At 45.7% G+C, this 288,358-nt stretch overlaps 1 protein-coding gene across 5 annotated transcripts; it reads right to left on the reverse strand.

Moving 5' to 3' along the window:
• Nucleotides 1-39,835: 39,835 nt before the first annotated feature.
• On the reverse strand, nt 39,836-187,091 carry NCK2 (NCK adaptor protein 2). 5 transcript variants are annotated; one of them, XM_045771849.2, is made up of 6 exons: nt 186,826-187,090; nt 113,851-114,035; nt 89,249-89,346; nt 80,872-81,113; nt 59,714-60,435; nt 39,836-41,219 (listed from the first exon to the last, which is right to left on the reverse strand). In XM_045771849.2, exons 4-6 carry the CDS (start codon nt 81,095-81,097, stop codon nt 41,025-41,027), a joined length of 1,143 nt encoding a protein of 380 aa, XP_045627805.1. In that variant the 5' UTR covers nt 81,098-81,113; nt 89,249-89,346; nt 113,851-114,035; nt 186,826-187,090; the 3' UTR covers nt 39,836-41,024. The 5 variants fall into 5 exon arrangements, with proteins under 5 accessions (XP_045627805.1, XP_087719359.1, XP_045627802.1 ...); XM_087863233.1 differs by lacking the exon at nt 89,249-89,346 and having other exon boundaries at nt 80,872-81,110; XM_045771846.2 differs by lacking the exon at nt 89,249-89,346 and having other exon boundaries at nt 186,826-187,088.
• Nucleotides 187,092-288,358: the final 101,267 nt, after the last annotated feature.

Below are 288,358 nucleotides of genomic sequence, written 5' to 3' on the forward strand. Positions count from 1 at the left end.
AGAATGTCCCCCACCAGAAGAGGGCTTGCTTGGTTCCCTGCTGTAGTTCCACTGCCTAACAGAAGAGGCTCTCAAGTCATACTTATTACATCGATAAATGAAGGAACTCCATATTTTTCAACAATTTGTTGTATTGATCTATTCATTTTTTAAACACATGAGTTTTTAGTCAAACTTTCCTTCAATGTATACCCAACTATAGAGATGATTTTCTGTCATAACCATCACTAGATGGAATCAAGAAATCCTTCCATAGCTGTTAGTTTGGGACTAAATAGGTAAAGGCACTCCTTGAAAATAAAGAAGTCTCCCACTTTGCAATGATGTTTCACTCTCAAAGGTGCCTTTTTGCCCCAATAATTTAGATATTCTATTGCTGTGCTGGAGTTGTTCAAAAATGTAAACTCTGATCTCTTAGCTATACCTTAAGTTTGCAACCCTCCACAAGATTGTCAATCACGGATGGATCAGATGACCATGACCATGATAATGCTGTGTAACAAACAAGCCCACATCTTGCAGCATAGAACAGTAAGGATTTACTTACCTCGTGAGTGTCAACGGTGGCTGGGGCTTGGCTGATCTCGGCTGGGTTTCGCTGGGCCAGTCTGCTTCCAGCCAGGAGTCCAATGAGCCATGGCTTCTCACTGAGGTTTGGGCTCAGAAGTGCTCGATGCATGTTCATTCTGAGACCCTGGGGAAAGGGACAAGCTGTCTAATGGAAGCACTTCTCGTGGTCAGGTGGAGGCACAAAACAGCACGTGGAAACAGCAAGGCTTCTAGAGCCCGGGTTCAGAATTGGCACACCATCACTCCTGTTTCAATTTATTGGCTAAAGCAAGTCACATGGCCAAAGCTATGGGAGGGGAATATGTTCTACATTTTAGGGGGCAGACTGTAAAGTCACGTGTCAAAGATCTGTGTAGGGCTGAAGAACTACAGCCAATTATGCAACCTTCTTAACCCAGCTATGGAAAAATACCAGGAACAATTCAGCCTCTCCCAAAAAGGCAAATGGCCTGCCGACAACCTCGCGTTTTAGCGTTCAGGTATACTCATACAGCACAGACAGTGAAGGCTCAAGTAGGACTCTGCTAAAATCTGGTGGCAGAATAGAAAAGTCAGAACTATGATACCTGCTCGGGCAAGCATGCTCCTTGCAGTTATTAACATGCCAGGCCTCACGGCAGCACGGAGACAACAAGGCTCCTACCCTCCCCACTCAGGCTGAAATCATCACTCTGCTTCAGGTTCTTTCCAAGACAGTTCTCTGACTATTGCTAAAGTAAACCTTTCTCTTTCTATGAGAAAAAAAATAAAGCTATGCCCTGCATGCGGTGCCCTCCATGCAAGGATAATTAGTGTCAGATGCCATTTTGATTCCATTGCTCACCCAGAAGCTAGCAGTGAGCACATGGGATTAGTCAAAAGCAAACAGCAAGGTCCCTTCCAGCTGCTGGCCCTGGAAATTGGGGATGCTGCCAGGTAATTAGAGTCCCATTTCTCTAGGCTCCTGTAACTGTGGCAAGGCAGTTGCCATCAAAAACTTGACACACTAGAACAAAGTCTCAGTGAGGCTGTGCTCCTTTGAGATACCCCAAGTTCTCATGAACATTTCCGACCACACTGTGGTCTGCAACAGGCAGGCCTGCAATGGGGGGACTGGGTCAGCCCAATTCTACCCACTGTCCGGTTCCAGTAACAACAGGAAGTATCAGGGACAGAGATGAGGGGAGAAACCAAGGCCTCCCTTGCTTAGCTGGTCTGTTTCTGAATGACTCAGATGTGGATATTTTTCTCAACATGAAGGCCCTCCCCAGAGTTCCTTCTCTTTCATGAAGGTCTAAGTGATCTCTCGTGGAGATGACTCGGGGATGCTGGGCTCCTCCGGGAGGAAGCAGAGTTGATGTGAAAGAGGTGACTGAGGTTGGTAAGGACATGGTGAAAGTGGACATCAGAAAAAACTGGCAGAGAGGTCTATCTGTGAATTGGTCTAGAAATGGTTAGAGAGAAACTAGGACTTATTAAATGTATTCACATTGCTAATCCCATCTGGTGCAGACTATAGATAGACATGTCCATTCTACAAAAATGCATCACCGAAGGCTGATAAATACTGACAAATGAGTCAGGCCTATGGTGGGTGTTCAATCGATGTCCTGGAATGAATGAAGCCTGGTGACACCGCCAAGGAGAGAATACGCTGTGCAGGTATTAGAGTTCTGTCTGAGGGAGAGACTTAGACATTTAGGGATAGAAGTGGCAGCCACAGCAGGTCACCTTGACGTAGGTGTTCTTGGGTTCATGAAGAAGAACTTGTGTGAATCATCTTAGTTACGCAGAATTTCCTACATTCAGGATCTTGTTGACTGCATTTTCCTGGTGTCTTTTCGTGTGCTTCGCTTTTCTCTGCATTTCCAGTAAATGGTAGAGCTGTAGGCTTGATTAGATTCTGATTCAATTCTTCTGGCAAGAATTCTTCATGGATTCTTCACGTGTATTTTGCATTGCATCTCTTGAAGAGATTAATGCACTTCTGCTGACTTCGGTGTTGACCAATGGGCTGTCAGCTTGCCCCAGCTCCTAAGAAGTTACTCACTAATCCTTCACCTAAGTGTCCTAGCACCTACTGGGGATTGTTGCCCAGATCCATTATTTCATGAAGGATCATGTTTCTCTCTGAACTGGCCTCAACCCAGGGCTACGATCCCTGATTCTATCGAGTTCTCTCAAGTTTATGGCTATCTGTGGGTAGGTTTGGGGTTGGGGAGGGTCAAAAACAACAGAGGACAACTGAACAACAGGAGGCCTTTATGATCGATGATGTATTCCTTTCCAATTGTCAATCACTCTATGTTATGCAGAGGATGTTCTTCAAGTCCAGTGGCTTTCGTAAGTGGTGAGGCCCAGTATTCTTACTGCTACTTCCAATGCAGGAAGACACTTCAGTGACCTGGACTCAGACCCAAGTTACCCACCTCTGTAAGCTAGACTGCTGAGTAATTTTACTTAATGATGTTATTCAACTTCCTGCTCCATGTTCCCGAACTGGGTCTTCTCAATAGAAGGGCAGTTCTGGACGTATTACCTTGCCATACACTCCAGAGTTCATTGTCATCATTGCGATAACAGGTGATCCCAAATGAAAACTGTGAAGTCTATCAGTTCCTCTTATTTTCCTCTGTCTTATCTGTATGGAATGCGTGTGAGGTTGGTTTAGGGGATAATCTGGTAAAAAGTGAGCCTCCAATCTGGGGGGTTTAGCATTTTAAAAGTTTGCTTTTGACTTGCAGTGCATATCTGATGTGGGCTGGTGGGGAACTTTGACCCATACAGTCACACAGGGTCCTAGGCTGACAAAGTCCCCACTTTTTAAATCCTGAATCATCTGGAAGCTTTATCTCCAAGGCAAAGAGAGTTCTGAAGGTTCTTGAACCAGAATCAAAATCTTTGGCTGGAAGCAGCTTAAGTCACTTCTGCTCTCAGCCCATTGGCCAAAATTCATTGCTGGTCCCGCCTAGTCATTTAATCTTCCTGGTGCCTGGAATGGGAGGAGAACTGGACGTGGGTGGGTATGAGAAATACCCACCACTGAATGTTAGAAATTTGTAGAATAAGGCCTGCTGTCATTTGAAATTTGTACATTGAGGCTTGTCAGTCGTAACAGGTTCTGGGATTTTGCACATTCTTTTATTTATTTGTTTGCCAAAATTTTCCGGAACTTTACTACTTGCCAGACACGTATTGCAAGCACTGGAAATAGAGCGGTAAACAAGACAAATCTCTCCCCTCGTGGTGCTTACCTTCCCAGGTCAGAGGAAAACAGTAAGGGATGAAACCAACGATACAGTAGTGTCGGGCAGTGGTAAGTGCTGTGATGCAAAGTAAAGCGAGGACATAGCTGCAGAGGTGAGAAGCTGGGTACGACTTCAGGATAAGCTTCTCTCGGGAGTGCACCTTTGAACAGAGAACAGTATGGAGGCCGGTATGGTGGAAGAGTATGGGCGTGGAGCAAAGCACATATACTGCCTGATGTGGAAGTGAGTGAACGGGTTCAAGAACAGCAAGTCGGGATGGGCAAACAAGTGCGGGCAAGTGGGAGGAACACAATCCATTCCAGTCATGGAATCCATAAGGCGCGGCGATGACAGGCACAGCTTGGGGAGTCTAGTCAGTGGCACTGTAGTAGCATTGAATGGTGACAGACGGGAGCTACACCTGTGGTGAGCGTGGCATAAACTATAGACTTGTGGAATCACTGTGCTGTACACCTGCAAGTAATATAGCCTTGTGTGTCAACCATCCTATAAAAGAAGGAGGAGGAGGGGGGGGAGGGGAAAGAGCAGCAAGTCAGATACTACCGTGTAAGCACAACAAAGCGGGAGGAGCTGTAGGGATGAGGTTGAAGGAAGTGTCCAGGGACCAGGTCACCGGGACTTTTTGAGCCCAGGGAGAATTTTGGATTATATTTTATGTGTGATGAGAAGTCATGAGAGGATTTTGAGCAGGGCAGTGACCTAATATAATTTTTACTTCTGAAGGGGGAGCAAACACATTGTAGGGGGAGGGGGAGATTAGGTAGAAGGCTCTAGTGTGAGCCCCAGAGACAGATGGCTGTGGTGACCAAGACCGTGAGGGGAGTGGCTGGACTCAAAGTAGGGTTTGACAGGCCGTGTGTCCCCAGAGGTCCCGGATGTTCAATCTCTCCGTGCCAGTACATTCGGGCACCGAGAAGCTGTGTGATGTGCTAAAAAGCGGGAGCCCTGGAGTCGGGCAGAACCACGTCTGCCCTTTTGCTCCATCAATCGCCAGTTTTCTTATCTTGGGGGAAGTTGCTTAAACTCGAGAGCCTCTGAAATGGAGGTGACGATGCCCATCTCATAGGGTTTTTGCGAGGGTTACAAATAGAATATGAAAGCACTTCCATGTTGCTTACCATTTACATTGGAATATTCCACTGGGGTAGTTTTAATGTACTCTTGTTTGGTATTTTAAATGCATCTGGAACACCCTGGTCAGGGCTCCGCGTCCCAGCAGAGGCTGCGACCAGTCCTTCCGTGCTTGCCGTTCAAGGTGTGTACACGACAGCTTGCTTAAAAATTAGCTTGAGAGAGGTCAGAAATAATATTTCACTAGTGAAATTCATGGTGGCTAAAATAGCATAAGAACAAGGTGAGCCCAGCAGCCTAGCACTTTCTGGAAGGATGACTTCCACTCCTGTTGTTCTAGCCTCTGCCATTTCCTGGAGGATTCCCCTGCAGGACCTGATTTAAAGGTGAGAAGGTCCTGCCCCTGTTACATCACCACATCTGTCTTCAGGAAACCCTTTGTGCAAGAGGTTGTCAGAGGGCCCGGAGGACAGGGAAACCTGGACTTCCCCAAACTTGTTCCAAGAGCTCATCTGACTCCTCTGGGTTTTCTAATGAGGAACATTCCGGAAGTCAGCCTGATATTTGTTCTCACTATAAACTTCAGTGGAAAGGATGGGATAGGGCTGACCTACAAGTGCCTTCCTTCTAGTCCCGCCCATCTTTAATCCCCAGAGGCCACCTAGATCAACTGAAAACACCAGCAACAATAAAAACCCAGTTGGACCTTGTGGATGGGTAATTTGGCTGGGTCAGTTCCTCACAGGAGCTTAGCTCAGTGCCTGTCATACAGAAAGCACTCAATAATAGCAGCTGTTATTATTTTATGGCGAGAAAACTGAGGCCCAAAGTTACCAATCCGTGAGAGGCAGAGCTGGGAAGAAGGCTGAACTCTGCTTGGTCCAGAAAATTCAGTCTTATTCACCCTACTACTCAACCTTCGAGGAGACAGGGGCTGCTCATGGAGGCCCCCCAAGGGCCAGGCTAACCCACTGAGTTACTCTCATGCTGCAGGGAATTAGGAGCCATCGATAGTTGGGTGAGAAGTTACACCAGATGTGAAATTTATAAAACTCTTCTGACAACAGAGCACAGGATAGATTTCAGTGGATAGAAGCTAGGGACAAGGAGACCAGCTACGATTCCCCTTAAATAGAAAACCAGACTTGGATGTGAAGGATAGCAAGGGGCAAGCCTAATGACCGTGTGCCCGCTTGCAAAGGAAGGGGTAGCAGAACATGGTGGCTGTCATGGAACGAGATGTGTAAAATGATGCTGAGCTCCTGTTTGCTCACTGGAAAATAATGGTAATACTGGGAAAGGGGACACTTGCTTCCAGGGTCTGAGAAGCATAAGACTGGGAATCTACTCCTTCTCAGCTAAGCTGTTCAATAGTTGGGGCAACCCAAGCTTGAAGACATCTAGGAAGGTCTGCCTCATAAGGGTAATCCACCAAGAAAAAGAAGAGGCTGAGTTCATGGGAAGATGAGGTTGGGGGCTGTGAGTTGGAAGGTGTGTGTGTCAGAGAGGGGAGTGTGTGTTGGTAGAGGTGTGCGAGTGTGAGTGTGTGCATGTGTGTATATGTGTGAGTGTGTGTGTTGGGTGGGGTGCCTGGACAGAAGACCTGCTTCAAGTAGCAGGTGTGTGTGTCAGAGGGGGGAGTGTGTGTTGGTAGAGTGTGCGTGTGTGCATGTGTGAGTGTGCATGTGTGTATATGTGTGAGTGTATGTTGGGTGGGGTGCCTGGACAGAAGACCTGCTTCAAGTAGCAGGTGCATGATTACATCCGGAAGTGAACACCACACACCATGCCTTAGAGTCGCTGGGTAGCTGAGCTTCCAAGAAAGGTATCTTGGAGCCGGCCCCTCTATTCCAAATATGCGACCCTGCTAGCTACTAGAAAAATAAAATCCCGGCATCTGCCTAGTGTGATGGGGATTGGCCTTGCAAGTAGCCACACATCGCTTTCCTGGTCCATGAATGATTTGAGGTGGGCAAGGATAACGGGGTTAGGCTTCTCGATCTTGACTTTCTGGTGTTCTCTGAGGCGTACAGCAAGGAGGGGGGCGGGCGAGGCATCAAAACTGGAGGTGGCCTGATGTGGGCTCCTTCAGAAGACCAGAGACTGGCCATCAAACGATCAACGAGAGCCCTCAACACAAGCAAGAGAGGCTTTAGATGTCACTTTGAAAGGTTCGACACATGCCAATTATATCTTCAAGAGCTTAGCTATATGTTGGTGGGGGAAAGAGAGGTTTGTTTTGTTTTGTTTCTCAAATACAAGGAAATTTTTGGTTGAGAGGAGCTGATGTGTTACTAAGAGTTACACTTAACCCATTTAACTGTCATTTCCTGAGAACTTCTAAAGCTTTCGGCTTTTAGATTGGAGAGATGCAACACATTGATCTCAGGAGGAAAATCTGATTCAGGCTAGATTGAATCTAAGTTTATTCCAGTAAGAGAATCAGGGGCATTTTAAAATATCACATTTGCATCACTAACTGCAAAACAACTTTCTAATTGCCCTATTGTTTCTCTCCACACTTCTTTCCACATGTCTAACCCAGCCGTCTTTCTAATAAAATATTATGATTTTTAAGCTATTCTGTCTTTCATCATCTTAAAAAGATCTTTATGCCATCAAATGGCACTTGGGGTGGAGATTTTTCCCCCACTCCAGGCTGATTTCATTTCTCTAAGGTCATCTGAGAAAACCCACCTTTCTTTCTTTCTTTCTTTCTTTCTTTCTTTCTTTCTTTCTTTCTTTCTTTCTTTCTTTCTTTCTTCTTCTTTCTTTCTCTTTCTTTCTTTCTTTCTTTCTTTCTTTCTTTCTTTCTTTCTTTCTTTCTTTCTTTCTTTCTTTCTTTCTTTCTTTCTTTCTTAAAATTCAATTAGCCAACACATAGTACATCATTAGTTTCAGTGAATCACCGGTTTCAACAATCCATCAGTTGTGTACAATACCCCGTTTTCTGAAAGCTGCCTTCAAAGTGCTGGCCCTGAGGGCGACAGTGAAGTCACAGGACCCAAGAAACCCATTCGCTCCATTTGCAGTGGCATTTTTGCCAGCGCAGGCCTGGGCATCGGGAGAGCCAGACTTGGGTCCCTGGGACCCAGGCACATCTCCTTCACGCTGGATGTCTCCACACTCCCGTGCAAGTAAGGCAGGTGTCAGGTCAGGTGATGGGCCAGGTCCATTTCAGCTCTGAAACTTCCAAAATGCCCACTCTGGTTCTTAGACCTTATGTTACCACCCTCCCAACCCCAATGCTTTTGGTTTTCTTAATGGAAGAGATCAGCTTTCATTGATCACTTTGTACGATGAGCTGAACAATATTTTTCAATTATCTAATTTTCAGTTACCTAATTTTCCCTAAACTCCCCATTATGGAACAATTGTTCCTGAATTTATCTAGAAGTATTAAATTGGAAGGAAACTGCGGGTGTATCCGTCTGCTATTTTACCTTACAGAGGAGGACCCTGTAGGTGTGGTGACCTAGAGGCGAAGGCACTGCTCCTTTGTTCTCTTTCTGCCCCTTGCTGGTCTCAGCATCTGGGCCAAAAACCAGGGTTCCCAACCACAGTCTGGTCTTTCCACAATGCAAGGTGCTGTAGTCTCTCTATGTTCTGTCTTCCACCTCTTGGAATAATGAAGTCTCAAACTGTTCTACCAGCTTCATAAAGCGCTGTTAACTATCTGTCCCCAAGCTGCCTCCCTCAAGGCTCCAGAGAATTCCCGGACTGGAGGGGCAGATGTGATTCCTGACCATCTCCTATCCTGGAACATAAACTTCGGAGGACAGTGTGGGGTCTGGGTGCTCCCAGCACTGTATCCTGATTACCTAGCCCTCTGCCTGGCACGCAGTGGTCATTCAGTGAATATTCTAGAATAATGAACAAATGAGGTGCAAGCACTACCACCATTATGTGTCTTTCTCAGGCATCTTTCCTAATCTCCTTAGCCCATCTCCAAGTCCAAGGAATAAGTAATGACTGCAACATTTCTGTGGCCACCAAGCAAATCTGTCCTTCCAGCTCATTGTCTCTGCCATCTCCATCCTCAGCGAGGACAGGCCACATAAAGCAGTTCTAGAATGTAAAGGCGTTGGAGCCTATCAGGCCAAATCCAGTCAAGCTAGCACCTCCAGGCTTTCTCATTTCCCTTTGAGTAAATTGGCATGTGGAGAAATCCTTCCTTATCTTTCTGCAACTTCTTAAACCTTGCACACTTGACCCTGGCCCCGGTGTAGCTGGTAATCTGGAGTCGTCCTCTATTTGAATTATTAGTCTTCCCAAATCCACAGCCTTATTCTTACAGGTTTTTTTTTTTTTAAGGGTTCATGACCTTGACATTGCTTTTTAGTGACATTCGCATGGAACTTCAGAGATCAGAAGCTTTCCAAAAGGCATGCTCCCTCTGGTGACATCAGTGGATTGCCTTGTTCTGTGTAGGGGCCAAGAGCTGGCAGCCCCAAGATGGGTCACTTTGCCATGAAGGTTATTTTGAGTTAAAAAGCAACTGAAACCCAACAAACTCAGGAACAGCTCTTTACCTCCCCCTCAACTGCTTCGGAGGAGTTGAGAGAGAGGACCTGCTCCAGGAAGGGAGCTATCTCCACAGATAACGCCAGCATCCGATGACTAGGTGAGGTGACGGGGAGGAGGTTCCCAGCAAGGCCTGTTTGAATGAAGTCTTCTGTGTCCCGTTGCTTCTGAGGGGCCCAGCAAACATGTGTTTATGAAACATTTACACTTTTTCATCTCCCTGTTTAATTGCACTTCTACTCTTTGAAGTCCCAGACTCCTGCCCCCTTCTCCTTAGTTCACGATGACATCTACACCTCATTTGGCCTGTCTCTGGAATTTCCACGTCTGTGTGGACTCCCCGTATGTATGAAATTAATGGGCGTTATACGCAACTAATGAATCATGGAAGTTTACATCGAAAACCAGGGATGTACTGGATGGTGACTAACATACTATAATAAAAAAATATTATTATAAAAAAAAGAAAAAATAATCTGCTTTTCTCCCATGAATCTGTCTCATGTCAATTTGATTCTTAGTCTGGCTAGAAGGACTTTGAAGGGGACGGGACATTCTTGCTCCCCAACATCTGTGAGAACAGCAGCCAGCACCAGCGGGCACGGCACCCGCCCAAGGGGCAGCAGGAAGGAGGGCAGGCGGAACAGACGCTGGCCGGCTCAGCCATACGGGCTCTCTTCTTCTTCCTCTTTCCAAAGGGGAAAACCAAGACCTCCCCCACCCCCGCCACTGTTTTGGCCACACGCTCCTCAGGAGCGTGAACTCGTGGGACAGAAGAGAGGACTCTGTGGGATGAAGTTTAAACAATGGGTCCAGCCCTTCATTTCAGAACTCACTAGGTGTTTCTTTTTTCTCCCTGCAGTTTGGCAGACGCTAGGTTCTTTGTCGCTGGTCTTCCCCTCACCTGGCAAGTCTCTCTCCTCAGACACAAGAAATCTCTGTAATTCCTAGAAGTGAGATCACAGAGCAGACTCCTGGAAAAATGATGGCAGACCCAAAGCTTTGTGTCCAGCTCACCGTGGACTCGGGCCTTGACTGGATGCAGCACAAGGCCGGTGCTTCTCAAGGGGCCCCGTGTTTGCAGAAGAGAGGAGATCGTCAAGAGCTGGATAGTGTGCTGTTAAAAACCAGTCTCCCCACAGAAAAACACTTTCATATTGAAGGTGTGAGTGTTTGATGAGAAGATAGGGCATGGCGGTTGAGGGTGTGGGCACCTCAGCCCCTAGCCCCCCCACTCCTGCCTCTCACAATCCCCTTTCCCTCACCGCCCCGGCCTGGGGGCCCCTTGAGGGCAGCTCATGAGCCCTACAATGCCCCTTTCGAGAGCTCCAGTCATGATTTGCTTCCTCTAAGATCACTTCTGCTGAAATAAAATGTTTTCAGACATTAATTTTAGGCTCTTCCCTCCAATAAATGTCAAGCCTGTCAGACAGTAGCAGTCCTGAGCTTTCCCCATCTCTCTTTTTCCCTATCCTGCTTTCAGAAGATTTGCTTAAAAACAACAAAAGAGAAAGTAGTAAAATGAGCCCAGGGCAGGGTGTGAGGCAGAAAAGGCCAGCAAGGCTGGGCGGGTCCAGGCAGCAGAGGTGGCCCCAGACCCTTGAGGTGGTGTGGGAGCCACTGTGTGAGCAGCGGACATTCTCCAGGCTTCAAAGCTCTGGACGGTGGGGAAACTGTCCCCTGCTCCCGTGTTCGTCAGTGGGGAAACCCACTCAGTGGTGCACCAGGTCAGCCTCAGGCTTGAACAAGAGCTCAGAACCGCTGACCATCAGTGGGCCTCTTCTGGCTGCTTGGAAGTCTTGCCTGGCCAAGGGAAAGTCCTTAATTCCGCCTATTGCACTTTGGTTCTAGAAAACAAAGAGCGGGAAGGGCTTGCTCAGAGGCTTTAGGCCAGGTCTTCCCCTTTCCAGGCCACACCAGGACACCTTCCCTACCTGCACTGCCGCTAAATAACTTCTTCCTGCTGAGAGCATGTTTCTCTCCAAACAACTCTGGAGGGCTGGGGCAGGCGTTCTCCCTCATGTTTCAAAAGGAAAGCTAGAATATAAATTGATCAGCAGCTTGGTGTTGCAGGATTTCAGGGTAGTGACGGCATCTTGGTAAAGAAGGCAGAAAGCAGTGGTGGGAAATGGGGAGCATGGCTGGATGACCTCTGTGCCCTTGAGGCAGTCAGGAGTTTCTGTTCTTTGCCTAACTGCACGCTAGGCCCGAAGCCCCAAGAACTGTTCAGACACCCTTGGTGTTCACGTAACCAGGAAATAAGGCAGAAATCCAGAGAGATGAGGAAGGTAGGGAAAGGGGCGAACAGCACTCCTTCGGGTTGGCTGTGAGCCCACTCCTGGAGACCTGCTCTGAGCTGAGCCCACAAACGACCTCCCGCTGGGTCCCTGCCTCTGCAGCTCCCACCAGAGCGGGTGACAGTGACTGCGTGGAGTTCCAGAGCCTTCCTTGAAGGGTATGCAGGGAGGGGTGGGCCCCAGGGAGAATCATGGTTCCCCTGACTAGGCCCCAGTGAGGTCACCGACAGGGGCCTCTCTCCTCAGCCCTGAGGTGGGGCTGGGAAGTGGAGGTCACTGTTAAAAAACAAAGTTCAACTGAGTGAATTTGAAGATCTAATTGGCTTTCTTCACAATTCCTCAATCAGGCGGCATCCAGTCTATCAAGCAGAGGGGAGCTCTTCTGAGATGAACAAAAGAAAGATTTTGAAAGACAAAGATAGGACATTAAAAAAAAGAAGAAAGGAATTTATTAGCAAGGAGTTCCTTGTTTAGGCAAGGTTGTCTTCCTAAGGGGAGAAGATGGGGCCTATCAGCAAATTTCCTAGTATTGACCAGGAAATTCCATGTCAACTGGTTAAAGGTTACCTTCCCTGGGGGCTTGACAATGTCGTTAGGTTAGGTATTAAATCTTGGTTTGCGGACTGGGTGCCTCAGTCTACGTGATGTCATTTGGGGCCTGCGGTTTTCTTTATAACACCACTAAATAAATATCTGAGGAGTGAATGAGAGGATTTTGTTGTATTCAAACACACACCCCTAATAGTGCTCAAACCCAGCTCTGTCCAATTTTCAACGTGCGTTCTCTTTCCTCCATTGTGCTGAAAACAATTCAATTACCTTTGCTTCATCAGAAAGTGCTTGCCTGCTCCGTGTGAGCCAATCCTGGGGAGCCACAGTTAAGGGGACACAGGGAGTGGGGAGGAGTAGTTAAGACAGACAAATTCCGAGTCTCGTCGTAAGAGCGTGAGCTCACTGCGTACGTGCTGAGAGGCAGTAGGGCGTGTGAAGGTGTTAGTGAGGAAACAGAGATCACAAGACACCTTCTGAAAAGGAAAGAACAAAACAAGTGTAGGTATCTGATGAACCACACATCGATAAAACGCAAGGCCCAGAGGATCCTGTGATGAGTAAGAGCTCTCACCCTTGAGATTTCCTGTTTTAGAGGCTGTGTTAGCCCGGGGTTCTCCAGAGAAGCAGAACCAGTAGGATATACAGAGATGCATAGATTGATATTTGTTATAGGAATTGGTTCACATGGTTATGGAGGCTGTGGAGCCCCATAATCTGTCTGTGAGCCGGAGAACCGGGAAGGCTGGTGGTGTAACTCAGCTCAAGTCTGAAGGCCTGGGTACCAGGGGCCAATGGTGTGGGTCCTGGGTGGATCTGAAGGACCCGGAGGCTGGAGTGCTGATGTCTGAGAACAGGAGGAGATGGACGTCCCCTCAAGCAGAGAGCAAATGGGCCCTTTCTCTGCCTTTTTGTTCTATTCAGGCCCCTAAGCATTGGGTGATGCCCAACTCATGCATTGGTGACAGCAATCTTATTTTATTCATCTACAAGTGCAAATCCTAATCTCTTCTAGAAACACTCTCACAGACATACCCAGAAATAATGTTTTGCCAGCTAAACGGGCCTCCTTTAGCAAAGTCAAGTTGACATAAAATTAATCATCAGAGAGGAAATCAGAATTGAACCCAAACATTTCCAAACACTGGGGTAAGCCTGGAAGCCAGCCCCCTTTCTTGCACTGACACAGCTGTTTGTTGGTCTAGAGTGAGGCTGTCCCATACCATAGCCACTGCCACCTGCGGCTACTGAGCTTTGGAAATGGGCCACCATATGTCGTAAGTATCAAATACACACTGGATTTCAAAGACTTACTTTTAAAAAAAGGCGCTATCCCCAAATTTTTTACATTGAATGCATCTCGAAGTAAAATATTTTGTTGAGTTAAATAAAATAAATTATTAAAATTAATTACAATTTTATGTGGCTATTAGGAAATTTTAAATTACATCTGTGGCTTGCATTTTTTCTGCTAAACCAGCATTGACCTAGAAGGAAACCTAAGATCCCCTTTCACAATTTTCTTTAAACCAAGACCCCAGGAAGAGTTCGGAGGAGCTTCCAGACCTGTCTTTTTCGGACTCCCCACCCTGAACCTTCGGGCTCTCTTGGTTCTCCAGAGTCAGAGAGCACCTGAGCAGAGGCTGATAAAGTCAAAAATATTGCTCCCGTCGGGACCCCTCCAAAAAGGGCCTTGGGAAATGGACTCCTGAAATGGCCTGCAGAGATTCTGCACGGAGAGCTCCGCACCCCCAAACAGAACAGAAGCAGGTCCTCCAACTGGCTGCTTCTCTGTGTGCCGTGTAGCATAGCAGGCAAAACCGTGTTAGTAAACTTAGCACAGGCTGGACTAAGCCAAGTTACTTTCTCCAGGTTGCAGGAATGCTCAGAGCCTATGTGTATTAATAGATATTGTGACTCCCTGAAAGTCAAACATTTTTTAAAGATTTATTTATTTGAGAGAGAGAGAGAGCATGCGCAGGCACAAGTGGGGGGAGGGGCAGAGGGTGAGAATCTTCAAGCAGACCCCACACTGAGCTCGGAGCCCAACTCCAGGCTTGATCTCACGACCCATGAGACCACAACCTGAGTGGAAACCAAGAGTTGGACACTTAACAGACTGAGCCATCCAAGGTGCCCTTCAGAGTCAAACATTTTATGTGACTCTTCCTAAATTTATTGAGGACAGTTTCCTCACATCTTGTTAGAGCGTCCACCAAACATACATCAAGAAAGGCTGTGTGGGCTCTGTGACTTCTGCCACCACCCGGTCCTCTCCCTCCCTAGAAGTAGCCAGGGTTACCAGGCACACCCACTGGGTCTGAGAGAAAACCGCAGTCGCTTCCAGTTTCTAGAATACTTTGCTCACTGGCATTTGGCAAAATGGCACTTGATTTAATAACAGGAGGAATTTGCGGATACTCAGCCAGGTAAGACCATTTTTCTCCACCTGGTTTTGATATTCTGTGCTCCAGACCTCGGGAGCACTTAATTGTCCTCTGATTTATATGATCATAAGAGATTTCAAAAAATATATATAATTTGTGTACTGGGAGTAAGCAAGAGAGCTTTATATCAATGCCTAATTCTTTCACCTCTGCAGAAGAATATAATCAATTTCCAACAGATAGCTTGAAGATTTACAAAGTGTTGGATTAAGGACCTTACTCAATAATCATCATTTCTATTACTTCATATCCAGGCCCAGGGTGTGGGGGCAGTGGAGGATAGAGCCTGCCCGTGGCCTGCTTGCTGTAAGCCACCAGCAGGCTGGGCCTGAGGGACGGCTGGAAGGGGGCCAAGAAGCTCATTTATGTCAATCCATCTTGCTAACATTGGCTGCAGTTCTGTTCTATCCCAGTCCCTCTTCCCCACCTCACCCCTGAAACTCTGAGGTCCCTCCAAGATACTCAATTCAGGCCACAGCTAAGCTTCCAGCTTCTGTCATTCGTTCCCCACACCTGGCTCACTTAAAAAAAAAAGAAAGAAAAAAAAAGTCACCTATTGGTCGTTCTTGCTATCTCAGGTGTTTCTTACTCTTAACTCAATCCTCCTGGCTTCATCATCACCTTAACATTTTTCATGAAACGGAACAGCGACACCGTGCCAGGCATAGGGCTAAATGCTCCTACAGGGTCTGCACATACAAAATTGGTTGGTTTGGGGTGTTTTTAAATTTAATTTAATTTTATTCAATTAATTAACATGTAGTGTATTATTAGTTTCAGGGGTAGAATTTAGCGATTCATCAGTGGCATACTACACCCAGTGCTCATTACATTACGTGCCCTCCTTAATGCCCATCACCCAGTTACCCCATCCCCCCACCCACCTCCCCTTCAGCAACGCTCAGTTTGTTTCCTATAGTTAATGATTTAGGTTTAAAAAAAAAAGGTCCTGGCCTCATCTGGTTGAATTCATTATCCCTTTTTGTTCTTTTATCTTCATGACAATGAAATTAAAGGTTGATCCTGATTCATGGTGGACCACGTCTGCCAGCTGTCTTTCTTCTGGAATGCTCCCTCATTATCCTAACGCTGGCAGTGCCCCTGTTCTCCGGAGAACCTGCTTTCTGTTCTCCTCCAGATACTGGAAACTCCTTGCTGGCTGGTCGCAGGGCAGGGCCATCGCCGGATGTGGAGACTTCTCTGCCTCTGCTAACACAGCAGAGACCCAGTTTCAGCTGACAATCTCATATTGCGGGACAGGAAACAAAAGAGCAATTCAGTCCTTGTGAAAACTTGCCAGATTTCCATGCAACGATTTTCCTTCTTGAAATCACTTTTTGTGTTTCCATCACAGAAATGAATTCAAAGGAAAATGAGTAATTGCTGGTCTACTCGGAATCACTGGGCCCCCACAAGTAAGTGCATTCCTGCGTGAATCTATTAATTTCCATTTCCAGGGCTTTCAGATGTAAAACAAATGTTTGATGTAATATGCACCACTACTCTGCTATAATTAAACAACCTCTTACTGTCTAAATTGGTGGAGCACTTCATCGATCAGTGTAAATTTGGTCCTTAGGAGATAGCTTTCCCTTTCTTGATACGTGGGAAAATGGCCCCAAGTCTTCTGTAAGATTTCCTGGATGCTGCTCTCCCCCGGGTTACAATAAGAGAAATGGCTGCTTCTTGGTGGCCTCACTGCAATGCTCATGCCCACTGACGGCTCAGTGCACATGTACTTAAAGGGGAGTGAATGGTGGGGAGTCTTCAATTAGAAGTCAAAGACAATCGACCCTTGAATAGCACGGGGGATTAGGGATGCTGACCCCCACACAGTCAAAAACCCACATATGGTGTGCCTGGGGGGATCAGTTGGTTAAGTATGGAACTCTTGATTTTGGATCTGGTCATGACCTCAGGGTCCTGAAATGGAGCCCGAAATTGGGCTCCACCCTGGGTGTGGAGGCTGCTTAACATTCTCTCCCTCTGCCTCTCCCCCTCCACTTGCACACACTTTCTCAAAAAAAAAATTTTTTTTAAAAAAATCCATGGGGCGCCTGGGGGGCTCAGTCGGTTAAGCATCTGCCTTAGGCTCAGGGCATGTTCCCAGGGTCCTGGGATCAGGCCCCGCATCAGACTCCCTCGCTTCTCCCTCTGCCCCTTCCCTTCCCCACCCATGCTCTCTCTTTCACTCTCTCTCTGTCTGAAATAAATAAATAAAATCTTTTTTAAAAAGCCACATATAATTTTGGATTCCTCCAAAACTTAACTAGTAATAGACTACTGTTGACCTTACTGATCACATAAGCAGTTGATCAACACATATTTTGTGTTGTATGTATTATAATACTGTATTCGTACAATGAAGTAAGCAAGAGAAAAAATGTTATTAATGATATCATAAGGAAGACAAGATACATTTATAGTACTCTACTGTATTTATTGAAAAAAATCTGCATATAAGTCGACCTGTGTTGTTCGAGGGCTGACTGTGTATTCCTGAGTTCCTATGCAACACCATTCTGGGCATGATTTACTAAGCACCTTGTGTGTACTAGAAACCAGTCACAATATTCAAGATGAGGGCTCCCCGTTAGCCTAACCACGTCCTGTATCATCTGCTTTGTTCTTCCACAAAGTGGGAAGGCTGGTTTCCTGCCAGGTCTGATAGCCTGGAGTTCATTCCTCACACAGAGCCAATAGGAGGCCCGGAGCAATTCTCAGCCACTGCTCCCTTCCTCGCCCAGGTGTGGGGGCTACCGTACTGCCACATCCAGGTCGGTCCTGGCCCCAGGCCCTAGGGCTAAGCCAGACCCGAGGCAGGGAGGCTGTCAGTACTCCATCACCCCTTGGTTAGCTCTCATTGCACACCGCATTTCAGACCCCACGGCTTAGGCCTTAGCTCTCCAAAGACGGATGCTACGTCCCACCTGTGTTCATCCTCAGTGCTCAGCTGCAGACAAGGAATTTGCTTGAGCTAGTTGACGAAGAAAACGATTTATCTCAGGCTACTAAATGATTTCCCCAGTGCTTGGAAAAGCTGAAGGACAGACCCCAGGAAGATCTCCCTGGAGCTACTCTCAAAGCCACCTAGCAAAAGCAGGCGACATTCATGGCCATCGGGGAGGGGTCTGCAGGACATGGCTTCAGAACCACCCCCCTCTGCTCATGTCACACTGGTCGAAGTAGATGTCTCATCCTCTGCCTTTCGGGCCACTTGACTCTTTCCAAATTTAACCTCCCCCATTTGCATCAGGAGATGGATCCTAAGTGATGTCTAGAGTCCTAGTTGTGGGATTTGGGGAGAATGAGGGTTTTCACCTGCCCACCTCGGCAGGAAGGGAGGGCCCACGGAAACCGGAAGTGCTTTGGAAGACAGGCTAAGTGCCTGACACCCAGTTTTGTCAGTTTCCCAAGCGGTAACCTGACATCCTCCCCCTCCCGACTCTATCCATTTTTATCTTCATAGTTGGCTTCTCACCCAGGGCTCTGGAAACCTATTTCTACTGGCTGAGAACCAGCTGGGAACCAGCCACCTGCTGACAAATTCCAAACCCAGGACTGTTTTATACTGAACACTTCTCTTTGCTGAGGTCCTAATTTTCTGCAAAGTGCCTCTTCTCCCCACCACCCCTCAACACAGTCCCCATTTTATGAGGAGCATCTCCTCTACTACAGCCACAGTTTCTTGCTCCAGGAGTAAGCAGCTCCCTGATCCGAGCCAGTCAGGGATCTCCTTTTGAATCTATGGGCTGGAACCCAAGACGGTTGCATCAAATTTAGTGATTGAAGCCATAAAAAAAATATCTCGGGAGCTCTCAGAGGCTGTGATTTCTGCCATGTGGACAGCACTGACCACAGTGAGAGCAAAGAAGGAAGTCGATGGAAATACAGAAGGAAATTCATGAGAAGGAGAGGGAGTGCCAAAGGTCCCTCCCCCCTCCTGTCCCATGGCCAGGCTTTCAGCTCCGGGGGATGGTTCTGTGCCCAAGGAGTGCTGTCATTCTCCCTCTTTTGCTTCAGTTTGTGGTGGCCTCTGTCATCTGAAACAGGGATTCTGAGGTAATACCTATTTATTGAATGGTTTGAGGGGGGCTGTTTGATTCTCATTAGCATACACACACACTGTTGTTTCTCCTAACACACATGCGCACGCGTGTGTGCACACACACTTCCTGACTCCGCTGGTTTTTAAAGCTCCAGTCCTACTACTCTGCTCCCTTTGTAGCAAAGCCTCAAAAGAATTGTCTGTACTTCCCTTGTCACCTCCTCTCTCCCAGCCAGCTTCCCTTCCGCCTCACTGCTGGCCTCCATGTCGCCAGCTTCAGGGTCGTCTCTCAGCCTCTCTCTTGACCTCTCTGCAGCATTTGATGCCACCGATCGTGTCCACGTCCCCGGAACTTTCTTCATTCACCTGCAGGCCACAAGTTAGCTTGGCTTCCCTCCTGCCTCCCCATTGCCCCTGCCCCAGTGTCCCTCTTGGTTCCTCCTCATATTCTTGACATCGTCGTCTTTGTGCCGGTTGTTGGCCTCTTTGCTTTCCTAGCCCTCCTTTGTCCTTCATCTGCTCTTCTCTATCACAGGAGACCTGGCTCGGAAGGCTGTTTTCCCAGATGCCCACGCCAGCTGGCTTCTGCTGCATATGACCGACCGCAGGCTGGGCTGGGAGACCCAGCAGGGAGCCTTGAGCGTTGTCTCCAGCAGCGGCTTCGTGTCATCCCGCGTCCACGTCCTGTGGGCCGTGCTGACGCGCAGCGGCCGTCAGGTGAGCCCAGACTCCAGGAATACCACCTCTGTTTTGTTCCCAGGCCACATGACTGTCTATAGAGAAAATCTGATGGAATCTAAAAAGCAGCTATGAGAGTGAATGAGTTTAGCAAGGTTACAACATACCATATCAAGATACAGAAATCAGTAATTTATCTATATACCAGCAACAATTAGAAATGAAAGTAAAATCAGTATCACTTAATAGCATGTAAAAATATTAAAAACTTAGGGTTAAATCTGACAAAAGATGTGGAAGACCCCACACTGAAAACTGCAAACTTTTTTTTTTTTTTAGAGATTTTATTTATTTATTTCACAGAGATAGAGACAGCAGCGAGAGAGGGAACACAAGCAGGGGGAGTGGGAGAGGAAGAAGCAGGCTCCCAGCAGAGGAGCCTGACGTGGGGCTCGATCCCAGAACGCCGGGATCACGCACTGAGCCGAAGGCAGACGCTTAACGACTGCGCCACCCAGGCACCCCTGAAAACCACAAACCTTTGCTGAGGGAAATTAAAGAGACTTAAATTAATAGAGCTATATACCTTATTCAATGGCTGGAAGACTCAGTTCTCTACCAAATGGGTCTATAGATTAAAATGGCTGGCTTAGTTGGAGGGGCACACGGTGCTTAATATTGGGATAATGGATGTAAGCCCCATGTTGGTGTAGAGATTACTAAAAACAAACAAACAAAAACCCCCAAAAAACAAATCCCCCCCAAACCCTCCTGCATTTCACGTACCCTGAAAGCCAAAATCCTTACCCCAGCCTCACACATTCTCGCTTTCCCCATCCTCGTCTCTGCTCCAAGCACCCTGAGTGCCTGCCTGTTCTTCCCACGACTGTTCTAAGACAGCAGGCAGCTTTCCACATTAGGGACTTTGCTGTTCGCTGTTCGTCTGTTACCCGAATTTCCATGGGGCTAGGTCCTTCTTTGAAGCCTTTGCTAACATGTCACCTTCTCAATGAGACCCACCCTGACCACGTTATTTAACTCCCCACAATCTTGAGTCCCCTTTCCCTGCTGTTTTTTTCCTAGAACTGACCACTTTTAATAAAATAGGTATTTTACTCACTTATTATATTTATGATTTAGTTTGCCTCCCCCCTCCCCCGCTAGAATATAAATTCCATGAATGTAGAGGATTTTTGCCTTTCCCACCCCTCCCTGATGTATCCCAAGACCTAAAACAGGGTCTGGCACATAGTGGGCTCTCATAAAGATTTGTCCAATGAGGGAATGAATGAGCAATGCATGGATAACACTTGCTAAGGATAGAGGTAACCTACATAGGTACAGTTATAAAGTCGAGCTCAGAATATGGTGACAAAGCTTTGACTTTCATGTCCAGAAAGTGCTTTATAATTTTACACGATTATGTTTTGAGCAGTAGTATTTTCAATCAGTAACAATGCTCCCCCAAAATGCTCATTGAATGTGGATGATTGCAAATAGAGCTTGCTAACATCTCCCAAGTCAAATCTGTAAATAAGGACTCCCCATGAATGGCTTTTCCCATAACATGCTGAGTTAGAAAAACAGCAATTACGGATATCCGAAGAATGGATAAACTCATTTTGTGCATGCATTACCCTTTGAGACAATAGAGTCAGCTTGAGAAATTGAGTGCAATAGGCCACCTAGTTGCTTCAGTCAAATCTGGTTTAGCTCTACTGAAATTTCATCTTCACACAGACAAGGGCACTGTGGTTTGGATGCCAGCAAGCTTTTAGGTAAAAAGTCTTTAAAGTAATTTCGTGACACAAAAATGTGCATGCCGTTCTTTCTGATTTGATGTTTCAAGTTTAGAAAGCCTTCCAGTTTCTGCACAAGGATTGTCTACAGCAATAGTTCTCAAGGTTCGATCACTATTAGAAATGCAATTTCCCAGACCCCAACCAGACCGACAAATCAGACACCCCGGGGGTGGGATCTGAATTTCTATAAGCCTTCTAGGGGATTCTGATGGCTGCCAAAGAGAAACGGGGACCACAGGTCTACACAATAGTGAGGTTTGGAAACAAATTCACTGTGGTGTCACTTCTACTGCCTGAACTGAAATTGGTGCCCTGAAATAAATCAGCAAAATATTCCTTATTTTTAACAGTTTTGTTCTTTCTACCGTTTTCTTTATTTTTTAAACCAGACAACTTTTTCAGGAAGCACATTAAAATTTAGGTAATAAAAAACACTATTTATTTCCAGTAATCAGCAAAGCTTCATCAAGAACTGAGTAAATAGGGGCGCCTGGGTAGCGCAGTCGTTAAGCGTCTGCCTTCGGCTCAGGGCGTGATCCCTGCGTTTTGGGATCCAGTCCCGCATTGGGCTCCCGGCTCAGCGGGGAGTCTGCTTCTCCCTCTGTCTGCTGCTGGCCCTGCTTGTGTTCTCTCTCTGTGTCAAATAAATAAAATCTTCAAAAAAAAAAAAAAAGAAAAAAGGAATCAGATGCAAACTAATACAGTATAATTTCGTTTATATAACGTTGAAAACAGGTTAAACCAAACTGGACTGTTCAAGGATGCGTGCTCAGGTGGTAAAAACCATAGAGAGTCAAGAATGGTATTAAAGTCAGAACAGTGGTTGCCTCTGGAGGGAAGGAGGGTGTTTTGATGGGGAAGAGGGTTACAGGCAGGGTTTCTGGGGTAAAAGCAATGCTCTGTTTGATGACCTGGGGGGCAGTTATGCGGGTGTTTGCTTTATAAATACATGAAACTGTACATGGAAGTTTTTATGCATTTTATTATATTTCACAATTCAAAACTGTCTTAAAAAGAAAGAAAAATGAAAGAGTTGATACTGTTGTGTCCCCTTTGGCTTCAGGAATTATTGTTACCAATACAGGAGGGTCTGTGGGTTTCTCCCTGATTCAGTCCTGTCTTCTCCCCTTCACCCACGGGAATTGTTCTGAATTTGTTATTAACCATTGTGACTCATTTTATCTATTTCTGTTACGTATGTGTATATGTACGTATATAGCCTTAACTACTGTATATCACTGTGTTGCCTGTTTTTAAACTTTACATAAATAATCTTACACTGAATATATTCTACTGCAACTGTTCCACTCAAATTGCAAATTCATGTGGATTCATGTGACTATGGTCATTCATTATTGTTTAGCTAAGTGCATTATCTGTGGATATTTGGTTGTTTGTAGATTTTCTTATTTATTATAAATGTGTTGTTATGAAACATTCTTGTGCATATGCCATAAATTCCATCTATATGTATGGAATATGATATCATTCTAGAATTATATAAATTACGGAAATACAGGCATATGAAGACATATATGGAAGTTCCTGGTGTGTGTCTAGTGGTGTATCTCTCAGCCATTCAGTATGGTTACATTGAACCTGATTTGATATTGCTGATTGGTTTCCCAAGGAGGTTGTGCCAGTCGCCACACCTCCAGCAGGACACTGGGACTCATAGCGCTGGCATACCGGGACCGTCTTAGAGGTCTAAAACAGAATCAAACTTTGTTCTAATCTGCACTTCCCTGTTCCCTGACCAGATGACTCCCCCCTTTTTTATGGCCATTTATGTTTCCTCTTCTGCATATGGCCTGTGCACCCTTTTTTGTACTGAGTGTTTCTCTTTTCCTTTTTGAAGTTCTCATTGTCGAGAATGTGTTGAGTGTATTTTCTCCCAGTTCATGACTTGACCTTATTTATCTCTCTGGATTTTGTCTTCTAGAGAAATAGAAATCCTGGTTTTTAACGGAGCTGTACTTGTTTATTATTTCCTTCAAGATTTATGCTTTTTGTGCCTTATTTGTAATTTTTTCAAGGTCAAATTCATAAAAATACAGTTGTATGGCATCTTCTAAAAGCTTTGCTTCTCACATTGAGGTTTGTCCTGTCATATGAAATGGGGCTGAGGGTCCACAGCTGCGGGCTGGCTTACTATGCCACCAACGGTCCCTTTCTCTACAGGCCATTGCTTCGTATTTACTTCTGGACCAAACAGCTAAATATAATGTGGTTATACTGCTCTTTCTTAGTTTTCCAGTTGTAGACATTTTCTACCAACTTCCTAGCAGGAGGGATGAAATGGAGCTTTTTGACTCCTCTCCTCCACATCCCAGAACTTTCCATACTGTTCTGCCCACCACTTTCTCCCCTTTCCTTGGGGTGGGAATTCCTAATAGTTGCTTATTAGCTCTTGCATATCTTATAATTTTCTTATCTCTTCTCTCCATTTCTAGAAGATTTCCTCAACATTATTACACAGCCCTGTTACTGAGGCCATCTAATTTGTCATTTCCAAGAGCTTGTTACTGTTCTGTCACTGTTCATGTTTCATAGCATCCGGTTCTTGCCAGGGACACATTGTGTCCTGAGAGAAGCATCATGTAGCAGTTGGAGGTGCTGGAGGGAAAGCCTTAAGGGGACTGGGCTGGGGGCACCTGGGAATTCAGGTGAGTAAACAGCCCCAACAAACATTGTCCCATAGAGACATACTGTCACCCAATTATGTCATTTTAAATGTTCTAATAGACATATTTTAAAAAGTGCAAAGAAGGAGGTTGTAATTCATTTTGGTAAGGTACTTTATTTAACCCAATATATTATTGTTTCAACATGTTATAGATTTAAAAACTTATTAAGGAGCTATTTCACATTGTTTTTTGGTACGTCTTCCCAATTTGGTATGTCTCACACTTCAGCATATCGTCGTTCAGGCTGGCCATGCTTCAAGCTCTTGGTTGCCTATTGCTGGTGGTGACTGTGTTGGGTAGGTCAGGTCCACAGGGAGCTGGACCAAGCCAGTAGGCTCATTTCAAAGCTGCCTTGACTCCTTCAAGAACTCCCTCTCCAGCCTACCTCCTGTCTTTCTGGAACTTGCCCCCAGCACTCTGACCCCCTGAATGGTGGGCCCTAGGGCACTGCTCCATCCCAGATCCCTGTCTCAGCTGTGACTCCCTGGCCCCTGCCCATCTCTGCTTTATCACTTCTTTGGACATTATTTGTGTTACTTCATTTGCTCCCAGTTTCAACCCTTTAGAAAGTGCTGGTGCACCCAGGGCTCACTACTTGTCCTTCTCCCTCTACCAGGGGCTGTCAATCCTTGGGCTCCACTTAAGACCTCCAGCTTTGCCACAGCAGCCTTGATACCCAGGGCAGTTGCCCAGCTGACTGGCCTCTTAATCTGGTTAGAAAAGCTGCAGCCTAAAGGTGTCATGGCGGGTTGGAAGGAGCTCATCCCTGATATGGTGAATACTAGGTCCACCTGGCAGCTAGCTCTGGGTGGGGTGTGAACTCCCAGACAGGCAGCCAGCTCTGGTCATGGCAGGCTCAAGAACTGGAGTAGGCTTAGGGCTACAGTGTCCAGGGTCTGGTAGAGAGAAGGCAAGGCCAGGAAAAATGCAGTAGGGGCCAGCAGGGGGCAGAAGAGATGGTCCCAGTGCTCAGGGGGCAGATGCGTGGAATGAGACAGAGGGTACGCAGGAAGCTCTGTCTGCCCCAGACCCCTGAGGGATGGGACGGGCAGGTGTGCCTGGTGAGTCAGCCCTGGGCCCCCGCTGCCCTCCCGATGACTTACAGCTCATACAATAGCCTGATTGTCACTGCGTTTAGCTATGGCTTGGGTTGCAACCCAGGGACTCAGCCCAGGGACCTCTAGGGACAGAGCGAAACAGCTATGAGAGAGGTCTTTGTGCAAATCTGTCTTGCAGGAAGGAGCCCAGGGGTCACAGAGAGCATGGCTGTGGCTGAGGAAGGACAAGGCTGGACGAGAGGAGATGGTCTCAGCAATTCGTTTGGACTGATGTCCTGTGGGTGTCAGAAAGTGAGTGGCAAGAGGAAAGCTTATCCAATCGGTGTGGAATTGCTGTGCATTTTAAGTAGGTCTGCAGACAAAAGACTTTGTAAGTCTGAAGTCTAAGAGAGGTTAGTGAGGTCTCAAGATACTGCAATGATTTCTAACCAAGTGAATAATTAGAATGCATTTGCCTTCCCCCCCTATTGTCATCACATACAAGGACTTATTTGAAACTGTTTGTAAACAAAAATGAAGGGTAGCTTGGCTCTCTTGGGGCTGACAGCTCAGTCTCCCCTGGAAAAACACTTAACCCACTTTTGCAGAAGATGAAATTTCTTAAAGGTTATTCTAGACCATGTTTAGACATGAGAAATACAGAAGCATTTCACAGCTTATTACTGTGAAACAGGAAGTTAAAATGCTCAGACAGAGATGTGGGCCTAACACCAATGGAGCCAAGTCCTTTTTCCAAGACACCAAACAGTGGTGCCTTTTCATGGGTACCAGCTTGCAAGGAGGGCTTTCTAGGTGTTAGCCTCTTGTGTCCTAGAGGAAATAGGTGCGGGAAAATTTTTCAAGCTCAAAACTGTGTTCAAATACTATAAGTTAAGTACAGCCTCTGTTGTCCCACTTCCACCAGGCTACAGGCTTGATATTGTGATAGTCCCAAGGACATCGCTGGTTTCTCTAGCTCCAACTGATTCATTAATGTTGGGTCTGCAGCCCCTCTTGGATTCCCACCTGATTCTTTATCTAAACACTGGGTGAATCTCACCTGGAACCTGAGAGACTTCGTTGCTCCTGGGCGGACCCCTCACATTCTTCCATTCTGGCCTTTCTTGCTGGTGTCCACTGTGTTGGCCTCAGTCATTTATAGGGACACCTTTTCCTCAGCTTGTGTGTCCTCCAGTGGGCTCAGATGGAAACCCAGCATGAGACTGGGGACCATTCTCAGAGAGACCGGATGCTGTCCTTTTCCTTGTCTTGCCCTTCCCTGTCCACACAACTGCATTCCGTGGACATCATTCTGTCAGGAACCTTCATGCAAATTCACTTCTACCTCAACTCCTGTCATACATTCACAGAGAAGTCTGAATTTAAATGGTAACATAAATAGGGGACCTCCACTATTAATGAGAACTTAAATCCTGGGGGAAACTCTGTAAAGTGTGATAAGATGCCAAACTTAGACTCTTTTTATCTTGCAGTTTTGGTAGGTGTCCCAAAGGCTGTCCTCCTTTTTGTTTCTCTGTAGGTTAACTTCGTGATTCTAAGCAACTTATGCTTTCAGGTACTGTCTATCAACTACTGACAGGCTCTCCTGTGCTTTCGTTTATGCTCTTTCCTTCTTCCCCTATCAACTTTGTTATCTGGAATTTTATTTGTACATTGTCAAGGTGGACAACATTCCTATGATGTCAATAGCCACATCATTCCCCACTTTTTCCTATTAATGACTGTGACATTCTCTTAAATCTGAGAAGATTAATTTTGCTCATTTTAAAGTACTTGTTGAATTATCCCTGTTTCTTCAGTTGTTTGTTCTATTTTTGGACTATAGTGTTTCTCCTCATATTTCCTTTAGTATTGATAATTAGTGGGTTTTATATGTCGTTAGTTAACGTTAGTTCTCACAGATAATGTTAGTCATTCATTGTCATGGAACCTACCATTCCAGACTTGGGACGCATCTACCAGGTATGCCCACGTACACTCATACATAATTTTATACCATTTCTATTCTGCAACTGTGCTTTGGGCACCAACAGATAATATTCACAGTAGTGGAAACCTCTAGGGTGGGTCCTCTAGAATCAGGAATATGCTGAGAATCTGATCTGGCTTGGGCTAATCTTGAGTGCAACCAAGAAAGGCAGTTTGCAAACATCCAGGAAGGAACTTGGCACAGATCTCTAGAGAACATGGGACCTAGAAGTCTCATCAGGATTTATCTCAGAAAATAGCATATACTCTCTCCGCTCCGTGCCGTCAGTCTGCGTGTCTGGAATTAGTACTTCATGAAATATTTATTGAGCATGTAGTTTATGACAGACACTGCCTTAGTCTGTTCAGGCTGCTACTACAAAATACCATAGATTGGGCGGCTTATAAACAACACGATTTTTTTTCTCACAGTTATGGAGGCTGGGAAGTCCCACGATGTAGGTGCCAACAGATTCAGGGTCTGGAGAGAGTTCTTGCCTTAGTTTAGGGACTCTCACTGCGTCCTCATATGGTAGAAGAGCAGGGGAGATTTCTGGGGTCTCTCTTTAAGGGCATTAATCCCATTCGTGAGGGCCTGGCTTCCAAATGATCCACCTTTAATATCATCCCCCTGGGGACTAAGATTTTAACATATGAGTTTTGGGGGATGCAAACCTTCAGTCTCTAGGAGCCTGTGCTAATTTCTGGAGTCACAAAGACAAATAGGACACATTCTTCACACAAGAAGCTCGCATCTCAGCAGAAAGCAAGAATGGGCCCGTTACAGTGCAGCGTGGTTAGTACTACCAGGAAGATAAGCACAGATCCATGTGAGACCTCGTGGGGGTGGGGGGCTGTAGCTAGTCCAAACTGAGGGGGGGACAAGCCTCTTGAATGGGAGGTTTCTGAACTGGGTCTTGGTGACATCCTTAGGGAAGAGAGGGTGGCAACTGGGGACGGGAAGATGAAAGGTCCAGGCAGAGGGAAGGGCAGGGACAAAGGCTTGGAGGCCCGAGAGAGAGCACAGCAAGCCAGGTCTGAAGACAGCATGTGTGGCTGGAGGACTGGCTGCGGAGGAAGAGGGAGCAGAGCGTGAAGGGACGAGAATCTGGGAAATGGAGCCGGGAGGGATGCGTTCCCAGCGCTCTGGTTATCCATTGCTGCAAAACAAACCACCGGAAACAGTGGCTTAGAACAATAACAATCATTTATTTACTCACGAACTAGCAGCTTGAGCAGAGCTCATCACGGAGGGCTTGTCTCTGTTCCACATAAGGGTCAACGAGTTGGCACAGCTCGGGGGGGGCTGCCTCCAAGGTCACAGGACTCCTTCCACGGCGGCCAGCCCGTGCTGCTGGTGGCCGGGGGTCTAGCCAGTGTGCAGGGCCACGAACTTTGGCTTCTTTCCATCAGGACCTCTTCAGGGGCCTGGTCTCTCTCGTGGCACAGTGGCTTTGTGCCCAGAGTGAGCACCTCAAGATGGAGAGCCGGGGGGAAGCTGACCTGGCTTTTGTGACCTTGCCTCTGAAATCACGTAGCCTCGTTTCTGCTTCTGCCATTGGTTGAGCCAGCAGGAAAGGCACCCAGTTTCAAGGGGAGGAGACCTAGCCCCCATCTCTTAATGGTTGAGTGGTAAACTTCCAAAAAAGCATGTGGGACTAGCTCTTTCTAAAACGGCAGTCTTCCCCATGCAGCAACTGTATGCAAGGTAGAGTGTAGGGGGTTGATACTAGAGGCAAGGAGATCCATAAGGAGATGTGTCAAGTGAGCAACGAGCAGACTGGGGAGATGGAGATGTATTCCAGAGTCTCCTAGGTTCTGGAAGTCAGGGAGGGAGGCTCAGTAATCAGGGAGCGGCACTGGCCATGATCCACCTTGCCAGGGGACACTGAGCCCTTTGGAGGTTCAATCTATGTATAGCGGCTCTCAGTTCCCTGGCCTCGATGCTAGGCCAGCTAGGAGTTGTTGGTGTGTGCTGTCCCCACATCAGTTGGTGCTGTGATTTCTGTGGTCCCAAGGAAGCCTGGGGTGCCACTCACAAAGGCCTACTGTTGTTACTGATTGATAATGACACCCGGACCTTGCTGCCCGCAGAGACAAGTCCTCCCCAGACACCACTGTGGAAAAAGAAATTTTCACCTGGGAGGGAATGGGAAGGTCTGGTCCACTTTTGGAACATGGAAACTCCTCATAGTGGCCTGCAGAGGAGGTAGAGGACCTTGACCTCCAAATGCCTGGCCACGCATTCAGTGGACAAACAAGAACATTCAAGATAACATTCAAGAAGGTTCAAGAACATTCAAGATGCTTCTGAGAAAGTGCTTATTTTCAAGTCCACAGAAACTGAAGGATGGAAAATAATACTATTCAGCTTGTTTGTGAAAGATAAGAATACCTATTGGGACGTTTACTGTCTCCTTCTTCCCACAAATGGTCACCTATATCTTGTTCTTTGAGCAGCACATACCTTCCTCTCTACCAACTTTGGAATACACCTGTGCTCTCCCACCTGGAAGGTGACACCTTCATCTCACTCCCACCGGCAATGAGCAGGAAACCCATTCTGCGCTCAGAATCGTGGCCTTAGCTTTGACCCCATTATCCTGGTGCTGAAACCCAGATGGTTGGCCAACAGAATCTCACCATCTCTGAAACCTTTGAAAGTGCATGAGGACCCTGAGATGGACTCACAAAAGGAAGCCCTACCTGGCACCAGCACTGAAGTTGTCAGGCAAGGCTGTCACATGCTTTTTCCTGATGCCAGCAAGACTGAGTCTTCAAAAAATCAAGAGCGCCTTGCCATGGCATGTCCCATGTGAAAGAAGGCCCACCCCAGCAATCTGTTAGAAGAAACTATGGCTACAGACATTGTTGATCAAACGTCTGTCTTCCTGTGCTGCTCCTACAACCTCCCTGAGCCTCAGTGCCATTGTTTGTAGATGCAGTGGGCTTGACCATCCAGTCAGCACAAACCTTTGAAGTACTTTTTTTTTTTTTTTTAAGAGCAAGAACTGGTCAAGGTCATCCAGATGAATCCCGTTTCTTGAGTTTCTTTTCTTCGGTGACGTTTCCCTCCTCTCCTTGTTGATCATTCACTTCGACTGAAAGCCACGGCAGATTATCCTTCCCATTTGGTTACTTAATCTTTTGATATCACATAGACTTCTGAGTCCATGAATCCCTGGGGTTCTCTCTTCCTTCATCAATTCCTCTTTATTCTACCCTTTATCCAGCTTAGATCCCTAACTATAAGAGAACATATCTTATCTAATGTCATTTGGTCTGGCAATTGGTAATTTAAGTAAGAAAGCGTTTGAGAAGTAGAAATATTAAGTTAAAATTGGGAAGGCCAAAAACTAACACATACACCTTTGAACACATTACTGTGGCTTACAACAGATAGATGGGCATTCGTTCACCAGTCTTTGGAGTTAGGTCCATGCCTTCCCTCTGAGAACGGGTCTGCTGATGGGAATTCTGCCCTGCTTCTCTCGCATGAGTCACTATAAAGCCTCCACTACAATTTTGTTTGGTTTTCTTTAGAATGGAGTGAACACCAGTCGATGCCCGCAAAGTGATCTGAGCGCAACTGTGTTCTTACAACATCAGGTAAGCCTGGAATACACAGGTACTAAAACACATAAAACCACTTCTCGTTACATAGAGAAGAGTGGACAGGGTGGTGCTCAGGAGCGGCACCTGCCTGCCTCCAGTGCTCACCATCTGGTGGCGTCCAAGCCCCAAACCCTGTGCTCTTTGAAAGCTACTTCCCAGCGCTTCTTCTCTCCTCAACCCCTCATCCCTCGGTCTTCTTCGGTATCCCTACCAGCTGATGGCCTCGCTTCCGTCACTGGAGTGATCTTTGAGCCAGACAAGGCCATGAGAGACTCAACCAGGGGCTAGACGTCTATTTAAGAGTTACGGCCCTTGAAGATGGAACAAGAATCCCTGATAGAATGGGGAGCTCACTGCAGAGATGAGGTACATCCAGTAACATGGAAGTGATTGCAGGTCTCCCTGAGTAGGTAAGAAAATCTGTGTGTATTTGGTAGCTTATATATTTATAAAATTTAAGAGAATTTGGCGTGTTAATTTAAAACAAACATCTAACTGAATTTAGACTTTCGAATTTAGGTTGGACTCTAAGTAAATGTACAAACAGCAAGGGAACATTTAAGGGAGCTTAAGACTCACTATTTATAAGTTTAATTTATTAGATTTCCAAGGATTACTTAAGTGCCTGGAAAGGTTTGTTTGTTAATTAGATCATTGAAGTACTTAAGACAGGAAATTGAATTTAATAGACATATAAATGCAATTTAAAATGCTTAAAGGAAAAAAAATAAAATGCTCAAAGGAGTTTAATTCCATGTTAATATGAAAAAAGACATTAATCCAACTAATTATAAGGGATTGCTTCATGTTGGGTTTATAAATAAAATAAGATTTGTAAACTGAATTAAGAAACTTAAGGTAAAACCAGGGTTTGGTAACTGTATTTTGCTTTTTAAACTCAAGTAACTTTCTTTCAGATAATATTACCTGTAGATTCAAAAGCCATTTTTTAAGGACACAAAAATCTCCCACTGATAGCCTTATACTTCATGGGGAGACAGAAGCCATCAGATGGGTGCCCCATCACTGTCTGATTACCAAATCCCCAAGCCAACTGCATCCACCATTCCTTCTTCCTTCCAAGTAGCAAGAGTCTTATTCCTTCCGTCACTGCTCAGTTCTCCTTTGCTCCCTCTGTCCCTCCCTCCTCTGGGTGTCCCCTTTCCCACATTATTAGCTTTGCATTAGCATGTGAAGAAGCTAGTACAGGGACCAACATGCAAACATTGGTTGAACCAAGAGCTACATATATACGTGAAAGAGGATGGGTGTCTAAGGGGTGTAGAGACAGACACAGCTATTGTGAATCCAACTGTCCCAGGTGGGTTGGGCTGCCTATCTCCATCCTAAGGGATTAAATTCATTAAAGTCATAGGCAGAAGGGGAGTGGTGATTGCTGGGACAAGATTATACTCTTTATTGCTTAACTTGGCTGATTTTACATGTCAATTATTTTCTAGAATCAATTTCCTTTTAAGGCTAATCTCTAGTCTCACGATCACTTGCTTTTAGATTTCATTTTTTCTAAATTAGGGTAAGCTGTACTCTCTGCATTACACCTATGAATTAAGATACATAAAAATTAACCTTTCAAGATAAGTTGAATGTACTTATTAAAGCCAAGAGGTGTGTGGGTTTGAGGATATGCAGACACTCAAGTTTAAGCTCACACATGCGGTATGAACATGAAACTGAACTATAATGATGTGACATTTTCCTCTAATCTTTACAAAAACATCACAGGAATCATACCCATTAGTATGGCTACTATTGAAAAATCAGAAAATAACAATTGTTAGCAAGGATGTGGACAAATAGGAAGTCTTCTGCACTGCTGGTGGGGATACAAAGTAGTGCAGCCATTGTGGTAAACATTATGGTGGTTTCCCTAAAAATTGAAAATAGAATCGTCATATGATCTATGATCCAGCAGTACTACTTCTAAGTGTGTGTCCAAAAGAATTAAAAACAAGGACTCAAAGAGATATGTGTATGCCCACGTTCATAGCAGCATTATTCAAAATAGCCAAAAGGAAGGGAAGCAACCCAAGTGTCCACTGACGGACGAATGGATAAAATACAGCATATACATACAATGGAATATTATTCAGCCTTAAAAAAGGAAGGAAATTCTGACACGGGCTACAACATGAATAAACCCTGAGGACATTATGCTAAGTGAAATAAGCCATCTGCAAAAAGACTAATACTGTATGATTCTACTTCTATGAGATACCCAGATTAATCAAACTCACAGAGACAGAAAGTAGAATGACAGTGGCCAGGGGCTGGGGGGAGAGGGGATGGGGAGTTGTTGTTGTCAATGGGGACAGAGTTTCAGTTTCAGAAGATGAAAGACTTCTGGTGATGGATGTGGTAATGGTTGCCCAACAGCGTGAATGTACTCAATGCCACTGACGGTACAAAGAAAAATGATAAAGATAGTAATTTTTTAAAAGATTTATTTATTTTACAGAAAGAGTGAGACAGAGTGTGTGTGCAAGCAAGAGTGGGGGGAGAGGCAAGGGGAGAAGGAGAGAGAATCTCCGCAGAGTGCGGAGCCCAACATGGGGCTCGATCTCATGACTCATGAGATCACAACCTGAGCCCAAATCAAGAGTCAGACGCTCAACCAACCGAGCCAGCCAGGCGCCCCAAGATAGTAAATTTTGTTACGTGCATTTTACTACAATTTTTTAAAAAGTCACAATAGGTCACAGGGCACATTTGGTATTCAATTAAAGGGATTTTCCAGAAATTCTATGGTAGATTAGACAGATAAGAAATAGCAGCTGTACTGAGGGAGAGCCTGACTCAATTTCAGATGCCTTATGACCTTTTCCAGACCCAGAGAGAGACACAAGAGCCTGAGAGACACAGGCCTTCCCTCTGAGGCTTGCATGTGCAAACTCAGAGTAAATCAAAGTACCACTGGGTCTTAGAATGTACTCTTTATAGCTAATGTTTGATTATGTCGAGGCCTCCTTCTTGTGTTTTAAAGTGGTTTGACTCTTATTAAACTAGAGAGAGGGATGTTATTTCATTTTATAGGCTCTCTTTTTCTGTTGGTAATCAACGAACAAATATCTGCTAAGCACCTACTATGTACAGGGAGCACAGTATTAAGAACTTTGAAAAAAGTTTTTTGGTTGAACCATCTGAAACTGCCAATATTCAACCATTTTTGACCTGAAAAAAGAGGCAATTTCATATGGCTCAACCTAAACTCAGTTGTTGATAATCTGGGGAGAGAAGTTACAGACACCAGAGAGGTTGGCCAGCAACAACCAGTACAACCAATACGACCACCAGTATGACCAGTACAGCCCCAGAGCCAGATAAATGCTGAAGGCCTTCTGGAGAAGAGGTAGCAGCATAGAGGAAATGGGGAAGGGGCTGGGACAGTGGGGCTTGGTGGGCAGAGGAAGTTACTCATTTACCAAAATGGCTGCTTGACGGGTGCGCAGACGCAGGGAGACGGGCATGCCCAGGCTCCGTGTGGAGTTACCAGCAGTGATGAGGAGCCACTGGGGAGCTGAGGCTCGAAGGGGAGTGGGAGCGTGTGGGCCCTCTAGTCTGGATTTCATCCTCTCCGTTGGGACGAGGGAGATGCTGAGCACTTGGGAGCTAAGATGGAAGCAGAGGTTCAGGGAGAACAGATGGTTGAGTGAAGACATTAGGTGAAGACAGTGAGCAAAATTTGCCACTTACTGTAGCAGGTGCCGTGAGAAAATAGACCAAATTCTTGGTGGTTGAGAATAGCGAGTGGTGCTATTAGGGATGGATGAAGCCCTTACAAAGGAAGCAGGTGCTGTGGGGTTGAGCGAGGTGGGGCTACGTGAGAAAGGCAGAAACAAGTGATATCGTTGAGGAGGGGATGAAGTAAAACTGGGTTCACTGTCAAAAAGTGACCAAGCTTCATGTAGAATTTTGAAAGAAAAAGATGTGATGTGTGAACCATAGCCAGCCAGGCAAACATTCTTTTTCAAGGGCAACAGGAAAGTGTTTTTAGACAAGAAAGGTCTCAAAGCACCTTGTTCTTTTATCTTAGGTTGATTCATTCAATGCCGTTATGCCATTAGACAAATACTGAGTACCTACTATGCACGGAGCACTGGTCTATTTTGGTTACACGAGGTAGCAAGGCAAATACCCCTGCCCTTGTGGAACTGAATTCTAGCTGTGGGGTGTGTGTGTGTGTGTGTGTGTGTGTGTGTGTGTGTGTGTGTGTGCACGCACACACATAGTAAATAATAACCATAGCAAATAAGTGAGTTATGCAGTAAGTTTAAAATGAAGTAATATGGTAGGGAAAAAAGAGCAGGATAAGGGTGGTCAGGGTAGGCTTCATTGGGAAGTTTCTAGATGATTCAGATAACAAATTCTGTATTTCACAATATTCATTCTGCTGTTAATTGACTTCACTATATTTTTAATTTGGCAATTTTTGACTAAAGACAAAATTATTTTCTGATACCACCAGGAAACCAAGCAAAGCCCAGAGCAGAAATCTTTCTCCTAAATATTTTTCTACAACCAGTACAACCAATTGAGCATTGATTTTATATTCACCCAATTTTGGCCATGCAATTTTAAATGCAGAAGAATTTTTTAAATGTATATTTCCTTCAAATAATTTATATCCATTGTAGAAAATTTGGGAAATATTAAAACGAGTAAAGAAAATACAGTATTTCCAAATGCTCAAAATGATTTCTAGATAATTTTGTAGCCAATATCACCGTCCCCACCATGAAAATGTACCGAGCAGTCAGAGGCTACACCCGCAGGAAGGGGGGTCTTCCCGAAGAAGAGCTCTGAAAGCCTGTTTAGCCAAGGTTGCGCCCCTGAGCCTCCGACACCTACTACGCCCACGGTGATGAATTACTGTTATTTAAATGCTATTTGCATATCCACATTCTGGTTAGGCAAATGTTTTAATTGGCTTCATTCCTTCACGGTCATTCCTTTCTTACTATTCTTTACTATTCACAGCGCCGGGAGGGAACTGCCCGTCTTGGTAGAAATGAATACCGCTACCGTCGGAATCCCCTCTGTGACTAGAAGGGACTTGATTTGAATACAGTGCCTCCGTGGTTCTACAAGCAGACACGGTCTGGAATCGTGGGTTACCTCGGGCTTCGTTTAGATAATAACTTAGCATATTAATCTATTTTCCCCTTTTCCTTAAGATCATTTAACAAGCTGTACAAACGTTCTAAGCACGTTACATTCTTATGCAAAGCAGTTCACCTTACCTACATGTATAATAACATCTGACAACTATAATATCACCCTTAAATGGTTGTGCAGGAAGTGCAGCTCTGTGCCAGCGTTTCTGAGGCCACTGAGGTGCAGAGGTCTCCAAACGTGGCGGTCATACCGCTGGAGAAGGGCCGAGCCCAGGTTTACTCCCAGGGCAGATGCCAAAAGGGTTGGACGACCGTGAAGATCGGACCACTGCCTCTTTGCACTTGGCATTTTCCCAGGCCGTGGCCTATTCTTGGAAAGGTGCACGCCCCGGCCGTCAGCAGGAGTGGGAGCACAAAGCTCCAGGCCTCTGGTTCCTGACTCTGGCTGCAGAACTTGGTCCCCAAGCTGAGGAGTTGGCCACACACCCGCCCCTGGGGAGGAGGCCATGCATCTTAAACATCTGTCAAAGTGAGCTTTGATACCAGCTGTCAGGCTCATCCATCTTCGGTAACGACTTGCTGTCAAGTAACAGGATCCTCCAAGGACGGAATGAGTCTTTCCAGCTCGCTGGTCCGGCCAGAGGCGGTGATATGAGAAATGCACACGGAGGTTAAGGCAAATACAGAGTACTCTTTACAAAAAGACCACTCTAGTTATTCAAGGTCTGACACTTCTCTCCACACGATCCAAAGAAAGGACACACTAGAGAAGGTGCGTGTTGTCAGTAATGTGAGCACGAGGGGGTGGGAGCCGGTGATTTTTCCAAATGTTTCAAGTAGACTAGAACAGTATCCAGGCCTCCAACCACCTACCTCAGGATCTCCAGGGGGCATGTTAAAAACAGAGATGCCCGCCCTTGCCCCCTTCAGATTGGAATCTGGCAGTTGAAAAACCGCATGAAAGAACATTTTCGATGGCTTGGAACTGTAAGCCCTCTAGGTTTGAGAAAGCTGTATTTAGAATAGCACCGGCCGGTGTCCTCAGAGGAGTGGGCATACCTTTTATTGAGAAGAGGGCATTAGGGACTGAATGCACTGCCCCCCAATTCACGGTAACATCTAATGCGCAACGTGACAGCATTCGAGGCGGGGCCTTTGGGAGGGAGTCATGTGACGAGGACGGTGCCCTCACAAATGCAACTATTGCCCTGATGAGAAGAGGCCAGCGAGCTCACTGGTTCTCTTTCTGCCATTTGAGGAGACAACCTGGTGGGCTGGACGTCTGCTGCCTGGAAGAGGGCTCTCATCAGAACCTGACCACACTGGCACCCCGATCAGAGACCTGCAGTCTCCAGAACTGTGAGCAATGAATCTCTGTTGTTCATGAACCATTCGGTGTATGGTATTCTGTCATAGCGGCTCGAGCTAAGTCGGGGGCGGAGGTTTTCTGAACATTGCTTGGCCTAGTCAACTTTGCCCAGTACTCATGACTCTTGTGTTGTCAGCTCAGGCTAAGACACATAAGGAACTTGGAGGATGTTCTATTCTGTGCCCCCCCCCCCCCCAAGGAGAAAACAAAGATGTTTGCTCCTCAAGGGAGGATTTTTTGGGGGATGTGAATTTGTCGACTACCTGAGGTAAGAACGTAAAGGAGAGTATGGCTCTCGGTGTGGCCCAGTATGGCTTTGGGGCCTGGACTTCTATTGGAAGATTGGTCACATTTAGAATGAGGAGTTTCTTGGAACACACGTCCTCGCAAACTTGGAGTCTAAGTTCTAAAAAGTGGGGGTGGATTGGCGCGGACACTGCCGGCCGGGGCCATGCTGAGGGTCTCAGGGCGCCAGACCTCTGCAGTGGGGCCCTCTGAGGAAGCCCGTGGCTGTTGGAGTCCCCAGAGTTCCAGCCAGTGAGGAAGAATGTCAAGCAGATCGTGTGACACACAGCCAGCCTGACTGGCATTGATCATGCTGTGTAGCACGTCCTACAAAGCTGGTCAAGTGCTCTACCCCCAGATAATCCTGGCACAAGCCTGGGAATGGCCAAGATGGCGAGGAGCCCCGTTTGCCCGCAAGCAAACCCAGAGAAGCTAGCTAATTCGAAGTCACAGGGTTAACAAGGATAACCGGGCACTCCTACCACACTTGGCTGTGGCAGCGGCTCCCAAGTCTGGAAGAGGGGTACTGCTTCATGGGAGAGCAGACAGCACCCCTGCAAGGTGTCAGACAGACCTGGAACCACCCTATTAATTACACGAAAGGTAATTATACACCTTTGGCTGAGTTCTAGGGACAAAATGGCCAAGACTCAACCTGTATTTACCGGAAAGTTTTATTTTAAAAGAACACTTTCAAGCTTTTCCAGGCTCTCACAGTTCTAAACTTTGGTCTTTAAGATTAATTTGCCATTCTGGTATCGGGTGGTAGAAATGGTAGAGAAGTAGTTTATAAACCACTTCACATATAGAAACCAAAGACAAAACTGTACTGGCACCGAAAATACTTTGTTTGGAAATGTCAGGGTTTCAGTAGACCTAAAGATTCTAATTATAATTTAAGACTATAATTTGTGATGCACTTTGGGAGAAAACAGGGCCAGTTTTAGCTCCCTAGAAACATGATTTAATAGCATCTGGCACTCATCACGTGTGAGGGCTTGCTAGTCCAGGGCCGTAACTCAGCAGGGCTGTTTCTGAAAAATGAAGGCACATTGAATGCAAACAAATGAGCCGAGTCACACAACTATACAATGACTGCCCTTTATTGTCCTTTGCCGTCTGTGCAGAGGCAAGGGAATGGCAAAGCAAGGTCTGTCCAGGAAATCTCAGACATGCAGGAAGATGATGGCAGAAGGGCCACCTGGACAGAGCATTGGCGGTCCACACTCCAAACCACACGGGGACCCTGCGTTGACCGCCTACCCCACTGTCAGCAGGCCCATACTGGGGCTATCAATCCACCCTCCCCTGGTCCACCTGGTGCCTGGAAGTCCAGGGATGCTGGAACCTTTATAAATACGAATCCTGATCTGCCCCAGGCAGCTGGAAGACTTCCCATGGTGTTTTGGGACAAGACTGAAAATGACGGTCACTTTTAACTATAAGCCTTAGAGAAGTTCCTGAAGCCAAAATGTCTATCTGTATTGTGTTCTTTAATTGCTTGTTTCTTCCTTAATTGCTATGTGTAAGCCCAGGTCTTTCAGCTATCCAGACACTCGTTATATGGAGAGATTCTATCAGGTCAAAATGGAACACACAACAGTGAGACCTGAAAAAGTCAGAAGGACTTGTAATTTCCAGGGATAAGGTATAGAATAGATGATCCACTTCACTCACCTGGATATATATTCTGATGGAACTGGGTACCCCAACTCCACGTACCAGACCCCAAATGTCTAATTTATATCAAAGACAACAAAGAGATACAATGAACTCACAGAGAACAGGAATAGTAGGTTACATGCAAACTCTCACCAAATCACTTATTTCCCCTGGAAGCCCCCTGGGCTGATGTTGGAAGGGTGTGGCGCCAAAGTCAGCTCTCTGGGTTTGCAATCCTGCTGGACCATGTACCAGCCACGTGACCTTGTGCATTTACTTCCTGCCTCATTTTCTCCATCTGTATAAGGGGGATGTGAGCAACCCCTCCGGGGGTTGTGAGGAGGAATAAGTGAGGATGCCATGTCTGGCACAGACTGGGCACTGGATACACACGTGCCGTTGGTAACCCATAAAGGCACAAATCCTGTGATGTGACTTTGTTTCCAGTGCCTGGCACATTGCAAATTTTGAGATTCGCTTACCAACTGAGCAAATGAAAGTAAGACACAGGTGGAGAGAGAAAAGCTGGCACTGAGCAGCGTGGCTGACAAGTTTGGTACAACATTTTTTAACAAATAATTTCCAAAGAGTAAAGTTACGACCAAGCTTGCAATTCTGCTTTCTCTTGGAGTTTCACTAATTAAAATTTATTATTTCAGAATACAAAATATGTGGTGGTAGAAAAAAGAAAACACGCAAATAATAAATTTGTTAAACTCCTCTCTAAAAATTGTTTCCCTGTAGGCACTGAGTATCTAGTAAATGCTAGAGCAGTTACTCTCTTGTAATGGAGGCTGAGTTTTCCCAAAGATAAATACACACATAGTCTTGTCATAATACTTTTTTTTTATTACAATATCCAAAAAACTGAGTATGCAAGTTTAGGAGGTCTCAAGACCCCTTCTTCAGTTGTAGGAATGTGCCATCTCAAGACTGTATATTTAAACTATAAAGAAGTTCAAATGTAAAGAAAAAAGAAAATGCAATTTCTTCATAAACATTCTGTGTCTCTTACTACCAATCACATATTCTCTTGTAAACCCTGAAAAATTCCCTGTAAAGCAAATAATATATATATATTATATATATATATATATATATATATATATGGTGTGTGTGTGCGTGTGTGTGTAAAGTGTACGGTAGCTCCCCTTCCCCAAAGATCAGCTGTTTTCCTTAATCATCTGTATTAGTGTCAACAAATGGCTACGGATACATATTACTTTGAGAATTAAATACATAATTGTGAAATTTAAACAAGCCAAAGGGCGAGAGGAAAAAGCACTATGCGGATGGCACATTTGGGGGTAAATGACCACAACATCTGTCTTTTTGAGTCACGGGTCTCGCTTCTGCAGACTGACTCTCAAGGAAATTTCTTTTATTGCAAGCATAGCCCCGAAGGCACTGGACTTTCCTCACTACTCTCTCATCTGGTGGTTCTGGTATTGCTACCAGCAGGCGTGCCCACTCCCTGGACAGTCTGGGAGCCACGCGAGGGCGAACGGCACGGAGCCACGGCTGCCAGGCCCAGGGCTGGGGGCCTCTGCAGGAGCTCCCGGCCCCTGCTTTCTGAGTTGTACTGTAGTTCACTTAATTAACGGCAGCGTCGGTGCGTTCAAACTGTGCCCCATGTCTTTTTCATGAGGGGTTCTGGTAAGCACGAACGATCTGAACAGACTAAGGCTGTTTTCAGTTGAGCAGGAGTAAAGTGAACGAACGTCCCCCTCTTTCGCCTCCCGTTCTCGAAAGCTGGCGGGAGGGGGGGCAGGCCGCAAAGTGGGTGTCAGGGCCTGGCCTGGCAAAGGGGAGGCGAGCGGAAAAACAAACCGACCTGCACGCGAAGGTAAACGAGGCCAAGGAAGCCAAGAACCGATGAACCACCGGGCAGAGCGGAGCCCGCTGCAGGGGGGCCCCGTGGGCGCGGCTTCTTCCTGGGGCAGATCCGCCCGGCTCTGGGGAGGCGAGTGTGGCACCGAGGGCCTGGAGGTGGCAGGGGCTGTGGGCGGGGCCGTCACTGCAGCGCTCGGACGAGGTAGAGCTTCTCCCCGTGCTCACTGGTGAAGATGGGCGCCTTTTTGTAGTGTTCCACCAGCTCGTCCATGGTGTGAAAGCGCCGCTGCCCGATGCAGTAGACATTGTCCACGAGCTGCACCTTGAAATGTTTGTTCTTCCCTGACGCCTTCAGAGACACGGAGAAGTCACTGGGCTGGGGAGGAAACGAACATGGGTCAGGGTGGGCCGCACGCAGGAGACGCGGGGGAACGCCCCCCGCACGCACGCACGCACGCAGCCAGGTGTGCGGTAGTATCCAGCGCGGCACCTGAGGCTGCGAGCGCCCCAGGCGCTGTCCGCGGTTGGCGTGTTCTGAGTCCAAGAAGAACTGCATTCTGCTGAGCAGAGCTTCCGCGCCACAGGTATTTTGGTTATTCGAAAACTGGGGGCCCGCCCCATACATAGCGTGTGGGATACCGGTGTTACCCTGATGCTGAAGAAACTTGAATTTTCTTTCCCACCCTATTTCTGATAAACCGGGGATTTTTAAAAAGTGGTTTGCATATAGGCAGCAGCTAGAAATTTCCCTTCCTCTATTAGAAATGAAGCCATCAAAAGTTTTCTAATTCTAAGCTATTTAAAAATAAATACTTTAAGAGCAGTTGAAAACTCTGGCTGCATTTTAAGCATGGTTTGTAATATCCCAGGGGGCGGCTGTACTATGGTTTAAGTGCAGATTTTATTGAGAAGTATCTGAATTTGTGATTATGTCCATGCCGTACCTATATGTGAATCGATTTTAGAAAGATATTATTTTTATTCAAATTGGTCCTGCCTCTTCTGAGGCACTGACTAGCCAGCACAGTTGACGGGGAAGTGGAAGAAGGCTGGCCCCCTCAGTGACTCCACAGTAAAACCCAACTGCCCACCATGGCAGCGTGGCACTGTGCCCACACGGCCTGTGTCACCTGGCCCTGCCTACAGATCTCATCAATGAGATGGGCGGTATGTCCCACCCCCAGTCCCACTGTCATTCCTGTTCACGTTGTTCTTTGAGTCATCCTGCCCCTACCTTGGACAACCATTCCTGCAAGGCTCAGCTGAAAGGTTTTCTACCTGAAGAAGCCTCCCCATTCTCTCTCAATCAAGATTAAGCTCTTCCCCTCCTTGGCTTGCCATATAGCAGAAAGCTAACAGCTTCCAGTGGCAGGGGCAGAGTGTATTCCAGAAACTGCTCTGTAATAAATAATCTACACATATGTCCTATCCCTTCACTATGCATTAGGCCAGGCAGACCACGTCTTCTCCACTGCTGTATTCCACAGAGAGCCACACAGATGGTGGGAGCCACTCCTAAAGCAGGGTTCAGTGCTTCTCAATACCCAGCAACTTCCTACTGCTGAGGACCCACCCAGCTTTGTGTCCTTCCCACGGGGACAAAATTAACAAGCACCTCAGCCACTGTCTTTTACATGGAGTGTACAACCTTTGATCTAAAGTGTGCAAATCTTGCAAGACAAGTGAAAATCCCATAAACCAATGACATCCCAGGGAAATGCGTATCTGAGGGCATTCCACTCTGCAAAAGCACTGCGGGGCTCACCCACCAGTCACAGCTGCTACCATGCAAGAATCAAGAGACAACTACATTCAAAGTTTGTATTTATGTATCCCTCTGCCCCACACAGACCAAAAAGAAACAAACCTTTGAGGGAAAAGCCCCATCTTATCTCCGTGCTAACTCTGGGACTTGATGCCCCAGAGGAGCCCCAGGAAATGCTTGTGGGATGGACCTTCAGGAAGACACAGAAAGACTGATCTCTGATTCAACCTCAGGCGATGTAGGATTTTCAGGATCGTGGCCACAAGAGGGTCAGGGGGTGGGGAGGAGGACACAGAACTTGAAAATGATTTCCTCCACTAGACCTCTTAGGAATGAATCACCACAAACCCTGATGTCACAGATGACCCTGTCGGCCTGCCCTGTCAACATAATATTCTAAATGGCACAAAACATCATTCTAAGTAATTCTAATCAATTCTCAACTCATGACTGTTTTCACGGGACTGAACAAGTTGGGCGCAAGCTAGCCTTGGTGTCCTCTGTATTATTTTCCAAGTTGGCTTCTGTGTAAGGCTCTGAAAAAAGAACCAAGTGAAATAGGTACTGCCTGACGGGTCCTTCACGTGTGAGCAAGGCCCGGAGCACTGGCACCATTGTCGCTGTCACAACAGTTATTAGTCCTAGTGCATCAGGACACCTCATCCCTATGCAACAGTACGTACAACTTAGGAACCACTCAACCCTCTCCTGAGGGCTTCAGGTTCTCCTTAAAGCAATGTTTAGTTTCAAGCTTCTATTACATTGTGTGTGTGTGTATGTATATATAAGTACATTTTGTGTGTGTGTGCCAGAGTGTGTGCCTTTAGATAAAGACAGAAGGCGATCTCACTTTTATAGTTTAGCACCAATCAGGCACTGTGCTAGTTTTATAGATCCTTTAATCAATTTGCAGATTAAACATCGTAGTCGAGGTAGTGTGTGAGTCAGGGTACGTACATGATATACCCAATTTTAATTAAGCCAAATGATCAACAGATGACTTCCTGAACGGGGAAATGTGCTTTTAATTTAAGCTCCCCAATTGAACATCATGGCGCGCCACGTGTATTTGTGCGTTACCGCAGTAGCGCCGATGCGGAGGAGAAGGTAATTTTTAATTTCATGGGCTCTTGAGCAGAAACCTTAAAAGTTAAGAATGTAGAACGAACCAAGTCTATGTCAAGCGGGAATGCTGAACACTTGGGGAATTCTCGGTTCATCCTGAGTAGATTTTCCAATCTATACCACTAACTGGCACTGCAGGAGGCCTGCACATGAGCTGGGCCAGTGGTTCTCAAGGTGTGCTCCCAAGACCAGTCCCAGCAGCAGCATCCCCTGGGAACTCGTCAGAAAACGCAAATTCCCAGGCCCCGTCCCAGACCTGCTGCATCAGACACTCCAGGGTGGGGCCCAGCCATCTGCGGTTTAACCCCGGCCATCTGTGTGTCAATGAGCCATCCACGGGACGCTGATACAGTCTGAGAACAGAAATGCAACCTGGGCCGACCACCAGCAGTGTTTTCAAATGTTCAGAGCCACGAGAAAAGACATGAACAGGACTGATGGGCTAAGTAGCCCCTTGAAGTGGGGAGCTCTGCGGCCAACCTCACCCGCAGGCTGTGGATGCCTTTCTGATTCTGTCCCAAGGAGTCCGGCCCCACTTGACATTCCTGTGAGGAACTGGCTCAATGAAACAGCGGGGATGCCGTGGACAGAATCTTGTTTCCTCAAACTGGGCCAGTTCCCTGGGTCTGACAGAGATGGAGTGGCTCCAGACCCCAAACAACTGTGCCACCAGAGAAAGATCATGAAGCAGGAGAAGACCCCTGCGGAGGTGATGCCACCAGCCTTGTCCACATCTTGTCCATTTTCTGGAACGACTTAGGGGAGTCGGATGAAGAAGAACCATGCCGCGCTCCCCTCGACTAGTAGCGGTGTGCTGATACCATGACCTCACACTCTAACTTGAAGCTGCTCAAAGAACCTTAGCAGGGTTGTGTGTGAATACCCACGTTGAGAAAGAGGACCCAACCACGCTCCAGCCTGCCTTCTCTCTCCACGCAGGTTTTTTTTGGGGGGAGTTACTGATCTGAAGACACAGGCCCATATGAGGTCATTAATAATCTTTCCACCCTGGGGCCCAGAGCAAAAGCCTCTGGAGTGTCCCTCACTGGGAGGCCAATGTGCCACAGTGATTCTGAGGCGGGAAGTGTGCTGGACAGGGGAACTCCCCACAGTTGGTGGGGGTCTAAGGCAGTACTGCTGTTTTTGCATCGTGGAGAAGTTGAAGACAGACGTTCTTAAGAACTCCACAATCTCATGGCGGGGACGTGCTCTGGAGAAGAGCTCTGGAGAAGCACGCACGTGTGTCCTAGGGTACAGCTTTAGCGATGTCCAAGCCGGATCATGTATAATGACGCCGGCGTACAAACCCTCTTCACGTCCACCAACAGGAAAATGGACAAACAGATGAGGTATGTACTTCGTCAAACAATGATACAGACGCATCACCACGGACTAAATAAATCTCACAGAGAACGGACCAAAAGAAGGAAGACTAGCTAGAGGATGGTACCGTCTATCGAATTCAAAAGCAAGCACAGTTAACATGTACTGTTTAGGGATACACACATACGTTTAAACAATCAAGAAAATGATTATCAGGGGTGCCTGAGTGGCTCAGTCCGTTAAGCGTCGGCCTTTGGCTCAGGTCATGGTCCCAGAGTCCTGGGATCGAGTCCCACATCGGGCTCTCTGCTCATCAGGGAGCCTGCTTCTCCCTCTCCCTCTGCCTGCAGCTCCCCCTGCTTGTGCTCTAGCTCTCTTTCTCTCTCCCCGTCAAATAAATGAATAAAATCTTAAATAAAAATAATAAATAAAAATAAAATCTTAAAAAAAAATAAAGAAAATGATTACCATAAAATTAAAGGTAGCCGTTACCTCTAGTGGGAGGTGTGGTGCAATCAAGCAGGCTAATCTGGGGGTGGGCAGTAGCTTCTAGACTACCAGCACTGTCCTATTTCCTGACCCTGACCTGGGTTAAACACGTACTTAAAAGTCATTTTCTGTGTGCTATGTGTCACAATAAAAAGAAGTTTTAAAGGTGCTAAATTTGAAGCTAGGAGACCTCGCTTGGCTATCCACTAGTCATGGGGCACTGGCATTTATTGCTTCAAATACCACCTCTACCCTCGTGCTGACTTCTCCCCATCCATTCTTTTCGGACACCAATTACACGTATGTTAAATTTTTCACTTGGGTCCTGTAAATCTCAGGTCAGCCTACCATAACCGAACACCATAAACTGGGTGGTTTAAAGACAAATTTACTTCTCACAGTTTGAGGTGGGGAAGTCCAGATCATGTAGCCGGCAGGTTTGGAATCTGATGAGGGCCTGCTTCCTGCTTTCTAGGCAACCATCTTCTCATGGTGTCTTCGGACAGCAGAAAGGGCAAGACAGCTCTCTAGGGGCTCTTTTATAATGGCACTAATCGCATTCGCGAAGGCCCCACCCACCTAATACAATCACATTGGGCCTTGGGCCTCAGGATGTGAATCTGGCAGAGGCGAGACACACAGACATTCAGTCTGTAGCAAAATCTCTTATTCTCGTTCTGTACTTTCTGTCCTTTTTGTGTGTATCCTAAAATCTCTAATTCCTCTGGGCTATCCTCCCATTTACTAATCCTTTCTTTGGATCTGTTTAATCTACGGTAAACCCACCAAGTTCTTAATTTCAGTTATTGTATTTTTTAGTCTTAGAATTCTCACTTTTGTTCCTTTTTATTGCTTCTAATTTTCTATTCAGATTCATCTTGCTGAATTTCTTGAACCTACTAGTCCATACATCTTAAGGACCACGTTTATACATTCAAAATCTGGGCTTCTACGGGTCTGTTTCTAGTCTCTTTTCCTCCCTTGTTTTTGGTAATTCAGTCTTGTCTTTTGGTACTTTAATCTGAATGCTGCATATTGATATGAGATTTGAAATGGTGCTACTGTCCTCTGGAGAGGATTTGCTTTGGCTTCGGTACTCAGTGAGGGTGGGGCAGAACACCTTAATCCAGTGAGGAACAGAACTGACGACAGTCAAGTTAATTTCAGGTTTACCTTTGCGTCTAGTATGTAGACTCTGGGGAGTCCATACTAAAGGCCTGGATTTTTTTCTGGGGCCTTTCTTCCTTGGTGGCCCTGACCTCCAATTTTTGCCCCTAGCACTGTAGGCTCCTGAAAGACTACTTCTTGGTTGCTTTTTGTTTGTTTCATGGTTTCATCCGGCTTTCTGAGGTGTTTTTGGCAGAAGTGTTAGTCTGTGAGAAACTAGTCCACCATGACCGGAAGTGGAAACTGGTCGTGACATTGGACAAGTGGTAATTTGTTCAGACTCCAGGTCTTTATTACAGTTACACTACTGAGAAGCAGGGTAGTTGGTTGTATTATAGGCTCTGGAACCAGGCTGCTTGGGTTCATATTCTGACTAGCGTTGTGACCTTGGGCAGATTTCCCATGGTTTTCTGCTTCAATTTTCAACCGCAAAACAGAGATAATTTCTGAAATTGGGAAGACACTGGAACAGTTTAATCAACTATAGTAATGTCAGGAGTACAACATCTTTGGGGAGATTAAGCAAACAGTCAGTTAGGGGCTCTTCAAGTTCCTTTTACGAAACTTTATAAAGATAGCAATCAGCATCTTGTTAATATTTTAAAAAGATTTCTTTTGACTAGAATTTCTAGAGAATACTTAACTTTCCAAACTAAGTAGAAGAGGTCTGCTTCCTATTGCAGAAGCACCACAATTTACTTCACATGTGATCATGTTGTCACCCTTACTTGTTTACATCTGTCTCTCCTACTAGGCTCCAAGCTCCTTGGGGAAGAGGCTCATTTCTATCTCATTTTTATATATGCGGGAGAAAAAATGGATCTGATACATAATAAGCACTCAACAGATGGCCACTGAACTATCTGCCACCTAGTATCTCTGCGGTCTCCTCCTGATTTCCAGCGGAGGGAAAATAAACATTACCAACATGACAGTTACTTGTCTGCTCTTTCTTTAAACAACCAATGGTAAAGCCGTGTCTCTTGAACTTTGTCATTTTCTATTGTTGCCTTTCTTATACTCTTGCCTTCTACCTGGGGTACCATATTACTTGTCTATTGCTGAGTCACAAATCACCCCTAAATTCAGTGGCTTAAATAGCAAACATCTATAATTGCAATTTCTGTGGCTCAGGAATTTGGGAGTGCCTTAAACCTTGAGCTAAAACCACTCAGCTTCTATTGGGCTGTAGTCAAGACATCACCTGAGGTCTCAACTGGGGATGTAGGAGCTGCTCCCAAGAAACAGGTTTGCTCACATGAACCACTCAGGAGGCTCCTGTTTCTGGTCTTATGGGCCTTTCCACGGGGGTACTTGAGTCTCTTCACAACCTGGCAGCTGACTCCCTCATGATCAAGTGATTTTAGAGAGACAGCAAAGCCAGAATGTCTTTCACAATCCAGTCTTGGAAATCACCTAACATGACTTCCACCACATTCTGCTCATCAGAAGTGAGTCATTAAGTGCAGCCCCTCCCCAAGGTGAGGCAATCAGGCTCCACCCTTTGAGGAGAAGGGTATCAAAGAATTGGTAGACACCTTTTTAAGCCATCACAGGTACCATATTTGTTAAACTTTCTCTGGCTGCACTAAAATCTAACTAGACTTAGTCCTGTACCTTCTCTTCCATTTCGAAACATCTGCCTTCAATTCCTGTAGTGAGCTTCCTCCCACTGTCCAAATTTCTTCCCTTTCCTTCTCCAAACGTTACACTTACTCAGTATCATTTCTCTTCACTGAACACTGTGCTAACTTTTCAAGTTTTCTAATATCAGACCATGTCTTCTTGTTCTCTCCTTCTCTCTGACTGTCCCTTAAAGGAATGATTTTTTTCTATTCTCATGCTTTTGAACCAGAGATCATGAAGAATTATCAGTTGGGATAAGCCATACATTCTACCCCACGCCTTTTTTTAGGAAGTCATTTTCCAAGTGGAACGGGAGGACAATTTCATAGATTGGTGGAAAATCAACCTCTCTCAGGGCTGTTACTAATACATTTTTATTTCTGTTTAGGTTTTAGCTCCCCTATTTGAATATAATCTAAGTTCTAGAACTTGATTTAACCCCACATACTCACACTGGGATCAGAGTAGGTGTTTAATAAATGCACTGACTTATGAATTTCCCATTCTGACCATCTCTCCCAGTCTTCATTCCTTGAGGTATTTTTACATCTCACCTCTTTGCAATTTCTGCTCACAAGTGACCACTTTCAGAAAAGAAAACCCAAGAATACCCTCTTTGATACTATTTCTACAGCTTCATCAACTTTATCTACTGTTTCAAATACTTGCTGTAAAGCACCTTTGCATTTTTATAAAACCGATGCCCTCATCAAATATTTCTCTCCTTTCCTCAAGATTTAATCACTATTTTCTCATTGATGGGGAAAAAATGGATGCTGAGAACAGCTTGTAAAGTCCTTTGCTTCTTCTTCCATCCCTGATAGTCTTAAGTATTAATATGATTTTCTTCTAAGCACATGACTGGGAAGAAATAACAGGGGAGGGTGGGACCTTGCTCCCGGGCACTCCTGATTCTTAAAACATCTTATCTTTCACTTTGGAGAGTAGAAATGTCGTTTGTGCGGTTCGCCAAGCCTCCCAGGTAGACTCCGGACCGATTTCCGGTCATGCTGGTGTTTGAACATCAACAATTTATGTACATATTCAACACTCCCTCTACTTCCAAATCCAGGTCACCTTGTTTTCTTTGCTTTTGTTTGATAGATGGATCTCTATCTCTTTTTTACTTCTTCAAGGAAGGTACTCTTTGTCCAGAGAAGTAGTTCTTGACCAAAAAAATCTGAGAACCAATGGATTAGAGGCAAACTCTATTCCACTGATCAATACTCTCTCTGTTCTTCTCTCAAAAAAGCTGCCTTTCGGTTTTATCATTCTGTCAGATCACCTGCCCTGGTTGTCCAATACAGCCTTCTTTTAATCAAAATTGACTCACATATGTCTATACTTAGGCCACTAGCTGTCAACAGACACTCCACTCATTGTTTCTACATCAGATCACCTCTTCACTGGCACTTTTCTCTTCTATAAATGTGTCTTTGAAGTATTTACTCCACAGGCCTGAAGCCAATCCATATGAGACGTGATCAAACATTATTATTCTCATTATCTTTTGAAATAAACTTTTTTACATAACTCAGTCGTCAACCACTGAACAGTCTATTCATCTTTAAATGACTGTGTTTAGTGTCCATTTTTCAAGTTAGTATGTGCATGTGTGTTTATCCCTCCCTGCCTCCCCAAACACATTTCCTAAAGTTAAACGTAAATACTCCAGAGGCTAGACTTTTAGAATATTGTCCTCATCACTCTTCCTCTTTTTGCCAGGTCATGCCCAGTGTAAATGATCAATACTAAATGATATTCAATAATTCCATTCCGAATCTTACCATATAACGCAATGCTGTTCAAAAGGGCTGGAACCAACTTCTTATGCCACAATTCAGTGGTCCCCAAATCCGAGCACCAGCACCCCGGGGAGAGCCCGCTAACACGGAGCGGGGAGGAGCCTGCTCACACGGAGGGGGTAGGAGCCTGCTCACACGGACGCTGTCCGGCTCCACCCCAGAGACTCAGATTCTGCAGATGTGGGGTGAGGCCTGACAATCTGCATCCGCATTTCTAGCAAGTTCTCTGGTGACACTGACGCCTGTCCAGCAACCACACTTTGAGAATTACTGCCGCCAGGCTAAGGAAGATTTTACACGTGTCTTTTCCCGTTTGTTTGCTGAACTACTCATGCTTGATTCTGTCATATTTCCAGTGACTATAATCTAGTGGGAACTTTCAAAAAAGTGAAACAGCATACAAGATAGGAAGAAGGGGGTCAGGGGGCCGGTTTATATACAATTCCACTCGTAGTTACTACCCGCGGACCTAATTCATAATGAACCACAAACTCCACGGGGGTGACTATTGTGTTACTCCACCCGGCTCTTGCCATGCTGCAGACGTCGTGGGGAGGAGCCGCTTAGGATTAGTGTCATGAGAAACATCCCCAAAGCAGCAAACAGTGAGGCTGAGATTAAGAGGTTACGTGCTGATGCAAATCAAAGCCACAGCGCTCTCACTTCACACCCATTGGGTGGTTACCATGAAAAACAAAAGCCAAAAAAACAGAAAGTAACAACTGTTGGCGTGGATGTGGAGAAACCGTGTGTACTGCCGGTGGGAACATGCTATGTGCAGCCGCTGTGGCAAACAGAGGGCAGGTCCTCAAAAAAATTAACCAGTGAATTACCATTTGATCCAGCCGTTCCACTTGTGGGTATATACCTAAAAAAACCGAAGGCATGGACTCGAAAAGATATTTGCACACCCATGTTCACAGCAGCATTATGCACAACAGCCAAAAGATGGAAGCTACCCAAGTGTCCATCAACAGGTGTAAGCAAAATGTGGTCTATGTATACAACAGAATCTCATTCGGCTTTAAAAAAGGAAGGACATCCTATCACTGGCTACAACATGGATGAACCCCGAGGACATTATGTTACATGAAATAAGCAAGACACAAAAGGGCAAATACTATATGATTCCACCCATATGAGGAACTTAGAGTAGTCAGATCACAGAGGCAGAAAGGAAACAGGAAGCAGAAAGTCACCAGGGGCTGGGGCAAGAGGGTAATGGGTGGTACTTAATGGGTATACAATCCCAATCAGGGAAGTTGAGAAAGTTTTGGAGATGGATGGTACTGATGATTGCACAATAATGTGAATGTCTGTAATGCCACTAAACTTAAAGATAGTTAATTAAAACGGTAAATTTTATATTATGTATATTTTGCCACTATAAAAAAAATCTCTTGTGCTCGTCTAAAAAGATTTGTGAAGTTCCGTTGGAAACGAGGCATGTGACAGAGGGACCCAAGGCATCAGGACAGGCGAGGACACGTGCTCCTCCCACCACGGACACTAACCTGCAGTCATCTGGGGGTGCAGGGGATGCTGAGAGGGCGGGATGGTCACGGGGTCCAGCGCACCACCTCCTAGCGAGGCCACAGCGGTGGTACACAAGAACTCAGCATTTCCTCCAGATCACCTGCAACACCTGGTGACCCTAGTTAACAGCTTTTTTTGGGGGGGGGGCTGGGGGAGCAGGGCATGGAGGGAGGCAGGTGGCAGCTGGAGACAGGGCTCAGACTCAGCTCCTGAATCCAAAGTGTGTGCTTTCCTTTGGTCTGGAGTCAGGCAACAATGATCCCTAAACTTGACTTTTTTTCTATGAATCCCTTTTTTCTCCACCTTCCAAAAATGCTACAGTGATACTGCCTGGCTTTGGCTGGGACACCCACTGGGCCCTCTTAGAATATGTGAATATTGGCAGTATTAGTAAGATACTCTAGAAACCATGTGTGCTGGGCGAGCACTTGCCTTGCACACATCTTGAGACCAGTGTATACACTTCTTGTGGAATTCCTTCTATACTTTGCAAAGAAACAACTTTCAAGGGACTCCTGGTGAAGACCCCTGGCAGGCCGTCCAGGGTCCTCAGTTTCAGGAGAGAAGACATGTGAGCCTACCTTCCAGATGCTTATTACTTACATACAAGAAAATCATGTTTTTGTTTCCCAAGTGTCAACCAGAGCTGAACACTTCTGTCCCGGTCCCTCAGCCATCTCTCACTCCACAATCTTGAAGGCTGGAGACCATACTCGGGACCTTCCTTCACCAGCGGAGAAAACACATCCACAGCGGGGAACACGCCTCTGGCCTGGCCAGTGGGCACCTGCCAGGGCCTGCAGCCTCACCTGCCCCTCGCTCTGTGTCTATGAACGTGTGTGTTGTGAAGAACAAAACAAAACCGTGCGGTTCACAGAGATCCTAATACTTTCTATGCTTTTCTTCCATTGCTAATTTAGTGGAGTGATCGCTGGATTACTGGGAGGGAAACCTAACTTCTACCTCTTGTAGAAACCAAACGTTAAGTCTCAGTCCAGAAGACAAATACATTTAGCTATTTCTGTAGCCACAGCTAAAAAGAAATCGAGTTAAAAAAACAAACAAAAACAAAAGCCACCCCAGAGGCCTACGCTGGTACTCTGTGTGTCCGCCCTATAAGCCTTTCTAATAAAGTGCTAAAAACTTCCTTGATTCAGTTGTTAAAAATTTCCATTACATCTTGAAATGTTTTTGGGGAAAAACATTTCTTACAGGGACTGGTGATTTTCTATGAGAGCAATACAAATATTTAGATAAATAGGAGTTCATGATCCAGGAGATTTTTATGAAAAATCTTTCTGAATACGGTTATGGATAAATTATTTACTTTGACCTATTTTTTGTTTTACTTTGAAACACTTGTTCTTCAGTTGCCAGTGGTTACTGGATGACCATTTCTCTCCCCACTATGTCTGCAGGTCTGAAGACAGGGTATGTGGACCCCCCTCGTGGCAGCAAAAAATAGGCCAGAGGCCACGGTTCTGATTCAAGCTCAGCAGTGCATTTAGCACAACCCCAAGAGAACATAGGCATGGACGGAGAACTTCGGAATCTCTAGCGCTCTGCACTGGCTGCCTGCTGACTCCCATACTGAATCTATTATGCACATTCTGGATAATTAATTCGTCAGTTAACGCAAAGAGTATTTCTTGGGAGTCCCACCAAGGTAGTAGGATTCAATGCCAACAACATGACACAATGTGCACTCTCCGTGCTGACCTGGCCTTTGAAGGGGCCAACACAGCCATGTTCAGGGGCAATGCCACCCTAGCATAAGACTGCCCTGTGACCCAGGAGCATGTGGGGAGCACACGGCCCAGGCCTGCAGGTCAGGAAAGCCTTTGAAGGAGCAAAGCTTGAAGGACATGCATACATTACACTGGTGAGGGGTGCAGGGGAGGGGTACTGTATTCTAGAATTTTCTAGACCTGTACAAAGGTCTGGAGGAAGAGACAGCCAGTCCAAGAACCCAACAGTATGAACACAGGTGCAAGGAAGGAAACTTGCACTCTAGGACCTGGAGAGACACGAGGCACGAACAGAAGAGGCCACTCAGGAACTCTCCGCGACACAAGGGGAAGAGTGGCCACGTGCAGCTTCACCACCCTAGTCCAATGGCCTGACGGGGCCCACGTGGTGAACCTGCACCCGCTTCCTTTACGTGTCACAAGTCAGCTGAGGTTTGGGTAACCGACTATTCTTCCTTTTCAACAGTTATCTCCCTCCAAAAACAAATCAATGGATTCAGTACTATTTACTTTCTTTTATTTGAACAAAGCAGAAATCAGACTCCGTTTAAAGCCCTTCATCATAAATAATGGTTTTCTAAGATTCTCAGGTGCCTTCTGCATTACTGAAAGGCCAGTTATTTTGCCTGCTGGTTACATGCAGTTTTACTGGCAGTCTGCGAAGACACGGGAGCTCCAGGGCAGAGCACTCACTTAACTGAACTAGTCCATCCCCCTCCTCCCGGGAAGAAAGGGGAGCCAGACCTTTAACTGAGGCCAAGAGCACAGTACAGAAACCCTTGTTGGGTTCTGAAAAAAATTATAAGTGACACCCTGAGCACATTTGTGATTGATTTTATTTTAAGAACTAGCTTTAAATAAGACTCTAGTCTTTTTTCACAGATGCCAGTTCATAGCCTGGATTTGTTGATTTGTCTGAAGGCAAATATGGAAGAGCTAGCCAGGGCTGATGAGGCTCGGAGCCATCTGAGAGCTGGGTCAACGGAACAGGTGATGAGCAGTGAACTCTTAGAAAAGTAGCCATCCTAAGTGATGCTTCGGGTCCTTCCAGTTTTAAGAATTCGATATATTTCAAGTGAGACATACTATAAAAATCTAGGCTTAAAGCTTCCAGTCAGGACTGGGCAAACAGCCTGACAATTAAAAAGTAACATTATTTTTGCAATCGGAAAGATGCATGCAATTGGAAAGTTACTGCTCAGAGCAACCTATACTCTTCCTCAACATGAGCCCACCACTGAGGAGACATCTAGAAATCATGGCACCAGACCGTGGATTTAGAAAGCTCGTGAGCCAGTCGCTGCTGGAAGGCACGCACTCCGTGGCTCCTCAGCCTCTGAGCTCCTAGGAAGCAACGTTCACTCTGCTCCGACAACCACACTCTTTCCCATTTTCCATCAGAAACACAGAGCAAAGGCTGCTTGTTTGTTATCAAATTCTAAACAGCTGAAAAAAATAGAAAAGCACTTTAGGAGGTGAATTCCACTCAAAAGAAGCCAACAGCTCTACCTAAAGGGAACTTCAGAAGAGATGGGTAGAAATGTTCACCTTTAAGCATGTTTATAGTTCTTCACACGTAGTACAAAGCAAATGTAGTATTTAAACAACCGTTGTAAATATGTCTAAAACCATTCAGGTTACAAGATAGTTTTCAAAGCGTGGTCCCGAGTTCAGCAGCACCGGCAGCACCGAGGAATGTGCTAAGAAATGCAAATTCTCGGGCTCCAGACCTCCTGGGTCACGGTCAGGAACATTACGGGTGGGACCCCGCAGTCGCTATCTCACCAGGCCCCCAGGGAGATGTTGGCACACAGTACAGGGTGAGTATCAGTGATCTAGAGAGACAAAGGGATGACATCACCCAAAAACAGAGTTTTGGCAAAAAAATTATGATTTCTATAAGAAATAGAATTTGAATTCTACAGCAAGGAACTATACTAATTCTTTCCTTCTGCTTCTCCCTGGCCAAATAATCTTAATGGATTTTTTTTTTAAAGAGCAAGGAATGGAACACATGACTGTTCGTGTGGCCAACACACACACTACGTTATCGTTAGCTAAAGGTAGTTTTTCTCCAGCAGAAACAAATGCAGCGTATGACCGGAAATTAGTATGCAAATCCTACTGTAAAAATAATACACATGAGGAAGGAGATCTCTCTGGGATTCGCAGCGTCTGGCAGAGGAAAACGGCTCCCTAAACCAAGGCGGGTGCTGCACAGCTAGTCCCCTTGGCCGAGCGCATCCCAGGTGTGAGCTCTCTTCCCGAATAAGCGTCTCAAGGACGGGGGGGGGGGGGGGGGGGCACCTGAAAACCTCAACTCCTGACAGCTTGCCCAGCTTACCAGAAACCTGCCGCTGCTGGTTATTCTCCACTGTGAGCACAGCTTTCCAACCACATCCGGAGAATAAGTGTGGGCAAGGACATAAGGATGTACGATGAGCACGCACAGGACAGGCAGGAGCTTTGACTTTTCTAGATTTAATGAGCTACGGATTCGCAGGTGCAGGCAGGATAACAGAACATGGAGAGGAAGAAACGGTGCCGTTTTCACCTTGAGCTGCCGGGAAGAAAGGACGATCACGGAGTGGGGAGGAAGGGAGAGAAGACGGCAGAAAATAGAGTAGGTATTGAGGGTCAGGATAGGAAAGAGAGCCCGAACAGGATCATGTGGCTCGTCCGTTCCTCCCTTAATAAAACACGCCTGACAGCTACCTCTGAAAACACCCAGGACATCACTCACACTGGCTAGCACGGGATGCAGCAATGTTTGTGTTTGTTTTTCCAAAATATGCGCTTCTCCTCCCCCAGAAGCACACATGTCCTAGGGCTCAGCACTGGGTATATTTTTATTTTTCAAAACAGAGAAATACGGAGTATTTTTAAATGCGAGATAACGTCAAGCAAGCGCCTCGCTTATTTATATTGGAATCACTCAGGAGATCTTAACGAGGCCTATCTGGAAGAGGTGCGGTGAAAATGCTTCTGTGCTTATTCGGAAGTCAGGCGTCCCGCGGTAACCTCAGTCACAGGAAAGTCCCAGGCCCAAGGACTGCAAGAGAGAAAACGGAAGTGAAACGAAGACGTCTCTGCGTCCTGCAGGAATGTAGACCCCGTCAGAAACCTTCCTGCCCCCCGGCACGATGTGATGTGCTGTTAGACCACGGCGGCTAGACTGAGGGCTCACATCGGTCTGATGGTTGCTTTGAAAGCCAGGCTCTCATCTCAGAAGTGCCAACATGAATAGGAAAGGAGACAAAGAAGGAGAGGAAAGGATAAGAGAGCCTTGGCAAGAGGCAGAGGCAGTCAGGAGATGGTGGAAAATGAATAAGGAATGGATCTGTCCATCTGTCCATCCACACGGTTCCTCAACAGCCCCAGATGACCGGGTATGAGCAAGAAAAGCAGACCACGGTCTGCTGTTGGAAGAAATGCAGCAACACATCTTGGAGACCCCTATAACAACCTTTTGGCACAAGGCAGGCATCCCAACAGTGGAAGACGCCACACATCAGGTCACAAGCCACTAGGACAGGCAGCCCTGCACACCGTCAGGTCACGTGGCCCTCGTCAGCCCGAGCCAGTGTTAGTGAGGGTGCAGGGCTGATGTAGGGCCCTCTTCGCCTCCATCCTCCTGGAATCACACTATTTGTGTCTCATAGCTTGTTTTTCTAAGTTAAGACAAAATGCAAAAAATCTGGAGAGGGTCCTTTAAAAGTGTCAATAATTAATGTTTCAATTACTTAGAAAGTCAGCATATTGTCTTATAATCTGAGACAAACAAGACACCGGAGCTTATCCGAGTGCTAAAATGGAAACCAGGTAATGTAAATTCTGGCGTACCTCAGAGAGACTCTAGACCACCGCGAAAAAACGAATGTCACAGTAAAGTGAATCAAATGAATTGTTTGGTTTCCCAGTGCATATAAAAGTTATGTTTACACTAGCCTGTAGTCCTTTAAGTGTGCGACAACATTATGTCTATAAAATAATGTACGTGCCTCAACTAAAAAACACTTTATTGCTAAAAAACGCTAACCATCACCTGAGCTTTCAGTGAGTCAAAGTCACTGGTCACAGATCACCATAACAAATACGAACATAATGAAAAAGTTTCAGATACTGTGAGAACTACCAAAACGGGACAGGGACACGAAGTGAGCAAATGCTGGTGGAAAATGGCGCCGATCAGACTTACTCACCACAGGGTTGCCACAAACCTTCAATGTGTGAAAAACACAGTATATGTGAAACACAGTGAAGACAGGGATGTCTGTATCCCTCCCTATCCACAAGGATCTGGTCTCTGAGTTCACAGTGACACCTGCTTAGTGTGTTTTTCCTACAGAAACGTAGTAGGAGGTCCACCCCAAGGCCAGCAATCTGAAGGGTGCTTTCCTCATCTACCCTATCTCCAAGCCTTAGACAGGAAGAACAATGAATGAGGCTAAGGTTTCCACACTGCAGGGCTACTTTGGCCCCTCTCCATTCGAGAAGTGTCTTTAAACTCAAAATTTCTTTCTTTTTTTTTTTTTTTTTTGAGGATTTTAAAATTTTTTTTATTTTTCAGTAATCTTAACACCCAACATGGCACTTGAACTCAGAACCCCAAGATCAACAGTCACACGCTCTACCAACGGGGACAGCCAGGCGCCCCTCGAACTCAAAATTTCTAAATCAAGATTATACTTTCTCACTTGGGATTACACTTATCCCTTAAGTACTCTGGACCAACCACCTTCTACTGTAATTGGTTTTCCAGTGATTCCTCTAAGTTTCTGCTCAAAAGAGTTAAACGTGTGGCATACTTCATTCTCCTAAGCCTCCAGCAGGATCTAAAGGAAGCTATGCACAGAGCTTACGTCACGTGAGAACGATTCAATCTGATGTCTTGCCAGCAATGATAAGCTCTGGCGGCTGGATAAGAAGATCTCGGAGTTCAGATTTCAGAGGGAGTTAATATCCAGGCCTGGTGTGCTTGCCTAAGCACATCTAAGGCAGCCGCCAACCCTCGACCTGCTGACACCGTAAGGGGTCTGGTTGCCACCATCATGACGCTCCTCCTGCCTCCAAGAAGAATAGATCACAGCTGCCTCTGTCTCAGAAGAGGAAAAACATTTCTATGGCCTCGAATTCCTCTCAGGTCCGTCTGCAAGAGTCTTCAATATGTACTTACATATGGTGGCGTCAACCTTCCCAGAGGACACCAATTACAGTACAGATCACATACTTACTAGTCTTACAGTTCACATTTAAAAAATTAAACTGAAACCTGCCAGAGCCAATGCGACGTCATTGCAGCGCACTCTACCTACATTAGTCTTGTCTCGGGGGTGGGGGTGTGGATCTTATTATATGGAAGGAGTATCTGCAAAGAGATCGATAAAACCGGTTGGGTTGAGTATTTCCATAATGTTTATGCATGAAAAGGTTACCCTGCACGACACTGACACTGGCCCAGTTCCTCCAGACAGGCCCAGCCACATACCCAAAACACAAACCCCAAATCTGTCTGCTGCTGGAAAAGGATCTTCTACAAGTCAAGCGGCCTCATACCTCCGATTCAGTTCACACACGCAAACGCAGCTCTCTCAAGCCCCGTCTTCTTCTTTTCCATTCTGTTCATAAGTGCTTTAAAAGCTTTTCGGAGATGAACTCCGTGATGCCACCTGCAGTCGAGATGACCTTAGGATTGTATGGTTTCAAAAGGAAAACAAACCAACCAACAAAGGCTGTGTCAGAAACCAGGTGCCCCGCCCGCTGAGCACAGGAGACATGCCTAGGACCCAGGGAGGAAACAAAGTCAATCACCAGGGCCTGGGTGGGGGGAGTGGGGTCATTAACAGAACGGGAAACCCAGAGAGAAAATGATGTCTGAGTCTGTAGAACGTTAAAGGGGTAATCTCAGTAGAGCGGCAAAACCACGTTCAGGAGCTAAAAAACCATTTCACTTACCGTCCCATCTGCGAGAGTACGTCTGCTGGACAATGACGGCCACTGTCCCCAGCGGGGTTCCTGCGCCCGCAGCAGACTTACATCTATTACAGAGCAGCAACCTTTTGCAGGTTTACAGGCATATCGTATTCCTCTAGCTTAACTGTAGCCCCAAGTACGTGGGGCTCTAGGTTAAGAGGCGCTCCAAACATCCTCTGGCTATTTGCAGTGTGGAGAGGGAATGGAGCAGACGGTCGCGGGGCGCAACGTACACACACAGCCGCGCACACTGGCGGGTGCAGCCTGGCGCCTCCCTGCGCCGGGCAGACCTCAGCCACCCCGGGGCACTTACCGAAGACTCGCTGTCCCTAATGAGGAAGTCGCCCTCGACGCCCCTCTCGTTGAGGGCGCACTCGGCCTGGTGCCGCGTCACGTTCCCGTAGTACCACTCTCGGCCCGCGAAGCGCCCGCTGCACGCGGGGCCCGCGTAGCTTATCTGCGGCGCGTGCGAGGGGTGCAGGGCGGGCCCGTCGCTGAGGACCACTACGTAGTTTTTGGGGACCAGGCCGACCTGCCCCCGGGCGTTTTTGCACTTCCACCACTCAGGGTCGTTCTCGGGCTTCTCGATCACCTCCATGGTCTCCCCCTTCTCGAAGTTGAGCTCCTCCTCGGTGACCGAGCTGAAGGGGTACAGCGTCTGCACCACGTGCAGGACCCGGGCGCCCTGACCATTGCTCATGGAGGCGCCCTTCCGCAGGCTCAGGAAGCTGGGGGACTCGGCGGCCGCTTCGTCCATCTCCTCAAGGACGTAGTTGGAGGGAAACCAGCCAATCTGCCCATTGTAGCTGCCTCGCCACCAGCCGTCGCTGCACTTCTCCATGACGGTGACGCGCGACCCCTTCACCAGGGACAGCTCGTCCTCCCTTTCGGCCACGTAGGCGAACTTGACAAAGGCGGGGATGTTGAGGTCGTAGATGCGGTCGGCGCCGCCCCCGTTGGCGGGGTACTCCGCATCCGTGCTGGGTGTCGGGGATGCGTCCCGCGCGCTCGTCTTCCTCTTGGTCTTGCCGAGGCCTGTGGAGACACAGCAAGGGCTCAGTGGGCATGCAAGGGGCATCACTGGTGCTCGGACACGACACACAGTTGGGGGGGTATGACACAAAGCCACCGTCGGCACACCCTACAGCCACCGCCGGCAAAGGAAGGTGCAGTTGGGGTATGCCTTTGCAAAAGCTGGGAATTCCTACACCTTTCTCTCATTCACTTCTGAAAAGAGTACCCAGTACTAGCACTGCAAAAAGCTAACAAAACAGCAACAAAGCTCATTTCCTTCTGAAGGATGATACTTTTTAGAAAATTCCTGTGCCCCTCAGAGGGAAAAATTAGGTAGAAAGGCTCAGACAGGATGTCTTCAGCCTTCTTGTACCCAGCAGGAAACTGGACTGATGAACTCAGACCTGCTCCAAGCCTAGGAGTGGTCAGAGCTGCCGGCCCTGCTCCTGCCTCGCCACTCCGGGGACACTCCAGACCCTCCTCGGGCTGCCTGGCAGCAGACTGGCCCCACTGGGTACAAACCAGTACCCTCCTTCCTTTCTTCTGCAATTCTGTCCTTTCAAAATAAAACTCATTTCCCATATGTTGTGATGAGCCAATTAGAAAAAATTAGTTGATCTGTTAAGTCTAAGGCAGAATTTTTCATATTATGATTCAAAACCCACCAGTGGATCAGAAAATCGATTTAATGGGTTGTGACCATCTTGTATGTGTGTGTTGAGTTGTTCTGGTTTTCTTTAAGGGCATAAGATAGAAAATCTCAAAGTGCATCAAGCATAGTCTGTTGCTTCAGTTACATAAGGGCATGAGTACTGAGTTGCTTCTTCCTGTGCATGGGGAAAACAGTGTGGAAATCTCTAAGGTAAGAATGTTTCAGCCCAAGTAGAATGCAGACAATTCTGGAATCTTCTTGAGAAGTGGGCCTAGGGGAGGAAGGCACATCAGCGCTCAGAGCTGCCGTGTGCCATTAGACTTGTAGGGCGGGCCATGCTCCCTAGCTTTTCCCGATAGATGGCTGGCCGCCCGCCAGCTCTGCGCCAGCTCCTAACTTGGTCAATGTGGAGGTTGTGATGGTGTGGAGACTGTGGCCATTTGCAGATCCCCCTCCTTCCCCGCCCAAATGATACCAAAGCACTTTTGTGGGTAGCTTGTACCTCTCATTTTATTCTTTTAAATGTAGTAAAGACAGAATGATCCTAAGAATCACCTTTGCTTCTACTCCCTTGTTGAGCGGGCAGGAGTTCAAAAGGAACAAAACGCTGCCCTGTGGCCATCCTCTACTGTGGAGTACTGCGCACGGCCGCCCAGAGCAGGCCCACCCCTGGTCTAAGACTCCGCCACCCGCTCAGCGCCACCAGCGGGGCCCGTCCACTCAAAGGCCCTCATACAACGCACACAAGGTGACAGCAGAACGATGTGAAGGGATCCTTCACAAGGTTTTCAGGCAGATGTACAGATTCTTTAAATGAATTTTAAGGAATTCCGGGTTGTTTTTTTTTATACAACATTTTATTCAAGCATATAGGAAATACGAAAGTAAACCAGAATATTAAATCAAGATTTTAGACTTCTACTTACATGTTAACTCACTTTACATGAAAACATGAACGTCTAAACCTTCGAATGAATCCTTTCATGCGATTTCAAACCTACGTTCGTTTAGCTATGCATGAGAGAGCACTGTGGCGATTCACTAGCTTCAGAATCCAGAATCACGAAAGCACACTTCCATCCAGAAGGCTCCGGCACCTCATCAAGGAGTCGGCATGCTAAAGAAGCAATGACCAGGCAGAGGACAACATCTACTGGTAACAAGACATCAAGTAATATTTACAAGTAACTTTTTTTTTTAAAGATTTATTTTGAGACAGAGAGAGAGAGAGTGGGGCGGGGAGGGGCAGAGGGAGAGAATCTTCAAGCAGACTCCCTGCTGAGCACAGACCCCAGTATGGGGCTCGATCTCATGACCCTGAGACCATGACCTGAGCCAAAACCAAGAGTCAGATGCTTGGGGCGCCTGGGTGGCACAGAGGTTAAGCGTCTGCCTTCGGCTCAGGGCGCGATCCCGGCGTTATGGGATCGAGCCCCACATCAGGCTCCTCCTCTATGAGCCTGCTTCTTCCTCTCCCACTCCCCCTGCTTGTGTTCCCTCTCTCGCTGGCTGTCTCTATCTCTGTCCAATAAATAAATAAAATCTTTAAAAAAAAAAAAAAGAGTCAGATGCTTAACCGACTGAGCCACCCAGGTGCCCCTACAAATAACCTTCTAATAGACCTTTTCAAATTTGTGAGTAATGAAAGCTACTTGAGAAAATACCTACAGAAGAGCAGGATTTAGAATATTCATTGCTACAGAAAGGTGTCAAGATCAGCAGAAAAGACAGCATTAGACCCTAGACCTCATGATACGCTGTTGAAGACACTTTACAACCAACTTATGAATACCCCACTTTGCTGACTCTTCAAGCACAAAATAATAACTTTAGCCACTGAGTTTTTACCAGGCACCTTCCTAGACTTCAGGGAGACCAAGAAAAACAAGACAGGCACCATTCCTGCCTGTGTGGAGCTTAAATTTATCAAGACTGGAACATTCCGTATAGCAAGCACACAATGGAAAGTAAACCCATTCTACTCTAATGGGACCCAAACAGTCTTTGAGGCAACTCTGGACAGGGAGGGGGTCATGGAATGTGGCAGAGCGACTGCGAGCCCAGCCCAGAGAAGACTACCAAGCAGGCCACCTATCAGCTGTGTGCTCCTGGGCAAGTTACTCAATGGGGCCGCCATGACAGCATACCACAGACTGCGGCGCTGAAACAACAGAAGTTATAGTCTCCCAGTTCTGGGGGCTAGAAGTCAAAAGACCAGGGTGTCGGCTGATTTGGTTCCTTCTGAGGCCTCCCTTGTTAGCTGCCAGATGGCCACCGTCCTGCTGTGTCTTCACATGGGCTTCCCTTCGTTGCACGTCTGTGCCCTAACTTCCTCTTCTTACGGGACATCTCACACTGGACTAGAACCCACCCTAAAGACCGCATTTTAACTCAATGACATCTTTAAAGGACCTTTACCAAGTCTGGGTTGGTAAGACTTACTGGGGGCTAAGACTTCAACATATGAATTCTGGGGGACATAATTTAGCCGCTAACAGGTACCTAACTGCAGACTGTAATATAAGGCACAGGAAGGGTTCTATGAATAACAATTACTACTCTGAGGGCTTTGAATTTCTTTTTTCTCAAACAGGTATTTTACCAGGAGAGGGCCAAAGTCCTCTGAACAGTCTTGGCAACAATGTTACCAGTGCCAGATGGCCACGAAAACAGAAAGCTTGCCTGTAGAGCTTCTGGCACCCGAGCAACTTTATTCCATGGGCACAATCTCACATACAGCTGCTGAGGCAGTGAAATTCAAGAGACAGGTGTCTGGGAATAGGGAGGACCCTGACCTTACTGATATCTACACGATCTGAACACTCAGAACAGTCCAGGGACAAAGTGAGCATCCCCCCCATTTCTGCAGATGGGGAAACTGAGGCTGAGGGGCATCAGAGAGCTGGCCCAACACATACATCCAGTGAAGTGGCATAGACTCGTACACCAATAAAAGCCCATTTAATCCCTAAGACCCTGTACCAAGATTTCTATGGGAAATGCATGAGGACCGTGGGGTGTCAAAAGTCTATCCTCACTTTCCATACCAACCCTCCAAAGCTGTGATGAGTGCTTCCTCTGATCCTAGGGAAAGGAAATGGCCCATGTCTCCAGGCGGGAGCAGGGCTGATGTTCAGGGAGCGAAGATTTGGGATAAGAAACAGATCACGAGTAACCATGAGGCCATGTGGCCACTGCCATGTGGCAGCTATGAGATCTCAAAGGCTCAACGGGAAATCTCTGAGTGCAGAACAGGCAGTGTCGTTCACAGACGTCTCAGGGGATGGCTGTGCTGCTGTGCCCGCCCAGCCCCAAGCCCCGCACCACTGCGCAGTGTCCAGGCTCCAAGCAACATTTCTAATTTAAAGGCAAATCTGTTACCTTCTAGGGAAGGATGCAGGTGGGAAGTTCAGTTCCCCCGTCCCCCACTTTCTCTATGGCTATTTTTCCCACACCTCTTCTGCCTTGTTTCTTCTTCTTTCATTTAAGTCAAAACACCTACTTCTCACAGTTGTAGCAAAAGCACCTTGAACTCCAATGTGTGCTTTTATTTTCTAACAAAGACAATGTGATTTTATTTTCCTCTTACAATTTTACTTATGTTCTCAGCAGAAGAGGCAAATCCTCACACTCTTTTGCAAAGTCTCAGGTAATCTTTACCTACTATAAGTAAACAGTAACTAACCAAACATGGCCGACCAGAAGCCCCCATTAACCAGTTTCTACTCACTGTGCTGTATTTTGGAAGAACACACTTTCTCGTGGGGCCTGCTCACTTTGGCCCAAACGTGAATTCCCGGGAGAGCCGGGCTGTAGACAGGAAGAGCCCAAGAGCAGCACTCGGCCCCCCTGCCTGGCCACACCCCTTCCTGCCACCCACCCTCCATCCCCCAACACCCTCTTTCTTAGGTCTGGGAGCTAGATACATGCAGGATCCCAGGCAGTTCCAGACCCCGCCACATGGGACCTGAAGCATGAGGGAGTACTGGTGTGTTTCAGCAAGATTTGGCATGACTTCAAAGGATGGGCTTTTCTTTCCGTTCTCCGTTAATCCTAAAATCCAACTGCACAGACTATTTGGGGCTTGAGCATTTTGGTTGGAGGCTTTGCTGCACTGTGCTCTGCATGAACTGTATTACCAATGAGAGTATCTAGAATTGGACCATCAGAAAACCTGCAATTGCTGGCATGCTGTATTAGGGGATGTTAAGTAACATTTTTTCACCAAGTAATGACATTCTCTACAGCTTGTTCAATAATGTATGAACTGCAACACCTTTGCACAAAGAAAGAACAAAGAACAAATGGAAATCACTGTTAAAAAAAGAAAAAGACGTTGTCTCATGTGGCATGTGCTCAGGAGTGACCAGGATTTTAACTTCTACAGTAAAGATTAGGCTCTCAGGATAACTGGGGTCGGGTCCACACCCCCTCAATCCCCCAACTTGCCCCGTGCCCCCTGGCAGCTCCAACGCTCTCCTTGCTCCACCAGGGGTCCTGGGCAGGAGGGCACTGGATGATGTGCTCCACATATGGAGATGGGTAAAAGTCTTGGAGAGCCTGAACGCTGGCCCAGGACTCCAGGCCAGTTAGCAGTCAGGCTGGACAGAAGCGCATGGACCCATCAGCATAGGGCTGCCTGGGATGGACTGGTTTAGAGCCGAGGAAGGATGTGAACAAGCTCCTTGACAGAGCCACCTCTGTAGCTGTCACATTAAAGGCCAGCCACAATTTGTTCAATGAGCTTTATCTGCATCTAATAACAGTAATAAAAATAGGATTTGAAGTGGCAAATAGGGGAGTTGGATCTAAATAAACTATACTTTTCAGCTTTTGTGACGATTTTCTTACACCAAGCTCTGGATCTCTAATCCTGAGTTACATTTTCATCAACAATAATGAGCACATTTTTAACTTTCTTGAATAAAATTACATACATTAAAGGTGGAGTTCTAATAAAAGCTTGAATATGTCATACATTATTAATGTTGGTGATTTTCAAGTCAAAATCTTTTAAATACTCCTTTGAAGATAAAGAGATGTTAAAACAGATGACTTCAAAATATGCTCTGTCACCTGCCAGCTGGGGTTCTGGGGACTTAAGACAAAATGTCAAACAAATTTGATAGTTCAGAAGTATATTCAAGTTGATTCATTTAGACGTTTGCACCAAATTTTAGGAGGTCTATTTCAAAGACATTTTATTTTTGTTACTTATCGTATCTGCAACATAAACCAGATTTAACTAGAAAGCTTCCTTGTACCTAAAATGCCATTTACAATAAGACTAGAGGTCATTAATTATGGGGATTTCCCCCATTAGGCTTAGGGCTCTATTATAAGAGTCAACTGAAAATTACGAAGGGCTTTTATTATTAAATGCTAAGGAGATCTGACAAGGTTTGATTAAGGTACAAAGTGTCCAAAGTTACTTTTCATATAAGGTTAGGATATATTTAATGTTTGGCTTCTAACAGCTTTTTGTTCTATTATATGCGTGTTTAATTTGTGTCTAGTTTTTTAGCTATGCCAGAATATTAGCTTTCACCATTCAGAGAACAGCCAGTACCGAAATTTATGATCAAAATATTTGATATATATGTAAAGGGAAAAACCCTCAAATTTACTAAACTTCTGATATTTTAAAGGGTAACCATTTAAAATCAATGCAGTGGTCCTCTGTTGTTGTTTTCAAATGTTCAGTAGCCTTTATCCCCTCTCTTATTCAACAAAACTCCTCTTCTTGTGTTCAGCAGGGCCATCCCCACCCCACCGGGCCATCCACGGGGGACCCATGACTCACACCTGCCGCAGTTATGAGGGACTACCAGCCATCACCACCTGGTGTTGCCCAAGTTTGTAGAAGTTTGTGAAGAATGAAGGGCTGAGCAGGGATGAGGCCCAGAATGAGAGAAAGAGCCCCTGGATCCAACCATACTTCCCAATGATGGGAGCTAACGGATTCCCTTTTGAAATTTTCCTCTTCTTTTTGTTCTTTTTTTTTTCCACCTTATCTTTTTTTTTTTTTTAAGATTTTATTTATTTATTTGACAGAGAGAGAGACAGCCAGTGAGAGAGGGAACACAAGCAGGGGGAGTGGGAGAGGAAGAAGCAGGCTTCCAGCGGAGGAGCCTGATGTGGGGCTCGATCCCAGGACTCCAGGATCACGCCCTGAGCCGAAGGCAGATGCTTAATGACTGAGCCACCCAGGCGCCCCTCACCTTGTCTACTTTTGATTGGACTTTCTGTCACTTCAATGAAGACTGCTGAAAAATACAACTGCCCATCCCCCACTCTCACTCCTCCCAGCCCACCTCCTTCAATATGCCAAACTGTTGATTCCCACTTAGCAAAGTGCTATATTTGGGTGAGAAAGTCCAAAAGAATACAGTCGTGGTTTGGGAGCACCCAGGTTTGGGTGTGGGATGGTGGGGATGGGGGACCAGCGTCCCCTCTGTGTCATGGTTAACTGCGGGGCTGGCGTGCCTGCTGCCTAAGCCCAGAGAATCCTGGTTTGAAAATACTTACTGTAAGAGCCATCGTGGGAAATCTGTGACATGGGTGGCCATAGACATCAGGCTTAACCCACCCACACCATCGAACCTCAATCTGATGGGGGCTAGTGTATTTGACTTCGGATGGTCCCAGATGAATTCACCGTGGTCAGTATCTTAGGTACAGCTTGTCAGAGGAAACCCCACGGGCAGCTCAAGAGAGGGGGCAGGCTCTTCAGCACAACTTATTTCAGACAAGGCCAACTCTAAGTCAAAGTCGACTCAAGCATAAATGCCCTCACCCAGCTGTTTCAGTTAGCATCAGGTAACACAGAGGCTCAGACACGTCGCCAACCGCTGACCATGGATGAGCTCAGGAGAGGAGAGGCAGCGCGGGGGCAGAGGAGACAGGCGGCACGGGGCTGTGAACAAGATGTGAAGGAGGCCTTGGGGCCAAGTTACGGAGGACAAGCGGGACAGTGGGATGTGGGACGAGGCCGAAGGGCTGGGCCGTGCTGCGGCGAAGACGTGTACAGCGGAGGCTGGCGGAACGGTGTTGGGCAAAGCAAAAGGCCTATCAACTTAACTCTCTTCTGAGTGTCCCACTGGCAGAAAAAATTCCACCTGGCATCGTGACTCATCATTAGGAACCAGACAGGCTGAAGGAAGGGGAAATATGAAGCTTCTAACCACTTGTGAGACAAAGGACTAAATGCATCCTTGGCAGCTTTTGTGTCTCTTTGGGCAACAGCTTCATTTGCAAAAAATCCCAGCCTTATTGTCATTGCTGTTGGAAGCCATGGTCCATCCACGCTCTCTGTCAGGTTTGACAACAGGGGAGAACACATCCTCCTGACAGCCAGGTTGGGCTAGAAACAAAGGAGGCTGGAGTACAAAGCTGGCCAGGAAACCTTCTTCCTCCAGGGGTTTGAATCTAGCTTTTAAAAATGAAAACCAAGGTTTCTCCCAAAGGCATAGTCAGTCCGCATCTCCACAGCCAGACCACAGACAACATGACCATGGGAAACACCGCGGGCTCGTGGGCAGGACTCGGGGTCAGCGAGTAACTAACTTCCTGTGGGCCTTTCCGCCACAGTAAAGCGAGGGCTGATCCCAAACGCCCACTCAGCACTAAGATCCACAAACACGAAAATAATGTCACGTCACCCCCACACCCACCCCCCCCCCCCATAGTACTCACCCACCTCCATTTCAGTGCCCGTCTCACCGTGCTGTATTATCTCCCTGAGAAAGATGGTGTTTAGTCCTGTTGTGGCCTCAGGGACTGACATTCAGTAAGTGTTTGCTCAAGTTAATAAGCTCCACTTCCTATCTCACCACCACAATTCCGTACGCACTGATCAGTCCTTCCCACTGATCTCTCCAATGATACACACCTATGTTGCCGGGAGTGTTAACACGTTACTGAGAAGCGGGCTGTCACCACAATTAGCAAACCTCCCAACCCCGGAGGGAGGAAGGACACGTGTACATGGAAGGGGGCTGCCACACCCGAGGCAAACCCCCACTGCCTGCATAGGGGTTGCCCGCTGAGGGATGGACAAAGTGACTGTTGGCCATCCCTCTGCCCAGGCGGTCCCTCCTCCAATGGGCAGCCCCCCACGAGCCAGCTCAGAGAGGGGTGCCGGAGCGGAGGGCCTACCATCACACGGGGCTATGCGTCCGGGGCTCTGGACTGAAATTTCCATCTCTGGGCATAAGAAAGCCTGTTCATGTGTGAGCAGGCAGGCAAATAACATGGTCGAACATCTCAGCCTGAAAAAAAAAAGATCATTTACAGTAGAGGATTTTCTACCCGATGTGAAAGTCGAATGGTAACACAGATGCCAATGAAAAGAATTTTTAAAATTTTTCATTATAATTTTTAATTAAAAATACATATTTAGTACCTCTCAACACATATTCCCGACCCATTAGCACAAGCATCTCTGAATATGCAAAGGGGTGTACAAGACGCGGCCACGACATGCTGCCACGTGACCGAGCGTGTCGATCCGCTGGCAGAAGCTCAGAGCACATGCAACTTCTTAGGACCGTACCTGCTAAGTGAAATGAAATGATAACTGCATGCAAACGAGCAAAGGGACGGCAGCACATTCGTGGGGGGGAACCCAGGTGGCAAGCGGCTGGCAGCGACGACGGAGCCACACTTCAGACGGCATTGCAAGCCTGGCTCTCACACCGACCAGCTTGGAACCGCGGTGATCCTACCGCATCTCCCTCCCTCGGTTTCTCCATCTGTAGTACAAGGATATCGGTGGCCCCAGTGGGCTGTTAGGAGGGTCCAGTGACGGGGGACTCCATGAAATGCAATGTCTGAGACACGGCAGGAGACCAAGCGATAGCTGTCATCGTGTTTACTGCTGTTATTAAAACATCTAACGGTTTCCCTTCCTGGTTGAGGAAAAAGGCAGAACCAAGTGGAGAAGAGCACAGGTGGTGTTTTCCCAACTGAGGTGTGCACATATCTGTTTTCTTCCTAAAATGCTTCTGGGGGGGCCAGGCCCTCAACCTCACTCCTGCTCTCCAGGTCAGGAGCAGCGATGTCATGAGGGCCACCATGATCAGTCACAGAATGTGCAATCAGTGCAAAATGGGCCTTGGCATAGGGTGAAAAAGGAGCCCCTTTTCCAAGTAGGGATGAGCAGAAAGGCTCACAAGCTCACATGCTGCTCTGAACAGGGCAGACACCAGTTACCAAGATGCCAGGCTGTACCCCCCTGTGCTCCAAGAAGGGGCCTTTGATGTCCATGGGCTCCGGCCTCCAGGCCCCTCATCTCTGGCTTCCATGGACAGCGCCCCGCCTGTGCCTCAAGAGGCCTGGCTTTGCTGTGAACGAGCCTTGCAACCTTGGGCAAGTCACTCCATTTGCCTGATCTTCATAGAAAAGCTTGGACCAGGTTATCTCAAGACTCATTCTGGTATTCGAGGGTTCTACAGATAGCCCAAACTCTCAAATGAATTCCACTTTTCAAACTTAACTATGTGTATTAGGATAAGAAGAAAAAAAAACCAAAACCATGGAACCACCGCAAGGGGTTCACATGGTCACCACAGCATTTTTCGTAGCACCTGAGGATAAATGTTATGGATGTAGCCAGGTTAAATTAGTAGTGTAAGAACCACTACCATTTCACTACTAATTCATGCTCTACTTATAAACACTCCAATTTTCCAAGTCAGACCATCCACTGCGTTGCTCCCTGAAAAACCAAAAATACAAAATCAAGCGAGATTCCCTGTAAACAGAAAGGCCCAGTCTTAAAAAACGGATGAAGGGCTGCCCTCCAGGTGGCTTCCGGGCTGTGAGAACCACTAGGGCAACTGGGGGTGTTTCCCGAGTCTGTGGGTTCGCAACGGGGAGGAGGGGGAAGCACGAAGACAAGGCATCGGCAGTGTGGAGGGCCGCCTGCAGCCCGCCAATTACACTCCAGCCTAGGGCAGGGACCAGGCAGGAACCCTGCAGGTGCCCACCTGCCCTCCAGTGCTGAGCGCCGGGCAGGAGCTCAGCGGGGAGGGGGCACCACCAGGAGGTGCCCATGCGGGCCCCGCAGGGATTCAGGGGCTCAGCGTCAAGCACCACAGCACAGGCGAGTAAACAAATACCCTCTCTGCACCCCATGCCTGCCCCCAGGGGACAGACACCAAAATGCAATAGCGAGAAGGAACATTTGAGACATATGGAGAGGGTCTAAAAAAGAGAGCGTGCCATATGGGGAAACACAGTTAGAAACATGGTAAGAAGATTTTACTTTAATTCCTAGGCATTTTTAGTTCATGTTTCTCTGTTCTAAAACTTGAGGCTCCCACATGAATATCTCTTTAGTCAAGAAAGGGTGTTCTCTATGTTCTTTATAAAACTGAAGCAGAAAATGATAATTTTAACAAGCAGCATACAAGACATGGGTTTCTGGGAAATACATAACCTGTGTTCTCGTGCTTCCTCAGGACACAGGGTAGCAGCCGGCCCAGGGGACAGAGCAACGTGGCTCTTGCACACCCACACGTGACAACACGCCTGCTTCTCCTGGTTTTCTCCGGGTACAGACCCCTCCTCATTTCCCCTCGCCTCTCCTGGCTTTTCTCTCGTTAGCATTCTTTTTAACAATCTGTCTTGTCTCTAATTATCCTCCCACTAATCTGTTGTGAGTTGTTTTACATTTTTGGTTCTAAATACTTGGACGCTTATGATATACAAAAACAAATCCAAGTTTATTTTGGGTCGCTGGCACCACAATTGCCGTAGAAGCTTCCATATTATGTGGGCAATACATTTGGCAGGTCACTTCTATTGGGAATGAGCTCCCAAGACAGAATCCTAAAGAATTCCAAATTATGAGACGTGTAGGTGATTCATGGTCATAACGATGGTAAATTATACAACAGAGACCAGAAAGGTAAACCCGACATGCTAACTGTAACTCTGGGAACCCAGACTCCCTGCTTTATTACCGTGAGGGGATGATAACTGGCTGGAGGAGTCGAATGTTCAAAACCTAAAGGAGTTACTAGGTGATGGCAATGAAGGAGTGCACCTGTCCTGATGAGCACCGGGTGATGGATGGAAGTGCTGAATCACTACATCGTACACCAGAAACTAACAGAACTCTGTACGTTACCTACACTGGGATTTTAAAAAATCAAGAGGAGTTACCTTAACCTTTCCATGTGTTATGTACAAATTTTTCATGGGGAATGGTTTGGCTTTGCGCTTTCTTGAAATGAAGAACTGGTTCCTCACAGAGTGACACAGCCTAGGAATCATGTTTAAGTGACTTCCAGGAAGATTAATAGCAATTTTCTTACCCTTGAAGAACATTCCATCCAGGAAACAAACGACTTCTATGACAGATGCACCATAAAGAACCAGCTTCTCCTTTTGCGTGGTTGACAGAATACCCAGAACTCAGCCCGCCGGGCACCGACGAGCCAGGAAGTGGATGCCAACATTCACCTGGTCAATCTCCTTTCCAGCCTGTGCTGGGACCAGCACGTGTGCCTTGCAGAAAGAGCTGGATATCTTCTGCACTAATGGCAGTGTGACAGCCAGTATTAGGAACAGCGGGAAGTCACCTATGCAACGTCATTCTGATTATATACGTGTATAAATACTGAGCAAACAGACCCAGGGATGAGTTCGGGGTGAGGAGATCACAGGTAATTTGTATTTTCCCATATTTTCCAGGCTCTTAAAACTAAGTAGGCTGTGTTAAATGGTAGTTTTATAGAGCGCCGGCATCTCAGAGACGGCAAGGCTGAGGAATGCCTGTTTGCGGAGACCTGGGCCGTCCAGAGGAACCGTGAGTGGTGAAGACGGCTGAAATGTATGTGCCCGGTAGTGGTGGTTACAGCCTGGCCACTGGCCAGACGGCTCCCGAAATAAAAACCAACGTACAGACAAGAAGACATGTTCCCGTGACATTCAGCCTCTAAATCATTTTAATGAATGGCTCTTGCTCACCCCAACATGAAGCAACTGGGCAGAATTACTAAGTGGCTCGCTTGGGGTCAGGGAGAAAACGATGCTCACCGAAAGAGCTGGCCCCTAGCATTTCAGGGGTGAGAGCAAAAGTGGAAGGAAACCACAACGGCTGTGCAGGTGGGGGCCCGGGGAGGGGTGGATTTCCCCGGTACCGACTCCAGGCAGGCATTGTGTCCCCCCAACCCTGCCCGATCTGAACCCCCAATTCTAGCAGTTGACCAACAATAATGGAGGTTGAAGTCGGGCAGACATGGTGTGAATTCCAACCCCGTCCCTTACTGTGTGTTCCTGGGCACATGCCTAACTTCCCGATGTCCGGGTTTTCACACAGGGAACCAGGATATCGGCACGTCCCTCTTCGAGTTAGAGTGAAGATGGAAACAGAAGTGCATGCAGGCACCCAGCGCGCTCCCGGGCACGAGGAGACACTCAGAGAGAGACGGTTACTACCGTCTGCGCACTGGAGGCATGCACACGAAATCCGTTTTGGGGTCCTGGTCTGAATTTTTCTGTGGCATTCACTTTTGGTTTGTCTGCAGGATGTCGGGGGGGGGACACGTTTTTGCAGGGATTGTCAGGAGCACGGGGAATACGGGCTCAGGGAGCCTGCGGGCTCTTCTGCCAGGGCACGGCCATGGTGACAGTGCTCCCAAGGGGACCGGAGGCCTGGGACCAGTCCTTGGGACAACAGAAACACTGAAAGCCCATCTGAGGTCCCTGAAACATGGCCGCAGAAATGTGAGGTCCCCACTGCGGGCCCTAGATAAAAATATTTATATAGAGTCCAAAACTAAAATTCACATAAAAGTAGGAAGAACATCATCACACACATCTGAATTTTGTCTCCTGAAGTTGACATTCATGCCTGAAGCATCCTACTGAACGTTTCCATGGATGTCCTGCCATCACCTCAAACTTAAACAGGCCTTGTCCTCACAGCCCGATTTCTCTTCCTACTTCCCGAATTCTCTGCTGGACATTCATTCAGGCTCAGAACCCTGGAGTCATCTGTAGCTAATACTTCTTCCAGCTGCTCCATACCCAGTCAGCACAGAGTCCTGGGGTTTTCCTGTGAAATCCCCCTCCGCTGCTGAGCTTAGACTTACGACATCACCCCCGGGTGGCTCTGCGGCCTCATTCCCAGCCTCCTGCGGACAGACGGGCCCTCTCCAGTCCCTTCCTGAGGACCAGGACCAGACTGCCTCGTGCACACCCTGACGGTCATCTCTGTCCACCACATGGAAACTCTTGGGGGCTCCCTTTCTAAATGGTCCCGGGCCTGGTGTTCAGGGCCCGCTGTGTGGGGCACCCGGATCCCTCAGGACACCCCCATGCTCTCCCTCACCCCAGTCCAGCTAGCTCCAGGAATGTCCTCCAACACAATTTGGCTTCCAGCCTCCAAATCTTGGCTTACGTTCTCCTTCCTCATCTGAAGCCCATCTGCTCTCTCAAGGGCCTGCTCAGCCTGGGTATTCTTCGCTGAATGACTTCATTCAATTCTCAGTAGTTGCAGGAGACAAGCAGTCACTTTTCCCATTTTACAGATGATGCAGTTGAGGTCCACAGAGTTCAACAGCTGGGCAAAGACTGGATCTGAACATGGTGGTGAGTCTCTCTCCTAACCATTATGCACACGGCTCCGTGAAGGGTAGGACAGAGGCCCACGCTGCAGTTTCCAATGAGGCCGAGACGGTGCCAGAGCTCAACTGAGGATTGCTTACTGGGAAATGCCAGTGTCATTTTCGCAGTTATCACAAGCTTCAAAAGATCGGACTGAACCTTCTCCTTATTTCATATCACACCGGATGGAATGACATCCGGCCAGGCTCCCACTTCTGATCCAGACATACCCTATTACACCATGCGGTTCCCACATAATGTTTGCATCTCGGTTTCAAAGGTTTTGGTTACTGTTTCCAAAGGTCACTCAGCAGGGAATGAAGCAGCTCAGAAGGGATTTCCCAGGGACAGAGTGAGGAAGGGACAGCGCAAATGCAGACTCTGTTCCCACACCATAGGCTGGGGCAGTCGTCACTCACTGCTCATTTTTAACTGACCACCTGCCCTGGCTCAAGCCCGCTGAGCACATTTATAAGCACAGCAAAGATCTGCAATCCTGTGGTCTCTAAACAAAAATTCCCTCATAGTCCACACAATCACGGAGGCAGTGAGCCCAGGAGATCACTTCCGACCATCACTCTCCCTATCTCCATGTCAACAAAAAAGTACACACTGAACTGACTCAGAACAGTCCAGGCTGATCCAGCAAGCGGCGGGGATTCCCCCACTTGCAAGCTAGGGACAAGGCGAGAACTCCGGATAATTATAGAGAAGTTCTGAATTAAGCACTGTGGGAAACCATTCTGATGAAGCATCAGCCGGACACCCGGTGTTATTCTTATGTTTTAGGTCCAATGGCAGCAGGTGCTCAGTAATACTCTGATCTCTGAAAGGCTGATGCCAAATTTAGGGTAAGTAGATGCCTGGACAAAGCAGAGGGTGGGGGGGTGCCCAAGGTACATCTCCTCTGTTACAAGCCTACTTTAGAGCCTTGGGGTGGTCCCTAAACCACTCATGTCTATCCATTCGTTTTAATGTGAAGTTAGAACAATGGCGCAAAAATATTATTTTCCCTGAGCCATCTGAGAGCCACTCCCCTGTCTACATGATGTTCCAACAAACCTAAATGCTCAGTGTGTGTTTCTACAAATAAGGACAGTCTCCTTCACAACGGCAATGCAACCATCAAGTCAGGAAGTTAACATCAGTACATTATTATTGCCCAATTCTCTGAGTCCGTTCAAGTTTTGCTAGTAAGTTTTTGTCTCTAAAATAAAGGACTGGGGCGCCTGGGTGGCTTAGTCGTTAAGCGTCTGCCTTCGGCTCAGGGTGTGATCCCAGGGTCCTGGGATTGAGCCCCGCGTCGGGCTCCCTGCTCTGCTGGAAGCCTGCTTCTTTCTCTCCCACTCCTCCTGCTGGTGTTCCCTCTATCGCTGGCTGTCTCTCTCGTTGTCAAATAAATGAATAAAAATAAAATCTTAAAAAATAAATAAATAAAATAAAATAAAATAAAGGACTGGGTATCAATAAAATCTCCTCTAATAGTCTAACTGCCTGTCTCTACAACGGAATTCTATCAAATGCCTACCCAATAAATCTGGGTATTCAACTTGGATTTGGATACAAGTTTGAGATGAAATTCCATCTCCATCCCACAGCGGTACTAGTAATAGTGTGTTCCTGGGGAAGTCACTTAGCCACCCAAAGTCAATCCCAGCATGGCTCTGCCTCTAAGAGCTCTGTGAATTTCACCCATAGGAACCACCCCCTCCCTGTCTGAAAGCATTTGCTCAAAAGGGTACAAGGGCTATTTTACAGTTAGTTAGCATCAGGGAGTCTCCCTGTACTCCCAGGTGTGGCTTGGAATCAGAGGTGGGAGTCCTGGTGCTAATCACTGGCAGGCTGCTAACTGGCCTTAGGTATGGTCACACTGAGACAAATGCTAAAGGAACAACTGCAGGGGGTGGGTCACTTCTGGCTCCAGACACCCAGGGAGGTAGTCAGTGACAGACACGTGTGTCTTGAAACAAACCCTCCGAGGAGGTTGCTAATAGCTTCTAAATGGAACCGTATCGTTTTGGGTAACCCAAGTCAGCGTGTGGACTTAAATGAACCACTGAGAACAGAGTTAACCTTGGGGCTTTGCTGGGTCCCAGCTGCCGTCACGAAGTTACAACAAAAACCGTTCTTCAGTAGTCTGAGGGAAAATCTTTGAAAAATACCTCCCTGGAAGCAGCTTCCCCATCTCAAAAGATGTAGCACGGTGCTTTAAAACACCTGACCCACGTGATAATGAGTGAGGCTGCAAGGTCAAGGCCAGACTGTAGACCAGGAATGCTCCTCACCATGGAGCAAAGAGCTGTACGGTTTGAGCCCTTCAAAATATCAACTGGGCTCTGCCAGCAGAAAGGGTTCTTAACAATTGCCCCTTGTTATCTGCGGAAAAGTTCTCTTTGACAATTCATGATCATAAGTTGAATATGAGAGGAGATCCAGTTTATAAATGTTTTGCTCATGTGCAAATAAGAGCCCATATTGTTTTATTCGATTATAAATTATTAAAGGAAAAGAAAGAATGTTAATCCTTTCCTAACAGAGATCTTTTTGTCAAAGGTACTGCTTTCTAGAAGTTACTCTAACAAAGTATTGCATGTGATTAAATTGAATTTTCCACTGATCTCAACAGAGCAATTGAATATGAGAAAGCAGGACAGAGCTCCACAGAGTTCCAGTTCTCTGCAACAGAGACATAAACACATTTATAACACTTTGCTGGGGAGTCTGGTGTGATTTTATCCCAAACCGGGCACCCGCCAGGGAAACCTTACTCTGGATTGAGGAATCAGGTGGATTTCCATAGCGTAAAAATCACAAAGGTGGATGACTACCACGTGTAGCTGCTGGAAGGTCGACACAATGCCGTGTAGTTACCAACATAATTTTCACTCCTTCTCACATGCACTAGAGAGAATTTCTGCCGGCTGCATCAACTAAAATCACGCTGTAATCGTGACAGCATGCTGGTGACAATACTTGAAGCAGGGAGCCATAAACACTTGGCTCCAACCTTTCTAGCCATAGGGACGAGTGGGAGAGGCAGGACGGGCCGCAGAAGGTTTTCTCACCTTCCTTGTTGCCAATGATGCCGTGTCAGGTGCGGCTGTGGGGGATTAAGAAGTCACTCCACTGTGGGGATTTCTTGTCGGGGGGCCTCCCTTCCCCTCGGTACTGTGCAAGAGGGCAATGGAAAACTCACCCTGGAATACCAAGGTCTCTCTTGGTGCAACAAAAGCAAGGCTTCCGGGCAGCACAGTGAATACAAAATAAAAAGATACACGAAAAGGGGGGGGGGCATTCTCCACAGATAGAGATGTTGAAAATATAATTTTATCTGTGTTCTTACAACACGTCATGCTTAGCACAAATGTGTCCAAGCAGCTGTGCACCTGAACTATGAGGCCTGGTGGGGAGCTGTCATCTTCCAGGAGAGGGGCACACGCTACTCAGGCAGCAACCAAGAGCCAAGGGGAACAAGTTAAAGGAAAGCAAACTCTGATTCTATTTAAGGGAGAGCTTTCGAGCAATCTGTGTTCTCCAAAAATGGAACTGGCTGACTGTCGAGGTAGAAGTGCTCTGGCAGAGCTGGGTGGCCATCTGTCGGGGGCGGGGTGGTGGCCCAGCACCCAGCACCAGGAGGGGGTGGTGGGGTGAGGCTCCTCTATGCTGAGAGCCCACAGTACCCCCAGCACCCAGTACCCAGCACCGGGAAGGGCTGGTGGAGTGAGGCTCCTTTACGCCGGGAGGCCCACAGTACCCCCAGCACCCAGTACCCAGCACCAGGAGGGGACGGTGGAGTGAGGCTCCTCTATGCCGGGAGGCCCACAGTACCCCCAGCACCCAGTACCCAGCACCGGGAAGGGCCGGTGGAGTGAGGCTCCTCTATGCTGAGAGGCCACAGTACCCCCAGCACCCAGTACCCAGCACCAGGAAGGGCCGGTGGAGTGAGGCTCCTCTATGCTGAGAGGCCACAGTACCCCCAGCACCCAGTACCCAGCACCAGGAAGGGCCGGTGGAGTGAGGCTCCCCTATGCCGGGAGGCCCACAGTACCCCCCAGCACCCAGTACCCAGCACCAGGAAGGGCTGGTGGAGTGAGGCTCCTCTATGCTGAGAGCCCACAGTACCCCCAGCACCCAGTACCCAGCACCAGGAAGGCCTCGTGGAGTGAGGCTCCTCTATGCCAGGAGGCCCACCGTTCTCCAGCACAACTAACAGATCACAGCTCCAGAAAAAGTAGACACAGAGTGAGACATCTGGTTAATGGTTTCAATTTGAGGCTTTGTCTTTTCTCCTTTTACAAAGGGAAGAAAAAAAAAAAAATGACAAGGTATTCCAGGAAATTTCTAGATAGTTCAGAGTGCTCGCTTTGTCTTATTTCCTTTCTGATCATCTCACTCAATTTCTCACTATCTCATTCTTAATTAACTACGATATCAAGAATACATTTTAAAAAATGGATAAGAAAGAAAACAAAACAGGGGCGCCTGGGTGGCACAGTGGTTAAGCGTCTGCCTTCGGCTCAGGGCGTGATCCCGGCGTTATGGGATCGAGCCCCACATCAGGCTCCTCTGCTATGAGCCTGCTTCTTCCTCTCCCACTCCCCCTGCTTGTGTTCCCTCCTCGCTGGCCGTCTCTATTTCTGTCGTATAAATAAATAAAATCTTTAAAAAAAAAAAAAAAAGAAAGAAAGAAAACAAAACAAGTCAAGGATGTTTAGCAGCTCTGAAAGAAGGTACTTTGGTGGACGAGAGGCTGAAATTGGAAAAAATAAATCATATTAAGCTCAGGTATTTATCTGTTCATGCTAACTGCATTTCTGCCATAGTTAATTAAGAGTTATAGGTAAAGGACAACCATGTTTCTTTCAAGTGATTTGGGGGAAAAAAATTACAGGGGTATGAAGTTAGTGGAAAAAGCATCAGACTGCTCATGCAAAATGAAATTTCTACATCAGCCTCAGAATCTGCGATAGCTGGTGTGATTCATACTCAGGCCTGTGTCTCATTTCTCTTTCCACATCACACAAATAACGTAAGCCCTACCACAAAACACTACCCAATAAATGAAGTCTTTAAGTGGATCTGAAGAGAGACTTAGGAGACTCTTCAAGATTGCACGAAATTTAAGACGAATATCTCACAACACCCACTACATTCGGTGTATAATTTTCTTTCCAGTTTTCCCACCTGCTCCCCTCCCACCCCACATGAAACACATCCTCCTGTTAAAAATAAAAAGGGAAAAGTCAAGTAAATGTAACACAGGTGGTTATATTGACTTTGTTCATAGCAAACTCTTAAGCGATAACCAGCAGCCTCAGGAATGACCCGCATTAGACTCTCATAAGGAGGCAGCACTAACTTTTGTAAATGGCAGCTCGGCTCATCAGTCTTCGGGGAGGCCCTCACAGTTACCTCCCCACACCATCTGAAGCACTCACTACTGTAAGTACGTCGGATAAGCACACTGAGACAAGAGGGGACACCATTCACTTTAGGTGATTCGAAGAGGCCTGTCTCACGTCAGGATACAGGGCGCGTGGGAAGAAAACCGGGTGACGAACCAACTGGGTTGGGCTCCCAACAGTCCCCACGTGAGTGACCACTGCCGGCCTCTCGCATCACACTGGTGCGTGCCCATGGCCACCTGAGCCAACACTGGCCGGGACTGTGGTATGGACGTCATCCATCTAGGAGAATGGGAAAAAATCCACCCGGTTCGAAGTACTCTTCGCTCCTTCCCACTCTATGCATGAAGGCCGCGTGGACAGGGTTGTGTGAGACACAGAAGACCTGATGGGGTGACATGGGCGGAGTGGCTGACATTTTTGGAGGTGGTAATGCCACATCAAGAACCTCCAGAAAATGAGGCCAGGAGACAGAGTCATGTGCAGGGGCCCCCAACACGCAGGAGTGTCAACTTACATAAGACTCCAGACTAAAATCTCCAGGAAATGATACACACGGAATTTCTCCACTGTGATCGCTTCATTTTCAGAGAGTTAAAAAAAAGACAACTAGGAAGATGTCAACTTTAAAACAGACCTTTTTAAACACACACACACACACACACACACACACACACGAACTAAAAAGATGAACAACCCCCCTCCCGAAACACAAGGCTGCCTGCCTCTCTAACAGGAAGTAGTTCAGCTCTAATCCGGGTCCTACCACACGGGCACACTCACCTAGCGTGTCCTTCAGGTTCTTCACGAGGGAGCCCTTCTTCAGGCTGTTCTTCCTCTCCACGTAGTTGGACGGCACGTAGCCCGTCCTGTTGGCCGCGTTCCTCACCCGCCACCATGTCTTGGAGTCATCCAGCAGCCACAGGCGCTCGTTTTTCTTGATGTCCAGCTCCTGGTCCTGTTGGGCAGTGTAGTCCCACTTTGCTATCACAATAACCTCCTCTGTCATCTTTCATGGAGTCCTTCTGCCAGCAAAACATTTGGAGATGCTCATTAGAGAACCAACCAAACACTTCAGCCTGCCCATCAACTTGCAAAATTATGCACTGACAGCTTTTATTACAACTTGGCAACCGGTTTCCTCCTGGGTCTTGAAATAACCTTCAGATGACCTTCTTTCAACAAGCTTTAGTATTTGGTTTAGAAACGGCAACCTCATAAAACAAATCCTCATTTTGTACACTGGGAAATCTGCCTGCTGTGCCAAAACCGAGCACAAACTTTCCAAAAATTCTAAGTAACAATGTCATAATTAAATGTGTTCCCTTGATTAAGTAACAGCAGCGCCTTGTAGCTGCTATGTTTATATCCACTGTCTCAAGATACGCTGAGTTTTATAAATGCATTTAATGTACACACACACCCAAAGTGCTCTTGTAAGTTAAAACTAAAATAAATGGGATATCCGGGATGGGCTCCTGAAACAGAAAAAGGAAATTAGTGGAAACAATGGTGAAATCTGAATAAGGTCTAGTTAATAGTAACACAGATCAATGTTCATCCCTTAGTTTTGACAAATGCACCATCGTTGTGGGAGAGGTTAACACTAGATGGTAAACTGAGGAAAAGGTATATGGGAATGCTCTGTACTATCTTTGCAAATTTTCTATACACATAAAATTACTCTTGAGGGGCCCCTGCGTGGCTCAGTCGGTTAAGGGTCTGCCTTTGGCTCAGGTCATGATCTAGGGTCTTAGGATAGAGTCCTGCATCAGGCTCCCTGCTCAGTGGGGCGTCTGCTTCTCCCTCTGCCTTTGCCCCTCCCCCACTCATTCTCTCTCTCTCTCAAATAAAATCTTGAACAAAATAAGATAAAATAATAAAATAAAATTACTCTTGAAACCTGCACATGGGTGTTTATAGCAGCTTCACTCATAATTGGCAAAATTTGGAAGTGATCAAGATGTCCTTCAGGAGGTGAATGGAGAAATGTGGTACATCCAGGTAACGGAATATTACTCCGTGATGAAAAGAAATGAGCTACCAAGCCACGAAAAGGCATTGCTAAGTAAAGAAGCCACTCTGTAAAGGCCACCTACTGTCTCATTCTCACAAGACCCTCTCCTTGACCAAACTTTAGTCAGGCTCCTCTGAATCCTCTTCCCAGACGAGGCCTCAACACCTGTACTTCCACGTTTGTCTCTGCGTATCCCAATTTTACCATGAATCCTGCTAAGCTGGTTTAGCCAGCATCCTCCACTCTTACTCAGGTGATGCCTGATCTCCTGGCCGGCCTTCAAGAAGAATCCTGTGAGGTCAGTTTAGTCAGAATCCCTCCTCTACCCCTAATGTTTCCTCTCAGTAACCATCAATTCATCTATGGCCTACCTTATTCTCTGCCTATGAACTCCCATTTTTACTTCTTATATTTAGAATTGAGTCCAAATGCAACTTGCTTGTAGTAATGCCTCTCAGTGAAGTCTACCTTACCCTTCTTTAACAAATGTCACGAATAATTTTCCCTTTAACAATGCCAACTACACGACGTTCTGGAAAAAGCAAAGCAATGGAGACAGTAAAAAGATCAGTGGTTGCCAGGGGCAAGGGACGAGGGTGGGATGAACAGGTAGAGCATGAGATTTTTAAAGTAGTGAAACTGCTCTGTATGATATTTTAATAGTGGATACACATCATAATACATTTGCCGAGGCCCATAAAATACGCAAAACCAAGAGTGAACCATATATAAAATCATCCCAAAATACAAAGTTTATTAAAACAAGAAATAAATATGGTATATTATACTTCTAGTTAAGTCAGTTCTGGAAGTAATATACAGCAAAGGCATAGCTGAAGGACTAAAATGAATACAGTTATCAACTATGTCAGCAGTTCCATACCTTTTAGGTACAAAATGGCCCAGTATTTTTTCCAGCAGAAAAATTTGATATTCAATCCTTCAAATGACCAAGTTTCCTTAAAATTTGGAAGGAAGGGATAATGGAAAGACTCTTGATGAAAACCCTCTTCCCTCTGACACAATTTCTCATTACTTTCTAGGGATGACTTCAGGATTATAGAGGGAACCAATGCGTGTTGAGTCCATGGACGCACAAATACCGTTTTTAAATAACATGACACTTTCTACTAGATGCTAAAGAGACTTATAAATAATACATGTTCTCCTGTTTCTTGAATTAACTTCCAAATTTAGAGATAACAAACCTTTCGGCAAGGAGGAAATATTTAATAAATCTTATGCATAATGTAACCAACACCCAAGAGGACAGAGTTGACACAACCGTCATTTCCAAACTGGAGACCATTTTGTTACATACTTTTGGGAAATCTCGAGTCCATACTATGTATCTCTCTCTCTCCTGACCTTTCTGTCAGGGCTAACCTTTTCAAAGTCATAAAAACAGTTTTTTGTTTTTTGTTTTTTTTAATAATGAGAGCAGTAATAGGATGGGGGCTCAGAGAATATCCCATTTGAATACCAGGTTTGTTTCTTAATTACACAGTTTTCAAGAGAGTTTTTAACAAGACCAGTCCATCACATAACACCAATAAGAGCAATTTGTTACTTTCCTGCAGGGTGTAACTACATGCACAGCAGTTAGGTAAGGAGCTAGCCAGGCAGGGTATGCTTCAGTGTACACGGACATCTCTGGGAGCTGCAACACGTAGGGGCCCAGGCTCTACCCCACACCGATCATATCAGAATCTTAAGGAGTGATGTCTGAGCATCAGGTTTCTACAGTTCATCTTTCTGATAGGCCTTAGAAGGGGAAAACCAAGTAAGCGGGGACTAAGTCACAAAATGCCACCTCAGTACGCTTTCCTTGGGTCATTAGACCTGTGGACGATCATGGGAATTTTGAGTGTGTGATGGGTACCCCACACATGTCAACTTGCTTCATCTCCAGAACATCCACCTTTCAGGGAGGTGTTATTTTTTAGGAGACTGAGGATCACAGAGATTAAGTGACATGCTGAATGACAGAATCAGGATCTGAGCCCAGGCCTGTTGACTCCCAAGTCTGTGCCCAGGTGCCCCCTTCTGGCGGGGGTGGCTTCCTGAGGGTCTAATGGGTGATCTGCAGTTTGATGGGCTTGTGTCAGCCCAGGAAATCTAGGATTCCAGGCCAGATGAAAATAAAAAGTTCCCTCGCACCTAGGAAATGACAGCAATGGATTTCAAACCTATTCTAACTGACTTATGACATCTTCCCATCAATATAAAAACTTCACGAGGCCAGCCAATCAATAACTGCCTGACTCCAGTGAAATCCACCAATCAACAGGTGCTTTGTTCCTGTGCATTAGAGGGCTAGCCAATCAACAACCACCTCAACCCAATGGAGTCCACCAATCAACAACCACCTCACCCCAATGGACATAGAATCCACCAATCAATAAACGCCTTACTCCAGTGCTTCTGAATGTCAGCCAATCAACAGCAGTCCCAAAGGAAAGAAGACGAGAAGGGAGTAAAAGCAGGGGGATGGAAGGTGGTGATGCTGAACCAGGTATATGGCAGGAAACCAAGATGTGGCGAAAAGGGAAAGGAGGATGATTTCAGTCTTAAGAAGATGGGTAGGACTGGGGGGTGCAGTGGAGTCAGAGGGGGGGGCTCTCCAGGCCAGAAAGGTGTGAACAAGAACCAGAGGGTAGGAACACATTACTAAGCAAAAGAATTAAAAATAAATGACTTCAGAAAGTCATTTAAAATAAAAAGTAAACAGAAAATGTATCTCTGGATATCTTTTTTTTTTAAGTTTTTCATTTCAGTTAACATACAGTGTAATATTAGTTTCAGGTGTCTGATACAGTGATTCAACACTTCCATACAACACCCAGTGCTCACAACAAATGCACTCCTTAATCCCCATCATCTATTTCACCCATCCGCCCACCCACTTTCCCTCTGGTAACCATCAGTTTGTTCTCTATAGTTAAGAGTCTGTTTCTTGCTTTGCCTCTCTCTTTCCCCCTTTGCTTGTTTCTTTTGTGAAATCATTTGGTATTTGTCTTTCTCTGACTGACTTATTTCACTTAGCAGTATACTTTCTAGATCCAGCCATGTCATTGCAAATGGCAAGGTTTCACTTTTTGATGACTGAGTAATACTCCATTATATATATGTACCACATCTTCCTTATCCATTCTTCAGTCGATGGGGCACTTGGGCTCCTTCCATAAGCTGGCTATTGTAAATAATACTGCTATAAACCTAGGGGTGCATGTACTTCTCTGAGTTAGTGTTTCTGTATTCTTTGGGTCAATACCCAGTAGTATGATTGCTGGATCATAGGGTAGCTCTATTTTTAACTTTTTGAGGAACCACCATACTGGTTTCCACAGTGGCTGCACCAGCTTGCATTCCCACCAACAGTGCAAGAGAGCTACTCTGGATGGCCTCTGTTTTTTGTTTTGGTTTTTTTTAATTAAGCCATTTCAGTGTTCAGTTCAGCACCCTTCCCCCACCCCACACAGCGCCCAATATGCCAGCAGAGGTTTCACTTCCTTCTCTTTGCCAACACAGGTTGGAAAAGCCACCTGGAGGCCCGTCTGGAGGGAACTGCAGGCTGGCCAAGAGTTCAAATTCCAGCCCTTTTGCTCAGCGGCCCAACAGGGGCCGTGTTACTGTCAGTGAAGGATCAGTTGCTACAGTGTGCAGGATATACCGGACCAGAAAGAGACGCAGCTGAATCAAGATTATTCCATAACACGGACGCCTGGGTGGCTCACTCGTTAAGAGTCTGCCCTTGGCTCAGGGCGTGGTCCCAGCGTTCTGGGATCAAGCCCCTTGTGTTCCCTCTCTCGCTGTATCTCTCTCTGTCAAATAAATAAATGAAATCTTAAAAAAAAAAGATCATTCCATAATAAAAATCAGATTTAATTTTCTAATAGTGAAAAGCTTTAACAGAAGAAAGTCTGAAAAAGTACACTGAATGTTAAGTGAGAGACAGTATATTCTGATTTAGTCTAAAAATCACAAAGGTCAGATCCCAAGAATAATGCACATTTGTCACTCCAGCTTAGGCAGTTCCAGAAAATCTCATTTTTGCCTTTGTTAACTACAGCTAATTAAGTTATCATGGAGGTCTAACCAACAGAAAGAAGAGCCACGTATTTGATATGATACAGCCAGATCCTATCTTAAATGTCATGTGGCCGCTTTAGAAGAGAGCTTAGCGAGAACCTCATGTCATACTGGATAAAAGAAACCCTCAAAAAACCTAGCAAACGAAGCTGCTTTTTCAAAATTTAGGTGGGAGAAGATTTGGGGGGGGGTCTAGAATAGCTATAAAAACTTTCTTGGCTCAAAAGTTTTCACTAATTCCTAAAATAACATCGATCCTATTCTAGGACCCTATTTTCTTTCTAAAAACAATCCTGTTAACTGCATCTTGCTGGGTTATGGCAGGGTTACATACTACTCATAACAGGCCGGGTTCCTCCAACACCCCAGAATGATCACAGGTGTTTCCAGAGAGGTCTCCAGCACCAAGCTGAACCACTCGGTCCTAATGACAAAGAGAAGACAGGAGACAAGGGGGCTGGCAGTCTAAGCTTAGCTGAACCACGTGGAGGTCCACCGCGGACTTCAGCTTTTTCTGTAAAATGGGAGTAACAGTACTCGCCAGGCCTCACCAGATAGTCCTAATGCTCAGGAGAAGCATGCAAATGCAGTGGTTAAGAGGGTGAGGTCCGGTGTCACACAGACATGGGCTGGGGCCCCGCTCTGCCACATTAGCCCAGCTGCTTCTCGTACAACGTAGGATAATAAGAGCACCTCACTTGGGAGCTTGAGAAGAAAGCCCTAAGCACACCATCCGACACAGAAAAGACTGGAGAATAGGAGCCACAAGATACAGAAGATATATTTACATATAATAGACTATTTCTTGCCATAAAGAAGGATGAGATCTTGCCATCGGCAACAACATGGCTGGGCCTAGAGGGTTTTATGCTAAGGGAAATAAGGCAGGGAAAGACAACCACCATGTGACTTCACGCACACGTGGCATCTACAAAACCTGTAAAACAAAACAACAGACTCTTGAATACAACTGGTGGTTTTCAGAGGGGAGAGGTCAGTGGGGGAGGGACAAAATAGATCGAGTGGATTAAGCAGTACAAACTTTTGGTTATAAAATAAACAAGCCACGGATAAGTACAGCATAGGAATACAGTCGATCATATTCTAATACCGTTTTATGGTGAGAGATGGTGGCGACGTTTATTGTGCTGAGCACTGAATAATGTTGGAATCACTATGTTGGACCCCGGAAACTAACATAACATTGACGTCTAGTACGCTTCAAAAAAAAAAAAAAGAACGAGAATTACAGTCATAATTAAACCCATCTGTACACTGCAGCGAACCTGACCAGGGTGAGCTGGCGCTGTGCCCTCGTGACACCTTCCTTCGGGAGTCGGGATTCAGGGCGCACTCCTATGCAGCAGACATTCCTCCGAAGCACTGGGCTTCCTTGCTGAGCAAGACAGACCGGGCGCCGTTCTCTTGTGATTCGAGCCCGAGGCACGAGGAGCACCTCCCCAGAGACACGTGCCCTGACCTCCCCATCGAAGGCGGTATCACCGTCCGGCCTCTCCCATCCAGAGGTCATTCAGTGGACAACTTACTCCTCTACTTCCTGACCAGCGCCACCTGAGACTGCCTGCTTGTCTCTTCATGTCTGGAAGGTCCCACTGTGTGACAGTGGCTGTTTGAGCCGCCTGGGGTGATGGGAAGCTCAGGGATAAGGCGGACTGATGATTCAAGGTTAACATACACCTGCCTCATGGGACATCTGGCTGGCTCAGTCGGTTGAGGGCCCGGCTCTTGGTTTCGGCTCAGGTCATGATCTCAGGTTGGGAGACGGACTGCGTTGGGCTCCGCCCTCAGCAGAGTCTGCTCGAGACTCTCCCTCTACCCCCACCTGCACTCTCTAAATAAAAATAAATCTTAAAAGAAATATAAATATACACACATATATTTACACACACACACAATCTGCCTCATTTACCCTTCTACCAACAAACCAATTTAGCCCACTGCAAAAGTCACAGAGTTTTTAAAAACTGCCAATCCCACTTCGCAGTATAAACCTTACATGGACGAACTCGGATTTCTCGAACTTAAGTCAAAACACATAGGGAGATAAGTAGACAGACCAAAAAGGTGTAACTTTTTACCCCTAGAATATTAACTTGGAATTTCAGAAAAATACCGATGTGCGCACATGGAAACAGACCTATCAAAATATATGTGTCTATGGGCAAATAACTGGTGTAGAGAGTAACCATGTAGGAAAAGAAGTTAAGACTACATGAAAAAAATTATTGCCTTCCCTACCTTGATTTTCAAAATATAGTCTGCAGTACTCAAATAATACAACTTACTTCACTATGGGTCTAATGGACTTTTTTTCCTTTGTAATATTTCATGCCTTCAATGCAGTCAACCTATTATTATGGAAATTCACTGACGTATATAGGCTTTGAGCAGATGAGGTAAGAAAGGATAGGCCCCCAAAGGTTATCCCAAACCTGATATCTACAAACCTGCGGACGTGTTAGATTACACCGCGGAGGGTAATGAAGGTGCTCATCAGCTCCTTCTGAGAAGGGGAGAGTATCCCGATGATCCAGGTGGGCCCAATGCAATCACAAAGGCCCTTACCAGCAGGAGAGGGAGGCCGAAGAGTCAGAAATTTGGAGACGCTGCACTGCTTTATTTGAAGACAGAGGAAGGATCTGTGAGCCAAGGAAGAGGGCAGCTCTAGAAGCTGGAAAAAGCAAAGAGCAGATTCTCCCCCAGAGCCTCCAGAAGGAACACAGTCCTGCCGAAACCCTGATTTTACAGCGAGCCCCGCTACCGGATTTCTGACCTCCAGAAACGTGAAGAGGATAAACTTCGGCTGTGTTAAGCCACTGAGGTCGTGGTGAGTGGCTACAGCAGCCAATAGCAAACCCACACAGTGAGTAATTATGCTAAGGTTGGTCCAAAAAGGGAATACCGTCTATGTTTTCCCTCCTGTATTACCATGTCTTTGTCCCTTGGTGTCTATCGGCAAATATTTAAAAATAGTACATGTGCATTAAGGAGATCTACTCAAAGAAACGGTCCCAGAAGCAACTGAAATACCTTAGAATGTCCTTATTAAAGTTTCAAGTTGTGTTGGAGATCAAAGACTTGCCAGACGCCAACTAATTTGACGGGAGTTGGCAGGAACCTGTGGTATCCTGCGGGGGGACAGAAAGGCCAGTTGGTGGCTTTTTACAAGCAGGATCACTAATTACAGCTAACACACTTCAACTTTAAGTAGGACACAACATGGAATCCAGCGGCTGTTCCAACTCGCTGTAAGTTAATTAAGCCATGACAACAGTCAAGGTCTTACCACTGCCCCAAGGCACATAAATACACTACATGTAAAAGAGAAAATAAACGATAGCGCAAGGCTCACCGCGCCTTTACAGAGGGGGAGAGGTGCCAACTGAGTGCTTGAGGGGCGCACGGTCGTCCGTGAGCAACACCATCCACCTCGTCCCCTCACGACACTGTTGCGCATGCGCTCGTTTATCTGCGGCTTACAGCGACCTTCTGAGATAGGAGTTATCTACAGATGTATTCAATGAACGATCATCTCGGGGCATAATTAAATAACCTGTCCAAATCCATAAGGCTGTCAAGGGCCTGGACGGGGATTTACCTAAGCTTTCTATCCATTAGCCTCCACGGCCTGGGAGTGTTTCCTGGTAGCAGAATTTTGCAGCATGGCTGAAGAAAGAAATCCCAAGGGCAAGGTAGATACTGATAAATAAGAACAGAATTTCAATTTCTTTTTGATAACCTGGTAAGTGAAAATCCTAAGGGAAAAAGAGAAGGAGCTCCCAGTCTTCTGGGTGCAATCCGGGAAGGCCTTGCTGGCTTTTTAATATCCCATCGGAGGAGGGGTAAAGGCAGACTAGATCAGCTGCGAGAGAATTTTCCCGATTCCCAAACACGAAGCTGAAGAGCTCAGTCCCTCCCTCGGTGCAGGAGCAGGCCCATCGGCAGTACTGTCACCCAGAGCAGACGGCCACCTCCCTGCAGCCGCTCTGAATGGCACAGGGCTCAGGCTTCCAGCACACCAAGGGCCTGGAGGGTTATTCTGGACAAGGTCTTTGTTTATGTTTGTTGCTAGTTTTATTGGATGATAGTCAGAGCCTGTGGCCTGTAAAGTTTCTACATCTTTGAATCTGTGAAGGTTTCCTTTGTGATTGTTACTCTCAGCTGGAGAAGGCCAGGGTTTGAAATCCAGTCTTTGCACCAACCAGGCAGGTGATGTTGGGGGAAGTTGCCTGACCTCTCTGACCTCCATTGCTGTGTTTGTCGACAGGGTCGGGGGGCTTCTGTGAGGACAAAATGAAACAATCCACAGGACATGCCCACTACCTGGTCTGTGCTAGATACATGGTAGACATTCTTGCTCCCCCTACATCACGCGATTCCAAATGACAAGGCTTGCTAGACTTCCATGGAGCCTTGACAGGGATTCAAAAATATGTTGCCCTAGATTATGATAGTGTCATTTAAAAAGAGTGAGAGAACTTAAAACAACAATAAGACCCAATGCTCTAGGGTAGCATCATAAAATCGAGATGCCGTAGTACCATCAATCCCACTCTGGAAGTTTTACCAGGAGGTCTCAGTGGGTCTTGGGTACACCCCGGCTCCCGCTGTGGCTAATATGAATGATACCTGCTTGCATTGAGCCTAGAGAGAATTTTCATGTGTCCACAGTATTTATCACAATACGTTAGACAAGTAGCTGTAGCCAAGTTATTTCTAAAAAAAAATTTTTTTAAAGATTTTATTTATTGGGGGGGGGGGGAGAGAGTATGAGTTGGGGGAGGGGCAGAGAGAGAAGCAGACCCCCACTGAGCCAGACCTGGGTCTCATTCCTGAGACTCTGGGATCATGACCTGAGCCAAAGGCAGACATTCAACCCAACCTACTGAGCCACCCAGGTGCCCCTCAAAACATAAATTTAAAGTATTTGTTGAGGTTTATTCCAGAGAACCAGCCAGTGAAACAATCCCCAAGATGGGGGGTCGCTGGCTTTTTCTGCTCCTCCTTTGCGGCCTATTCCTCCCTGGTACTCCTGGCCCCTTTCCCACCCCTGGAGCTCTGCAAGCGAGCTCCCTTCCCACTACTGGCTCCAGGGCTCCTGCTCCAGGGCCTCTACTCCTGGGGCTGCTGGCTCTGCCGCACCCTAGTATTTCCCCCTACCCACGGGGCTTATCCTCATGACCCAGAGCAGGACTGATTACAGCACGGATTAGCAGAAGGCTCAAGCACACACTCTGCCACATGATTTCTTTTTTAAAACTGTGGTAAAATACACAAGTTTCACCATTTTAACGGTACAGTTCAGTGGCATTAAGTATGTTTACACTGTTGTGCAACCTCCATCTACAGAATTTTCCGTCTTCTAAAACTGAAACCAGGTACCCATTACACACTAATTTCCCATCCCTCCCCTCCCCATCCCCTCCCCCCAGCAACCACCATTCAACTTTCTGTCTCTATGGATGTGACTACTCCTGCAGTGTTTGTCCTTTTGTGCCTGGCTTATTTCACCCAGCATAAAGTCCTCAAGGTTCATCTACGTCATAGCAAGTGTCAGAATTTCCTTCCTTTTTAAGCCTGAAAAATATCCCATTGTACGTATAGACCACATTTTGTTTATCCAGTCATCCATCCACGGGCACACGGGCTTACTTCCACCTCTTGATTATTATGAGTAACACTGCTGTGAACCTGAATGAGCAAATACTTCTCCAAGACTCAGTTTTTAATTCTTTGGGGTATACACCCCAAAGTGGACTGGATCACATGGTAATTCTATTTTAAAAATTTTGAGGAGCCCTCATCCTGTTTTCCATAAAGCTGGAACCATTTTCCATTCCCACAAGCAGTGCACAAGGGTCCCAATTTCTCCACATCCTCACCAGCGTTTGTTCTTTGTTTTGTTGGTAGCGGTCATCCTAGTGGATGTGAGGTACGCATAATTTCTTAAGTGAACCTTCTTTCTACTGGGTCCTGAAGAGAATTTGTTAGTGGATGGCAATTGTCAAGAAAAGGAAAGTTTTATACTTTATAACTTATCTTGGGTTTTCTGCTGTACCCCCTTCCCCATCTTTTTTTTTTTCTTTTTAATTGAACACTATTAATTTATCCTTACTACCAGGATCAGACACTCCCCCAAATTGAACCATATTAAGAAAAATACGTTAAAATGTGAGTTTGCAGAAGTTTATCACCAAGCAGCTAATTTTACTATGTGAAATGCCTGGACACAACCAGAATTCCAAAGACTAGACTAACAAGTCAATAAGACTCATTATGCCTCGGAAATTTTCCAGAAGAAGTAGAATTGGGAGTTCTGTTGCTTCAGTAGACTTTGGGAAGTGTTATTTTTTACACTATCTTTAGACATAATTGACCGCTCAGGCCCGAGAGTGTCCAGCTTGCTAACCTCTGCTGACCCATTCTCAGTTTCTACATGAGCGGCTTAGACGTTCGTCATGCTGAGAGGAGGTTATGGACGTCAAGGCCCAAGTGTCGTCATTCTGGAGACTCACTGTCCACGTAATAAGCCAATTTCATCACACAGTATTAACTGTAAACCACGTGGAATTCCGAACACCTGCACTGGACCTGGAACCAACATGCACCACCTGACGCTGACCCGGAAGACATCACAGCAACGGGGTCATGAGATAAAGGACAGAAATGGAAAAATACCCCCCCAAAGAAGCAAACTCGTAGAGGAAGAGCAGGCAGAGCAGGAAGCGGCAGCCTGTGGCTGTGAAGGTGGGAGAAATGGGGAGAGGCTGGAAAAAAGGATAAAAGCTTTTGAACTCTAAGATGAATAAGGTCTGACATCTCCTATAAAACAGTGACTACAGTTGATAACAGTATATTGGATAACTCAGATTTGCTGAGAGAACTTCAATGTTCTCACCAAGACAAGAAATACATATGTGACGGGATAGATGTTTTAATTAACATCCAGGTGGGGAGAACCTTTCACGATATACACGGTAAATCACCATGATGCACGCTTTAATATCTTAGCTTTATTTGCCAATTATACATCAATAAAGCTGATATGAAAAAAAGAAAAATACTCATCTATGAAAATGGACACTGACGGCTTTGGCAAAATTTGACCCTCCGTTACCACGCCAAGGGAGTAAGCAATATTTTCAGACGACGCAAACCCACTGCTCCCAAAGTAGACACTTAGCCACTCATCACCATTTTTAGGGGTTTATTAGGCCTTGCTATTTTGTCCCCACAAAAGTAATTGTAACTGATATAATTTCGGTATCTATTTCATAAGCATGTAAACGTGTAAATATCATGAGCTTCCTCGGTTTCCTAATGAATTCAGCTACACCAATCAATACCTGACCTTCTTCCTGACCACTTATCATTCACAATCCTCCGCCTGACTCTGAAACACACGAGTGATTTTTAAACCATTCCATACTATCAAGGTCTCGATGTTCAAATATAATTAAGCTGCCAAAATCATTTTATTCTGCAGATATGCAAGGCTTATGCCCACATTCCTAAGTCTTCTATGTCTTCGACTTTCCTATTTAATGGGGGAAGAAACATTACAGAAAGCCCCTCCGTACCAGCCCAGGGGATGGGGAGCCTCACCCGTCATGCAGAGGACCTGGTGCATGGGAGGGGACCTGACTACTCTACAGATACGCCTACAAATGCTTTTGTAAAGGTAAATGCTGATGTTTATTCCAAATGTGTGACTCTTTTAAGGATATCTTGGGGCACCTGGGTGGCTCAGTCGGTTAAGCATCTGCATCTGGCTCTCGGCTCAGTGGAGTCTGCTTCTTCCTCTCCCTCTGCCCCTCACCCTGCTCCTTCTCTCTCTCTCTAGTAAAAAAAAATAAAATCTTAAGAAAAAGGGTGTCTTTCCTATCATTTAAGAAAACAGAAATAAATGAGAATTTCTAACATCTGTGCCTGATTTTTTGAAATAAATTTTATTTCTTAGAACGATTTCAGTTTCCCCTACTATTAACATACTACATTAGAATGGAACATCGGGACAATTAAGCCATTATTAACCAGAGTCCATATTTTATTTGGATGTCCTTGGCTTTTACCTAATACCCTTTTTTAAAATCCACAATCCCACCCAGAAGACCACATTACATTCGGTCCTCATGTCCCCTCAGGCTCCTCTTGGCTGTGACAGTTTCTCGGAATTGACTCATCTTGATGACCTGTCCAGTTTTGAGGGATACTCGTCAGATCTTTGTAGAACGTCCCTTGGCTGGGATGTGGCCGGTGTGTTTCTTCTCATGGGAGTGGTGTTAGCGGTTTTGGGAGGAACAGCACAGAGGTAAAGCACCGTGTCCATCACATAGGATCACGGAAAGATACTGTCCAGGTGACTCATGTCTGGTGACACTGACCTGGCTGGGGTGTGTCTGCCAGGTCTTCCTGCTTCTGCGTCATTCTGTCTCTTGTCTAAGAGACACCTCTAAGCAGAGGACACCCTTGGGTGGGCTTCTGCTCCACCTTCCTCAAAGAGGTGGTATCTAAGGAAGTTAGGTGCTATTCCACACAGAAGACTTGTCTCCCTTCCCCTGGCTTAAAATTCATTCATTTATTGTATCGGTGGACACTTATAGATATTTATTTTAAACTCTGGGCTACAATCCAGTATTTCTTATTTTGTGGCTCAAATTGCTCTAACTTTGGCTGTCAGGAATTCTTTCAGTGGGCCCCTGTGTCCCTTTGATACGCCACCATCATTGTGAGTGTGTGTGTGCGTTGAGTACATCCTTACGTTCTGGCATCACGAGATACTCCTGTACATCTCCTGCCCTGGTCCCAGGATCAGTATGTCTGACTTTATAGTAACCACTGGTACCTACATCCCACCTCGTGTGCATCTTACACACGCGCGTTCCCCTGTGCTGGCTCTAACCCAGCTCCTGGGTCACAGCATTGTTAAAGAAAGTAAAGGAGCCATTCTGCAGGCCTGCTGCTGTCTGGCTTTGACTAGCCTTCCCTCCTGCTGAGCAATGCCCTTAACAAAAGCCTCTCCCTGGTTCCTAATGTACCTGTCACTGTGTCTCCCTGCTGACGAGCCCCATCCCCTTCTCCCACCGCCTATTTCTCCTATAGCCTCGGCTGGGTCCCATTCCCCATCCTCACTAAACAGGCCTCCCTGATCCCACCCACAGTCTGCTGTACATACTTAATGCTACTGCAAGTGCAATTATTTTTACCCTTGACTTAGGTGAGCCAAACCTTGGTAACATATGTCAAGAGCACCTCAAAAGACCCCAGTTGCTATAAATTGGGGCTCTGACACGGCCACCCAAAGTCCCCAGGGGGCACTTAGGAAACGGGTCGAACCTACCCCACCCCTGCCCCAGGGCAGCCGAATGTGCTACAGAGGTGCTCACAACCTGCTGACCAGTCCCACTTTATACTTCTGGTCACTGGCCCAAGCAAGCCCTGGGTGCTGCCTGGCAGCTCGCTCCGGGTCCTAAGTGAACTCCCTCCCTCCCATCTATAAGGGGTCTGTTTCAGATCTTCCTTCCCCCTCCACGAATGTCCCCCGCCCCTTCTGCAGTCTCAGGTGATGAATGACACTGAGAGAAACGGAAGCAGTCAGAAGGAACCCCCTACCTGTGCCTGTGAACACGCCACTTGTCCTTTTGTTCCTGGGGTGGGCATCTGGGCACCCAGGTGCCCGCCCTCCTCTGTGCACTGGATCCCACCCCTCTGCCCCTGGAGGACCTGTGCCTCTCGTCAGTCCCCACTCCGCTGCGTCATGAAAACTCTCCTCCTGTCCAGATCATCTTACCTGCACGCTGACAGCTGACACTGTCCATCAGCCCTTTCTTGAACACGCCCCTCACTTGGCTTCTGGGCCATCACACAGCCCTGTTCCTTCCTCCCTGACTGTCCCCACTCAGTGCCCCTGCTGGCTTCTGCTCTGGTCCTGACACAGACATGCAGCAGTAGCCAGGCTGTCTGGGAGTCCCTACTCCGTCTGCTTGCGGCCTGGATGAGTCCATCCATCCTCCTGGCTCCGAGCGCCATCTCGATGCAGGTCGCTTCCAAAAGTAAGTCTTCACCCTGCTCCTGCCCCTCAGTGCCAGACTGTTCCACCCCACTGCCTACTGAACCTACCGAACGCGTCCAGCTCAATGTCTAATGTGGTCCTCGAACTGCACAGGCCCGAAGACAACTCTTCATTCTCCCCACGAGAAACAAAAGAAAGCTGATCAAGTCAACAACAACAAAACCCTCCTGTGTCTCCCACAGCGTTCCCTTCTGAGGAAAGGACATAAATGACAACCATTCATCCAGTTGCCCGTCAAGCCAAAGATCTTAGAGCGATCCTACAGCCTCTTCTCCCGCACCACCCACCCCACGCAGCAGACCCCGCAGGCTCGCCTCCCAAAAATGTCTCCAATCCAACCACTCCTCGCCCCCTCTACTGCCCGCTTAAGCCAGCAGCCCCTCTTGCCTGGACTGTGTGACTTTCTCCTAACTGGTCTCTCTGGGTCCACCCCTCCCCGCAACCCCACTTGAGACATGCACAACGGACAGTGATTTGTGTCACTCCTTTGTCCAACCCCTACTACAGCTTCCCATCACGTCATCGCAGAATCCAGAGCCTTTACAAAGGCCTCACATTACTTGACCTTGGGCCCTTTTCCTCCACGCTCGTATCCTCCTGCCCCTCACACTTTGCTGTTCCTCAGAACGACCAGGCGAGCTCTTGCCTGCAATGCCGTTACCCCGATATCTGCAGACTCTCTGTCCCCTCGCTTTGCTCAAACCTCTGTCCAAACGTCCCCTCCCTCGCCCCATCCCTTCCCTGATTCAGTCCCACTCTGCTGAGCCCCGCCTGCCCCACCTTACCTAACACAGCTGCCGCGCTCCCTCCATCCCCTCGCGCTGGTTTCTGGTTTCCCTGGCACTTCCCAGGAGTACTTCATGCATGTCGTTATTGATTGTCTATTTTCTCCCACTGAACATAATTTGTTGAGGACAAGGACTTTGTGCCCTCGTAAACAGAGCACTTAGGCGGGCCTGAGCCGATGCGTGTCCCCAGCAAGCATCTGAGGGAGTGAGGGGATGAACGGCCCACGGATGCTCTTTATCAGTAGCTGCTGGCGGCCTCCACCAGAAGAATCCGCTCATGGGTATCAGATACTGAAAGGCTGTCCTGTGTCCTGGTTTGCAGTTGAAGTCACATCTAAGATGCTTCATCTAAGACGATCTCACTCCTTGAGACGGCCATTGTTGTTCTACATAATAAGGGCTCTTTACTCATGATGGAAGCCATAGAAGAATTCCAATTAAAATTTTATATGTTATACTCTTCAGCTACTTTGAGTAAAAGGATGAAAGTACATGGAATAGACATAAATATTCATGAAATGCAGATCAATAATGAAGAGTGAATCTTCCAACTCTTTCTAGCAACTGCTTAGCGTAGCAACAGATCATGGGAGATGCCAGTTTAGGCAAGCCCACAGCACATCTGAGAACGCACAGTCCAAGACCAGAGGACACACCTGGCGAAGATACTCTAAGTACTGTTAATAAAATTCCAGCACTGGAAAACTTTGTATTTATCCTTTTCGACCCCCAATTTCGAAACAGGCAGTTGAACACTGAAACACCACCAAACAGATGTGGTCCTTTCAGCAGAACTAGAAGAATATAAGATTCCCTTTTATGTGAAAGCATTAAAGTTTATAACTAGTGGTATCCATTGCTGGCACAATAAAAGACTCAATTCTCATTAAAAGAACGTCTGGATTCTCAAGTAGGAATTCTCGATTTCCACAGATTAAAATCTCATGAAATATACTTGGAAAAAACCATTGTAAGCGCCGCACATAATGACAAAGGGCTGGCATTTAGAAGACTAAAAACCCTTCAATTCCAGAAGAAAAAGACCAACAGCTCGATTGAAAAGCGGGCCAAGGACACAGTCCTTGCACAGAAGGGCAGCACAAACGGTGACTACACGCCCAAAACACTCTGCCACGTTCCTAATTGGAGAACGCAGTAAAGAAGACGCCTATTGACCCAAGCTGGATAAAAACGGAACAGGCCGATGATACAGGTGTTAGGACGGCTGGAGAGACGAAAATGGAATGACCACGACAGAAGACGATCTGTTGGACTTTTCCTGGAAGCTCAACACGGCACGCGGTACGCAGTGGCACCTTCACTCCGAGTCACAGGTGGGAAAGAAACAGGCACGTGTGAGTCAGGGCACCTGCCCAGCAATGCTCACAGCAGCACTGCTGTGACAGAGAAGAGAAACAAAGACCCCGAGCAAGGGGAGAAGGCGGTGTGCGGTCACACAGTGCTGTATCACACAGCAGGGACACGGAAGCAAGCCTCCCCAAACCACACAGATGACTCCCAGAAACCAGGCAGAGTAGCGGAAAAAATCAAAGGACGTCCTACAAGGTACCATTTTCGGAGAGGCCTGAGACTAGCCAACTCGACGATATTGTTCAGGCTTACCTATGTATGTAGTGAAATGAGCTTTAAGAAGGGAATGGGAGCAGCTGGTGGGAGCAACTGGCAGAGCATGCGACTCTTGATCTCAGGGTCATGAGTTCGAGCCCCACATTCAGTGCAGAGATTACTTAAAAAAAAAAGATAAAAAAGCAAGAGAACAAAAGAATGGGCAGTTGAGTAAATAAATGAGGGAGAAAAGACAAATGTCCCCAGAAGAATTCCAAATAAACTATGTTGCTCCCCCACCAAGGAGGGGGAGCTTAACTCCACTCACTTAAGTGTGGGCTGCACTCAGAACTCCTTGCAAGGAAGACAGCATGAGAAGGGCATAAGGAGGCACTCTGGAGCCAGCTGCTCAACGCCAAGGTCACGTGGGTAGGACAGAGGGACAGTACATACCCTGAATATTATGTGATGAAAATGGCCCTTTACTCCTATGGTCTCCAAAAAACCCATGACCCTAACAATGAAGATCAGCGAAATCCCAACTGGGGGCCACCTGACAAGTGCTCAAAACTGTCCAGGTCACTAAAAACAGGAAAGTCTGAGGAACAGTCAGAGCCTTAGGACACATGACGACTAAATGCAATATGCGCTCCTGGATAGGACCCTGTGCACCTGGGGATTTTCCGTCCTCCGAAGCGTCCTTTGATATTACTAGAGCCATTCCTGCTTCTCTTTTGATAATGATTAATGTTTGCATGGTATATATTTTTCCATCCTTTTACTGTCAACATATACGCAGACAAATATACACATGCATACATACCAACTATCTCTGAAGTGTTCCAGGATACGATGGGAGAGACACATGTCCTTAGGGGACACGACACTTAGGTGGCCGGTGTTTTGTGCTAGAGTGGAGGCCTGCTGTAGGCGTAAGTCAGGAATGGGCCAAACCCAGGGGTCCCAGGGCTACACGAGAGAGTTCAGAACCCTACACGAGGTAATCCAAGTGGAATCTGGCTCTCATTTGGGAATAAGACATTTCTGGTTTATTTAGTTGTATTTTTGCAGCGAAAAACCCCAAGTGATCAGGTGTTCTCTACAGCAGTCTCTCTGAGTTTTCCACGCCTGAGACCGTCAAAACGACAAGCTTCCCCACAAACATCAGCCACACTGCAACCAAACACACACCTGAGAGGACGGAACGGGTCTCACGGGGTCAGCCCCCCCCCGGGACACAGAACACCTTCACGCCAGATCTAGAGTCACAAAGGACACAGTGCAACCACCTGGTTCATCAGCCGATCCGTCAGGACCTTGCGGCACTAGGAGCTCCAATTCTGGTCACCAGGACACTTAGACCTAAGACCCCGGGATCCCGAGGCTAGAGGGTGTGGGTCCAGAGCCAAACACATTGTACGACACCACTGATACCAGAACCGACTGTGGCGATGCTGCCTTTTATAAAGCTCTAAGTTATTTCACACCTCTCCTGTGTTCCACATGTAACCCAGATATTGGCTCCACTGCGCAAATGTCAGAGCTCTGTAAAAAGTCCCTTTCACACAAAATAATACGGACTCTGCTGTGTGATTTCTCCACTGACCCTGAGCCCCATTTTGCAGAAACCCATCATCCCTCACGCTGAAATCTCCCAAGTAGAGAACATAAGGCACGGAGAGAAAGCATTAACAGCACTCCTATTTCTAGTATGTTCTAGCACCCAGGCGCCCTGTGCTGCTTCCTGTTTCTTTATTATATTCTGCTCGATTTCTGGGTAGAAGACCCGTCTTCCTTGAGGGGTAGCTCGTTGTAAGGATCAAAACTCAGAACTGCCGGTAAACACTGTATCAGTGGTGGCACGGAGTTTTTAAGTTCCGCAGATCATCTACACCGTGACTACGTGAGCGTTCTCAAAGGGAGGACTTCAAAGTCGAAGGTCTCTTGCAGGAAGATGGATGCAAAAACAGAGACGCGCAGGCGCAGCTCCCTCCAGGAAGGTCTAGAGCCAAGCCTGAGCCTGGGGGCTCTCTGGGAAAAACGCATGTTCCAAAGTGGCCCAGAGCACAGAGGGTGTGAGCCGGGCACCAATGCAAGTCAGGCTTCTCTAGGAAACAGGAACACTGTCCTGTGACATCCTCTTACCCTTCTTTTCTTGCCTTACCTGTGCTCTCAATCGCAAACTAGCCCTTTCTCTCCCCAGGGCTAAAATAAAATCCAGGGCCCACATGTGCAGTTTCCAACCGGCTGATCAGAAAGACCTGAGAAGCTTTAAAATAAAGCAAAAAAGTCCACGCTTCCCAAAAACAAATCCCCAGAGCTGGGACCTGGGCCCGGGCTCTGTGTTTTTTGAAAGAGCCTCCAGGAGAGGAAGCAGGTTTCGGAGTTCTGCTGAGGAGAACGCTCGCACCAGCAATTCTCCCCTGTGTCGGCAATCCCTGGGGAGCCTGCAGCAGGAGATGTCCAGGCCCATCAGCCCCTCCAGGTTGGTGGGTCCCTTGGGCAGTCAGCAGGCACTGACTCAGAGTTCCCTGAGGCCCGTGTGCTTGCTTCTGGAAAGAAAACAGTGAGGCAGAGGCCGTGGTACACCCGTCTCCTCTGGTCCCGAAGCACCTGTCTGGTCCACCCAGCCAACAACAGGCAGCAGCATGGGCAGCTTGTAGCTCAGGGAAACCCTGGTCCCCTCTCCTGGAGGTGAGACGCCACTGGGAGATGAGCCCCTATGTTCGCTGCCAGCTGGGACAGGAGGGGCGCCTCCGGTGTCGCTCACACCGTGAACGCTTCTTCCTGTAGAATTCTGTGGGATGTGGTGGCCAGGACTGTGGTACAAAACCGTACCGTCCCTGAACTCCAAAATCACAGCCGAGCACTCCTCAGGTCCCTCGACGTCACTGGCCCAGAAACCAAGGCCTAGATGGTCACACACAGCCGCGAAAAGCACAACTGAACGGATGTCAGTCCCTCAACCCCATGCCCGCACACACACCACTTTCTCCAGAGGCCTCTGTTCGAGCACAAGTCAAAGAGGCTTGGAATCTAACCACCAAGAAAAGACGACCAACGTTTAACGAAACTGTGCTCACTCTGGAGTTTGGGGAGGATAAGACGCAGTCATTTGAAGATGGCCGGTACACAGCTTTTCCCACAAAGAGGCGGCCACCAGACCCAGGCTGCTGACAGGAAAGACTTCTTATCTCAGGCTCCTGGGATCAATGGCTCTCCTCAGCTCCTCTGATCTTGGCGTGAAAGTCTCTCGTAGTCTTTGTAAGCACTACAGAATCTACAACAAAGCCTCTGGGTAAGATCATAAGCTGCAAGTCCCCAAACTGCTAAATAAAACACGTCTGGAGAAGGGGGTCTCAGATCTGCTGTGCTCCCCGCTCCTTCCCCATGAGTGTGTAGTGGTGGGGGGACCGAGGGAGGGGGAGGGGTTAGTGGTGGTCCAAGCCAAACGCGGCCTTCTGTGGAAACATCCCACCTGAGCACGAAGCATTCTGCTTGCCCCACTGGCCTTGGGTCTGGCCTGGGGTCCATGGTGGCCCTGGGCTGCTCCTGACTATGGCCGGCCCACACTGTGGCCTGCACAGCATTCCACACAGGAAGGTCAGAGAGCCAAGGGCTCTGGGCAGGAAACCCACAATGGATTCCAAAATTAGGATCTCCCCTACTTCTTCCAGAAAGCAGGCCAGCTCAAACCTAACCAATGAACTTGTCAATGTTATTGTTGGTCAAGTCCGGCTCTGAGTGGGTGAGAAGACACATGTCATTTCACAGTGAGATGCACGGTGGGTCCCCACAGGCACCGACCTGGCAGGTGGACACAGTTGCCCTCCCCTCAATAAGCACTGGGTGATCCTAGTTTCCATTCAAAACTTGCTCCTGTTACTGTCTTGCTCATTAACACAGTACCAAAAATCCTTCCCCTTAAACTGTGATCTTCTATGGTCTGATTTAGTCATACAAAGTTTTATTTAACTTCTTGGAGCCAGTCCTATTTCCAAAGAAAACTTTTCCAATGTTCTCATAAAAGTCAACAGGAAACACCATTCTGACAGGCAGAAATCTAAAACTCAGGCTGCATTTTTGCTCTCTACACTGAAGCACACCAGTGACACGAGAAGGTGGAAGTTAAGGACCACCCCTGCCCTCTGCCCCGGAAGTGTTCCAGGACCACCAGCCATGCTGCCTGTGCAAAGAGCTCTGCGGGCTCCTGCGCACCCCTTCAGATCAGCACACACTGGCAGGAGGTCCATAAAAGGAATTCTCATACTGACACAGCAATTCATTTTTCAACTTTACTGAGGGATACTTAATATAAAAAAAAAGTCACATGTATTTAATATGTACAATTTGATGACTTTGAACCTATGCACACACCTTGGTATCATCGCCACGAACGAAGTAATAAACACGTCCACCACCTCCAACGGATTTACCTGTTCCCGGTCTACAGATGGTCCCCAACTTCCAATGGTTCAACTTAGGGTTTTTTTGACTTTATGATGGCATGAAAGTGACATGCATTCTGTAGAAACTGTACTTCGAATTTTGAATCTGGATCTTTTCCCCGGCTAGCGATTGCACTCCAATCCTCTCTCAGGATTCTGGGCAGCGGCCACAGCCCCTGCCAGCCACGCAGTCATGAGGACCAACAACCGGTACGCTGAGACCGATGCTGGTTTTCACTTTCAGTACAGTATCCAATCAATCACGTGGGATATTCCACACTTTATTGGAAAACAGGCTTTGTGTTAGATGATCCTGCCCAACCGTGGGCTAATGTAAGTGTTCTAAGCACGTTTAACATAGGCTAGGCTAAACGATGCGTTGACAGGTGTATTAAATGCCTTTTTATATTTATATTATATAAATATTATATTTACATAATATTTAAATATTATTAAGTATAATATTTTCAATTTACGATAGGTTTCTTGGGATGTAAACAGATTCTGAGTCATGGATGATCTGTAATTTGCTAAAAGCCTCCATCGCCCTCCCCTGCGACACATGCACATAGCGGGAATGTACTCTTTGTTTTTCTGGGGGAAGGCCAAGAAAAAAAACACTTTCCTAATTTCGGAACCCTGACTGCAGCAATGCTCTCATTCAAAGATCCGTGTGATCTGTTTCTTAGTATACTGTTCTGTCACATCGACATGCCCGGTCCAGCGGCTCTTAAAGGAACAGTGCCGCTAGGTCACTGTGCAATCGAGCGTGTACAAGTAATTCTAACCCGTGACCTCGTGGCTCATTTCCTTCTTTTACAAAATGGTGGTGGTGTGGGGAGAGAGGGAAGAGCCACGTCACCTGGTTTTAAAGAGAAATTATCGAAGTTTATATGAAAATTCCCTTGTAAACTGTTAAGGTACAATTCAGAAAATAGTGGAGAAATGACAGAAATGCCCTGAACTCAGCTTCTACAATCTGTCAGAGAGAAAAGAAGGGGGGAGGGATGTGGGGAGCAAGGACTTGCTTTTTTGTGCTTTTAACTGGTTTTTCCAGCTTTCTAAGAAGCCACACTGCTAGGGCACGGTGGGTAGGGCAAAAAGAAAAATGCTTGATTGAACTTCGATCATCACTTCAACCACTGGAAAATGATGACTGGAAAATCACTGACTACATTTAAAAAAACACATTAAATTGCAATTTTATGAAGCTTCACTCTGTTCAAAGGTGCGTGGAAGTATAAGGGATCACAGGGAGGACCCAGCACATGGCAGGTATATGAGGTCCTCTTGCTCCCACAAATGACTTCTTCCAAAGGTCGTTCGTAAGTTAGGAGTCACCAGTACACGGTGACACTGAAGGCTGTCTGGGAACAGCACAAGGGGACGTCCAAGGCCTGCATCTTGGCCTCAGCTTGGTCCTGAGCTGCTGAGCTCCCCCGGGGACTTCAGGAGGTGCAAGGCCCTCCATGGGACTGAGGTTCCTGTCGCCCACCCCTCCGGTCCTTCCCAAAGCCTTTCTTCCTGCTCCCTTCCTTAAGTTTCCAAAAGAGACTTGCTTCCAAACCATACTTAGTTGCCGGGGACTTTTCTATGGGAAAAAATAAAGCAAATAAATAAAATTCATGGTCTGATAAGAGTGAAAGGCTTTGGGTCAGGAAGATGGGGATGCACCGCCTGCTCTGTCCTTACGCACGCTGAGCTCTGGCCAAGCTATTTAATCTCTCAGAGCGTCAAGTGGTGCCTGGTGCAAGGTAAGTGTGCAGACCACGAGTGGTTACTATGTCATTGCCAGGTTATGTCAGGGTCACAGGGAAGAGAAAGAACACGGGCTTCTAAACCATGACTTGACTAGTGTGCAAGTTCAACCCTATGACACAGGCAATCCTCTTAACCTCTCCTGAGGGTTAGTGTCCCTGCCTATAAAATGGAGGCAATGACATCCGTGTTCCAGATTAGAGCTAACAGTAGAGGAGGCAAGCCCTGTGCCAGGTACCAGGCAAGTGTCTTCACTGACTACACCACCTGGTCAACTGTGGTAGAATCAACACTGCAATATTTTTAGCAGTTGTCAATACTTACTAGGTATTTATTTAATCAATTTATTTAATTGATTATCACAGACCTAGCTGCTATAAAAACTGGAACATCAGAGGCTAGGGCTATCCCCAGACACCCAGTCTCCCTTAAGGAAGACCCAATTAGTCCAGCTGCCGAGTCCCTACCCCAGATTCCTCAGGACTCCCAGTGAAGGGGAGAGTGGCAGTAAGGGGGCCAGGATGGTCCCTTCTACTTTGGCATAAATCAATAAGTTACTTCTAGATACCTTCCCACCCAATATCAGCCATAGACCTAAAAACTTAATGACTGAGAGATGGGTCTTGTATGTAAAAGGTCTTGATCCCTGTGGGGGTCAAGTGAGTTACCAGCAGTCTCGTTGTCTCTAAAATACAAAAAAACAAACAAACAAACAAAAAAAACATCTGGGCAATATGGTAAAAGTGAGGAGAAAAATTATTCCTAGGTATATAAACTCAGGAAAAAGTGTTACTCTACAAATTGAGGCTGCTATAAAGACAAAAAATAAAAATTTTCCTTTACTAAAAGAATTATTACTGGATAGGATTTTTATGAATGTAAGAGTGACATATATGGTTGGCTTTTCATTTTCTCTTGCCCAATGCATGCTTAAACAAATCATTGCTGCTTCTGTAGTAGGCTGGAAAATGATGCACACAGATTTGTTATCAGATGCTTAGAGTAAGCTGTTAGGAGATGTTTTATATAAGCCTCATGGTAACCACAAAGCACAAACCTTTAATAGATACACAAAAAAGAGAAAGCAATCTAAGCATACCACTCGAGGATCATCAAATCACAAAGAAATTGACAAAGAGAAGCAAGAAGCAAAAGAATTACAAAAAGCAAGAAAACAACAAAATGACAATAGTAAGTGCATAACTATCAATAATTACATTAAATGTAAATGGACTAAAATTCTCCAATAGAAAGATGGGCTAATAGAGTGGCTGAATGGATAAGAAACCTAAGACACAACTATGTGCTTCCTATGAGGGACATTTTTCAGATGTAAGGACATACACAGATTGAAAGTAAAGGGATGAAAAGATATTCTATGCAAATGGAAACCAAAAAAAAAAACCCCACAAAAAAACAAAAAACAAAAAAACAGGGGTAGCTAAACTTATTACCAGACAAAATAGAATTTCAGCAGACAAAATGTAATTAAGAGACAGAAAATATGATTATATAATGATAAAGAGGTCAATCCAATAAGATATGACATTTGTAAATATTTATGTACCCAACATAGGAGCACCTAAATAGATAAAGCAAATATTAACAGATGCAAAGGAAGAAATACAGAGCAATATAGTAATAGTGGGGGGCTTTAATAGCCCACTTACATCAGTGACTAGATCATCCAGACAGAAAATCAATAAGGAAATTTGTATGTAAAATACATGCTAGAACAGATGGACTTAATATTTACAAAAGATTCCACCTCACATCAACAAAATATTTTTCTCAAATGCATACAGAACATTCTCAAGAACAAATCATCTGTTAGGCCACGAACAAGTCTTAATAAATTTAAGAGGACTGAAATCATATCAAGCATCTTTTATGACTTATAATGATACGGAACTAGAAATCAATTGCAAGACAAAAACTAAAAAATCCAAAAGGATGTGAAGACCAAACAATATGCTACTGAACAATCAATGGGAGAAAGAAGAAATCAAAAGATAAATCAAAAAATATCTTGAGATAAATGAAAATGGAAATACCATATACCAAAAGTTATGGGATGCAGCAAAAGCAGTTCTAAAAGGTAAGTTCATAGTTATAAAAACCTACATTAAGAAAAAAAAACAAAGATTCCCAAATAACATAACTTTACACTTCAAGGAACTATAAAAAGAAGAACAAATGAAACCCAAAGTTAGTACAAGGAAGGAAATAACAAAGACCAGGGTAGAAATAAACAAAACAGAGACTAAAAAGACAATAGAAAAGATCAATGGCACTAAGAGCTGGTATTTTGAAAAGATAAAATACATAAACCTTTTCTAGACTCACCTAGGAAAAAAGAGAACTCAGATAAAATCAGAAATGGAAGAGGGGACATTATAACTGATACCACAGAAATACAAGGATCATAAGAGACTTACCAAGAAGAACTGTACACCAACAAATTAAATAACCTAAAAGAAAGAGACAAATTCCTAGAAATATACAACCTATCAAGACTGAATTATAAAGAAATAGGAAAATCTAAACAGATTATTAGTAAGAACACTGAACTGATAATCAAAAACCTCCCAACAAACAAAAGTCCAGGACCAGATGGCTTCATTAGTGAGTTCTATAAAACACTTAAAGAAGAATACCAATCCTTCTCAAACTCTTCTGAAAAATAGAAGCGGAGAGAGCACTTCTAAACTCGTTTTACGAGACCAGCATCACCCTAAAATCAAAACCAGACAAGGACATTATAAGAAAAGAAAATTACAGCCCAATATCACTGACAAGTATAGAAAAATCCTCTACAAAATACTAGCAAATTCAGCAGCATATTAAAAGAGCATACACCATGACCAAGTGGAATTTCTTCCAGGGATGCAAGAATAATTCAACATGTGCAAATCACTGTGATGTACTATATTAAGAAAATGAAGAATAAAAATAATATGATAATCTCAACAGATGCAGAAAAAGCATTTGAAAACATTCAATATCCACTAATAAAAACTCTCAACAAACTGGGTATAGAGGAAATGTACCTCAACATAATAAAGCCCACAGCTTATATCATACCTAATAGTGAAAAGTTGATAGCTTTTCCTCAAAGATCAGGAACAAGACAAGAATACCCACTCTTGCCACTTTTATTCAACATAGTACTAGAAGTCCTAGCCAGAGCAATTAGATAAGAAAAAGAAACAAAAGGCACCCGAATCAGAGAGGAAGAAGTAAAACTGTCACTATTTGCTGATGACATGATATTATATATAGAAAACCATAAAGACTCCTACAAAAAACTGTCAGAATGAACAAATTCAGTGAAGTTGCAAGATACATATCAATATACAAATATCAGTTGTGTTTCTGTACATTAACAATGAACTATCAGGAAGAGAAATTAAAAACAACTTCATTTACAACCCATCAAAAAGAATAAAATACCTAGCAATAAATTTAACCAAGGAGGCAAAACATCTGTACACTGAAAACTGCTAAGACACTGATGAAAGAAATTGAAGAAAACACAAATAAATGGAAAGATACTCCATTCTCATGGGCTGTAAGAATTAATATTGTTAAAATGTCCATACATGGGGCGCCTGGGTGGCACAGCGGTTGGGCGTCTGCCTTCGGCTCAGGGAGTGATCCCGGCGTTATGGGATCGAGCCCCGCATCAGGCTCCTCTGCTATGAGCCTGCTTCTTCCTCTCCCACTCCCCCTGCTTGTGTTCCCTCTCTCACTGGCTGTCTCTGTCTCTGTCAAATAAATAAATAAAATCTTTAAAAAAAAATAAAAAATAATAAAATAAAATAAAATGTCCATACAACCCAAAGCCATTCAGAGTCAATGCAATCCCTATCAAAATTCCAATGGCATTTTTATTAGAAATGGAATGATCTTAAAATTTGTATGGAACTGGGGTGCCTGGATGGCTCAATCGGTTAAGTGTCTGCCTTTGGATCAGGTCATCCCAGGGTCTTGGGATTGAGCCCTGAGTCGAGCTCCCTGCTCAGTGGGGAGTCTGCTTCTCCCTCTCCCTCTGCCCCTTCCCGCCACTTGTGAGCTCACACGCTCTCTGTCAAATAAATAAAATCTTTAAAAAAATCTGTATGGTACCATAAAAGATCCCAAATAGCCAAAGTAAGTTTGAGGAAAAAAAACAAAACAAACCAAAGCTAGAGGCATCGCACTTTTGATTTCAAGATATATTACAAAGCTATGATAAACAAAACAGTACAGTGTTGGCATAAAAAGGGACACAGAGATCAATGGAAGAGAACAAAGAGCCCAGAAATAAACCCATACATATATGGTCAATTAATTTCCAACAAAGGAGCTAAGAATACACAACGGGGAAAGAATAGTCTCTTTAAGAAACGGTGTTGGGAAAACCGGACATGCAAAAGAATGAAACTGGACCATTAGCTTACACCATAGATATAATTAACTCAAAATGGATTAAAGGCTTAAATGTAAGACCTGAAACCATAAAACTCCCAAAAGAAAATACAGGCAGTAAGCTCCTTGACATTGGTCTTGGCAACAAGTTTTTGGATTTGACACCAGAAGCAAAGGCAACAAAAGCAAAAATAAACAAGTGGGATGACATCAAACTCAAAAGCTTCTGAACAGCAAAGGAAACCATCAACAGAGTGAAAAGAAACCTATGCAATGGAGGAAAATATTTACAAACCATATATCTGATAAAGGGCTAATATCCAAAATATACAAAGAACTCATACAACTCAATAGCAAAAACACAAACAAAAAATGGGCAGAGGATCTGAACAGACACTTTTCCAAAGAAGACATCCAAATGCCCAACAGGTAGCACATGAAAAGATGCTCAACGTCACTAATCACTGGGGACGTGCAAATCAAAACCACACGAGGTACCACCTCACACCTGTTAGAATGGCCATTAGCAAAAATACAAGTGGTAACAAGTATTGGCAAGTATGTGGAAAAAAGGGAGCACTTTCTCACTCTTGATGGAAAGGTAAGTTGTGAAGGTACAATCAAAAACAGTACAGAGGGTTCTCAAAAAATTAAAAACAGATGATCTGACCACTCCACTTCTAGGAATATACCCAAAAGAAATGAAAATGGGATCTCGAACAGATATCTGCACCCCCATGTTGACGGTAGCATTATTCACAATAGCCGAGATATGGGAACACCCTAAGTGTCCGTGCAGGGATGAATGGATTAAGAAGTGGTACATACAGGGGCGCCTGGGTGGCACAGTGGTTAAGCGTCTGCCTTCGGCTCAGGGCGTGATCCCGGCGTTATGGGATCGAGCCCCATATCAGGCTCTTCTGCTATGAGCCTGCTTCTTTCTCTCCCACTCCCCCTGCTTGTGTTCCCTCTCTCGCTGGCTGTCTCTATCTCTGTCAAATAAATAAATAAAATCTTAAAAAAAAAAAAAAGAAGTGGTATACACATACAACAGAATGTTACTCAGCTGTGAGAAAAAGGAGATCCTGCCATTCTTGACAACATAGATGGACCTTGAGGCATTACATTAAGTAAAGTACGCCAGACAGAGAAAGACAAATACTGCGTGGTATCACTCTTATGTGGAATCTTAAAAAAAAAAAAAGTCCAACTTGTAGAAACAAAGTAGCAAAGTGGTTGCCAGGACCTTAAGGTGGAGGAAACAGGCAGAGGTTGATAAAAGGGTACAACTTTCAGCTGTAAGATGAATAAGGCCCGAGGATCACATGTATAACACAGTGACTACGGTTGATAACACTGTATTATTTAATTGAAATTTGCTAAGAGGAGGAAATGTAAATGCACACACACACACACACACACACACACGAAGATAAATATGTGAGGTGAGGAACGTGATAATTAACTCTATGGCCAGGATTCTTTCACGGTATACGTGATGTATCAAACCACCACAACGCACACTTTCGGTATCTTACAATTTTGTCAATCATACCTCCACGAAGCTTAAAAAGAGAAAGAAGGAAACGACGTGGACAGGATCACTGCTAACATTTGCTCTCCGATATCTGAATCAGCAACTGACAGTTTGTGGAATCCGTGCCTCCTTTCCTTCCCTTTGCTCATGAGTCTTATCACCTAAGCCATGGTCTTTCCTCCCCCGTAACACCAACATCCTTCTACCCCTTGGGCTTCTGTCCTGAAAATGTCTCCAAACGGTTTTTCAAAAGATAAGAAATCTTCGACATAGCGTACAAGGCCCTTCATATCTTCCAGCCCCAGGGAACACCAGCCAGCCTCCAGTGACAGTGAACTAGAGTCCATTTTCAATGATACATGGGAAGAATTAAGTGCAGGCTATACATTCATTAACAGCGCCAGTGTAAAAGGACGGGCTTTGCCACCATGCTTCTCCCACGATCCCCGCTCCCCACACAGGCAGGGTCAGGGCTAAAGAGTCCCCAAGACTGCTCTTTAACTTCAAAGCAGGAGAGGCTCCAGGGAAGACAGGAATACAGGGTAGGGAAGTGTATCACCTGGAAAGAGGGGCTCAGGACTCCACTCAGGTCCCTCTGGGGTGCAGTTGGGACGCTCCACCTTCCTCAAACTGCTCCCCTCAGCCCAGCCCTCGGTGCAGGTCTCAGCTGGGACAGGGCAAACTTTGAGTCCCAATAACCGGGAAATGCATCCGAGGCTGACATCCCACTTACCACTTTACCAACCAGGCTAGCGCAGCTTTCATTTCTTTCCAAAATATGCCCTTCGATAGAGTCACCTGAAAGACCACTGACCCAAGAGTATGCTAGGCCCCCACTCATCATCGCTTCAATGACTCTAAGAGCCATTACCCAGAGAATCCGCCTCGCCTGTCCTTGCCGAGGGGACCCGCTATGCCTCTGCACACATGTGCCCTCATTGTCCAAAACTCACTCCAAACAGCTTCCCGTGACTTTTCCAGACTCCTCTCCGAGGGACACTTCACTCTGCCTTGGGCACCAGGGACCCACTATGAGAACATCAACCAGAGCTGTCAGGGTCCTGCCCCCATCCCAGAAGGGCAAGAGAAATGCTGTCTAGAGCTTATTTTACCTATTTTTGTAGCTGCTAAAACACTGTAAGAAAAATAGCCTAGAATCCAATTGGTACTTGCAATATTTATTATTTAGATGGATACATCTAATGATTTTCCCACTGGATATTTATCTAAACCACAAAAGTAATTTTTAAGAAGTTACAGGATTTTGGCCATAGATGTCATGAGCTTACAAAAATTAATTATTTAAAATAATATGGGTATGGATATTTTTATAAGTATCTTTTCATGGTTATGAATGATTCTCTACCTAATTGTACCCAGGAATCAACCATTTGCCCAACAGTCATTGACACCTGCCAGGCACTCGTGCAGAATACACTCCTAGGAGTGAGCACATTACTTCCCTGCCTACCTCTCTCTGAAAGAGACACTTTCAGAATAACTAAAATGATAAAGTGTGTTCATATCATTAAGTGTCAGATGCTGATACTAATGAACTACTGATGAATTCTGACGATCAGATTTGAGGATTTGCGCTAATTTTTCGCTTGTTGCCATGAAATACGTGACTGCATTTAGAAAAGACTAAGTCTTAAAAGGTCCCACTTCAATGACTATTAAAAAAAATTGATTTGCGACAGATAAGAGCTTTCCTGTGTAATGGAAATCTCCTAGGACTGGACGTCTAACACCCCAATGGTGTTTATCTTATATCAGGTCTGCAAGAGAAACTTGGGAATGCCCCATCAAGGCATGATGGGGTGCCAGGCTAGGAAGAGACAGGTCCAGGGAGCAGGGTCAGAATAACTTTGAGCACAGTGGGAGGAAGCAAGGAGGACACAGAATCAGGCTGCGCAATATGACCTCCAAGCTCTTGATTCCAAACCAGGACCTAGATCTGGAAATCACAACACTCTCAGTAAACGAGACGTGTCATTTCCTCCAAATGAAACCATAAAAGATAATAAGGTGAAGACATCCATACACTTAATCTTACCCTTATGAAATACTACATATTATTTCTGTGCTGTTCTGGATACCACACATCAATAAGGAACATAAGTGAAATTAAGAAGCCTCCAAAAAAGAAAAAAAGAAAAGGTGGTCAAGGGGAAAAAAAGCCCACTCACAAAAAGTTTAGTAGTAGTTTTAGACCAAATGAAAGACAATTCTAATTATATGAAACTAATAAACTTATAGATATCACACCACCAGATTTTACTGTCCAAAGTTATAGATCCAAGAATAGTTTAAAACAATTTGTGAATACTACAGGCAAGATAAGGGTCTGAAGGAAAGCCTATGAACTGGGTGCTCTTCCTACTGGAGATGAAATTGTACCTTTTCATAGAGCAGGCCAGAGACAGACCACAAGATTATTTAAATCAAATGTCCCAAACGATTTCTTAGGGCTGAAAAATCTCTCTGTTCTACAGACACATGTTTTTGTCCAGTACCTATTACTACAGGACCCCTGGGTCTCCGAGCCCACATGCTGTATTACAGGTACGGTTTTAACACACGTGACGCAGATTTCTCATACAAACAAGCACAACATTCCCCAGAACCCTTTATCTGTTTGCATGTTTTCATGTAGACTTAGCTTCCCGAGACCAAAGTCAGAAGGAACTTGATGAGACTAAAAGGAGCCTAAAGGCAGTTCGTGTTTCTCTCGCACTCCCCACCACAGCACACAGAAGGCCCAGCTCCAGACCACCTGTTGGGCTGCAGAACTGGGGCCCCAGGGCATTTTACAAGTAGGGGACACCCACCATTCTGCTTCCTAGCTATTCCATGCCATCGTGTGCTGATGCAAGAACAGCGATCTAATTTTTGAACCAGAGCCCTTGAGAACTTCAACCTGATGTGGCTCAACACATCAGGCCCACACCTACTGCCGTTCAACTCACGTAAAACCTACTCGGCAAATCGAGCACTCGAGGCAAAAGCACCAACTTCCCGCATTTGCTTTAAGCAGGGCCCTGCAGACTTACCTTTGGCTCTCAGTTACAAGAGATGACTGGCAAAATGCAGAACTCCTCAAACGGTGAAGTTCTCAGCTGGTCACACGCCTGAGGTTACAAAGCTGCAGGAGTTCTCCAAATTCTCGAATCCAACCCAAATCTCAGGAGAGAATTATGATCTGGGCCATCACTTGTATAGAAGGAACATAGGAAATCTAAAAGGAAATAGAAAAAAAAAACCAGAAATTAGGACTGCCTGCTTGCAAGTAACTGCAAGATTATTTATTCGCCTGAAACCAGTATTTTTAATACACCCCAGAAACAAGTTGCTTTGTACCTACTGACCTCTCCCTAAACAAAATCGTTCTCCTCCTCTACCCTCAGCTCCCCATTTCCAGCTCTGAGGCAGTCAGGTACCTCTGTGGAGGGAGGAGATGGGGAAGACGGGGACAGGTGGCCGTCACAAGGCACCTCTGCTCCCAGGATTCTTCCAGCCTCCTTCCAACAACTCCTCCCCACACCCTTCAAAGCCTGCCAAAAACAAAAGAAAGGTGTGCCAAGTGGAAAGGAAGCAAGTCTGAGAGCCTAATTAAGGGAGAAGGGTTGCAGAGAGCATGGATATTTACATTCAGAGACTCCCTCCTCTTTTGGAGGGCTCCTGCACTGGCCATTTATTGAGAGGGGCCCCCTACTGGACCCACAGCCTTCTGCTAAAAATACCCCTGCGGGAAATTCGAGAATAATATTCTGAAACCACAAGGAAGTTGGGACAAGAGAAGCCTGACAGAGGTGACCGGCGGCCTCTCCCTCCTGCTCCTGGAGAGTTTGCTGCTGCCTCATGTTCTCTGTACGTGGGTGGCTATTTTCAGCCCTGACGGCGTTGTTGAGGGGTCCCCGAAGCTCTGTGGACCTCTGGCAGAGTTCACTGACATTTTTAATTACATTTCAAAGCCAGAGGGGATCTGTCCTGACAGTTCACTCAGAGAAGATCTATTAATTCATCCCTGGCATGATTATGACCCAAAACATTAAATACCCCATAGAAAAATCAAATTCTATTTTAGTCAAATAGAAAAAGATAATTCAAGTAGGACTTTCATAAAAATGTTATACAGCAAGTTCATAAATTTTGATTAAAAAATTAATTCCTCTTTGTGCACTCTCTAGCATTATTTTAAAGGCTGCATGACTTTTTATTCCCAAGATTTATTTATTTGTTTGAGTATGGAGCCCAACGTGGGGCTCGATCTCTCAACCCTGAGATCCAGACCTGAGCCAAAACCAAAAGTCTGACGCCTAACCAACTGAGCCACGCAGGAGCCCCAAAGGCTGCATGACTTTTTAAAAATACACGATTTAATACAGGGCAAAGGTGATGCCGAAATACAACAGGAATACTAGATTGGGGCAAGACAGTAAATGTGCACCTGGACAATTACACCCTTCCCTCTGCTGCATGTTTACAATGAAATGACAGGGTTTCCAGAAATAGACCAAGTGCTCTATTTCACTTTACTGAGCTTACTGAAGAAAGCCACCAACTAAACACAGCCGTGCCCACAAATGCTACCTCCATATTAGTATTTTCAGGGGTATAAGCTGGATTTTTAAAGCTTTAATTGAAAAGTGAATTTGCCTGGAGTCGGATCGCCCAGGCCATTGTGAGGGGGTGTCTGCACGGCTAGCAGACCTGTCTACGTATACGGGCCTCCCTCTGGACGCACCGTACTCTCACCAGCGAGATTTTTAAGTTTTCACGATAGATAACCTTCCACGATAGCTATTAACACCCACTTTTTCACATGAGGTAACTTTCTCGAGAAGGTGAAGGGTTTTCCTTAACAGGCTTCAGTGAGGCACGCAGGCCTCCAAAGTTCTAGACCCACCACTGCCACGGCAAGCCTGGTGCCACAGCCACCTTATTCACCAGCCCAGAGCGAAAGAACAACGGGCTGCATCTGGAAGCCCAGTCGTCTGATGCTCAGTGTCGCGGGCAAGAGAGAAAAGCCAGGCGCAACAGAGCAGGATTTGAACGAACGAAGGAGCTCCAATCAAAGTGACATCATGTCAAGTTCATTTAAAGGTGCCCGTGGCCATCTGGGATTCAAGCACGACAGTGCGTTTTCTTGGAGAAAAGCATTTCGTGGACAAGCTGTCCGTGCACTCGGCATACACCTCAAATGGAAATAAACAGAGGGATCAAAACTTGTGTGGACCTGGGTTTCAATGTGGCCGGCCGACGGCCTATGGTTAACGTGGTGGGGTTATCAGCATATTCAAAACCTCTGTTAAGGCCAAGTATTTCAGATCAGATCTTAAGTACAAAGATCTAAACCCATCAGGAAAGCAGACACTCTTGTGCAAAAACCACCTCAGACTGCAAACACTACCACGTACACGGTCAGTTGAAGTACAGAAGGCTCTCACCCAAGAATTCACCCAGGGATGGTCTACACAGCACGCTTCAGGCAGATGGGACTCTAAACGGGTCGATGTTTTCCTTTGAAAATATTTCTCCACTAGCTCCCTGCGCATCTCCCTTTAGAAACAGAAGAGGAAGAGGTAGGACTATAAAGGAATTAACACTAATACCAAATATATCTCCCTCCCTGCATTATTTTGGGCCCCCAATAACACAAAATTGTGTCATTGTGAAATCCACATGATGGTCTGAATTCTCTGTAACACTGACGTCTTCTTTTTCTCAGCTATGTTTTGAAAAACCCGTGCCACAACTTGGGGTTTCTCCCCGGTCTTTTGGGGTGGAGGCAGTGGACTGCAGCACCTGCTTCTGCTGTAAGGGCAAGCTCTGGGCCTGCGTGCCTCCGTGCCTCGGTCTGCATGTCCGGGAGCACTGCCGGTCCTGGGCCCCGAGCCTGGCCCCGAGATGCCCGCGAGGGGCTCTCTTAGTCTCATTTAAACTTCCAGTGCCTGCTTCAGCACCAGACACATCTTCTCGGTGGTCCCAGGCAGTTTCCTTCACACCTGCACGCAGGTCCAGTGGTGATGTCCACACGAATGCACTTCACTCTGGAGGAGTCACTAAGGGTAAACAAGAGGGTATGTGCCCCGTTCTGCTGACGGCTGTGTGTCAGGCACGGTGGCTCTACCTGCCTCACAGACGGCCGGTGTTCCCGGCCACCTCGAATCTCCCAAAGCCTCAGCTGAGCGCTCAGGCGATGCCGCCTGGCCTCCCTGACTCACAGAAACACTCCGTAACATAACAGGCAGGGAGAAGGGTTTGTACTGGTCCCAGTGAGACACGGCACTGGTACTCCACCTGCACAGCGACCCCGCAAGATACATCTTATCATTCAGCTCAGGAGCTAGACCCCCAGACGCCCCCCAGCCCGAAGCCGAAGCTCCCCCGTGGGATTTCAAAGGCCGGCCTCGCTCGCTCTTCACAAAAACGATCGCCACTCACACAGGGTGGAGCCTGGAGACCGGGCCCGGGCTGTCTGCCGTTGCCCTCTGTCCGAGCATCTGCTACCCTGAGGCCGGCTTCAGCCCCTCAGAGCGGGTCGGGCCAGCACGACGCCGCGGCCGAGAAGCCAGCCCACCAATGTACGCACCGCTTTATTTTCAGAGGAACTGCTTCTCCGAGATGTCAACGCACAGACTTGTTGGAAACCACGACCTGACTGGGTTGAGTACGACACAGCCTCAAGACTCGCAGGCCCTCAGGTGTGCATCATGACCAAAGCTCCCATATGCCAAACACACCAAGAGAACCCTCCAGACCCCTCATCTGCAGACAGCGCGAAAGGCAATTATCTTTTTTCTTTTATTTAAAAGGCGGGGGGGGGGGGATCACACGACTATCCTAGGCCTTTGGGCTCACGAATGCCACAGCCTCGTCTCGTTCTTTTGTTCCTTCCTCACCCCCCTCACGGGAGACCCCTCTCCAGAGCCTGTGGGCCCCACGGTGGCCTAAGGGACGCCCAGCTCAGAACGAACATGGAGGGTCACCGCCTGCCCAGAACAACGTGGGGCCGGGCTGTGTTGTTGACTTCAGGCAGAACGAGCTATATTTCACTCCTACCAAAGCACTTGGTGGAAAACTTTATTCAGGTGGGAAAGTGCTCATTTCAGACACGGAACAAAGCTTCACAAAAGTCTCCTTGGATGGCTTGGCTAAAACTCAAGCCTGGTTTCTTCCCCCGTGCACGGTGGCTCCCAGTCAAGGCCCACAGGGTCCCAAAGGCCATGAGCCAGTTCCCAAAATCTCAAAAAGTCCCATGAAATTAGCATGTTTCCTCAAGATAAAGCAGTCCTCAGCAGGGCAGATACCAAGTTTTTGGGCACTGGGCTAGATTTATATCAGTGCTAAATGATAAAACTGGTTCTCAGTTGATTCTGTCTGTTGATTAGAAGTTGGTTAATGAAAATGGAAACAAAAAAAGTACTAATTTCTAACTCTCTGGACAGCCTCCAAGAGGCATCACATGTGACTAAGGTGGGTGTCTGGGGAGGAGGGTACATGGTCAGATTTTCACTCTGAGGTTAATGTGTTCTAAAATAACAGAGATTTCTGCCTTCCGGGACCGAGAAAAGGAACAAAACTGCAGGCAGTGGGGTCAACCACATATAAAGAGGTCAGAGAAAGTGGCAAGAGACCACAGGTCAGGAGAATGGGGGTTCCAGGCCTGGCTCAGCGAGCCCAATGCCCAGTATGACGCTGCCTGTCTCTTCCTCCATGACCAGGGCCCCTCAGCCCCGGTCTTGCAGCTTTGACATGCAAATGGATTTAAGAATTATCAAAAATTGATGATGTGGTACCAAAAAAATTATTAAAGCTTATCTAAAATACCATGACAAAAAAGTCCTAATGAAAATCTTAATACGAATTTAAATGTTACAGTCCGCGGCTGAAAAATTCTAACAGATAGGAATGTGATTAGTAATGCCATTTCCAATGGTTTATAAAGGTTTTTGTTTATACATTTGTCGGTAGCATCTTCAATATAACAATATTCCATTCTCCAAAAGTTCTGATAAGGTGTTACTCCTAAGATCTTCCCACTAGTCCAAATCGGTTTTCAGAATCAGCATAAAAAGTCTTGCTACACATCTCAGTGCGATAACTAGACAATCCAATTACATATAGGGGCATACCTTGGAGATACTACGCTCCAGGTCCAGACCATTGCAATGAAGTGAATATTGCAAAAAGCAAGTCATGAATGTTTTGGCTTTCCACTGCATTTAAAGTTATGTTTATGCTAGAATGCAGTCTATTAAGTGTGCAATAACATTAGGTCTAAAAAAAAAAACAAAATAAAACAATGCATGTGCCTTAATTAAAAAACACTTTATTGCTAAAAAATGCTAGCTGTCATGTGCGCTCTCAGTGAGTCATAACCACTGATCACAGATCACCATAACAAATGCGATAATAATACAAAAGTTGGAAATACGGCAAACCTTACCAAATTGTGACATAAAGACACGAAGTGAGCAAATGCTGTTGGAAAAATAGGGTTGCACAACCGAGGGTGGCCACGAACCTTCAGTTTCTAAAAAACACAATAGAGCGAAGAAGCACAACGGGATAACGTATGGCTGTAACATTTTTAGAAGACTCACTAGCATTCTTTATGATACAGGGTTTAGTTGTTGCCCAGGTAGTTACAATACCAATAAAAAGCATACTAACAAAAATAAACTTTAAACACTAAAATGTACTACTGAATAAAACTTGTGCAAACCCCTCTTTTATCTAAAAAGACAGCAGAACAGGAGGGAGGGAGGGAGGGAGGGAGGGAGGGAGGGAAGGAAGGAAGGAAGGAAGGAAGGAAGGAAGGAAGGAAGGAAGGAAGGAAGGAAGGAAGGAAGGGGAGAGGAAAGAAGGAAGAAGACACACAGACCCTGAAATCTTATCTGAGATAATTCAGGTGTGTTAGGTGATCCAAAAGATTTAACTCTGAATATGTGTAAGAATTATTTTGATTATTTTGCTGAAGTTCATGTCCCTTACCTTTTGGGGATAAACGATTGGAAGAATGAGGGAAACTCCAAGAAAGGCCAAAGGCAACAAATGGGGAAGGGACGAGCAAATCCTCTTTCCCTCCACCCCCTCCCCAGTCCTCCTTCCATCTCTCTCTTGTGCATGCGTGTGAACACACACACACTCACTCACATTTTTTTAAAATAGAATCTTAAAAAGCAGGCAAGGCCAAGCACAGGCTCTTGGTAGGGTGGAAACTGGGGTGAGGAGTATGATTTTACTTTTTAACTTCATTCTTTTCTGTAACATTTTTAGAACTACATCTTACTCTGGTGATGAGGACGTTAAACTATTAGATAAAACTCCATCCTCTTCCCCATTTCTCTTCACTGCCTGGGCTTCTGGGGAGAAGCCTGGCCTGGTCGCCCTAGGGCATGCTCTTTCCCTCCCTCTAATGCATCCCCCACCCAGCACTTAACAAGCCCTCACCATCAGCTCTCCTCTCTATTCCTGGTTCTGCCATTTCAGATCTCCTCTGCTAAAATGACTGCTCACTGTCTTGTTCTGCAAAGCCCTCTCCCAGACCTTCACCTCATCTTTGGGAACTCCCTGCAAACTCTTGGCTCCCTCCCCGCCCTGCCCCCAGTGCTCAGTGGAGGGGTGAAATCATACCCTCTTTCAAGAAGCTGTGCAAGGCCCCTCCTACGGGAAGAGTTCCTAGATGTCTCCAGAGTCAAACACTCTTCCTCTGGGTCTGAATTTTGTCCCCCAAAATTCATATGCTGAAGACCTAACCCCCCAGTATCTCAGAATGTAACCGTATTTGGAGACAGGATCTTTAGTGAGGTCACTAGGTTAAATGGAGACTCGCGCTAATCCAATATAACTGGATTATAACCTAGAGGAGGAGGAAGAGACACTAGAGATGCGCAAGCACAGAGGGACGGCCATGCAAGGAGGCAGCAAGATGGCGGCCATCTACAAGACAAGGAGATAAGCCTCAGGAGAAACCACACCTGCCAACGCCTCGCTCTTGGACTTCCAGCCTCCGGAACTGTGAGAAAATCAAGTTCTGTTATTTAAGCCACCCAGTCTGTGGTATTTTGTCATGGAAGCCCTGACAAACCAATATACCACCTCCTTCACGGATGGTTAGCCCATAAATTCTCACCACATACAACACGTACAACAGGAGCCTGAAAAATGTGTCCTAAATGAATGCAGGAATGAATGAATGAAAGGAACCAGTCAGTAACAAATCCACCAGAAAATCCACAGAGCGTCTCCCTGCCTCTTTCCTCCTGGGCACAGAAGGGACAGATTCTCCAGGTTTTTGTACTTTCTTTAAAACCCAGTTTAAATACTGCCACCTTTGGGAACACGCTCCCGAGCCTGGCCTTCCCTCCTCGGTGCAAAGTCCTACTGCAGCATTCACCGTAGTGTCCCACTGCCACTTTGTGCTTTAATGTAGATATTTAACCATTTACAGCAATAACCAGGATCTCTCTCCCCAGCTACCTTAGCACTCCACCTCAACATTTACAGACCTAGGCCAATCACCTGGCCCCAACTCTGACTAGGTGACTTTAAAGCAAATCCCATAGAAAAATTATTTTATCTGTACACACTTCAGTGTATACCACAGTACAACTCCATTATTACACCTAAAATAATCATTAATTCCTTAATATAAACCTCATATTTAGTGTTCCCATTCTCCCAATTTTCTCGTAAATGTCTTTTTATAGCTGATTTATTTGAATCAGGATCTAAATAATGTCCATAAATTACAATGTCTTGCATGTCTTTTAAGTCACTGTAAATCTATTTTATCTGAAGGATGACGTGTTAAAGAAACGGAGTCATTTGTCCCACAGAATACGCAGCATTCTGGACACTGTAAATTTCATCTCCCTGACGCTGTTCTACGTCTTCCTCCACCCCGGCACTTCCAGTGACCGGGCAGTTAGCAAAGGACTCACCCGATGGGAGAAGACTTTCTCAAGGGCAGGGACCCAGCGCTCACTCCGTACTTGGTACCAGACAACAACACAATTAATCAATGATTCAGTAAATGACAAAACCAACTGGAGGTGCTGATGTTATCAGTGCACTTCTCTGCTTCCATCCTTTCCACTGGTCCCATTTTCAAGCGTGATCCTGCCTGGGATCAAGGGCATGGCGCTTCTCCACTTCTGAGCCCTTCGGAAAGAAAAGGTCCCGCTCTACTTCTTCAACTGGGAATAGGTATATAATATTTAAGACGCAAAGTTATCAAATAGTCTAAGCATTGAATGATGTTCTTCTGGTTTTTAGGAAAATGGTTTTAAAAAAAATAACCACTGGTGGGGCAGACGAGCCCTGAGCAGTGGCTCAAGGTGGCGTGGTTTCACTGATGGACATTCTGACGCAAACCCAGAAAGGCAGCACTCATGCCCCCAAACTACCCTATTGAGAATGCTTCCCCTGTACTTACCTAAAACAAGAGTCCTTTTTTTTTCTACAAGGAACACTTCAATTGTTTTATGTAAATCTAAGCCCAGAATTAATCAAATCAGAAACCTCAAATCCTTCATTTCCCCTGCCCTTCAAATTCAACATCTCGGTGTGGTTTTGGCACCACGAATTAATTTTAGAGAGAACACTAAATCTGCCAATCCTGCAGCTGACACGCGTGGGCATCACGGGATGGAAACATCCAGAGAGAGCTGTTCAGGTCAGGGCCTGGGTTCTAATTAACTTACGACTGAATCGCCGTACCCCCAATGAGTGAACCACATGTACTGATGCAGATTTAGTGTTTGCTCAGACCCCATCTTTGTTCTAGATCACATCGCTGGCCTTTCAAGAAACCAAAACAGGACTCTCAACATGGGGCGGGGGGGACGTGGTTTTACAGCTATTCGATGAAGGTACTGAGTTAAAAAAGACTGGGAACAGTCCATGACCTTTGGCACCTGAGAAGTCCCTGGAAGCATACAGAACCATTAAGTTTTGGAGAAAGATTTTGTGGGAAGGTTGTTTGTTCGAATTTTGTCTATTACTGGTAACTGAGAAGCCTCCCACAGAATGAGTTTGCTTCTAAGAAACTGTGGGAAAAACATCTTACTGCACACTGTCCTATTTTACTTCTAATGAATACTGAATAAACTTGATTTGTTTTCCCCTCTTTTAAGTAGGGGGGACGCTCATATAGATATTATAGTACCCCCTAAATTATTCTATAAAATTCCATAAAATATGTAATGAAAAGGAAGTTGAGTAAGTTAAGTTTTGCCATCAAAAAAAGGGGGCTAAGAGTTATAAAGTTTAACTTACAGAGAACAAATTTATGATTATTCCAAATGAACAGGAATTTTAATAATATTGTGTTCTGAAAGTACACTTAGCTACTTTTAAATATTCCTAAAATGGTCAAAGTGTGTTTCAGCCACATTTTTCCCAAATGCCAGGTGCTTTCACAATTCTGTGACTTTATGTCTACTATTTCTTCCCCCACAGTGGGAGAGGTTTATTGCTCCAGCTTCCCAAAGCCACTGTCCAGCTAAATCCAACTCACTGTTCAGAAATGAACTCAAACAGTTCCCTGTTTGGGGACATTCTATAGGAATGGAAGACGTTCCTGCAGAAATCATTCTTTTATAATCATAAACTCCCCTATTGAAAGGCTATCTCGACAGGAAAAGCCTCCAGGAAAGGACCTCCACATGCTGAGGTCCATATGGCTTGGCCACATGGCAGGCACTCCATAAAATGATAATAGCAGACATTTATCATCCAATAAACTTTCACTTCTTTAATTATATTTGTAAGATCTGCTGCAATTGTCCAATACCCTACAGCATTCAGTGCCATCTGGCCCAGAATCCTCTCCTCCCAAATTTCAATCCAAGAGGCCCTGAATCCCCTTATACAACCATCCTTGAGGCAGCCCATGAGGGTCAACATGGAGCCTTAAATACAGATAATAACCTAACTATGCCAAAACTAACAAACCATATTTCTTAATTCTACTGTTATAAATTCATTTTTCTTGAGTTTTTCATTTGTTAAATAAATTAGCAATGAACCAATGAGAGGGAATGCATCAGAGTACTTTGAAATTCTAGAGCTCAAATATATATATATGACTTCCTGTGGCAGTCACCCAATTAACGCCATCCATAAAGCCATTCAAATACTGTGTGTGGGCTGAAATCCAATTAAGTCATTTCTGTCTGAATATCCCCAAAGAGCCTCCTGGTGAGCTCGAAGTGGAAATAATCACAAACGCCAGATTAGCTGTGTAAGCAGTTCCAAAGCTGAAACCAGACGAGAGCGTGAAAATCTACATGCCCAGCCTTTTAACTGGGCACAAAGGAAAAAAACATCTCAATGACCCCCTGGCAGAAAGTCAAACCCATTTCCTTGGTCTGCCAGGTTCTCTCAGATAATCCCCACCCAGTGTAAGCATCAAAAAAAAAAAAAAAAAAAAAAAAAAAAAAGCTTTGATCCCTTCAATTACACATTATGAAATGATAAACTTCCACTCCACAATGCAATTTTGTGCACAGAGGAAACAGAGTCAGCAAGAGATTTCAAACTTTCTCTGAATTCACCAACTCCTTATGGACTATGTCTTAAAATTAATAAACTCTGACATTCACAATTGCCTCTATGCACAGAATTTGTCCCAAAGAAACATGCAAGCAAAGCCAAAACCTTAGAGAGGCTGGGGGACAAGACAGACTCAGCTCATGAGTTCAATTTCTCTTTCGTCTTACAACCCATCACTCAGATCTACAACTCGGCAAAATACAGAGTATCTTCAGCTTATGCACAATAGCCAAAATCTTGTGTGTTCTAACCATGCATCCCAGAAATGGAAAGGACTCTAGCTTGCCCAGTCATTCCAAACAGGTCCCACCTGAGACCTACTGATTAGAATATCTGCAGTTTGTAACAGCTCCTAGGTGGTTAAAACGCCAGCGCCAGCTAAGAACCAGTACTGTAGAGAAAAGACCAGAAAGTGAAAAGGGCCAGTTCCAGAAGCCCTATTCTCTCAACCCTAAGTATTCAAATACAAGGGTGGTCAAAAGATGAATGCTGGTAACGAAGCTGGCCGTGCCTCTGTGTAGGATGTAAAGGACGCGAACACTTTGTTTTAAACTGGATGTCAATCCCTGTTCGACGTCTTACTAGTTATAGGGTGTTGAGGCTGCTACTTCGCCCCAAAGCCCAGGTTTCCTTGGCGGCAGTATCAGTCCCCTCGCGGGAGGAAGGAAAGTCACACTTACTCAATGAAAATGTGTTGCACGTTTGCTGTGTGCAAGCACTGCACATAAACAGGGCACAGCACAGACGCTGTCCTTCCTACGGAACTCGGGCTGGTCAGGGCCCAAAGTCAAACAGGAGATGACAAAGCGGAGTGCTTCTTTATTTCATTTGCTACAAGAAAATTCACCTACAAGAAAAAAAAAGTCAGCTGAACTGTGCGAGGTAACTTCTAAAACAGATGTGTGCTATCTAAAATATCTACTAATATCTGCATGAAAAAATTAAAAATTCTACAGAGACAAGCAAACGGTATATACGTGTGTGAGTGTGTGTGTGTGTGTGTGTGTGTGTGAGTGTGTGTGTGTGTATAAACATAACAGCCTTAGGTAAAAAATAATTTATGATGCAACAGAAAGTAGGACTAATCTTGCTTTCCTGAGACCAACCTTCCAATAGTTGGAGGAACCATGATGTCTCTCAGGATCTCTTCTCCAAGCAAAACCTTCCTCACCAGAACAGTGCCAAGGTTCCCTGAAACTCATCATCCCAATACTGTTCCCGCTTCTAGAGAGAGTTCAAGATAATTCCTCCAACAAGTATGTTTTGAACCCCTACTAGCACCGTGCTGGGTGCTGGACACACAACGTACAAGACAGATGCACGCTTTGCCCCCACAAGGCAGACACGACAGGCAATTGGAAGAGCCACAAAGGGTCTGGAGCTACGGGTCATTATCGATCACCTCTGTAAGTGGTATACACACTCAGACGGCGACATCGCTGCAGGAAATGGAAATGCTGGCACCAACTCGAAGGTAGCGATGCCTGACCCTGCCCTGCTTCTCAGGCAGCATCACACCTGCACGGCGGGGCTGGCCTCACTACACCTGGGCAGGTGAGTGGCATGTGCTCCTCACTAATCCTCCTGTTCTGCCTCACCATGCCAGTTTCAGTCCACTGTCCGAGCTCTGCAAGAGTTCTAGACTCCGATTCCGTCATGGGGGATCCCTATCTCTCCATCCGTTTATCACCTGTAAATCTGACACGCAGGTCAACTTCCACGCTGTGGCACGGATCACGGCCAAGGACAGTACGCATCTGAGACCTGAACTCGGGGAAGATCAAGCCAGCAGTCCACATTCTGAGGCTGTGGCCGTCCAACCAGCTCCTAATCCACAGAAGAGTTCAACACTAAGGGAGATGGGCCTGTTACCTGATTTGGTAAACGAGCTTTGGCTTTGGAATGAAATGCCAGCTCCCCCCCTTCCTGGCTCTGTCTTTCGGCCAGATGGCTTACTATGTCTAAAGCTTAAGTTTTCTCCTCTATAAAACAGAGGTTAAAGAGAAAAGGATTACTTTACAGATATGTTGTATACAGTAAGTAGCATAAAAAGCACCCTGCAAAGTTCCAGGTACACAGTAGGTGCTCAGAGAAAACACCTGTTTGTTCCCCCTACGAGACAGTGAAACGCCTCTCCTTGTAGTGGGGGAGTGAGCTGAGGGCCACCCTACCCATAAGCACCCAATCTTTGAATGGGGTCCGGCCAGAGAACACGGAGAACAATCCCCGGCAGCCGTTATCAGAGGAGATAAGCTTAGCCAACTGGGAGATCAGAGGACAATGGGTAGAGGTGAGAAATGTCCTCTCTCTCTTTGGCCCTGGCACTCCCTATCATTCCTCTGTGCCATAAGCCACTCCCCTCACTCCACTATGTCTCGTGCTCTGCCCTCTGATTTTCTCTTTTTCTGTCTGCTAATGTTGTACACCCTTTTTTCTGTGTGGAAACAGACTATGAATGTAAAAAACACAGGACTGTTGCCCAACCTCACACGGAGTGCACGAGATGATGTGGGGGTAAGGGCGGGAAGTCAAGGGCACTGGTCAGTGGATAGGGTTGGGGGAACAGAGCACAGGGAGGGCAGAGGACCACAGACAAATCCCCAAGAGGACAACGGCCCAGAAGGCTCCTGAAGAGTGACCAGGGCCTCGGAGTTTCATGCACTAACGACGGAAGGACATAGACCAACGAAACGGCAGTCCTTTCCTCAGCGTTTACTGGGTGCCACAGGCCAGGCTGAGCACCTCTACTACGCCATCACATTCAGTCCTGACACCAGGATGTTTCATCGTCCCCATTCACAGCAGAGGAGTAAGGGGGTGGGCAGAGGGGTGCTGGGTGCACGGGTGCAGTGAAAATTGGGAGCCCGCTCACCTGGGAGCCCTTGGCCTTAACCTTGCGCCTCCTGCCGCTCGTGCTAGAGACCACGAGCAGCCAGACTCAACAGTGCACCTGGCTCAGACAACGGCACTGAACCCTCTTCCAAAGGACCGCGTGGTAAGGGGGAAACTGGTTATGATCTCTGTCAAACACTGATGGAGCGGCTTAACGATGTCACATGAGCACGTTTCTAAACAGTACAGATTCCCAAAGACCAGAAGCGACTCGTACCAAGGAAAGCTCTTCAAGAAACTCTTACACACCCTCCCTCTCATTTTCCTCCCCCTTTAATTTTTTTTTAAAGATTTTATTTATTTATTTGACAGAGATAGAGACAGCCAGCGAGAGAGGGAACACAAGCAGGGGGAGTGGGAGAGGAAGAAGCAGGCTCATAGCAGAGGAGCCTGATGTGAGGCTCGATCCCATAACGCCAGGATCACTCCCTGAGCCGAAGGCAGACGCTTAACTGCTGTGCCACCTAGGCGCCCCCCTCCCCCTCTTTAAAAAAAAAAAGTGTCATTAACTATTTTCAATCAAATTTCTCACCATGCATCCTTAACCCACCTCCCACATCCAAGAACACAGCGGGTGAGACTGCAGAGGGGCGGGCAGGTAAGGACCATCAAAATGCCTTCTTGCAATGGATATTATTTTACCCACTTTTGGACACAATAAAGGGAATCATCTGCCTTCTACCCCAGGCCAAAACAACTTCGTGATCTCTGGGCCTCTGCTGTCTCATTTACTTATATGCAAGCACAGCAATTAGCTTTTTATAGACTTTCATAGAATGCTTTTTGTTTTATTTAAGGTAACAGAAAGCTTTCAGAGAACTCATCTGTTCCAGTTTGGCATGGCATGTAATGGAACTAGCAAACAGGAACACAGAAATAGACCCAAGTGCTTCTGGGAATTTAGTATATGATAAAGGGTGTTAGCTCCAGTCACTGGGGAAAAGACAAGACTTCTCAATAAGCAGTGACGGGTTACCTTGGCGGCCATCTGGAAGAAAGATGGAGCCACACTTCACATCCTACAACAGGATGAATTCCAAATGCATCTAAGGTTTACCGTGAAAAAATAAAAGTACAGAAGGACATATGGAAGAAATTCTTTATAGCCTTGAAGGCAAAACTTTTTTAAATCTATGACTAAAAATCCAGAAACCACAAAAGATGTTTGAATTCATCTACATAAAAATAAAAACTTCTTTTACATGGCAAAATATACCCAGGCAAATCCAAAGGACAAATAAAAAGAAAAGGGATATTTGCAGTTCGTGACACAGACCAAGACCAACTCTTCCTGATTCAGGGAGAGCTCCTTAAAACCGATGAGAAGACCAGCAAGTCAAGAAAAAGAGGCAAAGGAAACCAGGCAAGAAAATATCTGCCTTTCAGATAAATTCTGGACTTCGATAAAATAAACGTATACTAGAGTCGAACGAAGATTCCGCCTCTCACCTATCAGCCTGTCAGAGATCTGAAAATGTGGTAACAGATAGCACGGTGTCGACGTGGACTTGCCATTGTGATCACTGTCATGTGGTTACTTAAAATGTGAACATTTGGGGCGCCTGGGTGGCTGAATCAGTGAAGTGTCTGCCTTCGGCTTGGGTCATGATCCCAGAGTCCTGGGATCAAGCTCCATGTCCAGCTCCCTGCTCGGGAACGAGCCTGCTTCTCCCTCTCCCTGTCTGCTGCTCCCCCTGCTTGTGCTCTCTCTCTCTCTCAAATAAGTAAAATCTTTAAAAGTAAATAAAATAAAATGTCAACATTTGAGGAAGCTGGATGAAGGGTATACAGAAGTTTTTTGTACCATTTTTGCAATTTTTTGTTAAGTTAAAATGTATTTCAAAATAAAAGTAAAAAAATTTTTTTAAAAATTTTAGTGTGATAAAACAGCGAGGCTGTTGGTGAAGCTACGGGGAAGCCGGTACGCTCGTGCACTGGTGCCGAAAATGCAAAACTGCGCAATTCTATGAAAAGCAATTGGGTAAGACGTATCAAAATAGCAACAGCCTAAATGCCCATCAGTAGGTAAACAGTAAAATACACTGCATCTACAGACGAAGGGCTAGTCACTTATAAAACAGGAGGAATGTCTCCAAGTTTCAAATAGGAAAAAGTTCAAAAATAGTTACCGCACAAAAATAGGTAAGAACACTTCAGATGATTTTCCCCAAATGCGTTCATCTATGAAGAAACTTAACTACCACTTGACTGCCCGGTGAAGCTGCCCCAAGTATATCCCGGCAGTTTATCCTCATTATGTTGAGATTCATGACCCATTTGAACTTAATTATCAGTAACCTTGGTGAGCTCGCTACAGGCTTCTCCATCTAAATAACCCATAAAAATATGTTTTTAATCCAAGCTACAGGGATCTCTGAGGAACCTCCCCATTTGTATCTGATGATATGAAGATGGAAGCATTTCACCCTTCATTTCTTCTAAAATCAGTCCCCAAACTCTAAGGTTACCTTTTATTAAATTGAGATATAATTCACACACCACAAAAATTCACCAATTAAAATGTGCTATTTAGTGGGTTTACTTATTTTTAAAAGTAAGTAATAGAGAAATCTCTTTATATTGTAAGAAGAAAAAAGGGGGGAAACTAATGGGTTGAGTAACCTATTACTTAGATATTTCCGGAACATTCTGGACATACAAGAAACCATAAACCCTGCCTCTGGTGAGGCCATCTGGACGCCCGGGTTAGGAGGAAGACTTCCCTCCATGCTAGATTTCGGTTGCCTTTTGCTTATTTGTTTGTTTTTATATGTGTTACTCTTTCAAATAACAATTTCTTTCAACAAAATAAAAGCGGATAGAAAACACATTTTACAACAAGCTAACCTTAACGCCTACTCCTTTTCACAGAATACTAAATCCTACAGATACTTCTGTTCAAAAACACATCTTCGGGAGCTAGGAGATAATTTAATATTCGCCCTGAAATAGATGGATCACACCCGTAAATTAACGAAAATGTAGTTATAATTTTGTTCTCTTCGGAAATGAACTGAACCAGATTAATGCAGCTAGTCACCCTGCAGTCAGGCCTTCCTCAGGATGATTAAACTCTTTAAAAATCTGCAGTTAGTGCCAGTAGCTTTGAAAAAAAGTTATGAAACCATAAATTAATGAGTCCACACCAAACTCCTGAAAGAGTTCTCAGTGCCAAATTTACGAACTGGTTTTGTTTTCTAGAAGCATCCACAATGTAAGGTGCTTTGTTTTACCTGTGGTTACAAAACAGCTTGGCTCTGTTCCCTCGTTCCAACTATGAGAGAATCATAATGAATCTCATTTTGGTTGGGAGTTGCTGCAGACCCAGGGACTTATTGACTGGGATTACACCCCTCTCCCACGGGCCTGGCAGGAGCCCCAAGAAGATGAGGACCACTTTATACTCCCCACCAACCCTGAGGTCCCCAGGCCCCCATCCTGTGCGTGGCTTCCTGCAATGTTCACAGGAGTATTTGAAGACTTCCTTCCACTTGCCCACACAGACTGGTGGCTTGCTGCTTGGCCACACTGACTTTTCTTCCTTCGAAAGACATGCAAACCATCTTTTGCCCTTACACCGAACAACCTGGAATCGTGGTGCAGGTGGTCCCTTCATTCATGCTCTAGAACCCTGAGTACAACACTCACCGCTCAGAACAGCACAAATTCTTGTTTTACTTCTGTGCAGGGGAAAAAAATAAAAATCAACCCAGGATTCAGAACCCTATCAATATTTAAGGGCTTCCCCCAAAATACTAGCAGAAAGGCTGAAATAGGGGTATTTTGTAAGGTTCTGAATGCAGCAAAGGAAAAAGGCTTATAAATCAATGTCAGCTTTTCTCTTGTGGGGGCAGGGAAGATGCAGAAAGAAAAGGGTTGGCGGCATAGGATATGAGTCAAAGGCCTAAAAAGGATAATAAATGTTTATGTCTTTGGGCCACAAAGTTAAAACAAGAAAGGAGTTTTGATGACTCAATCTATTTCTGAAAGACCACCCTCCTAACAACGAGCCGAGCCACTCTTCCACAGCCACCGGCAGCCTCGAAACCAACCACAAAGAAGCGTTAAAGCTCACAAGGAAAATGTTAATAAAATTTATCCTAGAAAACCAACTCCTAAGAGGGCTGCCAAACCTGTGCACCGTCATCGTTAATGTCTTAACTATCCTAGTGATACATATTTCCTTTCCTGGAATCGAACTGCTAGTACATTTACTTGCGTCAAGAAGAAAGGCCGAGGGGCGCCTGGGTGGCTCGGTCGGTTAGGCGTGTGCCTTCGGCTCAGGTCGTGATCTCAGGGTCCTGGGATGAAGCCCCGCTCTGGGCTCCCTGGTCGTGGGGAGCCTGCTTCTCGCTCTCCTCCCCACTCATGTTCTCTCTCTCTCTAATAAACACAATCTTTAAAAAAAAGAGAGAGAAGAAAGAAGAAGAAAGAATAAAGAAGAAGAAATAATGCCGGTCAGGCTTTGTTTTTTTTCCCCCAATCATTTACTTTAGCCAATGCAAGAGCGGGGAAAGTACAAGGGGGAAAAAAGGAAAAAGAACAGTGATGTTAGGAACGTCTGGAATAGCACTAAACTACTGGATCTCTTCTTCATCACCAAAGGCAAAAGGTGGACAAGGCTCTGAAACCATCAAGGACCAGACAACGTCCACCTCCAACATCAAAACCTCGGCCTCCTACGCCCTGTGCTCACACTCTGGGAACAACCAAGCGTAACTGACCCCACTGTGGATAGCCCCCAGGTGCTCCCTACCTGAAAAAGGGAGGATGCCCCCTTTTATTCATATCGCATTAAAACCACAATGCGATTGAATTATTCAGTCCTCTTTTTAGTTGAAATGGAGTATTTCATAAGATAATAACAGAAAAAACACAAAGCATAGAGATAAGAAAAATGTATCTTGTTATCATGCACAGCATCAATGACAAAATAATTTCATAAGTGCAGCAACACTGCCAGCCTCCCCGTGGGTCACCGACACTCACGTGTGCCTCTGAAGGACAATCTTTTTTTTTTTTTTAATTTTTATTTTTTTGAGAGCGAGAGAAAGCATGTGCGGGGAAGAGGGGCAGAGGGGGAGGGAGAGGCAGACTTCCCACTGGGAGGGACGTCCAATGCGGGGCCCGATCCCAGGACCCTGAGATCATGACCGGAGCAGAAACCAAGAGTCGGACACCTAACTAACTGAGCCACCCAGGCCCCCCTCAGGTCTTTTCATTTTAAAAGATTACTGTTTTCCTAAAGTCCTAGATATAAATATCTACTGAAGAAAAAGAGAGAGAGAAGAAAGAGAGGGAGGATGAGTGATGTGACCCAAACTCTCGAAAGTGGGGTTGAAACAGAGGGTTTCACCGGTGGTGCACGGACGTGTGGGGACCGATCAACCTTTGTCGCAAAGCTCTCCCGAGCACTGGAGGACGGTTAGCAGGAACCCCCATCCTCCCTGGAGTGGTGACAATCAAAAATGTCTCCAGACACTGCAGTCATCGCCAAATGTCCCCTGAGGGACGAAATTACCCCGCTGAGAACCACTGAACTAGAATACATGTAAATTAAATAGACCAAGTTGTGTTGTTTTCTTTTTAAACAGCAAAAATAAGACAGGAATATTCATGTATTTTCTAACTATTTTGGAATGTGATTAAAATATTTAGATGGCAGCTGCTATAATTACCCCTTCCAAAATCACTAAGTAGGCACATTCAGTTAAACTCGGTGTCATGATTAACTAAGTCAGAGTATGCCATATAACTAGAAGACAACCTCTAAACTGTAGCTTGGGTAAGTGGGTAATGTATGCTATTGTTTATTTAAGAAAATGAGAAATATTAAAAACAAATACACAACTGTATGATTGTATATCTGTGCTTGCATTAAAAAGCAATAAATAAAAGAGGGAAGGAAAAAATCATCCTTTTTCAAATAGTGATGGAAAGGGCTTGAGTGAGAAGAGCCTGAAGACACAGAATGAGACTTTGAGCACCCTTCTTCTCGCTCTGGAACCATCTAAATGGTTTATGGAACTATATGCCAATATTAACTTTTTTATAGTCCTAAAAATCAAAAGCAGAATGGAAACCAATTAACCAAATTATATACTGAGTTGGTGGCATAAACAGAGACATTATTCCAAAAGACTTAGAAATATAGTAATTTGACTGTATTTCTCTAGTGGGATAAACCCTAAGGACAAAGGTATCTTCTGCCTTTTCCACTACTCATACGGTTGGTAAAAATGTTGGTAGTTATTCTAAACCTGTATATGTTGTCTATAAATAAGATAATCGAGCAAATAAGTTCTTATGCCAATGTTCCCAGGGAGAAAAACTTGCAGCCTCAGAGAAAAGCGATACAAATATAAAACCAAAGAAGTAAAATATCTCGTAATTCGAATTCTGAATTAGAAATATGGGTGTGAATTTACAGAGGATGATGTCAGAAAACAAACCAAAACAAACAAACGAACAAACCCACCTCTGTCCACTGAAAAGGCCCAGATCCAACAACCAGCCTGGAAGGAATGATCCCTAACTCCCAAACCACAGTCCCCAAATTCCACTTCCGCCTGACGGGTCTTTGAATTATGGGCCCCCCCCCGTGGGCACAGCCTGTCGGACCCGAAGCACGGCAGCCCCTAGCCTCCGGTGGCGATGATGTCACAGACTCTGGGCATGAGCAACAGAGCCCAGAAGCAAGCTCCAGCAGCCCAGCTAGGCTGCAGCCGGGCACGCTCAGCAGTGACAGGGATGCCAGCCACAATGAATGAAAATGCTTCAGAAATACCCTCGATCATGAGCTCATGTCTCTAAAAACACACAAGCAAACCACCTCACTGGTGGCTTGTGGAGGATGCTGGAGAACCAGAACTATTTATTCTGAGAACTGCCAAAGAAAAGGCAAGACTTTCCCGCGTAAGAGGACCTCAGGCTAACAGCCGCGCATTCTCCTCGTATGGCTGGGAAACAGAGAAGGAAGGACACGATCAGAATGGCATCATTTTGCAACCCTGATGAATTCGGACGGAGGCAGTGATCACCAGGGCTGTCTGTTCTCCTGCCCTCCTCCTGAAGCACACACACCACCCACGATGGAGTCTTGCCTGAAGATCAGAGCAGAAGGGGCTCCAGATCCGACCAGCAGCTTACAAGAAACACAGGGGCCGGGCGGCATGGCGAGGAAGGGTCTGGTGAGCAAGCTGCAGTGGCGGGAAACCCCAAGGACGAAAAGACTTGCTTTCTCCAACAAATCAATCGCCACAAAAAAAATGAGAGGACGGAGAAAGCAAACAGACCATTCAACAGCACTAAGGTTCTGAGATAGTTGGGGGAATCTGAACACTGGTTACAGGTTTGGTAATAATAAGGAATTAGTTACTTAAGTATTTACTGTGATATTTACAGATGAAATGAACTGATATCTCAGATTTGCTTCAAAATAAGCCACTGGCGTGCACAGGAGTTCAAATGAAATAATACCAGCCATTAATAACTATGTACTGAAGTTCTGATAATGGGGATTCATGAGGATTCATGCCATGATTCTACCTTTAAAAACTACACTGAATATGACTGTCCTGTAAACTAAGAAATCACAGCTTAGGGGCACCTAGGTGGCTCAGCCGGTGAAGCATCTGCCTTCCGCTCAGGTCATATTCCTGGAATCCCAGGATCAAGCCCCAGAGAGACGTCCCCCCTCCCCCGCTCAGCAGGGAGTTTGCTTCTCCCTCTGCCCCTCCCCCAGCTCCTGCTCCTGCACTTGCTCACTCTCTCAAAGAGTATTTAAAAAAAGAAGAAGAAATCACAGCTTACGAATGAGAGACAGTCCAGAACATCAAAAAATAGGGCTGCCTAAAGGGCCTTCACAAACCCCCAGGCTCCAAACCACTTTCTCCTTAGGAAGGCTAGTAAAGCAAGCCCAGGGTACAGAGCGCGGTGGCAGAACCCAGCTCCTGAAATCTCGGTCTGCTCACGTAGCACAGTGGGACTGGGTAGAGGAAGAGTTCTGATGCACTCATAAGCCTTCTTCATTTTTTTCTTTTAACTATGAGAGAAGGGGGAGAGGAAGAGAGAGCGCACAAGCAGGGGGAGCAGCAGGCAGAAGGAGAAGGAGAAGCAGACTCCCCACTGAGCAGGGAGCCGGATGCAGGGCTCCATCCCAGGACTCTGAGATCACAACCCAAGCCAAAGGCAGACGCTTAACCACTTCACCGGCTGAGGCACCCAAGCCTGCTTTTTACAATCAACTGCTAAGATGTTAAGGCTCTTCCTTTTGCTTGTCAACATACTTCCAAAAACATTCAGTTTTTGGTAATTTGAACTCCACCCCCCCCCCACGAAAAAGAACAATCGGTTCATTCCTTCAATAACATTTTGGGAATTTATTCAGCTGTGGAACACACAACAGTAAAACCTTTAGTGTCGTGTGAGCACGAGCAGAAAAAGCAGCTGTGTCACCTTCATGCCGAAAACTACGTACAACTTCCAGCTCACCGGCTGCAACGAGAGTGCGCGGCACTGGTTTGTCTGATTTGTGAAATCATAAAAATTAAAGCATTTACCAAGCACCCACCTAGCCGGGTCACCGTGATCCGTTGTTTTAAAGTGAGTCAGTGAGAAATGTCCCTCACTGTGAAGAAGCTGAGCCCATCAGAGTCCTCTATAAACACAGAATAAACTGTGCTGATACACAAGTAAAGAGTAAGGACATCCCAAGGACATGAAGCCAAGATAAAACTGCTGGAAAATGCGGGCGGAGGAGGACTGAGGGAGAGGAGAAGGTGCAGTCACTAAATTGGTATTTGAAGCCCACATCCATACCTCCCCCAGCCCTGCCAGCCCCAAACAGCAGCCACCCTGAAACTGACGGAGCCTACATCCGTGCCCGTTCCCTGTTCTCTGGGGCAAGGACAAAGAAATGAAGGCACAAGAGATGAAATGAGGGAGATGAGAAATGACCAATTCCGAATCAGCGTGGCTGTGATTGACATCATTCCCCCAGGCTTCTCCAGATGAAATCAACATTCTCTTACAGATTACCAGTATTTAAATCCTAGTGGGGGAAGGATAACAGATGTGCTCTGAGTCCTTCACTTCCCAAATGAGAAAAGAAAGGTGCAGAATGGCTGAGGCCAGGCCATGCGGGTTTCAGGGTGGCTCAAGCACCTTTCCAGTTATGTTACTCAAGGGTATTTCCGGAGCCCCAAAGTTTCCTGGCTGGAGGTCACAACACCCAAGCTGTGTCATCCAATTCTTGTCAAGTTCTAGTGACAAGAGAACTATCGTAGAGGTTTCTATCTGTGCGTCGACATGAATGGGAGGATAGTTTCATTCTGGTTGATTTTTTATGAAGCCCTGTGGGTGAGAGATTTCCTTGTCGACACAGGCTGACCACAAGACTCTTGCTCTGGCATGGGTCAGAGTTCAAAGCACAGGGCTGAAAACGCCCCCCATGACTTGCCTGTTCACAGAGCCAGAGGCCCACCTGGACCGCAGCCTTAAACAGAGGCAGAGCCCACTGAAGACAAGCTCTACCTATTTACACCTCTTTCCAGGTGTGCTGAGAATGGAGCCAAAGGCCAGGGGTTCCAGCAGCCCATCCTGGCGCTAAGCTCCTCTGCCTGAGAATGAAGATGGGCCAGAGGCTGGGGGCAGGGAGATATCCCATCAGGTGGTGAGACGCTTCGTGCAGCACCACCTCGCACATGTCCCAAGCCCCCAGACACAGGGACTCCATCTACGGCTCCTCTCAGGTATGTGAAGTAGCAAGAAGGGGCCAGGGGAGGTGGCTGGACCCCCAGGCTGCCTGCCCGGGGACCCACTCCCCAGCACACCACCTCACACAGTGCCCAGGCATATAACCTTACCCCTCTTAAGGGTCTGGTCACCTGCCAGACTGTGGCACCAAGCAGCAGAGAGCTCAGCACTGGTTACCAGTCTGAGTCAGCAGTGCGAGACCTACTAAAAATAGGTGGTAAGCAGTTACACAAGCTGCAGGAAGTGAAGAAATGAGAGAGTCTGTAATTGTAATCCGATCAACAAATTCTAAGGACACGAGCACTGTTTCTTAATGGTTTGCTTTTATGTCTGAATGTGCAGGCCTATTTATGGGCTTTGACGAAGAAGGAGCTTACTATATTTTTAGCTCACAAATCAACTTTTAATTCTTCCCATTCTACAAATGGGAAATAACATTTCACATAGCACAAGCAATAAAAATTAAGATGTTTTGAAGATAAGCCACTTCTGCTCATTTGCATTTAACACATGACTGACTATACTATGCATTAGGCTCCGATTCTATGCTCCTCCTCCAAGATGGGAGTGAAGACAGAAGTCAACACCCATTTGTGGAAATTTAGTTAACTGCTGCTCGTGGCCAATGTTTTCTGGTGGCCAGGGCAGCGGTTCTCCCCGTGTGCCCTGACCAGCAGCAGAGACACCTGGAAGCTTCTTAGATATGTAAATTACCGGGGCCCACTCCAGACTCAGGGGCAGAAACTGGGGGTTTGGGGGCAGCAGTCTGTCTCAAAAAGCCCTCTAGCTAATTTGGAACAAACTCAAGTTTCAGAACCACGAACCACAGGGCAAGATGCTCACAAGAGATCATAATAGGCAATAAACACTTTACAACACATTTCGCAGACATGTTTTATTGCCCATATTAGGATGTTATCTAGCAAGAGAATCATTTTCATCAAAAAGACTCCAAGAAATAGTTCTTCAATTGGAAAGAACTCTCTTATTTGGATTAAAAGACAGGATCATTTTTTCTCACTGAAAAAAGTCATGAAACTTTTTTTGTGCACCAGGGTCAAGTACATGTACGAATGCAACCTTGGCCTGGTCGTCACCCCTGTGGGAAGGTCCCAGTCGATCCACCCAGGAAGGCAGAGAGGACACCTCCTCCCCCAGAGCAGCCTGAGCTCCGGAGACCGGGGGCCTGGGAATAGAGCCTGGCAGAGACACGTGCATTAGAGACATCGCAGTCGTTGTATATTTTAAATTGGAGCTCGTCCACATCTGCTTAGCATTTTGAAAAGATTAATGCAACTAGAATACATTTTTAAGAACTCAAACCAATAGGGGCGCCTGGGTGGTTCAGTTGGTTAAGTGTCTGCCTTTGGCTCAGGTCATGATCCTAGGGTCCTAGGATCAAGTCCTGCATCAAGCTCCTTGCTCAGCGGGGAGCCTGCTTCTCCCTCTCCCACCACCCCTGCTCATGCTCTCTCTCTCTCCCTCTCTCTCAAATAAACAAAATCTTAAAAAAATAAAAAAAATAAAAAGAACTCAAGGCAATAAGTAAGAGATCCACTGCCCTGACTACAGTCTCCCTCTGTCAAAAACACATGGAATTAATAGAGATGACTTCTGTCTTGAAGCACAGAGTAGTGAATTACAATGGCTTAGAACTGATTTAAAGCTATTTAAAAGTGAAGAGAAGGAATAGAGGGAAACTAGGAAAAAGCATGCATTTTACAGATAAAGAACTTTTAAAGAAAAGAAACAAAAACTAGAAAACATGGGAAGAGAAGACGTCGTGGGGAAGGTTAGTAAGATCTGCCCTGGCTAGCAGAAGATCTTAGATCCCGTATCTAGTTCTCTAATACACCCTAGGAAACACCCCCCCTACAAAGTATGATATACACATATATGTAAATACTACTTACAGTACTTGTTAGGAGATGAAGACAACCAACACTAGTTTCAGAATATCCATCCTCGTTAACGAGAAAAGTTAATTTGGGCAGAGCCCGAGTCCGAGTCTACAAACCAGAGAAGAAAGCTAAGCATCAGGCTGAATGGCCATCATCTAAATGGTGCTGATAGAAATGGGGGCCAACAGAATAACTTGCCTCTTCTTTGAACCTACTTGTAGGCAACAGCTTACTCCTCCAGAGGGTATTTATGGGTATAGCAGTTTCCAGGGCACCCAAACCCTTTAAACCAATGACAGCGATAGTGTCTAACTTTGACCTCTAATTCACGTAGCTGATTAGAGAGACTCACTGTATTCAGAACTGGTCTCCTTCCTCCCATTTCCAAACCCCCCAAATTCAAATAAACCAAAGTGAAAAGAAAGTCAACACTTCGCAGCTTTTATAGCCCTGGTCCTCATTCTGCAGCCCGGTACAGCCTGGGCCGCCTAAGAAGGGCGGGGTCCAAAGCAGAATCTGCCCCTCGGGGGGGCAGGGGTCTACTCGGTCCGCCTGGTCCTGCAAATGGTCAGCGAGCGACCTGTGAGCCAGGGGTTTGCTGGCCGGCCTCATCACAGAAGAGCCGGGCTCACACGGGAGGAGGAGTTTCTCCTACAGAACAGCCAGGGGTCCAAAGTAAAGCAAAAAAGCATTGGTCTCCATCTTCCCATCCCACCCTCACTGTTGTCAAGGCAAGAAAGCAGGGCCTCGTCTCCTCGCACAAGGGAAGCTGGCTGCGGGGATGCCCTCACAGGGTTCAGGGGGAGCCGGTCTCCCCTGCAGTGAGGGGCCCAGGGAGGCTCACTGGATTTGTTTGCTTAGACTAACATAAGAAAAGACCACAGAGTGGGTGGTTGAAACAACAGAAATTTATGTTCTCCTAGTTCTGGAGGCTGGAAGTCCCAGATCAAGGTGTGGGCTGATCTGGTTCCTGAGAGCTCTGTTCCTGGCTTGCCGACAGCCGCCTCGCTGTGTCCTCACATGGAGGAGAGACAGCCAGTTCCCGGGTGCTCTTACCAGGAGCACATGAGTCCCATCAGATCAGGGACTGATCTTACGAACTTATTTAACCTTGATTCCTTCCTTAGAAGCCCCGTCCTCAAACAGACACACTGGGGGGCTAGGACCACAACAATGGACATGGGGTGGGGACACCCAAATCGGTCCAACTGGGGGAGCTGGCCTGAGGCAACAGCTGCAATGGGATCAGAACTGGGGTTGGGGCGTCCACACCCTCCACGGCCCTGAGCTGACCAACCTTCCACAGGAAGAAAAGGATCCGAGAAAGAAAAAGGCGACTGAGTGGTGCAGGGCCACGGGCTACAAAGATCCGGAGAGCAGAAGGGACAGGCAGCTGCCTGGCTGCGGCCACTCCTCGGTGGGGCCAGAACCAGAAGCCAGGTGCAGGCGAAGCAAAGCGCAGACAAGAGGCAAAATGCAAACCAGCACACTCATGAACACGGCTGAAGTCCTCCGAGCTCTGGCCGGCACCGGCCCAGCTGAGGCCTAGTGGGGTCCCCTCCTCTGAGTCTGATGACAGTCCTCAGGGCTGGCACTGAAAGCATCACTCACGAGAAATGAGAGGCTGACAAGCAGAGGTCAGGGAAGCTGCCCAAGGTCACTCAGCTGAGAGGGGCCAGGGAGGGGCTGGCACCAAGGCAGCGGGCCCCAAAGGCAGCCCCCCTGGCCTCCATGACAAGTGGGAAGGGAAGAGACCCAGGAGGGGGTGATGCTGGAGCCCCGGGAGGGTGGGAAGGAGGAAGGGGCAGAGGCCAGGACTGGAGGACACAGAAAAACAAGAGAGAGCGTTAGAGACAGGAATCAGCAGGGCCAGGCTGCCGCCCTCTGCAGAGCCCTACCCTGAGCTGGCACATGTCAGGTCCTTTACAAAAGGACTTCGCTCTCCTTCACAACCCTCTGATGGTAGCAATTCCTTCTTCTCCTAAACACACATCAGGCCCTGCCCTGAAGGAACCCTCTAGCGGCCCATGCCTCGAGCAGAGCAGACACCAGACCCAAGTGGAGTTCAAGGCCAACCCCAAGGCTGGAGGCAAAGTCTCCAAAGCCAGAGACCTTCCCGGACGGGCCTGGGTCAGCACGCCCACCCTACACTGCACTGCCCACTAGCTGTTCCCAAGGCCAAAGGAAATGAGCGAGTGCTGCTCAGTTAATGGGAACGGTTGCTATTACACAGACTCAAAATAACTGTTTTGTTTGGTATCAGAGCCATCTGTCTACATTTCTCTGTCTTCCCTGTATCAGGTGCGGAGGCTGTCTGCAATTTACCAATTCACCGTTCCATCCACAACACTAATGGTGGAGCCCTCCACAGAAGAGATGATCAATAAAAGGCTGGATGAGTGAATTAATTAACTGATAGAGAAATGTACAATGAAGGGACATGAGAATAAGGCAAATAAGGCAGAAGGTAAATGAGAAAATCGACAGATGGGCAAAGGTTGGACACACATAGATGAAAAGATGCAAAAAACAACAACAAAAAAAAAACAGGCAAAAGATAATAAGTGCAGGGGACAGAATGGTCTGGGTTAAATGATTGGTATCTCCCTGGAGTGTCCTTCTGGACCAGAAGGATTTCATCGCTACCAGCTATAATCATCTATTTTCTTCAGCACGCCAGATAGGAACGAATAAATAAACAGACATTGCACTTACTAGAATGAATTAAGCACCCTACACCCAACCTCCTGCTAGCCCAGGGGTGACGTTCAGCATGTGACTGAGTGTTCCTGGGCTTTTTTGTACAAAGCACAATAGCAAAATCACCATGCACACGGCAGGGTGAGCCCAGCCTTGGCGGGAAGGCTTCAAACACCTGAGCTGACACTGACACGGGCTGGTCAGATAAGCTCGGCGGCTCCCACTCCACGCCGACCGGTTTACACTCTCCCCATATTTCACGGCAGGGAAACCCATCTGTGGGTCCGTTCAGATGAAGAGAGGTAAACCAGGCTGCATTACAATTCGGCTTTCTATTGGATGTCTTCTGATTGAGTCACTTTTACTCTGTTTTAATTTTATCTTTGTGATTAATAGGAATTACAGTCCCATGACCCTCCCCCCTGACAACACCATGACTATTTTGTCTTATGGCTACAGACGTCACAGGAAAAGGAAGCTTCCAGACAGGCTCCTTGGTGGGGAGGGGAAACCGCCCTCCCTTCTGCGCCCACCGGTACACAAACACCATGGCCACCTCGGGATCCTGGCGACATTACCCAGAACCAAATGCCTGCTCCAGAAAGCATTCTGAATTGTGACGCTGTCCACCTGCATTCACAATTTCTTCCCTTTAGCCATATATCCTATGCAGTCAGGTTTATAGGATGAAATACCTATGAACGCTGAAATGGGAAATGTCAGAAACACCTGTGATGCGATCTCTCACCCACCCCACTCCCCGGGGCCTGGAACAGTGGCTGGACACCGGACCCATAGCAGGGAGACAGGCGTTTCCTCCAGAGGCCAAATTGTTATGCCCTTTGTTCACAATTTTGAAGGTGCTATAGTTTCCACTAGATTAAGTGAGAATCTTTTATGGAAAGCACTTACAATGGCCTGACTCATACCTGTGCTCAATTCAAATGTTAGTAATCAGCATTATTATATATGAATGATAATAGTACATTCCTGCTCACTTATGTTGTAAAAACCCGAAAACCTCTTCACATTGTATGCCCTCAGCCCTTTCCCGCTGGGACACAGGTTGGCAAGAATGACATGCATTCCTCCGTGCATTCCTAGCACAGCTTCTGGTACATGGTGGAAACACACGTGGAAATGGTATGTGAACGTCACATGCCCCTTCACTTCAATGGAAGCAGTACCCACCATGACTGGCTTGAAAAGGAAATCTGGAACAATTTGCTATGTAAGCAAAGGAATCTCTCCTTGCCCCTTCATCCCAAGCTCAATCTGCAGGGGGAAATACTTCTCACTGGCCACACAAATTAGCACGTACCACTTGCACAGTTTACAACCAGTAAGGAAGGCCAGCTCAGAGCCAACTCCACATCAAGCTATTCTTACCCTAAATGGAGAGCACCCTATTTGTGAGCAACAACAGAATCCCTACCCAAGGGCACCGTTCAACCACTAGCTCTGACTTTTACCTAAAATTCTACCAAAGGCAACTCACATCAACCTGTAAAACAGTTAACATCCAAGTAACATCTGAGCAAGAACAAATTAATATCTGTACTAATATTAATATTAATATCTGCTAACCAGGCCTCCATCCTGGTCATTACAGGCAAGTCAGCCCTTGTGCACTGGGTTACTTCTGCAATTAAAACAAAACAAAACACCTCACTAATTAAAAATGGAAAAGCATCCAACCAACTAAATGATCACAGGGTCCCCTTTGGCTCATAAATATGCCGTTAAGCACATTGTGATTGATAAGCCAGGAAGTTCCGACATCAACTAGAGAAAAGATATAAATTCAAAAAGCCATGTTTTCCTAGAGCAGAATTATATTTTCAACAGAATCAATGACCGAAGGACTCGGTCACATCTAAAATTGCTGTTACAGAGACCATAACAAGTATGCCTTCAGTTCTGTTCGCGCGTCCGTGCTGGAAATCCACGATGCACAAGGACACGTATTTCTGCCCTTTGTTGGAGAGCACACGGAGCGGATGTGGCCGAGTACGTGGCCTGCAAGGAAGGGAGTCTCTGCAAACCTCTGTCACCCAGACAGTGATCAGATGAAGAGGACGCGGCATTCAAGGCTGTGATCGCGGAACAGACATCGACTCTGACTTTGCATTGTACTTCAGGAAAGTCAAACAAGACAGGACTGCCTTTTGCTAACTGTGATGCTGTGATTTACAGGAAAGGGACGTCTCTGAAGCGACTCTGCAACGACTCGTGAACTGCTAAATATCTTCTCTCTGCTGCGAGGCTGGTCTTCACAGATGCCACCACGCTCCCCCTGAAGTGACCCGGCGTGGTGATGGTGGCCCGACAGTACAAGCTGGACAAGCCCCTTCCAGGGACAGGCCGGCACCTCGCAAGACAGCCAAGGCACAGCCAAGACAGCCACTGAGGAAGCTCGCATTCACGTCCCAACGGCACGCACCACGACGGAGCGCGGTGGGGGGTCCCTGACCCACTGTGCCTGGCGTCCTTATAAGAAGACAGAGACACCTGGGGACCACCATGTGATGACAAGGGCAGAGACTGCCGCTCCACAGCTGCAGGCCAAGGAACGCCGAGGCCTGAGGCACGCAGCAGCTCGCAAGGGGCCAGCAAGGACTCTCGCTCCAGGTGTCAGAGGGAGCACGGCTGCCAACACTTGCACTTCAGACTTCTGGCCTCCAGAACCGTGAAACAATAAACCTCTGTTGCTTTAAGCCACCGAGCCTGTGGTACTAGCAAAGGTATACAGTTTCTGGGAACATGGGGGCTCTTTCCCAGGCCAGACGGTGGCCACCCTTCCAGCTGGCTCCAGCCTGCACCCTCGACACCCCCACAGCCCGGCGGCTCTTAAGGTGCAGTAGGGAGCCAATCTTGGGATAAAGAACCAAATGAGTTTTCTCTTCGACTTTAGCAATCTGAGGGCTTTTAAAATGGCTGCGAAGTCATGCACAAAGCAAGAAAAGTCTCTTGTAGAGCATGATCCAAGAAATGAGAACACCTCTGATCACAAAAGTACTTGTAGATCTCTGAGGAAAGACACATACTGCAAGAGTCACTGGACTCAGTGACCACAGAACAATGCCCTCCAGAACTTGTAAGGCTCTAAAGAAAGAACAAAAGAAATTACTTAATCATTTACATAAAATTAAAAAGTTTCACTAGGAAACAGCCAACAGAAAATTACTCCCAACGGGTATGGGTATGTATTAAAATCCAAATATCAACACTGACAAAATAATAGTAACATTATCCGCGCCAACAACACGTAGTTTTATACATATAACTGACATAAGCACACAACATATGGAACACTTTCCAAATTACCAGGCACCCTTCAGAAATGATCAGCAGTTGAGGCAAACTCAGTGCATCTTACTAAGGCCTATATCGGCATTAGGGAATATGGCAGCAAAGGGCAGCCAACCACAGCATCGTGCGTGAGGTCACGCTGTGTCCCTTCCCCACCCCCACCTAGCTCCTTCCACCTGTTCGGAGGGGAGGCTTCAGTGGGGAGTCGGATGCCCCAGGACGTTGCAGATCTTATTTTACTAAATCTGTCTTCCACTGCCCCTGTCCTCCACAGGAAGAAAAGTACCTAATGCATGACCGGTTCAATGAATTGTAATAAGATGTCCGTGCAAGACACAAACCTAGGCTCTTTGTTTCAAAAGCAGTCCCCAACCAGCTGCTCCCTGAAGTGGCCACCAGCATTTCCGAGCACATGCTACGTGCAGCAGGCCTCACGAGCTCACGTCTGTGGGGGAGGCCGCGCATCTCCCTGGTTTTGGGAAGGCCTGGTCTTCAAAGCACACACACGCAAGAAGAAAGTTCAGGAAAGCCTCTTTTCTAGTGGCAATCTACGAGGCTCCCCAAGGGGATGGGGACCAACCAAGCTCAGGCTAGGTTACAACCAGCCCTGTGGCATTTCTAACCACCACCCAGAGCATTTTCACTGCCACTGCTGTTCAGTTTTAAATCACTGCATATTTTACTTTTATTTTTATTTATTTATTTGACAGAGAGGGAGAGAGAGAGCAAGCATAAGCAGGGGCAGCTGCAGGCAGAGGGAGAAGCAGGCTCCCTGCTGAGCAGGGAGCCCGACTCGGGGCTCGATCCCAGGACCCTGAGATCATGACCTGAGCCGAAGGCAGACACTTAACTGACTTAGCCACCCAGGCGCTCCTGAATCGCTGCATATTTTAGAGAAAACCCCATGGAAAGGCTTGCCAGTGCCCTTCTGGCGCTAACTGAGCCGGAGCTAAGACTCAAGCTCGCTCTGTTTCCTCAGCCGCTTCAGCAGAAAGCCTAGCACATCTCTCGAGGATTTTAAAACCACCTGTTTTACTTTCCAACCAAGTAAAAAGAAAGAAAAGTACTAAAGCTAGACACTAGCTCCTAGCAGAATTCATGGGCAGGGGGACGGGAACATACAACGTGATGTGTGGCCAGCGTTCCTCAAGTAAGAACTTGTGTGGAACTCACATTAACTTGCACAGTTAAGAAAAGAGTGCTGAGTATACAGGGCGTTTCCCCTCAAGTTCTCAAAAGGCCTTCAGCCCAACCATCACCTGAGGTGGAGAGGCGGAAGGCGTGGCACTGGTTTGAAGGGAACACTGGCAGTGAGGGGAAGGGAAGGCAAGTGACGGCCCCCCACCAGGGATGTGCCTGGTCCCCTGTGCCAGAAGGGAAGCCCATCACTAGTCCCCAGGGCTGTCCGGCCTGTCTGCCATCGATCAGACCAGGAAAGTCATCCTCCCACTAGACCTATTCAAAACCAGTGATGGCAGGAGCAAGAAACCACCTAGTGAGAGGCTCCCACACTGGGAGAAAGGGTACAGCAACTTCTCCCGGTCACAGGCAGGGCTTACAACCTGCAGGCTCTGTGCTGGGGGCTTCTTCTTCTTAAAACCAGTCATGGTTACAGGCTAGCATGTGGCCATCCTCCCCTTCCCTTCCCCCAGCCTTTCTTTTCCTTGGCAAGAAGAGAGTGAGGAAGGGGACAGGCCCATGGGGAAATCGGGTCTTTGTCCTGGAGCCTGGCTTAAGGGACCCAGTGGGCCCCAGGTCATCAGGTCGCTCAGACACTGTCAATCTGATAACCAAGAAACTGGCAGTTCTGTGTAGTTAATCTCAATCCAAAGCATTACAGCAAGAAATCAGCAGGGACTAATATATATGCACACGCACCAATCCATTCGGCAAACATCCAGGGACCCGAACAACACTGCCAGAGTCCTACTTATGCACTCAGATGCCAGCTGGACAAACAGGTACAGAGAGCTGACAGCTACCACTGGTCATGGACAACTGCAGGGTCATCACACGCCAAGGAACAGGTTCCTTTCAGGCACTGCTCTTTATAAACCTTATAACTATCCTAGGAGATAAGTATTACTATTGTCCCCATTTCTCAGATGGGAAAACTGAGGTATGAAGAGCCCAATCAAACCAAAGTCACATACACCAAGTGGAAGGCCACCATCCATGCCAGGGGACCAGATCTGTACCACCATGGTGTACTGTCTCTCGAAATTAAGTGCATGAGTGTTCAAAGACAGACGTACAGGAGAGGCCCAGGAGACCTTCTAGGAAGGAGCCACTAGTTCTAGCTCTGCAGTAATCCAGATGCTCCAAAGGAGAGATGCCATTGCAGTCCTGCCACGTGCAAGGAGGTGAGCAGTGGGGACTGTGGGGGAGGCAGGCCAAGCACTGGGAACAGCATGGGCAAAGGCACAGTATATGAAAGTGCATGGCCCTGTTGGAAGTAAACCATTGTGATCATGTTCATAAAATGTGAAAAATACTAAATGGTGGCAGATGAAACAAAGATCAGATTTTTAGGGCCCTTTAATAACACCTAGGAGCCCAGACTTTATCAGGAAATGGGGACCCAGAGGCTTATAAAGGAGAAAAGTGAAACAAGTAGATCAGTGTGTTAGAAAAGCAGCCCTGCTACCAATGAAAGAGGTTGATGAGAGGGAGAAAAGTCCAGAAGCAGGAGGATGAGAGGACTGTGCCGAGGTAAGAGAGAAAGGCTGGTCCAGGCAATGCGAAGAGAGAAGGTCAATTTTTCAAGGCTCGGTGACCACACACTACCCTCTGATATGTGACTGTTGGCTCAGCGTAATTATTAATAGCACCCCTTTCTGCTTGCAAAGGTGTCCTGGTGCAGCCAGAAATATGGTCACTTGATTCCACACCCACCTGGGCACAATGCAGGATTTGAGGATGAACATAAGAATTTTAACTCAGATACCAGATAAAAATAAGGGTATGTGTCTTTTAGATATATTTACATACATGAAAACCCTATTATGGAAATATGGTGACAGCTCTAAATATTTATGGCTATCCTGACCCCACTTAACCTAAATGCTGTGAAACGAAGCTTTTGGCACTGAAAAGTTCACCTTAAAAACCTTTCAAATATTCTACAATATTTCTTATTCTTGATCAATCTCTCAATCAGAAAATTTCTTTTCTAGTAAAAAACATATGCCTCGTCTCCAGAGCATCCAAAATATTCTTCATTTAAGTTATGCCATACCACGAGAAAAAAACAGAACTAAATAAATGGGAGGAGGAAGAGTTTATGAAGAGGATAGAACTGAATTAAATAATCGAGGAACAGCAAGGTCCAGAGAACTGAGTCCGTCGTAAAGCGTGTGGGCGCGTGTACGACATTATGTAAGACGGCAGAAGGCAGGCGCATCACGCACACCCACGTAGGCCGTGGTACCCCACGCTGCTTTTCTCACGTCAGTTCTTCCTTTCGTACAGCCAAGCAAATCCATCCCATCCTCCAGCCTATGTGAACTCCACAAAACAAATCTCCTGCTAGGGATGTATGTGTGCATGTCCGGGAGCGTGGGTTTTAAACCACAGACGACCCAAGAGGTCCAATTCCAAAGCTGCATTATCAGCGACTAAAGCTATCCTTCTTCCTACCCGTCCTCCACCTGCACCACACTCGGTGGGTGGGGAACAAGTTCTCGCTTCCCTCTGCTTCCCTCCGGCCACCCACGGGTGGGTCGTCTACACTGTCTGGATTCACAGGGGCTGCATCCTGCTCCAGGAAGCCACATTTTGCTGGAAGGCTGCAACCTCTCACTTCGCAGGGGGTAAACCAGGATCCTGCCATACTCTCATAAAGGACCACGAGGGCCATCCTCTTTAATTAAATTAATACAGAAAGATTAAAAGTTCTGAGTGTGTGTTCTCTTCGGGAGTGATTCTAATAATAAACACATTTTACCAACTACTCCTAGTCAAATTATTCTCGATAATTTCTTAATTTTGATATTTTATGGAAACCACATTTCTGAGTTTAAAAGAAAATATTCTTAGAGCGAGTTCATAACACTCTTTTTTAAATGGCCATTAGCCCAATTTATGCATACAACCAGCAGTTATAAGAGCATTATTTCCTACCGTCCACGGAGACCTGAGCAGGGGCGCAAGCAGACGATGTGCTTGCTACCTGATGTGGCCCCAGCGTTGGCATTACTTTGTGGAAGGCTCTGGAAAAGCCCCACTGGGAGGCCGCCCAGACCAATGACTTCCCCTCTGCCCTCAGCTGCTCTTCTTCCCAACCCCACTCACCTATAATAAGGGTAGTCATGTTCTCCAGGACATCCTCCACCTCCCTCACGGGGGCTGGTCCACTGACGGGCTTGGAGTGGGCATCTGACCGACGTGGACCAAAGAAGTGCCCCCGAGAGATGGGATGCCGAGCAGCACCTCTGCGGGCCACACGGCCTCCGTGCCTTTGCAGGCGAACCCCCCCCCCCCCACGCCCAGGGAGAGGGACCGCTGGTCTGCAGGATGCAAAGAGGCAGAGCGCAGAGGCAGGGTGGCTCTCCGGTCCCCTACGTGGCCCCGGAGCCCGCCGACACCCTTTCAGAAGACACCCCACCCTCAGGACAACTTCCTCTCTTGCTTTGGGGAGCTCCAGAGGGTTCCGGTACCTGCTACCCCAGCAGCTCCACCGAGGGCGATGGGGAAAGCCGGGGAGGAGGGCCCCGGATGCAAACGCAGTGTGGGGAGCCGCACAAAGTCAGGGGCTTCCTGTTTCTGGCAGAAGGGAAGCAGGGGCTGGAAGGATAAGAGAAACCCCTCTGCTGCTGTCTGAACCCCGTTACCATCACCAACGCCGAGCTGCCCTTGCAGCCTGCGGTCGCTTCCTGCTTGTCACTGGGGAACAGGCTGTTCCGGGCTTCAGAGCGTGGTTCTGTCCTCCCCCCCGGCCCCGCCCCCGCCACGGCGCACCGGAGGAAACCCGGAGCCTCCCTGCGTCTCTGCACAGCAGCACCTGGGTGTGCAGCACACACGTGGACGCCTGGTAACTTCCCCACGGTGCAGCTGCGATGGAATCATTTATATGCATTTCTAGTAGCCGAACAGGGCACGTTCAACTTTTTGTTTTGGTTTCCCTCCCTGCCTGCGAGTACAGTCTGCTTGACGCATGACTGGCGGATTGTCAACAGTCCATTCCTACGGATCCACGCCGAGATGAAACAGCAGCGACCACTCTTTGTCCCCCACGTGCCACGTCGCACTGTGTCGGTTCATTCCACCCACACTCTGGAGAGTCCCTGTGCCTGATGTGCCAGACCACGGCCATCCTGCCACGCTCCCCTCTGGACCACTCGGGCTACATTTCCCAGGCCCTTGCCGGCTGGACTCTGGGGGAGGTTCCACCAAAGAGAGGCCCTGGTGCAACATTAGAAAGCAGGAGGGGGGGCGCCTGGGTAGCGCAGTCGTTAAAGCGTCTGCCTTCGGCTCAGGGCGTGATCCCGGCCTACCGGGATCAAGTCCCACATCAGGCTCCTCCACTATGAGCCTGTTTCTTCCTCTCCCACTCCCCCTGCTGTGTTCCCTCTCTCGCTGGCTGTCTCTCTGTCACATAAATAAATAAAATCTTTAAAAAAAAAAAAAAGAAAAGAAAAAAAGAAAGCAGGAGGGGGGCACCTGGGTGGCGCAGTCAGTCAAGCATCAGACTCTTGATTTTGGCTCAGGTCATGATCTCAGGGTCCTGGGATCAAGACCCACAGCATCGTGGGCATCGGGCTCCACGCTCAGTGGGAAGTCTGCTCCTGAGAGATTCTCTCTCCCTCTCCGTCTACACCCCTGCCCCCGCACTCTCTCTCTCCCTAAAATAAATAAATAAAAATCTTTAAAAAACATAAAAATAATAAAGAAAAGGCAGGAGGAAGGGTGAAGACTTGCCTGCGCCCAGCCCCTGTGAGGCTAGAACAGCATGGGCAACGCAGGGCAGCAAGCGGCTAAGGCTCAGGCTGTGCCTTAGCTCCCGGGGCAGGACCAGCAGTTAAGGCTTCCTGCTGGTGTGGGGGGTGGGGGGTGATGGTGGGAAGCACCTGCTCCTGGGCTCTGGGGGACTCCCATGTCCTTGTTCTGTTCCTGCAGGCCTAGAGCCGGCAGCAGCTTGCTCAGTTTCTGCTCTTTGGGTAACGTGTCTTTCCCCTTTGGCTCCCTCTGCCCTTCATACACTTTTGTAACCATTCCCTGGACTAGACCTTGTGCATCTAAAATACCTAAGAGGTTTCTAGTTTGCTAACAGAGAGACTCTAAAGAGGACAGAAAGAACCCACAGCCAGAGTGAAGCAGAGGCCATCTGAAAAATTATGGCTGGCAGTGGTGACTCTCAGTTGAGTCAAAATAGAAAGAAACCAGAGGGTGGAGTCACTACTCACCTGTCACCTGGGGTCTGACTGCTAAAGGTCCCTGCAGCCTGGGCAGAGCTGACATCACTCTGCTGGCACAACTGAGCTCAAACCAGCTGGGCAAGCTGGAGGAGGAACACAGAGAGCTAGCCTGCATCAGCCGCTCAAGCAACCAAACCTAGAAAAAAATCCACAAGTTCCTTTTTTCTGGTCATGCTCAAAATGTCATAAAGGTCCCCTGCTGGGTCGGGGGACCACCCAGGACTAGTACGGTACAGCAGCCCTCCATGGGTGGGGAGGCAAGGCATAGCAAGCAGCACTGACCACAGCTGGGTGACCCTTTACCAGTCATCCAGATGGCCCACCTGTCATATGCCTAGTGACAGAGGACCAAGAAACCCTCTTCCCAACTTTCTTTGGCTGCTTCCAGATGGTACTGAAATTTCAAGATATTTGGAACACTTTGAGAAGGAACAAAAGGCAGGTAACTGATTTTGCTACAGAAAATACAGGAGGTATGATAATAAGAGCTGGAACAAAAGTTGGGGGTCTTCCACCCCGCCCCCAGGACACAAAAGGGAAGTAGAAACAGCTGGTAACACAGACAGCAGAGCAGATCGGGATTCCCTGGGGAGGCTCTGAAGGCCACATGTGGCCTTTCCACACCCACTTCTCCCCATATCAACGCCACTCCTAATGCCTGTCACTTATTATTACTTCTTACAAAATAAAGTTAACCCAAAACCAGATCACACGGTATTCAGATGACATGACATTACTGAATTTCTAAATAAGGGACATACATGATGCTATGCCAAAATAGGCCAAACCAAAAACACAATGGGTGCATTTTCTTCCAATTATTCCCTAGGTAGAAGTCATTCACTCCCTAAGCAACAACGGATGGTCAACAGTTATGCCTTCTGCTAGACTTGGGGGCTTTTTTATAACCACAAGACCAAAAGGGAACTCTGACAACCAGCTATCCCAACCCTCTCACTTACAGATGAGGAAATTATGAGCATGATTACTGCATAAAAAAAAAAAAAATCCACATTAAAAGAATCCAAGTGAACCAATGTAGCTCCTGAAACTTACACACAGGGAGGCGTGGTGCTCTTGGTTAAGTGAGCCAGGCAGTGAGGTCAAGAAGGAAAAAAACTAAGTTTCAAAAGGGTATAATTAGCTGGATTATTCTTCACTTAAAGGTAGCATGAGACAGTTCCTTTATCTACAGCAGAAACTGAGGTCCAACCATAAACTCATAAGGAATGTTTAAAACCCAAAGGAGACAAGAAAGAACTTACATATAAATGTTCAGTAATGACAACTGAGAAAAATAAGCAAGTCAGAGGAAAAGCAAGTTCGAACACACCAATTTGAAGTTAAAATTTAAACATTATGTTCTGGTTAAAAATCATCCCAAGGGGGCGCCTGGGTGGCTCAGTCGTTGGGCGTCGGCCTTTGGCTCAGGGCGTGATCCCGGCGTTCTGGGATCGAGCCCCGCATCAGGCTCCTCTGCTGGGAGCCTGCTTCTTCCTCTCCCACTCCCCCTGCTTGTGTTCCCTCTCTCGCTGGCTGTCTCTATCTCTGTCAAATAAATAAATAAAATCCTTTTAAAAAAAAATCATCCCAAGAAATGACATCTATCTGGAATTCGCTTTACAGTCATCTAGTGGGGAGCAAAGGAGAGGGAAGTGAGTGGAGCGAAGATGAAATAAGATGAGCCCTGAGCTGCTGAAGCTTGAATATGTGCTACACATTCTCTGTGCTTTGGAGTTTCCCATCGTGAGCTTACCATCCACACAGAACTAGCAAATCCTCCTCAAACATGCACCCTTGTGTCACGCACAGTGCAAATGACTTAGCGTGGGACTGGCATATCAACGCCACTCCTAATGCCTGTCACTTATTATTACTTCTTCCAAAATAAAATTAAGCCAAAACGAGATCACAAGGTATTCAGATGACGTGACATTACTGCATTTCTAAATAAATCAAGCTGGTAATGATTTTTGAAAGCATTTTTTCAATTATACATCATGTATGACTTCTTGAGCCAGATTTCATTAGATAAACATAATTCAAAAGAAAGGTTGCTTTACAGATGATCTATATTAATCAGTGTCCCACAGATGCCTCCCACAAGCTGCTAAATAAATGTGAGTTAAAACTGGGTCTGCCTGTGGACCCAGATTTTCGTGATGCCCAGGCCCCAGGCAAGCTGAAACACAGCCCCCAGCTCGCCCGTGACAGAGGACGGGCCCTGCAGTAGGTCAGTAATTGTGTGGCTACCCTGGCCACAGCTGACCAGACCAGCAGTGGACACCTGCCCTAACACACAACGGAATGGGCTCCAGGACCCAGAGTCACTACTCTTCACACCGTGACACAGAAAGGACCCCTATACCCTATACCCTTCTTCAATACTTCAATTTTATTTTTGCTCAAACAGGAAACAGTAAGCATCGGTCAGACCCCCATCACATCAGGCAGAGGAAGAGCCTGCTTTGAGGGGGTAGGGGTCCTGAGACTGGAGAAAACTCGGGTACCTAAAACACCCCTCCCTAAGGCACCTCTCATGCCAGATTTCTAGATGCGCATTTCACTTGGTGTCTCTGGTATTTTTCTTATGATCCAAATGGAGACGCTCTATTTTTTTTAAGCAAAATAGATCAGTTACAGAAATGATTACTGAACTACTCAGAGGAGTACATTAAGAGCAAAGCGAAAGGCCATACTGCTGTCACTCTCCAAGAAGCCCCTGGACGCACATTCGTGGCAGCAGGAGCTGGGGCCCACCTCTCTCGCTGCAGGATCACCAGGGCCTAAAACGTCACCTGACACGGAGCAGGCACTCAAATACGTGTTGAGTGGGTGACTGACGCTTGAAATCTTTCAAGGAAAAGATACCCACACACTGGAAGCTACAGCATTTAAGTAAGGAACCATGATGTGCCAAAGGGATGCCACCATGGTCTGAATGACTGTGTTCCACCCCCAGTTCTTACCTTGAAATCCTAACCCTCAAGGAGATGGTTATCAGGAGGAGGGGCCTTGGGGAAGGGGTCAGGTCATGAGGGGGGAGCCCCCATGAGGGGGATTAGTCTCCTTATAAAGAGACCCTGCAGAGCATCTTTGCCCCTTCCACCACGTGACGATCCAAGAAGTCTGCAACCCATAAGACAGCCCTCACCCGACCAGCCCTGATGGCACCCTGACCTTGGACTTGCAGCCTCCGGTACTGTGAGCAACAAACGTCTGCTGTGTAGAAGCCACCCAGCCACAGGTATTATGGGATGGCAGCCCGAACAAACTCACACACATTATGGCCGTGGTACTGGGGACGGTTCTAGGAGAGATTTTAAGTATGGAGTAGCACACATTACCAACACCACAGGAGTCTTTCTACTGGACTTGAAGTTACCTATTAAATACACATTGTACATGGTCACAAACAACACGAGAAGCAAGGGGGTGTCCCAGGAAAGAAGTGGCATGAGCAGGACAGGATTGAACCCACACGTTCACAAGACAGGGAGAAAGGTCTGCCTAGAGCCAGTGGCTGGAAGCCAAGGGACAAGGGGGCTCACACTGCCAGAAGACCCCAGAAACTGCTGCGTTCAGTGGCAGGGAAATGACAGTGACAGTCCTTGGATTTATCTGGGAGGATGGCGGAGGGCACGTGGCAGGACCAGGAAACCAGGTACAGGGAGAGCACAGGGACAACACTCAGATGTACCCACTGTGTAAACAGAATGGGGAGAAGCAGCCACTCCCAGAAAGAAGCACTCAGGAAACAAAACTCCAGCAGAACTGGGAATGCCTCAAGCTCCATGAAATCAGAGGCCACACAGCTTTGCTGTTTTCTTTCCATGTCCTCTACAATGAGGACCCAATGCTGATCAACAGTGACACTCAAGTCCTGGCTCAGCGCAGCTGTGTGTCAAAACTTGAGGCTGACCCCAAGCTGGGGTGACGGCGGATGGGGGGGTGGGAGGGAGAGCAGAACCAGAGATCCAGTCACCTCCGGAGAGTCTGAGACTGGACCAGCTGCCTAAAGAGGGGCTCGAGGGCACCCAGCATGAGGCCCACAGCCACTGGGAAGGAAGAAAGGCACGTTTCCCTTTTCCTCGCCTTCCCCTCACTAAACACAGACAGATGAGTAGCATGTTTAGTGCTACTCATTCCAAGAGGCTGGAAGGTTCTCCCTGGGGACTAAATAAGCGAGCTGAGTATTTGAGCTGAGCCTTGAGAAAGTGAAAATCAACAGCCTAAAACCGTGGTTCTCAAACTCAGGGCCAGAAAGGTCAAGAGTTCCCAAGAGGCCCAGAGAGGCCGTTGGGAAGATCCCGATTCAAGACTGCTAATAAGCCAGCGCTCTCAATTCTCCGCCACCCTTGAGACCATCCGCTCGGGTAGGGCAAGACTTCCTACCGTCTGGGCCACAGGCAGCTTGGCAGACAGGGGGCAGCCTACGTGCTGCAGTTGCCAAAGCCTTCAGGCTGAAGAGCTCTGTACTCTTCTCCGACGCCTTGTCTTTGCAGGGTGGCAGGGAGGGAATGGAAAATGAGGCCCTCCAACTGCCCTGGGAGGGAGAAAGTCAGCCTGAGAACGCTTCTGGGAACAGCTGTAGGGAAAAATATAGATTTGAGTGGCGGGCTGGCCTGACAAAGGAAAGGAGGATTTGATGCCAGAGGGTTTTTAATTCAGATAAAAGAAAATAAGAAATAGTGGCAAGTAGTTTTCAGCCAAGGTACACGCTTTTTCTAAAAAGGTTTATGAAGTCAAAGACAGTCTCAAAGCTTCCGTTTCTGAATGAGCCTCCCCAAAATTCATCTGTTGAAACCCTAAGAGGTGATTACAGGCCTACCGGAGGTCATGAGGGAGGGACTCCAGGCTGGGATAAATGCCCTCATCAAAAGGAACAGACCAGAGCCCCTTCTCTCTCCACCTGGAGAAAGCAGCTGCCTCCAACCCAGAAAAGCAGACCCTCGCCAGACGCCCCATCAGCCAGGACCTCGATCTTGGACTCTTAGCCTCCAGAACCGTAAGAAACAAACGTGTGTTGTTGAAACCACTCATCGATGGTATTTAGTTAGAGCCGCTCGAGCTAAGACAGCCTCTATTTAAGAAACATTGGCTTTCAAAAAAATTATCCTCTAGTCATAAGAAAAGAACACAGTTTTCACTTAAGCCATATGATGAGATAGAATGGGAAACCACTCTTGAAAGATCCATCCAAAATATAACTTAGATTCATGATTCCTACTGTAAAGTCAGAATGAAAAAATATGAAAGAGGGCAGAAAGGATGATATTAACATCAGGACCATCAACAATAAAAACTGAAATTATAAGCAATCTAAACAATGATTTGATGTAATATGGCTTACTTCCCCAAAATGACTTTCTGGAATATCGGAAATATTTAAAGAGGCTAAAAATACTTTTTCAAAAATATTTTTCTTGACCTGTTAAAATAAAGATGTCCGAATGAAAATTAATAAAAATACCTCAGACTACTAACTATTGAGGTGCACAACCTAGGCAGGATAGCTTTCTAGGACTTACCCCACGAATCAACCTCTGAATCATGACCTCGTCATTTTACAGACAATGGCCTATGTGTCTGGAGCGAATCTACAACCCCTTAGAAATGACATCCTGCAGCCTTCTCTTCCTAAAAAAAAATATATATATATATATATACATATATATATATATATATTTTTTTTTTTACATGCGATCATTTGTGGTCCCCACACCCCATACAGTAAGCTGCAGCACTCGGTTATAGAAAAGCGCGGTCTCCTATCACTGATACCTCTTATCACACACGCCTCGGAAAGATAAAAGCCGATGCAAACACCACCCTTTAAAAAGATCTTTAACTTCAGATAAAGCTACTGACACTGCATCTGACTTTCAGTCGCACTAACAGAAATTTTATACGTACCCTTAAAGTTTAAAGAATTTTGAGAAAGCCATGTCCAAAATATTAAAGTTTTTAAAAATTCTGATTCTTAGAAATTCCTTTAGCGGCCACGCCCCACTTACACAGCTCCCAGACAGTCTGCTGCCATCCCTTTATTCCTGCAATATACCTTTTCTCTACTTGTCGGTGCTTTACGTGACGTAATGAAACAAATGCAAAAATACTTAGATGATGCCATGTGTCAGGCACTGTTCTCAGGGTTTTTGCATATTTTAATCCTCCTAACAGTCCATTTTCCAGTGACAGCAACCGAGGCACCAAGAGGGGAGATAACCCGCTCAAGCCCCAGTCCTAGTGATGGACCAAGATCTGCCCCCACCGCTCTGGTTCCCGAACCCTGGATTTAAAATGGCGAGAGCAAGCTGAATACTAAACATTAAGAATACAGACACATCATGCAAGCAAGGGAGACCAAAGACTATATGTAGAATAGAAATCCTCGTTTCTCTCCGGTCTTCCTACTGAACCAGTTTTATCGGTAACACGTGGATGCTCACGTGCCATGCCACGGATGGGCCTGGACAGCCCGACTCCTGGGGCGGGAGCTGCATGGACCAGCGGGCCTTCTCGGCCAGATCTAATTTACCCCGTGGTTCCACATGGCAGCAGGTGGGGCAGCGGCTTCCCCCACATACCCCACTTCTTAGAAAACCTGCACCCTAGCTGCCTTTTTGCTACAGTGGAATTCATTCTTCTGTAAGTTATTGTAAGAAGAGTCACCATTTTTGTGCTACATTTAATCAGTTTGGATCTCTAAGCTTCCCTAGAAATGTTACTGTATCTTTCCTACATTTGCTTCCTGAGAATCAAGAACTGGGGGAGTTAGCAGCACAGTCATGATTAGTCAAGAGGGTAGAGAAGAATGTAAAATAAGAATGCACCAGCTGTTCTAGAGAGGAGGAGTGTTCTTAAATAGGGCACAGCCAGCTGGGGAGGAAGAAGGGAGGGAAGGCATTCTAGGGCTGTCCTGGTGTGGTATAAGAAAACAATATATTTGGTCTTGCTCTGAGGTTCCTGGCACAGAGCTCCCAAAACCCCTGGAATTTCCGGAGCCATAGGGACCTCTTGTTATTCTGTTATTCAGACCAGCCCATTAAGACCACACCCAAGTTTATGCTAATTAAGTGACTCAGGGTTGCCCCCCCCCCCATCTTCAGGATGGGGGCTGGCCACAGAATGACCAACCACAAGATTAAGAGGGTGGGAGCTTTCAGCCCCAGCCCCCAACAACCAGGGGAGTGGGGCTAGACACTGGGTTATAAAGGCTCCAGAACAACAAGATTCAGGGAGCTTGAGGGTTGGGGAACACTCTGATGTGCTAGGAGGGGGGCAGGCCTGGAGAAAGTATCCAGGCTCTGTAGCTCCCCCTGGCCACATCTTTCCCTACGCACCTCTGCCATCTGGCTGTTCCTCTAGCCTTCGTAATAAACGACTGATAGGAAATTCTGTGAGTCCTTGCAGCGAATCATCAAATCTATTGAGGGAGTCATGGGAACCTCCAATTTTCAGCGGGTCGGTCAGAAGTATGGGACGGCCAGAACTTGAGACTGGCATCTAAAGTAAGAGGGAGCCTTCTAGGGTCTACACTAACTCCAAGGAGTTGGTGTCAGAATTGAACTGCATTAAAGGATGTCCAGCTGGTATCAGAGAAGCAGAGAGCTGTGTGGTTCGGCAGCCCCTAGCCACGTGTGGCTGCCGAGCACTCACGATACAGTCAAGTCCACCTGCATCCTGCTGTAAAGGGTAAAGGGTAAAACACCATTCCACAGACTTATGCAAAAAAGAGAAAAGGAAAAAAATTAAAAATCAAATATCTCAATAACGATTTTTTTAAAGATTTTCATTTATTTGAGGGGCACCTGGGTGGCACAGCGGTTAAGCGTCTGCCTTCAGCTCAGGGCGTGATCCCGGGGTTATGGGATCAAGCCCCACATCAGGCTCCTCTGCTATGAGCCTGCTTCTTCCTCTCCCACTCCCCCTGCTTGTGTTCCCTCTCTCGCTGGCTGTCTCTATCTCTGTCAAATAAATAAATAAAATCTTTAAAAAAAAAAGATTTTCATTTATTTGAGAAAGAGCGAGGGAGAGAGAGAGAGCAGGAGCAGAGGGAAGGGGCAGAGGGAGAGGGAGAAGCAGACTCCCTGCCACGTGGGCTCCATCCCGGGATCCGGACATCATGACCTGAGCTGAAGGCAGATGCTGAAAAGACTGAGCCACCCAGGTGCTCCAGCATTAGTGATTTTTTAATATTGATTATAAGTTGAAATGAAATTGAGCTAAACAAAATACATTACTAAAGTTAATTTCATCTATTTCTTCCTACTTTTCAAATGGGATTAACTAGGAAATTTCAAGTTACACATTTAGCTCACATTGGTGGCTTGCGTGATAATTCTATGGGATGGTGCTATTTTAGATGCTTTCATTTCTGAACATGCAGGGGCTGAAAGCTACTTTTCGTCTCAAATTTTATATGCAAAGAAAGCAACTACCTGAGGAAGGGAGCGAGTGATGTGAGTAATCAAGGAGAGAAGGAATTAATATTCATCACGTGCCTCATTTGTGCCGGGAACCACCGAGTACCTGGTACAATTTCGCCCTAAATCCCCTCGATGATGAGAATCCTCTTCCTATCAGAAAAAAAGGCACCAAACCTTGCTTGCACCAATGAAGTCACAGAGCAAGGACTCCGACTGCACCCCCATTCCTTCCCACACAGCAGGGCTGGCAGACTTTTTCTGGAAAAGGACCAGATAAATATTTTAGGCTTTGCAAGCCATATAGTCACTGCCGTAATGACTCAACTCTGCCCTCGTATCATGAAGGCAACCACGGACCACACGTAAATAAAAGGGGCCTGGCTATGTTCTAATAAAATCGTCTTCACAAAAACAGACAGGCAGCCGGATTGGGCCCACAGGCCATCGTTGGCCAACCCCTGCTCTACACAGTTAAAAACAAGACAACAGGTCCAAAATGGAGTCACTTACACTAAGAACAGTGTCACCAAACTGAGACTCAACCGACAGTTTGCACTCTCTCAGAAATGGCATCTTAAACCAGTCAGTAAGGAATTGTCTGAAAAAGTACTACTTGGGTAATCCGCCTGCCAGCAGCCCCCCACACCCCCTAAAGGAAAGTGACCTCGTCACGACGGACCAACCTGCTTTTTTGTCTAGTATAACTTCCTTGTTCCCACTCCCTCCCGCCTACAAAAGCCTTTCATTTTGTACAGCTTCTCAGCTCCTTTCTATCTGCTAAATGGGACACTGCCCAAATCACGAATCACTGAATAAAACAGACAAGATCTTTCCCCTTTACTCAGTTGAGTTTTGTTTTTTTAACAGTCTCGTGGCGGTGGTAAGATGCAAGAGACTTCTGACGCCTTCAACAATGAGAAACACAGGCCAACCCTTTGTCTGTCTTGCCATTTCCAAGGTCCATGGATAAGGTCCTCTCAGATGTGAGCTCTGCTCATGTCAAGCTCCCAATCTAACTGGCTCTCCAGCCCAGGGTTGACAGGTCAGTCTACACTGACAGACGGGCCCTAACAGAGCACCAGTCCTTAGTTAGCCCTTGATTGGTCCCCTGGTTGGTCCACGGTCCCAGTCCAGGACTTAGCAGATCGGCTTGAGCTGACAGATGGTTCCCCCTGAAACCCAAATCCCTAGCCCCTGGTTAGTCCCCAGTCCCCAGTGTGTTGGGGTCTGCTGGTTTGGTCCACGGTTCCATGTTGGGAGCTGCTGGGGCTGCACACCTAAGGCCTCTCAGCCAGTCTACACTACCATCTCTTTGGTTACTGCTGGTGTCCACAGCTCCGTTGCCTCGGTTACTGTTGGGCTCTCTTACTGTGCACATGAGGTAAAGGAATAATAGATCCATAGTTAATGGGGATCTCAAAACCAAAGCTGCAAAATTGGTGGGCATGGCGGGCCAAGCACTGAAAAGCCACTGGACGGCTCGCCACCTAAATCTAAGACACTCGTGCGAGGATAACCTGGTCACGACACGGTGAGATGGACACCAGGTCACCTGCCAACCTCAAGAAAATGTCCACGCAATGAGGTACAGTGTAAAGCACCACCTAATCTCCAACCCAGTGGCACGTCCCTCTTAGGTATTGATTTGGCTCTGAGGGACCCCAGGCTTAGCTAAGGAATGGGGTCCTCTAGTTCCAAAGACTTGAGCACGCCAACTTCTGGTAAACCTGCTGGTTCTGTATCTAAGAACTGTGGTCTTGGAACCTGTAGATGTCTACCAAAAAATGACAAAAATCTCATGAAGACAAGCTAGAATGACAATAGCCATCATGCAGAACATTCCAACTCGACAACATCATTCATTTAAGAAATGCACTTGAAGGCAAAGGGTTCCCAAATCGAACAGAATGGGATACCTATTTTAATTGGCACACAGAAGCCTCCAAAAGGCCTCAGGATTCCAAAACTGCTTCATTGAAAGATTCTTTGCAAAAGGCTAATAAAAAAATTAAAGACACAGAGGTACCTAAAACAAAAGTGTAAGGAGTGACTCCTACTGCTCCTCTGTATCCTCCTTTATCTGAACACTCCGTCCGCCACTCCTCTGCCTGAACTGCCTTTCCACTCTGCAGAGACTACACGACTGTGGACATTCCACCAAGCTGGTGGCCTTACAGATGCCCCCACACCTATCCTTGCAGATCCTCAGATGGGCCCCTCCCGGGGTTAGCGGGACTCTGAGGGATTTTCTGGTAAATTCCCACCAGTCGTTCCCTTAAACAGCCAAGGGGAAATTAAAATTGAGATGAATGGAAATCCTTGCCAAATTCTGGTAGATACTGGAGTGACACTCCCTACTTTACACCCTACTCTGGAGCCTCTAGACGGGACTGTGAGAAAACTGGCAGAAGTCGGCGAAGGGCGACTTGCGTGTCTCATTTTGTGTCCTGAGAATTGTCTAAGTCTTCTTCCTATTGCTATGGGGGGGGGTATCCTTTGCACCCTCCCTGGGAATGCCTCTTGCACCCAAGGGCAGGGAGGGAGAGTTCAGTACTGCCAGCATACTTACTGTTTTTCCCAGCTGAAACCTGACAAGGTATTTGAAAGGATTTTTTAAGTAGCTCTGTGGTCAGCTGGCCAAATGGGAAGCTGATACTCAGCACTTAATAGGAACTGTCTTTAGGCCCCCTCCCCTCAGCTGAAAGTACTCAGGGGGAAAGGAAAACAATGCAAAGACAAAGCTCTAATCTAGAACATAAGAATCTTTTGATTTCCATATTAGTTGAAGATCTTCTCCCAGGTATATAGACACAAAATGAAGATGAGGTAGCTGGACGGGAGGGTTAGCCCTTCTGAAATCATTTTAGGTCACAACCCAATTTTTTGAGGTATTAAAAATAGCTGCCTTTGTCTTACACCAACTGAGTCCTTACGAGAATGGAAATGAGCTCTGGAAGCAATTCAAAGCCCACCTATCCTTTTAACCAACCCCCAAATCTCACCCATTCATCTTAAAAGGCTCACAGGTACCATAAAATAGGAGATTTAGGAAACAGAAGTTCCAGAGGAAAGAACTTGCATTCTCTCCCTGTGCTTTTGAAATGTAAATGTTCTACCTGGTCTCTCTAGGAACTGAGGTATTTCTTATTAGAGGGGGGAAAAGTTGGGGCGGGATATTTGGAAAGGAGGCAAATGAAAAATCTTGAAAGTCTTCTCTACAAATACTGGTAAAAAGTTTAAACCATCAGAATGGGTAACCTTAACTTATCCCATCTTCCAGAAACACAATTTGGATCCAAATGTTCTTTTAGAAACTAGGGAGTTTTACATTATCGTACCCATCTTATGATTAACATTTTATTATTTTTTTAATTTTTTAAAAAGATGTTATTTATTTACTTGGCAGAGAGAGCAAGCACAAGCAGGGGGAGCAGCAGGCAGAGGGAGAGGCAGAAGCAGACCCAATGTGGGACTTGATCCCAGGACCCTGGATCATGACCTGAGCTGAAGGCAGACGCTTAACTGACCAAGCCACCCAGGCGCCCCATATGGTTAAAATTTTAAAATGACAGGTGTAAGGTCTGTGTTTGTGTCTGTCTGGACGTTTATGTATATCTAATATGTATGCTATAGATGTGTGATATTTTCCTACCTCTGGATGGTATTGTGAAAATTATATATATTTTTTTAAAGTCTATTTAATTTGTTTAAAGAAAAATAAGCATTTACCAAATTAAGTATTTCTAGACTTTCAGAAATATAAAAACTAACCCAAGTATTTTTCAGGTTTGCCTGATCTAGAATAGTCTTTGGTTAAAAAAAAAAAAAAAGCAAGTTCAAGTTTGTTGGTTTAATCAAAACAGGCATGTATTTAGAGCTATCAGCATGAAATAGAATGCTTTTATTCTACCTGGGTTTTCTACTCAAATAGATTAACCTTATCTCTGTTACAAAGTTTGTCAGTAAGAAAAATATCTTAGTATGATAGATAACTTTTTTTAATGTCTGCAAAATTTTCATGAGTAATTTAAATATGTTATAAACAAGTGATTTAGATAGATGTAAGTAAGATAAAAGTTTTCAGGTGAAATTTTCAGCAATGATTATGTTTTATGATGTGTCTAGTTTCCCCAAATATTTTTGATAACTTGAAACTTTGGAGTTCTGCTATGTTAAGGTAAGTGATGTATAGTCATTGAATATCTAGATCATTTTCAAACAAGATAAAATAATGAAACATTAATTATTGAACACAGGTTTATCTAATTCTACTTTTGGCTTATTATAGAGAAACTTAAGATATGTGGGTACATGAGGAAACTTGTTTTGTGCAACCCTGAGAAATTTACAAGAAAGAATATACTTCTTCCAGTTATGAAATGTATTTATGGGTTTGCTGATCCACAGAATCCTAGTGTTAAGAGACAGTTCATGATTGCTTACTTCTTAGTTTTCACTAGGAAATAAGGGTTCTGTGGGTTAAGAATTCTACTCAACAGAAGTACCTGAAACTTCTTAGAAATAAGGGTGAAGGGAAACAACTATGTATTAAGAGGAGGCAAGGAGAGTAAAATGACTAGTTGTTCCAGAATGAGAAAAAACATATATATGAGACAAGATCTGAATGGATATAAAAACAGCTGTAGGTTTGCAGAAATGGAATCTCATAGAGGGAATTTTACATGTGGTCAAGCGTGCTAAGACTGGAATGGATTGACTTAAGTTTTGCTAATGAGTTTTAATAGCAAGAGTACACTGGTCCAAAATTATAATATAAGGACAGCGTTCTCTGGGACCTTCGGTATGCTTTAGATCAGAGATGGTGAAAGTCTCCTTATCTTCTAAGTAACCCGCACAGGCAGCAAAGATTCTGTGGTGTTTTGTTTTGTTTTTAAAGATTTTATTTATTTATTTGACAGAGAGAGACAGCCATCGAGAGAGGGAACACAGGCAGGGGGAGTGGGAGAGGAAGAAGCAGGCTCCCAGCGGAGAAGCCTGATGTGGGGCTCGATCCCAGGACTCCGGGATCACGCCCTGAGCCAAAGGCAGATGCTTAAGGACTGCGCCACCCAGGCGCCCCAAAGATTTTGTGTTTTAATCCAAACACCTTGCTGTGTGTCACACGGCCTTCATCAGCTCTTGTGTTACTTAAGAAAACCCAATCTTCTCAATACCAAAAGAGATAAATTTTGTTCACAACTTTGTAACCTTCTGCATTTGCCTTTAACATCATCTTCTATTGTCATTTTGGTTAAACAGATAACGAAGTATTATTTCATAATGATCTGTGATCCTATGTTAGTCAAACGTTCAAACCGCTTGACGTTTTGACAACTTCCTAAGATCAAATTCTAAAGGGGGGCTTTTTCCGCCTTAAGGAACTCTGAGATTTCCCAGAGGGTCCTGGAAAATGTCAAAGGATTTGTCTCTCACCTGGGTAAACTATTAAACTAATTACATTTATTTGCCCCAATAAGAGATACTAAACCTCCTTAGCTTATATTTGTATGGACACGGGTTCTGAATGTAAGTGTTCTAGAAGATGTATGAAATTCCTAGAAATCTGATATGTCCCAGTATGAGGTTATCAGTCATAATCGCAATTATTATCTTAAAATGTTGTATATTGCACAAATGACCAAATTTCCTTGTCATTCCCATTATAATGAACCCTAACCATCGCTAAGTCTTCTGACATTTACAGACAACTAGTTTTACTCTGATGCTTTTGCAGAAGTGAGACTCATGAAAAGGACCCCACCAGGAACTCCTGATCACTGACACCACTGCCAGATTACAAGGTGTTGAAACTCGGGTGCATATTTCACAGCTGAAGAAGGCCCCACCTGACATCTGGTCCTGCGCCAAGGCTCAGGACCTCACAATCAAACCGGCTAAGAAGAGAAGCAGCCAACATCAAGGTAGACTGCTTTCGCCCAAGACACCAGATCAACAGTGTTTCTCTCCATTCCTCCTTTCCTCTCTGACCATCCTTTTCCTAATTCTTATAACACAAAGGCCTTTATGATTCATTTGCTCCTATTTTGTTCTGCTCTGGCCTTAAAGATTGTTCATGCACTCGGGCCACTGCAAACAGGGATAATCTAATCTCCAAACTACTGGTGGGTTGGCTACGATGCTGACAGTCCTGTAGTTCTGTCCATCAGACACTTTTCCCTGATGGACAAATGCCTCGGTTTCTCTGGAACTAAGCCCCCATCTCTGTGAAGTCAGGCTCCCTAACCCTGGAGATCTATTTCCTTGCCCCCGTTTAACCACCCCAAAGCCAGGGAACCTTGTGTCCACGCTTTATACCAAGAAGGGGACACAAGGGAAGAGTGACCAGAATAAAACTGCCTGTGGTCTACACACCCTTAAATTGTACTGGTCTCCATGGCTGTCACCTTCCCAGCCCTGAGCCACGGACTCAAGCAGGGATTACCAGGGGCATCCATGACTCCAAGATAGCTTCCTGTGTAGATCACTGCTCCCCTGGCTACCAGTAAGTGCAAAAGAGGCTAGTACCACAACCTCACCTTTAACTCTTGAAAGTACTGCAGAATCCACCATTAAAGCCACAGCTGCCAACAAAAATTCCTGGCCTCTCTGGCCAAAGTTGTTCTTGGTAATAGGACAGCCCTTGATTATTGTTTTAGCAGAGCAAGGAAGCGCCACTTATGCTGACGGACACTTCTGGGGAAGCCGAGCCCAGCTACACAAGATCACTGTACCAAGCCCCTGGCTTCAGAAAGTGACTTCTTCAATAGGATTTGATCTTGATTGGTATGGGTCCTGGGGACCATGGCTCTGGGATACTCCAGACATGGGGAATTATCCTGCTTATAATAATCACAGGGATGCCTGGGTGGTGCAGTCAGTTAAGCACCAACTCTTGTTTTCGGCTTGGGTCATGATCTTGGGGTCCTGGGATCGAGGCCTGTGTCCGGCTCCGTTCTTAGCAGGAAGTCTGCTTGGGATTCTCTCTCTTCCTCTGTCCCTTCCTCCCACCCCCATGCACGCTCTCTCTTTCTAATAGATAAAATAAACCACTAAAAATAAGCATAATAATCTTCCTGGCGCACTGGACTCTCTCACGAGCTTTAAATGCAGGTCCATGCTCACAGCAGCTAACCACCAAGCACGCGATCTCACTGAGAATGGGACATCAGAGAGGAATGAAGACAGTGATGACTTAAAGACGTGAACCCGAAGTCATGACTTATGAGTAGCACCCAGAGAGTCAGCAAAAAAGACATCATCGCCTATGAATATTGACAGAGATTCAGCAAAACTCAACTTCCAAGGGGTGGCTGTGAGTAGTGCCAATGCTTAAATTTTGATCACAGCTCTCAAGTTCAGAGTCTGGCCAAAATAGGCGAATTGCTAAAATTCTTAAAAATTAAAATTAAAGTTAAAAAAAAAAACAGGCCCCATGTCACCAAACTGCACAGTTTCCATTCTCCCAGAAATGGATTCTTAAGCCAGTCAATGAAGAAGCCCCTCATCAGCACTAATGAGGTAATCTGCCTGATAGACCCCCGCCAGCCCCTAGAGGGAAGTGACCCTGTCACGACCAGTCTGCTTTCCTGTCTACTGTAACTTCGTTGTTCCTTTTCCCTCCTGCCTATACAAGTCTCCCATTTTGTACAGGTCCTCGGAGCCCCCTTCTGTCTGCAGAATGGGATGCTTCCTCGTTCACAAATCACTGAAGGAAGCCAGTAAGATCTTTAAAAAATGCCCTCGGTTGAGTTTTGTATTTTAACACCACCGTGAAGAGAAACAGCTATTCCTAAATGTTCTATTAGTGCACCAAAATATAACATTATAAAGGATCCCTTTCACAAAATACTAAACAGGTTACTGTTATAACAAGGTTGACCCAGGAAAATCAAACTCCGTAGCTTACCTTACCATTAGGCCTCTAAGCTTTTCTTAGCCACCACAAGTAGGCCATTTAGGCACTGGCACTAGAGGTATCAAGTTAACAGCACATTACATTTGATTTGATGTATATGATATATACGGCAAAAATAAAATAAATCAAAAGTATCGCTCAAGGGAAAATGAGTGGGGGGCATGAGATGAAACACCGGGAGAACCGGGGCGTCCCTGCTTCTGAGAGAAGGGTTAAACACCAGGGCCCCGACACTGACCGGGCCAACTTCGCACACCCGGGTGTTACACACCTGGGCAAACATGCCCGGACGTGGGAGGAGTCCTACTTGACCATGTCAGGGTTCTCTTTGAGACCAACCTCGCCCTTTCTCTGACTCCCAGTTTCGACCAGCGCTCTACAGGCAGCAGCAAAATGGAAGAAGGCAGCTCAGGTCAGTTATTCAATGAATTTGAAAACTTTTAAAAAGATTAACTCATAAATCGTTATTCACTACAGATGGAAATAGTTTGTGGGGCACCTGGGTGGCTCAGTCGGTTAGGTGTCTGACTCTTGATCTCAGCTCGGGTCTTGATCTCGGGGTGGTGAGTTCAGGCCCCCATGCTGAGCTCCACGATGGGTGTGGAGTCTACTTAAAAAAAAAAAAAAAATTACAGGAAAATCCCTGCATGCCTATCAGGCGAAGGAAGGCCAAGGAAAGCAAAGGTTTCGGAATTAAACTGAGGTTGGCCAGGCTGTTCACCTGGAGACGCCCCAGCTCCCTGCTTTCACCTGTAGAGAACACCCTGAACAGTGCCTGGTGGATACATACGAAGGGGAATACAGCACTAGGAGAAAAGAACATCTAAATGAGGTAAGAGAGGGAGAAAGAAATACCCCAGGTTTGTCCCACTTTAGGGTCACTCCCGGTATCACCCACAGCACAGACATTTCCCAGCTGGGAAGGCACGCCCACATGCCGTGTCTCACGCCACTATCCCCGCACTTACCTTGCTCACCTTTCCCCACTTAACCCCCGCCAGGCCCCACTTCATTCTTTCATTTTCTTTAAAAGTCTTTTTAAAGGGCTTACCATAACGTGATTTCTACAAACCTTGAGCCAATTAGGAGAAACATCATAAAAACCTAATACAGAAGGAGGGTTGCAGCTGCAAGGAGCCCTGCGTGGCAGGCAGAAAGCCTGACTGTGGAGTAAGAAGAGCTCACGCTTGTACCCTGTCTTAGTCACCGACTGCCAGGTATCAAATCACCACAGACTGAGCAGGTTCAACCACACACGTTTACTGTCTCTGGTTCTGCAGGCCTGGAATCGGAGCGTGGCTTCCGTGGGCTCTGAATGTGTCACTCAGCTAATATGCGTAATTGGACACACACACGCGCACGCACACTCTCTGAAGCGTACCTTTGGGAGGTGATCCGCCTGTTCCAGGTGTGGCAAATTTACTAAAAATATCTGCAACTCCTCCTAAAAATGTCTTCCGAGATCACAGCAGTCTCATTCCCTCTGTCCCAAGTGGCCAGGGACCAAAGCAGGGTAATCCACTTCTGTCACCTACTTTATGCCAAACAAGACTCCAATCTATTATCCACAAAAACTCAACCCACCCTCAGAGGGAAAAACATGCTACAGCTGAACAGCCCACCAGCTAGAAAGTCAAGTCAGCACGGCGGCAGCAGGGCCCAGCCTTGAGAATGACCGTGTAAGGACTCAAATCCATGAGCACCTGCAGAGTCCCCGACAGTCCAGAACTGTTCTACGCCAGGCCTGTCTTAAAGGACATGGTAGTCGCTGTGTGAACAATTCCAGTCAACTTGTTTTTACACAGCAGTGATGCTGTTTTAGGGTCCCTCGGAGGTAAGGCCCTCCAGACTACATGAACTCAAAATGCCTCCGCGCACGGGCCACTGATGCTCTTTCAAAAGCCGCGTAGTTTCGGTGACACGGACACTTCCACACTATTGAAAGCTGGTGCGAGCCTTTAGAAGGGCATCATGGCGACATGCGTCAAGAACCATAAGGACGTCCCCACCATTTCACTCTGCAAGCCCTCTCTGAGGACTGGATTCCTCGGAAACGACTCAGAAGAGAAGGAATCTGCTCAGAGGCGTGCACAGGCTCCTTATCGACAACAGCAAACGTTTAAATGACCAAGACAGCAGGCCGTTTCTCCAACTGACGGAACTTGCCACTCTTTGGGACATCGCTCAACAAGAAAACCGTACAAAGATTACTAACAAAGGGGAGAAATGTTCGTATGAAGAAGAACATAAAATTGTACAGATGGTTACGAATACCTACAAGGACTAATCACAAATATGACATTTCTCTCTTGGGATAAGATTGCAGGAGGCATCTTCCCCTTCAGATACTATCTTTAAGAGTATGTTGTCCTTATCATGAAAAGAAACTCCACCAAAAATAAAAAGAAAGAAAGAAAAAGAAAAGAAAAGTTAAAAGAAAAAAACAGCAGTGCCAGAAAAGAGAGGTCTCCGAAAGCTCGGTCTGGATATGGCATGTGAGAGCTCAGTGCACCTCTTTTCCGACCTGGCAGGGAGGCAACCCCACCTGGGAAGAGCGGAGCAAGTGACAGGCTCAGCCACCTGCCTTCCTGTGAGCCTGTCCCACCCGGAAGGGCAGGGCCCGGAGTCTGGAGGCGGCTGGGCAAGCGCACATTGTAGCCGGGCAGACGCAGGCGCCCGCGGGGATGCAGCAGGAGGCAGGGGAGGAGGCGAGGCGGCTCAAGTCCCCGCACGGAGCCCATAGAGACTGCGGACGACTGCCTGCCCGCAGGGCCATCCACCTGCACGCTGAAGACGCCAAGCCGGCTTCAAAGGTCAGTGTGCACGTGTGCAAACAGAACACGCCCACAGGAAAACGGAGGCTGTCAAGACTAACGCTCGCATAAATCACTGAACTTCTCTAAAGGGCTCGCTTCACCTGTTACGCCCGCACAAGGGCATACGGAAGGTGGTGGTGAAGATCAAGCAGGGCACTGTATGAAATGTAAAGTGCTCAATGATTGGGAGCGACCGGGACATTAATACAGGAATGTTCCTCCACACGGTCCATCATTTTATGGGAATTCCCAGCAGCTAGTATTTATAATCCTATGGACAGGGAAACACAATGCACCAGTTCTTCTTCCAAACTATTTCTGTAAAACATGGGGTCAAAACTCCAGAAACTATTTTGCCACAGCATTGCTGCGAACCAAAAAGTCCAACTCTTTTATGCAAGAGATTTTTAAAAGTCATCGACATTTTCCCTGTGCTGGTCACTACTGTAAACCCCCAGGTACCGAATCCACAGCCCACCCCCATCCCTCTACTCAAGGATCAAAAATCCCAGAACACTATTTCTTTGAGCTAGTAAACGGAATACATATTTTCCTACCGTGACAACTTACATGATTAAATTTACAAAAACAATGATTTAGGCTTTTTATCTAATTTAAGTAAGATTCTTTTTAGTTTTTTTGTTTGTTTTGGTTTGGTTTTTGCAGAAAAGATCTTTTTTTTAACGCACTTGGGAGATGTTCTGTCATCACCACAGGACTGGAAAGAGTTCTGCCAGGCAACAAAATTAAATCACTTTTCTGCAAGGCCTGTGCAGACCATCTCTGGCCCGAGGGCTAGGGCCCAGCAGCTGTATCCTCCTCAGACAGAGCACCCGGTCCCCAAGGGCTGTTGCCCCCCCGCCCCGTGCACGCCCCCCCCCCCAACCCAGGCTGGTGAGGCCTCGGGACTCCTCCTCACGATGCTTCTAAATGGTTTTCATTTTATGCAGTTGTATTAAAGCACAGTTATTAAAATATTATTTAAAAAACACATTTGAGATACTGTAATATATGTGCTTCTTTATTAACTCACTGAACAAACGGGTGTCGCGGCAGATCTAATAACCACCGTAATTTCAAAGGAATGATAAGAGTGGCTCGAATTTCAGCGTATCTGCAACCGCTGTGACGCAGTTATGAGAACCCCAGGCATTTCTGTAAGGACCGCGAATGTCAAGGGTTGTGCGATCTGCGTTCACAATGGAAGGAAATACTACATTTCAGTTAAAAACCAGTGAAAATAAAAATATAAGTTTTTCCCACCTCATGTGTTTGGATCCCCCCCCCCCCGCCAAAGTCCATCCACTCACAAGCGGGGCCCCTGGGTTAGGATTCCCACTTTGAGGAGTCACGTGGAACTCCACATTAGGCCACGAACCCAGGCCATGGGATCCCCTAGAGTCCAGACTTGGGGCAAGGAGACTGCAGGAGGGACCTTTCGGATCAGAGGGCTCTTTCGTTGCCGTGAATAACAGGAAGGCCTGCTGATGTGGGGGCACAGCCCAGGGCCTCCACCCAACCCCCGGTCTGATGCTCTGTCTACCAGGTGCGACCCATTTCTTAGTGCAAGGCCACTGCCAACTTGAGAGCTGGAAAAAAGCTTCAGAGATCACTGTGTTCAACTCCACTCTTACGTATGCAAACTATGCTCTCAAAAATCTCATGTATTATAAAGAAAACCCAAGACCAGCCAACTGGGCAGAAATGCTGCCCTTAAATGTTTTCCAACAAAGTGCAAGTCCTCCTCTTCACATTGAGTGATTCTTCTACACGTGGCCACCAAAACCTCACAAAAAATTGGGCCAAAACAAAAATTTAGAAAAAAAGACATGATTTCTTAAAAATTAGAAATCCACAGGTCAAAATAGAAATCATAAATTATACGTTGAACACAGAGGCATGGATTAAAAAGGAACTCGTGTTCAAAGAAGCTGCTGCAGATGCTCGTATCCACTTTTAATAAACAAATGCGCGAACACAGATTATATTTGTGTGAATGAGTACTACTGAATCTCTTGGTTCCGTGTTGCTCTGGGGAGAGTGGAACAGTAAGGAAGCCTTCCACCCCTACCACCAAATCCTACCACTGCGGTGGGAGAGAGGAGGCATGAAAAGCAAAGTAAATGGGCTCCTGGCCTTAACTCTGACCCTTTCTGTACCCAAGAGAAAGGTCAACCACTCTTCTCTCTCTGGAGAAAGATTCTCTAGAACCTTCGGTCAGTCGCTAGAGAAAAAAGGGCTCTCTCAAGGCCCCCTCCCACCCCAAGCCAGCTTCTGAGCCACCTCCCACCTGGGCCCAGAGCTCTGCTCAGACACGCAGCCGGAGCTGTATCTCAGTACCTGGGCAGGTGGAATGGGCTGCCAGCAGCAGCCTCTGGCCCTGTGTCTACAGAGTGGGCCGAGACCTCTGAAGGAGCTCCCTCCACACTGAGCACCTCCTCCGACAGGAGAAGCCACTTCAGGCCACTGCCTTCCCCTGCAATCAGGGATTCCCTAAGAGATAGATGGCCATTGCACAGCAAGAGGCATGGGGCACACAAGGAGACCACAAGCATCTGCTGGCCGTTCTTATTTGCCCAAACTTGGACAGCATCCACAGGCTACCCCCACTATCACACAGTCCATCGCTTGCTCTCATGGGCACACACATACGACAAAAGCATTTTCCGACGGGCCTGGGCATTTGAGGGCCGCCCTCCTGCGGTCCAGACTGACCCTTCCCGCGGGGCGCACAGTTGTAACCGCACTACTGCCTCTCTGTTGGAGCTCTGAGGGCATCACATTGAGGCAAGAATGACCTTGCGTTTATACAGTGAACCACTTAGGATATCCAGAAGAGGTTAAAACCGTGGGGGTGATCAGGCCAGAGGTCCTTTACGGGGGAGCCATGGGACTGGATGCTACTGGCAGGAGAGAGGGTTCAAATGGTAATACAGAGCAGTGGCTCTCCACCTTCATATTGCATCAGAACCACCTGGGTAACTGGTTTGACAGGAAGAATTCCAAACCAGAGCTTCCCAGGAGACTCAAGCACTAGGGCCAAAGCAGGCCCCAGGAATCTGTGCTCCTAATACCTACACCAGGACCACACTGATTCTCTGAAAATTACGGACTAGCTGAGCCCCCAAATCAAGTGTTCATCCTAAGCAAACGACGGCCTGAGCGCCAGCCAGGCCCTGGGAGAACAGTGGCCATCCCGGGAAGGGGGAACGGGGTGCTGGCCCAGCCGTGGAGGTGACCGAGGTTGACAACTGGCCAGGGGGACCATCTCTGCTCAGCTGGCATGCCACGGTCTCTGGGGCTGCCCTCAGAATGAAGAGCTCCTGAAGATCTCAAAGAAAACATTACCCTTCCCTGGAATATCTGAAATGAGGGCTCCCTAGCCTTGGGGACTTCCCCTGCATCTCTCCTTGTAGCCCCTACAGGACCCCACAGAGAGGCAACAGACAGTCATTTTATAGGCTAGTTAACTGGGATGAGAGCTGAGTGGGAACCGGTGAAGCCATCCCGCAGTGGCTTCCAAGCTCCCTGAGAGCGGGTTTTTGTATCCGGAGCACCGGGCACCGTGCCTCTCACGTAGCTGGCACTCGAAAGTCCGCGGCGTGTGACAACGTAGCTAAGCGAAATGGGGCCAGTGGTCTAATTTGTAGGTCAGATCAGGATGAATAACACAGCCTTTTCTACACCTGCACACGTGCCTTTTCCGTCCTCAAATCCGATTCACAAAAGAGGAAGAGCAACAAAACTGACCACAGAAGTCAGCTCATGCCATCCTCCTTTGAAGAAACATCTCTGAAAAGGCGCGGTACGGTTCGAATTTTTAAACAGGGAGCAGCAGGCCTGTACAAGGCCTTCAGAAACAGGAGCACTAAGGCCTTATTTCACAGAAGACAAAACAGAGGTTGGGAGGTTACAGATTCTCTGCACAACCTGGGCCAAATTAGCAGCAGGTGGAAAGGAGTGCACACCTCCACTCCTCACAGGGAGCAGTCTTGTTGCAGTTCAAATCTAGACTAGCTGTTAACGAAGTTATTCCAGCTCCTATTATAATTAAAAGTCAAGAAGTCACTGCATAAAGGCCAACATTTTATTTTGGGGGAGGAGACATACACACACGGCTGACGAAATCCAGGGTCTGCAGCTCTGGATTCGAGCAGCTCACACACACCGGACCCAAAGCACTGCTGAGAGCGTGGGCCGAGGTGGGGGGCTCCTCCTGGTCACTCACAACAAGACCCCTGGGGGCCAGTCACTGCCCTGTGACCCGCACTTTCCTCATTTACACAGTGGCTTAGTGACTACCTTTGCCTCCCTCCACCCAGGCTGGAAGAATGAAATGATAGGGAGCCTGGGCAAAGATCAGACGTTGTTTCAGAGCCCATACCTTGAATGCTGTGGTTTTTTTTAAGATTTTATTTTTTATTTATTTGAAGAGATAGAGACAGCCAGCGAGAGAGGGAACACAGCAGGGGAGTGGGAGAGGAAGAAGCAGGCTCATAGCGGAGGAGTCTGATGTGGGGCTCGATCCCAGAACACCAGGATCACGCCCTGAGCCGAAGGCAGACACTTAAGGACTGCGCCACCCAGGAGCCCCATATACCTCGAATGTTTGAGTCTGTCCAAAGAGCTACTATTTTTTCAGAGGTCCTTCTCAGTCCACTGAGGATGGGAGCATTTTGGAAAAGAAAAGACTCTTAACGATCTTCACTTACAGAAATTCAAAAACTTACAAAGTGCTGATTTTGTGTTTATCCCCACAACTGAACAGGAAGAAAGAAGATAAGAAGCAACAAAGTAAAAAGGAAGAGCAGTACAACAGGAAGTGATTTATACAAAACAGATCTCGATAAAGCCAGGGAAATTTCTAATTGACAGCCCTCTTAATTCCTGGGCTTATCGGATCTTGTCAAGTGGGAGCCTAAGTCTAAAGAAAAAAAAAGCATGGACATCAACGTCCTATTCCAGGCCAGCTAGCAGGCAGCTCTAACCTAGACAGAGACTAACAGCCAAATTATCATTTTCTCTTTCTCTTTCCCTGGATAAGGTCTAATTTGTGGTATTTTCATTCGCTCTCCCCTGAAGAGTTTATTTTTCAGAGCTATACAAAGATGGGAGTGAGACATCTGAACGCTAACAGATGCGACCAGCTCAAAGATGATCAGTTGAACCTAGAATCTTAGGAACTTTAGTAATAACAACAAAAACTTTTTTTCCTATGGACATTCACCAATTGAAAGGATTCTGAGCTATGTAAAGAGATTTTGAGCGGACCAACCTCTCTAAACTGATTACTTATTAAAAGCAATTGAGGGGGCACCTGGGTGGCTCAGGTGGTTAAACAGCCAACTCTTACTTTCGGCTTAGGAAGGTCATGGTCTCGGGGTCCTGAGATCGAGCCCAGCGTCAGGCCCCGTGCTCAGCGGGGAGTCGGCTTGAGATTCTCTCCCTCTGCTCCCTACCCTCCCCCGCCCCCGCTTGCTTGCTTGCTTGCTGTCTCTCTCTCTCTCTCACATAAATGCAATTAAGAGGGGACCCCATTACTTCCTTGCAAGTGGACATTCTAGGGGGAGTATGTTTTTATCACAGTTCAGCCAGGTTTCAAAATGTTTCCTAAAACCAACATTTTATACTTACATGATCCAAATATGTAGAAGTAGAAAATTTGAAAAAGCCATGTATGCCATGTTTTACCACAAACAGTGTTACAGATAAACCGTGGATAAGTCAGTTATATTCAAGTAGGTTCCCCTTTATATAACTTTTAAGATGTATAAATAGGGTTTAACTCTCTAAATAGATATTTTTCATGTTTATAAAAATGGATGAAAAAAATTATCTCCACATGGGCAACTGTGTGAAAAAATACATGTGCCATTAATTTAAGGGTTTAAGTAAAGTAGAGAAGCATTCACTGACATCAAGGTTGCTGAAATACTGAAATTCCGGGCCAGTTAATTTTCTGTGATGGGGGCTGTCTGCTGTGTTGTCAAAAATTTAGCAGCTCCCCTGGCCTCTACCCACTAAACACCAGAAGCACTCCCCAGCCAAGATAATTCGAAAATGTCTCCAGACATTGTCAAAAGTCCACACGGGCAAAATCACCCCCAGCTGAGAACCACTCATCTTTATATAGGACTAGAGGTTGAAGTGTCAATGAAGTTTTTTAAAATACTAACAATTCAAAAAAAGGTATTTCTGTATTTGCAAAAGTGAATTGCTTTTATTTCTTAATCCGTACCTAACAGCCAGTAAGATCCAAAAAATGGATGGGAATTTATACGTCCTAATGTGCATTATGTGGAAAACCTATCTTCTTCCTTCAGTGTGTAACCCTCACCAGCCTGGCATCCCGAAGAGGATCTACCTCTCTTCTTTGGCAGGTGGGTCAGCTTTCCTGACCAGCACTGATGGGCACCATCAAGTTTAAGCAGCAATGCATTCAACCCCTGGGCCTTCATCTGTGACATGTCAAGGGAGCTTCGGTTCCACCCAGGCATGCTCCAAAATGGAAATGATGACAGCCAAGTGGGTGTGATCCCCACTCCCCTTTTTTCTTTTTAGAGGATAATGGCAAAGTTTGTTTACAGTCACCACGGGGTCTTATCTCCTGAACCATATAAAACAGACCTACGAAGAAAAGTAGGGGAAGACACTAAAGCTGGACATGATGGCTTAATAGAAGGGTAGCGGGGGCAGCTTCGAACTGCAAGCTAGGGATGGCCCAGGAAGGCTGCACCGGAAGCATACAAAGGAAAAAAAACCATCCGAGGGCAGGTACTGGAGACAGATGGAAAACAGACTTTAAGATAAATGGTCAGGCTGGCGGTGTACATTAAGTACATATGCAAAGGTGAGACACGGGGGCGGGGGGGGAGAAGCAAAAGAATGGAAAGAAAAATCGGCTTTTCTGTCTTGCCAGATTCTGTTCTTAAACAGGTTTTTTTTTAACGTTTTGATGAAAATTCACCATTCACCAATATCAAATTTCCTGAAACTGTCTCTAAAATAACTCCCTGAATCCCTTGTTATTTCTTGATCTCCTAAAAATTCTCAAGCAGTCTGCAGTTTTTCTGTCAATGTCCCCAAGCTGGCTTCCATCACTCAGAGCAGTAAGGGGGCTGTTTATCACGGATTCAGACCTCTCCCTGCCACCCCCAACCAACACCAACAGACTTGCAAACGGGGAAACAAGCTTTTAAAGTGATTGTCCTTAAAATGGACACAGCTGGCACACAAGAACGGAAAAGAGCAACTGCTCTTCTCTTCTGCAGCCCGACTCATAAGTGACATAATTAAAATATTTGTTGACTTGCAGACGTCCTTAAATATTCAGCCAAAATTCATAAGATATTAAACTGAGGCACATCCTCTAAGGAAGATCAATGTCGACACTGATGGGCTTTGTCCGATAAGACAGCCACTGGCACTTTCTAGGCATCTCACTGGGACCTCGGCTTCTTGTAACATTTCTTAATAGCTGGCCACCCCCACCGCTGCTGGGAGAATTATTAAGCTTGTTTAAGTAAATAAATCTTTGCCACAACTCCTCCTGGAACTCCATACAGAGCTGGCCACAGGAGAAACAGCTTGACTACAAATCGAAGCCTGTGAATTCAAAGAAGCTGCCCAAGGTGCAGTCCATCAGAAACCACTGTGTTCCGAGTCTTGGGACAGACATACAGACGCCTCCCCCAACAGAGACGGCAGACTCTTGGTTCTGTCTCAGTTCTACCCACCCTGGGAGAAGGCCACCCAATGCTCTGACAGCCCCGAAGGGTCCCCCAAGAACAGAAGGGTAGGTTAAGGACGGTCTCGCTTGAACGGCAACCGACGTCAACACTCCCTTCGGAAACTTGTAACAGAAGCCTTCCGAAATAAGTCAAGCAGAGAAAGACAACTATCATATGATTTCTCTCATCTATGGAACATAAGAACTAGGATGATCAGTAGGGGAAGAAAGGGATAAAGAAAGGGGGGGGGTAATCAGAAGGGGGAATGAAACATGAGAGACTATGGACTATGAGAAACAAACCGAGGACTTCAGAGGGGAGGGGGTGGGGGAATGGGATAGACCGGTGATGGGTAGTAAGGAGGGCACGTATTGCATGGTGCACTGGGTGTTATACACAACTAATGAATCATCGAGCCTTACATCGGAAACCGGGGATGTACTGTATGGTGACTAACATAATATAATAAAAAATCATTAAAAAAAAAAAAAAAAGAAGCCTTCCGAAAATCCAGACTGACACTTGACCTGGCCTCTCTGGTGATCTGAGAAGTAGATTTCAAAGCCATTTTGGGACTCTTCAAGACCTGCACAGACATCATAAAAGCACAAAAGAAAAGGATTTGGTGTGTTGGGCTCCAGGGCTCCAAGCACCTCCCTACCTACCCCCACTTCACTACATTAAGAAGAAACCAACACGGCCTCCCGAGAGGCCTCCCAACAATACAAGGGCTCCGGAGCTGGGGAGTGGAGCACGAAAATCCCCGCAGGTCCCTCCTCAGTCCCCACGGTGGTGGAAACTGGGTGGGGACCCACCACACAGCCGCTTACCATGGGACCAGTCGCGCACAGCGGCACCACACTGCCTACAGGGAGGCCTGCGGGCCATTCGGATTCCGACCCACCGCAAAAACCTCCTCGCTCACCCCTCCTCACTCACCGCTGTCCGACTGCCAGCCCCTCAGCGCTGGTTCTCCGTGCGTGACGCCCATCCCGACACAGGCCACCCGGGAACTCAGCAGAGAAGGGCATCGGCCCTCCAGACCTTGGCGTCAGACCCTCTGTGGCGGGTCCAGCCCTCTGAGTTTTAAGGCCAGCCCTCCGGGGACGCCGATGCCCATCTCAGAGCCGGCAAGCCTGCCCGGCCAAGGAGCACCGGCCTACGGGACACAGCACCGGGGAGGGGCCGAGAGGAGAGGTAAGGCCAAGGGTGCTCAATCTTGCTCCCCTGTGACCCGCACAGCTAGCCTTCCACGGCCATGCGAGCGGCTCTCACTATCCGTTCCGTCCTTCCCAAGCGGAGCTTCCTCCACTGCTTGGCTGATAAAAGAAGTTCCAGAATGAACCAATATCCAAGCTCCACTCTTTATCGATGGCTTTCCATCAATGTTTCTCATATCTTATACCTAACAAAAGTTTATGGTTCTGTTTACGTATTTTCAGACACATCCTAATGAAGAGAGTGGCCTAGCTTCGTGGCTAAGAGCAGAGACCCCGAAATCAGGCAGCCTGAGTTTGAGTTCCAGACCTGCCGTTGGCTAGCTATGGAAACTTAGGCAAGGTAACCTGCTATTTCTCTGTACCCTTATCTATAAGGACAAAAACAGGAAGTAGCAACACTTAATTTCTGAGAGGATTCAATGAGTTATTAGTTTGTATGAAGAGCTTAGAACAGTAATGACAATGTGTGATTGTGTATGTGTTCATGGATAATCACTAAAGAAAATACGATTTTAGCTTTTGTACTTAAAAATCAAGGACTTAACATCCATCAGAAATATGTGGAATCCTAATACCCAAAAGTTATTTTAAATTGGTAATTTAACCTCTAGAATCCAAAACACATTTTAAAATCTTTGTAAAATGTACAAAGTATTTTAATTACATGTAATCGAGTCTGACTTTAGTACTCTAAAATCGAGTGCATGAGATATTACCTTATTCCCTATAATACATGGATTATACCTTTCCCACTCAGGAATAATAGTAATTGCCATTACTATTATTCTGAATTGCTTCCACCCTGTCTTTTCAGCTATCTCAACTTTGGAAGGTACTGAACAAATGAAGCAGAAATCATAAAAAGTGTATGGACCTGCACTCTGCAATACGGTGGCCACTAGCCTAGCCTCTCGGGCCTCCCACGCCAAAGAGAGAAGGGACGTGATGTGCCGTCAGTGCAGAATACGTGCCCGACTTCAAAGACTGCACACAAATAAAACAATGTAAATTATCTCACCAATAAGGCTTTACGTTGATTACACGTAGAAATAAAAATATTTTAGATCTCTTGGGTAAAATTAAAAAAATTATAAAAATTAATTTCATTTGTTTGTCTTCACATTTTTAATGTGGCTACATTAAAAATTACATCCGTGGCTCACATCTGTGGCCCGCAGTAGATTTCAACACTGCTCTTGACAATCACTTCAAAGGGCATCTGCAGGGAAACACACCACATGAAAGAAGACACACAGGACGTTCTGCACCCATTCTCTCCTCCTCCCCTAGGGGCAGGAGCAGTTCCGAGGTACGGGGCTGTACTACGCAGCGATGCCACTATTATAAGGGGTAACACTGAGTCAACCCCAATGGACAGAAGTCTTTGAAACGAAAGTGATTATAAACTTTGGTATTGTTACCACAGTTAGCAAAGTGCCATTCAGTGCCCAGCCACAGACGACTGTAGTGGCTCAGGGTATGGGGCGGGGGCAAATTGAGAAGCAGGGGAAACAGTGAGGGAGCCCAGTCGTGCAGACCCACGCGTGCCACACTGAGGACTTGAGACACTGATCTGATGTGGACCAGGGCTAGTCTGGAATACGACAGTGCAGTGAGCCAGATGGATTGGCAAGAGTGGTCAAAATGGATTCTGACAGTCCATGCACATGAAGAAATCAAAAGTACAGCAGAGTTCGGATATAAGAGATCTTCTGGCACTAAATTCACTAAGTTTGGGGATTTTGGAGAGAGGGGGAATTCAGGGATAACCAAGTGAGTCAATGATGGGGACATTAGCTGAGAAGGGAGGCAAGTCAGGAGACGGTAACATTCAGATGTCAGCTTGTGACACTCAGAGTTTCAGGTGGACACAATCGATAAGAAGTTGGATAATTGATATGATTGACGGACTAAATGAATAAATGAATGAACATACAGATTTGGGGCTGGAGAGCTGTCTGCCACACAGACCTCCCCCCCCCCCTTATGTCGTCACCTTGCACAACCCAAGCTTCCCTCAGTCAGAAGCGTGCATACAGTGCCCAGGGCGTACCTCAGCAAACACTGTCCTGCACCAGCACTGAAGGGACCCTTGCTCACGTCGCAAAGACCACAGGGTCACAGCAACAGAGTTGCAGAGGGGATGGCCTTGCCCTCCCACTTTGTTCTCTTCACCCAGGGCCAGGAAACGCTTTCACTGCCGTATAAAACCCAGCACTTTCCCTGGATCTGATATTTTATCGTGATACGGATCCAAAACAACCTACCTGCGCTGAGGGGAAGCATCCGTAGATGCATTAAGTCAGTACTGATTTCTCCCCTTAATCATCCCACCTAACACCTGAGCAGCATCTGGAAGCCCAGCGCCAAGGATCCTTCCCTAGTTTGAGCTGTACGACTAATAAGGAGCTGCCCTCCCCCCCCTTACCTCTCTCTGTTACCATCCCTGGCAGGTGTCCTCAAATAAGCAGATTCCAGATCTGGGAGAAGGAAGCAAGAGGACTTCCCAAAACAACCAGCCTTGTTTCCAGAGTTACACGCCAGTAGGAACTGAATTGCCCGCTCCCCAATATGTTGAAACTCTAACCCCCAATGTGACTGTATTTGGAGACAGAGCCTTCGAGGAAGTAATTAAGATTCAGCGAGGTGATAAGGGTGGGGCCCTAACCCCACAGGACTGGTGACCTTATAAGAAGAGGAAAAGCCTCCAGAGACTCTCTGCAGGCAGAAAAGAGAGGGCACACAAGGACACAGAGAGAAGGTGCCCTCCTACAAGCCAGGACGAGAGGCTCACCAAGAACTGAATGGGCCTGCCCTTTGATCTCGGACTTCCCAGCTTCTACAAGTGTGAGAAGTAAATTTCTGTTTTGCACCTAGCCTGTGCGGTTCTGTTACAGCATCCAGAGTGGACTGATACACACCGTAAGCAAGAATAAACACACTTCAACTTGCAGGCACTTTCCAGGGTAATGCTGGCTTCCAGCAACGAAGTGAGGACAAAAGTTCACTCAAACTGCTCGCGGAAACGGTCTCCCCTGAAACGGCTCACCTTCACAGAGTCAACTCACACAGAGAATCTGCTCCGACCACTGTCTGCGCACACCCGCAACACGGCACAGGCATCCGTGCAAGGTCTGTGATACTCCCCTTCCTTAGTGGGACGTGCTAGCAGATCAGAAGCCTTACAAAAACATCTATCCAGCACCCGTCCGGTGTTCCCCATCTACCGCCTGCTTAGCCCCAGGGCTCCGATGGGACGGACTTACCCTCAAGTTCAAGCTCCGTTCTCCCTGGTGTTAGTCCCTGAGTCTAGTCTCCTCACACAGAAGTCAGGGCCAGAGCCCACTGTTCCACGTTATTTCAAATATGAAACAGGACAGCACGTGTGGAAAGCAATTTGTAAACTACAAAGTAACATGCAAGCATTAACACCGATGGTCTGTATCTGCCTACGGCACTCTGGATCTTCATTAACTACTGACCAGCAAACTCTCAAGAGGAAACGGCAATATTTAAATTCAGAATGTACTTGAAGCTGCTTCTCTTAAAAACATGACAAACACAAAGGGGAGAAAAAAAGTAAGGTGAAGCTAACGAACTCACTGACCAAGCCAGGGTAACAAAGGCTTTGCCCCAAGTTTCCAGTTCAGGTCAGCACCCACAACCCACTGAAAAGCATATGGAGCCAAAGCACCAGGTGGTCATGCAACTGGGTTTGGTTTTTGTGTTGCTTTTTGTTTGCTGTTTTGTTTTTAAGTTTAGCTGCAGGACTATCAATGATTCATTTGAGAATTTACCAAATAGAGAGGCCACCAGACCAAATTCGCCCATTGTCTGGACATCCTAGGGACAAAAACCTCCCACAACGTCACAGATTCAGAGCAGATGTACAAAGATCCTGGAGATCTTTTATGACTCACATAGCAGTGGGAACCCAGAGCCCTAATAACTCAACAGGCTCAGAACTCAGTATTCATGTGTTTAGTCAGTATTTGTTGGGAACCATGTGTATAAGGTATGAACACAAGAAACCATAGGGCAAATTGTGATGGGTGTGTGTGTACGCACACGCGCGCTGGGGGGGGGGTATGCAACTTGCTAATGTTGATTACACCTTTAGAAATAGACATACTTCGCGATCTGTTCATAGTAAGATGCAGGAAAAGGAAGAACAGTCTAATTTTTAAAACTGTGTTACTAAAGTGGCCTGAAGAAACGGAAAACTATTTTTACTTGAGCTGCATACTTCTGATAACCAGTTAAAGACTGTCTTGACCTTCTTCTAAGTTGCCTGAACTCAAGCATTTAACAACATACATGACAGCATTTTTGAGCTTAGGCCCTTTGAAAACATGCCATGAAGGGTTTCCATCACTCATCTGAAGAAAGGGAAACAATTTGGAAGTGCCATTTGCTATCCCTCTGGATGGGAAAACTAATTCCCTAAGCCTCTGGGGTGAGTCGTGGGGAGTTTCCAGTTCATTTCTGAAAAAAAGTTCAGCTTACTAGTTTTCCCAAACATTGTCCACTGCCTTCCCCTGCAGATCCAGCAAGCAATTTTCAGCTCCTCAGCTAGCCAGCCTCATTCTGAATGATGGAGAGCCATGTCCACGAGCCCTTTCTCCCCAGCACACGCTGCAAGTCAGTCTGGGCCGTTAGAAGCATGTGTATCCCAGGGAGCAACACAGCCTCATTCAGCCAGGGCAAATTAAGCTAATGCAAGTTATCAAGTAAAGGACTCCAGGTTATTCCAGGCAATCAGGGAGTCTTCAGGGTATTTCAAAAGGTTATCGAGTTTGTGCACATGCAAGGAAGATTTCCAGTGTATTTAATATGGATGATAATGCCTTTCTCAAATACTGTGTACAGAAGATCTGCTGTCGGTTGGAAAACCTCAATAATCCCCCAATGCAAATGACAGGGCAGGGTCACAGATTTCAGGGAAGAAGAGAATTTAAGCATACAGCATATAATAAAGCAAAACTCAAAACCTGGAAACTGAGCGCAGCTATTAGAAATGCACCTTAAACAAGCCCCACCCATTTAAAAGGGGCCAGTTACAGGGCGCCTGGCTGGCTCAGTCCTCGAAGCATGGGACTTTTGATCTTCGGGTTATGAGTTCCAGCCCCACACTGGGTGTAGAGATTACTTACAAATAGAATCTTTAAAAATAAAAAAATAAATAAACAAGCAAACAAACAAATAAATAAAAAAGGGCCAGTTTCTCCACAAGTGGGCAGAGGTGGGTGATGGAGCAGTCAGTTCCACGGGTGGTGATTGGCACCCAACTTCCTCCTAAGTTCCCTGATCAATACTGTCGTGTGTTTATGGGGCGCCTGGGTGGCACAGCGGTTGGGCGTCTGCCTCCGGCTCAGGGTGTGATCCCGGCGTTATGGGATCGAGCCCCACGTCAGGCTCCTCCGCTATGAGCCTGCTTCTTCCTCTCCCACTCCCCCTGCTTGTGTTCCCTCTCTCGCTGGCTGTCTCTCTCTCTCTCTGTCAAATAAAAAAATAAAATCTTTAAAAAAAAAAAAATACTGTCGTGTGTTTAGGTAGCAGCTGAGAAGCTCTGAGCCCAGGTGAGGCCTACTGGACAGAAAGCAGAGTCAAGCACCTCCACGAGCTCCCCACGGCCTAATGTTCTCAATCTCAGCCTCCCAGGAGCTGCAGCCAGAAGACCACAAACATCCGGCCTTTTCTCCCATCAAAAGTACAGCTAACCAACCAAAGGGGAGAAACAATTAAGGCAGGATTTTCCCTCGTTGGTCACTGCTTCACCAGCATGGTTAACACCCACTTCTCGGGAAATCCCTGTTCAAACACCTGAACACCTACATAAACCGCCCCATCTCCCAGTTAAGCCCATTTCCTCTTCATGGATCCGCTACCTACCACCATTCTCTTCTTGTATATATAAACGCCATACCCGCTCGAATCCTGTTAACTTACCATCTATCTAGGAACACCTGGTAAGTGCATTAAGAGTGTTCAGAAGCAAAGTTTAGATCTGTTTTGATAAGTTAAAGTAGTCCTGGTTAATTTCATTTTCACTCATTTTAAGATGTGAAAAGCACGGCTACTAACCGTATCAAACGCAATGGTATGAAACACACCCGAATTACTCTCATTCCTACCCAAATCCCTTCCCAGAAGCCAGGAGAAGCCAGGGCTGGGACTGAACCAGGAAGGGCCTCTCCTACCTGCATGTCCTGGGCTAAGCCAATGCCCACTGGCCTGTGTGGTTCAGTTTGTTTGGGTCAACGGAAGGAGGAAGCCCGAAAGATTTTCAGGCTCCCGGGGCCCAGCACTGGGACTTGTTCATCCCATTATGCAGACACAAACTTGGCAGATTCAGCCTCAAACCTGTTGGCAAAATAAACAAAAACCAAATAAAGGGGAAACCACCAACCAGAATTGTCTGAAGTGTCAGAGGCCCAGTATACTCGTTCCTCTTTTGTCCCTGAAGCTGTTACAATGCGAGAGAGTGCCTGATGTTCATCAGCCAATGACCCCCGCATCCCGCGCGCAGACCTTCCAAGGCAATCGTTATTGTCTACAAATTAAAGCGTTTCGCAAATTAGATACCTCCACACAATGCCAGGCTAACTGCGCTCACAAGGGAGTTACCTTCAGTGCCTTAAAAATCACACACCGAATTCTTCCAGAACCACTTGGTGGTTAAATCGCCCTGAATAAACCAAGAGGGCAGAGCGATGTGAGAAACTTTCTTTCAGGTGGCTGTAAGAGAGTCATGTAAATCTGGGACAGGACGCAGAGCCTGGAACCCATCACAAAGCGCCCCTCGCCCAGGCGAGGACCTCCTTTATGCGATGTGACAGCAGCTTTGTGCGGGATCATAAATAGTTGCCATAAACACAGTAAGTTCTCCGGGCCGAGCTCGGCCTCCCGCGTCCCCGAGCTGGGGCCGGGCGAACCGGGGCTATTCTTCCCGGAGACTCTCGCCACGGCGACCCCGGCCACCGCACGGTCCCACGCCGGCCCCGGCTCCGTGCCCGCCGCTGCCAGTCCGCAGGCCGGGCGTGTCCCCCCCCCCACGCGCCCGGGGGTCTCTGGTCCCGGGAACGCGCCGCCCAGGCCCCCCTGCGCCCGCCCGCCGCCCTCGCCGGCGCCCCCGCCCCCGCCCCCAGCGGCGGCCGGAGCAGGGGTGGGGGGGGCAGGAAGGCGGGCGGGAAGGTGCGGAGCCGAGAGGTGCCGGGCAGTCGCGGCCGCGGGGGGCCAGGCCGCGGCGGGGCCGAGGGCACTGGCGGGGCGCCGAAGGCACCGGCCCCCCGGCCCCTCCCCGGGCGCGCGCCAACTCCGCCGCGCGGCCCAAGTTCGCGGCCCCCGCCCCGAGCCCGCCCGCAGCGCTTACCTCGCCGTGGGCCGCCCGCCGAGGCCGGAGGGCAGCGGCGCGGGTCCCGGGGCGGCGGCCGCTCAGCGCCCGCCCAGTCGCCGCTCTTTGTCTGCGCCGCTCCCTCCTCCCGCCGCTCGGCGGACGCTGCCGGCCCGGGCGGACCCCGCCGGCCCGGCCGCCGCGAGCCTCCCGCCGCCGAGTCCTCCCCGCCGCCTGCCGCCCGCTCGGCCGCGCGGCTCCGGCCTGACGATCCCCGCGGCGGCGGCGGCGGCGACCCTCCCCCGGCGCGCTGCGCCCGCCTCCTCCGCGCGCTTCCTCCTCCTCCTCCTCCCGCCGCTCCTCCCCGGCCGCGCCGCGACACCGCCCAGGGGCCGGCCCGGGCCCGCGTGCCGGTTGGGGGCCCGACACCCACCTGGGGGCGCGCAGGCAGCGCCGGGGCCCGCAGGGCTGCCGGGCCCGGCTACGGCCCGGAGACGAGGCGCTCCGGAGCGGCGGGCGCAGGGGGCGCGCGGGGCGTGCGCGGAGGGGGAGGAGAGGTCCCCGCTCTCCAAACTGCCCGCTCGGGGAGTGGGGCCGCGGTGGGGGTGAGCCAACGAGAGAGGAAATAAAGGCAGCAACTTCCAGCCTCAAGTGACTGCTGGGTGGCCTTTCCATCCTCTTTTTGTTTGATTTTCTTATCGCGACGCTCTAGTTGTTTGGCGACCGGCCCCCTCCCGGAAGCATTCCCACGGCACTCTCGGCAAAGCAGGCCTGTGGTCCATCAGAAAAGTGACTTACATAAAAATGTCACTTCCTTTCTGTAATTGCTTCTGGGCATTTTTATTTATTTTCCTTGTATCTATTTACTTTCCCAAACAGACACTTTTGTACTCCATCATTCCCGTCGGAAGCACTTCTTAAGAGGAAGAGAGGAAACCCAGCCCCTGCCGCCTCCCCTGCCCCCTGTCCCCTCAAGCACGCCCACCAGGCAGAATCCTGGAAGGAGCTGTCGGAGCGTGAGACCCCGAAGGAGTTGTCACTAGTAGTGGGACTGGTCCAGTCACCTGACCACACGTAGGGGCTTACCTATAAACAGATTTGGAAGATTAAAACCCAAGAGGAGGGGGAAAGACAAGTATTCCTATAACGGACGCTCTCATCCAGATGTCTGTTCTCCAGTCTCCTTCCCATATGGCTTCCCAAAAGGAAATCCTACTATTCAAATGATTCTGATTTCCTGACGGAATAGCCTGGATCCATGTTAATGAGATTCTTTCTTAGGCTCCTGGCTTCTCATTATTATTAAGGCAATAATAATTTACCCAAGGTGACAAGGCAGTATCATCTGAATCATTCATCCCCTGCCTTGTTCCCAAAAGGAAGTACCCAAGTAGGGTAACTGGAACCGGTCTAACTTTGAAGTCACAGTGCAGTGTTTGTCTGCTTTTTCAACTGTGGAACCTTGCACAGTTTCTTAACCAATCTAAAATCTAACAAATGGAGAGATTATATTTACCTAGCTCCCGTGTCAGTCCCTGGCACCCTTCCTGGCTATAGGGAGCACTCAGTAGGTCACTAGTTGGAAGTAGGTACAGTGTACTGAGCAGGGGTGGGTCCAAGATCAGGGAATCTGGATAGCCTCCTTCTCTTTGACCTTGGGAGAAAAGGTACCTCAGTCCTCCTTTTGTCTTACTAATAAAGAAAGCAGAATCATAATAAATGGCCTGGCTCAATGTTAAATTAGTTTACCTAAAACACATATAATAACATTGACCCAGTTTTTAACTTGTCTGCATTGTAAACCATCACTGAATCATCATTCTTGAACTCTTCTTCCTTTTTTCTTCCTTTACAAAGGTAAAGCCCCCAAGGACATTCTCTACCTAAAACCCAATGTCCCTTTCTTAATCTTTATCCTATGCATTTTTCAGAATCACGTTGCATTTCTGCTATTACCTGAAATTCAGTCATCTTTTCATTGATCTAACACAGCTACCTTTCTGACCTTTCCACATTTGTCCCTTATACGGCATGTTGTCTTTTCAGCGTCTAACGGTAATATTCCCGAAGCAGAATTTGGCCCTTTATTTTTATTCTGATATGTGCCTTTTTTTTTTTAAGAGAGTTGATTTTTTTTTTTTTAATGCTTCCAGTCTGGATGTTCAGTGATTAACTCCCAGTTCTGTAGCCTTAGAGAGTTCCCCAGCTTGTCTGCAGTCTCTCTGGGCAGTTCATCATCTCTTCAATATCACCAGGTTCAGAAAGAATTTTATCTCCTTCCCAAAGTAGCTCCTCCTCCCACGGTCTCAGGCTTGGCCAAGATTCCACCAGGCATCTCAGCTCCTGGGAGAAACCTCAATGCAATTCCATTTCTTCCTTCCCTCTTCCAAGCTCTCCCCAAGGGCAGTGAGGAGAGGGCACGAGATGACCTTGGGATTCCTCTCAGTCTAAATCCTCATGATGCTGAGTCCTGGTGATCTTGAAACAGCTCTTTGTATCTTCTTTTCTCTTTCCAGTGGCACCTTCCAAATTTTTACATTATTACTGATAAAACTTATGAAACTTCTTTTAGTTCTTTATATATATATATATGAATCATCTGTAACTCATATATTTTTTATGAAAAAAGTGGAAACAGTAAGTGAAGGAACTGGGGTCAGAAGCAAGCATACTTGACTCCAAAATTTCTGTTTTTTCCCGTACAACCATTGCCTTCCAACTAGCCTCCTGTCGCTCACTTCCTCACCTTGCCCCTGCTCAAGAAATAATCATGGCTCCCCATTGTCCATCACAGCTCCTCTAAAGTTCTCTAACAGCGGAAGACTTGAGCATTTGCTACTGAGAAGGCTGAGGAACTGAGCCCTAAGAGGCCTATATTCATTTCCCCAGGGCTATCTTAATACATTACTTCAAACTGTATGGCTTAAAACATTCTCCCAGACTTCTGGAGGCCAGAGACTGAAATCAAGGTGTCAGCATGCTCTCTTAGAAGGTTCTAGGGGAGAATCCTTCCCTGACTCTTCCAGCTTCTGGTGGCTCCAGACATCCCCTGACTTGTGGAAACATCACTCCAGTCTCTGCCTCTGTCTTCCCATGGCCTGATTTCCTGTGTGTTCTGGCCCCTTCTCTCTTGCCATTGGATTTAGAGCCCCCCCACCATTCCAGGATGATCCCATCTTGAGATCCTTACTTATAACAGCTACAAAGACCCTTTTTCCAAATCAGATCTCATTCACAGATTCCACATGAACATATCTTTGGGGCCACCCTTCAACATGGGGAAGACATTTCTTTCAAGCTGATGTTTTTGTCTGAAAATGTATGCCTCCGCATTCCACTCCATTAGTATGCCCTATTTGTTTTACTATTGAAATGTCTTCAATAATGAAATATTGAAAGTGAAAAAGTATGAACCTGGGGCACCTGGGTGGCTCAGTTGGTTATGCGTCCAACTCTTGTTTTCTACTCAGGTGATGATCTCAGGGTTGGGAGATCAAGCCCCTCAAGGGGCTTAAGCCTGCTTAAGAGGCTCTCTCCCTCTCCCTTCCTCTCTCTCTATAATAAAAAGAATAAAGAAAAAATATAAACCATTCCCCTCAAATCAATTCAACATTAAATTCTAAGACTTATCTTTCAGAACTTAGATCCTACCACAGCAATCTCATTGGTGACTCTGTCCCAATATAAGCTATTTACTGTAGTCACTCTGCTTCCCACACTATGCCCCACATAGCCATGCCAATTTCCACCTCGACAGTGCAGACACAGGAAGCAATTCCTCATCCCCCTCCTCTTCCTTCAGACTTCCATTCCGAGCCCCTCACTGGACTCATGGGAAACCCAAGGTAAGGTTGAGGGTGTTGGGTCAGACTTCAGAGGCCCACAGCCTGCCTACGAGCCCGTGACTTGAGATCATTTAACCTCTCTGGGTCTCAAACAGTAGTAACACTGCTCTTACAAAAAGCTATGAGAATAAGTGAAGTAACATAAACATGTGTCCACTGTGTATTTGGCACACGGTAAACACTCATACTAGCTTTTCTATGACCTTCTATCTTAACGTTCAATTCAATTAAACATATCTGGTATATTTCTATTTCTAAGGCATTATGAGAGATCATTCAGGAGAAATAAGGATAAGTTGAGATTTTAACCTCAGAGGAAGGATAAGACCAGGACACAAATAACTCTAATATAAAACCAAGTATGTAAAGTACCAAGTGAAATATGTTCTGGGAGTCAGAGGAGTCTTTAGATTTTATGGAAGGTGGTGGCATCGGGAGTGGACCTTGAGGGACCTTGACAGCCCTCCAGCCGGCCCCATTCCTGGTTTTAGGGTGGTCCCTGGCTGACCTCAGGGGAAGCAGAGTGGGCTTCTCCATCTCTTCCCTCCTAAAAGCCCTGTAAGAATGGATGGTCTGGGATTGACCAGTAGAACCTTTTCACTCAGGACTTTGAAACTGGGGAGGGTGGCAGAGAGCAGGAAGAGAAGATTCAGTTTGCTTTTCCGGGAAGCGTCCCAGAACTTCCTTGCGGAGATGTTAACCTCCTCGGTTCTCGCCCCTTCTCCCAGCTCCTCCAGCCCCACTGCAAGCTACTTGGTATCTTTCCCATAAATCCCTGCTTAAGGTAGCCAGAGGCACGTCCCCTTCCTGCTACCCAAACCCCTGAATGATACAAACTATAGGATTTTGAAAGTTAGAGGCAGGGAGGAAATTCCTGGTGGATGGAACTTAGAACTCCGAGCACAGGGGGAATGTGGGAGGATTCCACAGGAAAAGGGAATGCCCCCAGTTGCCTCAATGGAGCAGAGGATGCCAGGCAAGGATCCAGAGGAGAGAAGACCAAAGAGATATGGTAGTTAAGTGCAGGCATCGGCCGGGCTTGGCGGCAGGATAACTCATTAGGTGTGCATACCAAGGAACGCCTGGATGGAGGAAGAGTGGTGATACGTTTGCATTACTCAGAGAGGTAACAGCCCAAACTTGGGTGGAGTCTATGGATGGGCGGTAGGAGAAATTAAGGGGCGTGTAGGAGAAATTAAGGGGAAAGGCTCACAAGGAATTGACAAGTGATCGGATGTGGGAGGCAAAGGAGAAGGGGCATCAAATACAACCTGAGGGTAAGGATGGGGATGCATGCAAAGATGATGGTATCAACATCACCAATAGGAAAGCAGGCTAAACCAGTTTGTGAGGAATAAACAGTTCTGTTTTTGTCCCTTCACTTAAATTTCATGCACATTATTGTCCACTTACTGCACAGAGATTGTTCTGTGAGGAGTACAGAAATGAGCAAGTCACAGTTCCCACCCTCGAGTGACGTTTGGCTAGGAGCATAGCTATTAGTGCTCTGGATCCAGAATATTCCACTGGCGTAATGAACCATACTGCTCCTTAATTGTGGCATCCATCTTAGCAGGGATGGAAACACCCTGAGGGCAGGGACCCAGTCTGATTTTCCTCGGCAGCTCCAGCACCTTGTCTTCTGTACCCAGTATGAGCAGACTCTTAATACATCTGTAAAGATGGATGGAAATGCCACACCTCTGTGAGTTTGCCAACGGCAACAGAGGACAGTGAGCTTTAGTGAGGAGACCTAAAAAGAGGCCTTTATGAACCCACTGTAAGAATTTCAAAACAAATACTGCGGACTTGCAGATTTCACGAATTCGTTTTACCTAAGTTAGCGGAGGGGGATGGGTCAGAACCACGAGTCTGGAGATGGCTGGTAATTTCTTACCCAAGCTCCTAAGTACCTTCTCATTAGTTCTTCAGCTTCGAGAGGGGACAGGCTAGAAACCCATGAAATTCATCTCTCAGCAACTGGCAGGATTAAGTTTTTTAAAAAAAATCACAAATACATGGGGTGCCTGGGTGACTCAGTCAGGTCCTGGGATCGAGCCCAGCATCGGGCTCCCTGTTCGTCAGGAAGCCTGTTTCTCCCACTCCCACTTCCCCTGCTTGTGTTCCCTCTCTCACTGTCCCTCTCTGTCAAATAAATAAATAAAATCTTTAAAAAAAAATCACACATACAAAGAGTAAGGTTCATACAAACAAACAAACAAAAAAGACATTTTCTGTATCTTGTCAATGCAATTCTCCTGCTTCTAGCTCTGAATTATGATCTGGATTTCAGGAAGTGACAATGCATTACCTAATTGTTTAAATAAAAGAAAAACAGGTGAGGTGATAGTATAAAGCTGGGTATGACTTAGTGTAAAAAGAGAATTAAGTGTGCTCACATGCTCTCCAGTCTGTCCTACGCATTTCGTCCAGGAATGCTCACTGTCATAATTTAACTATACATACAGCATAACTTTCAAACTTGAAGTCAGCTTGCTCCAAAATATAAAAATGATCAAACTTTAAATTGTTTGTGATTATTAGCATCAGGGAAGAATTCATTTTAGATAGGAAAACTTTTAAGAGAGCTCCATAACTTTAGAAAAGCTAAGAGGATTTTACTTAAATTTCCATTTTGAAATCTGCCTTTAGGGGAACATCACATATGAAACATTTCTGTTAGATACAATAAACCCTCAATTAATCAGGGTGCCTCAGGAGGGAGGTGTTCTGCTAAATCAAATTTTCACTTTGGGTAAGTATTAACCAGAAAGCCCCTTTAGCTGGAACATAAGTTGAAATTAAAAAAATATATATATATTGCAAGCTGATATCTTACCTTAAAAAATGCAGTATAGTACAAGAAAGGAGCCTGTCTTTGATGTCGGGTTTCATATGATGCCTCCGAGTCGTCGTTCTGAACACGCATCCTCACTTTCCCGGGCCGAATATATGTGGCATTGGGCACCTTCTGCGCTAGGCAGAGCCATGTGCTAAAATGACTTTTTAAAAAATTAATGAAATCCATGTGTTTTCCTGTGTTTGTTACTTTTTTTTCCAACAGAGGGAGATTTCTAGTTAATGAGGGTTCCAGTTACCTATAGTCTAGTTATTCAGTGTCTTACCTATATATTTTAAAAGGGAAGACTTCTAAAATACAAAGCAATTCTCAACTCAAGTATCGGTGAAGAGAACGGTGCTTTCATTCATCACATCCTTTACCGAAACACAAATAAGGTAACGAGAAAGTATGTTTTGGTAATGCTGCCATGTGATACCGCTTTCGCTTTGCTGTGTGTGCTGCACTGCTCAGAACAGCTCTATGGTCCATGCATTTGATGGAAAATTCTATGGACATGGCTGTTTGAGAAATGATGCCTACCGTGTAGGTTGGTTCCTGGTAGTCAGGGATGCCCTCCCTTCCCGAAGCATTCTCCATTCAGTCTTCAGTAAGCTCTCCGCTTAGCGTTCCCCTCTCCCTGCCCCACCCCACCCCACTGCTGGGGCACTTAGCGACAAATGCCTTGATTTGTAATCATTGACGTCCTTATGATATTTAAACAGGACTAATGAATTAAGAGCAAGAGAGACTTCTTTGAATTCCCCAGAGTATCTCATACAAAGTTGGCAGTTAATAATGGTTTTTTAAAGGAATGCTGTAAGACAAAACCATTTAGAAATATTGTTTTTGTAATGCAGATGTTCAGCTATGTATATTGTAAGTGATTACAAATGCTATGATTATTCATTTATTGTGTTCTTACCACTTGCCATGCACATTGTCTGAATCTCACAACACAGTGAGGGAGGCATGATAATCTCCATCTTATAGATGAGGCTTAAAAAGCTCCAAAAGCTTGTCTAAGGTCACAAAGGTAACAGGTGGTGGTGTAATTTTTTGTGTGACCTCTTGTACCAATATTGGCTCCTAGGATGCCTGTGGAATACAACCAAGATTAATATATTACACTTATTTTCTCATTTAATCACTTTCATGATGAATGGCTTTTTTCCCCCATGACTTATTTTTTTTATAACTCAACTTTGTACTTTTTGATTCCCTTCAACCATTTCACGCCCTCCCCCCCCCCCACCTCTGGCAACTACCAGTCTGTTCTCTGTGTCTTTGAGCTTGTTTTGTTTGTTTTGTTTTTAAGAGTCCACAAAGAAGTGCTATCATACAATATTTCTCTTTCTCTGTCTGACTTATTTCACTTAGCGTAATGTCCTCAAGGTCCATCCATGTTGTTGCAAATGGCAAGATTTCATTTTTTATATGGCTGAGTAATATTCCATGACACACACACACACACACACACACACACACACATCACCATTTCTTTATCCATTCATCCACTGATGAACACTTATGTTGTTTCCAGATCTTGGCTTTTGTAAATAATACCACAAGGAACATGAGAATATGCATTTTTTGGTTACTGTTTTTCAGTTTTGTTGGATAAATACCCAGAATTGGAATTGCTGAATCATATGTTATTTCAATTTTTAATTTTTTTGAGGACTCTCCATACTATTTTCCACAGTGGCTGCGCCAGTTTGCATTTCTATCAATACTGCACACACAAGAGTTCCTTTTCTCCACATCCTCGCCAACAATTGTTATTTCTTGTCTTTTTGATAATGGCCTTTCTAACAGGTTGAGGTGACATCTCATTGTGGTTTTGATTTGCATGTCCCCAATGATGAGTGACGTTGAACATCTTTTCAAGCACCTGTTGGCCATCTGTGTGTCTTCTTTGGGAAAATGTCTTTTCAGATCTTCTGCCCATTTTTTAATCAGATTGTTTTTTGCTATTGAGTTGTATGAGTTCTTTATATATTTTGGATATTAACTCCTCATCGGATATCTAATTTGCAAATATTTTCTCCCATTTGGTAGGTTGCTTTCCATTTTGTCATTGGTTTCTTTGGCTGTGCAGAAGCTTCTGAGTTTGATATGGACCCATTTGTTTATTTTTTCTGTTGTTGCCTTTGCTTTTGGTGTCAAATCCAAAAACTTACTGCCAAGACAGATGTCAAGAAGCTTACTGCCTATGTTTTCTTATAGGAATTTTATGGTTTCAGGTCTTACATTCCTTAGTCTAATTTGAGTTAATTTTTGTGTATAATGTAAGATAGTGGCCCAGTTTCACTTATTTGCATGTGGCTGTCCAGTTTTCCCAACACCATTTCTTGAAGATACTGTCCTTTCCCCCATTGTAATATTCTTGGCTTCTTTGTCATAAATTAATTCGCCATATGTGAGTGAGTTTACTTCTAGGCTCTCTATTCTGTTCTATCGATCTATACGTCTGTTTTTGTGCCAGTATTGTTGTGATTAAAATAGCTTTGTAATATAGTTCCTGATCAAGAAGCAAGATGACTCCAGCTTTGTTCTTATTTCTATTCAGGGTCTTTTGTGGTTCCATACAAATTTTAGGGGTGTATTTTTTGCATAAACAATGTCACTGGAATGTCGCTAAGAATTGCATTGAATCTTTAGATTGCTTTCAGTAGTATGGACGTCTGAACGATATTAGTTCTTCCAATCCATAAGTAGGTGATGTTTTTCCATTTATTTGTTGTCTTCCTCAATTTCTCTCATCAATGTCTTATAGTGTTCAGTATACAGAAGTTTTACCTCCTTGGTTAAACTTATTCCGTGGTATTTTATTCATTTCGATACAATCGTAGTAGGATTGTTTTCTTAATTTCTCTTTCTGGTAGTTTGTTATTAGTGTATGGAAATGCAGCAGACTTCTGCATATCGATTTTGTATCCTGCAACTCTACTGAATTGATTCACTAGTTCTAAAATTTTTTGGTGGCGTTTTAAAGGTTTTCTATGTAAAATATCATGTCATCTGCAAATAGTTTCCTTTCGAAACTGGGTGACTTTTATGTCTTTTTCTTGCCTAATTGTTCTGGCTAGGACTTCCATGCTGAATAAAAGTAGTAAGCGTGGACATCCGTGTGTTGTTCTTGATCTTAGAGGAAAATCTTTTCGCTTTTCACATTAGTTTGATGTTAACTGTGAGCTGGTCATGTATGGCCTTTATTTTATTGAGATATGTTCCTTCTAGACATACTTTGTTGAGGGCTTTGATCGTAAATGGATGTTGAATTTTGTCAAATGTTTTTCTGCATCTATTGTGATGATCATATGATTTTTACCCTTCATTGTGTTAATGTAACGTATCACATTGATTAAGTTACATATGTTAAATCATCCTTTCATTCCTAGAAAAAGTCCCATTTGATCATGGTATACGATCCTTTTAATATACTGTTGAATTAGGTTTGCTAATATTTTGTTGAGGACTTTTTAAAGTCTATATTTATCAAGGATATCAGCCTATAATTTTCTCTTCCTGTGACATTGTCATTTTGTTTTGATCTCAGGATCTAGGTAATGTAGGCCTCATAAAATGTGTTTGGAAGAGTTCCCTCCTCTTCTATTTTTTGGAGGAGCTTGAGAAGAATTAGTAAAAAAATATTTCTTTGAATGTTTGGTAGAATTCACCAGTGAATCCATCTGGTTCTGGACCTGTGTTTGTTGGGAAGTTTTTGAATACCGATTTAATCCTTGCTAGTAATTAGTCTGTTCAGATAGTCTACTTCAGCATGACATAGACTTGGAAGATTGTATGTTTCTAGGAATTTATTCATTTTTCTCAATTGTCCAATTGGTTGGCATTTAATTATTCGTAGTAGTCTCTTATGATCCTTTGTATTTCTGTGGTTTCAGTTGTCACTTCTACTTTTTCATCTCTGATATTATTTATTTGAGTTCACATTGAATTCTTAACAGAGTTTCTGATTCTCCCCCACCTCACTCTGATTTTATTAAACACGTTCAATGTCTGCACCGGACCAGGGCCATGTGGTTGTGGGGGGGTTTGTGATTCCTTCACCCGTATGGGTTCAGGTTGGAGGGAAGTACAAATTCACCAAGGTGGCCCTCCAAGCCAAACTGGCTGGGGAATTAGTATCCTATTGCTGCCATAGCCAATTACCACAATGTCAGGGCTTAAACAATGCAGATTTATAACCCTAGAGTTTCATGAGTCAGAAATCCAATGCAGGTCTCATTAGGCTAAGTTCAAGGCATTGGCAGCTGTGTTACCTTTTGTAGGCTGCAGGAGACAATTTGTTTCCTTAATTTTCCTACTTCTAGAGGCTGCCCACATTCCTTAGCTTGTGGTCCCTTCCCCATCTTCAAATCCACCTCAAATCCTGTCTCTCTATATATCAAGCCTCGCTTAAGGCCAAAGCTGACCTTTTTAAGTTTTTGCCAAGCTACCCTTGCATACCATCTAACCCTGATTTCACCAATACAGACATATTTACAGTATGATTTTGCCTTAAACCCTGAAACCTCTAAATTTCTATTATTCATAGCTTGATTCTCAAGATCGAATAGAAAGCAGGTTGCAGTCCAATAAACCACGTTTCCTAACCAGTTAGTATAAGTGGGAGGGAAAAAATGTGATGTTATTGAAGAAATTGGACTAAAACCCGTACTAATTTTATAAACACCAAAGCAACCTAAAAGTAGATACTACTGTTTAACCCAAATAATTGTAGTAGATGCCACATGTCCTCTCCAAAGCTCAGTTGCAGCTTCATTGGACAGATCCCCTTCTTCCCTACATACCGATGTCTTCCAATGTCAAGCGAGGGCAAGGCAAGGTTCTAGGGAGTTAGTCCCCTCCCCAAGCAATCCAAGCAATGGGGAAGTGCACTTGTAAATAGATATCCCAGCTTCCTTAACTCTTGGTGGTTCTACATGGAGGTCCCCAGCAGGACTGAGCTCCTGTTGCTCATAACTGTGACCCACTGGTTACTTTCTTTCCTTCCCATCTCACTTCCCTATCCCCTCCCTGTGCTTCCAGAAACACCTACTCATTTAGTCTGCTAGAACTGCTATAACACTAGGTGACTCGAACAACAGAAACTTATTTTCTCACCACTTTGGGGACTAGAAGTCTTATATCATGATGCCCACAGGGATGGTTTCTCTTGGCCACCTTCCATGCATGTCCTCACATGGCCTTTTCTCTGTGCATGCATCCCTGCTATTTCTTCCTCTTCTTACAAGGACGTCAGTTGTATTGGATTAGGGCCCCACCCTTATGACCTCATTTAAACTTAATTACTCCTTTAAAGGTCCTCTCTCCAAATACGGTCACATTGTAGGTTAGGACTTTATCGTATGAATTTAGGGAGGATATTTAGTCAGAAACATCTACCAAATAAATTGCTTGCACTCAAATCCTTATCTCAGGGTATGAGCCCAAAGAAGAGAGCCATATGCCGATTTGCCTTAGACCCTGAAAAAAGTTGTTATAAATAATAACACACAAACACACACACACACACACACACACACACACACACACACACACACACACATCTGGCTTAACCGAACAGGCATTTCTGCAGTCAGAGAATGCCACTGAGCATCCCAAGCCAGATTCCATGTAGGCTTGGCTTGCATAACCCAGGAATAAAAGTCGAGTGTGTGTGAGGATTCTCCTTCAAAGAATGCACCTGCAGGTTCATGGGATTTTGCTTTTTCTGCCTCAGTTCCTTTTACTATACTATTTACTACTGTTCTGAATGATGGCAGGTTGGGTGCACATTAACCTTGACTGATGGGAGGAAATTCAAGAGACAGATTTGCTGGGTGGGTCTCATCTCAGGAAGGCCTCATGTGATGTATTTTTGGGGCACATACCTAAAACAGTTTCATGGTAGACTTTTCAGGGTCCTTGCATTATGACCCCTTTCCAGACCATGGCTCATCTTCTCCTGGAGGGTCACTGTGGTATTCCCCTGAGCCAGTATACTTTCCCAACCCGGGGTGGGAGCAAGCCTCATGTCTTACACATCTCGAACATGCATAAACTACTATTTTTCAAATACATGCAGGTGCCATGGTGATGAATAAAACAAGTTCATTGTGCAGTTCTCCCGAATTCATAGTAACTTTCAAGTCACGTGGTTGTCCATTCAAAGGATATTTAAACTGCTACCACTTCTAATAGTTTGGGAGTGGATTCTTTTGGGTTTTCCATATAGAGTATCATGTCATCTGCAATGAGACAGTTTGACTTCTTCTTTGCTGATTTGAATACCTTTTATCCCTTTTTGTTGTCTGATTGCTGCTGCAAGGACTTCTAGTACTATGTTGAATAATAGTGGCGAGAGTGGGCATCCTTGTCGTGTTCCTGATCTTAAGGGAAAGGCTTCCAGCTTTTCCCCATTGAGAATGATATTTGCTGTAGGCTTTTCATAGATGGTTTTTATGAGATTGAGGAATGTACCCTCTATCCCTACACTCTGAAGGGTTTTAATCAGGAAAGGATGCTGTATTTTGTCAAATGCTTTTTCTGCATCTATTGAGAGAATCATATGATTTTTGGCTTTTTCCTTCTGGATAAAATCTATCACACTGATCGATTTGCGAATGTTGAACCACCCTTGCATCCCAGGGATGAATCCCACTTGGTCATGATGGATAATCCTTTTAATGTACTGTTGGATTCTATTAGCCAGGATCTTGTTGAGGATTTTGGCATCCATATTCATTAGGGAAATCGGTCTGTAATTCTCCTTTTTGATGGGGTCTTTGCCTGGTTTGGGGATCAAGGTAATATTGGCCTCATAGAATGAGTTTGGTAGCTGAAGAGTAGGGCCATATGCAACCCTATGTTCATAGCAGCATTGTCCACAATAGCTAAATCGTGGAAGGAGCCAAGATGCCCTTCAACAGATGACTGGATTAAGAAGTTGTGGTCCATATATACAATGGAATATTACTCAGCTATCAGAAAGAACGAGTTCTCAACATTTGCTGCAACATGGACGGCACTGGAGGAGATCATGCTAAGTGAAATAAGTCAAGCAGAGAAAGACAATTATCATATGATTTCTCTCATCTATGGAACATAAGAACTAGGAAGATCGGTAGGGGAAGAAAGCGATAGAGAAAGGGGGGTAATCAGAAGGGGGAATGAAGCATGAGAGACTATGGACTCTGAGAAACAAACTGAGGGCTTCAGAGAGGAGGGGGGTGGGGGAATGGGATAGACTGGTGATGGGTAGTAAGGAGGGCACGTATTGCATGGTGCACTGGGTGTTATACGCAACTAATGAATCATCGAACTTTACATCAAAAACCAGGGATGTACTGTATGGTGACTAACATAATATAATAAAAAACATTTAAAAAAATAAAATAAAATAAACTGCTACCACTAACACATGAAGATATTCGGAAAAATTATGTAAAAAGGGACCCTCCTACTCAAAATTTTGGAGTCATTGTTCTAATCTGTAACAAAGATGTTTCTAACTCAGCTGCCCCTCCAAGGATGGGGTCTAAGAAGAGCGTCTGTAATCTACTGCCTGTTTACAGCCCTTTGTCTCTTGACGAGCTCCCTTAACCGGAACTGCCCATGCCTGTGGGTCTTGTGTTCTAGCTATCCTTCTCCTCTACTTCCTTTGTTTGTCTTGCTCCTTTCTTCTGCCAATACTTTTGATTCTATTCAGGTAAGCTTTCCTCCTCACCCTGATCAACACTTTCTGTATTCTTTAAACCCTTCTTTTAATCACCAGTTCATGGAAAAGCCTTCTTAACCCCATCCACAAGTATTTCTATCAGGTCTGAAGAACTTTACCCCAATGCAGAGATGGAGAATTTAGACAAGGAGAAGAATCATTCAAATCTACACTGATTCTTAAAGGTTGGCGGCACACAGTGTAGCAGATGCAGCTGGTATCCAGCCACATCCGCTTGCAATACAGCGTGTCCCTGCCCACAGGCCTGGCTTCCAACTGCCAGCACCTGCAGTACTTTGCCTTCAGGCTCTCTCTGGCCAATAGTGTCTGTTCCACCCCAGTGCAGGGCAGGGAAGAAGTGTGAGGACGTTAACGCCATCCAGAGTCCTGTAAGCTGATGACTGATGGGAATTCATTGGCAAATACCCAGCTGCCTCACCACTCTGGAGGGATAACTGCAGTGCATGTCCTGCACTGGCTCCCAGAGTTCCCTGGGTGATTAAGCCCCAGACGTCCACAGTAGTCACCTGGTTCCTAACAAATCTCATGTTGTCTTTCTTCATTGTCTTGTCCCACAAACCTTCTCCCTAATGTCGTTTCCTGAGATCTCTTCCCAATAATCTTCTTGCACTGCAATCCTTGTCCCTGTCTTATCAGGAACCCAAATTAGGATGCCCTGGGACATTCTCTGTCCTTATACGTTTTAAACAACCTATTTCTAGATTAAAGGAGAGGACAATTTGGCTGTCATCTAGTCCTGCTTAGATTTGTAATTTCATTACCTGGAGTTGACATTTAAATATCTATGACCTGGACAAGCCACTTAATGTCTTTGTGCCTCAGTTCCCTGATTGTAGAATAAGGGTTTGGACTGGAGCAGTGATTTTCAAAGTGCAAGGTTCCTCTGAAATAACTTCAAAGATTCTCTGGACAAAAGCAAAATATGGAGATGAAAAGGCACTCATAGAATCATCTAAGTTAAATTATAAAATGTCAGGGAAGGGGAAGAACACACTGTTGGGTATTGGGAGACACGGGTCTCTCATGTTTCTGCTCATCTCACAAACAGAGGTCCTGACAACCTATATTTCAGACTGTCTTTTCTTCATCGTATAGCAAAGAGCCTTTGGAAATAAAGGCAGTATGTCCAAACAACCAGCAGCAGATTCGTTTACCATCCAGTCTAATAAAGATAATGCTTCCCTCCGGCGCCGTGGTTGAGCAGATTCATTGGCTTGTAGCCCATTATAAGACTTCAAGTTCCCTGACCTTTGGGTTTCTGGGCACTGATGAACACCCACTGCATACGTAGCATCTTCTGGACCACTTGGAGTTAACCCAGAATGACTTGAGAGACAAGGGGAACCAAAGCAGACATGAAGCTCATGTCACTTGCTGTCTGGAAGTATGAAAGCCCTTTGTCTCTGATCCAGGAATTTCATGTCTTCTGCCAGCATTCATGAAGCTATGGCATGATAGCTTTTTAGCTTACAAGTTAAAGGAAAATCTCAGACCCCTCACCATAGTTAACGTGTGGAAAATGTTACTGAACCTTGTATCGTTGGTGTTACCAATGAAATGTAGGTTGATAGGTTTGTACAATACAATGATTACCATTGTCCAACAACAGAGTGTAAAATAGAATCCAAGAGTACAGACCCAAGATTCTGAAATAATTGGCTTAAAATCTGAGATTAGTAAAAAGTATACATTTCAAATAGGCAAGTGTATGGATGTTGGTGATTTCTCTATTTTGATTGTTTTTTAATACGTTTTTACAGGCAAATAAAAGGGATATTTATCACTTTATAAAACACTCACCACAGACATATTTGGAGAAGAAAATTGTAACTGTTTAGAACTCAAATAACACACCACAAATAACCTCATAAAAAATGTAGCAATGTCTGTATAATGAGTGATAGAAAAACTATTTGCATAAAAATTATTGCCAATATGTATGCAAGCAGTGTATTTGCATAACAAGCCCTGGCTGTTAACAAAAAGGCGACTTTGTTTTTTAAGTGTTGGATAACATCCTACAAATCCACAACTTTATTAAAGGATCATCTTCTATTGCAAACTTTTCAGTTATTTACAGTGATAAATGCGGTAAATTCCAGAATTTCCTTTTCATATTGAAGTTCACTGGTTATACTGAGGAGAGGCATCAGTGCATGTAAATACTTCAAATGAGACAGAAAATTACTATTGTGTAATAGAAGCATCTTTAGCTGAAACTCTCAAAATATAGCATGACTGTGCTGTTTGTATGTCTTGCGGATATTTTTAAAGAACTAAATTTGGCAACGCAAGGCCCCTATGTTACCATGCCTGAAATTACAGTTAAAATGTCAGCAGTGAAACTGAAAGCTAATGTTTGTACTCAATATGCAAAACAAAGTAAATTAGACTATTTAGAAACCTCAAATTTCTATCTGACAAAGAGCTGTGCTACTATGTCTGATTTTTAAAATATTAATACGGTTTTATATTGTTTGTGGTTATGTTTGAAAAGTATTTCCTGCTCGGTGATAGTTAAAATTGTCTTACTATTTCTCTATTCCCTTACTATTCATCACATTTCTGAATTAGCTTAATTGATGTGTATCCTAGGTGGCAAGAAAGCCATTTTTAAAACTTGTACCATTTGGAACTAGTTGTGTTTGTCAATTTTAACTGCTTTAGTTCTACACACCTCGAAGCAGGGGAGAGGGGCAGAAGACTATGCCCGACACCCATAAGTCCCAATTCCTAAATTTTGTATTCACGTTGTCCTCAATGGTTTACTTTATAAGTACATGTTATGGATATTCATGTGTAAAATAAATTTATGTTAACAAAATGCCATATTTTCTCTTTTTTTAAATGTTTTTTTATTATATTATGTTAGTCACCATACAGTACATCCCTGGTTTTTGATGTAAAGTTCGATGATTCATTAGTTGCGTATAACACCCAGTGCACCATGCAATATGTGCCCTCCTTACTACCCATCACCAGTCTATCCCATTCCCCCACCCCCCTCCTCTCTGAAGCCCTCAGTTTGTTTCTCAGAGTCCATAGTCTCTCATGTTTCATTCCCCCTTCTGATTACCCCCCTTTCTTTATCCCTTTCTTCCCCTACTGATCTTCCTAGTTCTTATGTTCCATAGATGAGAGAAATCATATGATAATTGTCTTTCTCTGCTTGACTTATTTCACTTAGCATTATCTCCTCCAGTGCCGTCCATGTTGCAGCGAATGTTGAGAACTCGTTCTTTCTGATAGCTGAGTAATATTCCATTGTATATATGGACCACAACTTCTTAATCCAGTCATCTGTTGAAGGGCATCTCGGTTCCTTCCATGATTTAGCTATTGTGGACAATGCTGCTATGAACATTGGGGTGCATATGGCCCTTCTCTTCACTACATCTGTATCTTTGGGGTAAATACCCAGTAGTGCAATGGCTGGGTCATAGGGTAGCTCAATTTTTAACTTTTTAAAGGACCTCCACACTGTTTTCCAGAGTGGCTGTACCAACTTGCATTCCCACCAACAATGTAGGAGGGATCCCCTTTCTCCACATCCTCTCCAGCAATTGTTGTTTCTTGCCTTGTCAATTTTTGCCATTCTAACTGGCGTAAGGTGGTATCTTAGTGTGGTTTTGATTTGAATTTCCCTGATGGCTAATGATTTTGGACACATGAAAAAATGTTCAAAATCATATTTTCTCTTTTACACACTAGAGCTTTACCTAAGATTTTATTTTTGTGAGAAGATTTGAAGGGTAAAGAATTTTGAAAATCACTAGACTAATTGGTTTTTCGGTTTCTGAAGACTTTATTCCTCTAACTTGAATTTCAAACCAACTTTTCTATTTTTCAAAATTATTGAAACAGAACACTGAAATGCTATCCAAATTAGACATAGACACCCCCACACACATATTCTTGTCTCACTGTCCCAGCGTTTCCTTCTCTGGTGTAATCCAATTGCCTTCTCTAGTCATTGTCTGAATCAGATGTGCCAACTTTTCTGATTATTTGGTTTTTAAGTCCTCATTTGTCTTCCCTCAAGCTGGTTGCTTTGGTCTCTTTCACTGCTCATCTATACTTTTGCAGAAAGATGGATGGAATAATTTACATATAACAACAAAAATGGAAACTGGTCATTTTGGTATTTTGTCAACTCTGATAAAAAGCTTTTAGTGGAGTAAATATTTAGACTTATTGGCTGGGACAATATTTTAGTCTTTTATGGTGCCATATGAAGATGTCTGTACAATGAAAGAGTCTGGAGAAAACCTTGTATCACACAATTGAAATACTCTTTATTTCAGATTATGGTGTTGTGCCTTAGGCTATGTATTTGTTCTTTTACTGCATGACAAATTACCCATAATTTAGCATGTAAAACAACATACATGTGTGATCTCACGTTTTCTATGGATCTGACTTCCTGGTGCAGTTTAGCTGGATGCTTCTGTCAAGGTCTTTCATGAGGTTACAGTCATGCTATTGTTCAGGGCTGTGGTCTCGTCTGAAGGCTCTACTAGGGGATGGAGGGTTTGCTTCTGCACTGACCAGCATGGTTGTTGGCAGGATTCAGTTCCACATAGGATGTCAGACAGAGGGCCTAAGTTCCCTCATTGGCTGTTGGCTGGAGCCTCCCTCAGTTTTTTTCCACATGGGCCTCTCCATAGGTCAGTTTACAACATGGCATCTGCCTCCTGTCGGTGTGAGCAGGAGAAAGACCAAGAGACGGGGCTCAAGACAGAAGCCACAGCCTTTTTGTGACCTAATCTCAAAAGTGACATCCTGTAGCTTTTTCCATACTCTGTTTATTAGAAGCAAGTGAGTGGGTCCAGCCCACACTCAAGGGGGAGGGTGTTGCACAAGGGCATTACACCACCAGGTGTGGATCACTGCAGGTCCTCTCCAAGCCAGCTGACCAGGGGGTGCTCTGCAGAAACCTCATGCCTCTCCCACGACCTGAGTGAGCCCAAATCACACAATGAGTAGGTCTATATAGCTGACATCACTCTGTTCCTGAAACTGAAAGGAAATGAGCATTTTGTAACCATCCAATTCAGAAGATGGGGATGTTGGTGACAGTGGTGGAGGGCACACTCTCTCCCGTCATCACAGACACTGAGTCTCACAGTGTTTCCACCCCAGAACAAGAACGGGCCAGCCAAACTTCTCCATGAGAATCACAGGACACACCACACAGGCCCAGCGTGCCTCTCTTCCTCCATAATCATACCTTGTCGCTACCTGTCAGATTGTTACCACACCTCGCTGCATATAAAGTGACTTTTTAAGGTTAAAAGAATTCTTTCCCCAAATTGGGGTTGATTTACAGCAGGTACATTGCGGCTGAGCCTTCGCCGCCCTAACGAGCTGCCGTAGCAGTTTCTGGAAATGCTAATTGGCCTGTGCCCAGATTTCAGTACTGTGCTTGCTTCAGCTGCTACCCAAAGTAGGAGCCGACAGTGCAGAGGTCTCTGCACGGCCCAGGTCCCTGCATCACTCATAGCGGCAGCTGCACAGAGAGCCACCTGGCTGGAAGCTCAGTTACGTATCAGCTGCCACTGCTGATAAAAAAGAATCCACGTGATGGGTTAAATAAAACACTGGATATATGTATGAAAAAATTGATATTTACATGGAGACACCTGTATGAAGAGTTAACTCATATTCTGAAACACAGAGTAGACAAGAGGAGATGATGATCTCAAGCTGAGGACAAAGTAGGGTGTCACTCCTCTTGAGAAACACCCAAGGAAGATGATCGAGAACAATGAGCAAGGAAAGCTCTAGTTTTCATCAATTAGTATTATTAGTCAAAATATATATAGTTCCAGACTCATTCCAAGTGCAGATGAGTTTGGCTAAAAGTTCTATTAGGGGTACAATCTTGCCTAGCCTTGATGGAACCTAACTACTGGAACATTCTGAGCTCTGCAGGAATGCTAGGGATTGCAGTAGCAATAGCAATTTGATTCCCTGAGATTTCAGCTGCCCCACCTCTCCTCAGTACAGATTGCAGAGGGAGGAAGGAGTTATGTCAAGAGCTATATTAAGGCTCTGTACATTAACTAAAGAGGCATGCCTATTTTTAGCCCAAATGTATAGACTTTCATTACCTTAACTCTAAAACTGAAGATGAGGGTAAGTTGGTGGGCCTTCCTCTTCCATCTGAAGCATTCTTTTTAAGTCTTTAGAAATCATTCTTGACCTACAACATGATGAAATCTGAAACATGGTAATTATCTGTTTGTAATGCAAACAACTGGCAGCACATCCTTGATCAATATGAAACCTTGGAGATATTAGAATTCTTCCCTAAGCACCTCTTGAAACATGCATTATTTTTGACTTCCAAATTTTGGCAATACAGAGGAGACACCCAACTCTTCCTGTTCCCTGCCATAAGCTCAGGGGATTTGTCTTCCACTTTGAATGAAGTCTGACTTGACACAAGCTCAAGGAAAAAGCTTAGAGGTAAAACCAAAGAGAGAATTAAAGAGCAGATCCATGATAAAGGGAGTCAGGGCATCCAGAAGGCAGACACATTGTTGGGCTGGGTTCCTGGCATCTGGGTTCCTTCCTTTATGCCCTAAAATGATTCCTAAGTGTCTCTACTTTCTATCATCAAATTACAAAATATTAATAATATTTAAATTTAAATTTTTTATTTAATGCAACTACATTCCTTTTGAAATAAATGTGATGCACCAAACTTCAAATTTTCAGAATTGGCAAGAGAAGGAATTATTATTATTATTATTATTATTATTATTATTTGAAGATTTTTTAAAATTTATTTATTTACTCGACAGAGATAGAGACAGCCAGCGAGAGAGGGAACACAAGCAGGGGGAGTGGGAGAGGAAGAAGCAGGCTCATAGCAGAGGAGCCTGATGTGGGGCTCGATCCCATAACGCCGGGATCACGCCCTGAGCCGAAGGCAGACGCCCAACTGCTGTGCCACCCAGGCGCCCCGGAATTATTATTTTTTTAACTGATTTAGAGTAGTCTGTTATTCTGTGTTTACATCTATTGCACTGTTTCCCATCAAATATCTTCCACTCAATATTTCTGGAGAGCTTTCTTTCCATGGAAACCTATCTTACTGTGACTTTATGACAGAGATCGATGGATAGCTCACAATGTGGACATTTGCTCTATAAGCTATTGAAGTAAAATTTATCTGCTCCATAGTGTAAAAGAGGGATGGAAAAGCACGTACACTCAACTGTTTATCACAAGTTAATATTGTGAAATATCACCAGGTTCCTGGGGTCCCAGGAGGTGCCAAGACCCTCCATTTGGAGGGAGCTCTAGATCACTTCTAGATCCTCCCTAGAGCCCGAAGGAGTGCAAGAGCACCCAGTTTGCCCACCAGCGGAGGATACCATGGACAGCACAAGTAGATGGCCAGACCCAATGTGACCCTGTGAAGCTTGAAGCAGGACTCCATGGCAACCCATGGCAGTCTGGCTTGACCAAAGAAGATGGATATCCCTGGAGTACCAGCCAGGATTGATGCCATCACCCAAAGAGGTCCCCTATCCCTTCCCCCATCCTGCCCCAGTGCCCTGACACTACATACGCAGACCAACCTCACGAAAAGTGTTATGTGTATATGTTTGTGTGTCTGAGGGGACACCAAAGTCACTACAGTTATGTTTCTGTCACCAGGGGGCAGGGAGGGGATTGTACTCCCCAAAGAGAAGAGTTACAGATGAATTAAGACTCCCTTGGGTTCCTGGATGCTGGTGTTTTACCTGCAGTTCCTATGGAAGTCTATATGAAGCTTAACTTACCAATTTCCCAACTTTCTAAATAATCCAAAACTAATTCCAAAGGACATTTTCGTGCTTGCTCAGAGAATGCTCGTCCTGTAGGCTGTAGTGATACTTTATTTTTAAGAGCTTTATTGAGGTATTATAATTGACATTTTGTGAATTACACCTGTTTAAACTATACAATTTGATGAGTTTTGACACACTTATACACCAAAGAAACCATCAACATCGTCAAGAAAAGTCAACACATCCATCATGGACAATAGTTTTAATTCTTCAACATCTGCAATGGCTAGAAGCAGTGGGCTGAGTAATGCCCCCCAGACAACCTTTACCTTACATGGAAAAAGGGTCTTTGCAGTTGTGATTACATTAAGGGTCTTGAGGTTGGGGAGACTATCCTGGATTATCCAGGTGGGCTTTAAATGCAATCACATGTGCTCTTGTGAGAGGGAGGCAGAGGGTGATTTGGGCAGACAGAAGAGAAGGCCAGGTGACCGAAGCAGAGTCAGAGAGAGGATGCTGTGTGCTGGCTTTGGAGAAGAAGGAAGGGACCAGGAGCCAAAGAGAGCAGAGAATAAAGCTCTAGATGATGCGGAAGGGAAGGAAACATTCTCTCCTGGAGCCACCAAGAGGGATCTCAGTGTTACTGACAGCGTGGCTTCAGCCCTGTAAAACTCAGTCCACCTTGACGGCTTCCAGAACTGAAAGAGAATACATTTCTGTTGCTTCAAACCACTAAGTTCATAGTAATTATTGCAGCAACCATGGGAAACTAATGCAGGTATCTTTTGGCTCAGATTGGATAGACTGAAGATAGACTGGACCTAAGATATGGGTTTAAGGTCAATTGAGATGTCCAAGTGGTTCCTCTCAGCTCCAACATGCTCTGATTACCCCAATCACCAACACCTCCCTTTCCGGGAATTTCCAGGAATCTACTACATAAGCCTGTTTTTAAAAATTAGATGTCTTGCAAACCTTACCCCCATATTTTTTTTAAACTAAAGAAATCTCACATCATCCTATGGCCACAACCCAGACATGATTATCTTTTTAGTATATTTCCTTCCAGGCTTTTTTTCAAATACACATTTTACTTTCATAGTTGGTCGTATTTTTTTTTATTGCCCATACAATTTTTCACAGCTTGTTTTACTCAATAATATTTTCTCCATGCCGCATTATAATTTTTATAATCATTGCTTGCAACATACAGTGTGCCACTAGTGAGCATGCCAGAATCCAGCTGTTGGACTTTTTTCTGACTTTTTCATAGAAATTCTTTAGTGATTATCTTCCTGTATATTTTTCCATATTTAGGAATATTTCCTTAAACAAAATTGTACAAATAGGATTATTGGAGCAAAGGAAATGAATCTTTTCTCTCTCTCTCTCTTTTTTTTTTTACCCTTCATATGCATTTCTAAATTCCTTTTGAGAAATACAATACAGAGGGTGCTTGGATGGGTCAGTCTGTTAAGCATCTACCTTTGGCTCAGGTCGTGATCCCGGGGTCCTGGGATCGAGTCCCACATTGGGCTCCCTACTTAGTAGGGACCCTGCTTCTCCCTCTCCCTCTGCCTGCCTCTCCCCCTGCTTGTGCACACGCTCTCTCTTTCTCTCTTCAAGTAAATAAATAAAATCTTTAAAAAAAGAGAGAAAGAAATACAATACAGTAACAGCGAATGAACAAATTTCACTATACTCTTATAAGAATTGGGTAATATATATATTTTTAATTCAATTAAAAAAGTCAAAAGTGTGGCCACTTTGTTGTTTTCAGTTACATAATTTCAATTACAAATGAGAATCACTGGTGGGGATCATATTTTGATCATTAATTCTATTTCCCTGATCGCAAACAATCTGCTTGTGTTCTTTTGCATTTGGCTATCAAGGTTTTAATGTTGTTATGTACTCACATGACCTCTTTAGCTAATAAATATATCGAGCACTTTTCTACCAAATTTGTCCTAGCCTACAGATTTTCATTAATGTGCTAAATATTTATTTAGTCATATCTTTCTTTTACGACTTGCTATGCCACTTCGCTGCTTAGGACACTATTCCTCTTCAGAGTTTTGACAAATATTTTATTTATTTTACAAATAAGTTTCTTCTGTGTTCTGCAATTTTCTGACATTGCAGATAAAATCTGAAGTAAATGAAAACACATTATTCTTTCTTGGACCGTAACCCCAGTTCCCTCCCTCGCGCCATCTTGCTGGGCCTCCACCAGCCACCCCGCTCCTCACTTCCTCCAATTCTTTGAGCAGAAAGTGGGACAACTCTGCGGCAGGCAAAGCGAGGGGCTCATGGGGGCACCATCCTTTCCTCTGGCTTCCTTTGCGATCTCTGAAAATTCAGAGCCGTTCCCCTTAGGCGAGTTACACCAGAAACCACTCTGCAGCTGCGTGTACCAAGCCTCAAAATGGACTTCGTATTGGCATGAGGAACATGTCTGCGGCCCGCTGTGGGCAGCTCCCTTGCGGATCTGCGGCGCTCAGGGCTGGGTACCCCTTTCACTCGAGAGAAGGGTACAGTCCAAAAGTGTTCCTGAGGCCCTTCACATGTCTCAGCAATTCCCTATCGCTCTCTTTCTCTTGCCTGTCTCTCACTCCGGCTCCCTGGAACTTTCTGTATCCCTAAGTGTGGAGACTTCCCCGGGTCAAGAAATTCCCCACTGACTATTCTTCACTGAAGAGCCTTAAAAAGAAAATAGATGGCCATTTCTCTGAGAGGGTTTAATTATGATCTTGCCTACGGCAGCAAGCTGAATTGGATGGCATCTCAAGTTCTTTCCAAAGGAGCAATTGGGGGACCTCTAAAGCCATTTGTCTAGACTGGAAATGAAGGAAAATCCTAGTCGTCTTAAAGTGGAGAAAGTCCACAGAGTTATGTTTGTCAAAATTTTACTGAGTTAGTCTCGGGAAATAGACTCCTGCTTTCAGAGCTCTGAGAATGCCCCGTGTCAGGCCACTGGCCGCCCGAGCCTACCATCAAGACCTTCCGAGTTCCCAGGGACAGCGCGGCCCTCGCCCGCGCGGAGATGCCAGGGCGTCAGCAGGGACCAAGTTTTCCAGGAGCTATGGAAACCACTCCCACGAGAGACAGACGTGAGTCCTAGCACCTCAGGAGAAGCACGACTTTCATTTGCTATTAATTTTTTATCATTCTTGACCACTTTTGCCCCAGAAATTTCAAACCTTATCAATCTTTCGCCATTCACTCTGTACCATTTTCAGCGTGGAAGGAAATGAGACCGCTATGCTGTCTCATTATAAAAAGTACTTTACCCTGTTTATATCATGTCTTGGTTTAGATTCCAATACACTAAGGTTGTTTCTTGTTTTATTTTTGTTTTTTATTAAGACTTGAGTAGAGAATCGAACACCGACCTTAAACATAGTCCTGCATTTATTTTATGAATGTTATTCTTTTCTTGACAAGATGGGTTTAGAATGTTAAGACATCTTTTGAGCCTGTATTATTATCCATGGAGCTTAAAATCATGCTTTACTTTTGTTAATGCATCTGCAAGAAGAGGTCAATGTTTTCTCCTTGAAAACCTAAATAATTTCATTCGGGTGACTTAATTGACAAACAATATATCCCTTTGATTGATAAATATTAAAAAATTATAACAGCAAGATGAAGATACACAATGAAGATTCTTAACCAAGGAAACAACGCTTTTATTGGAATAAATGTTTTATCTAGAGAGGGTCAGCCAGCTAAACAACGGGGACAGGTGCGTCTCTTTTTTTTTTTAAGATTTTATTTATTTATTTGACAGAGATAGAGACAGCCAGCGAGAGAGGGAACACAAGCAGGGGGAGTGGGAGAGGAAGACTCAGGCTCATAGCAGAGAAGCCTGATGTGGGGCTCGATCCCATAACACCGGGATCACGCCCTGAGCCGAAGGCAGACACTTAACCGCTGTGCCACCCAGGCGCCCTGGGACAGTTGTGTCTTATTTAATAAATGGGGTCTGGATAAGTGTTCGGCAGTTTGGGGGGGAATCTACCTAGTTCCTGTAGCACGAATTGATCATTTCCCTCCAGATCCATTCCCTGCTTCCTCTTTACTAATAGCCCCCCTCAGCTTGAGAGGAGCACCTCCGTCGACACCTGCTGTGCTCCCCAGTTCCCTGGCAAGTAGGTACATCATACAACTTCCGAGGTACTTTCTTTACACAGAAAGCTGCATGCTCTTGGTTCTTTCTCCCCTCCCATAGACCAGAATTCAGACTTGCTGGTGGCAAATCAGCAGTGGGCACGGGAGAGAAAACCAGCCTGGGGACTAGCGCGATTGAAGGGGAGCAGCCTGGCTCCCAGGGTCTCTGCGTGATCTCAGGGAGCAGAGCCTCCTGTCCTGACTGGCCCCGGGCCCTTGACAACCATTGATCATCATGTAAGAGACTAATTATCGAATTGAATGAACAATTGAATATTTAAAATGGAGTCAAAGACAAAAGATATAAAATATTCAAAGGAGAGGAAATATGAATAACTCTTGAACATATGAAATGCTCAATTTACTCCTAATAGGAAAAAGCAAATTAAAATAGCATTTTTAAGCCTCTCAGATTGGCAAATAACCAATATAAAGTGATAAAACAAAAGTAAACTTCAAGTAAATAAACAAGGGAAGGATGCAAATAAAAAATCATACAGAAAAAAAAATATTTATTGATGACTACAAACCAGCATTTCCATATGTTAATTGGCAATGTTGCCAATATAGTGGATATGTACATTCCAACAAGGTTGAGATGAGGAAATTGGGTACAAATCTTATGGAGAATCATACAATTTTTTTTTTTTGCTAGCTTTTGTCAATCTATTCAGGGAAATGATTCAAAATATAGCAACTGTATACGTGAAGATATTCATAGCAATATCATTAATAATAGCGAAAAATTAAAATCAAGATGTCCACAGAAGGGAGATGGTTATTATGTAACCAGTCAGTGGGACAGTGTAATCATTTCAAATGATACTTATGAAAACTGCAACACATGACAAGAGGATTGATATATTTTTTAAGCAGAAAAAGCAAGAGTCAAAACTGCATATACATTAATTTTGCTGTTGCATTTTCTATGCGAACATCAGGTGCTGTATCTTCAGCCCAGATCTGTCTCTTCAGCAGAAAGCTGAATTTCAGATGGCTATCTCTACCTGTCTACTCCTTAGCCTTCTCCAATAAATCTTCCACGCTTCTGCCAAATTAATTCATCCGCTGTTTATTCAACAAATATTTATTGAGTGCTAATCACTAGCTAGGAATAGTTCCAGAAGCTCGGGATAGGCCACTGAACAAAACAAAGAATGCTGATCTCACAGGGATTATGTTCTAATCAAGGGAGACAAACAACAAAAATAAGTCAAAAAGTATACAGTATGTTAGAAGGTGGTTCGTGCTGGGGAAAAAAAGAAAAAGGAAAATACAGCACTGCAAGGTGGTCGGCTGCGGGATGGGGACGGGCCGCAGGGTGACGAGCTCTCGGAATAGCAGCTCGTTGAGAAGGGAGGTTTGATCAAAGCCTAAAAGGAAAGGGTGTAGGGAGCTGCGCGGGTATTTGCGGCAGAAGCATTCCGAGCATGGGGCCCGCTGCAGCTAAAGCTCCGGGGCGGGGTGCGCGCGCACCATGCTGAAGGCCCAGTGGCGCTGATGGACCGGCTTGGATGCGGGATGTGGTGAGAGATGGGCCAGATCGTGCGGGCCGCGGTGAGGATCACAGCTCTGGTCTGCGTGAGACCGGGCAACACAGAGGCGCGTGCTCCGATTGGGGTTTCAGAAGAGCTCCCGTCCTGGGCTGGGAATGGAAAGAGAGGGCGGTGGGAGAAGCAGATGCCAATTAGGGGACTCTTCCAGTCATCGGGTGAAAGATGCGAGGATGGGAAGAAGCGATAGGATTCCTGGTATCCGTTGAAAGAAGAGCTACAGGATTTCCTGACGAGGCATGAGAACGGAAGAGAAAAGCCAGGGTGCCCCCAAGCCTTGGGCCTGATCAGCTGGAGAGCTGTAATGCGCCGTCTGCGGGGGACGGGTGGAGTTTGAGATGTCTGGAGACCTCAGAGTGTTGGTGTTGAAAGGGCACGTAGGAGTCTGCAGCGTGGAAGACGCAGCCACGGCACTTTGCAGATTGGTATTTGCCTGTTGAGAACCAGAGCTGAGTTGCTGTAGCGTTGTATGACGTTGGGTTGCACACGTCCTTTGCAGTTGTTCCCTTATTTTATTTTATTTCCATTTTTAAAGATTTATTTATTTATTTGAGAGGGAGAGAACGAGAGGCGAGTGGAGGGAGGGGCAGAAGGAATGTCAAGCCGACTCCTTGCTGAGCGCAGAGCCCCATGCCGGCTGGATCCTATGACCCATGGGCTGAAACCAAGTGTGGGACACCCAACGGACTGAGCCACCCAGGCACCCCAATGTGCCCTTATATTAGAGCTAATGATTTTCCTTCCGATCTCAAAGGCCCTGAAGCGTCTGTAGGCTTTGGGCACTGGGTCTATGGCCCTGATGCCTTCAGTGAGCCGAGACAGTGGACAGTGCCCCTTCACCATGAGCCCCGAGCTACCTTCAGTTCCATTTCTGCCCCTGTCCTCATCATACCCTCTACAGCTCATCCAGACGCATCTCCCTGTATTTCTTCTAAATAGCCTCACGCTTTGTGCCTCTGGTTACGGTGCTCAGGCTGCCCCTAATGCTGAGTCCCACCTCCCTCTTCTGTTACCTGTTTGTTAATAGAAGTACTAAAGATTCAAGAAGGCAAATATCCCCCTATGATGGGAGCTGTGCTCTGGCTGTGGGCTTCTGACAATTTTCCCTGCACTTTGGAGAAATTCTGTAGTTACAGTCTTTGAATGACTTTTAAATTTTGTCCATTATTTTTCTTTCCTCCAAAATTAACTGCAGAAAGATTGATTAGCAAAATATCCCATGGATGTTGGCATTTTAGTTTACATGCAACTGCATGGATGCTTTATAGTAAAAGTACTGCTGTGATTATCATCCTACCCCGGCTTCCCTGCTTGTGATTTCAAGTTCTTAGTGCATTTGAAATGAGCTAGTTCACAAATTAATCCCAAAAGGGGGCAGTACATTTTCTGCAGAGCGAAAACTATACCTGAGCAGGGACATTTGGTGCTGAGACAAGACGCTCAGTCCAAGTCAGACTGGCGAGGTCATCGACAAATTTGTTTCTGATGAAAACAGAAGTTCTGGCTCCAGGTTCTTTCCATGTCAGGTGGATGGGTGGGTCCCGGGGTGGCAAAAGTGGGTCCAGGGGGGAAAGGCAGATACCAGCATGTTTTAGAGGAGCTAGGACAGAACCTGGAAGCATCTAACAGGAGGGCGTTGGGAGTAGAGCAGGAGAGCAGGCAGCCCGGCTTCCAGTTCTTGCACTCTGTGAATCCTGACACATCTCAGTGTTCCGCATCTCTGTTCCTGTATTTATAAATGGAGACGATAAAAACTGGAATATGGTTTAGTGTGTGCGTAAGGATTCAGCAGTTTGGAACGCACAAGTGCGTCAGGTGCTATGTTCTCAGTAAATATTAATTTCTCTTCATTTTACTGGGATAGGACACTATTTAAGGTGTCATTGATCCAATAAATCTACATGTTGAGGTGGCTTATAAAGGTTTTGTGGATATCCAAAATGCCTGAACCCCACATAGGCTCCCAAATAATCACGCTGATTATTTCTGCAATAGTCGCTCACAGTCCTAGAGAGCCAGCCAGGGGTCTAAGCATTTATGTCTATTTACACATCAGCCCGTTGAGGCAGGATCTCTGATCGCTATCCTTCTGTCCCGCGAGAACGGAGAGTTGCGGAGAGGGGAGAGAGGCCCCCCAGTAAGGTCACAGAGAGTAAGTGGGAGGGGTGGGTTTTGACCCCTGCCCCCCACGGCCTTTCAGCGAGCTCCTATCTGCTCAGTGCAGGCTGTGAGCAGCCCTATCGAAGGGCTCCCATACCCAAAATACACAGCAGCTCCTGCTGAGTCAGTCGTGCTGACTAGGCTCACACAAAGATCTGAATTCACTGTGACTCCAGCTCGGCTATTTTCTCTCTTCCTGTGTGCTGATTTTGCTCACGGTGACATTGGCAAACGCATGACACAGAATGAAACAAAGCATTCCTGGAAGCGAGATTTCCAGAAGGACTCTTATTGTCCCCCCAGCTTCCTCTCATCCTCCCCCCCAGGAAGCCCCCAACCCCCGGGGAGTGACTCCAGAAAACACTTTTCTTTGAATGTCATCATTTACACTCCCGGGCAAGCATCTCCCTAACTCACGTCTTGTCGTGTTGGCTCGATCAACATAGGCAAGTCGGTGCCTCGAATCCTTCAACAGAGGAGTGTCAGGTGTCAAAATCACTTTATGCTGGAAAGTGTTACGTTCCAGTGCATTTCTGCAAGGACTGCCATCAGATCTTTAAGGCTTTGAAATGTCAAGGGCCTATATTCATCTATTTCACCAGTGTTGACATCTGACTGGCTGAAATTGCCTTTGAATCCTGTTCAAACATTTGAACTGTTCCATCTTATTGTTTCTGGTGCTCCATCAACAAATAGCATGCAAATCCGATGGCTACAGTGTAAATTCCTAAGCATCGCCTCCTTTGCTATGACTCCACCTTAAGCTCCACGCATAGAAAGAACCAGAATCTTTCTGTAAAAATTGCAGTGTGCACAAGCAGAGAAAAGACAGCAGGGAAGTGTTTGCTGATGAAATGGATATTCTTCAAAGATGGATGGTAATATCTATTCAATAAATGCCAGGAGCCTGAGGTAAGTCACTGCAGGAAGTGACAGCTGGGGCATGGGAAGAGGAGGAGGGTAATTGGCTAAATTAAAATTGAAATCAGAGTTAACACTCTTACATGTGTGAAACTTGCAATGCAATCTAAAACGAGCTAAAACTCGTTGAGATCAAAATACTGTCTGGCCTGTATTTGAATTTCACTACCCACTTCCAATCCTTGCCATTTCCACGTACCGCTTCATTCTGTTACCTGGAAGATGTGAGAGAACAGATAATCCACTGCTCCACTCAACAGGGAATCATCTGTCCGGGGGCTTGCACACTGGAGGGGACATTGGAACCTGCCCCCCCCCACACACACAGGGGGCTTATTAAACACAGATTTCTCTGCCCACCCCCCAGAGCAAGACTGGAGGGCAGATCTAAGAATTTACATCTTCTAAATTTCCTGGGTGTCTCTGCTGCTGCTGGGACACAGACCACACTTTAAGAACCACTGGTCTATGTAACGTGGACTAGGACTTTTCCTTAATTTCTGTAAATCCAGTAGAGCTGGATTAAGGGTGGGAAAGGAATTGGGTTTGGATTAAGACAACCCTGGACTAGACTTCCAGTTCCGCCAATTACTGGCTGTGTGAATTTGGAAATACTGCTTAACCTCCATGAGCTTCAGTCCCCTAACAGGCAAAACACGGATAGTGAGAACTGCCTGATAGCCAGGGCCAGGGTACAAGGCTGTATAGATTGCATACATAAAAGTATTAGCGAATAGGATCTCTGCATCCCAGAACTTGCTCTCTACATAGCCTTGATTGCATGTAATAAAATCTTCCAAAACACTAACCTGCAATGCATTAATCCACACCCCAATAAACAGGAATTTTTGCTCTGGGACATTTTGGCTTCTTATTTAATATTGCCTTTTTGTTTGACCAGCCCACAGCATGGGAGGCTACAGTTCCACATCGACTTTGGCTTTTCAGAGAGAATACCAACTCAATCCACAATGGTAAATGGCCTGGAATTACAGTACAGACACACGGAGAATTTCATATCAAATATGTCACCTGTTCAAAGTTTGGTCTGAAAGTTCTCAGTACCTCACAGGTAGCAAATGTGACCATGCCTCTCCGATGTTTTTCCAGCTGATTCTGGAATTTGCTAGAGCGGGAGCCTCCTGAGCATGCCAGCAATTGAGCCTCCCCCAGATAATTCCCTCCTATGATAATTTCCAAGAGAAAACTGGGACCAGGCCAGTGATGAGTCAACCACAGTGACTAAGAACAGAGGCTCAGGGATGTGGCTGAATCCCTTCCACGGGTCCTGTGAGATCACTCCTTTCCAGGTCCCATTTGGTTAAAGACTAGTCACTCAAAAGAGTTTTGTTGTTGTTGTTGTTGTTGTTGTTGTTGTTTGTTTTTATATGGTAGTCTTTTATTTTTTAATTTTTTTATAATAATTTTTTATTACGTTATGTTAATCACCATACAGTATATCCTTAGTTTCTGATGTAGTGTTCCATGGTTCATTATTTGCATATACCACCCAAATGCTATTCACATCTTACCTAGCTTCACTCAAAACTCAGGTGACCTGTTCATAGCAGCATTACTCACAACAGCCCAAACATGGAAGCAACCCAAGTGTCCATCAATGGAGGAATGAAGAAACAAAATGTGGGGTATGCACACAATGGACTATTATTACTCAGCCTTAAAAAGGAAAGAAACTGATACCTCCTACAATACGGATGAACTTTGAGGACACTATTCCAAGTGATATAAGCCAATCAGAAAAAGACAAATACCACATGAGTGCACTTATAGGAGGTACCCAGTAGTCAAATTCCGAGCCCAAAAGTAAGATGGTGGCTGCCAGGGGCTGGGGGCGGGGAATGAGGAGATAGTCTTAAATGGCGACGGAGTTTGTTTGGGATGATGACGCATTCCGGAGCTGGGTGGGGGTGATGGTCGCACAGCAAAGTGAATGTTCTGAATGCCACTGGACTGTAAACTTAAAAATGGTTAAACTGGTTAACCTTCTGTATATTTTACCATAATAAAAAAATTAAATAACACCAAAAATCCTTAGTGAGTTCAGCTCAGCACTGGGACTGTCACTCCATGAATTCTGAAAATGAATGGAGGCTGAATCTACCAGCTTCTAAGTGACTTTCTAACATGAAGTTTAAGCCGTCATGGTGTCTGCAGGCTGCTTAGACCCCCCTCTGAGTTTATACCCCAAGCAAAGAGCAGAAGGAAATAACTTGAGGAAAGGATACTGTTCTTATGGAACCAGTGGGCTTACAATATAAGTATGTCACTTAAGAGTGCCAGAATTTTCTCCAGTGTCACTGATGCGAGGTAGCTGTTGGGAGGCCATGGGAATTAAATCATGCGTTTCCCACCATGCAGCTCAGGCAACACTTCTCTTACAGTCACTGGCAGATTCTATTCCACATAAATTGAGTCTATGGGGAGTCTTTGGACGCTCTATAAAATGACTTTTACTGACAAATCCGTTTTGCAAAAGTGGTGGAAGAAGGGTCTGCTTTCAACTCTCCCCTCTGCTTCTCTGGGCAGTCTGAGCTCTTGAGCGGAGGCAGTGGGAACTCTGGATCCCTCCCAGAGTTCTCAGCCATGCTTTCTCTTTGGCCTAACTCCGTCTGCACAGGCTTTTCTTTTCTTGTACATGCCCTAACTTCCACAGGTCTAGGCACAAATGAAAGCACGTGCAAATGCGTTAAGCACGGAAAGAATTGCAGAGGTGTGCCAATGTACAAGGGGACCTTTACGAGTACGCGCCAGGCGCCCTACATGGATTTTTCTCATTTATTCCTTACAACATTTCAGTTTCATTACCCTTATTTTATAACTGAGTAAACTGAGGCTCAGAAAAGTAAAAACAAAAAGTAAAAACAAAACAAAACCAAAAATAACAATCATCTAAATAAGATCCTGCAGTTATTAAGTGGACAAAGGTGAATCTGAAACCAGATCCTTTGCATTTCTTAGTACCACTAATGGAAACGAAACAAGCAAAACACTGATCTTCCGTTGGTTTCCCTTCCGTTGGTTTCTCTGATCAGCTTTGAAGACTGAACTATTGAAAAGAATGGAGAGGCCAGCACAGCACAAGCTTCGGTGTTTGTATTTCAATGTAACCAGGCAAATAGGAAAGGTGGAAAGAATTGATGGTATGACTTAGTATTTGGAGAGGAATGGGCAAATATGGCATGACAAAGGGGAACCAAAGTATGGTCGGATTACCTGTAATGATTGAGTGGTACAGAAGTAGAAATAGTAATAAATAGTGAAATTTTGGGAAGGAGAGCGAAGGAAAGTAATGTAAAGACCAAGACACAGTATTTGGTCATGAGATTTTTTTTCCTGTAAGAACACAGAATGACAGCACATTTTAAGACTATGTCAAAGATATATATCTCTGCCCCACTTTCCTCTTGGAAATCTGCCCAAAACAAACGAACAACAAACAAGATGCAAAGAAAGTAGGAAACGCTAATAAATCCCCCCTAAAATTTATGAACAAGGGCTACAAAATGCATTGGAGGCACACTGGGGGGTGGGGTAAGACAGAGGCATGATACCTGGCATTGTGTCCTTAGGCAAAGTCAACAGAGCATAATTCTCCAAAGAGACACACATAGAAGGAGACTGACAATTTCTTTGTTGAGCTACGTTTGTGCCAGATGGAGGCAGTGCCAGAGAGAGCACATAAACACACCATCTTTATGGGAAGCAGTCTGACAGTGACACTGGAGCTCTCCCATAAGACCCTTCTGCAAATAACTCATAAAATATAATAAAGGAAAAGGACACACACAGAGAGAAAGGCAACACATCAGTCTGTTCAGGACATAACCTATGCTCATAACAGAATATCATGGGTTGGGTGGCTAACACAACAAAAATTTATTTTCTGATATTTGTGGAGGCCGGAAGTCCAAGATCAAGGTGTCATCAGGGTTGATTTCTGGCAAGACCTCTCTTCCGCCTTGCATATGGCCACCTTGTTGCTATGTTCTCACTTGGCTTTTCTCTCTGAGTGTGCACTCCTGGTATCTTTCCTTCTTGTTTTTTGGATACTGGTACCACTGGATTAGGTTCCCACCCTATTGACCTCATTTACCCTTAAAGTCTAATCCAATACAGTCCAATACTATCTTCAGTACAGCCAAACTGGGGGTTAGGGCTTCAACATAAGCATTTGGGGGGCTACAACTCAGCCTTAACAGATAATGAAAATATAAATTCACAAAAGCTGACCCAGAAAGAAACAGAAAAGTAGAATGGTCTTATTAAGGAAGCTGAGTCAGCAGTTAAAAATGTTCCCATAAAATAAACATTAATCCTATATGGTTTTTAGAGCTAGGTTCTCCATGAATGGAATTCTGATCTTACATAAACTTTTTCTGAAAATTGGAAAACAAAACAGAACAAACCATCCCTAACTCATTTTTGAGGTGAGCATAAAGTTTGATACTAAAATCTGACAAAGATAGTACAAGAAAGGGGAATTAGAAGCCGAAATGATTAACAGAGATGCTGTTATTTTACTATCCTAAAATATCGTTGAAAGGATCTGCAGGCTATCATAACAATCATTGTATCAATTGTTTGTTTTATCAAATACGCATTGTAACTTTTCACAGTGGTCCTGGGAGTTAGGCATTTTTACCACATTTTATATATGAGAAAACCAAGACTTGGGAAAGTTACCCCTACCAGACCTCAAAGTGTCCCTTAGCATAAGTGTTCTGGGGCATCCACTCATTGGCGGTGGAAGGTCTGTGTGCTTACGACTCACAGTTCTCTTTACACCGGCTGGTTTCTCAATCACATCACTGCCCAGGCTAGTTCCCTCTTCCTTCTCAGTGTCACTGCCTAGCCCACATGTCTTCCCCAGGGGACCCTTATTCACCATCCAGTTTATTGAGGCACTTTCAAGGCCTTACTCTACCTGGGCCTTCCCTTTTGCTTCTCAAGAATATTTTCTTGAACAAAAGCCAGTACTTGTAAATCACAAGTTCTGGCTTTGTTTTATCCAGAAAAGGAAAAGGCAACCTACTAAGAAAAAATAGGAGAAAACACTTGCAAATAATATATATGATAAGGGGCTAATATCCAAAATATGTAAAGAACAGATACAATCCAAGAACAAAAAAATCTGATTTAAAAATTGGCAGTGGATCTGAACAGACATTTTTCCAAGAAAGACATACATATAGATGGCCGACAGACACATAAGAGACTCAATGTCAGGAAAATGCAAATCAAAGCCACAGTGAGCTATAAACTCACACCTGTCAGAATGGCTAGTATCACAAGGATTAGAAGGAACAGGTGTTGGCAAGGATGTGGAGAAAGGGGAGCCCTCATGCACTGTTGGTGGGAATGTACATTCATGCAGCCACTGTGGAGAACAGTATGGAAGGTCCTCAAAAAATTAAAAATAGAACCACCATATGATTCAGCAATTCCACTTCTGGGTATATATCCAAAGGAAACAAAAACACTAATTCAAAAGATATCTGCACCCCCCTGTTCCTGAGGCATTATTTACAATATCAAGATTTGGAAGCCACTTAAGCGCAGATTGATGAATGAATGAATAAAGAAGACGTGGTATAATATATATTGGGTTGGGAAAAAACTATATATATATTACTCAGCCATAAAAAAGAATAAGGTCTTGCCATTTGCAGCAACATGGATGGATCTTGAGTATATTGTATTATGCTAACCGAAATAAGTCAGACAGAGAAAGACAAATACAGTATTATTTCATTTACACGTGAAATCTAAAAAACAAAACAAATAAACCGATAAAAAACCAAACTCACAGATACAGAGAAGATCAGATTCATGGTTGCCAGAAGGGAGGGGAGAAGGGTAGGTGAGATGAGTGAAGAGAATCCAGAGGTATAAACTTCCAGTTATACAATAAATAAGTCACAGGGTGTAATGTACAGCATGGTGACTCTAGTCAATAATATCGTATTGCATATCTGAGAGTTGCTGAGAAAGTGAATCTTAACAGTTCTCATCAAAGAAAAAAAAATCCGTAACCTTGTATGGTGTTAGATGGTAAGTAGACTCACTGCCGCGATCATTTCACAGCGCAGGCAAACAGCAAATCAACACGTTGTACACCTGAAACTGATATACTATAATGTCAGTGAGACTTCAATTAAAAAAACTTTGAGAAAGAAAAACACAGAGATTACTATTTCAAGGCAGTCTCTTAACTACCCAAATAGCAAGATATTTTTCTTCCCAGAAATAATCGTGTTCAAGTTCCTCTCCTGCATGGCTACACTGTTCTAGGCATGGGGTCACCCCAGGGAACAAACCAGGTGCCGCCTCTCTGCCTGTCCTCCTAGAGTTTATGTGCCAGCGGGAGACACAGACCCAAAACCAGTTAATAAAATATTTAATGACAATTATGCAACAGGCCTCAAAGGGAACACGTGGAATGAAGCAAGCACGTGAAGTAAGGGAGCTTTTCTGGATGGTCTGGGTTTTTTTCCCCTGGATTTTCAAGGAATGGACTCCAGGATCTCAAAGATGAGGAAGAGCTCCGATGGAGAGAAGAGGAACGAAGCAAATAGGCTGGGGAAAGCCCTCAAGCCCAGGGCCACAATCACAGATTTGTAAACTGCCCTGCTTCTCTCTCTCTCTCTCTTTTTTTACCTGAAGTGCGGTTGACACACAATGTTACATCACTCTCAGGTGTACAGCGTAGAGATTCAATTTCTCTGCACATAATGCTCTGCTCACCGCAAATGTAACTACCACCTGACTCTGCGCAGCGCCATCACAGGACCATTGACGATCCTCCCTGTGCTATACCTTTCATCCCTGTGACTTGTTCATTCCACACCTGGAAGCCCATGCCTCCCGCCCCCCTTCACTCAGTTCGCCCATCCCCGCCTCGCCTCCCCTGCACCCCCACCTCTGGCAACCACCAGTTTCGTTCTCTGTGTGTCTGTTTCTGCTTTTTGTTGTTGTTGTTGTTGTTGTTGTTGTTGTTGTTGTTGTTTTGTTTTAAACTTCCTTCCCCCGCCCTTAACAAATTATGACGTTTTCCTGCCAACAAATACTTTCTGTAGCAGTATTTTTTTTAAAGTGACTGAGTAGTGTTTCCGTATAATTTATTGAACCAATTTCTTATTGTTGCAAATTTAAATTGTTTCCAACGTCCTCCCTCCTATTTTTAACACTGTTTCAAAGTCTATGTATTTATTTCCTCAGGGTGCATTTCTAGAAGAGGAACTGTTTTGTCAGAGGGAGTGCAGAGGATAAGGTGTTTGATAGACATTGTTAAAATAAGCCCTAGAAAGTTTGGGCGATTTACATGCCCATCGCCAGAGCATGGGAAATGTATTTCCACATGCCTAATGCTATTATCTCTAAAAATCTTGCCAGTTTAATGAAGTATACATGGTAGGTATTATTTTTATTTTATATTGCAAGTTTTATGTCTGGTGAATGTTAACAATACTCCTTCACCCATTCTTTTTTTTTTTTTAAGATTTATTTATTTATTTTGGGGGGGCAGAGGGAGAGAGTCTCAAGTAGACTACCCACTGAGCATGGAGCCCCATGTGGGGCTTGATCTCACAACCCCGAGATCATGACCTGAGCCAAAACCAGGAGTCAGGTGCTTAACTGACTGAGCCATCCAGGCTCCCCTTCACCCATTCTTTTTTTTTTTTTTTTTTTAGATTTTTTATTTATTTATTCGACAGAGAGAGAGACATCCAGCGAGAGAGGGAACACAAGCAGGGGGAGTGGGAGAGGAAGAAGCAGGCTCATAGCAGAGGAGCCTGATGTGGGGCTTGATCCCATAACGCCGGGATCACACCTGAGCCGAAGGCAGACGCTTAACCGCTATGCCACCCAGGCGCCCCCCCTTCACCCATTCTTATAATATGGTCTTCTTTTCTTGATTCAATTTTAAGAGCTTTCCTATATTAAGACTATTCAATCATTTGCACCACATTGTATTGCCTTTGCTTTTCTTTGTGGTGCTTTTTTCACATACACAAGTACGTGAAGTATTTCCACGTGGGTAAGTATGTATACACATGCATATTTGTGCAATTGCACCAGTATATCGGTAATATAAATTCCTACAAACTGAGTTACTGGGTCAAAGAGCAGGTGAATTTAAAATGTGGATAGCTGTTTCTAATCACCCAGCGCATTTAATGCCCATGGCAACCCTCTGTGAGGGCTGTTCCTGTTGCGATTGCAAAGATCAGAAAAAGGAGGCTCTGGGGGTACCTTGCTCAACGGTGCACAGCTAGTAATTGGAAGAGCTCGGAATGGAAGACACATTCTCTGACTCTTAGCCAATATACTCACTGTGTCTGGTATATTATACACACACATACACACACACACACACAGAAATGACTTTATTTCCAATTTCTCAGACTTCTTCCTTACAAGAAATAAGGATTGTAGAGACTAAATTAAACAGTTTATTTTAAACATCAAAAGAGAACATGACCTAAGTTAGGAAAGGAAAATCTAAATTTGCTGCCAAGTGATGGTCTCAGCCCTGAAGCCTGTTCCAGAATCTTCTGCATCATGTTGCTTAGAATAGGCAGTGAGTTCTATTTTTATAGGGGTAGCCCCTCTATGTCAAATCACAGAAAACACATTCTTATGTCCTCAGTGCTTTTGTTTTAATGTCTCTGGGTATTTTAGAACTGATGGGAAATCTTCTAAGAAAAAAAAATTGCAGGCATTGAAAAAAAAGATTTTCTATTATATTCTGCACAGTAAAAAAGTTTAGATGAAAACAGTTGAACCTAAAAAATGATTTCAGCTTGTGGGTAACATGAGAATATATACAATATTATTTATTATTCTTTTTCAACTGAGAAACAATGTGGCATTTCAAAATGGTATAATGTAATGAACTTTTCTAGCAGAGTATATAACTTTAGCTACTATCATTGAAGTAATTGACTGTTTCAGAAAAGGCTCCCAGAAGGACTGATAGAGGATGCAGATGAACTTTACTATTTGAAAGACAATGTCTTCTGGGTCTTTACTGTGCTATAACTGTACATGGAAAAGCCTCTTGTGCCAAGAAAGTCTCCCCTCTTAGAGAATGGAACTGCCTGTTTGGAACCTAGTTTGCAAAGGAACCTAATAAGATACGATAGTTTTAATGGGGGAAAGAAAGTGACAGCCACGATTAAGGATCATTGATCTGCTATCATGAGCCGCTCTGGACAAGGGGAGTGGAAATGGGATCGATGGGCAGCTCACAGGCAGGAAGCAAGGATGGCAAGGACCATTCTATTTCACAGATTCCACAGCACACAGCTTTTCATATATTAACACCTCTCTCATTAGGATATGTACACAATCAACGGCAACTTACAACGATGGCTTCCGCCCCCCCCCTTGTTTATTTATCACAGATGTTTTCTTCCTTGGTGGCACAGAAAATAATGGTGCATCTCCCCTCATTCCCCCACGGGTGCCTTAGAGTCAAGGAAGTTGAGATGCTTAAGTACAAATAAACAAAGCATAGAGGACATCATGGAGGAGGGGTAGCTGGCATTCACACCCCCCACCCCAGTTAGCAGTTAGTTGCAATTATTGTATGAAGGGCTAGCACACAGGACTTTAAAGCAAGGTTAAAGGGATATGATGATCATATGATTTCTCTCATCTATGGAACATAAGAACTAGGAAGATCGGTAGGGGAAGAAAGGGAAGAAGAAAGGGGGGGTAATCAGAAGGGGGAGTGAAGCATGAGAGACTATGGACTCTGAGAAACAAACTGAGGGCTTGGGGGGGGTGGGGGACTGGGATAGGCTGGTGATGGGTAGTAAGGAGGGCACGTATTGCATGGTGCACTGGGTGTTACACGCAACTAATGAATCATCGAGCTTTACATCAAAAACCAGAGATGTACTGTATGGTGACTAACATAATATAATAAAAAAACATTAAAATAAAAAAAAAATAAAAAAGGATATGATGTGCTGGGGGGAAGAAGGAAAGCAATAAAGTGCGATGAGGCTGCTTATTCACCATTAACCTGCGTAAGACTACAGCCCGAGCCCAGTGTGGGAAATTGCCACATTACTTCATCTCCCAGAAGCAAAGAAACAAGTTTATTTTTAAAGTGTGTATTCTGGGTATTAGCATTAGAGCTTAAAATCCAAGTAAATTAGGGGTTTTATGGAAAATATTGGATTGTTTTGAACACAGTGTTTGTATCTATTGATTGTGATTTGTAACCATTAATTAATACTCAGATGTAACATCCAAACAAAACACTTCTACAACGTGATTACGGCATTGATTTTCTACAGGACGTTTTCAGGTGAGGTGGAGTTATACAGCAAGAAGATGTGAGGAGAGTAGGCTCAGACTTTGAACTGGAATTGATTCTAGCTTTTTAAATTCGGACAGGTGATACCAGGACCCCACGCTGTGACACCAGAGAGCCCAGACCCAGTGCTGCCCGGGCCTCGCTCCCTCACTGAGGGCAAAGTCAGATGATCTCCTCTTGGACCTTGAGGTCCTATCTAAACACACGGTCATTGTGTGACAAGGCCACCCGACCTAACAACTGTTAGGACTGCCACAAAGGAGGAATAAATACCACGAGTGTTGAAAGGACTGAGATGTCCGCCCTGGTTGGAATGGAGGTGAGGAAAGGCTCCATGGAGAAAGCCCACTTGAGATGGGCTTTAAAGGTGGGATTTCATGATGTGGTGAGAAGGCCAGATGGGGTGCATTCCATAGAGAAGGGAGGGCACGTGCCAAGGCAAAGTGGCAGGGAGTGTGACATTTAGTACATGGCTCTCAGTCCTGGCTGTGTATTAGAATCACCCAGAACACTGACCCCAAGCAATGCCTGGCCCAGCATTGTCCCTGCCCAGCCAGACGCTCGGCATCGCCTCCATTCTGCCTTACCCAGGTCAATGGAATCAGAATGTCTGAGAGTGGCTATTTTATTTTATCTTACTTTTTATTTTGACTTTTTAAAGATTTTATTTATTTATTATGTATTTATGTATTTATTTATTTAGAGAGTAAAAGCCGGGGGATAGGCAGAAGGAGAGAGGGAATCTCCAGCAGATTCCCCACTAAGCGTGGAGCCTGATGCCGGGCTCGATCTCACGACCCCGAGATCATGACCTGAGCTGAAATCGAGTTGGACGCTTATCTGACTGAGCTACCTAGGTGCCCGAGAGTGGATATTTGAAAACCTTTTTTCAAGTAATTCTGATGTGCAGTCCGAGTTGAAGACCTCTGATTTTTGGTATAGCAGGTAGAAAGAAGAGTTTTATTGATGTTCAGGGTCTGAGTTAGGAAGGTGAGAGAGAATGGAGAAACAGATCGGTATCTTTTCCAGAAGATACACGGTGTTGTCAGGAGAGAGAATCCAAGTCAGTCAGGTAAAGAGTCTACGGGCCGTGGTAAGGGGATCAGCAAGAGATATGAAAACAACAACAGAGATCACCCCTTGATCTGGGGAAGGAAGGAGCCCCTGTGAAAGCCAGACCCTGTGGGAGGGACAAGTCCACGAGGGGCTGGAGTCCTGGAGTGGCCCTCAGCAGGCAGGGGTGGATAGGAAAACCACCACTTCTCTCTTCCCATCTGTCAGTCTCTTGCTGCTTCTTCCCATTGTCCAGACCCAACCAGAAGCCACTAGGTCAGCCTCCCAGAGCAAGGAGCCTGGCATGAGATGGTGAGGAGGGAGAAGCAGATGACAAGTGAAATATAAATAGCGCTGTGTTAAAGGCATTTCTACCAGTTTTGCCTGAATTTGCTAGGCAATGGTGAGCCACTGGAGGGTTTTGACCAGGAAAGTCATGATTAGAACCATGTCTTTTAAATGTTTAAGCTGCCATGATATTAACACAATGTGAGTGGGGAAAATATTGACATGTAGGTTGATTAAGGCCAAAAGAAATCAGGAAATCTCCCTCATGCACGCTGGCCTTGGCCTGCCCTATGGGTCAGAGGCTCCCCCTGGGGCTGGCGATCACCGCCAAGAGCAGTGGGTGATCTGCCGGCAGCTGCCCTGACCTTGGCCTGCCTGTACAGTGTTCGCTTGCTGCAAGTATTCCATTCTGAAGAACAAAGGCCTGTCTGTTCCTAAACCAAATTTATGGGATGGATTCATCCCGTGTCAACATTAAAGAACTATGAAAATGTTGGCAAACACACAGGAGCATGTAGAGTCAGAATTCCTGCGTGGGACTGAGGAATGGATAGTTCCTTGGCGGACGTGTGGGAGGGAGGGGAGCCATTTCCAACTGCAGCCACCCTGAAAAATACAGCAGGGAGAGGAGAATCCCCACCTCGTACCTTGGCTCTCTACTTTTGCGTGAGAAAGGACGTCTCCGGGCTTTTCACTATCAAGCAGCTCTGAATTGGAAATGAGATCTTCCGAACTGAGTGCTTGCGTTGGGGTCCAATCCAGGCATCTCTTTTTGCCTGCTGTGGGCCTGCAGCAAACTTGAGTCTGTCTGTAAATGGAGAGCTCGCCAGTGGCAGAGGGAGCAGACCCTCTGCCCCTTGCTAGTTCTGGGACAAGAAGGCCAAAGGAGAAATGTAGAGGATGATTGTTTTAGTTCAACACGTGCAAAAACTCTCCAAAAGCGGCCCAAGAAAGGAATGGGCTGCCTAGTGAAGCGGTGAGTTCATCCATACATGTACCCCAGCAGGTTCCCGGTGGTACGGTTAAGACTGGTCTTTTATCTTTTTTATTTCATTTCATTTCATTTTAAATTTTATTTATTTTTTTGACAGAGAAGGAGAGATAGCACAAGCAGGGGGAGCGGCAGGCAGAGGGAGAGGGAGAAGCAGGCTCCCCACTAAGCAAGGAGCCCGATGTGGGTCTCCATCCCAAAACCCTGAAGGCAGACGCTTAACCAACTGGGCCACCCAGGTGCTCCTATGACTGATATTTTAGAGGATTTTTCTCAAAAGGACCAGAACAAAGGTTACTTTAGCTGACTCTCTGCTATGGGCTGAATTGTGTTCCCCCCACCAAGCCCATCCATGTACTGAAGTCCTAATTCCCATATCTCAGAATGTGATTTACCTGGAGACAGGGTCTTTAAAGAGCTAATTAAGTTAAAATGAGGTCATTACCATGGGCCCTACCCCAATATCAGTGGTGTCCTTACAAGAAGAGAGTTTTTGGACACAAATATTTGGCCTACGGAGAGAAAGGGCCCTGTGAAGGCTCAGTGAGAAGATGGCCATCTGCAAGCCAAGGAGAGAGGTCTCCAGAGACGCCAATCCTGACAGCACCTTGATTGTGAACTTGAACTTCCTCTGGAATTTCTAGCCTTCAGGACTGTGAGAAAAGAAATTCCTGCTGTTGAAGCCATCCAATCTGTGCTACTTGGTTATGGCAGCCTTAGAAAACTAATACACCCTTAATCTTTCTAAGACTACTATATGATGTGAAAATTTGGAAGAAAAAAAAAAGATTCACTGGAATGCAGAATAACAGTCAGGATAACAAGTCTTGGCATTTAGTAAAACAGCAGGGGCCTCAAGCTGCAGTTGCACATTACTTAGCTTAAATAATTGAAATAGGAGGGTATCAAGAGGAGGAATTACAGGCAGGATGTATTCATTCATTAATGAATATCTGTTGAGGGCTTTCTGTGTGCCAAGAACCTCAAATCAAAGCTGTAAGCAGTCGGCGGGCTGGTGGCAGAATGTCGGCCTACTGTAGAGGCGACTGGGACTTACCCATCAGCTGGGCAGGTAGGAAGTGTCCAGGCAGGTGGACACTGCGGATCTGGGTGCTAGAATGCAGGGGCAAATGGCTCTTGGGTGGGATAGAAAATTGACTTTCTCTGCACTCCTATAACTTGAGCAAAGGCTGGAAGTTTCCAAGAAGTAGATTTTAGTGCAACATTTGGAGACCCATCAGACTCTCAAGTTCCATGAATGTGAAATAGATTTCCGCTTGGAGTAAAGACGCACATGAGCATTGGCTTTCCAGTCACTTGTAGGGATGTTCTAGCAGGCTTCAAGCACCATGGGTGAGTTGAACTGAACATTGACAGGAGTTTTCCAACCTTGACCTCCCACCGTGTTTGAGGACAGCTCATTTCACACCAGAGGATAGAAAGGCTGAAGTGGGAAAGCTGCTGGAATTATTCAGTACCGAGAGGCTCAGATCTTCACGAGGCTGTCAGGGGGTGGGAAGCAAGAGTTACATGTAGTGAAAGCAAGTGTCCAGAAAACTTCTGTTTGCTCCTTCGGTTCTGTCTCCACAGTTACCCTGTCTCTTCCCCATTGAGCTGACCTGTTTGGACTGCATCAGCAGACTTCCTTGCCTTCTTCTGGAGACTGGTTGGGTTCAACCAGCAGGGGACTGGAGGGAGGGAGTAGGAGGAAGCGGATCCCGGGATTTATTCCCTAGTTCCTTCTTCCATCTCAACAGAGAGTCACTGGCCCTCTCAAAGTGGGCTCCTCTATACCATTCTCTCTCCCTCCGTGTTCTGATAACCGTTCCCTTCCCTTCTCCCTCCAGGCCTAGGAATGCTGGCAGTTCGCCTGCTGTTGGCCCGAATTTCTGCATGCTCCTTTATGCTTCCCTGCACCGCGCCAGACCTCTGTAGATACAATCCCCCTCAAATGATCCTCATTCGAGTGTGCCACCTATTTTCGTTCTTCTTTTCCCCGATCACACAAACTGCACAACTGGATTTGGTCGATGATAAGTTTTCTGTAAATCAGCTCATCTCCGAGGGCGCTGTGAGGGTGGGGGGAGGTGCTTTGTGTGTAGCCAATCAGAGCAGCTCTGCTTACCTCTTAGTCTTCTCTCTCAAATTTTATTTGTATAAAGGATTTCACAACAAAGACTCAGTTTGAAAACCTCTGGGAAAAAGAAAACAATGCCCTGCTTTTGAGCCCAGATCATAAACTGAAGTTCTCACCAGATCCTTGTCACAGACTTTTAGCAACCCAGGATCTAGGCCACGTCTTGGGCTGTAACATCTCAGTATAACATCAGATGGAGTCTTGGCACTTTTCCATTTAATTTGATAAATGTACACGACTAGCAAGGTGGAGTGGCTTAGTGTCTAAAGAAATCCACTTTGCAGTCTAAATTATTCAGGTAACCTGTCTCTATTAATCAAACCAGTTGGATAACTGCCAAATCTCCACTTCTTTTTGTATTACTTAGGGCCAAGACAAGATGACAAAGGAGGGCAGGGAGGGCAGGGGAAGTTGGTGCTCCCTATATCTTCATAGAGATTCTGCGAGATAAAGTCTACTGGGCTACATCTAACCAGCCCGCGAGAGTCCGGCAGCAAATATTTGTTTTTAAGGCAGCTCTAAAATGCAAACGTCCAGACAAGCTGCGTCTCCTCAAGAATAGACGCTTTGGTAAGTGCGCGCTCCAGACCTCTGTGAGGTACCAAGCTGTGGAGACCAAAAAGCGTCTTCCTCCCACTACGGTGCTCTGTCAGGCGTAATGTGAGACAGTGCTTGTCAGCCGAGCACCTGCACTCAATGAAGAAGCCAGAACAGCAGTGAGAACTAATTGGAGAGACAGACGTCAAGAGTCGTGAAATGGGATACTCTGACACCAATTGCTTCGGGACAATATCAAGAATCGTGGAGTATTTGCCATTGTTTGGTTCCACCTGAGATTTCAGATTTCTAGAAAATAGAGGTGTTCCTGCCACATGAGGTACAAGGCAGGTGAAACGTGGAGGTCACGTGGTAGCAGACATGGTCCCTTCCTTAGAGGTCTCCTGGCAGTTTTTGGGTTGGGGAGCCAGAGCGGCTCTTCAGAAAGAACGTCTTCAATTGTTGAAGGTCGCCTCATGTCTGTTTACTATTTTTTCTCAGCAAAATGGGGGTTTGGAGTGAGCTTTGATGGGGGTCTCAGAAGAACTGGATGAAAATCCCACCAGGCACACTAGCCAAGAGTGAAATACTAATGGCGCATTGCTCTGGCAGGATCTATGGGAGGGGAAGGCGGTGGGCCATGGTGAGGGGTCTCTGATCTGCAGAGAGTTTAGTTTGTAAGCGAGTTTGTTCATGGAGACAGGGTGAGGCCTTTTCCCCAAGGACTGACCCTCTCTGGATGGGTTCCAGCTTGAGCCGGAGAGTAGAAGTATGGATGGATCCACAGAACAGGGGCCTTGGGTGGGAGAACTAGCCTCAGAGGGCTTCAGTCTGCTGGAGAGGAGGGCTTGGCTAGAATATTCTGTCATTTCTTCCACTCCTAATACTCTGCAATTTCATATCTACTCATCCATGAAGCACCAACTCTTCTCTCTGAACTAATTGCCCAGAAAAAATTAATAGAGTTCTTAACACTAAGTAATCTTTCCTTTTCTTTCACTGAAAATAATAGAAAATTAAGGCATAGATGACTGGTTTTCATATATGTGCTCCCATCATATGCTCTCAATTTAAAATCCTTTGTTTCTAACCAAACTTACTGTACAGCTTTGTGCTGCTTTTTATATAGAAAGCAGGTTTGTTTGTTTGTTGTTGTTGTTTTTAAAGCTTTTATTTATTTATTTGACAGAGATAGAGACAGCCAGTGAGAGAGGGAACACAAGCAGGGGGAGTGGGAGAGGAAGAAGCAGGCTCCCAGCGGGGCAGGGAACCCGATGCGGGGCTCGATCCCATAACGCCTGGATCACGCCCTGAGCCGAAGGCAGGCGCTTAACCACTGTGCCACCCAGGCGCCCCTGTTTGTTTGTTGTTTTTTTTTTTTTTTTTTTTTTTTTATAAAGATTTTATTTATTTATTCGACAGAGATAGAGACAGCCAGCGAGAGAGGGAACACAAGCAGGGGGAGTGGGAGAGGAAGAAGCAGGCTCAGAGTGGAGGAGCCTGACGTGGGGCTCGATCCCATAACACCGGGATCACGCCCTGAGCCGAAGGCAGACGCTTAACCGCTGTGCCACCCAGGCGCCCCTGTTTGTTGTTTTTTGATGGATGGTATTTTAGCCCAGATAAGCTAGAAGGATTACCTTCTATGCTTTAGCAATTCCGTGGACATTGGGAGTCCCAACTCTGTGCGGCTGATCTGATCAAGAAATCTGAAGATCAGAATTCACTCAGAATCCTCAAGTCTGGGGGTATCTGGGTAGTGCAGTGGTTAAGCATCTGCCTTTGGCTCAGGGTGTGATCCCAGCGGTCTGGGTTCGAGCCCCACATCAGGCTCCTCCACTAAGAGCATGCTTCTTCCTCTCCCACTCCCCCTGCTTGTGTTCCCTCTCTCGCTGGCTGTCTCTCTCTCTGTCAAATAAATAAATAAAATCTTAAAAAAAAAAAAGAATCCTCAAGTCTGGACATCCTCTTCTAAGGTCAAAAAAAAAAAAAAGCCACCAGGTGGGACTGTCAAAAAGATAAAGACCATTTCACTTCCTTTCTTACAAGAATCTTTCCAAGGTTAGTCTGACGGAACATCAGCCCAGGAGCTGATGTGCTGACCCTTAAGCTTACATTTTCTGCTTTCTAGGATCAAACACCATAAGGTGAGAGGGACAATTTAACACGATAAAGAGGCATTAAGACTCTTGACAGTAGAATTTCAATATCTAAATTAGAGGCCAAGTCAGGAAATGCAGAAATTTCTTTTAAAACACCCTTTACAAAGCTAAGCAGATTCTTAAGTAGGAAAAGTCCACAGCTCAAATAATTTAAAATGAGATTTGGGGCACCTGGGTGGCTCAGTCGGTTAAGTGACCGACTCTTGATTTCGGCTCAGGTCCTGATCTCAGGGTTATGAGATCAAGCCCCACCTTGTGGTCCCAGCTCAGCAGGGAGTCGGCTTGAGATTCTCTCTCTCTTTCTCCCTCTGTCCCTCCCCCTGCTCTCTCTCCATCTCTCAGATAAATAAATCTTTAAATTAAGAATAAAACTTGTCCCCAAATCTGTAACATCTGAATTTTTTAAAAAAATTCCTTGAAATTTAGACCTTCCCTGGTCCTCTCTCTCTACGTGATCATGTGAAGACTAATGTCTCTCAAGCAGGAGTGATGTGTCATCAGCCTGACAGAGTGATTTAAAGGACATCAGAAACTTGGAAACCCGACAACCTAGGGACTTGCTGAGTGGTGTGGTATTAATGACGTACACAGAGTTGGAGGGTCCCCAAGTCCAACAGCGCAACCTCCTTTCATTATTTCAAGTGAACAGCTAAGGTCAAGGCTATGTCAAGTCATTAAAAGATGTCACAATTAAATTGTCTTTTAAAGGATGGTTGATTGTGACAACATGACATAATTGTAAGTAACTCTTTCTGACATGGAGCATTTTTAGGGTGATGACTTGCATAAAAACAAGGGGTAGTGAAACATACTGTATCCATAGAATGCACTATCAGATTTGAGAGGACAAATGAAATGCACCCCAGAAAGTCATGCATTTATTGGTAAGTATACCTGATAATAGATATTAATTTTCCCTTTTTTATTTCTAACATGGGGGCAGTGTTTTGTTTTGTTCAACATGAAGGAGCTGAGGGCAGTCCTAAAGCTTATTAAGCCTTAGAGACGAGTCTGGGTTAACACAGGCACTTGTTTTCGTGGGAGAAGCTGTGTGGCTTTGCTGAGGTGAACTGGTCTTTAGGGCAGCTCGCTCACAGGCCGGGCCCCATCCCTCAGGCTGCAGATCCTTGTTGCTTTCTTCCCAAAGGGAAGAAGTCACACGGAAGGTCATCCCTATGGGCGCCAGACTAGGCAGCCAGCAATGTAACTGAGCATCACACGCAAGCCTGAATCCTGACTTCCCACTGCTAACACAGAGGAGTGGACAGAATGTGGTTGCTCCCTGACTGGAGGCTGACATTTCTTCACACGCAGACGCCAGCATCATTGACTCCACGCTCTGACCACTACTTCCTGTCTTCCCAGGTTTCTCTTCTAGTTCCTGAAAAATTCTGGAAACCCTCTGAACCCACCAGGACCTGCACCACTGATTCTAACACCCCCTCCTCTACTGTCCTTTGCCCCACAACGTCCTCACCTCCAATTTAGGGCTTTTGCACTGGCTGTTCCTTCAACTTGGACCATTCTCTTCTTGGATATCCATATGCATCAAGCTTATTCAAGCTGATGCTCACATGTCACCTTGAAACCTACGGTAACCCCATTTAAATAATTACAACCTAACCTGTCTCTCCATTCCTAATCTCCTTCCTGACCCACTTAAAAAAAATGTTCTCTGATGGCTTACCACCTTTTAACATAATACCTCAAACGTATTTTTTATTTGTTCAGTTTACAATTGTTGTTTATACTCCCACCCCAGCCAAAAGGAAAGTTGCATAAATGAAAGGGAACTTACGTCTGCACTGACATATTCCAGACATCGAGGACAGTCCCAGTCACTCAGCCAGTGCTTATTGAACTAAACGCATAATGGGATCCCACAGAGATGCACTAAGCCTGCAGCTCTTCTGTTAGAGTATGACTCTTGAATCTATACAAAATCTAATCTGGGAAACGTGTGAATTTATTCGGTTTTTAGCGAACACATTCTGACTATCCCATTTCAGAGTGTCAATCACATCACTTTTTAAAATTTCAATTCATTTAAACTAAAAAAAAAAAAAAAAAGAAGTTCACACATTTCTCCCCCCCTCCATCCCCTACCTCTGGCAACCACCAATCTGTTCTTGGTATCTATGAGCAGTTTTTGGGGGGTTTTCTCTGTTTTGCTTTTTAGATTTCACATGTAATTGAGATCACACTGTTTTTGTCTTTCTCTGACTTATTTCACTTAGCATAATGCCATCAAGGTCCATCCATGTTGTTGCAAATGACAAGATTATATTCTTTTTTTATAGTTGAATAATATTCCTGTGTGTGTGTGTGTGTGTGTGTGTGTGTGTGTGTGTGTGTGTGTATTTATCCATTCATCCACTAGTGAACACTTAGGTTGTTTTCCATATGTTGGCTATTATAAATAATTCTGCAATGAACATGGAGGTGCATACAACTTTTTGAGTTACTGTTTTTTTTTTTTTCCTTTAGGTAAATACCCAGAAGTGTAATTGCTGGATCATGTGACAGTTCTATTTTTAATGTTTTGAGAAACATCCACAACTGTTTTCCACAGAGGCTACAGTTCACAATATCCTTACGAACACTTGTTATTTCTTGTGTTGTTGATTTTAGCCATTCTAACAGACGTGAGGTGATTTCTTGTTGTGGTTTTGATTTGCATTTCCCTGATGATGAGTGAGATTGAGGATCTTGCCATGTGTCTCTTGGCCATCTGGATGTCTTCTTTGGCCGAATATCTATTCACATCTTCTGTCCATTTTTAAATCAGACTGTTTGTGTTTTTGTTATTTAGTTTTATGAGTTCTTTATATATTTTGAATATTAGTTGCTTATATATGATTGGCAAATATTGTCTCCCATTGCCTTTTTATTCTGTTGATGATTTTTCTTGTTGTGCAGAAGCTTTTTAGTTTGATGTAGTCCCACTTGTTATGTTTACTTTTGTTACTTTTACTTTTGGTGTCAGATTTAAAAAATCATTGTCAGGACCCATGTCAAGGAGATCACTACCTATGTCTTCTTCTAGGAGTTTTATGGTTTCAGGTTTTACATTCAATCTTTCATGATTTTGAGTAGATTTTTGTGTATGGTGTAGAAAAAAAATGGTCCAGTGTCATTCTTTTGCATGTGGTTGTTCAGTTTTCCCAATACCATTTATTAGAAAGACTGTCCTTTCCCCATTGTGTACTATTACCTCCTTTTCCTCCCATTAATGGACCATATAAGTGTGGGTTTATTTTTGGGCTATCTATTCCATTCCATTGATCTATGTGTCTGTTTTTGTGCCAGTACCATATTGTTTTAATTACTGTAGCTTTGTAGTATAGTTTGCAATCAGGAAGCATGATGCCTCCAGCTTTGTTCTTGTTTCTCAAGATTGCTTTGGTTATTCAGTGTCTTTTATGGTAGATAGAAATTTTAGAATTGTTTATTCTATTTCTGTGAAAAATGTCATTGAAATTTTGATGGAATTGCATTGAATCCTTAGATCATTTTGGGTATGGACATTTTAACTATATTAATTCTTCTTATTCATGAGCATGAAATATCTTTTCACTATTTGTGTGTTCTTCAATTTCTTTCATTAATGTCTCATAGTTTTCAATATGCAGGTCTTTCACTACTTTGGTTCAATTTATTTCTAGGTATTTTGTTCTTTATGATAGAATTGTAAATGGGATTGTTTTCTTAATTTCTCTTTCTGATAGCTCATTAATACTGTATAGAAACACAACAAATTTTTGTGTATTGATTCCTAACATACAACATTACTGAATTCATTTAGTTTTTGATGGAATCTTTAGGGTTTTCTACACGTAATAACCTGTCAGCTACGTATGTCATCCATATCTACAGTGACAAGTTTACTTCTTCCTTTCCAATTTGGATGCATTTTATTTCCTTTTCTTGTATAATTGCTCTGGAATTAGAAGCCTAAGACTTCTAATACTATGTTGAATAAAAGTGATGGCAGTGGGTATCCTTGTCTTGTTTCTGACCTCAGAGAAACCTCTTCACTGTTGAGAGCGATGTTAGCTTCTATGAAGAGATGGAAAATACAAGAAGTTGCCAAATAGAAGTCATAGAGAGAATAAAACAATAACCCAACTGAAAAATACAATAGGAGACTAGATGAAACAGAAGAAAGATTCAGTCACCTTAAAGGCAAGGTGGTGGAACCCACCCAATCAGAGCAACAACAACAGCAACAATAGCAAAGAATTTTTTAAGAAGTTAAGGCAGCTTAAAAGATTCATAGGAAAAAATCAAATAGACTAACATCACACTGTAAGTGTCCCAGAAGGAGAGGAGAGACAGAATGGGGGACGTGTCTTTTTTTTTATTATAAGATTTTATTTATTTACTTTGAGAGAGAGAGAGAGTGAGCAAGGAAGGGTTGGGGAGGGACAGAAGCAGAGGGAGAGACAGTCTCAAGCAGACTCCATGCTGAGTGTGGAACATGATGCAGGGCTCAATCTCACAACCCTGAGATCATGTCCTGAGCCAAAATCAAGAGTCAGATGCTTAACTGACTGAGCCACCCAGGTGACCCACGGCATCTAGATGCTGCCTAAAAGAGACCCACTTTATTTATTTTTTTTAAAGATTTATTTATTTGAGAGAAAGAGAGTGAGAGCATGAGTGGGAGGGGCAGAGGGCAAGGGAGAGAGAATCTCAAGCAGACCCCACACTGAGTATGGACTTCTGTGTGGGGCTTAAGCTCAGGACCCCGAGATCATGACCTGAATGGAAACCAAGAGTCAGGTGCTTAACCAACTGTGCCACTCAGGTGCCCCAAGAGACTCACTTTAGATGTAAGGAAATACACACACGGACAGCAAAGAGATGGAAAAAGATATTCCATGCGAAGGGAAATCAAAAGAAAGCCAGATTAGCTATACTTTTTTTTTAAGATTTTATTTATTTATGTGACAGAGAGAGACAGCCAGCGAGAGAGAATACAGCAGGCGAGTGGGAGAGGAAGAAGCAGGCTCCCAGCGGAGGAGTCCGATGTGGGACTTGATCCTGGAACGCCGGGATCACGCCCTGAGCCGAAGGCAGACACTTAAGGACTGAGCCACTCAGGCGCCCCCAGAGTAGCTATACTTCTATCAGACCAAATAAACTTTAAAACAAAGACTCTAATAAGAGATAAAGAAGGGTATTAAATAATGATTAAGGGGTCAATCTAATAAGAAGATACAACATTTATAAATATCTATGCACCCAACAGAGGAACACCTAAATATATGAAGCAAATATAACAGACTTAAAGGGAGAAACGGATAACAATACAAAAATAGCAGATTTTAATATCCTGCTTCATCAATGGATAGCACATTCATACAGAAACTCAATAGGGAAACATTGGCCTTAAATAACACAATAAACCAGATGGACTTAATAATATATACAAAACATTCCATCCCAAAGCAGCAGAATACATATCGTTCTCAAGACGTGGAATATTTCTCAGCATACATGATATGTTAGGCAATATAACAAGTCCTAATACATTTAAGAGGATTTAAATCCTATCAAGCATCTTTTCTAACTTCAGTGGTATGAAACTAGAAATCAATTACATGAAGAAAACTGAAAAATTCACATATATGTGGAGATTAAACAGTGTGCTACTGAACAACCAATGGAGCAAAGAAGAAATCAAAAGAGAAGTTAAAAGTGCTTTGAGATGAATGAAAATGGAAATATACCAAAATGCATGAGATGTAGCAAAAGCAGTTCTAAGAAGAAAGTTTATAGAAATACAAAGGCCTACCTCAAGAAACAAGAAACAGCTCAAAGAAACAACCCAACTTTACACCTGAAGGAACTGGAAAAAGAAGAACAAATGAAGCCCAAAGTTAGCAGAAGGAAGGAAATGACAAAGATTAGAGCAGAAATAAATGAGAGATTGATAAGATCAGTGAAACTAAGATCTGGTTATCTGAAAAGATAAAATTAACAAGCTCTGAGCTAGACTCACCAAGAAATAAAAGGAAAGACTCAAAATCAGAAACAAAAAGAGATGTTGTAACTGATAACATAGAAATACAAAGGATCATAAGAGACAGCTATGAACAATTGTACACCAACAAATTGGATGACCTAAAAGAAATGGATACATTCCTAGAAACATACAATCTACCGAGAGTGAATCATGAAGCAATGAAAAATCTGAACAGAATACTAGTAAGGAGATTGAATCAGTCATCAAAAACCTCTCAACAAACAAAAGTCCAGAACCAGATGGTTTCACTGCTGAATTCTACCAACCATTCCAAGAAGAATTAATGCCAACAGAAAGGAAGGAATTCTCCAAAATCATTTTATAAGGCCAGTATTACCCTGATACCTAAACCAGACAAGGATGTCATGAGAAAATTATAAGCCAAAATCTCTGATGGATATAGATGCAAATATCCTCAACAAAATATTAGCAAACTGAATTCAACAATACACTAAGAGGATCGCATACGATGATTAAATGGGATTTATTCCAGGTATGCAAGGATAGTTCAACATCTGCAAATTAATCAATGTGATACGTTACATTAACGAAAGGAAGGGTAAAAATCATATCATCATCACAATAGATGCAGAAATAGCATTTGACAAAATTCCACATCCATTTGTGATAAAAACTTCAACAAAGCAGGTAGAGAGGGAATATACTTCAACATAATAAAGGCCATATATGTTAATCATGTCATTTCAAATCAATTTTGCTATAGGTAATGTCTTAGCATCTAAATCTCTATCAGGTGTTACACAGCATGTGTACAGTTTCTACTTAGAAACTTGCGTACTTGATATCTGTCTTTTAGGTTAGGTAGTTTTGGGAGACATGAGACAAATTACATATTTAGTCAATGATTTTTTTTTAAAGATTTTATTTATTTATTCAACAGAGATAGAGACAGCCAGAGAGAGAGGGAACACAAGCAGGGGGAGTGGGAGAGGAAGAAGCAGGCCCATAGCGGAGGAGCCTGATGTGGGTCCGATCCCAGATCGCCGGGATCACGCCCTGAGCTGAAGGCAGACGCTTAACCGCTGTGCCACCCAGGCGCCCCTTAGTCAATGATTTTAGGTGCATACAGCCCCCTTGAATACGCCAATTTTCCCAGGTCTTACCCATTGCTTTAGACTTGTATTGAGATGAGGGAAGGATCTCTCTTCTCTCTCTCTCTCTTTTGATTTATTCATTTATTTGAGGGGGAGGGGCAAAGGGAGAGAATCTTCAGGCAGATGCCCTGCTGAGCGCAGAGCCCAATGCAGGGCTCGAGCTCACGACCCTGAAATTGTGACCTGAGCTGAAACCAACAGTTGGATGCTTCACCGACTGAGCCACCCAGGTGCCCCCACACTCAGTTTTCTCTTAAGCACAGACGTGGGGGTCCTAATAGCAGCACTGCTGATAGGCCTTGTCATGATCGTGGGGGAGCCTCCAGCTCCAGGGACATTTCGAAGAAATCGAGTCTGTGCTGTCAGTTCTTGGCCACAGAAGCCCTAGCTGATTTGGCATCATCCAGACAGGCATGTGTGTTAGGCCTGGGCCTGAGAAATTTGGATCTGATAAGAATCAATCTGAATTTGTTCCGAAGACACATGGTGAAAGACAAGTGCAGACGATACGAAGGCTTTTAGAAAACCACACACAGTTCTCATCTACTGCAATGTAGTAGTTTTGGCATGTCATTTAAAAACATTTTTTAATGAGAATAACTCTCTTTCATTTGTCTACAGCAGAGACATCCCGAAGTAAAAGTCATCACTTCTGATGTCCTAGAGATAGTCTCCAATAAGCGGTGCTTAATACCTATTAGGTGAGAATGATATTAAAATGTATTTCCTCAGCAATGACTGATTTAAAAAATAAATATATTCGGCGGGGATAAAAGCAGGCAGTATCTACTCACACAGCCATATACAGAGTTCCGTAGTTTATCCGTGCCCTCGTTCATCGGCGACTAAGTGCTGCGTGCTGCGGGGAGCAGGGAGCACACAGCGGAGGAGAAGCTGGATACTGTCGTGTCCTTTTGGAACAGACGGGGAGAGCGTGCTGAACAAATTGACATATAAATAACCACCATTACCAAGTGTGATAGAGAAAGTGAAGGTGTTTCCGTGGCATGTGAGCTGCCTGGTGTCAGAGTTAGAAGCTAGAGTTAGAGCCGGAAGCTGAACAGGAGGCAGAACACCCCCAGTCCCCTGTGTACGCACTCCTGCACACACACAACATACACGCACAACACATGCAGCACATACCACACACACAACGTACACACAGAGAACACACAGCACATACCGCATACACAACACACAACACACGTACAACACAGTGTGCACACATGACACGCAACACACATGTACACAGTACACACAACACATACAGCATACACAACACACAACACACATACAACACAGTGCGTACATGACACGCAACATATATGTATACAACACACACAACATACACACAACACATACAGCATACACAACACACAACACATATACAACACAGACAGTGCGCACACACGACACACAACACACATACAACACAGACAGTGCGCACACACAACACACAACATACATGTATAGAACACACAATATACACACAGCATACACAACACACGACACACATACAACACAGTGTGCACACACGACACACAACATACATGAATACAACACACACAGCATACACACAACACACACAGCATACACAACACACACAACACACATACAACACAGATAATACACACACACACAACATACACATACACAACAAACACACAACATACACACACAACACACACATACCAGAGCCCTTTGGGAGTGCTGGGCTGGTCTTGAGAGACTTACCCCTCATCCCCCTTTGGAGATGAGCTTCTAGAAAATCTCAGGTGAGATTGGAGGGTGCCTTTGCAGGAGAGTCCGGGAGCCTTGTTTTCCATCAGGGGTGCTTATGGGAGCTGCTGTGGAGGCCAGCCTCTCAGAACAGCTCGACATGTGTCCTCTGGAGTTGTGGTGTGCCTGGGGAGACGATGTGGGCAACTGCATCCCACAACTCGAGGTGGCCCCAGCCATGTGATTTGTGGACAACTGGCCGTGGGGTGGGGGGCGCTGGAAGAGGACCCACATGTGTCCAGTGTTCCACGGGAAGGAGCATGGAGGTCACAGGCAGGTTGGGGTGCTGGGGGCAGGGGCCTGCCAGGGGCAGGGGGGCTGCCAGCTGAGCCGAGAGTGGGGGGGCCACCAGGGCAGCACTGGGGTGGGGGAGCCCGGGCCAAGCTGCCCTGTGAGGGGTTCCCACTGGCAGAGAGCCCTGAACAAGCTGGAAACCACTCCCGCAGGGAGGACTCACGCACCAGTGGTCTGCGACTCACTGCTGCTCTTACATGGTTCTCCTCCTTTCTCATCAAGTTGAACAGTCACTAAGAAGGCGATTCCCAGCACTTGTCAGCATTGGCTTTTAAAGTGAGCTCTTACATCACTCCCTTAAACGCATCTGGTGGAATTTCAACGCACTGTGATTTGATACCTACTTTTATTCATGACAAAAGCACATGGATAAGCTCTTAATTAATACACTGAAATGGAAGACTTTTCCCACGTACCCTCCAATTTCCATTCCACTTTCCTCACAGAATTTTATTGTCTGTGGTAGTTTATGCTTGTAAGTCTTTTATTGCTATCTCGATCATGCTTCTCCGCAAAAAAAAAAAAAAGCATGTAAATTGAATTTATTTGATTTTATCTAAGTGTTAAGAAGTTCCGTCTGGATTGTGTTGCTGTCGCAACACATCTTGTTAGCAGAGATGTTTTACAGTAGCAAAAACGTATTATAAATTTTGATTACTTCATATATTAAATGGAAACAGTAATATTTTGGGGGGAAACCATAATATTTTATTAACCGTGCATCTAAATGAGCTGTTTACACCCCAGGGAGCAGAGATTCCGCAAGATGTGAGTGATCAAAGGGCCAGTATAGACCTGCTAAGGAGGCTGGAACGGAAACTGTTCTAGATGGGCTGGGCGGCCGGCCCCTCAGAGGCTGGACAGGTACCTGAAGGGGGAGGCAGGAGCTGTGGGGAAAGGCCTGGAGGCTGGACATGCTACACTACACTGGGCTCCTGGGGGCCTCCTCAGGGGGTTTAGTTTTCTCTTGCACAGTGGAAAGTCTGGAGGTTTGAGACAGAAGTGGGGAGGCGGGGCGCCTGGGTGGCTCAGTCAGTTAAATTTCTTATCTTCAGCTCAGGTCATGATCTCAGGGTCCTGGGATTGAGTCCGCCATCGGGCTCCCTGCTCAGTGGGGAGCCTGCTTCTCCCTCTGCCCCTCCCCCTGCTTATGCTCTTGCTCTCTCTCTCTCTCGCAAATAAATAAATAAAGTCTTAAAAAAAACAAAAGATAATACTTTCTGTTCCACTTTTTCTAACAGAAGATTAGAGACCTTTATAAATTTTAGGTACAACTATTTTTAGAATTCCTAATATATATAAAAATATTAATAAAACAAATAAGTCATGGGGATGTAATGTACAAGTTGGTAAGGATAGTTAACAACACTGTATTTCACATTTGAAAGTTGCTAAGAGAGCAGATCTTAAAAGTTTTCATAAGAAAAAAAATTGTGTACCTAAGTATGACAATAGATATTAATAAGATTTACTGTGGTGATTATTTCTCAATATATACAAACATTGAAGCATTACACTGTATACCTGAAACTAATAAAATGTTAAATGTCAATTACAGCTCAATAAAAAAATTAAAATTGCATCCACATCTCTAGTAAATATAATTTTTTGGCTCTGAAATTTGAAATAATTTTGTCATCCTACTTTTGAAATTATCTACCTTCAGGCGAGTCCACAATCATGGTATCTGCTAGGGGAGTTTTGCAAAGTGGAAAATCTACAAATTGTTTTCAAGTGTTAAAAATGTTCATGCATTTTGAATTTAATAATTAATGAAGTTGACACAATATGTTTTGTAGACATTTACTGAATCATTTATAACTGTTAATTTGCTTGCTTTCTTCTTGATTTTTGTTTTGTTTCATTTGACAGCAGAGCTCAGGGTCTGGCATCCTGGACTCAAATCCCAGTTACTTCTCCCACTGCAACTGTGACCTTGGGCACTCTGAGTGGGTTCCTAAAAACCCAGAGTCCAGCCCACCTTCTCCCCCAGCCCCACTCTCCCCTTGAATTATTCTCTTTTCCATTGTTTATGTGGCCATCAACACATCTCAAAATCATCGGCTTTGACCAAAATTTCTTTAACTACTAACTTAACTATTCACGACTGTGATGAGCAAGGATTGCGCTCACGCCACAACCGGCCTCTCCTCCGTGCTCCCCCAGAAAGCTTCTGCCTCTCTTCCCTCTGTTGGCGTATTTCTTGTTCATCAACCACAGACACTGTGTCCTGTCTCCTGCTTTGTAAGACGAGGGATTGGTGGTGTGCTCCCTTCATCTCTTCTCCAGTCCTTCCCTTCCCCTGAGGGGGTGTGGGGGCTTAAAAGTGAAACGTAGGCTTTGTATGACTAGCTGGTGTTTTATATCTCAGCAAAGCAGTATACAGTAATTTTAACTGTATCTATGTCAGAATGAGGCCAAGACACTAAGACGTGTATGAGATGTGGCAAAGCCAGGCACCATGAAGCAGGGCTGGGGGACAGGGGCGCTCTGTCACCCGAGGCAATTCCAGTACCCGTGACACATTCAGAAGTATATGTTTTAGCTTATGGGTGAAGCTCTTAATGAGAATGAATCCTGCGGTTTTTGAAACAGAAGTGACCACTTTTGTCCTGTAGCTGAGAATACTGAAGTTCAAAGGAATGAATTGATGTGACCTGAGTCACGTAAGCAAAAATCTTTGGTAAGAGTGCACCTGGCGTTGGATGCCATGTCTCCTAGAAGGCCGGTTGTAATGACCCCAGCCCGAGCCTTCCTCTCCCCGCTAGCAAGAACAATGCTTGTTCAACTGGTGAGCAGATCGCGGGCACTGTGATGCATTTCCTTCAACATATAAGCACCATGGGACCACTTTTTATGACCTTTCTGGCTGCACCCTGGTGCAAGCTACCCCTCCTTGTCTTGAAGGGGATTTTTTTTTTTAAGATTTATTTATTTATTTTCGAGAGAGAGAGATTGCATGTGTGTGTGACCAGGGAGAGGGGCAGAGGCAGAAGGAGAATCTCCAGCAGTCTCCCCGCTGAGCGCAGATGTGGGGCTAGATCCTAGGACCCTGAGATCATTACCTGAGTGGAAATCAAGAGTTGGCCGCCTGGCTGACTGAGTCACCTGGGTGCCCCTTGCAGGGGATTATCGTGATAGCTTCCTCAGTGGTCTCTTTGCTTTGACCCTTGTTCCCTAAGGCATATTCTCAAGGTAGATGGTCCCTGTAAATTGTGCATCAGAGCATTTCTCGGTTGTGCTCAAAGTCCTGAAGGAACTTTTCTTTGCTCCGAATTCAAAGCCAGAGTCTCTTCTGTGCCCCAAAAACCTCTACTCATCAGTTCCATTTGACCTCATTTCCTCCGACTCTCACCCTTGCTCACCTCCTGCAGTGATGCCCTCACTTCCCACTAGCACTTTCCAGGGGCAGCATAGCAGACTCCACAGTGGGCCTGACCCATCCCTCAGGCGTTACAGTGGGAGCCTTTGATGGCCAACTGCGACCACTCCTTCTCTCAGCCTGCGAACTTTCTCTGCACTCCAGAGCCCCGGCAATTGGAAGAGCTAGAGAATGAACACCCCGCCACCCAGCAGCCTTCAACCACTGACCTGAATTGGCAGATAAATATCCCAACTCCCCTGGGAGGCACATGTTCCCAAATGTCTCTCAGAGGCCCCCAGATGGATCAAGCACAGTTGCCCTCAGTGGTAACTTGCTTAATAATAACGTACTGTCTTAGTCAGCTCCGGCTCCTGTAACAAAAGTATCATAGATTGCAGGGCTATAACAACAGACGTTTATTTCTCGTAGTTCTGGAGGCTAGGAAGCCCGAGATCAAGGTGCCAGCCTGTGGTTCCTGGTGAGAGCCAACCGCATCCTGGTTGCCTTCCTCCTGTGCCCTCACATGGTGGGGAGAGAGATCTTCTCTCTCATATCTCTTTTTATAAGGCACTAATCCCATCATGAGGGCTCTACCCCCATGACTTAATCACCTCCAAACATCCCATCTGTAAATGCCATCACAACTGGGCGTTAGGACTTCCACATACGAATTTGGGGGAACACAGACATTCAGTCCATAGACAACATCCTTTGTTGTCTTCCTTCTCTCCCTGCCCTATTTCCCTAGTCTTCTCCTGGGACAGCCTTGCAAATAAATCACTTGCCCTAGACATTTTGAGAGACTACTCTGGAGAAACCCCAAAAGGGTGGCAAGGATGACTTCCAAGTTTCCATTTACTGAAGCCAAGGATTCTAGAAAAATGTTCAAATCTTAAAGGCCATGTTTTCGTTGGATGCTTTTCTCTTCCGTAGTGATAAAGCAACTGCCTACGAAGGAGTCTGGTTTGCAGATCGCTGGTGGTGAAGCTTTTCAAAGGAAAGTGCTGAAGGGTCGGTTGAAGGATCATTCCAGAAGGCTGCGCAGCGGCGCGAGCAGCGAACGCGAGGGCTCAGGGTTGCAAAGTTGTGAGGCGAAGCTGGAACACTGTGAGGTGCCGCGGGCTCCTTTGCTCTACGACAGCCATGCACCCCCACGAACAGCTTGGGAGGTGACACGGGCTCAGGAAATGCTTCTGGTGTCAGCATTCAGAGCTGGGGCGGTTTTCCCAATGTTTGAAGCAAGAGACTACAGGATCCTGTGTTCAGACCTTCCTGGACCTGCCCTGTTGAGAGCGATTGCAGCCACAGAATATGCTCCCTGTCCTTGGATTTCCTTCATATGAAACCAAAGACCACTCTTACCCAAGACACAGACATTTTCCTCCAGGCTGGATAGTTAGCATGCTGTCTTTGGATTCGTGACAAGCATCCTTCCATTATCGGAGAGGGGGAATTATCGGACTAGAGTGTTCACGTACAATCCCTGAAAGAGTTCTTACTACAAAGAAAAGAAAGGGGGGTAGTCAGCATCTGTGCACAGGACAGAACATTTTTGTACTGCAGTGGGGGCTGGAAGTCTGTGGGTGGCACGGGCAGGGGTCTCGGGGCTGGAGCCAGGCCTCGTGCTGGATGGCCGGGCCAACTCATGCAGATGCTGGCCCCCACGTTCGAGTGGAAATAAAATGACAGCATGGCAGGTGATCAGAGAGTTGTAATGTCCTTCAAATGCTCCCCAGGAGTCCCCTCTGACAGCACTCTGAGTTGACCATCTCCTTGCAACTCTGAAAGGAAAAGTGGGCAGAAAAGAAACAGCTGGAGTTCTAGATTTATTGATTTGGTGATAAGGAGTGGAACCTATTTACACGGCTCTCCCTGGCATTCAGATAATGATTAGTTGAATATTCAAGAGGAAGCTAAAGTTAAATAGAAATGTGTTTTTTAAAATGCCTCAGAGGAGCAAGGAGAAAATCCTAGGACTTAACAGACTCTTGCTGCTGATTCCTATTCCAGAATGAGTGATTTAAAAATATGTCTCTTCAGGAATGGGGATCATTTGGCTTCAAATGCTTCGGTGGTTAACATAGTGGCCGGTGATCTGAGCGACATCCCACCCTTCCCACTGGGGGCTTGCCTGGAGGCATCCTGCTCCGGGGACACAGCCATGGTGGCCCAGAGGGTTCCAAAGATCTGATTGGGGGATGTGTCGCTCTGCACTGACATTGTAAAATGCCGAGTGCCAAATCCAACAGGACCAGCAAAGGAATGGTCGCTCACAGTGTCTTGCAAATCCCAAGTGGCCATAACCTATGAGGTCACGGAGCCGCATCACAGGCGGATGGCAGGTGCAGGATGGAGCGTCCTGGGTCACCATGGATCGAGAGGAACACAGGCTGGGTGAGGGAGCTGCCGGGGCCGGAAGGTGTGAGTTGTTCGATACAAACAGGCCCTAGGTGGCCACAGCATTGTGGGAGATAGGAATTTAGACAGGGAGGACCCGTGTAACAATAAAAACAGGAAGAGAGGGACCCTACACACACATGCGCAGAATTTTCCCAGGGCCCCTCATCCCCTAGGGGCCACCCGGCTGACACCATCCTCCAAACTCAAAGTATCCAAAAATGGATTTCATTATCTTCTCTCCGACAAAATTTACTTCCCCTCCGGTAACTTAGGGATGTTAATGTTCACCCGGTCACTGGCTTTAGGAACCCGGGAAATAAATTCAACTTCTTGGTCACCCCCAATGCCCCTCCCGATCGCCATGCATGCACACACAGAGGGCCCCTGGCTTCCCCTGCCTCCCTCCCTCCTCCCCTCTGCTTTCACTGTCTTGGCTTGGGGACACGCTATCTCTTACCTTGAAAGAGCCAGCTGGATCGTCCCCTGGCCTCCTGCAATGGTTTCCTGCTACCTCCCCATATTTATTTCCCCCTATCCACGATGAACTATTTGCAGCGGTAGGATGAAAAGTGTTTCTTGTACCTTAATGCCTTTGCTCCATCTGGACAGAATCAGGATATCTTCCTCACCTGGCCCCTCGCTGGTCCCCTCTGCTCATCCTTTAAGACTGCATGTCCTCTCTGTGTCTTCCTACCGTAGCCCAGGCAAAGGACATGCTCACTCCTCACTGTCTCCACCCGCCTCCTGAGCCCGTAATAGTATTTATCACAAACTAGAGCAACTGTTTGCTCACCTGTCTACCCCTCCACTGACCCTGTAAGGGAGACCATGTTTTACACGGAAAATACCATTTTGGAGACAGATTGACCTGGCACTAATTTTTTTTCTTTTCGTTACAGGTATAAAATGTGACTTTGTACACCAAGGTAAATGATGCGTGATAAGGGTGAGTGAAGTGTTGGGTACAGTGCTTAGCCCATTTAGCTGCACAGTGGATAGCAGATGTCATTCTGATGTTTTCTTTCTTGGTTCCCCGCCCAGTGTCCACACAAAGGATTCGCTTGGCGAAAGAGGAGTGGACAGTGAGTGACTGTTGGGTCATACTGCCCACTGGGGGCAGTGAGGGTGGCAGGGGCACAGAGTTCTGATGACATAGAAAACCACAGGATGGGGCTTCAGGGAAAGCCATGGGTTTCCTGATAAAAATGGATAGACTGCTGGCATATGCCTTTTGTCTTTGCTTTCCTCTTGTTCCCTTGCTCTGTGGATGTGAAGCCAGAGGTTTGGCAGCCATCCTGTGACCATGAGAACAAAACTGTGGAGCAAAAAACAGTCTTGAGCAGCAGCCCTGGACTTCTGACATTTGGATTCTCCGTTTTGTAAAAAAATAAACCCGTCACTTGTTGAAGCTGCCATTTGTGGGTTTCTTTTTATGTTGAACTCGGTTGCAATTTTGCCCCCTGGGAGCCATTCCCCCAGCATCTCCAACTCATCATGGATCAACTTAAATTCACCATCTTTATCATCATCCCCCTACCATGGGCCTATTTCCTGTACTGGTCTGTAGGCAACTTGTCTACAGACCATGGTCATTCCATGGTTTCTTATGTTCCCATTCCTGTCTTGAATTCCCTCCATCTCTACAATGTTGGCCCCTCGAGCCCAAAGGAGCTTTCCACTCTGAATTCCCATGGCGCTTCAGATCGCATTGTCCACACTTAATTAGGTAACATTTCACGTGATTGTTTTTGTATATGGGCAGTTTGTTTTTAGTATACCTTCTACACTCGCCAGACAAAGACCATGTCTGGAAACTTCCGTATCCCTGCCGTGAGGGTTTCACTCTGAGCTGGGCATGGAGTTGGCGGGTTGTAATATTCTCTGGCTGATTCTGTAATGTCTTTTCAGCTAACCAGTTGCAGTGGATGTCTTGACTTGGGGCTTCTTCATGAGCGCTGATCAGGAAAATGATCGGAATTGAAACCAGTGCCAAAAGTGTCAAAGTGTCAAAGAACACATCCTCTGTTTCTGAAAATTCTAGCCTCTTTCCGCCATTGTCACTGTGCTCGGAACCTTCCTTGGGAGCAAATGTGGCTCCTCAGGTCTCCTTTCTGGCTGGCATATTGCAGACGCTCAAACTGTGCAAAGCAAAATCCTCGCTCCCGCACATAGCCAGCAACGAAAACTCCAGCTCGGCACGGCCACCATCGTGGATGGCCGAGACAAAAGCAGCAATAATTCCACGCTACTGCAGGGGAATGACTTCAGTACAGGATGAAAGGAGAACTTTCACTGCAGGGTAAAAAGCTGTAATTTACAAGAGGAACTCCTGTGTCAGCAAGAGGGAAGACAACACGTGGAATGCGGATAAAAAGGTGAGCCCATTCACTTTTTAGGATGACATATTTGGAGAGGCCTTCTTGCTGAGGCCCCACTCAGAGTCACGGTCTGGAGCGCCCCCACACCATAGGACACATGAGAGAGGTCATGGTCCAGCCTGCAAAGAGTGATGTGACCAAGGGAACATGAGACACCATAAACCAAGCTGGCAATTTCTCCGGTTAGCCTAAATATATTGGAAGTCCTGAGTTTTAGGGCAAAGACACACTGAATAACCTCTATTTTTAGAGTGAGGACAAGGAGCCAGTGCAACCAGGGTCAGAATATTGGTCAAAATAGGTCGGCCGTGGGTCAGAATATGGTGATCCCTGAATTGGATTTTGACTTTCTCTCTGAAGTTTACACAAGTTGTGGTTGCCGGACATTTGCCTTATAATTACCCAGGGTGTTCAAAGTGCCCACTTCCGGGCACCCACCCACTGCTCTTTTATGGGATCACCGTGGGTGGGGCCTCGAAATAGGCATTTGTAAACAAACCCTTTGGGGATCTCGTGACACATCCAGGGTGAAGAAACACTTTTTCGGGGGCGTACTTCATGTTCATTTCAGAATGTAAAATAAAAGATTGTGTCAGGAGGCTCTGGTAGACAGAAGAAGGTCTGGAGGATAGAAAAACTTGGCAGATGAATGAGTGAACCAGAAAGAAGAGAAGTCTAATTCCCACAGCACTTCCTTTCAAACAGTGTCTTTTCTATCACACAAAACCTTTAAACATGCACCATTTTCCCCCACCATCAGCCAACGCGTACCTCCTGCGGATGTTCTAGAATGTTCCAGCCATGGTATACGTGGGCCGGCTGTACAGAACATTTGCCCGAGGTTTGCTTCCTGGCTCTCCCCTCCCTTCTCACCACCGAGATGCACACACAGCTGAGCCGAGAAGCAGGAGGGGCCGGGAGCCCTGGCTCCAAACAACCACACACGGGTTTCCTGCTACACACTCTCCCTGGCAGTCTGGGGCCCTAAGCCGCCGGCTTGTGTCAGAGGGAAACTCTGCATGCCCTACTAAGTGCATTGTTAATTTTTAAGAACTTGTAATGCTCATATGCTTGTTGTAAAAAAAAAAATCAAGCAATACGGGATGATATTAGCCACAAATATTCCCTGTTCTTTCTTCTCTGATGTCCATGGAAGCCATTCTTAGCATGATGCACATATCCTCCTGATCGTTTTCTATGTGTGTGAAATCTGTGTCTGCATAGCCAGTTTATACATATGCTCATATGACGGGAGAGCATGTGATGCTCTGTGAGGGTGCTTCCCCTCCATCCTTGCACACATGCTCATGGAGACGGTCACATTAGCTCTCACTCTTCACTGCCCTCCTGTCTACCATGCTGGTTCCTTTACCAAATGTCCCTCAGCTCCAAGCCCAGCCTTTGCTCTGTGATGCTGAAATGGGGACTCAACGAAAGACATTCTCCAGACTCCCTTACGCGCGCACACACACACACACACAACTTTCTCAAAAATTCTTTTGGCAGCCTTCAAAAAAAATGAAATCTTGCCATTTGCAATGACGTGGATGGAACTAGAGGGTATTATGCTAAGTGAAATAAGTCAGTCAGAGAAAGACAATTATCATATGATCTCACTGGTATGTGGAATTGAAGAAACAAGGCAGAGGATCATAGTGGAAGAGAGGAGAAAATGAAACAAGACGAAACCAGAGAGGGAGACAAACCATAAGAGACTCTTAATCATAGGAAACAAACTGAAGGCTGCTGGAGGGGAGTGGTGGGGGGATGGGGGTCACTGGGTGATGGACATTGGGGGGCATGTATTGTGGTGAGTGCTGTGTGTTATGTAAGAGTGATGAATCACAGACCTGTACCCCTGAAACAAATAATGCATTTTATGTTAATTAATTGAATTTAAATTTAAAAAAATTCCTTTGGCAGCCTTAAGGAGCCTGCTGGTGGAAGTAGAGTAGAAGGTGTACTAGGGATCATATAAAGGGATTGAATTTTTTATAAGTAGGAGGTTTGAAATCAGTCACAACCCCTCCTGAGATGTCGATCTAGATTCTATAGGGATATGGGGCATTTTCTGGGCAGAGCTGTCTGGCCAGGCTCTCTCTTGGCAGGTATGGGAGTACCCCACGGTCCTCATTTCCCCTTCGATGGTTTGGGATGCCTGCTGTCTTTGGTGCCACTGCAGACTTGCCAGCCCACGTGACAGGGGACTTGGGTGGGGCACCTTGCCTGAGATGGACACCCCCAATTCATAGTGAAATGCTGGCCTTTGCATAAACATCACTCTGGGCCCCTGAGGACCACTTATTTAGCAAGTACTGTATACCAATTTTTCACCATAGCTAATATTCAATTTCTTTGGGAAGGAAGATAGACTTTGTACTTTGTCCACCGCATCCGTTTATTTAGTGGCTTTGAGAATAAACGCTGGCTTTAGCCAAGACATCAAAGGAGCCATGTCTTGATGACTTCAACCTTGCCCAAGATGACGGTGGGCATCAGGCTTTAACCCCCTTAACTCCTACTCTATCCTGCCTCCGCTGCCTCCGCTTTCCACGGTATCTCATTCCCACCTAACTGCTGGGATGTAGCAAATATTTATTGAGCAACGACTGCGTACAAGCCGCTGGGTTGGATGCAAAGATGAATAATACGTAGCTCCTTCGCCTAAGGAGTTCAAAGTCCTGGACCAGTAGCATTGATATCATCAGGGAACTTGTTAGAAATAAAGATTCTCAGCCCTACCCTGGACCTACTGAATCAGGGGCCAGGAGGGGGGCGGGGTGGGGGGAATGACACTGCATTTTTACAAGCACCCCCCTTCCCCTCCCCGTGATGGACTATTTGGTTGCCCCTCTGGGATGCTGGACTCCTGGGTCACTCATCAGTTTAATGAATCTTTACTGTGTGCAAAGCACTTTACTTTTTCCATTTTATAACCGTAAACTTGGAGGTCTGAGAGACTTTTCAACTTGCTGGCAGAAGGTGGTGAGGCCCAATCGGGAGCAGACCCTAGGAGCCCTCGCTCTAAGCCGTTCTTTCTAATCATTAGGCACCAGTTGCTCTCTTACCGGCCCTGGGGCAGACCTGAAGTGAAAACAGTGAAGGACCTCAGATAAATGAGAGCTTGCTCCCTTGCTCCAAACAGACCTCACTTTCCCACCTGGGCACAGATCTCAGTCATCTGGGAATGTGTCACGGCTCAGTCCCATCCGACTTTCCTTCGGAGCCTTGGATCTGGTTTTTGCCTTGTGGCCCTGTCTAGCAACTCTGGACCTGGTGTTGGGACTCTTCCCTCATCAGGCATTAGGCTCTCCTCTGTACTCTGGGTCCCTGGCGCTCTGGCCCCTGCTTCGTCCCAGCCGCCTCAGTGACGTCTCCCAAAGCAGGCTCCAGCCGACAGAACTCAGCCCTCACACCCAGCCTCTAAAAACACACACGTAAGAAACATCTCCGGTAAACTGTTAAGTGAAAAAAGTGCTAGCCACAACGTAGGTACCTGAGGGTTAGAACTCTAAAAGCATATGCGTGCAATGAGAAAGATTGGAAAAATAAAATCTGTAATGACTGATTCATGTTTAAAGATCCATTATGGGGGCACCTGGGTGGTTCAGTCAGGTAATCGTCTGCCTTTGGCTCAGGTCATGAGCCCAGGGTCTTGGGATCGAGTCCCATATTGGGCTCCCTGCTCAGCTGGGAGTCTGCTGCTCCCTCTCCCTTTGCTCCTCCCCCTGCTGGTGCTCTCTCTGTGTCTCTCTCAAAGAAATAAATAAAATCTTAAAAAAAAAAATCCATTACAGGGGCACGTGGTTGGTTCAGTGTCTGACCCTTGATTTTGGCTCAGGTCATGATCTCTGGGTGGTGAGATTGAGCCCCGCGTGGGGCTCTGTGCTAAGGGCGGACCCACTTGAGATTCTCTCTCTCTCTGCCCCTCCCACCTTCAAAAATAAATAAATAACTCTTAAAAAAAGATCCATTATATATACAATGCATATTTTAAAGTTGCATTGTTAAAAATTGTCGTGAAATACACGTGACATAAAATTCATCATCTTCACCCTTTTTAAGTGTACGGTCTAGTAGCGTAAGTACACCACGCTGTTGGGCAACCGATCTCCAGAACCTTCTTATCTTGTAAAACGGAAACTCTCTGTACCCAATAAACAATAACTTCTCATTTTCCCTCTTCCTGGCCCCTGGCAACCACCATTCTACCTTCTGTCTATAAATTTGGCTACTCTGATGTACTTCATACAAGTGGAATTGTACGGTATTTGTCTTTTTATGAGAGGTTTATTTCATGGAGCCTAACGGCCTGGAGGTTCACCCATGTTGTGGCAGGTGCCAAAATGCCCTTCCTTTTTAAGGCTGAATACTATTCCACTGTGGGTACGTATATGCCACATTTTGTTTATCTGTTCATCTCTTTCGGGCCACTGGGGTTTTTTTTCCTCTTTTGTCTATTGTGAATAATGTTGCTATGTATTACTCAGAAGTAAAATGGCTGGATCATACGGTAATTTTATGGTTAATGTTTTGAGGAAGCATTATACTGTTTTCCGTAGCAGCTGCACCATTTTATAGTCCCACCAACAGGGCACACGAGCTCCAATGTCTCCACATGCTCACCAACACTTGTTATACTCTGTGTCCTTGACCGTAGGTATCCGAGCTGGTGAGAAGTGGCATCCCACCATGGTTGGGATTTCCATTGCCCTGATGATTAAGGATGCTGAGCATCTTTTCCTGTATTTACTGGTGCTATGTCTGTCTTCTTTGGAGAACTACCTATTCAATCAAGCCCTCTGTTCGACTGCATTGTTGGGTTTTGCTGTTGTTATTGAGTTATAGGAGTCCTCCCTTGTCAGCTGTCAGCTTTTCATATATGACCTGTCTTATGTTGAGGTAGGTTTCTTCTATTCCTAGTTTGTTCTGCGTGGTTTTTTTTTTAATCACGAAAGGATGTTGAATTTTGTCAAATGCTTCTACTGCATCAATTGAAACGATCATGTGGGTTTTGTCCTTCTTTCTGTTAATACGGTGGATCACATCAATTGATTTGCATATGTTGAACCATATTTGCATTCCAGGAATAAATCCCACTTCATCATGCTGTATATTGGTTTTAAAGTTGTATTTTTTTTTAAGAGAGAAATTCTTTGAAGACAGTGTTTACTGAGAAAACAGACTTTTGAAACCGTAAGAAAAACAAATCTACTTCCCTTCTAACTAAAAGGTTGCAGTGAATTGGATGGTGAAAACACATATTCCATCCCAAAAATATGGGATGCAGTCAGTGCCTCTGACCCTAGTATCTGGGGTGGTGGTTGACTCCTTTAGCTTTCCTGGTCTCTTTCACCTTTCACCTTAGGTTAGGAAGGTTAACCTCTAACACAGTTAACATAGATACAAATTAATGGCTTAGAATTCCTTGTTCAGTTGGCGGTTGGTTTGCAACTAGATTCACGCTATTGGTTGGCCTAGTTTCAGATTTTGTCTGTTTGGAAATAGAATAGAACGTTACCACTGGAAAGACCCTCAGGGACCATCTAGACCTGTCGCTTCATTTTACAGATTAAAATACCAGGATTCCCAAGGAGTTAAGTTCTTGCCCGAAGTCGTGTGGATAATTAAACACAAGGAAAGGGACTAGAAACCAGGTTTTCCAGCTGGACACTCTCCATATGCAGCGTCAGTGTCTCTTACCTCCTGCCATAAAATAAGAAGCTGGCTGAGACCTTAACAGCGTTGCAGAGATTGGGGATTCTTGTTCAACCAGTTCTACCAGAGGCTGCTCCCTGCCCTCTGCATTGGCTGGGCTGGTGGTGCAATAGCACACGGCATCTCCACGCCTCTGCCACAGCCCAGACCACAGCAATGACATACACAGGCTGCCTCATCGATTGCGGTGTTCCGTCATCTCATGAGTGAAAACTTCCAAGTCCTTGCTTGGGGATGGGGAGATTGGGGATGATGCCGTCTGATGCCATTCTACACAACATCATTTTCCAGCCTGTTTTTGAAAAGACAAAGGTCTCTCAAACAAGTAATTCCAGAGAATGTGGACTTGGATTTTCTTTCCTTTCACAGCCTAATAAATACACCAGAACTCACCATCCACTTCTATGTGCATGACGTGAGAAACTGTGAAATTAGAACATTGCCTTTATCTGTTGGGGCCACTAAAGCAAAATACAATAGACTAGGTGACTTATCAGCAATATAAATGTATTTCTCACAGTTCTGGAGGCAGAGTCCAAGATCAAGGTGCCATCAGATTCAGCGTCTGGTGGGATCCACTTCCTGGTTCATAGATGCCGTCTTCTTAGAGTGTCCTCCCATGGCAGAAGGGGCGAAGGAGCTCTCTGGGGTCTCTTTTACAAGGGCACTAATCCCATTCATGACGACTCCGCCCTCATGATTTAATCACCTCCCAGAGGACCCCACTTCCAAATATTCTCACACTGGGGATTAGAATTTCAACACATAAATTCTAGGGGAACACAAATGTCCAGTTCATTGCATCCAGTTTTCATGCCATCCACTGAGTCATTCAATTGTTTTTGTCTTTAAAAGTGTTAGTCATTCTTTCTATGGCAATAATTTTCTGTAATTATAAGATTTTTGTTTCCTAGCAGTTTTAATTATAATGTAAGGTACATTTCTTTTTCATGAGAAGGGAAAAGGACTAGACTCTCCATGTTATTATGATGTTTTACTAGCACCTAATTCACGTAAAATAGATTTGAGAAATTGTTTTGAAAAATATATTATTCTGGATCTCAGAGATTTATTTTATTTAAATGCATTCTACATTTATTTCCTTACTGAATTAAAACATGGCATTCCATTTTTTAAGTGCCCTTCAAGGAAAATATGACAGAAAATTTATGAAGACAATTATGTTGGTTATGTTTTTGACTTATACATATTTCCAAATACTTAATTATATGCTTATACCAAAAACCATATGTCATTGATCTTTTAAGTCATATACTAAAGTGTTCAGAAAATAAATGAGACATGGTATAGAAAACATGATTTATCAAAGTCTTAGTTAAAATGCAATTTGGGGCACCTGGGTGGTTCAGCAGGTTGAGTGTTGACTCTTGACTTCAGCTCAAGTCATGATCTCAGGGTTGTGAGATCGAGCTCAGAGGGGGTCTGCTTAAGATTCTCTCTCTCCCCCTCCTTCTGCACCCCCCCGTTCCTACGTGCCCTCTTTCTCTCAAATAAATAAATAACTCTGTTTTAAAAATGCAATACAACTTCAGAAGGAAGGTTAAATTTTTTAAGTCAGAGAAAGTAACAGTCAGACTAAGATGAGGTCCCTCCCCCCATAGGACGATGCGAAAGGTCAATGGAAATTTTTACAGCAAACTTCCTGTAGCCACAACAAAAGCAAAGGGACTCTCTTCTTTGATCATATAATCACAAAGACCTTCTCTAAATATTAAGATTTGTACAGAGGAGACATCTTAAAAATCCAGCTTGCAGCTCTGCTGATAATGTCACACGGCTGTCTCGTAAGCCAGTTACATTTGTGTCCAGACAGTTGGGTTCTAGTGTCTTCTTCAAGGCTGGTCCTCTCACTTCCCAACCAACAGTCTAATGTCAGCCCTCAGATTTTTCTGATATTAGTCACCAAGACTAGATCTGGCATTTGTAGACCTTCCCTTTGGAAACCAAGGGGAATCTCTACAAATAGACGCTACCAAAAAAAGCAAATAGTCATAAACAAAATACCTTCTCACTCATCGTGTGAATTTTTATCACGGCAGGGGTATTCTGGCAATTTAACCGGGGAGTTTTATTTTTGATAACATTTTATTTTTGGATGATGAGAGTACCATCTAAAACCTGACTAAAAAAATGAAAAGGTTGAGACAGTTTACCACTGTTCTGGCAGCAGCTTGCAAACTCAGAACCTCTTTGCCTTTTTTTAAATTTTAGGCCGACTCACCTTCCTCCTGCACAGGTCCTCTCACAGAGGTCGTCTTGTCCGGATCTGGTTTCATGTACCCACAGACACCACAGCTGCTTCCGTGTCGTTGGCTACCTCAAGAGCAGATCCAATTTGACACCTTATCTTTCTAGGCCTTAGGCCGTTGCCACTTTCTGACAGACAAAGGTCTCAGGTTCCAGCAGGGAATCTGCTCTCAATGACAGAAATCCATTTCCCAGGAGACTCGACACCAATCTTATATTCCTTATAAACTTACCCACTACCCACTTGTCCACACCATGCACACGCATTGCACACTGTATAAGCCATATAATACACACTTACACAAACACACTACATAAACTATAACACACACACATCCACACTAAACACACACATACTATAAGACCGGTGTAACCCACGCACGCATTCACTCACCATGATATAACGTGTATAACACACACACACACTGGATAAAACTAAGACCCACTCGTAGAACACTCTTTCCAAGCGCCACAAGCCTAAGAGTAATCCTCAAGTCACCCTTGGAATGTAATTTGGAATCTCTCCTCTCCCTGCCTTTTAAATTAAAATAACATTTAAAGGTAACTCAGAGTATATATGAGTCATGACCTTGTGGTGTCTCACTTCATGGGCTACGAGTCTTTCCATAATGTTTAGTCTTAGAATGTGCATCTCCAAAAAGTTCAAAACAAAACGAAACAGTGAAGGGACCCTGGTGCAGCAGGAAGCAGGAGATCCAAGGGGTATGTCCATGGTGACAGAAGGGCAGCAGCCAGCTGGCAATAGTCCAATGGCAGAACTCTGGGGACTAGAGGAACAGGGATGTGGGTACAAGGGGGCTTTAAAGAATTTGTATTTCTGCCATGGAGAGATTCAAACGGAGAGAGGGCTGACATTAACCCCCATACCTGATATTTGGAAGAGGGGTGGGGGGACTGGGGAGACAGAGAAGTTAGGCAATCCAACCCAGATCAGATCCCACAAGTGGAGGGGGGGTGTCTTCGGGTGTGGTCCAAGGGAGAACCTGGCTCCCCAAGGGTGGCAGAGAATTCCTGTAGAGTCCTCTAAGACCAAACCGCTCCTGGGAATTAGGGATCCCTAACACCTGGCCCTGCTCAGCTGATACTTCAGTTCACAGAGGCGCTTCATGAGTCCTTGTGGGGCTCCCGGGGCCACAGTGGTCCCAGTCCCCATCCATCCCCAGCCGTCCCATTGCTGCTGGTGCTTTATTTCTCATAGGAAGGAGAGATTTTCAATCAAGTGAATGCCACTTTTTAAGACACGTCAGACATGTTTGTGCTGACACGTTATAGGAAGTTTTCCCCCCTAAGTTGAATACACTGCCCCCTCCTTGGATTTGCGGTGGGGAGGAAGACGAGAAGCACATAGTCCAGGCAACCAGGACAGCCCCTTCCCTGGTTCAGCGTCATGTGTCTGTGACAAGCGCGGATCTCTCTGGATGCTGGTCTAGCAGTTGCTGAGAGCTCACTTCTCAGGGCTGGGAAGTTGGAAATGTTCCCCTTAGGCCGGACGGCTGGGGCACAGGAAGCTGAGCTGGTCGGGGAGCAGGCCTGACGCGGCCCCAGAGAGGCGTGCCCGGGTGGAGTTATGGGGCTCAGGGCTTAAACCGCCGGTAGAAGGAGAGAAGGTGGGGCAGACCCAGAGGATAATCTGGGGGGCAGGGCACAGACTGGCAGTTAGGAGCCCTGGGTTCTTAACTTGTCTCTGTTCCAGACCGCAGGGGCTCACGCAAGTCAGAGAACCTCATGGGGACCCTGAGCCTGCTTTGAGAAGTGAAAAGCTCAGACCAGACCGGCCTCAACGGCCCTTCCATCCGGGGCCCGTGAGGGCCACCAGGAGGCCGCTGAACTTCACGCAACAGTCCTGGTGCCCTTTTCAGGCTTCGGGCCCAGCCACACGCCACTTTCCACTGAAATCGAAAGTGAACAAGATGGTAACCTCTACAGACCACATTTTCATAACACAAAACACTGGGAAAGAACTTTCCAGAACAACATGAGAAAGAAATGCAAGTGCCAAAATGTACCAGATAAAACACCTCTCAGAAAGTATCAGGAGTTGGCTAAACCACCTGAGAAGCTGTTTACCCAAACCGCAGGGGAGAAGCAGACAGACGGCACGAGAAAATACAGGTTAGGTCTGGAAGGAATAGACATTCTAGCTCTCTGCTCAAACGGAATCATTGTCACGGTCGGAGGAGACACACTGTTTACAGAGAGGTGCCTGGCGACCTCATTTCCGTCATGGTCCAGCCAGTGACTCACTGTTTACTGATGGCCAGGAGCAGACACGTTCTGTCCTCTGTCATAAACCTCAGCTGCATCCCACGGAGACAGCACTGGCCGTACACACGCAACAGGAGCAAACGCTTCTGGAATCTTCGGCCATCCCACCCTGGCCCAGACGCCTTTATTAGAAAGAGGGCTACTTTTTCCAGCCTGTGGAGCTACACTTTCTTTGTAACCTTGAACAAGTTTCTAAGCCTCTCTGAGCCCCAGTTTCCATATTTGTCAAACAGGACTGATAATAGCATCCCCCTCTCAGAATCGTTATCATGATTAAATGCGATAATACACGTGGAATGCTTTTTATGAGGACACGGGGAAGCTCGTGATACATGTTAGCTATTATACATAATCTTTAAAAATGCACTTTATTTTTTAGAGTAGTTTTGGGATCACGGCAAATTGAGTGGAAGGTACAGATTTCCCGCATACTTCTGCTTTCCCCATGATCAAAATCCCCCGCCCAAATGCTACGTTTGTTGCAATCAATGACCTACACTGACACGTCACTCTCACACAAAATCTGCAGTTAACACTGGAGTTCGCTCTTGGTGCATTCTATGGGTTTTAATAAATGTATCCACCATGCTAGTCATACAGAGTAGTTTCACTGCCCTAAAACCCTATCCCTTGTGTCCCCCTCTTCGTCCCTTCTTCCCCTTACCACTTACAACCATTGATCATTTTACCATCTCCATATTTTGCCTTTTCCAGAATGTCACACAGCTGAACTCCCACCATGTGTGGCCTTTTCAGACTGGTTTCTTTCACTTAGTAAAATGCATTTAAGAGTCTTCTATGTCAGGGCGCCTGGGTGGCTCAGTTGTTAAGCGTCTGCCTTCCGCTCAGGGCGTGATCCCGGCGTTATGGGATCAAGCCCCACATCAGGCTCCTCTGCTGGGAGCCTGCTTCTTCCTCTCCCACTCCCCCTGCTTGTGTTCCCTCTCTCGCTGGCTGTCTCTATCTCTGTTGAATAAATAAATAAAATCTTTAAAAAAAAAAAAAGTCCTCTATGTCTCTTCATTGCTTGAGAGCTCCTCTCTTTTTTAGCACAGAATGATATGCCATTGCCTGGACATACCACAGTTTATCTATCCAGCTATTGGTATCATTATTGTTATAATTATTCACATCTGTGCTAGCTCTTAGACAGTAGACCCTGGAGGAACTCATAAACCAGGTGGCTCAGTGAGACCTACATACACATGAAATAACCACAGAATAAGATACTATTCTATCCATCGGCCTTGATGTAACAACACATATAATTCGCTAGGTAGGACGGCCTGTCAATCGGGCAGCGCAGAGAGAGAACGGGACCGTGCACTGAAGAGCTAACGATGTGCTCCGGAGAACACGGGCAGAAGGGAGGCTGAGGTGGCGCTGACTGGTCTCCCCAAGAAAGCTTCTTCCCAGGGGACACTGGGTGCCGGAATAATAAGGTGGATAGAAGGAGCCAGGCTGAGCCAAAGAGCATGACACTGAGGCCAGCATAGGAGGGTGGAGCTTTGGAGACTGGAGAGCCGAGTCAGAGGACGGCCCTGCTCGGTAGACAGATAATCCAAACACTCAGAAACAGCGGCACGGAGCAAAGACAGGGTCAGGAATGCCCGGCTGGAGGGACTGGAGGTCCATCAGGGAGGCCATGTCTGGCCTTGCAGGGGTGCTGGGGTGGGGGAGGAGGAGGGAGGCGTGAGGAGGAAGCAAGGTGGAAAATGCCTATTTCAGAATGCTAAAGATGGGGATGGCGCAGAAGGAGTTGATAGGACATTTTAGAAAAAGTGATGAATTGGATTTAGTTTTAGATACTTTGAGATAGAATCACTGTGACAAACTAGTCTAAAGTATTTCTAGGGGCGCCTGGGTAGCTCAGTTGTTAAGTGTCTGCCTTCGGCTCAGGGTGTGATCCCAGGATCCTGGAATTGAGCCCCACATCGGGCTCCCTGCTCCACTGGGAGCCTGCTTCTTCCTCTCCCACTCGCCCTGCTTGTGTTCTCTCTCTCGCTGGCTGTCTGTCTCTCTGTCAAATAAATAAATAAAATATTTAAAAAAATAAAAATAAAGTATTTCTAAATCAGGAATTGGTGCTCTGGAAGGAACAGGAACAGAGGTGAAAAGTTGGGGGTCCCCACTGTAATAGATAATTGATAGATCAGTGGATAGATGATAGAAAAATGGAGAGAGATGAAGGGTAGTTATATATACACCCCTACCTATACATATATACGTAATACACGCACGCACACACTCCAGATCCTTCCATACAGGAAGGCAGGCTGATTGCAAAGCCTAACATGGGGAGGGTGATTTCCACGCTTGTTTGCGGGCTGAGAGCTTAGCACCAGGAGCTCTAGACAGGGGAGGGGCTCCCTGGTGCTGCAGCACACCTGGCCCCACCTGCTGTCACTTCCTCTCCTGGTGGGCTCTTGACCTTCCCACCTGATGAAGGTTAACCCAGCGGGAGCAGATCGAGGCCTCCTCTGTGGTTTTTCTTTGCCATTCATTAACAAATCCTCCTCTGTAATTTGCTAGCCATAGGCAGATGATTAAATAAAGGTGCTGATTTATTTACTTTTTAATTGCTGCCCCTCCTCTCCCTTCCCCAGACCCCTAGATTTCCTACCTGCTCTGGCCCGTAGCTGACTCCCCTGACAGCTCCATCTTTGGTAGGCTTGAAAAAAAATTTGTAACTAAGTGGCTAGGTATGGAAAGCTAGCTTCACCTATGGATAATTCCAATTATACACACTGTCAAGTTCATCACAAGTGCCTTGCAAGGGGCTTCTTTATCACTAAGGGGCAAGAAGGAAGGAGATAGGTCATAGTCATAAGGATTTCTCTCTTCTCCACAGGCTACAACTGAGCCCCCCCCCCCCCCCGTTGCCCATAGTGAAGGACAGGGTCTCCCGTGGTAGTAAAGGCAGAGACTCGGGAGCCAGACTGCTTCTGCCACTGCACATGAGACCGGTCACCTCGCCTCTCTGTATCTCCATTTCCTTGGCATGGAGTCCGAATAATAAAGATGGGGCTCTTTTGAGAGGCTGCTGAGCTACTAATATGTGTACGATACTATAGGAAAGAGGAGCTCTTGGGGCGCCTGGGTGGTTCAGTCATTCAGCGTCTGCCTTCGGCTCAGGGCGTGATCCCAGGGTCCTGGGATCGAGCCCCTCATCTGGCTCCCTGCTCCGCTGGAAGCCTGCTTCTTCCTCTCCCACTCCCCCTGCTTGTGTTCCCTCTCTCACTGGCTATCTCTGCCAAATAAATAAAATCTTTAGGAAAAGAAAAAAAAAAAGAAAAGAAAAAGATGAGCTCTTACTTTCAAATGAGGGTTGGCCCAGAGTGGGCTTTGGCAGCAAAGGCTAGGAAGACACCCCTCCCCATTCTGACATTCCCTCCACCTGCAGCTCTGGTTTCCCTCCTCGCATCCCTGTGTCCCATCAGTGGCCTTGTTGGAAGCACTATCAGGTGCCCTGCCCTTCCCCAGCCTTCACCTTCCTCTCTGGGTAAGAGCGTCCTTCAGTCCACCATGAGCCCTTCCCCAGTTGAAGCTCCCTGGATAAAGCCCTCAGTCCAATGGGAGATTGCTTTCCATTTGCAGTAGAAGGAAATCTTACTGTAGTCCTCCTTCATCCTCAAAGATACCTCTTTGCCATCTACCCATGACTGTCTTTATAAGGTTGAAGGGCAACACATGGCTAATAGCACCGGTAGAGCCTTTGGATCTCAATCCCTTGGAAAACCGTGGCTCCTGCCTTTATTAGGATGTCATGTTGTCTGCCCTGTTCCATCAGAAACAAAAGCAAAACTGAAACCTTCAGAGGAATAGTTCAGTGTTTTGGTAGTTCTTTAAAGACCAGTGATGTCTAACTCTCCGTGGTCTCTGCACATGCATTTAACTGGGTCTTTAGGGACCACACATACCACTGAGGACCACTGGAACCCTGTCCTTTGCTTTTTTTCTTTCAGGACAAAGACAACCCTCTCTGTGACATTGGCCTTGATGTGTGGTCTCTGTGGCCCCTCTCATTTTCTAGTAGCTTCCCAGGATCCAATTCTTCCTGAGCTACACCAGCAGGCTTGATCACCCACCAAATTTGGAAACTAATTGCAGAATTCAGTCCAATCAGGCTAGAGACGTGTGCTGCTTTCTTCCTCCCTGGAATTTGCTTACTGGTGAGCTGAGCCTGGGCAAATTTGGAAGGAAGTTTCCCGTTTGCATGTCTTGTCCATGTCCGTGTCCCTGTCCCTTCCTTCCCTCCCCAGGCCTTGACTCTGCCTCCTATGCCCTCTCCCTCCATCACTCAAAAATTGCTCCTGTCCCAGCAGGCATTGCACTCACTGCTAAACCGGGACTCTCGGTGTTTGATTCTTAGAAGTTTGGAGGCCCAAGAGGTCATCCGATTCAACTTCCTCATTTTGTGAACGAGACTTTATGTCCCTGAGACTTTAAAGGGAGACAAGGGCACACAGCCAGCCAATATGAGGCTGGGACCAGAGTGCAGACCTCTTGACCCTGGGGGCCATGGTCCTTTGCCAACACATGGCTTGATCCCCAGGACTCCAACATTCACCTTGCTGGCTCCAGGGGGAACGAAAACCTTCCTTGTTTTGTCATCCTGCCTGGCAAGTGACCTTCTGCTTAGCCTAAACCTCAGGCATCACATAGACCCTGACTTTGGGTCCTTCACACTCACTCTTGAAGCACAGAATTCTTTTGAGCAATACTCTAACTGTGGGCATGGAAGCTGTTAAAGCTCTCCAGGCTTCTAACCTTTTAGGATGATAGATAAGAGCAACACAGAATACTGAGCTCTGGATATATGCTAGGCTCTGCTCACAATTCTTTGTTTATTCTCAAAACCATCCTATCAGGCCATTGGCTTAGTCCCCCTGTTTTACAGATGGGGAAACTGAGCCCTGGAGAGAATAAGGTAGTTGGCCAAGATCACACCAGCAGGAAGTAGAAGAGCTGGATTTCACCATTCGATTACACAACTCATGCCACTAAACCCGTTAGACCTAAAAGCAAGGAAGCTGGACCAGCTGCGAATCTGTTGGAAAGGCAGAGTCTCGGCCCTGCCCCAGACCTGACGATTCAGAAATCTTAGGGTGAGGGGTTGGCTACCTTGTTTATACAAACTTCCGTGCAATTTTGACAGGTTCCCACCAAAGCCCAAGAATGACCGTACCAGACCCTGGGGTGTGCTAGACATCCTAGCCGCCTCTCTGGGATGCTGGGTACCCCCAGGATCCCTGCAACTCATCAGCACTTAACCCTTCCCATTTTACCACTCAAAATCTGGAGGTCCGAGAGACTGTCCAACCTGCAAATGGAGGCTAGGGAGGCCCCCAGTGGGGCACACCCTGGAAGCGCTCACTCCAAGCAATTTTTCTAATCATTAGGTGCCAGTTCCTCTCTTACTGGCCCTGAGCCAGATCTGAAGATAAATAACTAAGGGCCTAAAATAAATGAAAGCCACACTCTGTCCAAATAGATCAATAATGTTCCCTACTCTACCACGGGTCTTCTCAGCAGACTGAGAACGGGGCCCTGCCAGCACTTATTTTAGCAAAGCTGTAGATCCTTTCGGCCCATCTTCACCATGGTTTTTATCCATCATCTGGGCACTAGAGCTCAGTGATCTCACAGGTGTGCAGAGAAGTTAGTGGTCACTGCTGCTCTTAATAGGCCGGCGGAGGAGAAACAATTTATTGTGGCATTTGTCATGCCATTGATCTGTTTACATACGTGTCGTTGGAATACCAGCGTATGAGGACAGGTCTCCGTGGGGAACAAATCTGACACCCTCACAACGAAAGGCAGAGAGAAGGCGATGTTCATTGCGCATAACAAATCGGGTGTGCTAAGAGCTCGGCGAGAGCCCGCCTCATTTAATCACTGGCGTCTGTGAGTGACGTTCCAGTGTTTCTCTCCTCACCGCCTCCTCCTCTCCCTCAGCCACGTTACAGAAATACCTTCTCCAGGGCCACGGTGAGGAGCTGATGTGAGAGAAATGCCTTAGATCATTGATTTTTGGAAAACTTATGTCCGAACAATGCAAGGGGAACCTGGTGAAGCCCTCCCTATTTTGCAGAATGCTCTGCACAGAGTTGGTGCAATTAATAAGTCACAGTGACCGCTCAGCGCACCTGTCTCTTTTGATTGGCAAGGACGTCGGCTTGCTACTGTTTGGATTCTGTCTGTATTTTGTATCAACAGTCCTGTTTATTCATGGATCCCATTATTTATTCATTCATTCTTTATTCCTATGTACCAGGAATGTGCTAGAAAATGAAAGTCCAAAGAGGAATGAGTCCTCCATCTAGACGAGGAGATCTAGAGAGGGAGATTGACCAGTAACCCTGTAGAATGCCTCGCAGGTTCCAGAACACCCCCCCAGACTCCTACCAGACATGACAGCACCTTGAAGAGGGACACGGTCCAGACTGCAATGCTGATTTTAAGGACAAGGAAAAACGGAAGGCTCTCTAATTAAAACACACCTTCTCCCAATGAGATTCCTCCAGCAGCTTTTTCAAATTGTGACAACGGAGTTTTGCTTTCTGAGCAACTATTCCCTGCCCCCCCACCGTCTCTTGCTAAGAGATGGGTCCCCGAAGATGGGACAGTCATGGGAGTGATAAGCGTGCTCTTTGCCAACCATTGGGGCAGGCTTTCTGCTTCCCAAATAGACCCTGATGCGATTGGAAGCGATACCATGACTTCTACTAAAGCAGATGATGGAAATAAAGCGAGGAGTAAATGTTCCCAGTGATGCCCCAGCAGGGGGGGCAGTGAGCCAGGGAGGCCCCTCACTCCAGTTCCCTGGGGGTCGACGTGGATGTGAGTGAGGGGTGTTGAAGCCATCTTGGCTTGACATCCTTAGTCAGTGGCTGCCTGGACAGCACACACGTGTCCCCAGGCCCTTGCAAGCAAGGTTGGTTTGGATGCTTCAGCACTGCAAATAGACGATCTCAGTAGGAAGGTGTGGGGAGGCCAAGAAGGACCCGTCTCCCTAGCTCACCTGTCCTCTTGCGAGGCCCACAGGCAGGCGTAACCATATGGCTTTTCTTCGGCTCAGAGGAGATCGATGCGTGCAAGCAACAGGTGGGCCTGTCTCACTTCCTTCTGCCCCACATTTCATCATTTTGCAGAAAAGCTCCCTGGATGTGCCCAGCATGTCGGGGTTCAGAAAGCACTGTTTCACACAGCATCTCTGTGGCCCTTCGCGGGCCTCTCTGGTGGGGGGTTTATCCACATTTTAGCAAGGAGAGAACCAAGGCCAGAAAGCGCCAAGTCTCACAGCTGGAAAGTGGCAGAGTCGGCTTTGGGTGCGGGTTTATCTCTAATGAAAGCAAAGCGAGGGCAGACCGAAACCACAGGAGCCCAGGCCGGTGAGCCCGGGAGGAGAAGGGGCCACAGCCGAGGAGCGCTGTGTGTCCCGAATCAGGAAAAGCCCAACAAAAAGGAAACACTTCGGAAGGAAGAGGAATCTTAGAGCCATCTGGTTAGGTATTTTGTTTTCCGCTAAAAAAATGTGAATTTCTCTGCCTCCTTTGTTGATATTATTTTGTTTGAATTAAACATCTGCTGTGTGCCAGGCACCGTTTTGCACTCAGGTTTCCTGACACCAAGTCTGGTGAATTTTTCATTAGGCACAGCTGCCTCACCCCACTGCCTCGCTCCCTCCCCTCCCCTCCAATTCCGCATGCTTAACTCTTTTCCAACAATAAAGGACACAGGGTTTGCAGGAGCTTGTGAGCGTGAACGAGTGAGATCTGTCCTTCCGTACAGCGGGCCGCCGCTGCGAGGAGGGCTCACATGCCCAGAGAATGTCACGCAGCAAATACTCCGGCAAGCAAAGCTCCCCTCCTTTGCCTCTCGGGTTACCCCCCTTCCCAGGCTCCGTAAGGTAGCATCCCTGAGGCAGAACGGTTTCTTTTTTTTTTTTTATGATTTTTTATTATATTATGTTAGTCACCATACAGTACATCCCCGGTTTCCGATGTAAAGTTCGATGATTCATTAGTTGCGTATAACACCCAGTGCACCATTTCATTTGCAATAGACCAATGTCACACCAGAGCTTTCTGATCAGCAAAAACAGGAAATGCCCCTTTTCTCAGGGGCTTGCAGAAATGTCAGTCTCCAAAGTCATTAATTTTCTCTCAAAGCAGCCAGGCATGTGGACAGGGAACTACAATAGAGCTCTCTCTTCCTGGAGTCGGGAACCTTGTGAAACTGCAATTTTGATTGTCACTGAATAAATCACCACTGTGTCATTTGGGGATACATACAAACAAGTGCATTGAAACAGAGAGAAAAGTGCCCTTCTCAAGAAGCTCGCGAGCCCTGGAAGGGTGGTTTCCACAGGCACCCCTTCGGTTTCCCTCGAAGAATCAACAGCAACAAACGGGGGTATAAATAAGACCCTCATCTTTAAAATGTTTGCTCCCAGAACTAAAATTACCAACTTTGCATAGGAAGAACCCCGAGCTTCTTTGGCCCGGTAGCATCTGAGGGAACACTCCTCATTGGACACCTGGAGCTGCTCGTTGCTCTTGAGCGAGAGTTTCCTTCTAGCTCACAGCCATGTATAGACATCCTGGGTCATCTTTTCTGAAAACCAAGTGAAACGTTTACAGGAACTGTTCGGGTGGGGGTAGGGGTGATGGCTTGCTGTCTAAATGCTCCTGGTGAAAGATGTGCAGCCCCCGAGCCTGAGGAGCCCCGCCAAGGGTGTCATCAGCACAACCCCTGAACGTGGGGCCGAGGTGGGACACGTTTTGTGAGGCGCGCCTGCGCAGCTTTCCCTACCGCGATGAATGAATGAACTTGCGCTGAGCACGGCTATCCACCGCCCCAGGACTCCCCAAAAGCCGCGAAGAAGGCATGCAGTTGGGCTGACAGTGGGCTGCCTCCTCCGCTTCTCTCCTGCAAACCCCTCTCCCTCCCACCTACTCTGCATCTTACTCGGCCTTCAAGTCCTCCAGCTTCCCTGCTCCAGCCCAGCCTTCGTTCCCCAGAATTCCCTGAGCACTGGGCATCCAAACCAACGTTTCGGCTCAGAGATTGCCTTCCACTTGTCTGTAGTTTCTCCCTTTTTTAAAAACCAGGTGACAAATTCTTTTGGGCCAGGGGTTAGTACCATTTCCCTCCACTCACATTTTATGGCCAAGCCATCATGCAATGCAGACACTAGAAATGTAATAAAATTTGCAAGTCATCAATTCAACTCACGTCTCAATCAGCATGTGAAGTAGAGATACAGACAATGTCCATGTCCAGTGAAAATAAAGAACTTGGTCTGTGTGGTCAGGTAAGGCCACCGCCTTGTCAGGAAAGGGGCGCCCTCCCCGCTCCACCTCTGTGTTGATGTGTGTGATTTTGTCATCAGCCCCCGGGTCTCGAGGTTCCTATAAATGAGGGGAAGAGCTGGTTTCAGACGACCTGTGAAGGTCGCTTCCACCACGAAAATTCTGCCAATCAACACTTGCAAATTTGCAGGATGGAAGCCCGGTCACTGCCCACCCTTTGTGCTGTGGAGGGCACAGCGCTGCCCCTCTCTGCAAGGCGGGAGCTCAAATCTTCCTCCTTGTCCATCCCATCCTTTGGTTCTTAGTTCTGCCTTTTGAAGCCACAAATTCAGTTGGGTCTGCCTTTCCCGTGACAAGTCTTCAGATGCTGGAATACCCATAGCACACGCCACCCCGCTTCCCCGTTAGCCTGTTCCAGCCCGCCCATCTGCTCTGCCTTTGCCATGCTTCCCAGGCTGCCCGGCGCATGGGTCCTGCGCAGCGCAGGCCTCCCTGGTGGGGCTGGCTACAGTACCCCAGACGGGCTGTCCTCCGCCAGCGTGCCAAACAATGGGTCTATTATCCCCCTTGTAACGGACACTGTACTTTTATTAACACAGCTTAAAATCTCACCAGCTTTTTTTGGCAGCCGTAAGCCATTTTTAGCTCCAAATAAACATATGGATATCTAAAACCCCCATGCCCTTTTCAGAAAAAAAGCCAAGTTGCCTCCCCAGTTCTGTTAACAGGCACTATTTCATCAAATTTAATTGATTAAATCAAATAAATTTACTAGCCTCACTGATGATTTTATTCAGAAGGGTGGTTATTTTGTAATACGAAATTTTGTTAAGAACGTTTTTATACTCTAATTATGTGGCTTGAATAACTTTACTTAATAGAAAAAGGACAATATTTAGTAGTTCCTTTCTTCTAAAAACAACATATTTTCTTTGTGGGTAACTGAGAGTTCTGATCTTTGGAACTCTGAATTAAAGATGAATCTGTATTCTGTTCACCCATTTGTCATTCTGTAGCTTGCAGATTATTCCAAATGTATCAGACTATGGAGTTTGGAAAAACTAGGATAATCCAAACAAAGGAACTCTGAGTAATTGGGTGATAACGATTGGAAGAGCACTCAGCTGCTCTGTTTACTTGGAAATAAAATTAATTACAAGATTCACAGATGAAGTTTCACAGTTACTGAATTTGTAGACATTTTTCAAATCCAAATGTACTTTTTAGTAAATTTCTTGTTTGGGGGTTTGTTGGTATTTAAGTAGAAACAAATCATCCGATTCCTTTGCTATTAACCCTAGGTTGGATTTAATTTTGAGAAGCATGCCAAAATCTTAACTCGTTTGCTAGTTGACGTCATTATAACCACAGATGCTGTAGTGTAATTACAAGGAAAAGTCTTGAGGCCGAGAGGGTCTGACCTGGACAGTTTGGTGAAAATGTAAGGCCTCAATGCCAATGAAATACGAGGTCCCATCAGATTAGTCAACCATTCAATAATTGGGTTTAAATGTGTTGTTCTAGAATCTCAATGATTTTTTTTTCTTTATAGAAAGTGAAGTTAATCTGGAAAAACATCTTTGGAAATGTTTGTGAAATCATGTGGTCACCAGATTCGAACCATTGAGGGTCTTCCCAGCACAGAATGAGCCTTTTCGGTGACACCTGTCATTTTAAACTGCCAAGGCTGTATCTAGGATTAGGAAACCTCGCCCAGCTGTTCCCAGAATGCCTCTGTGTGTGTGTGTGTGTGTGTGTGTGTGTGTGTGTGTGTGTCCTAGTCAACACTCTGGAATAGCTCCTTATTACTTCTTTTTTCAATTCATAAATAGGAATATGTAGGGTCATTTTGAAATAAAAAAGATATCATTTTGTATATATAAATTTGTGAGTTTCTTTTTTTCTTTTCAAATGATAAAGTAGGCAATTCCACATATCATTTGCTGTTGTTCAAGTAGCTGACGTTCAATGGCTATGTAATTTCCATATATATGCACATAAATATATAAATACATATATGTGTGTGTGTGTATATATATATATATTTCCCCTAATTAAGCACATTTGGGTGGCTTCAAATCTTTTGCTGTATAATGCTGTGAGGAATGTCTTTATGCATCCATCTTTGACCAAATATCTGATTATTTAGAATCAGTTACAAGAAGTAGGGTCATTAAGTTTAGAGGAATTAATTTTTTTATGGCTTTTGATACATATGAACCAATGCTTTTAAGGAAACATTCCTCTGTACAAATTCATTTCAAGAGTGAAGAGGAATGCCTTCTCACATTATTCTTTGCAGCACAGAGTCTTAGTTTCCATCCGCCAATTTTACACGAAACAGTCAATTCTAATTTTAATTTGCATATCTTTGGTAACGACTTGTGATAAACTTTTCTATGTGATATGTACATAGGATGCTTTTATGAACTGCTTTTCTCGTCTTTTGCCTATGTTATGAATCTTATTAACCTTTACCCCTTTTAAAAGATCTTAACGTTCAACCTTCTAAAACCACAACTCTAGATTGGGTCTGTTTGTGATATATTGCACTTATAAATATAAGTTCATTGTGGCTCATGGATGGTTCAGGCTAGTGATTCTTTCCAAAGCACTCAATGTACTTGACATTCAAACAGCCATTATTTCTTTCTTTGTCCTCATATCTCACTGGCTTAGATAATATTCAAGCAAATTATACAGCTTAAGAATGAATTTGGGGGGGCGCCTGGGTGGCACAACGGTTAAGCGTCTGCCTTCGGCTCAGGGCGTGATCCCGGCGTTCTGGGATCGAGCCCCACATCAGGCTCCTCCGCTATGAGCCTGCTTCTTCCTCTCCCACTCCCCCTGCTTGTGTCCCCTCTCTCACTGGCTGTCTCTATCTCTGTCGAATAAATAAATAAAATCTTTTTAAAAAAAAGAATGAATTTGGGAACAAAGACAACTTGCTTATGGGGCACATCTGATTCAAGGAGCAGAGCAGAGCAGAGCCAGACATGCCTGGGTATATACTAGAGGAAAGCCATAAGCAGAGTGCACCGAGCTGGCCCCAGCCCGTGTATCTGACAGGGGAGTGAAGAGTGAGGGCTGATGCATCCAGCCAGCCTACTCCCAGCCAGGGAGTAGGGGTGGGCTAAGAGGGTCTCCTAGACTTCACATTTGAAGAGGAATTGGACCCTAGGTTTCTCTTCATTTCTTCATTCCTCCCTTCAGCTCTGCGTTCACCCCAAGCTTTGAGAAAGTGAGTCATTCACACTCCCTTTTGTTTTCCCATCAGCTTTTTGATGCTATTCTCCAGCAAGACTTCTTGCCATTTTTGACAGCCATAGCAAAGTCTAATAATGACATGCAGCACACTCACAAAGTTCTGGTGCATGGATAAGTAAGCAAATGAATAAATGGATGAGCTGCCGAATATGTTAATCATAAAAATCACAACAATTACTACCCAAAGACTGATGCTCAGGCCGTAGCAAGGGAAAAAAGATGCTTCTAGATGACGCACACTGATAGTCGATGGAATGGCACTGAGGACATTTCCTCCAGAAAGAGGCCATAAAGCAATGGTCCTGTCACTGTGGCATTTTGCTGGTTAGAAGAGGTGAGTGTTGTCCATATTTGGGGTTGTCATGTTGGTGAGTTCATGTACTTTTGAAATGAAGACAACTTGTGATCTAGCTATCAGATCATGAGCAGGATTGACTGGAGAAAAAAATTGTGGGAAAATAAGTTGGGTTTAGAGAATGATGGAAAAAAATGACTTGGAGGTACTGAAAGAAATCGTTTTTGCATTGTAAACCAGGGACACATCTATGGAACAAAAGGCAAAACAGATATTTTCCAAGCGTAGCACGTTCCTGGTTACATAGCGAACACTCCCAGCCCACTTGGACAAGCAGGTGGAACCCTCATCTCCAAGCAGTAAGGTGGATGTAAGCTGGACATGCAGTGTTTCAAGACACATTACCTCCCAAGATGGTTTGCTCCATGAAAAATCAATTTTTAGCAGCTATCAGGAAATGTGTCACATGCGTTCTGATGAAAAACATTTACAGGGGATTTGCTACAAGCTCTTACATCACAAAGCCTCAGTATGAATACTCAGCAGGAAGTTTCCAAGCATAAAATCATGATAGTGGTTATTATTTGCTTACCACAGCACACTTTATTGACCTCTGAAATCTTGCTTCCCCCACACTCATCCCTTCTCTATAGGTTCGAAATGATCAAAAATGATCTCAATTATAAATGAAGGCATCAGGCATCAGAATTCTTGCCAATGGGATGAGCAGAAGTGAGGTGTGTCATTTCTAGGCCACCTGGTATGCCTCTCTTTGGCTCTTTCTCCCATTTGCTACTGTCAAGACTCAAAGCTACTTGTAGGCTTCATGCTGAAGGTGGCAGGGTCTCCACTAGCCTGAATCCCTGAATGATTGCATGGACCCGAGCTCCCACACCACTATTGACTGGACTTTTCATGACAAGGAAATAAATTTCTGTTGGTTATTAAGCCACAGGTGTGGAGCAAAGGGCCATGCCCACTCTGCTATATCTTCCTTTTTCTAGCTAACAGAGGGGGTATATCCCTGAACTGTGGGCAAGGAGCAGTGGTGGGCAAGAGAATGAGTCTACTCATTCTAGAGAAGCAGAGCCTGGCGAGAAGCCACTCAGAGGGCACACCCAGCACTCTGCAGCCCAGAGATGAAACTTCTCCTGGCATACACCTCCTCCCTCACCTTATTCATCAGTGGGGGATCTGTTCTCAGGGAGCTCATAGATGACAGAGAACACAAATTCTTTCTCCAGTTTTGAAGGACCTTGAGTTATTCCTCAGGAGACCAATTGGTTCAAATGATTATATGGGTGATACATTTTCTCCTTTTTTTCTAAATCACATGTCCTGTAATTTTGTCTCAAAGTAACGTTTTCATGAAAATCATCAAGAAAGTAACACTAGCAGTGTTCCTTAGATGAAACTGTGGCTTGAGATCATGTGCCACCCTGCAATAAATAGGAATTTGTTTCTTTCCTGAGTTTCATGAATCAAGGTGAAGCATTAAAAATACTTATGTGGAGCTGAAAAGGTACTGTTTTAGTTTAGGTTCCTCAGAACTAGACCGTGAGAAAGACATCAAAGGGATTTCTTAGTATTCCCAGGAAAGCCCCATAGTAGGCAAGTAGAGGAAGAGAGGGAAGAAGGCCAAACAAAGATACAGTATCCACTGAAGACCCATCGATGCAAATGTCCACTCAATACCACAGGGAGCTCCGGACAGTGAGGGTCACCGACAGAGTTGCCCTGATCAGAAGATAAGAAAGCTCTGGCGTTTATAGACTCTCACATACTGTCAGTCCTTTGATGCAGAACGGGTACCTCAGGGTGGCCCTTGTGGCGGGGGCCGGGGGAGGACTTTGGGGAGCTAGGACTGCGGGGACAAAGGTGGAGCACTCCCAGTATCTCCTAGAGACAACATTTCAAGGTAAGGCAAAATCATGACATTCTGAGAGCGGGCTTATGGTGATACTTCTTTCATCCATTCACGATGGCTCTACTTTCTCCTCATCTCCCCTTCTACCACTTCTATTTCCTCATAGCCCAAGTTAGGGAATAGAAAACAAAATATTTGCCACCTTCAACGTGTCATTCCCCAGTATCATCATCATGAACTCCACACCGTCACTTGGCTCTACCCACCCAGACCATTGGGGAAGGAGGAAGAAAGCACGTGGGGGCAGCAGGGAGGAAAATGGCAGCCAGAGAGGCCTTGCCAAGATGTCCAACAAGAATAGGATGGGCAGGGGATTGTCCCACCCCCCAGTAACCCCACCACCTCACGCTGCTGTCCCTGGGTGACTGCTACAAACAAATCGGGTCACCCTACTCACCAGTTTGTTCTCTCCAGCCACTGTCTCCAAGCCAAAGCTGCAATGGAGGGCGGCAGCTGAGACATGGAGGGTGGCCCCGGCTGGCCACCAGGAAACCCACGGTAGCTGTAGGATCTGCTGAACCACCGTAGCTGGCTTGGCATTCAGGGCTAAGACTCTACAGAGAACAATTTTACTGAGATATTTTCACAGAGGCTGAGCCTCCTGGGCTACCAACACAGCACTCTGTTCTGCTTTGCTTTCTGCTCTGGCTTCTGCTCCCCGGGTGTGATTTTAAGGAGTCTATATTTTTACGTGAAGAAAAAAAAGAAAGATGAGCTCCCGCCTCATCTACATATATTCTCATTGAAAAGTGCCACCTTGGGAAAATTTATCAAGCAGTATATGAGTGAATCGTATGATTTTATTTGTTATACTTCGATCTGATGCTGAAAAATAAACATAGTGTCACTTCCGAGCGTCGCTAGCATTCACGGAAATGTTTTCCCCTTGCCTCACACTTTAGCTGGAGCTCTTATGTGACAAGGTGAATATCCTTCACCCACTCTTGATGATCAAATGCAGACTCTTGGACATGGCCGAGTGGCTTCGACACCAGGTGAATCTAAGAGATGGCTTGCCAGGTTCCTAGCGGCCACTACCTGGATAAACCTGGCTGCAAGCGGATCTCAGGTCATGGAGCGGGGGAAGAACCCAGACTGATAAAGGGAAAATACTGTCAGTTTTCTAAGAATATAACCTCCAGCTATCGCGAGAGTGAATTTGAAAACAAAGTAGCACTCACTCAATTATTTATGGGACATTTTTAGCTCTCTGGAAATATTTTGCAGTTTATAAGCTGAGATAACTGAGCCCTATTATTCTGCGTGTTTGCATGGCCCACATATTCTGAAACAGAATTCTGAAGGAAGATTCTAGGGCTGAACAAGCAGATGGGAGAGATAGCACTTAATCTTTCTGAGCCCTGGTCTCTATGTGTCATTCCCCCAAACGCCCCAGGTCTGACCCAAAACGATGCTCAGGACCTGGGGTTCTAGATCTCTTCTCACCCTACAGAGCTTGTGACCTTGAGCAATTCCTCTCCACTCTAAAATTCCGTCATGTCTGAAAGCCTCTGAAGAAGAAATGCTGAAGAAAAACAGAAACCAGGTTGAAAAACGATGTGATTGTTTTCTTCAGTTGGTCGAGTACCAACTACTAACCACTCCAAGCACATTTTTCTGAAACTATCTCCCCTTCTTTCCCAGGGACATGTGCAGGGATTTAAAATAAATGAAATCAGCATTCTTTCTCTCCCTCTGCCACACTTGTTCCTTCTCTCAATGGATGGCCTTTCCAGGACCGGTAACTACTAATAGAGGTCTATCACCAATTCTGACCGCTATGATTACTTCTGTCTCCAAGGGGAATATTACTTCGTAATTGAGAGCCTTCCGAAATTGCATCTGCAGCCTCCCGGCTCTACTGGAAAAGGCATTTACTGAGGGCTTCCAAGAAGCTTGCAACTTAATCTGAAACTGTGATTAAAACACACACCAATCAAAGGTCCAATAGGATACAAGTGTGACATTCAAAACATTTCAATAAAAATAATTTTTTCCAGTGATAGAAATAGCATATTTAATTTTGAGAGGCATAAATGTGAGAAGTAAATGAACATCTCTCACAATCTCCATACTTAGACTATGGACATTCTGTGTGTGTGTGTGTGTGTGTGAGAGAGAGAGAGAGAGAGAGAGAACCATATATATACGCACACCCATGCAAAATTCTATTGAATGTAACTTCATATTCGCCTTTTCCAGTTTATATGAAACTGTATCTTCTCAGACATTACAAATTCCTTTAAAAATGTGCATTATTAGGGAGTGCACTTTCACAATGAGCACGCGGTGATGCATGGATGTGTTGAATCTCTATGTTGTGCACCTGAAACTAATATAACACTCTATGTGAACATACTGCAACTGAAATAGAAACTTACAATAGAAGAATTGCGCATTATTTACCGCTCACCAAAAGACAAGAAAAGCATCTTTGTAGCCATCTCTCAGCCAAAGAATGAAGATACTGGAATACAGCTGAATACCTCTGCTTCCTCCTCTGCCAGTTCTAACTCATTTCCGCCCTCCCCACCGCCCCCAGAGGCAAGCCTCGTGCAGATTTCGGGCATCACCGTCCTGTACATTTCTTTACACCTTCCCCTCATATATTTCCATTCTTTAGCAAGTTATAGTGTTGGTTTTTTGTATTTTTAAACTGAAAAAAAATGGTGCCTTATTTTTCTTTACTTTTCTTTTTGTCTTCCCGTTATTTTGCGGAGATAATATTTTGTTGGGAGATTCACCCACGTGGACTTGTGCCGCTCCAGGCTGTTCCCCCCCACTGCTACCTGGTGAGCTGCAACGTATCCAGCAGCCCAGGGCATCTGTTTGTTGTTTCCAGTGTTTGATCTGTTATAATCATGGTTGCTATTACCATTCCTGGCCATGGAGAGTAGCTCTAGGGAATATACCCCGAGTGGAATTGTGGGACACTAGATATTGCCCGTTGTGCATAGATTTCATCTAGCTTCACGGCCTTATTGTCAGACTTTCAGATTTTTACCAGATTGATGGGTGTAAAATATTATATCACTGTGCTTTTAATTAACCTTGCCCATTACCCCAAAACACAATTTTAATAGATGCATAATACTCTATCCTAAAAACAGATAAAAACTTATTCACTTTTCCCTTATTATTGGATATACAGTGTGTTCTCAATTTTTCACTATATAATCAATGCATCACTGAATGTCATTGTACATTGAATATCCATTAACAGAGCGGCTGATGACTTCCTCAGGATAAATTTAAGAAGACATACATTACTCAAAGTGCTTACAGGAGCTGCCAAATTCTCCTTTGAGGACATACCCATTTCCTCACCACCGAGCGACTTTCCAGCATGACTATTGGTTTGTACTTCCATAAACACTGGCTTAATATTATTTCATAAACAGTATGTATCCATTTTTGAACAAATAGAACTTGTTTAAATTTGCATGTTTCTCCTTTACTGGTGAGTTTGGTCTTCTTATTTTATGTTTGTTGATTATTTCTATTCTTTATTTTATAAATTATTAACACATTTTCATTACCTATTTTTATATTGACTGTCTAAAGAACGAGATAGCTTGACCCTTGAAGATATTGTAATTTAAAACAAATTTTCTCTCCACGCAATTACGGGAAAAATTTCCCTAAGCAAATGAGCTATTCTGTAAAATGGCGTATGTCCAGATTGGAGTATTATTAATCAAGTCACATGGTACCATTAGGAGGATAATTATGTGGACTCAGAACTTTTGGACTCTGGTTTTGATTTTAGTTTGAGCCAAGCCACTCAATTATGTTTCCTAATGACTGTAAGCCTGGCATTAATAGGTTCAGTGTTACAGATAAAATATGTTAAAGGAATATTTTCTACAAATCCAGGGTCTGTATTTAGCTGAGAGAAATCTCACTGCACCAGAGAGCTCCTTCCAATATACTCACACACAACCTCATGGCAAACTTCATAATTAACTGTGATTATAGATGAGAACATAATTCAGGGCTGAGACAATTTTCTACTAGGACACAGGGCCATAAGAAAGAAGTTCACTCTAGCTAAGAGAAAAGTCATAAAACAAGCTGGTAATGAAGCTCATTTGCAAGGGAAATGCAGCATTTGTGTGAGCTGATTGCTCTCCTTAAATGGGAAAAAGATTGTCATCTCTTCAACCTGATAGGAAGCTTTGGTATCTCGTTCAGGAAGACTTTGCCTGTCTCCCCAGTCTTTTCTTCTCCTCTCTACACTGGGGTGAGAAGGCCCAAGATGTTGACATGGCACATAATTAAATGACAATCAACTCATAACTACGCAAGAATTGGGAGAAAATCATTAGCTTGAAGTCAAATGAAGTAACCATAAATCTGAGAGAAAAGCAATGTGACCATTAGAAGCCTAAAGACCAAGTAGCTAAACATACTTACACTCTAACTTTGTTATTCACAGTATAGTCGACCCTTGCACAACATAGGGGTAAGGGGTCCCAACCCCCACCCAATCAAAAATCCATGCATGACTTTTGACTCCCCCCAAGGATAACTGCTAATAGTCTGCTGTTGACCAGAAGCCTTACCAATAGCATAAACAGTGGATTAACACCTATTTCGTGTGTCATATGTACCATATACTGTATTCTTACAATAAAGCAAGCTAGAGAAAAGGAAACTGTTAAGAAAATCATAAGAAGGAGAAAATACATTTACAGTACTGTATTGTAAAAAAATGTGAGTAAAGTGGACCCAGGTAGTCCAAAGCCATGTTGTTCAAGGGTTAACTATAGTTATAGTCTATAACGTCACCTCGAACACAGAATTAGTGAATAGTGAACCACTGTTAATAGAAGAAATACAGAATTAGGTGTGCAATCTTCTGATCAATGGATCAATACATAAACTAATTTTCTGTGTGTTTCTTTTTAAAGATGCCTTATTTAATATACACTGTTGATTCACTGACATTGAACTCATGGCTAACAGCCTGAGCAAGGCTCATCTAACACCCCTATGTTCTTCATAAGGCACCTCTCAGCCTTCCTGTGCTTCTGAACACAGATGCCACTCCCGCACTGTCCATGGAGCCATTTTAAACACGAAGTCACCAACAAAAAGCACAAAGATGCAAAAAAATGTGGTAGTATGAAATAGACTGAGAAGAGGACACTTTTTGCAACATGAGGGCTGAAACAAGAAGGCAGATAGTGCCTTGGTCCACCGCAGCTGGGAAGGTGCACATTGGCCAACTCAAATCCCCTGCCACCCGCCCCACACGTCTGCGAACGACCATGAAAGCACAGAGAGTACTGCTTTGGTGGTTGCAAATAAATTTTAGTGAGTGGGCAAATTCACAAATAAAGAATCCAGGAATGGTAAGGACTGATTGTATTTTAATGTACTGTTCCATCACGGCAGACATTTGTTATTTCAGCCTCTATTTCTCTTTTTTCCAGATGACATTGCTTAGTTTTTCTTGAGGAGCTCCCCTTCCTCCACAGTGAGCATTCCTGATGGTGTTTCAATCAGTGATCCCATTCTCTTAGGACCAAAGGATGGACATGCCATCCAAGCCAGACTAATTAGAATCTCCTCTCTGGGCATGTGAATCTTGAGTTGAGTGATACATGGAAAATGCTTGAAGCTGATTCATGCAGACAGTGGCATGTACAGGAGACTGTCCTTTAGTTCCTACATTCTAGAGCTCCACATGTCCTTTTATCTTCTTCCCAGACCATGAGCTACCTCTCCCATCCTTCCCTTAGATTCCTCTTTTGCTTCAGTTAGCCAGAGTTGAGTTTCTATTGATTCTGAACAAAGGATCTTGACTAATACACATCCTAAAGGGGGTGGGTGGGAAGGTACCTGTCCCGTTTTGTCTCCTTCCACGCAATTGTAGCAATTCCTGTTCATGGATTGGGGTAGAGCTAACTGGAAGAAGCAGAGGCCTATTATTTGCATATTTTAGGGCCAGGGAATGTGGTCTTCAAAACAAATTTTTAGTGCATAAGTTTGGCATTATTTTAAACTATAAAATACGCCTTGATGGGTATTTAGGTAAAAGGACACATAAATATGTACATCAGTCTGACCGTCTTCAGCTTCATCTGTTGACAGTTAAACCTCAACAACCTCAGAGAGCCTGACCTCTGGTTTCTATCGATAGTACTGAGAGCATTGGGCAGCAGCTGGTGGAGAATAAAAGGTTCTGGAGAGCAAGGACTACTGTCCTCTTCTTTCCTAATGCCCTAACTCTGGTGAATAAAGCAAGATCTCTATTATTACTTCTCATTTAAATGAATGGCAAAATACAATATATTCAAAATTTCTTTAGTTAAATGATTGGCCTTGTCATTATCGTTGTTGTTGAAATGGGCAGCTGGGCTTATATTATAACACAAAAGGGTACACCCGGATATTTTTATTTAAAGATGATGACAAAATTAACCCAAATATTTTGAAGGCAGATGACCCTAAAATCCTAGTGAGTCTATCTATTCATCCATTTAATAAACATCTATAAGAAAGGCACGGAGCTGAACATTAGGGACACCAAGATTCTTTCTGCCCTTCACAAATACTGGCTGAGTGCTTCAGGAAACCCAAGCTCCTGCCTCTAGGGGACTGCTCATTCTGGTGGAAGAGGTTTACATATAAACAAATGACAGGAAAACACAGTCCATTCATGTTTATTTTATGGGCCTTGGCTACTCAAAGTGTGTCTTGAATTAGTGACACCATATCACCTGAGAGCTTATTAGCAATGAAGGAGGTGATGAGAAAAAGAGGTAGTTTGAAGGTGAGACTGGAGGGACAGGTAGGGTCATACTGTGTAAGCCGGGCCAAGAGTTTGGCTTGAGGAGTGAAGAGTTTTGCTTTTCAGAAAAACAACCCTGGCAACTACACTGAGAATGAATGATGGTACGGAAACTTAGGGCGACAGGAAATTACAAACTAGACAAAAGGCAGGAAGACCAGCTCCATCAATCCCAAAGGCCTTCTTGGTTCAATCACACTGTGGGTGACTGTACTTTCCAGATGCAATCCTTTTGAGCTTCACTGGAATCATCATTGTCAATAAACATCTTTCTAGAACCTACCACGCTGGCTGTGGTACCAGGCCCTGAGGGCACCCAGGATGAGCAGCTTGTGGGTTTGCCCTTCCAGACATCTACCATCAGATTGGCAAGGTTGGAATGTTGAGTGTGTACCCATAAAAGATGACTATAATACAAGAGTATAGACCTCTAGTGCCAAATAAAAGGTGCAGTCAGTAAATGCTATGGGAAGAGGGAGGTATCCCCCTGACTACAGGTGCTGGGGGGAGTTTTTAGAGAAGGTAGGGCTGGAGGTGAGTCTTGAATGACCTCTCCACCCCTGTCAGGAGAAAAAACTCTCAAGCTGATTCCTATTTGTTCATTCAAGGGCAATTTCAAGACTATAGGAAGAACCATGAATGAGGCACAATTATGGACTGAGGATCTCTACACTCTGGTGAAGAAATACCACATTATTTAATTTTTCTAAATCATATGGAAACCCTGCCCAAGTCCCATTTTCGAGGATGCAGAGAAACTTCAACTAAGTTCTGGCATTCTTTGAGGGGAGTATATATTGCTTCCATGCCACACTTGGGATTAGGAGGAAAGCCTGGGTCTAGGGTTCCTCTACACCTGGAGGGGTGGACCATCCAGCATCTCTCTCTTTCTGGGCTACTGAGCTTCAGCTGCTCCTCTGCTTGCCAACCTATCCTCTAGGTCCTCATCCCAGTTCCTTCTGGTGCTCCTTCAACTTACCTTTCAAACCAGGGTTGAGCTTCTGTGGTAAGCAGAACAATGGCCTCCAAAGATGCTCAAGTCTCAATTCCTGGAACTGGGAATATGCTACCTCATGGGCTGAAAGGGACTTTGCAGATGTGATAAGGATTGTGAGATGGGGAGATCATCCTGGGTTGTCTGGGCGGGCTGCTGTCATCACAGAGTTCTTGTAAGGCAAGGGGGAGGGGAGGCAGGAGCATCAGAGAGATCTGAAGATGCTACATTGCTGGCTTTGAAGATGGAGGAAGGGTTTGAGCCAAGGACAGAAGGTAGCCTCTAAAAGCTGGCAAAGGCAAAGGAACAGATTTCCTCCGAGAACCTCCAGAAGGAATGTAGCTTGACTGGCACCGTAATTTTAGCCCAGTGAAACCCATTTTGGACTTTAGAAGTCCAGAGCTGCGGTACATTTGTGTTGTTTTAAGTCACCAAATGTGTGTGAATTTGTTACAGCAGCCACAGGAGACTAATACGGGCCTCCTTTCCTGAGGAGGAGCAGAGTGGAGGAAAAGGAGAATCAAACCTCCCCATTCTGTTTCTCACTAGGTTGTCAAAACATGAGTCAGGGACTTACTCCAGCATCAGACAAAATGGAGCCTGGCTGCTTCAGGAGAGAGGCCTATTCCTGTCACAGAAGGAGCTGAAGGCCGCTTGTCAGAGATGTTTTGGAAGGGGTTCATGCTTTTGTATGTGTAGGAGGTGGGTGAGGAGAAGGGATTAGTCTAGAATGTCCTCTTCTGTGTTTTCCATACCTGAGTTTCCATTATTTTGAATTAAAAAAGAAAGACACCTTTCTTCTTTATGCTCAAATAACAAATCCCTTGTTCTAAATGCTGGATCTTTTTGTTGTTATTGTTTTGTTTTTGCATTTGGAGATGGTAATGTAAACTGCCAAGATGGCTTATAATCCTTTATTTGAATAACATTCAAATAGCAAAAGGGGCTTACTTACACTGCACGTGGTGTATATGTGAATCGGGTTCACTTTGCATTCTCTACAAGAGGGATCTTTTGAGTGTTCCAAAGCAAGCTGTCCTGAGATCTAACGAACCCCATGAGTCCAGCCGCATCCAGTCCTGAGCCCCAGAATGAGATCTGAAGCATCTTTCGTCTCCTGAATTGCAGAACGCTCTCTGAGAAAACCGGAAACTCAGGTTCATTCCCCATGTACACGGGCCATAGAGCTGGGACAGAAGTGGGAAACAGGACTGGTGTGCGCTGGGGGCCTCGTGAGCCTCCGTTCTCTCCTCTGTCAAATGGGCATAACAATACCTGGGACCATAGGGAAGAAGCTTTCTTTAACGTTGCCCTTCAATTTAAATCACTTTTCCAAACAGAGCTAAGTTATCTCAGAATTTCAATGTATTCAGTTAAAAGTCATTTCTTGCATTATGCATTACGTTGGTCCCACGCATACAAAGATGTGCAAGGTGCATCCACCTTGAGTACATCAGCCAGATGGATTGAGAAGAGGAAGGAGAGGCTGATCTTGGTTTTATGACAAAGGTGCTCAGAAAGCCAAGTAATATGGCCTCCCTAGAGGAGGGCTTTGTTCTCCCCTTCCGGAAGCCCCCTTCTCATGGTCTTTATGAACAACCATCTCTCAGGCACTCATGAGCTCCCTTCCCTAGCATCTCCTTCCCCCGGCCCCTAATGAGGACCAGCCTCGGGCGCAGGGGCGACCTTCTCTGCTCATTCCACACATTCTCTCTCAGAGGTAACCCACCCTCCAGACCCAACCTCGCAGCTCTGGGCCAAGATGACTGCCCTTGGATGTGGACGCCACAGACACAAGTCTGTCCTTTTCTCAGCCAAACAGCCATGCAGCCTGCACCCCGCCTCTGTCAGTGTGGCTCTGTCATTTTCTGAAGTTTGAACGTACGAGTTGCACTTGACTCATTGCTCCTTACCTCCACTCAGGTCCTAGCCCACTGCTTTGTTGCTCGTTTTTCTTAAAGCTCTCATGCGCTAAATGCTTGCCAGTGGAGCCAAACATTGTAGTCCAACATCTCATAACTTCCAGAAAACCCTATGGGATACGCGTGTATTATCTCTATTTTAAAGAGAAAGAAACCGACACTGAGAAGAGTTAAGTCTACATGGGCTGGCACGTAGCAAGCCGGAGAGTCAGCCCGGGTGTGTCTGACTTGACTTCTGTGTTGACTGTGTTTTTACTTTTTTTCTATTTTATGATGTTTTGACACCTCAGGGCCTTGGGTGCCTCTCCCAGGGTTAGCTATTTCCTAGAGATAGGGAACATTCAGTCTCAGAGCATTTCTTTGATATGCAAACTAACCAGTCCTGAGCCTAGACTGCCCCCAACTCACTTCCTTTAGCAAACTGTCACACAGCCAGACAATATGCCTCCCCACCCCCACCCTAATACACCCCAGAGCCAGGTGCCAGACAACTGGGACCACCCCTGTGGCCAGATCCCACTGAAATTATTCAAGCTATGCCATCCTGAGTTTACTCAGCATACCAACCCTGCATCACCCATTTCTTCCCAGGAAAACCACAACAAAGGCCCTGGCCCCTGCCTTCCCCTAGCTCCTTCTGCCTCCAGACCTACCTTGGTACTTCCCCTTGTGGCTGGCGACACAGGCATGCCCCCACCCTCTCGGGAACTCTGAGTGGTAACTCTCCTTTCAAGGCATTGTCTCCGTGTCTGTCATTTTACTACACCAGATTAAAACAAAATCCTGGGGACATTTTAAAACAACTTCCTGTTTTACCCTGCTTCTCTCCATTTCTCCTTTTCCTGCTCTCTTAACCCTGACCATTCCCCTTAATTAT

Source organism: Ursus americanus, chromosome 7 (assembly GCF_024610735.1).
Source record: "Ursus americanus isolate L20-20 chromosome 7, mUrsAme1.1.p, whole genome shotgun sequence".
Classification (NCBI taxonomy): Eukaryota; Metazoa; Chordata; class Mammalia; order Carnivora; family Ursidae; genus Ursus; species Ursus americanus.

What these genes read in the sequence shown, in the direction of transcription:
- NCK2 (XM_087863233.1), bottom strand. Translation starts at nt 81,097, where the DNA reads ATGACAGAGGAGGTTATTGTGATAGCAAAGTGGGACTACACTGCCCAA. An exon ending in GAACCTGAAGGACACGCTAG is followed by an intron (nt 60,436 to 80,871) that starts GTGAGTGTGCCC and finishes GTGTCTCCACAG; the next exon opens with GCCTCGGCAAGACCAAGAGG. An exon ending in TTAGGGACAGCGAGTCTTCG is followed by an intron (nt 41,220 to 59,713) that starts GTAAGTGCCCCG and finishes TTTCCTCCCCAG; the next exon opens with CCCAGTGACTTCTCCGTGTC.